Source organism: Drosophila albomicans, chromosome 3 (genome assembly GCF_009650485.2).
Source record: "Drosophila albomicans strain 15112-1751.03 chromosome 3, ASM965048v2, whole genome shotgun sequence".
Lineage (NCBI taxonomy): Eukaryota > Metazoa > Arthropoda > Insecta > Diptera > Drosophilidae > Drosophila > Drosophila albomicans.
Window position 1 is genome coordinate 22,109,936 of NC_047629.2, and position 238,675 is coordinate 22,348,610.

General features: G+C 41.5%; 29 protein-coding genes and 1 long non-coding RNA gene across 56 annotated transcripts; 16 read left to right on the forward strand and 14 right to left on the reverse strand.

Moving 5' to 3' along the window:
* Positions 1-3,884: 3,884 nt before the first annotated feature.
* Positions 3,885-16,759, forward strand: LOC117570185 (uncharacterized). Of its 3 annotated transcripts, none has more exons than XM_034251667.2 (12): positions 3,885-4,112; positions 4,881-5,556; positions 6,942-7,077; positions 7,193-8,292; positions 8,824-8,886; positions 12,326-13,567; positions 13,629-13,961; positions 14,019-14,336; positions 14,646-14,793; positions 14,865-15,064; positions 15,420-15,603; positions 16,069-16,759. In XM_034251667.2, the coding sequence occupies exons 2-12, from the start codon at positions 5,442-5,444 to the stop codon at positions 16,364-16,366; spliced, it is 4,137 nt and encodes a 1,378-aa protein (XP_034107558.1). In that variant the 5' UTR covers positions 3,885-4,112; positions 4,881-5,441; the 3' UTR covers positions 16,367-16,759. The 3 variants fall into 3 exon arrangements, with proteins under 3 accessions (XP_034107558.1, XP_034107557.1, XP_051860585.1); XM_034251666.2 differs by having other exon boundaries at positions 3,885-4,015; XM_052004625.1 differs by having other exon boundaries at positions 3,885-4,008.
* Positions 16,760-17,338: 579 nt separating this feature from the next.
* Positions 17,339-18,945, reverse strand: LOC117570186 (serine protease grass-like). Its single transcript, XM_034251669.2, has 6 exons — positions 18,881-18,945; positions 18,653-18,819; positions 18,397-18,601; positions 18,288-18,330; positions 18,043-18,224; positions 17,339-17,981 (listed from the first exon to the last, which is right to left on the reverse strand). Exons 2-6 carry the CDS (start codon positions 18,773-18,775, stop codon positions 17,572-17,574), a joined length of 963 nt encoding a protein of 320 aa, XP_034107560.2. The 5' UTR covers positions 18,776-18,819; positions 18,881-18,945; the 3' UTR covers positions 17,339-17,571.
* A 1,876-nt stretch (positions 18,946-20,821) lies between these two features.
* Positions 20,822-26,077, reverse strand: LOC117568088 (ubiquitin carboxyl-terminal hydrolase 38). Its single transcript, XM_034248466.2, has 5 exons — positions 25,677-26,077; positions 24,438-25,616; positions 24,063-24,379; positions 22,649-23,441; positions 20,822-22,587 (listed from the first exon to the last, which is right to left on the reverse strand). The coding sequence occupies exons 2-5, from the start codon at positions 25,302-25,304 to the stop codon at positions 22,033-22,035; spliced, it is 2,532 nt and encodes an 843-aa protein (XP_034104357.1). The 5' UTR covers positions 25,305-25,616; positions 25,677-26,077; the 3' UTR covers positions 20,822-22,032.
* A 165-nt stretch (positions 26,078-26,242) lies between these two features.
* On the forward strand, positions 26,243-27,252 carry LOC117568089 (transmembrane protein 18). The gene is made up of 4 exons (XM_034248467.2): positions 26,243-26,503; positions 26,558-26,675; positions 26,737-26,885; positions 26,965-27,252. Exons 1-4 carry the CDS (start codon positions 26,444-26,446, stop codon positions 27,106-27,108), a joined length of 471 nt encoding a protein of 156 aa, XP_034104358.1. The 5' UTR covers positions 26,243-26,443; the 3' UTR covers positions 27,109-27,252.
* A 142-nt stretch (positions 27,253-27,394) lies between these two features.
* Positions 27,395-48,819, forward strand: LOC117571894 (dystrobrevin beta). Of its 6 annotated transcripts, none has more exons than XR_004572483.2 (10): positions 27,395-28,016; positions 42,972-43,318; positions 43,420-43,505; positions 43,571-44,367; positions 44,434-45,073; positions 45,863-45,973; positions 46,440-46,490; positions 46,800-47,247; positions 47,688-47,731; positions 48,068-48,100. XR_004572483.2 is itself a non-coding variant. In XM_052005378.1 (10 exons), exons 2-10 carry the CDS (start codon positions 42,981-42,983, stop codon positions 48,131-48,133), a joined length of 2,451 nt encoding a protein of 816 aa, XP_051861338.1. In that variant the 5' UTR covers positions 27,395-28,016; positions 42,972-42,980; the 3' UTR covers positions 48,134-48,819. The 6 variants fall into 6 exon arrangements, 5 of the variants coding, with proteins under 5 accessions (XP_051861338.1, XP_034110252.1, XP_034110251.1 ...); XM_052005378.1 differs by having other exon boundaries at positions 46,800-47,117; positions 48,068-48,819; XM_034254361.2 differs by lacking the exons at positions 47,688-47,731; positions 48,068-48,100 and having other exon boundaries at positions 27,397-28,016; positions 46,641-46,873.
* Positions 48,820-49,952: 1,133 nt separating this feature from the next.
* On the forward strand, positions 49,953-63,813 carry LOC117571897 (lachesin). Its single transcript, XM_034254365.2, has 2 exons — positions 49,953-50,963; positions 62,982-63,813. The coding sequence occupies exons 1-2, from the start codon at positions 50,414-50,416 to the stop codon at positions 63,527-63,529; spliced, it is 1,098 nt and encodes a 365-aa protein (XP_034110256.1). The 5' UTR covers positions 49,953-50,413; the 3' UTR covers positions 63,530-63,813.
* LOC117571896 (augmin complex subunit dgt5) lies at positions 63,765-66,849 on the reverse strand. The gene is made up of 5 exons (XM_034254364.2): positions 66,679-66,849; positions 66,344-66,621; positions 65,062-66,283; positions 64,811-64,998; positions 63,765-64,746 (listed from the first exon to the last, which is right to left on the reverse strand). The coding sequence occupies exons 1-5, from the start codon at positions 66,771-66,773 to the stop codon at positions 64,484-64,486; spliced, it is 2,046 nt and encodes a 681-aa protein (XP_034110255.1). The 5' UTR covers positions 66,774-66,849; the 3' UTR covers positions 63,765-64,483.
* Positions 66,850-66,929: 80 nt separating this feature from the next.
* Positions 66,930-67,975, reverse strand: LOC117571898 (uncharacterized). 2 transcript variants are annotated; one of them, XM_034254368.2, is made up of 3 exons: positions 67,607-67,975; positions 67,427-67,549; positions 66,930-67,330 (listed from the first exon to the last, which is right to left on the reverse strand). In XM_034254368.2, exons 1-3 carry the CDS (start codon positions 67,703-67,705, stop codon positions 67,019-67,021), a joined length of 534 nt encoding a protein of 177 aa, XP_034110259.1. In that variant the 5' UTR covers positions 67,706-67,975; the 3' UTR covers positions 66,930-67,018. The 2 variants fall into 2 exon arrangements, with proteins under 2 accessions (XP_034110259.1, XP_034110258.1); XM_034254367.2 differs by having other exon boundaries at positions 66,930-67,363; positions 67,607-67,972.
* A 322-nt stretch (positions 67,976-68,297) lies between these two features.
* On the forward strand, positions 68,298-70,383 carry LOC117567824 (CWF19-like protein 1 homolog). 3 transcript variants are annotated; one of them, XM_034248065.2, is made up of 8 exons: positions 68,300-68,401; positions 68,471-68,637; positions 68,704-69,026; positions 69,086-69,403; positions 69,456-69,564; positions 69,626-69,954; positions 70,018-70,175; positions 70,239-70,383. In XM_034248065.2, exons 1-8 carry the CDS (start codon positions 68,382-68,384, stop codon positions 70,381-70,383), a joined length of 1,569 nt encoding a protein of 522 aa, XP_034103956.1. In that variant the 5' UTR covers positions 68,300-68,381. The 3 variants fall into 3 exon arrangements, with proteins under 3 accessions (XP_034103957.1, XP_034103956.1, XP_051859450.1); XM_052003490.1 differs by having other exon boundaries at positions 68,394-68,413; XM_034248066.2 differs by lacking the exons at positions 70,018-70,175; positions 70,239-70,383 and having other exon boundaries at positions 68,298-68,401; positions 69,626-69,685; positions 69,757-69,900.
* Positions 70,384-70,404: 21 nt separating this feature from the next.
* LOC117567826 (farnesyl pyrophosphate synthase) lies at positions 70,405-72,543 on the reverse strand. Its single transcript, XM_034248069.2, has 6 exons — positions 72,152-72,543; positions 71,812-71,906; positions 71,500-71,711; positions 71,071-71,432; positions 70,779-71,005; positions 70,405-70,714 (listed from the first exon to the last, which is right to left on the reverse strand). Exons 1-6 carry the CDS (start codon positions 72,316-72,318, stop codon positions 70,533-70,535), a joined length of 1,245 nt encoding a protein of 414 aa, XP_034103960.1. The 5' UTR covers positions 72,319-72,543; the 3' UTR covers positions 70,405-70,532.
* LOC117567825 (transcription factor mef2A) lies at positions 72,523-75,015 on the forward strand. 2 transcript variants are annotated; one of them, XR_007954704.1, is made up of 4 exons: positions 72,523-72,619; positions 72,748-73,115; positions 73,181-74,691; positions 74,743-75,015. XR_007954704.1 is itself a non-coding variant. In XM_052003492.1 (3 exons), the coding sequence occupies exons 2-3, from the start codon at positions 72,965-72,967 to the stop codon at positions 74,575-74,577; spliced, it is 1,548 nt and encodes a 515-aa protein (XP_051859452.1). In that variant the 5' UTR covers positions 72,523-72,619; positions 72,748-72,964; the 3' UTR covers positions 74,578-75,015. The 2 variants fall into 2 exon arrangements, 1 of the variants encoding a protein (XP_051859452.1); XM_052003492.1 differs by having other exon boundaries at positions 73,181-75,015.
* On the reverse strand, positions 74,963-81,951 carry LOC117566571 (mucin-2). Its single transcript, XM_052003487.1, has 6 exons — positions 81,555-81,951; positions 81,012-81,125; positions 80,582-80,952; positions 77,589-80,518; positions 75,291-75,416; positions 74,963-75,231 (listed from the first exon to the last, which is right to left on the reverse strand). Exons 1-6 carry the CDS (start codon positions 81,816-81,818, stop codon positions 75,086-75,088), a joined length of 3,951 nt encoding a protein of 1,316 aa, XP_051859447.1. The 5' UTR covers positions 81,819-81,951; the 3' UTR covers positions 74,963-75,085.
* A 1,459-nt stretch (positions 81,952-83,410) lies between these two features.
* Positions 83,411-93,726, reverse strand: LOC117566570 (uncharacterized). The gene is made up of 21 exons (XM_034246112.2): positions 93,518-93,726; positions 91,950-92,119; positions 91,538-91,885; positions 91,374-91,468; positions 90,759-90,945; positions 90,541-90,673; positions 90,317-90,459; positions 89,803-89,989; positions 89,502-89,614; positions 89,112-89,402; positions 88,891-89,046; positions 88,092-88,754; positions 86,831-87,299; positions 86,547-86,755; positions 86,265-86,443; positions 86,044-86,183; positions 85,316-85,967; positions 85,084-85,253; positions 84,768-85,016; positions 84,569-84,694; positions 83,411-83,883 (listed from the first exon to the last, which is right to left on the reverse strand). Exons 2-21 carry the CDS (start codon positions 92,017-92,019, stop codon positions 83,829-83,831), a joined length of 4,635 nt encoding a protein of 1,544 aa, XP_034102003.1. The 5' UTR covers positions 92,020-92,119; positions 93,518-93,726; the 3' UTR covers positions 83,411-83,828.
* Positions 84,088-84,444, forward strand: LOC117571337 (uncharacterized). The gene is made up of 2 exons (XM_034253430.2): positions 84,088-84,205; positions 84,265-84,444. The coding sequence occupies exons 1-2, from the start codon at positions 84,136-84,138 to the stop codon at positions 84,399-84,401; spliced, it is 207 nt and encodes a 68-aa protein (XP_034109321.1). The 5' UTR covers positions 84,088-84,135; the 3' UTR covers positions 84,402-84,444.
* Positions 93,727-101,451: 7,725 nt separating the features above from the next.
* Positions 101,452-113,945, forward strand: LOC117569104 (uncharacterized). Of its 2 annotated transcripts, XM_052003485.1 has the most exons (10): positions 101,453-102,159; positions 105,673-106,197; positions 106,536-106,634; positions 106,746-106,952; positions 108,490-108,600; positions 108,675-108,911; positions 108,969-109,049; positions 109,111-109,595; positions 109,653-109,919; positions 109,983-113,945. In XM_052003485.1, the coding sequence occupies exons 2-10, from the start codon at positions 105,765-105,767 to the stop codon at positions 113,376-113,378; spliced, it is 5,316 nt and encodes a 1,771-aa protein (XP_051859445.1). In that variant the 5' UTR covers positions 101,453-102,159; positions 105,673-105,764; the 3' UTR covers positions 113,379-113,945. The 2 variants fall into 2 exon arrangements, with proteins under 2 accessions (XP_051859446.1, XP_051859445.1); XM_052003486.1 differs by lacking the exon at positions 108,490-108,600 and having other exon boundaries at positions 101,452-102,159.
* Positions 113,946-114,870: 925 nt separating this feature from the next.
* On the forward strand, positions 114,871-115,838 carry LOC117566569 (uncharacterized). The gene is made up of 2 exons (XM_034246111.2): positions 114,871-115,542; positions 115,602-115,838. The coding sequence occupies exons 1-2, from the start codon at positions 114,871-114,873 to the stop codon at positions 115,737-115,739; spliced, it is 810 nt and encodes a 269-aa protein (XP_034102002.1). The 3' UTR covers positions 115,740-115,838.
* Positions 115,839-116,541: 703 nt separating this feature from the next.
* On the forward strand, positions 116,542-117,561 carry LOC117567900 (uncharacterized). Its single transcript, XM_034248173.2, has 2 exons — positions 116,542-117,283; positions 117,348-117,561. Exons 1-2 carry the CDS (start codon positions 116,612-116,614, stop codon positions 117,456-117,458), a joined length of 783 nt encoding a protein of 260 aa, XP_034104064.1. The 5' UTR covers positions 116,542-116,611; the 3' UTR covers positions 117,459-117,561.
* A 207-nt stretch (positions 117,562-117,768) lies between these two features.
* Positions 117,769-127,623, forward strand: LOC117569390 (transient receptor potential cation channel protein painless). Its single transcript, XM_034250519.2, has 4 exons — positions 117,769-117,811; positions 122,394-122,640; positions 122,702-124,675; positions 124,732-127,623. The coding sequence occupies exons 2-4, from the start codon at positions 122,422-122,424 to the stop codon at positions 125,281-125,283; spliced, it is 2,745 nt and encodes a 914-aa protein (XP_034106410.1). The 5' UTR covers positions 117,769-117,811; positions 122,394-122,421; the 3' UTR covers positions 125,284-127,623.
* A 747-nt stretch (positions 127,624-128,370) lies between these two features.
* Positions 128,371-167,136, reverse strand: LOC117569849 (sodium channel protein 60E). Of its 4 annotated transcripts, XM_052003481.1 has the most exons (29): positions 165,666-167,136; positions 163,272-164,007; positions 149,773-149,981; positions 145,925-146,133; positions 145,452-145,862; positions 145,059-145,278; positions 144,865-144,999; positions 144,005-144,797; positions 143,733-143,947; positions 143,498-143,668; positions 143,243-143,436; positions 143,079-143,181; positions 142,893-143,021; positions 142,037-142,051; positions 141,436-141,663; positions 139,104-141,376; positions 138,717-139,044; positions 138,552-138,652; positions 137,768-137,942; positions 137,367-137,663; positions 136,747-136,901; positions 135,678-135,811; positions 134,955-135,624; positions 134,492-134,851; positions 134,285-134,393; positions 134,046-134,227; positions 132,443-132,561; positions 131,635-131,856; positions 128,371-131,554 (listed from the first exon to the last, which is right to left on the reverse strand). In XM_052003481.1, the coding sequence occupies exons 2-29, from the start codon at positions 163,312-163,314 to the stop codon at positions 130,974-130,976; spliced, it is 8,781 nt and encodes a 2,926-aa protein (XP_051859441.1). In that variant the 5' UTR covers positions 163,315-164,007; positions 165,666-167,136; the 3' UTR covers positions 128,371-130,973. The 4 variants fall into 4 exon arrangements, 3 of the variants coding, with proteins under 3 accessions (XP_051859441.1, XP_051859442.1, XP_051859444.1); XR_007954703.1 differs by lacking the exon at positions 132,443-132,561 and having other exon boundaries at positions 131,413-131,554; XM_052003482.1 differs by lacking the exons at positions 131,635-131,856; positions 132,443-132,561 and having other exon boundaries at positions 131,240-131,554.
* Positions 146,691-151,928, forward strand: LOC117571261 (mitochondrial thiamine pyrophosphate carrier). 2 transcript variants are annotated; one of them, XR_007954705.1, is made up of 4 exons: positions 146,691-146,843; positions 146,967-147,059; positions 147,160-147,581; positions 150,851-150,865. XR_007954705.1 is itself a non-coding variant. In XM_034253322.2 (4 exons), the coding sequence occupies exon 4, from the start codon at positions 150,809-150,811 to the stop codon at positions 151,832-151,834; it is 1,026 nt and encodes a 341-aa protein (XP_034109213.1). In that variant the 5' UTR covers positions 146,706-146,843; positions 146,967-147,059; positions 147,160-147,581; the 3' UTR covers positions 151,835-151,928. The 2 variants fall into 2 exon arrangements, 1 of the variants encoding a protein (XP_034109213.1); XM_034253322.2 differs by having other exon boundaries at positions 146,706-146,843; positions 150,809-151,928.
* Positions 152,367-152,933, forward strand: LOC127565377 (uncharacterized). The gene is made up of 3 exons (XR_007954706.1): positions 152,367-152,478; positions 152,544-152,600; positions 152,667-152,933. It is a non-coding gene; the product is annotated as an uncharacterized LOC127565377 (long non-coding RNA).
* LOC117569852 (keratin, type I cytoskeletal 9) lies at positions 153,072-154,795 on the reverse strand. Its single transcript, XM_034251187.2, has 2 exons — positions 154,656-154,795; positions 153,072-154,576 (listed from the first exon to the last, which is right to left on the reverse strand). Exons 1-2 carry the CDS (start codon positions 154,671-154,673, stop codon positions 153,374-153,376), a joined length of 1,221 nt encoding a protein of 406 aa, XP_034107078.1. The 5' UTR covers positions 154,674-154,795; the 3' UTR covers positions 153,072-153,373.
* A 1,551-nt stretch (positions 167,137-168,687) lies between the features above and the next one.
* On the forward strand, positions 168,688-171,174 carry LOC117569850 (angiotensin-converting enzyme). The gene is made up of 6 exons (XM_034251182.2): positions 168,688-169,610; positions 169,670-169,961; positions 170,018-170,584; positions 170,643-170,783; positions 170,840-171,012; positions 171,073-171,174. The coding sequence occupies exons 1-6, from the start codon at positions 168,896-168,898 to the stop codon at positions 171,090-171,092; spliced, it is 1,908 nt and encodes a 635-aa protein (XP_034107073.1). The 5' UTR covers positions 168,688-168,895; the 3' UTR covers positions 171,093-171,174.
* A 252-nt stretch (positions 171,175-171,426) lies between these two features.
* LOC117569851 (sodium/potassium-transporting ATPase subunit beta-1-interacting protein) lies at positions 171,427-180,320 on the reverse strand. Of its 6 annotated transcripts, XM_034251186.2 has the most exons (8): positions 180,218-180,319; positions 178,787-179,345; positions 178,463-178,600; positions 178,270-178,350; positions 177,993-178,184; positions 177,806-177,866; positions 176,900-176,954; positions 172,843-172,996 (listed from the first exon to the last, which is right to left on the reverse strand). In XM_034251186.2, exons 2-8 carry the CDS (start codon positions 178,844-178,846, stop codon positions 172,984-172,986), a joined length of 600 nt encoding a protein of 199 aa, XP_034107077.1. In that variant the 5' UTR covers positions 178,847-179,345; positions 180,218-180,319; the 3' UTR covers positions 172,843-172,983. The 6 variants fall into 6 exon arrangements, with proteins under 6 accessions (XP_034107074.1, XP_051859449.1, XP_034107075.1 ...); XM_034251183.2 differs by lacking the exon at positions 176,900-176,954 and having other exon boundaries at positions 171,427-172,996; XM_052003488.1 differs by lacking the exon at positions 172,843-172,996 and having other exon boundaries at positions 173,092-176,954; positions 180,218-180,320.
* A 526-nt stretch (positions 180,321-180,846) lies between these two features.
* Positions 180,847-185,248, forward strand: LOC117568309 (inhibitor of Bruton tyrosine kinase). The gene is made up of 8 exons (XM_034248859.2): positions 180,847-181,472; positions 181,539-182,112; positions 182,168-182,295; positions 182,362-182,505; positions 182,628-183,220; positions 183,274-183,397; positions 183,457-184,138; positions 184,202-185,248. Exons 1-8 carry the CDS (start codon positions 181,042-181,044, stop codon positions 185,105-185,107), a joined length of 3,582 nt encoding a protein of 1,193 aa, XP_034104750.1. The 5' UTR covers positions 180,847-181,041; the 3' UTR covers positions 185,108-185,248.
* Positions 185,249-185,321: 73 nt separating this feature from the next.
* On the reverse strand, positions 185,322-194,136 carry LOC117568308 (NADPH oxidase 5). Of its 2 annotated transcripts, XM_034248856.2 has the most exons (14): positions 193,246-194,134; positions 191,484-191,578; positions 190,708-190,822; positions 190,545-190,642; positions 189,495-189,615; positions 189,291-189,441; positions 189,023-189,233; positions 188,732-188,958; positions 187,406-188,672; positions 186,640-186,970; positions 186,379-186,549; positions 185,985-186,301; positions 185,829-185,925; positions 185,322-185,768 (listed from the first exon to the last, which is right to left on the reverse strand). In XM_034248856.2, the coding sequence occupies exons 1-14, from the start codon at positions 193,864-193,866 to the stop codon at positions 185,571-185,573; spliced, it is 4,020 nt and encodes a 1,339-aa protein (XP_034104747.1). In that variant the 5' UTR covers positions 193,867-194,134; the 3' UTR covers positions 185,322-185,570. The 2 variants fall into 2 exon arrangements, with proteins under 2 accessions (XP_034104747.1, XP_034104749.1); XM_034248858.2 differs by lacking the exon at positions 186,379-186,549 and having other exon boundaries at positions 193,246-194,136.
* Positions 194,137-197,224: 3,088 nt separating this feature from the next.
* LOC117569681 (uncharacterized) lies at positions 197,225-198,691 on the reverse strand. 2 transcript variants are annotated; one of them, XM_034250930.2, is made up of 3 exons: positions 198,629-198,691; positions 198,449-198,538; positions 197,225-198,379 (listed from the first exon to the last, which is right to left on the reverse strand). In XM_034250930.2, exons 1-3 carry the CDS (start codon positions 198,686-198,688, stop codon positions 198,248-198,250), a joined length of 282 nt encoding a protein of 93 aa, XP_034106821.2. In that variant the 5' UTR covers positions 198,689-198,691; the 3' UTR covers positions 197,225-198,247. The 2 variants fall into 2 exon arrangements, with proteins under 2 accessions (XP_034106821.2, XP_051859454.1); XM_052003494.1 differs by having other exon boundaries at positions 197,225-198,538.
* Positions 198,692-199,498: 807 nt separating this feature from the next.
* Positions 199,499-200,040, reverse strand: LOC127565380 (uncharacterized). The gene is made up of 2 exons (XM_052003531.1): positions 199,843-200,040; positions 199,499-199,777 (listed from the first exon to the last, which is right to left on the reverse strand). The coding sequence occupies exons 1-2, from the start codon at positions 200,026-200,028 to the stop codon at positions 199,499-199,501; spliced, it is 465 nt and encodes a 154-aa protein (XP_051859491.1). The 5' UTR covers positions 200,029-200,040.
* An 11,728-nt stretch (positions 200,041-211,768) lies between these two features.
* Positions 211,769-214,720, reverse strand: LOC117572787 (autophagy-related protein 9A). Its single transcript, XM_034255885.2, has 2 exons — positions 212,894-214,720; positions 211,769-212,826 (listed from the first exon to the last, which is right to left on the reverse strand). Exons 1-2 carry the CDS (start codon positions 214,581-214,583, stop codon positions 211,829-211,831), a joined length of 2,688 nt encoding a protein of 895 aa, XP_034111776.2. The 5' UTR covers positions 214,584-214,720; the 3' UTR covers positions 211,769-211,828.
* Positions 214,721-215,420: 700 nt separating this feature from the next.
* On the forward strand, positions 215,421-237,742 carry LOC117572788 (heterogeneous nuclear ribonucleoprotein K homolog). 4 transcript variants are annotated; one of them, XM_034255888.2, is made up of 9 exons: positions 215,421-215,598; positions 225,399-225,502; positions 225,622-225,678; positions 227,420-227,463; positions 228,602-228,674; positions 228,741-228,836; positions 235,622-236,581; positions 236,654-236,847; positions 237,382-237,742. In XM_034255888.2, the coding sequence occupies exons 2-8, from the start codon at positions 225,404-225,406 to the stop codon at positions 236,843-236,845; spliced, it is 1,521 nt and encodes a 506-aa protein (XP_034111779.1). In that variant the 5' UTR covers positions 215,421-215,598; positions 225,399-225,403; the 3' UTR covers positions 236,846-236,847; positions 237,382-237,742. The 4 variants fall into 4 exon arrangements, with proteins under 4 accessions (XP_034111779.1, XP_034111777.1, XP_034111781.1 ...); XM_034255886.2 differs by having other exon boundaries at positions 236,654-236,823; XM_034255890.2 differs by lacking the exons at positions 215,421-215,598; positions 225,399-225,502; positions 227,420-227,463 and having other exon boundaries at positions 225,626-225,678; positions 236,654-236,823.
* The last annotated feature ends 933 nt before the right edge of the window (positions 237,743-238,675 follow it).

A 238,675-nucleotide genomic window follows, 5' to 3' on the forward strand; every position in this document is an offset into this window, starting at 1 on the left:
TCTTCCTGCCGCACCCTAGTTGCAATCAAGCAGCCTGCAGTTGCAAGTGCATGTTTCTTTGCCTCAAATTGCCCGTTTGATGTTGTTCAATTACATAATGGTCTTATGTTTTATGTGATAAATGTATCAACGGAGCCAACTGGAACCGTTGGTCGCATGCGTGGCCCCACAGAGCGAAGCACTGGCAAAACTATAGCCAGTGTCCATTCCCCGCCACGTCCGCCAGACAATAATAAGTTTGCCTGCGGGTTGTGGCTACCGCTGCTGTTGTTGCAGATGATTACTTTCATTTTCTGCGAGCGCGCGCGCGAATCCCAAATTGCGAATGCAAATACTTCCTGCTAGGTGAGTTTTGATTTCAAACGAAAATGTGGAACACACAATTGACAGTGGGGCATGCCACACTCCACGCTCCGCATACTCAATGTCTATGCGCTAAGAGTTAATCTCATGTTGTTGTTCATAATACACACATATTGTCCCGCGGTTTCTATAGCCATGGTTAGTTTGACACCAAATTGATCAAGTGCCCCGTCTCAATTTGGTTTCATAAAGATAAAGCGCTACGTATGACATGCAACCCATTGACTTGATCGTGATTGAACATAAATTGAATAACGAACACCAAACGTTTATGATAAGAAGCCGCATTGACTTTACTTCGCCGAACCAGAGCTGAAATAACCAGTTTCAAGCACAGATTTTCCAATCAGCCCATACACATCAAGTGTGGCCAATTCTGTGTGTCCATTAAGAATCCGTTCCAGTAATTAACTATTGTTAATTCAATAAATTCGATAATCGAGCTATCGCACAAATAAATCAATCAAGCTCTAATTTTACGGGCAACGCTAAGGCATTAGAATGTGGAAACTGTTTAAAGTTTTGGCTTAAAGTATTTGATATTTAAGTGGAAAGAATTGAGCTCTTTAATAAGATATTTTCATCAGTTGCTTGAAATAGAATAGAATAAAGTTCATTCAATGAACTTAGAAGGTTTTATTTCGTCTTATTCAAATCTATATTTTATACATTTCATGTTCGAAATATATAAAATCTTATTAAATGTTTTCTTATTTTTAATTAAATTTAAATTCCTTCCAAATATGAACTATTTTATTAATCGTGTTCTTACACTTCCATTTTATTTTCGTTATAATTTTCATGCAATCAAATACAAACTTCTTTAGTTCTTTCATTTACGTATTCCTATCTTCTACTGCCCTTCTACATAATTTCTAGCTATCGGATCTTTGCAATGACTTCCATCTGACTTTGAAGAAACCGCGCTCACAAATAGCTAAATGCTTATGCAATTAATATACAGACTTTGTGCCATGGGGCGGCGTTTCCTGCTCGCCCACAACTGTCAATCACCTTTGATCAATTTATGCGTTTACTCAATCGATGGGATTCGCTTTCAATTCAGTTGTTAGCTTCTTCTGTTTGTGGTCTCTCTTTTTATTTTAGTTTTTAGTTTTATTACATGTTCCTTGGGCTCGATACGAGCGATATCTGCGTCCAATATCTGTTTTAGACACGCGTTGCGTATTGTAATTTTTCACGATGGGAACGTGATGCCAAAGGCGGTCCAAGTCCAAGCATTATACCCATTACGAGAGCTGTGTGGAGGGTATATCAATAAATTAGTTGATAGAAGAAGTTTTCCATTTTTGTTGTTTATTTGCTGCAACTTTGTATACTGTTTGTAATAGAAGAGTTTTATAAATCAGTGACCTATGGCTGTCTATCATTTCTAACTACGTGGTATCCCTTCTTCGACTACTCCCGCAGTGCTTCAATTGCTGACACTGCTTTTCCGCACTTGTCAGTCGCAGCGCGTGCGCTATGCGATGTTCGCACGTTGAATTTTTGAACGATTTCTGATGCGATTTTTGATAGCTGCGCTTCGAGGGACAACCAAACAGCTCGACGACACTTTGGCCACACTGACACGCAAATGGGAGCCAATGTGGAGCAGAGCGCCCCTCAAACAAACAAAAAATAAACAAAACACACAACCAAAACAATAACAGTAACAATCTAAGCTCAACGACGCATTGTGCAATCTTCGAATGCCAATTTCAAATAATATTGAATTTTTTTTTTTTTTTGTTTTGTTTTGCCAATTTTGCTGTTGTTGTCATTCGTTAATCTTAGGTATGGGATTCACCTTCAAACGCTGCACCCAAGCTTGCTTGAGGATTCTAGCTAATTCCTGTTTCGTATGCAAATTAGCTTAGAATGAACTCAGTCTTAGATCATTTTCAGCGAATCTCGAGTCTGGGCAACTGGAGTCGAGTCACTCCTCCTGCTGCTGGACACGCTCGCTTAGCGCTGCCAGCAGCGAGCGTTGACGTCGACTGTGACGTCGATGCCTGCGTTGACGTTGACGGTGGCGTTGGCGTTGGTGCTGAAGTCGTTGCCGAGGCGCTGATGAAGAACAGCCCCGGCCTGAATTAGACGACGTCAGCAAGCATGACAAGGTCGGCACTTAAAGGTGTCGCCAATTATAAGGCCCCCCCAAAATACAAGTACATCTTCACACACACACGCGCACGCACTTTACATCATTTTTCTTTATATTATTTTTATTTTTCGTTGTTGCAGTGAAAACTTGCACCAATTAACGCTTCAGAGACTTCCATAGACGCTTGGCTTTGCTTCTAATTTAAGCCGAAGTTCAGTTGCATTGGCTAACTAAGAAATGAAACGAGCAATGGCCAAGCAGCTCATTCAATTTAAATTTGAGCTCTAACAAAGCGTAAACTAAGTAGAATCCGTCTAGCCCTGTGTTCTAAACAAACTCAGTTTGCTTCCACTTCAAGTGCTCCACTAATTCTACAACTGTCGACTAGCAACTGCTTCCAGTCCAGAAACACTTGTTTCTAATTGCACACACACCATTCTGACTGATACCTTATATAGTTGGGTTACTTAGCTACTGCAAAGAAGCGGAATACATTTGTGAACTGAGAAGCACAGAAGTAATCTAAATAGCGAAACTACAATATTTATTTTAAAAAGCCATTTCCAAGAATCAGATACAAATAAGATTTCTAAAATTGTATTAAAAACATTATAGAATTTCATAAAAGAAAATAATGAAACTAAATAAATAAATTCTGACGAACAATTAATAAATAAGTGTTTAAGTAGTTGAAAATAAAATTCAATATAAGTAGTATATAAAAATAAATAATTCTTATATTCGTAACTAAAAACAAATTTGTAGTAAATCAAGACAGCAACCGAAAATTAATAAAATAGTGTTTAAAAATATAAAGATGAAAGTTCACTAAAAAAGTTCTTAACCACACTTCAACAAAAATCTACGGTTAGAGTGTGTGAAAGTTGGCATGCAGCAGAAAGCATAAATATTTCTTGTTACATTTTCATTTTGTAACGATTTTCGTGAGTCATTGCCGCGACTATTAGAGGAAATGCGCGGCAAGCAAAGAGACAGAGAAAAGTCAGCGACGATGCGATCAAGGCAAGCGCCAGGCCTCTCTGCTGAAGGGCGGGGCAATAGCGCAAGGTGGAGGGGGATGGCGGGGTAATGCTAATGATGATAATGATGATCTCTAGCGCCAAACTCCAGTGCCTCGGGCGAAGTTTGCTGCCGTCGCGTCGCTGCCACAGCTAAGTTCAAATCTAAATGCCGTAAACGCCAGAGACAGCAACAGCAACAACAACAACAACACACAGCTAATACAGCAACAACAACAACAGAGACTAAGCATCAACAAAAGAGTGCTATGCTTTTTTGTTGTGTTACCTCTGCCTACGATGCTGCTGACTGCGCTGCCAGCAGCGCTGCTTTCTGCTCATCCGATGAGTTTCGAATACAACTAAATCAGAATTTTTATTCAGTTTCAATTGTTTAGCGAGTGCGGATCGGCGTTTGAGTTCGAGTCAGCAGCCAAACGAAACGAAACTCAAACGAGAAACGAAAGCGGCTTGCAAAAAATAAATACAAATACAAAAAAAAACTAAAAATAAAAAGAAGTACAAAGTAAAAAAAAGAAATAATTAAAATAAATAGCAACAACAGAAATGATTTAAATCAAAGCAAGTCAACTAAAATTTGTGCTGCATTTAGAAATTTGCATGTGTGTGCAGGTTTCATATGTGTGTGTGCGTGTGATTTTGGGTGTGAGAGCTTTCTTGTCATTAACCGGAATTCGCAAAGTGTCAAAGCGCAACGGAAGCTTGGCAATCAAATTAACCGTTAGCTCTCGCTTGTTCTTTATTATTTTTTGTTTTTGCTACATTTCTCAGCTTAATTCGGTCGGTCGTCATGGAGCGGAAAGGCGACGGAAAAGCTTAAGTGAAATTTTCACTTTACGAGTATTTTTAGATTTATTTCAGAATCTTATTCTAAAGAGCAGCTTTTAGCATTTTTTGCTTAGCCAATAAATCATGCACACTTTTGATAGCTTTGCTTAAACTTTGCTTATTTTATTTTCTTGACTGTCATAATAAATTAATTGCCATTTTGAATGCTGCCTTCTCTCTCTGTCTCTCCCTCTTTCTCGCCGCTGCTCGCAATAATTAAAAATGTTTGTAGCTGGTTTTTGTTATTGTTTTATATTTGGTTTTTCGGTTTTACATTTGGCCAACTGCGACGGGCGGCAATGATGGCAATTGTAGTATTTACGCATTGCTGAGCACTTTGTCATTCAAAAATGTTAATTACCAAAGTGGCCAAAAACTTTGCTCAAAAGGTCATAGGCTCGAACTCCAGTCAGAACTTGTGAGGAGATGCCCAAAAGAACTCCGGGTTATTGACACGCTCTCTCACACACAATTTCACACACACTCACATTGTAATATTACTGATCTTAACTCCGAACTGAACACATTAATACGAAATGTAGCAGCAAAGTGAAGCCCATGAATAACGAGCGATCCCACAACTCATCTTTAACGATCTTTGCATATTTTGGCAACATAATTAACGGTGAAAAGAATGTGAAAAGTAGCGAAACGTAACGCGAAAGCCACAAACTGAAGCACAGACTCAAAAAGAAATAGAAACAGCAAGAAATGAAGCCCATTGGCACGCGAATGTAGCAAAAAAAAAAAAAATACAATACGAAATAAAAAAATAAAAAAGAAAGAAAGAAAGGAGGAAGAGAAAGAAAGAGCCGATATACAAACAACTGAGGAAGCAGCAACAGAAATCGAAACAGAAGGTTTCTACGTCTCTGACGCTCTGCAGTGCTATTCAGTTCCCAAACTCCCGTCGCCTCACACAGTCCACTTGAAGTCCCACTCCGACTTCAATTCTAACTCAAACTCAAACTTGATCGCGAACTCAAACTCAAACTCTCTCAATAAAATGCTAAAGGAAGTGCAATTGTGACGATAAAGAAGTTGCAAAAATAAAAAGGGAAACTTCAAGTGAAATATCTAAAAATAGTAAATAGAAAAAAGAAATGCTTAAAACAAACTTCAGGCAGCGCAGTCTGCTGCTGCTCTGGCTGTTGCAGTTGCTCTGGAATCTCACGGCAGCACTCACAGTGGATAATCAACTCGTCTCGGCACGAAATGGTAAGAAAATCGAAGTGTCTGACTATGATGATGATGATGATGATGATGACGGCATAGTCGAATCTATTACAGCATGCCACTAATTATATATTTAAAGAATTGTTCAACTATTTTTGCACTCTAATAATAGTCTGAGTAATTAATGAACACTATTATGGGAGGAAGCCAGATTTAAGACTTTAGATTACGAATATGGCAAAACAGTATAGTTTTGGGAACTTTAAAGTTTTTTCTTAAAGTGCTTAACAATGGTGGACAGAGCTATAAAAATGTCAAGAATTTGATAAATTCACTAATTCTTAGAGATTAAATTTAATGGAATAGATATCAAGCTAAAATAAAAGTTGAACTAAAGTCTTACAAATCTAGTTAGGATAATGAGAGGAAAACAAAGTATTTTAGATCATACTTTTATTGAAATTATAATTCTAAAAAGGCATCATGGTAAATTTAACTCTTGGCTTGAGCATAAATTTTATTCAAATAATAATATTTCCAACATTTTATTTATTTTTGTAGTATAGTAGTATATATAGTAGCTTAACATAAGCTACTACATTGGAAATAATAGCATCTCGGACGTTCGGATAATTGTTACTTTAAATATTTTGAGATTTGTGTCCAAAGCAATGTTGAAAACATTTAACATTAAATTACTTTGATAAATTCAAAATATATTACATTAAAAAAAAAACATTAGTAATTATATTAGTAATTATTATATTTATTGAGCTAAAGCCAAAAATAGATATTGACCTTCTAATTAAAGATTAACCTCATTTCCACACAATATATCTGAGAAAACAATAAAGTTACCAAAAACGATTGCAGAGCCACATGCACTTGGGGATTAGCTGAAATTTTGGTTAAGGCCAGTACAATTTATATAGAAATGAGACCCAAATCATCAGGCATCATAAGCGCAAGAGTAACCTCAGCAGAACTTTTGTCTCTCGTTGACCTTATTGAATAATTCATGGAAGCGTGTGGAGTTCTATGGCTAACTATGTCCCACCTATGGGCCATACATGGGTTAATGGCAGTCAACTGCGTCCACGCGGCACGCAAGCCAACTAAGAATTCAGCTACACAAATGGAAATTTAAATAAAGAACAAAAGAGCACAAAATATGTAGTTAACAATTGAAAGAGCCAATAAAACTAACCTACCATACAGTGAAGCACCACTAAAAAAAAAATAAATACAGAAAACAGGAGAAGTGGCCTTGAAAGTGCAAGTGAGGCACAAAACGATGACGCCATCGTCAATTCGAGTTGGAGTTGGCATCAGAGTTGCAGTTGCCCAAGAGTGTAGTGAACTTTTCGGCCAATTGCAGTTAACGATTTGTAATTTGTTTGCTTTTGCATTTGGCGTTTTATTTGCAGACTGTTTCGAACGCGTTGCATTGGAGGCGATGCTGCCATTTGAGAAGACCTTCCGCACCGATGACACCAACTCGCTGAAGACGTGCAAGGAGAAGTGCCTGCAGGCGGGAGAGAAGTGTCAGGCCATCTCATTCGGGTGAGCAACAGCAACAGTAACAGTAACAAAAGCAAAGCAATTGCAATTGGCAATTGCTATTGCGATTACCCAACGAAAATACAAAATACAAAATCTTTCATGCCCATTTTTGCAGTGTGCATCGACGCGGAAACGGCACATGTCAGTTGTCATCGGAACAGTATGGCAACGGCGGAGCCAATGGAGGCGGCGGCGGCGGCGGAGGAGGCGACGGTGAACAGTACAGTACTCGTCCAAGTGGCATCATTTTCGATCCCGACTTTGATTTGTATGCGCGCAAAACGAATTGCTTTGATTTGAGCGACAATTCGATTGGCCAACTTGATGGTGCCCCAAGTCCGATCAGCACTGGCGTAACGCCAGTGAATCTGCCCAATCGACCGCTGGATGTGGGCAACACGCCCGTGCTCGTCGTGAATCCCACACCGCATACAGGTCCCCCCGACTCGCCTCGTCCCCCACCGCCACTGCCACAGCTGCCGCCGCCGTCGGGTCCCACACTGCCGCCACCTGGCGTCGGAGATCGCTTGTACTTCTCGCAGGAGATTTATCCGCTCTACAAGTATCCCACGCTCTACGAACACAACTATCCGGCGCCCAACGAGAATGCCTACATACCCGGCGGCTATGCGGCCAATGTGCCCGAGGTGGACGATCATTATAGACCCGCCTACGGGCCACTGGATGAGGAAGGCGTGCATCCCACGCCCCATGGACCGCCGCGTCCAGTGTTTGGTCTGGGTTACGGCAATGGCTATAGCTATGGTACACCTGAGCGCTATTCTCCCACAACGCTGCGTCCCACTTCTGCAGAGCGCCCAGGCTACCCACCACGTCCGGATTACAACGACGATCGTCCCGACTATCCGCGTCCATCGCCAGCGCGTCCCTACGACAGCTCCACTCCGCCAGAAAGTTCCTACGGTCCACGTCCGACACCCAACTACGATGGACATCGCGAGCCACGTCCCGACTACACAAATCGACCTGATCCGCCAGCTCATGCTCCCCACGATGGTGGCTATGGACCTGGTCCAGGTCCTGGACCAGGCTCCTCGGCACGTCCACCATCATACGACCGACCACCGCCACCAAGGGATGACTATGTGCGACGCAATGGCAGCGTTATGCGTCCCGATGGCTATGGAGGCTACGACGATGATAAAACCATAGCCACCTACTTTAATCCCGAGGATTACATGCAGGGTAACAAAAGTAAGTAAGGACACTGCTGATTAACGAAGTAAAGAGAATAATTAGAATCAGGGTTTAGTTATAGACTTAGTCTAAAGCAATTGCAGTATGAAGCTGTTGAAATCAGAGAAGAATGAGAAAATTAGTTGGAAATTCAATACAATATTTTAATAACAAATTTTATTATTATTTTATTTATTTTTATTTTCAAGAAGAAAATTAATATTTCTGCAGAAAAGAAGCTAAAGACTATTTTACTACATTTTTATAGAGCCAATATTAATCATTTATACTGAAATGAAGATTTTAGAGAACGCAATAGAGATAAGATATGAATGAGATTGTGTTGGAGATGTGATTGATATTAAAAGCAATAAAAAATAAAAGGATATCGTATTCTGAGTTTACTACACTACTTTTGTTACAAATATTTATAATAAGAAAGATGAGTGAAACCTTATAGGTAACACTATAAGCTATTCATAGAAAGTAAAAGCAATCGTCAAAATAGAATACTCTTAACCCCACTTCTTGCTCATTTCCAATCGACAGATCGTCCCATGCCCATGCCTGGAGATAGAGATCGTGATCGATATCCCATGGATGAAATGAATGGTGAGTATAAAGTTAATTTTAATAAACATTAATATTGCTGATAAATCATAACCACGTCCCAACTAATTTTGGATTCGCGATCAGAGCTAACAGAGCAGACTGTGTGAAGGGTTTTACTACCATGAAATACTATATAATATTGGGTTAGATCGTAACAAACTAACTGAAAGTGGTAGTATTAACATTGCGCACAATTAAAACTCATTACGTGCGGTACAAAGATGAGAGGCTGTGGCCGAAGGGAGTGGAAGAGGGAGCGGGTGTGACATTGTAGGCGGGAGGGTCAGTTGACCCAGATTTTTGTTTTGGCTTTTATTTGCGTAACAAAACTAAAAACCCATTAGACTGACATAAAGCGCAGTCTCGCTAGTCGAGTGGGTGGTTGCATGTGCCCAAAAAAAAAACATTTACATACTAAACAACAACAACATCAACAAAATTGAATAATGCCTAACTAGAGCTCATGGTGTGGACAACAAAACAAATGAACAAATGTCGGGCAAAGTTTAAGCGAAAAATGGCAAAAATGTCAGGCAAAGTGGGTTATCGATGCGATCGAGTTCAACACAAAAATAATTATATATAATTTTTGTTCGCCTTGTTTTTAATAATTATTATAATGTTTTTTGGTATACAACTTCTTTGATATGATGTCAGCGTTGAGTTGAAGAATTTACGGTACAGGCTTGTCAAGTGCAGAAAGATTGATGACAATTCTAAAATTACGCTGCCAACTCATCAAAGAGTCATTTATAATTTGGTGATCTGAACTCCACTTCCTTTGGGAGTTCTCGACTGTGACGAAGTATGAACTTTTTGGGCAGCCGGTGACATAAGCCAAGTTCGGTTCAAGTGTAGCTAGTTACGATCTGACAACAACTGTCGAGAGCGTAATTAAATTGCCACTCGTCTGCGTGCGAGTTAGTTAGTTGACTTTATTAGGCGTGGGACAGATCTTTGCCTCGAAGATAAGCATAATACGAGGCAGCTTACAAACGGAAGTGTTTCTTACTTCTCTTTCCTATTTCGCTCTGTAGTTTTTTGGGTGTTTTTTCTTCTTCTAAAATTGTGCAAGAGCAACTGCACTTGAACAAGCGACCCTGCCTCCCTCTTTTGCCCCTAGCAATAGGCCTGCATTGTATGCAAATTAAGCAAAACAGCAGCAGCAATGCACAAAAAAAGCTTACCGCCAATGCAGTTGGCCATTGAAATGACAGCAGTGACATTGATTAAGAAACGGAAATGCGCTCAACTTGTCTGACTTTTTGTGCCTCGATCATGTCTCACAAACAGTCGGCCTAAGGGCGAAGAAGAGACGTTAGATCAATGCGATTGCCAAGACTTGGGCAACGAGCTTCATATTAAATATGAATTATGCATGTTAGCAGCGCGCTATGGCAGCGGTATGAAAAAGCTTGCAAACAAAGAAAAAGCTTGAAAGTTCTTGATTAGAATTCACAATATTTGCTCAGAACTTACTGAAGCGCTGCTAAATTATAGCTGGACATTTGGCATATTTATAGAAATATTCTCAGTTAATTTTCAAGTGCTAAGAAAACGAAAGACTCAGGCAACGAACTGCATCGTTAAGACATTAAAAGTGTTTAACAGTTCTCTACATAATTTATAGTGGACATTTATAAAACTGCTTGTTATTTGTAGTCAATTTAAAATTATTTGGCAAAATGTTTTTAGCTATTATTCAGTGCTAAGAAAACAAAAGACTTAAGCAACGAACTGCAACGTAATTAAAGAAACTTTAAAGTTTCCATCATTTAATTAAAAAACAAACATGTTAACGGTATTAAATGCCAGACAGACATAGTTCAAATTTGATATATATTTTTTAAAAAAATATACTAAGTATGATACTTAATAAGCTGTTGCAAATATATTTTCTTAATTTTATGTTTTCTACATTAAGAACATGCTTGCTTGACGAAATTCTTTGCTTTCAACTCTTTGGCGATTTCTGAGAATGTCGCTTTGAAGTGCAGACTATCTAACTTGCGGTGATCTTACGGCATCCTTGAGTGACGTCAGGTTACGCTTTGTTACCTCGTGTGGTACATGTGAGTCTTCTCATAATTCCGCCGCAAGTGTTTCTTGCCCCCGTATTTTCATCTGAATCAAAGATAAGCAATCTGCTGACCAAAAATACTCATTAAAAACACGACTCAAGGCTCCACGCAAAACGCCCCCCCGCTGGGCAGAGCCCTAAAACAATGCGCCAAGCGTAGAGCGAGAACAAATTCAGATAGCGAGAAAAAAAGCTCGCACAAAGCTTTTCTCATTTTTGTTTCGCTTTTCGAGTTTTTCACGGTGTCGGCGCGAAAAACGCGCGCGATTTTTCTATTAGCGTATAAAACCGCAAGCTTGACCACAGCAGCTGCTCATTCGCCATTAGAATCGCCATCGCTGCGCGTCGTACAAATCCGCCGGAAATAAATGCGTATCCTGTGCTAACGAGTGTGAAAGTGTGTGTGAGCGAGTGTGTGTGTAATGGCTGCTGTGTTCAGCTAGTCATTTGGCATTAAAATTTTCTAATTGTGACACAAAACAAAACACACACAGAAATTCCAATTGAAATTGAAACGCAACGCGCTTACGTAACCGCTGAGCATCATAGCGACTAAAAACAAATTTAAATAAAAAAAAATAGCACACAAGTTTATAAGCAAGTAAATCATATTTTTTGGATTTTTTGTTGGGGGTGCTGTTAGTGCTTCGTTGAGCGCGTTCCAATGCGGTTGCAAGTGATGTACGGTCTGCTGCTATTGTGGCTGCCTCTTTTCTGTGGCAGCCATGCCAAATTTGTGAGTCCTACGCGGCACAGTGTCAGTGGTAGCAGTAGCAGCGGCGGTGGCAGTGGCAGCAGCGACATCAGCAGTACCATTATTATTGTGGAGGATGCCAAAGGTAAGGGGCAGGGAATGGGTCTGAGAAGAGTTCATAACTCGGTCAATGCACTGGCCAAAAAACCCAAAAGACGTGCGTATTAAAGTAATTTGCATAATTTGGCGAAGCCAAAGCGAAGAAGAACCTCTCGGTTGGTAGCAATTTTAGCGAAGATTATCTGAAGCGAAGGCTGACTTTTGGGGGCAGGGTGTGTGTGGGAGGCGTCGCTAAAAACATGACTCGAACATAATTTACAGCAGCAGCGGATGTGACGATGGAGTACACAACACAACACAAGAAAATACGTGAACGTGAAGCAACATGTAGTCTCCCCCCCCCCCCTCCACCGTACTCTCCCTCCACCGATCTTTAGTTCTGGCGCTTCAAACGCTTCACTGACTTTCAGCTACAACTCAGAGCTGAAGTTAGACTTAGAGTTAGAGCAGCGCTTTTTGGTTTGCTCAACTCAACGACTACGAGTCAACCTCTCCATTCCAATAGATTTCTGCATCTTTGCCATTGCATCTTCATCTTATTGCAGCCTGCTTCCGGCGAGTGTTGGCGGGCAAGCGCATTGCGCCCCATTGGGTGCGTCGCTCCATCTCGTGCGAACGCGTCGAGGACTGCATGCGAGAGTGCGGCCATGAGAAGCGCTTCATGTGCGAGGGCTTTAACTATCGCCTGGATCCCTCCGGCCATGGTCAAGGCGATTGTGAGCTCATTGAAATTCCACTCTCCCAAATGGATTTGTACTCGAGTGCCAATCGACGAGACACGAATTTGTTGCGCCATCCCGACTACGATTATTACGAGCGTGATCGCAATGCGCCGAGCAGCTGTCGTCGCAACATCTGTCAGGACTGCTCCAAGGGTCCCATCTCCAGCAATCCCATCTACTTCAAGCCCAGCAGCGGTCCAGGACCTGGACCCAGCAGCAGTGGCCCCTATTTGGATCGCGATCGTGATCATTATCGTCCTGGTCCTCCTCCATCGCCACACAGCACAGCTGTCGATCATTATCGCGGTCCATCGGGTCCACCGGGTTCCTATGAGCATCGTCCTTACGGCTCCTCGGAGTATCATGGCTCCCATTCATCCTCCTCGTCATATGAATTCTCTTCACATGGCTCCAGTTCTGGTTATTTTGGCCATACGCCGCCCAGCAGCTTTGGTGATCACTCGGCCTCGCGTCCCGATTACATAGATCGCCACGACTTCCCACGTCCCTACAGACCTAGCGATCGCTGGGAGACCTTACCCAGCAGCTCGGGCTACGACAGCTCCGTCTATCGTCCACCTCGACCAGAGACCGACCGCATTGACAAGTACAGACCTTCATACAGACCAGGTGGCGATTATTCGCCATATCGCCCGCCAGGTCCACCACCAGGACCTCCGGGACCACCCGGACCGCCTGTCACGGGGCCAGCACACAACTACCTCGATCGCGATGGTCCGCTGCCGAGGCCAGGCAGTGGCGCCTACAAAAAGCCCAGCAAGTTTGTGCCTTACCTCATTGGAGCCGAGGAGAACTGGGGCAGCTATGGTGGCAGCTATGGCGGCGGCGGCAGCAAACACAGCTCTCAATGGAGTCTGAGTGAATCGCAGCGCCGCAAGGATCAGCATGACTTTAACTACTTTGAACTGGGTCCCCCTGGCCACCGCGAACCACCGCGTGAATCGAATGCTGTGCTGCGCTATCCCGGCTCCAGCTACGATCACGACTATCCGAGACATCACAACGACTATAGACGTCAGTGGACACGTCGACCCGGGCCAGATGGTAAGCTTATCAAGTTTTACTGCTAAAATAAACACTACAATTGAAACACCTATCCGCTTAGAATGTTCGGCAAAGACGAGCGAGGGCTTCCGACTGCACAAGACCGCTGTGAAGCATGCTTTCAATGTGCCCACGCTGACGGAATGCGAACGCTTGTGCTCGGATCAGCGACCCAGTTTCATTTGCCACACCTACAGCTATCGCTACAATCAAGCGGGTCGCGACAATTGCATGCTGTGCGATCGGCCCGTCAACATGCTCGACTATTACGTGGACATTGAGCCCGATCGCGATTACGATATCTATTCCATGGCCGATGACATGGATGTCTGTCGACAGCCGCCACGACGTAGCGATGGTCCCAGTACCGCGCTCTCCGATCCACGCAATGCACGTAAGTCAAGGATTAGTCACAAAGGAGAATTCTTATTCAATTATAATATTTTGGTAGAATGCTTCTTCCGCGCCATCGATGCCACGCGCTTCTTTAAGTCGATTGTGCGGGATTCGCTCACAGTGCGCACAGTGGGCGAGTGTGAGATGGAGTGCATCCGTTCCACAAAATTCACCTGCCGCGCCTTTGCCTTCCGCTATGGACAGCAGCGACATGCAGGCGTCATCGACAACTGCCAGCTGAGCGATTGGCCAGTGAGGGACATGGACAAGGAACGTCATCTTATATTGGACGCCGCCTTTGACATCTTTGAGCGTGCCAGCTATGGACATGGATGCGAGATTCAACCTATAATGGATGAAAAGCACAAGAAGCGTAAGTAGAAAAAGATTTTTGGTTTGTGTTGAATTCAACCTTATTATTATATATATATTCAGTTTTTAATTACATATTTTTAATTTCAAATAAAATAAAATATTATAAAATCTCAAAATTTTAAAATTCACTTAAATTATATTATTCTCATTAGTTTTATTCATGACTCACACAATTTTATTTAAGTTAGAGATATATTTTATTCTTTTTTACAAGCCATAATTCATACCATTGTTCATCCATAAAAAATAATTATATTTATTTTATTTAATTATATATTACTTTTCTTTCTAATCCCCTTTTTCTCAGTCTGTTATCTTGGTTATGGCTCTCCTGCCAGGCTGCTGCCACCTGCGATCAAGAAGGCCATCTCAGTGCCCTCGGAAATGGCTTGCAAGAAGGAATGCATACGCTTCAGAGAGACAACGCAGTTCAAATGCTACGCCTTTAGCTATGGGTAGATACATATAAAGGAAAAAGTCTATAACTATTATGCTTACTCCCATACTTTACATTCTCTATCCTCAGTCCAAATGGAGCCTGTGAGATGTCAGACCTAGATCAGACAGAGCTGAAGCTTGATGTGCACTATGAGCACACGAAAGATAGAAAAGATTACTGGCTGTTTGCGTGGAATCCCTTCGATTGGACATGTCGCGATAAAGTGAATACGATCGGAGGTTCGCGGGTGAATAATGATCGTCGCATGGACATATTCCGCGAACCGGGTAAACTGACAATCTTAACCTGTTGCACGTCCATTATTGTGTAAATAACCCATGTGGGCAACAGCTGACAGTGCTCCAGTCCCCCAGCCCCCTGTCCAAGCTACTCATACTATATGTACATGTAACTTAACCTAGATAGTAATGTTGTATTATGTGTAATCGTAATTAGCTTGTAAAGGCGGAAAATGTAAATAATTGTACAGTAACCTCATTGGCGAATCCAATCCAATTCCCTCCCTTTTTTAAATACTAACCCAACTGTTGCGCATGTCTAACCAGCAACTGTTCTACAAAAAAATAGAAAAGAAATGAACAAACTTTACTAACGTTTCATTCGCCTCACAACGCATCGAAGGAGACACAGCCTGGCGCCATTATACGGTCTCTGGAAAGCCATGTCGTCGCAGCAGTCCTTGCGAGAAGAACCTGATCACGGGTTTCTACTCCTGCGAAACGGATGGCGCCGAGGTCGGCTCCTGGGATTACTGCTGCAAGACCGATCATCCCTGTGGCTACAGTCGTGGCTTCGACTATCCCTGGTAAGTAGCTCATTGACTTATAGCTCTTCGGAGTGTACTTACAATTTATGCTTAGAGTTGAGCAACCAAATTGTATTGCAATAGAATAACATGGATTTTACACTTTTGGTCCTCATTCAAGAGGTAATTTTGATAACCAATCATTAAATTGTTCTTGCCGATCAGTAATCAGTACCTGCTGAATACCGGAAAAAATTATTAAAAAAAAACAGTTAAATCTAAATTTACGATAATCGTTTTTATTGATTACTTATAGAAAATTTTCCACAAAGTTATGTAAATTCCTTCCACGGCTATTGGTAGAAAATTCAAAAATATTTGTGAGATCCTACATAACTAATGCCCATATATTTCTTCAGAAAATTTGAAAGAAGCTATGCTCAGATTTTGAAAAGAACTATATTGAGTTTGCAAATAAAAATTCAATAAATATTCATACAATTAATAATATTTCTCATCTTCCAGGTGCTTTGTGGGCGACGAGGCGGATCAGTGGCGCAAATGCAGCGATCGCTATTATCCTGGCAACAGCACCAAGCTCTCAAACCTGAGCTCGAAGCAGAAGCAAAAGCACAAGCCACTGCAGCCGGCGACAGCAGCAAGCAGTGAATACACCCAACATCCGCCACGACCTGGAGGTCTACAGAGTCTCAGTGATTTTGCCGCCGCTCGCCTCTGGCCCGTCACGTATCTGTATAGCGAGGGGCCGCCAAATGCAACCGAGTTTAGTAATTTCGTTGATTGCAACAAGGAGACGTGCTAGCGACACGCAAAGTCGGCGACATCATCACAGCTTAATTAAGTAGATCCCATTATCAGATTTGCCCCCTCAAATAGTTGTAGAAACCTGCCTCTCCACCCCCGTCTTTACACTAGATTTAACCGTATTTACTCATAACAATGGCGAATAAGTTACTTCTCACAATGTGTCGTTGTGATTTTCAATGAGATTGGATACCATTTTCCGTCATAATCAAAAATGAAAAATACCCAATTAACTTATTAATTTTAATATGCAAGCTTTTCGATCGCTAATCACAGATTCGTGTGTTTGCGCGTTAAAATATTGCATTGTGTACTTTCGTATTTAAGTTCAATCACATCTAGCATATACGATTAACAATAAATACTAGCTAACTGCAGAGCGGTTATAACTTGATCGTATTCTTAAATTGTAGTTTTTAATCTTTCCAAACTTGAAATCATTTAATGGCATATATCCAAAAATTTGTTGCATACTTTTTAGTGTAAGATCAACACAAAAAGGAAATATTAAGCATACGCACTGAAGAATTGAACGGGAGAGCCTATAACTTCGCTTTAATTAAGTTGTCTTCTAGTTTCGGAATATAAATATAATTTTGAATAGGATTACTCTATCGACCTTACTCTATTTATCCTTTGCCCGCCCGTCTGTCCGTATGAACACCTAGATATCAGCGACTATAAGATATAGAGCTCAAATTTTCTTTTTTGGACAGGACTTGTTATTTTTGCACGCAGATAAGGTTGGTTTCATAATTTTCAATTTTCATAAAAAAAAAACTAGATTTTTGGTACACACAATAATAACTACAATAATTATGATTCCTGAAAATATGGTTTGATATATTTTAATATTTTTTCTGTATATTTATTTGGTGTACAGCTTTCTTAATTCTTATCTGGATAAGTTTCCGACCAAATTCCATCATTTATTATTTATCATTTTATCATATTCGCAATATGTGTTGAAAAGCTTTATTAACAATATACATTTTTGATACAGATAACTACATAAAAAATAAAGAAGAAATAAGTTTTGATATTTACGTTAGACATCTGCGGATTCTTTGGCGAGACTAAACCAAAGAAATAATTTCCAGTGAAGTGAAAGCACGCAGTGAATATAAACATACATAGGAAGGCATAGGCATACATAGGCAGATGCTTATTCAAATGATGTACTGATCAATTTTACTGCTTCGTTCATTTGGTGGCAATCTTGTAGGCTATCCAGCGTATATAACTGCCTACGTTTGTGTAAACACCAGGACTTCCATTTCCGCATTCACGTTTTCCAATACTAACCACGCCATACTGAACAATCCGTTGATAATCATTCAAATACTTTATATACGACAATGGACCTCCAGAGTCACCTTTGCAGGAATCATATCCAACGCCACCTGCGCAGATTTGTGTGGAAACGATTTCTCGACTAGGATAAGAGTTTTGGCATTGTAAGCGATCTATACGATTTAAACGGGCTTGCTTCGGAAAATCTGAAAACGGCCCATTTTCGTTTTTACCCCAGCCAGTCACATGGAATTTTGCCATATTATTGACTTCTTGTTGAAGATCATAGTTGGTGGGCAAACAAATAGGCGTAATGTTTTCTACGAATAGTAAAGAAATTAAATGTAAAGTTTCAAGTACAGTTTTTTTCATTTTAAATACCTTTGACTTCCACGTCTCTCGAGAGTTTTACTAGAGCAATATCATTATGACGAGTAACACGCGAGTATTTTTCATGCACGAAAATACGTTCAATGTCAATATCCTCAACTGGTGGCGCACAAAAATCTCCCCTGCAATCTCTTTCCTGACTTATGTAATGTTCTCCCAAACGGACTGATAGTCTATGATAAAAACATTTCTTAAATTACACACATTAAATAAGATTTTAGGTGCAGATGGCTTACAGTTCTTGATCTAAGAAGCAATGAGCAGCTGTTAACACGTAACCTGAAAAGAAAAAAGCAATCGAGAAAAACATGATCATAAAAGTAAATGTTCAATGTATTCTCTTACGTTTGTTTATCAAAGTACCAGCACACTTGAAAGCATAACTTCCATTTTTGGTTTTAAAATAAAGAAGAGCCAACCACGGTCTCGACATTAATTGAATTTCTTGACCCCCCATTATCTTATCAATTGCAAATCTCCCGCAATCCTCTATTGACAGATTATGAATTGCCTGGTCAATCTTTTCATTTTCTTCACAGCACACAAATACCTAAAAAGTAAAGTATTGTATATGAATTTGAAGAAATAAATAATAAATTACCGTTTTATTTATTTTTTCAAGGTTTGAATTCTGGATGTAGAAGATATTATCAGCTGAGAGTTGAGTTCCTTTCTTTTTTCTTACAAATATATTAGATATGAATGAACATTTCCTTAGGAGCATACGATATCCAGGTTTAGAATCGCGTCTTATGCACTCTTCATCCGCTAAATGTTAATATTATAAATTGATAGCAAACACACCAAATTTCTATATCTTATACTGTACCATTTCCTTCAGAGATAAGCGCAAAAGCGAATGTTAAGCCGAAAGCCAAAAATAGCACGTTAATTTTGTACATTGCGATTGAAACACAAAAGTGGAACTGAGTGCCAATTTCAAATTGCTTAACTACGACTATTCAACCATATATGTACATACATAAGAAAGCAAATATTATTGCTTTTGTATTGTTATATAAAAATAAAAAAATTCCACAAACTACAAAAAACATATGGCCCAGTATATGTTTTTTATTATCATGAAAATATTCTGCTTATGAAGCATAGCAGAGCGATTATTTTCACTGGACATTTGGCATTTTTATTTCGTATTCTTGTACATTATTATACCCGAACTGATATGTAAAACAAGTATTATAACTTTGTGCTTGCAGGAAATGTATGTAACAGGCAATAGGAGAAATCTAAGACCGTATATAGTATATATATTCTCGATCAGCATCTAAACACTTGCATAGATCTCAGAGACTATAGATAGAGACATCACTTGTTAGTTTTGCCAGCATACCAAGTATGTTTTAAATGTTTGCCACGCCCTTCATACCCCCTCAAATCGAAAAAAATCGCATAACAAGTGTAATTTTGAACCTATAGCTAGAGTTTTTGGTACATACAATAATATCTACAGTATTTATGAAAATTTATTTAAACAAGTAAGAAAACTACAGTCGAGTGTGCTCGACTGTGAGATACCCGCTACCCATTTTGAATAAAAGCAAAATATTCCAGTATTATTTTCAAAATATACCGTAAATACTACAAAAATACTAAAAATGTAGCAAATGGTATATTTGTTATATCGATATAGTATCACATTCAAAATATACCATAGACGGAACTATATACCAGATTGTCGGCCAAAGCAACTAAAACCGTTTTTGCCCATACAAAAGTATTTCTTTAATAACTTCGACAATTTTTATCTGCTCGCAACCAAATTTTCAGGAATTACAACTACTATAGTTATTATTGTATATACCAAAATTAGACTCTAGCTTCAAAATTACGTTTTTTGTTGATTTGCGCGGGGCGGAAGTGGGCGTGACAAAAATTTGAAACATACTTGATCTGCATGCAAACATAACAAATGCTGTCGAATAAAATTATAGCACTATCTCTTAAAGTCTCTGAGATCTAGGTGTTCATACGGACAGACAGACAGACGGACAGACGGACAGATGGACATGGCTAGATCGTCTCGGCTGTTGATGCTGTTTAAGAATATATATGTATACTTTATAGGGTCGGAGATGCCTCCTTCTACCTGTTACATACATTTCCTGCCAGCACAAAGTTATAAAACCCTTCTATGCTATGGGTAGCGGATATAAAAATACTTTTAAATGCCTACTACAATTGGGTCTTTGTTGCTTTGGCTGACAACGTGATATATTTTGTACTTTATGGAATATTTTGAATGTTGTACTATATCCATATACCAAATATATTCTTCAGTATATTAATTTTAAATATTTGTAGATTTTGTTTTAATTGAAATGGGTAACAAGTATCTGACAGTCGACAGTAACTATCTTACTTGTTCGTAACTAACGTTTATTAATAAACTAAATCTAAAGAACACATGCCAGTTTTATAACTCCTTAATCTGACAAGATAAAGGCGTTTTTACATTAAATTATATGGAAAGGGATTGTAAGAACAGATCTGCTAGACTCCACAATTCCTCTTTTTTATATATTTTTTATTATTATTTTTATATATGTATCTAATTCTGGATAGTTACTCAAAAGATTCGAATTACACATTTGTTTAAATCAAATGTAAACATATGAGCAATACAAAAAAATTCCCACTCTATGTACTACACAACGCGAGTTCCAAAAACAAAAAGAGCGCTCGACTGGTAGTTACTCTGAAATTAACGAAATCTATATTAAAAAATAGTCCAAACAGTAATTGATAGATGTGTTTTTCAGTTTTATTGATACCCTTATTGATATAAAAGATAAATATTCATAAGTTACAGCATATACAAATACAATTGAAATTATTCCAATTTAATTGCAATAATATTCAAAATCTTAACGCAATAAATATATAGAATGCTTCGCATCCAACGATGACGATTCATTTTTGTTTTTGTTTCTTTTTTTACCAGGCTTTCCATTAAAAATTCGTAATACATAAACGATAAATTTTCGAAATTCACAAAATCGCAAATCATTTACATGCGCATTTCTTGCAACGCTGATATCTTCTTTTTTTGTTGTTGGCCGATAATAAATTGTTTCCTAAAATTTTGTTAAACAAATCTTAAATTGGCGCTGTGCGTTAAGAACTAAAGTTATACAGATATCATAGGTTGACGCGTGGTACAGAAATTTGGAGGCCAGAGTTCTGGAAGTTGGCTGGTTTTTTGTATGTGTGTTTGATTTATTCCTGATTTTGGTTTTCAATTATCTATGTTATTGGAGTAGTACTACGGAGTATCTATCGATATAACATTCGTTCTGAGGGGCTAATTTCTATGTTGTTTTGCTTTTGTATATGCGTTGTAGTGTGATTAAGTTAAGGCTATAACTAAATTTGTGTTAACAAAAAACAATGCGTAAAATTATAACAAATTTTTTGTAAAATGGAAATACAATTGTAGTTTCTGTGCTGGAGTTTGGTTTAAGGAACATGACAACAATAGTGTGTGTGTAAGTGATTGTGTAGTTGTACATATGTGTGCAAGTGCGTTACTGGAAAGCGCGTCTTCCTTTTATGGACTTTTCTCTGTGATTTCACAAACACGCACTTGACATACATTCTGTATCTGACTGTGAGAGTGTTTATGTGTGTGTGTGTCAGTGTGTTAGATGATGCCTCTGCGATTGCATAAATATGTGCATGCTCTATATAGTTTGTATATATAATGTTACTTATGATAACATTCGTATTATTATTACGCGTGTGTATATAAAATAGATACATAAATATATATATACACATATACACACACAGATATATCTGGTTATCTCCCTCTTTCAGTATATATATATATATGGATATATAACTGGTGTGTACGTATATCGCTGCATATGTGTATGTTGGGAGCCACCATTTTAACTGCTTCGATCCGTCTCTCTCGCTTCCAGTTGCACACAGTCTCGACAAGCATTCCACTTACAGTAATCAGTAGACAAATCGATTGATGTTCATGCCCAGATCGTTGCCACCGCAGCCTCCAGTTGGTGGCGGCGATTGATCATCCTCATCGTCACCCTCATAGCCATTGCGAGTCATGGTGCCATTGTCGCTCACATTGTTGCGCTTCACATTGCGCTTAAAGTGCAGCAACTTTAATTCCTCGGTGTATTCGCGATTATCCTGCTTCACATAGTCACGCAACGTGCGCGGCAGCTCGTCCAGCTTTAGGGGCGGCACCATGGGCACCGGTACCATGGGTACCAATGGACCATTGTCCGATACTTCGCTCGATCTGCCGCACATCTGATAGAACAGAATATACGGTGTGTTGGGTGAGGTGAGGTTGTGCATTTCCTGTGGCTGCGAATTGGTCACCAAGCTATCGTTGAATTTGAACCAGTTCTTTGACTGATCGGCGGCAAAGGTGAAATAGTGACCCGAGTCCATGCTGTAGCCAGCGTGCACGACGCCAGCGTACAGATCATAGTGCACTGAGCAGGTCTCTTGCAGCGAGTCATTGCCGCACACTTTGACCACAACCTGAGGAAATGAAAAGAGATCATTAAAGATCTGAATATACGGAAAAGTTGTGGTAACTTACGCTCTCGTCGTGGAACACCTTGTGCATGAGCTTGGTGCGAAAATGATACTTCTGATCATACTTGAATTGCTTGAGCGTGAGGATTAGATTACGAGGCGGTTGCGTGAAGCCAATGCGACGCTCTGCATCGCACAGTTTCTTGCAGCTGGGACAAAAGTATTGATTGTCGCCATCCAACTTCTCGGCGGAGCAATAGTAATCAATTAGATCCTGCACCGAATAATTGTTGGCACCACAATCGTCCTTGTCATCGGGAAACGATAACTGCAGCTCTCGGAAGCTGTCCTCATTGCGACTCTCCCATGCGCAGCTCAAGCATTTGTAGGTTGTTGACAGTTTGCCGGCGAACGTCTTATCGATGGTTGACGGTGGCTTCTTCGACTGCACATTGGTGGGCGTGGCACTGTGACAGTTAATAGCAGGCGCCACGGGTCGACTGCACAGCTCAAAGTCCTTGCTATTGTAGGGAATCACACCAGCAGCGACAATATCATCCGACGACGGCGTCTCCGTTGCCGATGACTCCTTCAAAGCTTTAACCTGTGCCGACTCCGTGTTGATGTGTGCACTGTGCGCATTAATCTCATGCTCGTGCAGCAAATCCAGCAAATATCCTAGGAACTCGGAGCTGTCGTGCTGCAGTCCGGGCGTAAAGCCCGGTGGACGTGTGGCCTTCAATACCAGAGATGGAGTTAACTCGAAACGCATCGAGTGATGCATCAGCGCCAGCTGCTGTTGCATCTTCAGCAGTAGCAACGAGTTGCTCTCGATGAGCAGGATTTGGCGTACAAAACTGAAAAGAAAAAAAGAGGAATTTTAATAAGAGTTGAAATAAAAATGGTAATATAATAATTACAGAAAAGTTGTGATAGATAAGTTTAAATAGTGGAATAATTAAGGTAATATATGGAAGTTAGTTATGCAAACATTGCAGTTGCACTTATCGACACAAATTGTTAATTTAACAAAGCTACGTAATATCGTTTGTTTGTATATTTTCAAATACAGTTTTAAGAGAATAATATGAACAGTCTTCTCGACCTGACTTAATTAATTATTGAGCAGACTTTTTTATAGCGCAAGCAAGCTTGTTTAATAAATAAATCTCACTATCGAACAACAAAATATACTAACAAGAGAGCAATAATAAACTTCAGATGTTGTTGCTTTAAGTTAAGAATTTCCGAATAGATGAAGAATGAAACTCCACGTAAAGAGTTCTCTTGTACTTCAAATGTATTTTCAACAGAAGGTACACATCGTTCTGTTCAATTGCGGACATGAGAAACGTCCAATTTTGTTTTATCTAGACGATAAACGAATTCAATGATTAACTGCAGGTCGGAAAACCTGCTCTTTCAGAAAATGTCTATTCAAGTTTACTTTCTAAAATATATTTAAAAGGGCTACTTACTCGCTGGTCATGGCCAGCGCCTGCAGCACGCTGTTCATGTAGCACGTATTGCCCAAGTTGACGAGCCCGACGCGGGCATTCCTCGGCAGCACTTGCTCCAGCATGTCGCGGGCGAGCACAAAAGAATTCTGCGATGGTTCATACATGCGCAGCACTTCCTTGAGTGGAGCATAAAGCTCATCGTTATCGGCAAAGCGCAGCATTAGAGCGTTGAATAGATCCACCAGCTCTTGGATATAAGTATCTGTCGATGTTTTGGCCACAATGTTGACCTGCTTCTTCAGCGCATTGATCACTTTGGGTATCATTGGCAATATCTGCAAAATAAATGAGAATGTAAATTAATTTGCACTTGATACTGGCTTCACAACTTACCTTGTGGAATATCTCGGGTGCGTGATTAATGGTCGAGAGCATATGAAAGACAATGGGCGCCACTTGGGGCCTCAATGCTGGCATCAGCATGCGAATGAACAGCATCTCAATGTTGTCCATGGCAATCTGATCGAGCAGCAGATACTTTTCCTGGTCGCGCAATCCCTGCAACAGCGCCAAAATCCAAAGCTTGAGATTCTGACAAAAGCTGCACTCGCCGAGCCATTTGCACAGCGTATTCACCGTTTTGCGAATCTGCTCACACTGCGGATTACGACCGAGCAGTAATTGCACAGCCTCAAGGATGAGATCCTTATGGAATAGCTCAAAGACAATGGCCACAGCGCAGCTGGGTGTCGCTTTGGCATCCGAGATGATCGGATAGACGATGTGCAGATAGCACATCAGCAATTCCTTGCTGTTGTGCATGGCCAAAATTTTGCCCACTTTGGTAATCTCCTCCTTAAACAGTTTCAAGTCCTCCGGTGTATTGCTGATGGGGATGTGGGCGAGTTGTTGTATCACAGCCACATAGCATTGCAACAGGCCCCGTTGATCCTTGTGTCGAGTGTGCTGCAGTGACTCCAGCAGCTTCTTGATCTTTATGACCACCTCGGAGCCCTGATGTTCCACTCCTTCACGGGCATGGGGCAACGACAATTCGCCACTGGCACTGTGGCCACCGCCGCCGCCACCTTCATCGCAGATGTTGTTTGCTGTCTTGCCACTGGTGCTTGCCACACCGTTGGCTGTGCTTCCAGACGATGTTGTTGTTGCTGTTGTTGTTGTGCTGCCCGTTGTTTGACCAGCTGCTGCTCCTGTTGCTGCAACATCATTAGATTCAGTGAGGTTCTGCTTGACAGCCATGTTGTAGTTGTTGCTCCTTGTGTTGAGTTCAATTAAGTCCGCTTGCAGCTGCTGCTGTTGTTGCGCGTGGCGCAGGCGACGTTGCCGTCGTGTGTAGTGTCTCCGGGGGCGACTTGGCTTGCGTGTGCTGCGGGCACTGCGGCTGTTGCGAGGTCGCCGACACTCGAAGCGTTGATGCCGCGTGTCCTCGTGCCTCCTTCTAATGCGAGTCGTTGTTGCTTACTTACTGCGTGTGGCACATTCGAAATCCTCGCAGCAATCTTGCAATCTTTTCTCCTCTCATTAGCGTACTCCTAACTCTTTTCTGCGCGTCTGCAAGAAACAATTTAAATATTTACATATTTGTACGACGCTCGCTTTGTTTTTCATCACCTCTTCAGTTTCCGAACTTGTCACTGCGACCTTCTTTTTTAATATATAGTTTTATTTCTCTCTCTCGCACGTTTTGTTTTTGAGTTTTACCTTTGCGTTGTTTACAGCACTTTTGATTGCTGGAGATGATGTGTACTATAATTTTGACTGCTCTTAACAAATTCTTTGTGAATATTTTCAGCTTTTTTGTGAATGTTATTTTTTTTGTGTCTACTGAGTCAGTGAAAGCAAAGTTGAGAGACGTTTAGTCTGCATGAGCAGGGCTGCAACTTGGAATATTATTGCATCACAAGACACCAGCGATAACCGATATGAGCATTTTGTTGGCTGTTAATTTAACAGCGCTAACTGGATTCTTAGCAAACAGCTGATTATTATAATTTGAAAAAATGTTGTGATGACAAAAGCTGAACTCGTTCTTAATTGCAAATTTATTTGAGATGTGCTTCATAATTTAACATGAAATAATAATAATAATAATAATAACATTAATAATAATAATAGTAACTAATGAAGAATATATTCGATTAATGCTGCAATGAATCAGAATCAATTCAATCGATTATATATCGTAAAATTAGTGCTATCTCTAAGAATACGCGTCCGTCAAAAACAAACAACAAACAGAAATATACTCTCGAGCAAGCAATATATCCGAATGAATACAATTTTTTCATTGTAAATGTAAAACAATACCACAATTGTCAAATACTGTTTGTCTATACGCTAATTTCGCTAATTTTCTACAAAAGTAAAGAGATCGTAAAATGCATCCAGGGCAAATCGAAGTCAACGAAATCACCGGCTATTGGACATTTCTGTTGAGCGTAAGTACGGCTATTGGAGTTAAATGGAGCTTTATGTCAATTTTAAATTTTCAGATCGACTGGAAAGATCCCTGGCTTATAGCATTGATATTGCTACATGTGTTGACAACAAGCACAGCTTTGTTAACCCGCAACAACACAAACTTTCAAGTATTCCTCTTTCTTGTGCTATGTAAGTAGTTTGTTAATAATTCCAAAAGTTATTTACATATATAATCATGCCTTTATTTCAGTGTCCATAGTATATTTTTCGGAGAGCATCAACGAGTATGCGGCTGCGAATTGGAAAACATTCTCGAAGCAGCAATACTTTGATGACAACGGTTTGTTTATCTCCACCGTCTTTTCCATACCAATATTACTGAACTGCATGCTGTTGATTGTGAGTACTGACCAACCATATTGGGATACGTGTCTCTTCTTGCTGCCACATAATTCATACATTTACTTATTGAACACAGGGCACTTGGTTGTACAACTCAACACAGATGATGGCCACGTTGAAGACGGCTCAGCTCAAGGAGCGGGCGCGAAGGGAGCGCAACGCTAATAATAGTACAGCTGGCACGCCCACATGCCCGGATAAGCCTTTAAAATCAGACTAATCGGAATACGTTACGTGTTGTTCACTCAATTAATTATTGAAGCCATTATCGGATGTCAGGTGTACTTGCAATGCTTTTATTTGTTTATATGTGTTGCGCCCTTATTTGTAATGATAATAAAGCAGTCAGCGTAGTGAGTAAAAAGTTGTTAGATTAATTGATTTGTTTGATTGGATTTGAAAGACCAAGTAACCGACTATTTAGTATATTATATGTTTTATTTGGCAGTTGGTAATATACTAAAAGTATAAAATGTATTCTAAATTTGCTGGATCATTTTTGTGCTTTCGCCGAACTGGTCACACTGACTAGTCGGTGGTTGAAAGTAGTCAAGTGCAGCAGCAGCGGGCGACGTTTTTTACCGCTGCGTAAACAAAATTTTTTGTTGATAAGAAAGATATTCTTTACATCGAATTAAGCAAGTTGAACGCGCATTGTGTATTAAAGACGTTAGTAAACTGTAGGTATTAATTAACTTACATTTGTGAACCCAGCTTACGACGTTGCTCCGTGCGTGAGTGTAAGTGCGTGTGCTTATGTGTGTGTGTGTCTCGGTCTCGGGCTGCGAAACCAAGTCGAGAAGATAGCCCGAAAAAACAGCAACAGAAGTTGTATCTGTCTGTCAACGTATTTTACACGATTAAAAGCAAACGCAATTGCAAAGGGCGCACACATAAAATAAAAACCGCTTAAGCCGTGAAATATAGATTGAAATTTATCAAACAAAACGGCAGGTGAAAAATATACAAAAAAAAAACACTCAACCATAAGTACGCAAGGAAAGAAGAAGCAGTAGCAATAACCCCAACTTTTAAGCAAAGGGCAAACAGCGAGCCACAAAAAATCTGTCGCAGGGCCAAAAAAAAGTGACGCATCACAAGCCGATTACAACAAATATATACGCAAAGGTAAACAACAATTTATATTGCAAAACTCTACTTGGATTTGAATGATTTTATGTATTTTGTGTTGGATTGATTAGTTCATTCATAAAAAGTCGCAACTCGCGATTTGCGACTTAGCAGCTGGCAGATGCCTTGGCCCCCTCGTCGCCACTTTCCTTTGGAGAACAGTTTTTTCAAAAATGGTGTTAAAAAAATAGAAATTTGTCGTAACCTAAAGAGTGGTTTCAGAATTCAACATTTCCAAACTTCTCAATCTTAATTTGATCAGTAAATTCCGTTGCTTCCCTTCCATGTCCTTATTCTCCAGCCTGAAAGCTGCAACTAAGCTTTAGCACTTTGGCGAATGGAAAAACAATAACAAGCCAATTTATGAACTTAGCCCGTTGAAGTCATTGAAATGCCAAAAGCAAAGCAAACCAAACCAAAGCAAAAAAAATAAATAAATAAATACGTTTGTATGTGTGTATATAAAAAACAATCAAAATAACTCGGTGACATCATTTTGACTAATCGCCAATTTTAGCATTTGAAAAACGGCGGCTGCTGCTGCTGCTGCTGCTCATTGCTGAGACCAAGCGCTGGGATGATGATGAGGCAATACCAACAGAACATAGGTGATAGGTTGGGGGTGGGAACGATGGGAAGTGTGTGGAGGGAAATCGGGAATCATTCTGGGCAATACGCCCGCTAATAGACAGACACGACCAAGCAGCAGGTGCCCAGAATCAGAGCCAGAGTTAAGCCGAGACGAGACGAGCCGAACAAAAGCCGAGCTTCCAACGAAGCGAACCGAGTGCTTGTTTTTGTTGTTGCACCTAGGTCGATCATGAAACTCGTGCGCTCATTTACGTGTGTCTGTGCGACCAGTTGATAATGGGAAATTTCACTTTCAATGCCGCTGTTCAGAAATGATTTGCATTTTCTAATACGCTGCGGCGCAAAGGCGTTTGACACCTTTGTTGCTCAATTTGTAGCACTCGTAACATTTAAATGTGATACACACTTTGTGGATGATGTGTGCGTAGGGTGTTAGGTATTGGAAGTTATCACAATGTGGACCATATGTTTACGCCCTGTTGTGGGCCATATGGCGAACATTTCTTGTGATTTCCCTCATGGATGTTAAGCTGCATCACCTGGCAAATAATGCGGCGCATTTATTTATTAAAATTATATTTATTTCTCATCGCTCACTTGACTGCGGATCACATTTGTGCAGCGTTTTAAATCTGGCTTTAATCTGTAGGCAAAGTGCGCTAAAAATAAACATACATCGCAACAGGGGAGGTGAGCGCGAGGGGGAGGGTGAGAGTGAGCTTTACGCTCCACTAGCTGGCAATCTCGTTAAGCCGGCTGTAATGGAATCGGGAACGGTCTTCAGTACATACGCCATACATGATTGAGTCTCGGCAATGGGCCATGCACACCTTTCTCCCTCTCTCTCTCTCCCCTCACTCTTCCCATGCAATTTATCAAAAGCAGATTTAGAGAAAGAGACGGAGGCGATGGAGGCGCACGTTGAATGCGATTACGGCATAAACGATTAATTTTATTGCATTTTGCCTTGTTGTGTATAAACTAATTAAAGCAATTTCCAATTGTGGCTCGTTAAAGCTTGGACGACAGAGACACCTATCGCCAGAGAAACGCAGGCGACGTCACCACACTCTTCTTGGCCACAGTCGCCGCCAAGTTAAGAGCCCAACAAGCCATCAACACAAAAGCGACTTCAAAGCAATTGTTGAATTGCCCTCGCGCCTCCAAAAGGGTTAATTGTGTGACCCGTCACCCTCTTTTTGCTAGCTCCCACAATTGCTCGTTCTGTCTCTCTCTCTCTCTCTCTCTCTCTCGCTTGCTCTTTCACTCGCCCTCTCTTTCTGTGTGTTGGTGGCGCTGTGGCGGCTTCTTTTGGACGCTTTTCATGAGATTTTCAATTTTTCACCGCACAAATATATTCTTTGTCTTTCGTCTCACTGACTTTTTGTGTGTAACAATTCATTTGTGCAAGAATGTTTATGTGGCTTTTGTTGTTATTGCTGCTGCTGTTATTGTTGTTGTTGTTGTTGGCGTCGTTGGTGGGTGCGCTCCCAATTACCAAGTGGTTCGTCCGTCCATCTCTGTTTCTCTGTGCGTGCTCCACTCTGGTCTTGTTCTTGTTTTTCTATGTCACGCCTCATTTAGCTTTCCACAACGTTTCCTGCCCTCAACAACAACGTGTCGCATGAAATATGTGGAGCATGTTCTTTACTTTTACTTGCCTCTTTGCCAGATTTCAAAATGCACAATTTTCCAGCTGGCACAGAATTAGTTGAAGGTACCAAAGTATGGTTACGTTTCCGTCCGCACTCCGTTCGTCTTCCGTCCTCCTCTTCAATTATTTTTCTCAGTTCTTCAGTAGCTCTGTATCTGTAAACTAGATCAAAAGACTTTATTGCGGTCACCGGCATTCTAGATTTCGTTCTATTTTGTATCAACTTCAATTAGTCTCAAAATGCTGACAGCTCGTTGGGTGCAAACAGACAACATAAATGTTGCAGCAGATGCAGTCACGGATAGCGAGTGGAAACATAGTTAAAAAATGTGCATTACCAAAAAAATGTTGAAGTATTTATGAAACACATAGCTCACATAAAAGCGTCCGAGAGCTAAGCAATTTAGCATATTTCAAAAAGCACATTATTCAGTCCAAAAGTTATTCAAAGGTCTAAGTAGAAATTGTAGCTGAATTATATTTAAACTTAAAACCATCTTTGAAATCTATGAATACAATCTCAAATCATATTCTTTAAAGCAACTTATTTACTCAATAGCTGCGAAAGCTCTTGAAACAATAACCTAGATAGCTCTTACACTCAACTGTAGAATCATATGAAAACAATTCATTTAGCAATGTTTAACATCTGGTTTATGGAACATGAAAGTAACCCATTTAATGAGCTGATTACAATAAATACAAATGTTTGCACAGATGTTATTACAAATTTGCATCTTCCATAAATCGATTGTCTTATAAACAATGCATAAAGATCGCAAAATGTGTAAACATTGAAACTATATCAAGTAATTAATGGTTTTCCGGTTTCGAGTTGTACGGAAATCAGTTTTCTCGATGATTGCTTGCAGTCAGCCAAACAGACAGAGAGACAGGTGTACTCTATAGTTATGCAGCCTTCTCATTTAATTGGTATTGATTGCTTTGGCATTCTCGACAAATACTCTTGACATGGTCAATAATGTCACAAACAGATATATAACTACTTATTGTTCGTTGTCACAGTTTGCATTCTAAATCTCATTATGAATTTATGTAAATGACATAAAAAAACGAAAGAAACTGTGCGGCTGGGCGACTTTTTAATACATTTTTATGCTCGACTGTCAAATATCTTGGTTTATTTTCAAAAAATATTAAAGCATTACAAATGTTTCTGGAAAAAACTTTAATATTAATATGTTTTTACTTAAAATAAAATAGAGACAGAGAAAGTTTTTAAATTAATAATATCTTTTAATCATATTAAAGTTGAGCTTATCAGAAAAATTCCTAAAGAAAAAATTGATTAAATAATTATGATTTGGTAATTATTAAAATAAATTGCTTTATGCTCCCTCTATGATCGAAGAATCTTTATAAATTCAACAGTATTCTGTAAGGAAAATAACACAAGACTATCTAAAATTCTAAATGAGTACCTAATTACTATTATTTTAAGTCTTATAGAAATTATCAGACTTACATACATACCAATATCATTATAAATTTAATTTAATTTAGTGTATATTTATTATTCAAATGTTCGAAAATTTCATAATTGAACGCTGAAAAGTTATTGAAATAAGAAATATAGAATAATTCTAGATTGGACATTCTTAATCATATATAACAACATATATATGTAGATGTGACAAAGAACACACCGTATAAGGTCATATATAAGAATATCACTTTCAACCTTTTAGTATAACCTAATTTATCTCTTTCATTTTATTTCATTTATTTCTTTCATTGTCAATGCGACATGTCGATTGACAAAGTGATGGGACTCTCTGCAAGGTTGTTTGCCCTTTCACTGAGCATTGGTAATAAAATGTGCTGGAACTTTGCTTTGGCAATCGTCTATATTTTCAACTTTGCTTGACATTTTTCCCGCATTGATTGCCTCAGGCTGTCTCTTATTCTCTCTCTCTCTCTCTCTCTGTCTCTCTCTTTATCTCTCTTTGTCTGCTGCATGTCGCAACCTCTTCGACTGCGTTTACAGCTCCCTGTGACCCGCCTTCTGGGCTGTCAGTTTACCTCGTTATAGCGCATTTGATTGACACGCCTTTGATTGCCAAAGTCGTAGCTGGAATCGTATGTTGAAAATTTGCTTCAACTCTTGTATCTAATGTCGGTGAGCATTATGCAATTTCTGCTCAGAGTCTAAGTATCTTATCGTTGGCTGCACAGATCGTTATCAACTTGTTTCCACTGATAATCGCTTTTATGGCTTGGCACTCGGTTTCGCTCGGTCGCAAGCAAATGCGAGAATCTTGCGTAGAGAGAAAATGGGTAGCTCTTTGCCTTTGCCTTTGCGGAATGATAATGAATCGTTAAATGAGAAAAGCTGCCCACGCTGCGGGCAAAAATGTAAAAATATTTGTCTTCCATGTCGTAAGCCACTTGGGACCCGAAAAACCGCCAACAGCCAGCATCGACCACTTGGCAGTCGTCATCGTTCTTGCCACATTGTGTATGTGTGCGTGGGCAGATGATGCTGCTGCATTGAGGGAATGGGAATGCAGTTTCCAACTTCAAATAAATACATCGAGTATATAAATGTAGAGAGAGAGTGAGAAGTAGTTTGTGTATTTATAGTGCTCAGCGTCTGCCGCAAGTTATTTGCTCCACAAAATTCAAAACAAAAAGTTTGAATGGCATAGCTGAGTGCGCACGACTTTGAAATACCCGCTAAACAATATTAAAGTATTATATACGCTCGAATTGTGGCTTGCCACTTAGTTATAACACCCTTTTACTCACTCGATACCGAGTCTTAAAACACATATTTATGTAGTTCCCTTTTTTGCTCCCCCGCCAAGAGCCAATAGCAATTTTTCAGTTGGCTTTTAGAGTATTGATGTAAAATGCTTTTGCATGTTTGCCATCCGTTTTTGTTTTGCAACTTGTTTAAACAATTAGCTGTTCGGTTCACAAATCTCTGAACTTTGTTTCTATATACATTTATGCGATATATGGCACCAGATCTATAAACATCCGAGCTCCGAGCTATGACATAGTTAATGCCCAATACACTTTCCATTAAAAATACTTTTTAAATATTTCGAGAAATAATTTCTTAGTTGTCACGAAATAATCTTGGGTATTTTTATGAGGCGTTTAATTTGAAAATAAATCATTATGAAAGTATAAGCAAATGCTTTTGAGCCGTCATAAGATTAATATTATATCATATTTTGTTGTCTACTTTCTATGTGTGTTGACTCATCAGATTGTTGCTGCCTTATCGAGAGATGCTTGACGTTATCATAACCTTACATAGTTTCAGGTTTTAAAGATGCGAACAGAGCGAGAACATGAGAGAAGAGATGTCATTAAAAACTTTGAGTTTTGTGTTGTTTTCCCTAAATCGCACGTTCTGCTCATCATCATTGTATATTAATAACAAAAATAGGCGTGACTGGGTCCAAATCTAACATTAATAATATTGTTTTGCAAAATGTTCGAAAGCCAAATAATTATTCAACTGGGCTAATTTTAAATGCTGATCAATAGAAAAGCCCCCCAGAGACTTTTCGATGCTTACAGCTTTATTTGTTAATTTATTAGTTTTGTTGTGCGATAATTTGAGAAGTTGTCACGCCTTTTGGGCCTGTTTATACTATATGTTTAATAAGTGCAATGCCAAGTACGGATATTATCTGCTCTGGACTACGTCATTTGTTTGGCATTTTCGAGTGCATTCATTTACCGAGTTGAGTACTGTACTGTGTGTATTTGCATAGCAGTGTGCATATATTTTTGTAACCTGAACTCACCTTAAAGCAGTCTGTATGGAATGCTAGATGTAAATTTCAATGTGGGCGTACCACGAGCCATTTTACAACAGCAGGTGTTGGGCTTGAACTCATATCTCATTGACGGTGACACTTTAACGAGAATCAATCAATCGTCAAAATAGAATAACTGAAATTTGAGAAAAACGCAAAGCAATAGCGGTATTTTCATCGCATTATAAACAGATTCATTTTGATAAAGATTCCATAACAAATAACACAAATAATTCAATAAGTGTTTAAGATTGCTAGAATTCCCTAGACAATTTTGCAAAATTGTGACTTTTCTGCGGGAGGAAAAAAAGTTGTATTCCCTTAGGTAATAAACATATCAATTTCTATTTAGATTTTTCCAAACTCTGAGAAAAATTTATAATAATTAATTTAGTAAGAGGTTTGGAACACAACAAATAATTTAACGAACTCCAGAAGACGTTAAGATATTTTCCTTGGCTACCAAATATGATTTCATCCTATTTATTTATTGTCTAATTTTACTGAGTATTTATAATTATTAATTTTACTTACGATGTTTGTTTTTTTCCAATTGTATGTTGAAGAAATAAATTTCAATTTTCTATTAAATATTCCATGAAATTTAAATAGTAAAATCTTAAGTCAATTTCCTTAAAACTTTTCTTAAATTGAATAGAAGTTGTAGGAAAGTTTTAAAAGTATTTTAAGTTAACAAATTTGTATATCAATTCAAATTGTCTTTATTATTTATGTTTAGAAATTCAAAGAGATTTTCAGAGTTTTATGTAAATTTCGCTCATGATTTTCAGCTTTTTCCAGTTGCATTTCTGCGAGTGTAGCGTTGTTTCAAATGGTATGCAGCTGATTTATGTATGCGCTGTACTGCGGCTGAATTCCTGACACTGTCAAGTGGCGTTTCGCCTAGAAATACTTTTATGTTGCGCCTTTAAAGCGGTCGCTGCACTTCAGCAAGCGACACTCTGTGTTAATCCTTGGGCTGTCGCCTAACGGTAACGCTGCTTTGTGGCCGTCTCTCGTCGCTCGTCCTGCCTGACGGAATGTGCATTTTCCATTATCCGCACTGTAGAGTTTACTTGAGTAGCACGAACTAAACCCCAGTCCAGAACCCAAACTCAAACCTCGACTCAAAGCCAAGTCAACTGTCCGTCTGACGATGCTCCCATTTCTGTGCATAATTACACTGCTCCCAGTCCCGTTCTCTGTTTCTCGCTGCCTTTCTTATTTTCTTTCCCTGACTCTCTCCTTCCATTTATCCCTTTGGTAAGCAAGCACTTGCTATGTGTTGACGGAGGACGATGACGTGCTTTGGCATCTCTAACTGGCACAGAACTTCCTGGCCTTCTTCTGCTTCTCCTTCTCCTCCTCCTGCTCCTTCTCACTTTAGTCCATTCTTTGGCTTGTGTTTAGTTTTTCTTTTGTCAGTGTGTGTGTGTTAGCAAGTTTGGCTGTTGTTGCTCATGAACTAATTTTATAGTGGTTTTCCATAATTAAGTATTCGAGGTGTTCCCAACTCTCACACTACCAATCAATTAGGACACGTTTAAACATGACTAATGGAGCTGAATTTCAATTCCAGAGCCCAAGTCATTCTCTCTTTCTTTCTCTCTCTCTCTCTGCCTCACTTTTCAATTAGCTCGTTGGATGTATTAGAGTGTGTGTGTGTATGTGTGTGTGTGTGCATGTGGCAATTGCAGTTGCACATTTCTGATTGCTGATGAAAAGCGATTTTCTCTGCAGCTTTTCCGACTTTCTTTGCGTTTCCACAATTTACCGTCGGGCCGACATGAGAGAAAAACAAAAGGTTATTGCACGGCCTGGCAATTTTCGATTATCATTCTTGCTTGACATGCAATGCTGATGATTGTTGTGTTTGTTGTTGTTGTTGTTATTGTGCTTGGTAGCTGCTGCTGTTGCTAATACCTCTACTCATGCGTTGCTCTGTGGGGTATGATTAGCTCGCATTTAATTTAATTTAAATATTATTTACTAAATTCACTTATGGGCGCACTTTTCATTTATTCAAGGCAGCAACTTATTTTTTTTAGTGAGTAACACGTTTGTGACTGACTTACAGATACTCTGTAGTCGTCACTGAATTACAATTTACATTTTAATTTATTTATTATTGTGAGTTGCTAAGAGTTATGAGTTTAATGATTAAAAGAGCAGATGATATGCTTTTTAAAGGGGCATGATAATAGCATATTAAGTCTGCGAACAATGCATTCAAATTGAAGATAATAAAATCCAATATTCAAATAAAGACTTTTATTTCTTCATTTGTGACTTATTCAATTTTTAAATGGTATTCAAATATGTTCAACTTTTTCAGTTGAAACTTTAGTTCCACATGAACTTTGTATTATAGATTGATTACTTACGATAAACGTTAAATGTATTAAAAAGTAATCAAAATTTAAAACTGAAGTAAATTTTTAAAATGGTTGAAAAAAAGTGTTGAGTCGAATTAGGAATTAATAATTAAACTTTCTTTAAGAGAATATGTGTTAAACATAAGAATTCAACGATTAGCTTTTGTGTTTAGCATATCAGCTTAGGTACTAACTAGTTTCTATAAACATAACTAAATAATGTCTTTACTATATATCTGCATGTACTGTGTTTCTATTGTATCCCAATTGCCTATAGAGAAACAGAATAGTGTATGCTTCTCTTCAGCTTGAATAAGGGAATAACCTCTACGTGAATCAAAGTGCTGCATGCGATGGCTCTTTAAGCAAATTAGCTTTAAAAATATATACATATATATGAATGTATATATATTTCTTAAACTTGGTATACTCCCAGTTGAGCAGCAGTCTTTGTCTGGCGATGTTTTCGCCCCCTTAGTTTTTTTCTTACGTTTGCTGTGGTCGCATTTTTCATTTCCCAATGGGGAAAGGTGAATTAACACGGAATAAACGGAACGTTTTCTCTCCACAACCGACGACTACCAGGTAGGAATTCCGAATTATGTGCCAGTTATCATCATCGTTGTGTTCGTCTGTTCACCATCGTCGTCGTCGTCTATTTGTTGTGCCTTTGATTTGCCGTGCACGCTAGCTCCAGGGCAAGGGAAAGGGAAAGGGTGGCGAAAGTTGGGCTTAGAGGAAGTTGGTTATGGACGGAATTGGTTAGGATTCACACAGGAATCGTGCCTTGGCGCTGCAAAAGCGGCTGCAACTTTTTTTTTTGCGTTGAGGCCAAAAACTTTGGAAATCTTTTGATGCAGGTGCCCAACAAGTCAGAGTTCCAACCACAGTTGTTGTTGTTGCTGTTGGTGTTTTTGGTGTTGCTCCAATCCTTGCGCTTTTCCCAGGTTGCTTGTTTGTTGTTGCTGCGCTTAAGGACGCTTTCAGCCAGCCATTTTTCATTTTTTTACCCCATGCGGTTGCAACTTTTTTTTCGTAAATTGTGCGAAGAACTGAGCTTAAAGTAGCCAAAGTGCCGTTCACCTGGGAATGCCGAAGAGGCAACATTTAACAATTCCCACAGCGAATCAATTTGAATTCCTTACGCACACACTCTCGCACATAACACACATGACTTTCATTTAATCAACGACCTATTTGCGCATTGCCTTGGCTCATTATCATCTTGGGCAAAGTTTCTTGCATATCCGCTCGTCACCTTTGACCTTATTTCTTTAGGGGGGGAGGATGACTCGTAATGAGGTTAAACATGCACTTGGCATTTTATGATGAGCAAAGTTCCGCATTTTGTTTGATCAAAGTTGTCAGAGTGAGAGAGCGAAAAGTGTCGGAGGCGACACTCGCTGAAACTTCTCGTATTGGAAAAGTTTTCCCTCTGCTACCTGAATATACATGTTGGTAGTAATCATGTAAATAGTGCCACTAAATCCATTTACATATTTACTTTGCTATTTATATTTATTACTCGCATTATTCACACATTTGATGCCGTGTTAACAATGGCGATATAAATACCACGAACTCAATTTGAATGCAATTTTACAATCCTCGTCAGCTGCCGCTGCTGTTGGAGATAAGCGCACACTTATCCTTATTTCAATCCCTAGCCGAATGGCAAACGGAATTTAATTTTATATGGAGCTGCGCTTTCGAGCTTTTCTCTGTTTGTTTTTTTTTTTCTTTGCTTTTGTTGTTGCGGTTTTCACCAAATCTCGGGACTGACACAAATGCTAAAGTGAGCGAAGAGCAAACAAGCGGTCAGCCTTGTGGGAAGGCCAAAACCAAACCAAACCCAACCAAAATGCCAGCCAACTACTATCAGACCGAACAGCGAGAACAGCAAGCACAGTGGTTGAAAGAAACTGACGGCAAAGTTAAATAGCCAAACTTCTTAGATTACTCTCTGGTGGAGCATTTCTTTTTACCAATTGCGTTTTGTGAGCCATTCGCAAACGTTTTTACTGCCTGTTTACGCGCATTTATAATACATAATTGCACGACTTTCAACGGGAAATAAGCTGCTTATTATTAAAACGTATAAATATATGCAGCTGCTTTAATTAAAGCACAATTCCCAATGGGGTTGTTATACCCGGCATTTCATTTCTAAAAAGGTGTGCTTGATTAGCCCTAAAGGTTGAGTTGAATAAGTAAAGATAACATTCCTACATAAGATGATTTCATTGAATTGAATTCAAACATATAATAAAGCATATTAGTGTCTTCTTTAACATTTAATTAAAATTCATTAACAGGTAAATTGAAATGCTTCTGTCGAGAACTTAAAACTGCAACTGTCATTATATGTATTCATTTCCGTATCGCTTTTAAATGTTTTTTGCAACACTTAACATTTGTGCTATCGTCAGCAATATAAATTATGATTTGCCTGCAAGCTTTTGTTTTTATGCAGTGCATAAATCAATATGTGCCACTGTCTGAGGTGGCTACTTGAAACGCACAGCAGCACACTCATACACTCATAGACACACACACTTACACATTCGCTGCACACACGAGACACGAGAGCAGCAGGATGTTGTCGCTCTGGGCGACTCTTGAAGCCGCCTCCCAAAATCGCCCTCCAATTGCTGCCTGCTGCCTGCTGCCGGCACTGCGCAATGCGTCTTGCACAGGAGCAGCAGCTGCCATCGTGGTCATAGTCGCTAACGTTGCCCAGCTTCATCCTCATCCTCATGCTCATATCCTCATCGTTGTCGACGTTGCCAAACTCGAAATAATTCAGCCAGGTTTCGTTGCATACTTTTGTGCGCAAATGTTTACACAGCTCGTAGCTCTCGTCCTTCATTCATTTTTCGGGCTCCAAGATGCAGCCAGCACACGCTGCAGTTGCATTGGTGTGTGATGATTGCACATGTGTGTGTGTGTGTGTGTGTACAATACATCTGTATGTGTATTGTGATATGTTGTTTAGCTGGCCTGGCCCACATCTGTCCTCGCCATATGTCTGTGCATATTTATACGAATCTGCTGTATGTGTCCTTACAAATGTATGTATGTATGTCGAACTGTCCATGCTCCATTTCAGTTCAGGGTCCATCATCAGTAGTTGCTTATGAGTCATCTCGGCGAGGCGTCATCCTGCTCGTCGTCAACTCAGTTGAACGATGTCATTTGGGGTTTCGCTGTTTTCGAAATTGAATTCCACTTTGGACATGCACTGAACGTTGATTGGCTGTTATCCTGTCCTGTGTTTGAGTTCTGTGGCAGGACGCTGTCCTGTCCTGTTCGAGTCCTGTCCTCTGATAACTTCTCTGCTGGGCGCGGCCGTCGTTGTCAACTCGTTTTCTCTGTGTGTGTGCGCTTCGCTCTGCGTCAGCAAATATGAGAAGTAAAGCAGCATTTAAATGAAGAATCCTGTTTAAATGTCCTCATCCCCGTCTCGCTTGCTGTTTCTTTATGTCCTCTGGCTGTACGTTATTTCCGTTGCCTTCTGTCAACTATGCTTTTACTGTGCCGCGCTGTCTGCCCTGTGCCTCGTGTCCCGTGCCCCGGGCTCCCCCTAAAATGCGTCATCACGTGCCGTCCTCATCTACAGCAAATTTGACACTGATGCCAAGGCAGACACTGGGCCCAGGCTCTTCAAAAAGGAAGAAGAAAACACGCTCCATACTCATGAAAATTCTAAAGAATCCATTGTTGTGTTGTGTAAGCAGCAGTGTAATTGAGCTTGCTTACTTCATATTACACATTGAAACTTGGGGAAATAACTCTGAAAAGTTGTATATATGCAAAAAAAAATATCAGCTTAAGAGGGTAGTTCTTGAATGGAAGTATACTATATATAAATATACTTTCATTGTGAGAATAATACAAGCAGAATTCTATGAATCGGATCGAAAGTGAGTCACAAGCGCTAGATAAAATGCGAAGTATTCGACGTATATAGCGCCTAAACCGGTTCAAAATTGATTCATAAATAAATCACGCAATATTTCTGAGTCATGTTTCGAACGAATTTCAAATATTTACATATATTAATTTATGTACATCACAATGTTTTATTAATAGAATGCAAACTAAGAACACAAAAGATTACAGTGATAATATTTTGTATTCATTGTAATTATTGCTGCGAACTTTTGTGTTCAATTATGTATAACACAAAAGTTTATTATTAGAAATGTATTCCCGGTGGGACGAAAAGAAGAGACAACAAAGATAATATTTAAATTAGCAGTGACAGCGCTTTACATCTAAAGCTCCTCCCACACAAGCTTCTCTGTCTCTTTCCTTGCTTAATTGTTGTAAGACACATTGGTCAAAGTTAACTTTATAATATATGTTTATACATACTTCAGTGATATTATGAACTGTAATATAAATAGTAGTATTTACATATTATTGAGTATTTTGACTCGCAGAAGTTATACATTGCGTATACGTAATAAACTTATTCAACTGCAAGACTAGTTACAAACCAAGCTGAAAAGTTCTCCCAAACTGTTGCTCGTTTTGTATATTTTTGCACCACTGTGCAAGCGGTTAAAACATCGGCCTGACGCTCTGCAAAGATGAGTTATGTTCACACACTCATTCAGCAGGATAATATCCTGTGTCTGTCCGTCCGCAACCCGTCCTGATGTGTGAATCACAAATAATGCAAAAAGACAACATAATAAATGGCCGACACTTTTGGTGACACTGCCAATGGGCCTCGGGACGCCTTTGGGGACACAATTCCACCGTTGCCAACTGCTGCTGCAACTGGAGAGCAAACAGAGATTTGGAATTGGAAACGAGCCGAGTCGACAAAAGCTGCCAGAGCAGCGGCGCCCTAACGGATCCGCTTCGATTAATTGGTTCTTCAAAGCGGATTACAAATGATTTAAATGATTTTAAAACTTTGGCGGGTTAATAAAATGGCAAACGGAAGGCACGAGCAATGTGGATGGCCAAAGGCAGCAGCAGATTGCTCTTTTGGCTCTGCCACAGGGAGATTGCCTCGGTCTCGGCCTCGGTCGGGATCAGGCGTGTGTGCGGTTGTGTCGCCAGCCAGTCGACAGACGACAGACGATGCTCTGTCTCGTGACAATGGAATATGTAATAAAAAAATGCGGCATTGTGTTGAGCACGGGGAAGTCGACAGTCGACAGTCGACACACAAGCGGAAGTGCGCGTAGGAGTCGAAGGAGGTTGGTGGCGTATTCCCTCTAGAAGTGCTGACAATCCGTTGGAGGAAACTGTTGGATTGGTTTGCCAGTCTCTTTCTCTCTATCTCTCTCTCTGGGTCTCTCTTTGGGATGCTCCTTTTGCCAATCGCTGTCGCCTTGTTGCGGCTGATGTTTATGGCACAAAGCTGATGATGTTGTCGGCGATGTCCTCGTTGTGTGCCGTCGCCTGATGACCCAGTTAGCTCTGGGATTGCGGCTGCTCGTGGCAAAGCCCGACGGAGTGTGAGAGTGGGAGAGAAGAGCAACATAAGCGTTATTATTTATGCGTTAATTAAATATTCCGTATACACATGTTTATAAGCACCCACAACATGTTTACAGCAAGAGCGCGCAAGCCATTGGAAAGAGGTGGCAGAGAGAGAATGAGATAGAGAGCGCGAGCAGAAAGAGACAGCGTTCGCATTAAGCTATAAAGGAGGCCATCTTTAAGCCCCATAAAATACACGAGACACACCCGTAAATTGAAGACAACCGGCGAAAGTTCATAAAATATTTCAATTTATGATAGTTCTCAAGCATGAGATTATGATATTTACGCCAACTTTTATGCACATATTAAGACTAACGAAAACGTTGAGCCAAATTACATATCTAATCATGTGCTGGACTTTACTACGAAAGAGTATCTCAGCGTCGCAATAACTAATCTATAATTACTTCTTAGATGAACAACATTTGGGCTAAGCAAAGTCAAGCATTTCTTGACATAAGCTGATAAGCTGCACCTGAGTTAAATATAAAGGTTGCTCATTCTATTTCTGAAAGTCCTTAGAAATGTAGTTGCTCATAATAGAGATTTTGACCGACTTAATGTACGTTAACTCCAAGCATGTCACCTTTAACAAATAACAAAGTTGCAGTCGAGTGTGCTCGACTATAAATACCATATTGTCAACCTAAGCAATTAGACCAAACATCCATAGCTCTTGAATAACTTCAAAGTTTTTCATTTGATCCCAACCAAATTTGCTATGAACTCTTCCACAATTGCTGAAAGAAGATATACACAGTTTAAGGTATCTCATCTATCCCAACTTTATAATAAACTCAATTCAAATGCGGTCATCACACAAGATATATTTAGAATAATTGTTGCGAAATTCAATGCGCAAATAAAGGGTCTCATAGAGTAGAGTAAATGAAGCAAACGAGGTCGTTATCACACAGTCTGTTGCATCTTTGAGATGTGCAATCCAACTGATTAACAGTTGTTTGTGAATTGGAGGCGTGTAAATGGTTGCTTATTTGTCTCTCTCTCGCTTTTGTTTGGCTTATTGCAGAGTTGAAACATGATGGAGCTGGAGCCACGCGTGGCCATACTGCAGGATTTGCGGCTACAGACATTCGATTCGATACGTTTCGCATCCTATCGCACTGCCTCCAAGTTGCGCTACATACAGAAGTCCACGAATTTGCATTTGGTGGACATTTGGAATGTCATTGAAGCATTTCGCGAGAATGGCCTGAACACGCTTGAGCCACAGAGCGAGGTGAGCGTCGCGCGGCTGGAGACACTCGTCTCCTCGTTGTATCACAATCTGAACAAGCGACTGCCAACGGCACAGCAAGTGCCCGTGGACTCCAAGGCGGGTCTATTGCTCAACTGGCTGCTGGCCGCATACACAACGTGAGTGCTAAGCTATACTACTTAAGACACTACAATTTTGATATTAAATGATCTTTTGCAGCACTCTTAATAGCATTACTAATCATTTCTATCAATTGCAGTGACAACTCGGGCAAAATTCGTGTGTTTTCCATTAAAGTGGCCCTGGCTACCATGTGCTCTGGCAAGCTGGTGGATAAGCTCAGATGTAAGAGTAGTGATTACTTAAAAGAGACAACTATAAACTAAATTCAAACCCCTTTCTTTTGACAGATATCTTTTCACAGATTTCCGATGGCGCTGGCCAATTGGTGGCCTGGAAGTTGAGCGAGTTTCTGCGCGAAGTGCTGGCATTGCCCGCTGCTGTTTATGAATCACCCACATTCCATTACAAGGAGGGACTTGAGGAGGAGATCTTTCCGGCGGAGAATAAGGTCACAGTGAACGATTTCATGGCAACACTTATGTCTGAACCGGGACCATCGTGTCTCGTTTGGCTGCCGTTGCTGCATCGGTTGGCCACCGTTGAGACTATTGTGCATCCGACGATCTGTTCTGTTTGCCATAAGGAAAACTTCACTGGATTTCGTTATCGTTGTCAGCGGTGTCACGCCTACCAGTTGTGCCAGGAGTGCTTTTGGCATGGCAAGACATCGCTGAACCACCAAAACGATCACGAGGTCAAGGAGTACTCGAGCTACAAGTCGCCCAGCAAACAGATTGGTCACTCCTTGCGCAAGAGCTTCCGATGCGTGCCCGAGAAGACGACGCAAGTGTTGCCACGATTCCCCGACCAGCCCGAAAAGACCCTCAATCTATCGCACATTGTGCCACCATCGCCATTGCCATCGCACAACGGTTTCTCCGATCCGGCGTTGGGGCATTTGCATGGACCCGGTCCGGGACCGGGGCATGGCGGCATCTTTGATCGTTCCAGCACGCTGGATTCGCGGGCCACTGGACGCAGCCTGGACACAACAATGTCACGTGTGGCCGCCGCCTCGGCCAACGATGAGGAGCATCGTCTAATTGCCCGCTATGCAGCGCGCTTGGCGCAGGAGAATCGCGCAGTGAGTATTTGAGTATAACTAGAAATGATTCATTAATCTCATGTTATTCTTTCCTGTTTATTACAGCCTTCGAACATGCCTAATGCGGAGAGCATCACGCCCATTGGCACAGACAATTCGCGTGCGCAACGCGAACTCATCGCCCAGCTGGAGTCCAAGAACAAGGAGATTATGCGTGAGATTGCGCGCCTGCGTCGCCAGCAGGAGACTGAGCAAATGGCGCCCGAGAATCCGGCGCTCATCAACGAGCTACGCGCACTGCGCCAGCGCAAGGGCGAACTCGAGGGTCACCTGGGTGCGCTGCAGGACTCGCGGCGACAGCTCATGGAGCAGCTGGAGGGCCTAATGCGTATGCTCAAGAATCAACAGACTGCCTCGCCACGCTCGACGCCCAATTCTAGTCCTCGCTCGGGCAAATCTCCACCTATGCCCGGCGGCGGTGGCTCAGCAGCGGCAAATGCAGCTGCAGCTGGCGCCGGTGTGTTGGGCACATCGCCGATGAGTGCGCTGCATGCCCAGCAGCTGCAGCAAATGCAACAGCATCCGATGCTGCGCTCGACACAGCAACAACTGCTGCAGGCTCAGCAGTCGCAACAAGCCGCGGCGGGCATGCCCGGCCATGCTCCATTCAGCCAGAGTCAACTGGAGCAGCTCAATCAGATTAGCAGCGATATGCGCAGCGCCTTTGCCGCCAATGGCAGTGCAAGTAAGTATCCGAAAGCAGGATGAGATTAACCAACATCTTAACTGGGAGGCGAGGGCAATGCGATCATGTTGAGTTTTGTTTAGGTTTGATTGTTAGGCTTATCCAAATCAACTTGTCTAATATGTAACGTATATTCTCCACTCTATTTGATAAATAACAACAAATACAAAATACGTATCAACCAATAATACACTTGAACACCACCGCTCTCCACTGAACGCCACCGCAACTCTCACACACGCCACTAAGCCACTGATCCACCACTTCACACACTTCACTTGGGAGGTGCACGCGTGTCACGAGCGAGAGTATAACTCAGAAAGAGCAACGCAATTTGAAATTCAATTTAAATTTAAATTGACAAATTAAATAAACTTAAAAGCAAAATTGGTTGATTCAAAATTAACAGTGTTTAGAAAATGTAAACTTTCGATTGACTGCCCAAAAGAAAAATCGCAATAGAATCAAATTTGATTTCTTATATTCACTGTTTACTAACAAATAGATCTTTACTTTTAAGTATTGTAAACTGTCCAAGATCAGACAGTCTGTAAATCGCTTAAGCAATCTTATTGAATGGTTCAATTTCATTCGAAATTATCTCCTAAAACTAAGGATAATCATTGCTTATATTGTTAATATTAGTGTTGAGCGAAAGTTTTGATTGATTGGCTGTATTCAAAATTTGTTTGATTCGGGACACGACTGCACTTCTCTGTGAAGTTCACACACAGCCTCAGTTCACCGTAAAACAAATCTCTCGCTTTATATGTATATGGCTTCACACAGCCCCACCGCCACTTATGGGCAGTGCTAATCCAAATGCCGATGCGGAGCTGAATGAAGCAGCCGACAACATAACATCGGCGATATCGACGATGGTCAGCGATTTGAATGCAGGTAAATCGCCGGGATTATCGCACATCAACAAACTGCCACAATCAATCAGTCAATCAATCGAATCAAAATATTACTTACCCGCTCGCTCTCTATAATTTTTTTTTTTTTCATTCTGAATCTCTGCTGAATCCTCTGCTCTGCTGTTGCTCCTCCTGAACCAGATGCTTTTTATATAAAAAATATTAAATATATAATATTTATATACAAATATTGGAATATTGCACTTGCTGACTGCACACTGAGGCTTCTAGAGCTGTTAGTTATGTTATGGCACCCAAAGTAGTTGAAAACACCGCTTCTAGAGCTGCTAGAACGCACCAGCAATTGAAATCCGCCGATCACCACTTGATCATACCCTTAAATGGAATGTTCTCTATATGCTTAACATGTCTCTCTCTCTCTATCTATGTGTTCTGTGTGTGCTTTCTTTTTGCGTGTGTGTCTTGGCCTTGTGTGTGTTTTACAGGACAAGGAACAACAAACTCCTTGGCACAGGCGCGTTTCATACTGCCGTTGGGTAAGTCATCGCCGACTCCGATTCCAACAACGATCTCTCGACCTCTACTGCGAATCCAAACCAGATTTGTCCCCCCTCCCAAGTGGCGCTCTCGTTGTCTTTTATTTGACTTGTTTTTCGTTTTTTTGACTTTGTTTTTTGTGATTTTAGATTATTTCCCAAATAGACGGCATAAGAAAAAATGCTGCAAATGTTGAGTTGATGTTCAGTTTGTGTCGTTGTCGTTGCTTATAATTTTCATCCTTTGTTTGTATGCACCACCTAATCATCCAACGCAACCACCAAAACCACCCCATGCTCTCTCGTAAGAGTATCGCCACATTGAGGGCGGCGAGTCCCCAACATCGTCTGCTGGCTCTGCCTCTGACTGCAATTGCCAGGTGTACGAGCAAAGCTTTTGCGCTGGCGAGGATTACGAGTGCCAGGGCGCCGTTGCTGCTCCTGCTGATCCCTTTAATGATGTCAATGTTTGTAATGATGATGAGCTCTTGTCGCCCATACAATTCGACTACAATTTTGGCCAGAGCGATGAGCAGTCTCAGGTGAATCGTATACTCGGCTATCGTCATCATCCCGAGCTCTTCATTGACGACGATCAGGCCGGATTTCCGGCACTGCACGAGATCGGTGAGACAATCGATGAACTGCAGTTGATAATGCACGCTTACATTATGAAATATAGTCTCAATATCTGAATATATGCGTCATACATAAAATGTAATCCAGTTTGTAGGTTTTACACACACACATCGTTCAGGTAAAATATATCAAGTTTACCAATTTATTACAATATTATTGCCTCTAGATCGAATCATCTCTCAACCAAGTAGTCTCGTTGCGATCTCATCTCCTTGGATCTCTCCTGAAAATTTGATATGTTTGAGAACTGATGATTAGTTAATTCAACTACATCTATTCAATCGGCGAATATCGACTCCATTATCTCAATTTTTCGGTCTCTCTCTCTCTCTATTCTCTGTCCACTCTCCAAGCATTCTCAGAGATACATTACCATTCAAATAAATCTATCTAGATAATAAGGTATCTTGTATCTACTATAAATGTAACTGTATCTGCGAGTATTTAGACTGTTTATCACGTTGGTTGCTCGTTTTAAAAGTCAAAAAGGATTAGCATTTGATTAACGATTCGAGTGTGTTTAAGTACTGATGTTTGTGCACCTTGATACAATTTCAGATTTCGACGAATCTCAATCATATAATCCCGAATGGAATGAAAAGGTAACGGATTTCCCCATGAAATCCTAATTGATGTTGATTGATATAATTATCTATTGCTATCGTTGTTGTTGTTCTTGTTGTTCTTTTTTTGTATTTTCCTTTTGATTTTCTTTTTTACACATGCACTCAAACAAATATCTATATAGCTTGTGTAGTTATTTTTGGAAGAGTTGAACTTCAACGTATCTTAATATAATAATCAAATAAATACTTTTTGGTTTTCACTCTTGAATATTGCATGCCACAGTATAGAGTTTTGGGTATTCCCACTATATTAGACATATCTATTCATTCTCTATTCAATTGTATTAATTTGAATGTGATTCTATTTTACAGGCAAATGCGAATAGCCAGTGGCAGGAGCAGTTTGCACAATGGAGTCTTAATTCACAAAAGAACTAAACAATCTGGTGTGGACCTACGATTATTGGGGTTTATCGGGCGGGTGCAGCCCGCTTAGCTTTTTATTATACTTAAATCTTATGTTGATCTAGAGCAATTTATTTATTGACTACTTTAGTCCTATCTACACACACACACTATCTCTTAAACATTTTAATTTATTTCACTTTGCGGTGTATATGTTAGCGGGCATTATAAACAGAAAAAAGTTGATGAAGATGAAGAAAAGAAACCTACTTATAATCATTATATACGTACACTTAATTATATTGTATGACAGACACAGGAAATCTGTACGATGGAAAGACTTGAATTTGAAGTCGCAAATCTCCGAGAATCTCTCGTATCCATTTTTTAAGTTAAGCTCCATGAATCGTAATTTGCTATTCGATTTTTTAAACGCGCTTTATTGCACGAGGAAGTTGTGCAACTATTTATTACATATTTAACAAACAAAATGAAAATCAAACACATAATACAAAATACTATATATAGACAACATTTATGTACTTAAAACTAGCAACTTGTTGAAATACCTAAAAATCAAATTCTAAATGCTGATTCCTGTCATTTTCCCTCCCAGAACAGCAGCAGAACAATAAATAATAAACAACACTTTGATATACGATATAAATCTAGATTCAACTGATAATTACTAAAACAAAAAAAAAAAAACAAAATAATAAAACAATACGAGTATGCAATCTTTAGCCAGGAACTATGCGGAGTTAATATAACATAACTAGAAAAACTTTCCAAAGTTTACACAATATTTTTGGGAATCGTGAATTTTATGTTAGACGCTGAGTTTAATTTTTAGTATTTGTATTTACATCAAGTTTTTAGACGTTATACGACATCCAGGAAACCAATGTTAAAACTCAACTTGAACAGTGTCATGTCGATACTATTTATATTATTATTATCGATTTAAAATATGCATTCATTCAAAATGTTATACAATATAATCGCAATGCATAAAGCACAGAAAGATGAAAAAAGAAATCAACAAAACGGAAACAGACATTTATAGAAATTAAACATAATTAACCACTGAATAATGGAGAATATTACAAAAAAGAAAAGTAAATAAAAATACATTTTAAACAACTCTAAGAAAATGTTTCCGTTTATTCAAAACGTAACGTATGTTACGTGCATTGCCAGAGCAGCGCAAACCGGTTTTATTGCATTGGTACATATGTTACTAACAAAGCAGTAACATTATGTTAGCTGAAGTTTTGGTACATTTTTTCCCAAATGTGGTACATTTTTTGTCGGTACATCGAAACGCTTTGTACAGAACCTTTTCTGTTTCAAAGGAATTACAATTTTTAATTGAATTTTAATTTGACATTTTGTTGTTCGATACACTTTAAATAAATGCGTGTGTTTCTTTTTCAAAGGAAATAAAGATTTCAATGATTTAAATTTTAGCAATATTTATGAGTGTGTGGACGGCGCGACATTTTTGCTTTTTCATACTATTTGAATAAGTTTTGATGCCATCCAGATAATTTTTACTCACTATAGAAAAGATAAGCCCCGATTAATAAAATTGCCATTAAAATAATATTTTGTCTATGGGCTGTGTATGTCGAAGAATTTAAAATATTCACACTTTTCTGGATACCCCAAGAAAACATTTTATGGTAAGCCGTTATAAAGTAAAGAACTGCGTTTACATGATTATGTTAGCTCAGTTTTGCGCCGAGTGCGGTTTGCTGTTAACGCAAATTAATCAGTGTTGGAAATCGCATTATATCGATTAATATTGTTATCGTTAAGCAAATGTTTGGTTCCGCGCCGACTTTTCAAGTCATTCTTGTTGCAACGTTCAAGCCGTGTAGACGTCTTCGGTTTCGTTCATCGCGTGTGCTCAACGTATTTTCATTTGATAAACTTGGCTTACACTTCCATAGACAGCGACAGTGAGAGAGCGCGCGCGCACACACTGTAGGTGAGAAAACCAGCTTAGAGCGAGCCGACAAGTGTGTCTTCCAAACAGCATCCGCAGCTGTCGTGTGTAACAAAAAGAGTCAAAGCTACCTGTTTATGGTGTGTTGTTTGGCGGATGAGTATAACGTAGAGCGCAACGTCAAATAGCTCAGCTGCAGCTACATCGTACATAGTTAAAAGTTTAATACGCTCAAGCTGAGACGCTGCCGTATCCACAGTCGTCGTGTCTCTCTCTTTGCAATAGCAGCCAAGTAGATTGTAGGGTGTGGTGCAAAAATAATTTCAAATAATAAGCGAACAAATAAATACACAAATACAAATATGAGTCGATTCCACCTCAAAATGTTTGATAACCTCTTACCCGCGCTTTTGCTATTTATAACACTCGTCGCGCAACAAGCACAGGCGCAGAGGACACCCACGATTTCGTACATCACACAGGAGCAGATCAAGGACATTGGTGGTACCGTCGAATTCGATTGCTCCGTCCAGTATGCCAAAGAATACAATGTAATGTTTGTCAAGACTGATACGGACCCCGTCTTTTTGACCATTGGCTCCACGCTTGTGATTAAAGACTCGCGTTTTTCGTTGCGCTACGATCCGAACTCGTCGACTTACAAACTGCAGATTAAGGATATTCAGGAGACGGATGCTGGCACCTACAGTTGTCAGGTGGTCATCTCGACGGTGCACAAGGTGTCCGCCAATGTGAAATTATCAGTGCGTCGTCCCCCCGTCATCGCCGATAACTCGACACAATCGATAGTCGCCAGCGAAGGCACCGAGGTGCAAATGGAATGCTATGCCAGCGGTTACCCAACTCCAACCGTCACATGGCGTCGTGAAAACAATGCTATTCTGCCAACTGGTGAGTCTTCATTACTCTTTCTACAAATTTCATAACTACCTACATTATATTTGTACATTTGCGCTCCCCTATCTGACCCCCATATAAGTTACAACGGCGGGCGTTTGACCCAGCACTAAATACACATGACAAGTCCATCTTTTGGGCGCGTTCAATGGGGCCAATGGCTCAGTCTTTCTCATTCTCTCTCTCTGCCGCTCTGTATGTGTGTTTGTGTAAGTGGCCGTGACTCACTGAGGCGTCACCGTTGGCGTTTGTTTATCCGCTAGTTGGTCGTTTACTTTGCGTGTTTTGCATATTTTTACTATTCCCACCTGTTCTTAACAGCCCTTTTGTTCATTTACTTCGAGTTTTTTCACAATGAAAGCATTGTTGAAAACACAAATTCTTGCAAGCTTTGGCGCATTAAGCTTGGATCAGTTTGCTAATACTCTCTTTCCTCTCACCCACACCTTGACGCAGACAGCTCAGTCACACACACACATTCACACGCACTCGCGAGAGAGTTCAAGATCTTGCTCTCACACTCTCTTTTGTTCTCTCTTTGTCCGCTCTGTTTCTTGTGCTCATTTTGAGCGATGCACTTTGTCGGGTTTTACTTTCTTTAGAAAAATACCCATCGACCTGTTGTTTTTATTGCTTTTGTTTAGTTTGCGCGTAGATAGACAATAATAAAATAAAACAATTTGTAGCTAACAGGTACAAAAGGTTCGAAGGTCAGTTCTAATCCTATACAGGTGTGTTGCAGCGTCTTTTCCCAATCTTTTACCTGTTCTCAAGTAGCGTCCGTCTGCGAAGTCATAAACACGGCTTAGCAGCGTTGCTGCAGCAGCCATAATTGATTTTAAAGTATCATTGCTAGTTTAACAAGCTTGCAACAGCGCACAATATTAATTAGTGTGAACTAATCCCCTAAATGTGAAAAGCGAATACTTGGAATAGTAATATTCAATTGCAATTCCATTTATTTGCTACGGTGAAAATGTATTAAAAATAGTTTTAAGAACAATAACTTAGCGTTTGAATAAGGTGGAACAAAGTTAAGAAGAGATTAGAGTTGATGTCATAGAGCTTGCATTATATTAAATACAATAAAAATAGCTTAGAGCGGACAGCGATTAGATTGATAAGACTAAAGGTCACAATTAGCTTATTTTTTTGCAAAATAGTCTGTTTGGCTTGATACACTGGTTTTTCCCATTCATAACAAAGTAACTGATTCAAAATTTTAAAAATATGCACTATCTAGACTTGAGACAGTTGGTGTAGAGTTATATATTATATTCAAATTCCTAATATTGACGCAGTTAAGAACCTTATATTCTATGGAATTTCTCAATAACAATATTCAAAATGGCAGCTAAACGTAAATAAACTTCTCTGAGCTATGATTCACTCTCGCGTCTCCTAGGTTTCAACTCTTAATTTACTTGATTACCGCGCACATTAAAAGATAAGTGGCTGTAAAGGTAAAATAAAGACACGAAATAGGATTTCTTAATTGTGACTAATGCAGCGATTCATAGGACATAGCTGATGGCATCTAAAACATAATAAAGGCTTGCCTGGTACACGCCCCGATTCTTTGGCTGACTGTCAACCATTTCAGTTGGCTGATCAACTTGCGCAATCTTTAATTGCTTTGGCCTTGATTTCCCTTAAATGCGCCCAACTTGGGAGTCTATCAATGAGGTTTATGTTTTTCTTTGTGTGGGATTGCTCGCTTTACAGGGCACTCTTAGCACTTGAAACTGAAAGCTACTTAAGGCCCTAGGTTTTATATATAGGTTTTACATAGAAGTTGAGATTGATGTGGGAGCGGGAGTTTTTGGACACGCTTGAGGGATTTGCTTGAATGCCAGAACTGGCTTAACTTCTGGCTTGCTTGCTTGCAACACACACGCGCACACAATAAATCAAAGGCAAATCGCCAGAGCCTTTGCCATGTCCATGTGCCAATGTTTGCTTACCTTACGCTTAGGAGGAGGTGGTGGAAGATGAGGAGTAGAAGCTGGAGCAGCCCTTGCGCGGAGTTTCACACTTTTTTACGCTCTAATTTAAAGCGCTTGGGCAAACAAAAAACAGCGCCAAGGCTTTGAAATGCGCCAACGAGGCGTTGCAAGGCGACTCGAGTGGGTGGAGGATCAGGAGTTGGGAAGCAGGAGCAGAAGCAGCAGCGGCAGCTGTAGTTGGAGTGGGAGTCATGCACTAGAGATGCTTTTATGCAGAGAATTCGCATTCGAGGCATTCGACAACTTCAGCACGCGCAATTGCTTCCGCAACTTGAAAACGTTCCACGTAACGTTTGATGGTCTCTCTCACTCTCTCTCTCTCTCTCTCTCTCTCTGGACCAGAGGGGATCGGGTTCGTGCAAGGAGGACAAGGGCACGAAGAGTTGGGTTCGCAGCAGCAGCAGCAAATGCAAACAAACCGTGTAAAGGGGCAAGGGGCGTTACTGTGTATCAGACACGGTTACGGCTTGGGTGGGTACAGTGCAACAAAAAAACAGAGTAAACAACGCTCAAGCAACAACAGCAACAAGAAGCGGGAACAGCAGGAACAACAGGAGCACAAAGCCACCGTGTGGCCATGTCGAATGTGTTGAGCCCCTTTTCGTTATAGCGGAACATAATTTTTATTTTGATAGCCCGACAAATACAATACAAAATACAATATACAAAATACAAAATATATATAAATTACAAGCCAAAAAGGTGAAATCCTCTCCCCTCCCCACCGCGTACCCTTCGCACCCCTGCCCTATGCGCTGTTGTAAAATGCAAGCAAACAAGCTGCGAGTGAAATAAAAGCCTGTTGGCCAAGGCTCTTCTAAGCAACCCCTACCCTATAGAGGACCTAGAGGATTGGGCTACGCCTTTGCCGCTGGCAGGGAAGGAGGAGAAGCCCCGAGAACAGAGGCCGAAGGAACCCCTAATCAGACGCTTCCGTTGAACCTTGTTGTTGTGTTTTTTAGCAAACTACAAACAAAGGGTGGGCCATTAGTTCTTTACGAGCACACGATCTTTGACTTTGCATAGAGAAAAGAAGAGAGAGAGAGAGAGATAGTAGTAAAGAGAGAGAGAGACAACAAGTTCGTAGTGCAATTTGTGCGTTGCCATGCAAATCAATTAGTTACTCGTGACTCGATTCGAGTTTCATAAAGTCAAAGCGTAAACAGAAAGTATTCGATATGGGCGACACTTGCACCTGGCGATAGCTTCAGCTCGTCTTAGCTTCAAGCATGCTTAGCCAAGCACAAATGCATTGACCAATGATTTATTCATGTTTTTTGTATATGGTATGAGGCAATAACAATGCGTTTGCCATAATAAAACTCACCTTGGCCCAACTCGAAGCGTCACGTGAGGTATTTTGTTTTTTGTTTTTTTCTTTTTGGGTTTATTTTCATTATTTTGAGAACTCTGTCGAAGGGAAAAGTGAGTAAGAGAGGAGAAACAACGGCTGTGTTTGCTAAAAAACAAATAAACCAATTTGCAATATGCCGCGCAAGGCGTTTGCAATTGAATTCGGTTGAGTTGAACCCGAAATATTTCAAACGATGCCAGCTGTCGTCATCATGCGAGGGCAGCTCAGAGATTAAACGAGATATTGATACTATACGCTTCAGAAAACGTTATCTTTTGTTTACAATTAATAGGCACTCGACTCATCCACCCTGTTTGGCATTAGTTGGGCAATTTCGCAATATGCCTTTGTTGTTATGATCTCTCAGTGTCAGACAGGAAGCGTCTGCATGGATAAATAAATTTGAGCGCGACTCAAAGATATCCGGCTGCTTAGATCCTAATCGAGCGATAAGATCAGCGGCAATTCGCTTGAATAAACATTTGTTGGCATCGCCAATTGACACTAATTGGACTATTATATGCAGCCAAGCAGTCGAGTAGGGCATTGATGGGTCTAAAGATCAGATCACTGAGTTTACATATCATGATCACATCTCTCTAGCCACATTCTCTTCTCTGCTCTCCCTTTTGCTACAGAGTCAAGCACAGCCCCTGCTTCGAGTTCAAAGCTTCCCCCTTTGGAAATAAAACGGAGCTACTTAAGCGTAAAAACGTTTATGCAAATTACAAAAACAAACTCAATGAGTGTGATGAGTACAACGAGTTTTCGAGTACTCCAATTTTGTAATGAAATATCAAATGCAATTTGGCGTTGGAGTTCTTGAAAGTTGGCTTAACTAGCTCAAGGGTGCAAAAAGCATAATATGCAAATCGCGCAGCACAATTTTATGATGAAATTTACGCTAAAACATTTCGATGCGCAATTGATGCGACACTCGAAATCGCAGCGGGGCGTGGCACAAATTAGTTATTGCCACCGCCCATTCCTCCAAGTCCCACTCACTCGACTGGAATTGAATTTGGTTGTTTGGACCACTCCAGAGCAATCCAAATATTTGCGAGTAATTATGTTTTGCACACACAGAACACACATGGAATATAAAGCAGCGAGGATGAATTTATGTTTTATTATTGCATATGCAAGCAGAATTCCCCGACCCGCTTCCTGCTCCTGTTCCCTTTATCCTGCAGTCAAAGAGGAAATGAATATGGGCAAAACAAAGTTGTGTGAGTGCTTGTAAGTGTCTTTCTCTCTTGTGTTTTATGCATTATGGCGCTTGTTCTAGTTGCAGACTCAAAAGAAACAACAATAAAACAACAGCCGCAACAACAAAAACTACAACAACGATGACGTACTGAAAAACTTGTTTATAAATGTTGGTTGCTGGGGCAACGACCACATGACAAAGCGGCCAACACAACTGCCTGCCGAGTGCGACTTGGGCTTGGACTGGAACTTGGACTCTGACTGACCACGATTCGTTCCCTTCTCTCTCTCTCCCTCTCTAACCCCTTTGACTTTAGCACTCTGTGTCTCTGGCTGCAATCGACTGAAAGTTACTTCTACTCGCACTAACTTGTTAGTTAATTGCACGGCTTTTATTATGGCCCATCCCCATTTCCATTTCCATCTCCAACTCGCAACTCCATTTGTGCCCTCCTCAGGCTATACTATTTGGGTTGTGCGCCACAATATTTCCATAACCAGCACTTAAAGTAAGTCTCAACCTTTGCTTAAGTACAAGCTCGCCTTATTCTAGAGTCGAGTAGACTTCAACGGCTAAAATTGTCGATTGGTATGAAAGATAGCTGTCGCGTTGCAAGAACAAAATAAACGGCGGAAAAGGTGGAAGAGAAATCATGTTTTATTGATGCATCAATAATCATAAAATTATGGTATTAAATGGAAAATATTTCAAAGTTAATAAGTATTTTAGATTTGTATATTTATATAAAAATGAAATCTTTCAATAGAGAGTTTCATAAGGTTAGTAAAAAGTGTTCACAGTTTAGAAAAGGTTAAAACAATTATTTATTTATTAAAGAAATATAATTTATTTCCGGCTTAGAAGAGTGTTTTCAACTGACTCAATAAATGTTAAATATATACAACTAAACGAATCTACTAAAAAGTTTCTAAAATATAGAAAGTGTTTATTCTAGATTCAACACAACAAATGTTGATAGACATTATTAAACTGATTGACGGGAGTTATATTGCAATTTTACGAAAAACGTTGAAAATTCACCAGCATTTTACCCCAAATAAAAATGATTTATTGATATTACGTTTTTGTTTATTTATATTTACGTATAGTAAGCAAACTAATCTCAATTTCTTTTCATCAGAAAAGTGTGATAAATAACCAAAATATCACAAAATGACCACAAATTAGTTTCTTCTGTCCTTTTTTTGGATTGTCGCCATTTTGCAGTTGCTGTTAGGATTTATTTCGTAATTGAAAACGCTCTTTGCAACCATTTTCCCTTCAGTCGAGTTAAATCTCTGGCTTACATACTCGTATATGGTATTTATATAGGATTCTCACTCTGCATTGTGCAACTCGCTTATCACACTAAATTCACGTATTTCCAGCAATTCCATTATTTATTTAGCACTTTCCACGTCGTGTCGGCTTTTTAAGCCTTATCCAGGTTGAAATACGGGCTGCGGTGCCATTCGGTGTTTGTTTTCCAGATATTCGTAATGTTTGTTTAGGCACAACGGACTTGTCAGATTTATTGTGCGACTATTCTCAGTTTTCCCTTTCTTTTTTGGTTGGTTGGGTGTTGTATAATTGCCATTTTACTAGTGGGTTCTTGAGATTTTTGCTATACATTTGTGGATGATGTCGATGACGATGATGGTGGTGCAGTCTGGGAATGGAATTCAATTACGACGACATTTTCCGAAAAATGTAAACTCCACAAAAACTCAATTGACTGGGCCTTTTATGCTTGCCTCTTTTGGGGGCGGTTCTCAGTTTTCAGTTGTGAGTTCTGTGCTCTGAGCTCTGGAGTGTAGTTGAGCTCAATCCAATAAATGGCATGCCAGGCCACATACTTACGGGTAGCTATAATGTGCTCTACTCGAAGAAATCACTTTTCAAAAGTCAACAACAAAGTCTGTCGCTTCGTCGAGCAATAGGGGGGAAAGTATGCAAGCTAAGGGGAGAGAGAAAGAGAGTGGAGGTGGAGCGTCTATGTCTTGCATGCCTCCGGAGGGTGTCTCGTTGTGGGTTGCGGTTGACGCTGTCACTGTCGCTCTGCTTGGAGCTGCTGTTGAAGGTTGATGCGTTAGCCACCAAAGTGGGTGCATTCACATGTCTCAAGAGCTTGTTATATGCTCGATATGTGTGTGCCGAGCAGCAGCAACAACAACAACAACTGCTGCGCTGCTGCTCTCATAATGTTGATGTTGCTTGATGAGTTTCGGGTGACAAAACAGGAAGAAGCGACAAATTTGCACAGCCTTGCAATTTTTACAAGAACAACAGCAAACGAATGATGAAGTGATGATGAAAATGAAGTGGAAGAGCAGCAATGGAGCAGACGATGGAGCAAAGGCGAAAAGAAACCAAAGACAGCGTGCAGAGTTGCCAGGTGTTCTTGCTGACATCTCTGAAGATATCAATGTCAAACGAGAGAAATAACCTCAAGTGACTCGTCTTATAAAACAGCTGCAAAGCTGAAACTTTGCTGTTGAAAAGCTTATGACTTGAATATGAAAAATTCCACAGAACAGACATTTCCTTTTATTAATTGAGGCATTTGCAGACGTAAGTAACCCAGCTATAAACACTGTAATAAAGAGTACACTTTACTTGATGAGCAACATACATAAAAGTCAATGTTAACGTTCTAGCTTAATTTAAAAGCTGTAATGAAGCTATCTTTATAAATTACCAATAAATTAAAAAGTTATTTTTTGTGCTTGCTCAAACTAATTGCAATCATAGCGGAAAAACGCTAGTTTTTTCTGCTAAAAAAGAATTGAAATTGAAAACCAAACAAATCATGATCTGGAAACATTGAAAAATGATTCTGGAAAAAATGTGAAAATTGCATTTGAGGCGGCAAACAAAATGTGCGCACTTTTTAATTGGATTTTCGCAAGCTGCTGCTCAGTCATAGAAAGAGAGAGAAACAAATAGTAAAAGAGACAGGCAGACTGAAGGGAGAGAATGCCCTAAAGCTTGAGTGAAACTCGGGGAAACAACATGGAAATGGAATTGAGAATGGGCTGGGTTTGTGCCTGGGACTGGGTCTCGGTCTGGGACTGGTTCAGGTTTTGGTTTTGGTTTTGGATTTGGTTCTGGCTACTGGGTCTGCAAGTGTGCAGCGGGCGCAAATAATATGAAATGTCATTAAAAGCGCACCCGTTTGCCAGCCTATGACGATGATGATGATGATGAAGTTGTTGTTGTTGGCAATAACGATGATGACGACGCTTTGATTATGATGAGTCACACGTGGTTGTTGCCGTTGCCGTTGCTGTCGCTGTCGTGCTGCATTAACATTCATAATTTCCACATGACAACGCTTAAAGTCAGTTCATAAGTTCATAGAACCGTTGCAAACCAAAACAAACCCGAACCGTTGACATTTGAAGAGTCGCCGCTCGTTGCATGCCACGGCCGCGTTGCTTGCAACTTCTGCACAGTAACTTCGTTTGGCAAACGCCAAAAACGAAAAAGAAAACAACTCAAAGCAGACACCGGCAAGTAAAAGAAAAGAAATTCGCAGGAAATTGAAAGGGAAAAAACAAATATGGCCTCAGGCGACAAGGAAGCGATAGCAATGCCAATTCCCAGTGGGGAAAGGGAATGCAGACGCACTGCGCTTATTTATTTAGCTTTCCTTTCCATTTTCGTTTTTTTGGCACACGTCCTTCCCCCACCTTCAGCTGCGATGTTTCCGATGAGGGCTGTCCGTTCGTCCGTCAGTCCGTCCGTTTCGAAAATCGCCCCGGCATAGAGCTGTGATTGGTGCAGATGGATTTTTGATATTTTTGCATGCCATTTAATTTCCATGCGGCGCGTTAAACGGTGGTTGTTTTACGGCCGTAACTGACGAGCCGGCTGCCAAAATGGCGGCATCAACAACTCACACGTTAGTTTCCCAAAAAAAAACAAAAAAAAACATATTAGGAGTTCGAGGTACAGCAGCAACCCTTCAGTTTCCCAGCAACTTGTCACAAATTTTCCAAGCCAGCGCGCACACCGAAATTAAACACAAATAAACGTTGCCGATAAACAAAAAAATGTATAAAAAATGAAATGTTTAAGTGCCAGAGGTGAAGAGTGGGAAGAGCAGGAGGGGGGAGAGGTGAGTCTCTAAGCATAGAGCCAGGTTTGCTGGCTCGTAAAATATGGCTCAAAAACTCAACAGCTTTTGGACATTTTTGACGGGTCGCTGAAAGTCATTCAAGCGTCTGAAGAAGCAGCAGCAGCAGCGATGTTGCAGCTGAGCTGAACCCAGTGAACCTGCCACACATTCCCCTACCACCTGCTCCCCCTCTCTCTCTCTCTCTCCCTCTACACTTTGAATGCATTTCCTCTGAGTCGGCATTTTGAGCAAGCAGCCAGGGATGCACAAAGAGGCCTTGTTACATTTCGCATCCTTTGCCTAAACTACCTGGAAAATGAAGCTACCTGAATGTGCTGAGGAGGAGGCAACGCAACGTCGACGCAGCTTCGTCAAAAGGTTTCTTTGCCCATTTCTGCTTTTACTTGTGCTGCATCATCTTCTCACCTTGCCCTTGCACCTTGCACAATTTTCCTTTCTACCGCTCTGTCTTTAACTGACAATTTATCTCTGTTTCTCTCCAACTCCAACTCTATTCCCGATCTCGTTCTCGTTCTGGCTGTGTTTGCCCAAAGGGACTGCATTGTTGTTGTTGCTCTTGTGTTGCTAGACTGGTTGCTGGCTTCCTTGGCCTGACTTAAACAAATGCCACGGCACTGTTGGATTTTTCATTACCAACACCAGGTCCGCTCCTCCTCTTCCTCCTGCCACTCTTTGCGTGTGTTTTTCTTTCATTAGTTAGCATTGGTTGGCAACGCAGCAAGCAGATTTTCCGCACGTCATCCTGCCGTAGCAAAGTGTTTTTAATTCTCTCATTAGTAACTGAAATTACAGCGCAGCATTTAGACACCGAGATGCAGCACCGTCAGCGTCAGAGACTGAGACAGAGACAGAGATGGAGTCAGTGTGCTGCATTTCCGGCATCATCTCTCTCTCGCTCTCTTCTCATTCGGTGTCTCTTTCTGATGCGGGCACTCAGCATTTTCTCATTAATTTGATGGTGTCAGTTCTTGTTCTCAATTTGTCATTTTAAAAGCGTGTTATTATCCCAGTCAAATAAGAGTTTCTGAGCCGTTGAAATACCTATCAAATTAAAGACTTCACTTGCTTGATATATGAGAACTGCAGTCATTAAGGGATCCTCGATTTTAACAACCCTTCGATGAGAACTACAACTGCAACATTTGCTAATGAGTTTCAAGTCAAAACAAAACAACATTCATCCATCAACTATTAAGTACATTTTCCCTACAACTTGCCTCTTCGAATTTCATTTGCGTACTAAATATTCAGTTAGAGCGTCACACACACAAAATTCTTGAGACATAATTCATGCATTGACTTTAATTATAAACATGCCAAAGAAATGAGTGTGTGGAGGCGGCAGAGGCAGAGTCGGAGTCGGAGGCAATAAAAATCGAGAAAATGCCAAGTGAAGACTGTCTCTGCATGTTTAATAAGCAATTAAATGTTTCTCTCTTTTATCTTTTGTTTTTGTCTGTTTCGCCAGTCTTCTGCGCCACGCCCCAATTAACACAACTAACGGCTACAATTTAGCCCGATCTGACCTCTATATGTGTGCGTATATCTAACCATCTGAACAACGTAGCTAACACTCAGTTTTGGCTGTACTATTTCTTACTCTGTTGTAATATATTCCTTTGTATTTACGTGTAGCTCGTTCTGCCTTTGCCGCTGACTTTGATCTTCTACACAGCGAGAAATAAAATAATTGATTTTTAAATTAACTGAAAAAATCAACTGAATATTTGTTCAGTTTAGATTATTAAATTATTCTTTAATCTGAATATATCAAGTCTATTTGCGAATATGACGTAAAAAATATTTTGTCAAATTTCAAAATTATCAAAGCCTTAAAATTTCTAAATGAAATCAATTAAAATAAATGATTTTTGTACAATATATACATATGTTTAGTTTTTTGATATTTTTTTAAATTACCAAAATGAATGAATGCTGACTGATAGAAATTATTTCAGAACTTTAACATACTCGGAATCTGTGTTTGAATTTTAAATTTTGAAAACTGTGTTGGCTTTTTCGTGATTTTTGTCTCTCTGCATATTCCACTTATTTACCTGTCACGCTGCTGCACTTAACCCGCTTCTGGTGACACGATCCACAGCAACGGGCCAAAGAGATTCACATTTCTGGGCAATTAAGCAAAGCCTGCATTAGATGTACCACGAGTGAGAGTACTCTAATGGCATGTGTTTGCTCTGTGCTCTGTGTGGCTCATATTCCAAAATGAATTTGTTGCGCTGCCCGCATGCTTGCATGCATCATCATCATCATCTAAAGTATTTCAATTGAAGCCCAAAAATGTTGAGCAAAGCAATTTCATTGGATGCTATGTCTCTCTTGCTCTTAACCCATTCGGTTGGTTGCTCTGACTCGTCTGTCAATTCAAAATTTAATCAAATGCGTTACTTCGATTCCCAGGCGCAATTAATTTGAAATGTTTCAAATGAATGAACATGTGTGTGCCTGTCCTCTTCCTCCCTCTCCACCCACTTTACCCGCATATTGCATATGCACATTTTGCATAAAGTCTTTACACAAACATGAAGCATATATTTCTGGTCAACGCACTGAGCTCTCTCTCGTCGTAGTTTCTGTCAATTGTTTAAGCCTGAATTGTTTTGGCAAATGTTTGAAGAGTCCCAGTCAGCAGCAGCAGCAGCGTCGGTGCGATAAGGCCATGAGGAATCCAAGGCAAACGAGTTGGCAGATACATGCTACATATAAATTAAAGGGAAAGACGACAGCGAGGATGGTTGGGGTACACAGGTAACGGGGGTGCACTGCACTCGTTTGCAGTCATTGCAACTTACTGCGGCAACTTCCGGTTATGAACTCGAGTCAACTGAGCACCTTTTGCACTCGTTTCCCATTTGTTCCCACTTCGCATTCCCATTCACGTTTACGCTTCAGTTGCTTGATGCAATACCCAAACACCCCGCGCCCACACCCCCGTTGCAGCTGTTCCCCTGTGGACGGTGGAGAGGAGCAGGCTTTCAAAATTAGTTGCAAAAACGTTGCTGGCTGCTTCACTAAATGGTTTGCTTGTTAGAGGTCATTAACGTGGCCATTGTTACAGCCACTCCACGAGACAATTAAAAGGTCACCCAGTCGTCGGTCGACAGCGGATGCGCCCAGCGCCGCCTCATTAAAACTGTGATTTCACTGCGCAAACACAAAAGGCGCAACGCTTGACTCTATTGATACCCAACCGAAAAAAGAACATAAAAACCGACACTGACACACTTGAACACCGTTTGCACATTATTAATGGACATTTTTCCTCATTTTCCGATTACAGATAGCGCCACCTATGTGGGCAACATACTGCGCATCAAGTCACTGAAGAAGGAGGATCGCGGCACCTACTATTGTGTGGCCGACAACGGTGTCAGCAAGGGCGATCGTCGTAACATCAACGTTGAGGTGGAATTTGCCCCTGTTATCACCGTGCCACGTCCTCGCCTCGGCCAAGCGTTGCAGTACGACATGGATCTGGAGTGCCACATTGAGGCGTATCCCCCGCCAGCGATTGTGTGGACCAAGGATGACATTCAGCTGGCCAACAATCAGCATTACACCATCTCGCATTTCGCCACCGCCGATGAATACACCGATTCGACGTTGCGTGTGATCACCATCGAGAAGCGTCAGTATGGCGACTATGTGTGCAAGGCCACCAATCGGTTTGGCGATGCCGAGGCGCGTGTCAATCTCTTCGAGACAATTGTGCCCGTCTGCCCGCCGGCCTGTGGTCAGGCGTACTATGGCGGTGCCGAGCACATTGCTGCCTCGGCCTCCTCGTTTGCCCTGCTTGGCATTTTGCTTGCCCTGCTCTTTGCCAGATAAGCCAATTAATGTAGCCAACCCACCAGCAACACAACCAGACTACGATGCTCCACGCTCCTCCATATCTAATCCAAAAGCATACCCATCAATCAGCTCTTGATTATATACAAAACATATACATATTTATAGCGTATATAGAATCACATTACAAGTAATAGACATCACTCAAAACTGTAGACGAAACGTGTCGCAATCTAACATATAATTGGAAACTTTTTTCTTTATTTGGCAGCTCTTATATTAAGTTCTTGTTCTACTTATTGTTTTCCATATGTCAATGCTACAAAACGTCCAACCTTATATGTTAAGTTAAGTATGATAAGTTCAACGAATGGAAACGTCTCCTCTTATAAACTAATCTGATAGCACATAAATCGAACCAAATCTTTAAATCGAATCTCCCCCAAACTCACATTCCAATTGGTGTCCCGTCCGTAATATATGTTCTTTTTTTATAATCTGTATATTTTTAAATATTTTGATAAGACAATGACTATATTCTCGAGTACATTATGTAATACAATACAAAACAAAATCAAGCCAAGTTCAACACAAGTAACGCTGTCTAAGATCATTCCGCTTTACATGATAATTAACTGAGAATATTTTATTTTTATTAAATAAATAATAAAGTATTTTCTTGCTGCAATGTAATTAAGTTGAAATAAATCTGTCAATTAATTACTGCATTTACAATTCGAGACAAAGATACACATATACGAACGAACGATGAATCCAACAACAAAATCGTTAGCTCTTAAGCAATATTCGAATTATTTACTTTTGAATAACAATTAAAAACCCATTTTTTTGTGGGTGTACATAATATAATTAAATGATTCGACTTTGTAATAAAAAAAAGAAAATACATGTGAAAATCCAATAATTTATTCTTTTTATTTAAACAATTTTATAGTTGCAGTTTTACTGCCAATGGGATTACTTACTTAACAACTATTTTTTTTTAGAACCGCCTGAAGTGGCAATGCGATAATACAAATTAAATTCTGATTCATAGTCCGCAAAACAGGCGCCATTGAATGTCCTCTTCGGCGGCACATATTTGTGCAAAGCATTGTCCATAGCGAAGTGATAAATACGATTGACTTTTTGCAATTGAAGTTGCCCTTTCACACCCAACGCCTTAATGTTGTCGAGTAACTGGACAATTTCATCGTGCTGTCTGCGTGCCTTCAGCTTCATATTGTGCGGATCAACTGTGGAGAATAGACGACGGAAATGACACGGAAGGGCCAACGACAGTCTCGAGTATGAGCTTACCAATTAATGGCTTCAAATTCAATTTCAAGTCAGACGAGAGTGCGGCAATTGCCGACGCCCACAAAATGCGTTTGTTAACTTCCTGCAGGGCGCCATAGGGTGTTAGCAGATGGCCCGGTGCCAGTTGCACGGTGGAGGCCAGCTCCTGGGATTCCACGATAAGCGGATTGGCCGAAATCAAAAATGAACTAAGGGCAGGCACAAATATTTTAAATACGAGCTATATACAATCATCTAGTTGGCAAACTCACCATGCGCTTGGAATGCAGCTCAACTTTTCCAGTGGTATTTCAGCAAATGTGTTCAACTCGATGAGATGACAAGGTAACGACGAACCCGAGCCGAAGGCCATGACAGCAGTTGAGTTGAATGCACCAGGCATCAGAGTTGTATTGTCTAAACTCCGGCGAAGTGTAGAATTCGCTACACTAGTATTCGCATCGATATCCAGTTTAGTGCTGGACAAGACATTGTCATTTGTTAGACAGAAGCTGCTCTCCATGCTCATTAGTGACATGTTACCCTTTAGCTTTGAGCTGAGGAACTGCGAATTGGAATTGTGAGTCATGGCATTCAGCATGTTTTTCATTATGTTCTTGTTGTAAAGGATCTTCTCTTTGATCTGCGACATCTGCTCCATATCGTGATGAATACGATTAATGGCTATATTACTTTCACGATACATTTCCCTAATTGAGCCGAGCAGCATTTCATGGTTTTCCAATTGCTTGGCGCCCGACACGAGATCCATGCGCAGTTTCTCAATCTGCTCGGTGAGGAATTCGTTCTGGGACTGATAGAAATTGCGCATATTGAATTGGAGTATAAAATCGGATATGATGTCTTCGCTGCCTTCGTCGTCCTCGTCACTGATGATCCCATTGAAGTTGTTTACCTTCTTCTGCAGTTCAACCACAAATATGCCATAGACCTGAGCAAAGCACTCCTCTAGCTGCGCCACTTCGTTCCGAGCGTTTACATACTTTGCCGCCATACCAAATAAATCTCCTTTGGTCTTCAGCAATTTAACATCAAAGTTGTCCAACTTTGGCTTGGACAAATCTTGATTAGCAATACTTTTTTTATTCATATTCATCACGTGCTCTAGCTGCTTATCCATCATCTTCATGATGACATTGAAGATCAGTACATTTGGTGTGTCACCAAATATCTCACGCATTTGTGACCACAACTGCGTCTTGGCTTCCACAAGTTGGTGTGCGTTATTGCCATGGAAATTGCAAATGTTGTAAAAATTGCCAAGTTCTTTAAGCGCCTTTTCCACGTCTTTGGACGCCAGTCTTTCGCTAGCATTTTTGGTGCTAAGCTTGACCGGCATTGTGGCTATGATTTGCTGCTTGATTTGTTGTTCTTGCTCAAACTTTTTATTCAAATCCTCTAGTTTCAATTCAAGTATATCGTGACGTGATTGGAGCACATCATTCTTGTGACTTACGTTGGTTATTTGAATATCTACGATAATGCATAGAATTGTATTTGAATATATGTAATTCTGTTAATTATTTAACTTACTCTTATTTTTGATGATGGCAGCAACATTATCACATTCCTTCTTCTCCTCCGTCATCTTCTCTTTAGCCTTCTCCTTCTTCTTAAGGAGATCTTGCATTCTAAGATGTGTTTGCATCTCCCGCGGCAGAAAGCTGCGCTCACAGACTGGAACCACTTTTCCCTTGAGTTGAACCATTTTTGCAATAAGCAAATTCTCTCTCACTGTTCGTACATCCTCCTGTGCACGGATCCTTGCCTGGAGCTGCATAAATAGTTGCTTATTGGGCGATTTAAAGACGCTGCACAAGAAAAATTGGGAATGAATGCAAAATCCGAGTGTTGTTGATGAAACTTACTACTTAAGGGCATCATCGCTTGGCATGGCACTTGGCGGACATCCTAGACTTGTGGCCCAGGTGCGAAATGCTTTTATTTGTTCTTCAAATGACATATTTTATGTAAAAAACTTAAAATATTTTAAATGTAGCAATGGAGGGCAAATGCCGCAATTTACAAATACACTCACAATAACCAAATATTGGTGTGACCAGAAGCAACATTTCTGAAATATACCAAAATACTAAAGCCTCGATAATATTGATTTCGATAATTTTCCATATTTTAGTTTATTATGTACACACCGAAAACGGTTATTGAAATTTAAAATCGTATCTAAGCTAACAAACAAAATTCAACTTATGCACCCAAGCCACATTGAGTGACAAAAGTCTTAGCTAGTGCACAATCCGTACTCTGGGTCCAACGATCAGTAGGACAATTCTTGAAGTACTCCATATATGCGCATCCTAAGACAATGGCAGCGAATGGACTGCACTTGGGTTGCTGCGGACTCATTTGCTGAATTGCTGTCAATCTACGCTGCGATTGCGGCTCGCATTTGGCATATGCAGCAGTCAAGGCCTCTACAAAGGCGGAATCATTGGAAAATTTCATTGTTAAGTCATTTCGTATGTGTGCCAAGTTTAATTGTTTCGGTGCCTGTTGGTACTTTGAAGTAGTTAAGATGCATTCCGCCAAACACTGCATAAGAGAGATTTTCGGTAATTTCAACTCATATATATATAGACTAAATTATCTATTTACTGTTGCTGCATCCATAGAGGGTGGTCCATTGTTTTGCTGTCCATTATTAGCTCCCATAATTTGAATTGCACAGTTCTCTGCAATTTGGTCTCGACCTCCATCTCGGCAACATGTAGCAGGGTCCTACATTTTGAGAATAATGCGTTACAGGAGCTCCAATTACACTTTTTATTCACTTACCACTAGTTTAGGAGGTCTTTGGCAATCAATAGTCTGGCCAAACACAAATGAATTAAGTGTCAACAGTATAAAAGTTCCAATAATATGAATAGCCGACATCGCTAAATATTGTATGCTTTCGTTGATGGTTGAAGTAAACTGATAATAGAGTTAAAATGAACTCTCGTTTTTATATGCCTCATTCGAGATCAGAGTCAATAGAACATGTATAATCTAAAGACAACTAAGGTACTTAGTGGCGTCAACCACGCAGAACAAATAACTTAGCCCAGGTTCATTGTTGCAATCCGATAGCATTTGGGCCAATGTCATAACTAATACCATATTTGTCGTTCGTTGACGTTAGAAAAAGGTTAAAGCTTCGCTGTCCACTTGGTTACGTAAGTATTTTCATTTCTAAATGGAATTTGTCACTCGCTCAATTAAACAGTAATTTGTGTTCTGACTAAGAGGAAATACAATTACGCTGGGCAATACCCCTGTCATTTTTTCAAGGTGCAAAAACGAAAATAATGCTCGGATAATGCACTCTTTAAGCCAACACACGTTTATGATTATTATAATTCGATAATAAAATTTAAAAAGGGTCAAGCGTTAACGGACAATTATTACTTGATACTCGATCTAACAGCCAACTCTTACTCGATACTTGGACTAAATTAAAAACAAAAACCATAACGGCTCAAATACTGCATCTGCTTTGGCCACACTGATTTATTCGTTCGAACAGCTGACGGTTACTCGTTACTAGAAGAATTGTTTTAAACGTTTTGTGATGGACGCAAGCACAAAAATGTGAGAAATGATGTAAACAAATAGTTAAATCTAATATTTAAATTATAAATTAATTTTATTTAAATGCAGATTAGTTGTGGGCGATGTACGCGGTCGTTTCAAGCAGCTGTTTAGCAGAGTAGAGCAGGTTAACAAAAAAGCCGGTCCCTTTGAGATTTTGTGTTGTGTCGGTGACTTTTTTGGCGCGGATAAACAAAACGAGGAGCTGATAGCATACAAAAATGGATTCAAACACAGTAACTACTATTTTATGCTTATATTAATAAAATGAATCTGTAGTACACATATTTTTGTTTATATAGTTACTGTACCCACTTATATACTTGGTGCCAATAAGGAGGAGGACAACAATTACTTTGAGGACTTGACGGACGGAGAGATCTGCACAAATTTAACGTACCTGGGCAAGCGTGGGGTCTATACGTTGAGTAGCGGTGTCAAAATAGCATACATAAGCGGAGTGGAAGCTGCGACAAGTGCCGCTAGCGAGCATGAGTTCTCTAAAGCCGATGTGCAAGCTGTACGCAATTCCTGTCTCGTCTCGAAAAGCTGTGCAACGGATTACAGAGGTGTTGATGTGTTGTTGACCTCACAATGGCCTTACGGCTTGCAGGAGAAACAGAATGTAAGCTTGTCATTTGGTTATACTATAGTACATATCTTAAACTTGATGTATTTTCGAAGGCGAATGCTTCCAAGCTGATTTCATTCTTGTCGCGCGAGATAAAGCCACGCTATCACTTCTGTGGTATTAATGGCACCTTCTACGAGTGTGCGCCTTTTCGTGTGCCCAAGGATGAGACTACGCAGTTTGAATTGTGTACGCGTTTCATCTCCCTGGCGGATGTAGGTAATGCAGAGAAGGCCAAATACATTTATGCGCTCAGTCTAAAGCCCGTGGATAAGTCACGTTTATTGGATCTGGTGCAGAAGACAACAGACGAAATACCTTGTCCATATATTGATTTGGATATGTCAGGGGTCGTCAAGAAAAATGAAACGGTAAGCTGGGAAACCTTTCGTAGTAATTGTTAATAAACTGAGTTTTTTACAGTCGGAAAGTCAACAATACTTCTTTGACATGGACTCGAGTGGAAATCGCAAGAGACGCGGCGAGGCTGGACAACGTGACAAGCGTCCACGAATAATGCAAATTGATCAGGGTTAGTCCTGCGCTTATACTTGCAAACATTTGTTAGTCTAATAGTTGTTTATCTTTGGCAGATAATTGTTGGTTCTGTTTGTCGTCGATCAAGGTGGAAAAACATCTCATCATAACAGTAGGTGAGCGATTTTATATTGCTCTGGCCAAGGGACCAATTAATAGCCATCACGTTCTAATACTTTCCACGAAGCATATTCCTTGTTCGGCGCAACTCAGCCCTGAAGATTGGGAAGAGCTGGAAAAGTTTAAGGGCGCTTTGAAGCAGCTATTTAAGAGTCTGGGGCAAGTTGTCTGCTTCACGGAACGACATTACAAGACATCCCATTTGATTATAGACGTGTTGGCTTTTGAAGAAGGTTACGCCTGGAAAATCAAACACAGCTTTGAAGTGAGTAATTTATTTATTTTCGTTAATAATCGAATACTAATGCTAATTATTTATCATTTCTAGGATAAAGCCGAAGAGTTCAATTTGGAATTTGAAACGTTGCCAGCTTTGGATTCACCTAAAATGCTGCCAGAAATGGGTCCCTATTTTGTCGCTGAACTTCCCGATGATAGCACATTAATAACGCGACAGATGAAACATTTTCCATTGCACTTTGCGAGGTAAATTGAGTATTACAATAGATTGTGGATAATTTGTACATAATTTATAATTGTGTATTTCAGGGACGTTTTCTGCTCCGAGAACTTGCTGAACTGCGATGAGAAAGTGAATTGGAAAGAATGTCTGTTAGAGAAGGAGGAGGAAACAGCTTATGTGGAAGGATTTCGAAAGAACTTTGCACCTTTTGATTTTACAGATGACGATTGATTAAAAGAGAACTTGCGCAAATGCTTCAGTAAAAAATGTCCTTTATACTTCATTTATAGACCAATAAACATGCACACAATCCGGTTAAGTACTAAACTACTATAATAATATTAATAATGTTTCGTAAGTCACAATTTTATGCGCTAAGTTTACGCATCCCGTTGATATATTTTGTTGAGAATTTGCAGGAAAGTTATATGTGGCACACCACGAGATGTTTGTTGTATGTGTGTTTTGATCATGTTGTAGCTTTCCTCCTCGAAGGTTGCATAAGTAGAGGGCAAGCTAAGCTCCTTGTACAGCTCCTTAACTCGGTCTACCTTAGCAGGATCTGCAAAAACCAATTTAGAGATAACTAATGGGCTTAACAACTATAGAATTTAATCTCAGCATACCGCTTTTGCCATAGCAGTCAATCATAATTTGTTTCTGCTCAGCGTTGGCCCGCTGCATGGCCACAACAGCGAGCCAGGAACACTTGTTGTCCTGTATGTCGGTGCCCACTTTGCCGGTGATCTCCGGGTTGCCAAAACAATCAAGGAAATCATCTTGCACTTGGAAAAAGTGGCCCATTTCCAGAACTATGCTTTTCGTTTGTCTAAATGCTTCGGGATCGGTGTAGCTATAAATCAGAATTGCTTTGTTATAGACTCACATTAGGAACGTGATATATTTTGAAATGCTTACCCGGCTAAATGCATAGCAATGGCAAAGGGTAGATAGAATGTATAGTATGCTGTTTTGTTGTCAACAATCGCTTTATAGTTCTCCATGGTAAAGTCCGCGACACTTTTGTACGAGTTGAGTAAGTCGAGAGATTGTCCACAGGTGGTAATAAATGATATCTCATGGAATAGTTCCAACAGGGGTACATAGCATTCCAAATGACTAAAGTGTTGCTTTAGCAACAGGTAGATAGCATTCTCTATCATGAGGGCATCATTAATGGCTGTCAGGCCAACATTCTCCACCTTATGCCAGCATGTCTGACCCCTGCGAGTCGTGCTGTTGTCCATCACATCGTCGGACATAATAAAGAAACTTTGCAGCTATAATAGAAAAGAGAACTGTGAGATCATACATAAAAATGTGTTAATAAGTGTTACTGTATTTTACCATTTCAACACACCAACCCAGATACTGGGCCAGCTTGATATTCTCGGGGGTCAAGTCCTGGGGTTGCACGAGATTCTTGTAGGTGAGTACTGTCAATATGCCACGATTCTTCTTGCCCCGCGGCACATTGTATTGCAAGGCCTTGGCAAACCATTTAGCAGCATCATTGCAATTGTACGCCTTTGTCGCATTCGTAAGGTCGCGCACTACGTCTATTGTTAAATGGCAACCACAAATACATTCAACGGGAGTTTATTATTATCATGCTAATTATAAAGCAACAACAAAAATATAAAACAATTTGGACCTCACCAGGAAATACGGCCATAAAATCGCGGCTTTCATCTTTTGACACCGTGACTCTTGCTGCGATGGGAACAGAATGATTTTGAAGCGTCGATAATGCTCTGCAATGAAACAAATGATGCAAAACAATAGCATGTATTCTATTTTTAGCAAACTCTTCGCTTAGAAGTTGTTGGTGTTGTTTTTATTGTTGTTGTTGCTACTGCTGTAACAGCTGTTCTGGCCTACGTGACCGCACACTTTCTCTCTTAACGCCCCGCCCTCTCTTCTCACACAATAGCGAATCGAGTTGATAGCATACTAATGTAAACAAAGCATCGAAAGAATTTTTTAGAACTGGATTTACCTGGTTGTCTTTTTCAATTTCTGCTCGTTAACAATTTCTGTTGGCAATCCTCCAATGGTATCGACAGACTTTACTTCATCACTAGTTGAGATCATTCGGCGGATTGCAATGTTCGAAGCATTGAAAAGCCGCTGTTGCGGTAAAAACTTTTGCGCTAACTTGAACATTTTGTTTGTAAGCCAAGTAACAGTTATAACTGTTTATTTGAAAAGTTTTCAAATATTACAGCACGTTTTTAACAATTTTGTTATGAGTATCTGACAGTTTCCTTCGTTTTTAATCAATTTTATCTAACGTAATTGCTTACGTTTTCTATTCACTTAAATTGGTAAATTACTGTTTACATTGATTTCTTTTGAAAAATGTTAAACAAATTGCGCACTTGACACTAATGTTTTCTAGTCGAAAGTCGAGGAATATTTGCTGTAGTGTGACTGCAAATTGAATTCCTAAATATACTTTTTAACGGTAAGTCGAAAATACCGAACCAGTTTACGGTCTCACTCTTGTACTAAAAAATGAAATTTGGCCCAAATTAGCATTATTTCTTAATATTTAATATATAATATTTTAAAATTTTAAAACAAATTCCATAGAGAACCTTAAAGAACTTCTAGAACGCGTTTTCCAGGGCTACACAATGTAACGAGTTAATGCCAATTGCAATAGTGAAGAGCTCAATATGACTTGCCACCACTAGCAAGTATGTAAGTTTCACCCATCCCTAATTCGCCGAAACGACTTTTGAGCAAGAAACTTTTTATTTGTTATTTTTTTGTTGGGATTCGCGTGGAAAACGTTGAAAAGCCCATCATGATGGATGAGCAACTCATTGATGAGGTGGCTCAACACGGCGTGATATTCAATCGTCAAAAGTATTATTTAAATGGCAGTGCCAGCGGTGGAAAGTATGAAACCAAGGACGAGGCTTGGCAACTTATTGCTCTCAAGCTGCGCACCGATGGTGAGCTTCAACTACATGTACACCATCTGGTTAAGTTCTAACAATTTACATTTTTTCAAACACAGTTGAAACGTGTAAAAAGCGTTGGAAGTACTTGCGTGAACGCTATGTGTCCCAACGGAAACAGGGCGATCCACCTGTCTACGAACATTTGTCCCGTCCATATTTAGAGAAAATGAAATTTCTGGATCAGCACATCCAGCCACGTAAATCGTATCGCAATGTGCCCAACTTTCTGACCTCGCCGCAATCAGCAAACAGTTCCAACTACAGCGAATATAATGTGGACTCCAAGTCGAATAGCTCACTCAAGAATATGTCACATTTTGGCGGCGCCACGCAAAATCATCATTATCATCAGCAGCAGCATCAGCAATCGTCGGATCAACAGCAGCACACAATGAATGCGCTCAGCTCGGCAGCTGCCTCAGCACTGGAGAACGTAAATGGACAGGTGAAGATTGAGGCGGAGATTTTCAGAGATTTCGCTGCCGCAGTGGCGTCGCAGCAACTGCAACACATCTCCCAATCTCAAATGCAGCAGCAACAGGCGGCTGCAGTGGCAGCTGTCATGGCAGACTCTTCACAGGGCTACCAGGAGCCGTATCGAGAGAACAACGTCGGCATAAATGCTGCTCAGAACAGCGCTGGCAGCACAGGCGGCTTAACTTCGACGTCTTCCTCCATGAAATCGCCACTGTCATCACCACTGCCTGGCATTAGTTTAACTGGAGTGCAGGAAGAACAGGCGACGCCATCGGGCTCAGCTGCGGGCCAACAGCCACCAGTACATTCCTCATCCAGTGTAGCTGGCATTGCCAACAATATGCATGTGCAGGCGACGCATGGATATAATCACAAGAGTGGCGACGATTTGCATTCCTCCACGTCGAGTGGTGGTAACTATCACACAAAGAAGCCGCGAGTGCAACTCAACTCGAATGGAGGAAGCCATGGCCAACATTCCGCGAACGGCGGCAACATGGTCAATGCCAATGGTAGCAGCAATCACTTTGGACACGATAGCGACGACGATTCGGATGACAACAGCGCTGACCTAATGACACCACAGACAATGCTGCAACACGATAATCACTACAGCAATTCGGTCAACATGCAACGCAATGCTGCCAATGGAAATATGAGTGGCAACAACGGCAGCAATAATAACAGCAACAATAATCAACAACAGCAACCACAGCAGCATCAGCAACATCAGAATATGTTTCCAGCAAATTCGGATTTCCTGTTTCAGCTCTATCAACAGCTGCCTCAACAGGCAGGGACTTCGCATGCCTCGAGCTTTGGCAAATTCCAAACGCCACCGAATCCTCCAAGTGTGCATCGTTCGTCGGAGCATTTGCTGGGCGAACTGGTCACCACAGAGCTGCTGAAGATGAGCAAGGACCGTCGAAAAAACGTGCAGAAGCGAATATTGGAAATACTTTTCTTTGATGATTAAACAATTCCGATTGTTTGGCCAGTATTAGGAATAGAGGAGACAAGTTACTTGTATATATACACCTAAAAACACACATATTTATTTGCATTGAATGAATAATATTGAAATTAGTTGGTAAGTTGAATGTTTTGGTATTTGATTTGTCGGCTTTTATATGTAAAGTAGAGTTAATTCAGTTTTGGTCCGAGATCCCACCATGGCATTTGAAAAGTTGTCGATTCAACGCTTTCCATCTGTGCTAGTCATGAACAATTTATGTTGACCAACAACTCTCAGTGAAGATCTAAGTTCTACTATTTAAATGGGTTCATTGTGGCATACCTAGTATTGCCAGCCTAGTGTTAGGATAACAGAAATAAATACAGAAATACGCATGTAAATTATTTTTAATGTTTATTAAATTGTACACAAATATATTTGATTACAATTCGAACTAAATTAATGGTTGTTAGTTTTAATGCATAGTTAATGTTGTATAGCCATGGTAAGAACTGCTTCAAAAGTGTCCCTATGTCATCGTCTCGAAGCCGATGGTGTTAGTTAAGTTAACTGGCTTCCAGGCAAGGTCTACGCTATGATGACGCGGATGCTTGGGCTCATCGCAATTGCTCGTACAACTCGAGTTTGAATGCGTCTTATAATTATCAGCTGGGTCTACGATGAAATCGACATTATAATTTAATTTTAAGACATAATTTATGTTTGTAGCTTACCATATTGATGATCGTGGTCCTCGTCGCAGGCTCGTGGACAGAAGATAACCTTGACATCGATGGGCTCATACACCTTGAGTATCAGCTCCGGCACCTTCTCTGTGCCATAGTCAACGGTCGTGTCCGCTAATAATGAATTGGAATGATTGGAATGAGTCACTGGGTTGCTGGATTGCACATTAATGGGAGCTAGATGTACGGTTTGGTTCTGTGATTGGAGCAGCCAAGGTTTGTGGTTGACCGTAAGGATCTCTTGGTGTGTGGCTGCTGTGGGAGTTGTGGTTGCTGTAATCGGTGTTGTAGCAGTGTTTTTTGTCGCCTCTGATGTAATGGTTGTGGTTGTTGTTGTTGCTCTAGTGGTTGTTGGAGGTCTGCTGGTTGTTGTGGTGATGCTCTGCCGGCTTACCAGCGGCAAAACAGTTGATGTCAACTTAATGGGCTTTACCTTATGTAATTTTTCTTGAAGTGTATTCGTATTGATTGTGCCTTTGTGTGTGTTGTGTTTTGTCAAGCTACTTGCTGCGTTGCTTGATTTATGCTTGTTTGATCTTTCGCTAACCTCATTGAAGCTTTGCCTAAGAAATTCTGCTTTGGGCAGCTCCTGAGCCACTGCAAGATTGACTGCTTGAGAGGGGAATCTATCAGCTACTTGTGGTGGTGTTATGGCCTCGCTCGTTAACCCTTCGCTACTGGGCACAAAGCCGCTTACGTTGCGGGTCACTTTATGCGTTGGCTTCTGTGGACTAATGACCATGGCTGGATGTATGGAGTGTCGCTTGGCTGTTGCCCCATTGCCAGCATTGACTGCTGGCCTAAAAGTATCCTGATTAATGGCAGTGTCACCTGCTGTGGCCTCCACTTCGCTGGAATAATCGTAGTCTTCGTCGTCATATTCCACATTGTGTTTATTGATGGCATTCGAATCGGGTGTCGTTGTGCCTATCGTGGTCTTGGGTGTGGTCCGAATGGGTGCCAAAGTGGTGGAGGCAATTAACTGTGTCACCTTATTGACTATGTGCCTCCTGGCTAGCTTCTGGCGCAGCATATTGATAAGCATGCTCTTTTGGGCACTCAAATCTTGGGTTTTATTCGGCTCTTCGTCCTCCTCTGCGGGTTCATCGTTGGCATAGTCGGAATCCACATAGTTGTCACTGTTATCAACTTCAGCAGTCACATTTCTCTTAAAAACTGCAGCTGATAAGATTGTGGCATTGACTATAGCTGGAACTGGAACACTAGAACTTGTTTCCAGCAAGTCCCTGATACCCATTGTGGTATCTGATACAATGGGTGCAGTTCCTGTGGTGGTTTCCACTGCTTTTAATTCAATTATTGGTATGGTCGACGGCATCGCTGTAGTGGTTGTTACTGGCAAGCTGGTTGGCAGAGCTGTAGTTGAATTTCCCATGGAAATGGTGGTGTTGATTAGCTCATTTCCTGCCACCATGTTGTCCTGCTCGTCTAGTTCATACTCGTTACTATCATAGTACTCTGATTCTTCTGATTGCGCAACTAGAATGGGCGGCACAGTCGAAGTTAAGGTGTGATTCACTGGCAACTTCTTTATTGCTTCGGAAGTATCAACTTGTTTAACTTGATTCATTGTCTCAGATTCTTTAACTTCCTTAACTTGATTCATTGCTAACTGTTTTGTTGGTTCACCATCTTCAAACTTCTTGACTGGATTCGTTGCCAATTGCTTGATTGACATCCGTAAGGACTGCGCTATAAAGGGCTTAGAGGTGGCCAGATTGTGTCGCGCCAGTTGAGCAATGGTCACCCTAGGACTGGACACTCTGCTAGCTGGCGTTGTCGATATAACCCTGAAGAGTTTCTTTAGGATGTGAGCAGCTGCTAGTGAGGACATTGTCGAGGGCTTTTTCAGCGGCTTTTGCGTTGTGGCTTTCACAGTGGTGCTTTGGTTTTCCTCGAGCTTCATATTTTGTAGAGATTCCTCTTCGGGCGCTGGCTCGTCATTGACGTAATCTAAACTGACCTCGCTGGAAATTAAATTGTGTGCCACAAGTGGGGACTGCGCCTCACTTTCCCTGAGCAAACGGTTTCTACTCGTTTTCGATATGGCAAATTGTGTTTCTGGTTCTGTGTTTTGATTGTTGTTGTTGTTGCTGTTGAGCTGTTGTTGCTGTTGTAACTGTGCTTGTTGTTGTGGTTGTTGCTGTGGTGTGCATGCGAATTGTGTTTTTGTATCTGCAAATTGGGTGGTTGAGTGTAATCGAGTTTGACATGTGTTCATTGCCATTGCAAGTGTGCGCTCAAATTCGGTTTAATGGGACATACCTGAGTTGTGACACGGTGGCAGCTCTGTGGTTGTTACCAACGTCGTATTTTGGCCAGCAGTTGTCGTTGTTATCGCTGACGGAGTTGTCTTCGAGGTGGCCAATTGAGTTGTCGACTGTCTCGTGGTGCGAATTGTGCTCTCAGCTGTTGTCAGCTTGGTTGTCGTCTTTGATGTTGCAGCAGTTGTTGGACTAGAGCTGGGTGTTGTTCTTGTCCTTGTTGGCTTGGGAGTTGTTACTGTCGTCGTTGTTGATGGTTTGGGAGTTGTTACTGTTGTTGTTGTGGGCTTAGAAGTTGTCGAGGTTGTCGTGGTTGTCGTTGGTGTTGTTGTTGGAGCTTTAGTCGAAGGTGTTGTTGGTTTTGGTGTTGTTGTTGTCGTTGTACTTTCTGTTGTCGTTGGAGATTTGGTCGTAGTTGATGTTGTTGGCTTAGGCGTTGTTGTTGTCAGTTCGGTTGTTGGAGTCTTAGTCGTTGTTATTGTTGGTTTTGGTGTTGTAGTTGCTTTTGTGGTTGTTGCTGCTTTCGTTGTAGTTGTTGCTGGCTTAGGCGTTGTTGTTGGCGGTTCTGTTGTTGGAGCTTTAGTCGTAGTTGTTGTCGTTTTCGGAGTAGTTATTGTTGTAGTCGTAGTTATTGATGTTGTCGTGGGTTTTTGAGTGGTTGTTGTCTTTGTTGTTGTTGTGGTAGGCTTTGGTGTAGTTGTTGTTGTCGTAGTGGTAGTTGTTGTAGGTGCTTTCGTTGTAGAAGTCGTTGTTGGTTTCACAGTTGTTGTTGATGCTGTTGTTGCTATTTTTGTGGTTGTTGTGGTTGGTGCTTTCGTTGCAACTGTTGTTGTTGGTTTCGGAGTTGTTGTAGTTGTGGTTTCTTTTGTTGTCGAAGTTGTTGTTGGTTTCGGAGTTGTTGTTGGTTTAGAAGTTGTTGTTGGGTTAGGAGTTGTTGGTTTAGAAGTGGTTGTGGTTGTTTTTGTTGTCGAGGTTGTCGTCGGTCTGGTTGTTGTTTGGTTAGGAGTTGTTGTTGTTGTTGGTTTAGGAGTGGTTGTTGTTTTCGAAGTTGTTGTTGGTTTAGGAGTGGTTGTAGTTACTTTTGTTGTTGAAGTTGTTGTTGGTTTCGGAGTTGTTGAAGTTGTTGTTGGTTTCGGAGTTGTTTTTGATGTTGAAGTTGTTGTTGGTTGCGGAGTTGTTGGTTTAGAAGTTGTTGGTTTAGGAGTGGTTGTGGTTGCTTTTGTTGTCGAAGCTGTTGTTGGTTTCGGAGTCGTCTTTGTTGTCGAAGTTGTTGGTTTTGGAGTGGTTGTTGTCGAAGTTGTTGTTGGTTTAGGAGTGATTGTGGTTGCTTTAGTTGTTGAAGTTGTTGTTGGTTTTGGAGTTGTTGAAGTTGTTGTTGGTTTAGGAGTGGTTGTGGTTGCTTTTGTTGTCGTCGGTTTTGGAGTCGACTTTGTTGTCGAAGTTGTTGTTGGTTTTGGAGATGTCTTTGTTGTCAAAGTTGTTTTTGGTTTCGGAGTTGTTTTTGTTGTCGAAGTTGTTGGTTTAGGAGTGGTTGTGGTTGCTTTTGTTGTCGAAGTTGTTGTTGGTTTCGGAGTTGTCGTTGTTGTTGAAGTTGTTGTTGGTTTGGGAGTTGTTTTTGTTGTCGAAGTTGTTGTTGGTTTAGGAGTGGTTGTGGTTGCTTTTGTTGTTGAAGTTGTTGTTGGTTTCTGAGTTTTTGATGTTGAAGTTGTTGTTAGTTTCGGAGTTGTTTTTGGTGTCGAAGCTGTGGTTCGCTTTGGAGTGGTTGTTTTTGTTGTCGAAGTTGTTTTTGGTTTAGGAGTGGTTGTGGTCGCTTTTGTTGTTGATGTTGTTGGTTTAGGAGTTGTAGTCGTTGTGGTTGTTGTTGGAAGCTTGGTTGTGGTTGTTGTGGTGGGTGGGTGACAAGGTGGGTTTGTCGTCTTAACTGTTGAAGGTGACGGTGTCAAGGTCGTTAGTTTCGTGGTCAGCTGTCTTGTGGTACGAATTGTGCTATCAACCGATGTCGTTTGCGAAGTTCCTCCGGTGGTTGGCTTTAAAGTTGTTGTTGTGGTAGTCTTGGATGTTGTGGTTGGTTTGGATGTTGTTGTAGTTGTTGGTTTCGGAGTTGTCGTTGTGGTAGTAGTCGGAGCTTTAGTTGTAGTTGTCGTTGTGGTTTTCGGAGTTGTTGTCTTTTCTGTAGTTGTAGTTTTTGTAATTGATGTTGTTGTTGGCTTAGGGGTGGTGGATTTCTGAGTGGAGCTTGGTGTCGTTGGCTTGCGAGTTGTTGTGGTTGGTATTGTGGGCTCCTCAGTTTGTGATGTTGTAATGGGAGGAAGGATGACAATTTTTCTATGCAAAACTTGTTTCTCGATAAGCGCAGGCTTTGGTGCCGGAACAAGGGTGGGAGCCTTAGAAGCGGGCTTTGTTGGTTGAGTGGCATGTGTCGAGGAGGATTGAGTGGGGTATGTGTATTTCTTGTATTCGTATTTCGTAGTATCCTCTTGTGGCTTGGCTGTTGTTGGTATAATAACAATATTAACCACTGCCTCTTGCTCGGGGTTTTCCTTGACAAGACTGTGGGTCTCGGGTTTGTCGTAGCTATAGCCATAGCCATAGGGATACGAAGGATACTTCTTGGTGGGAGCTGCTGTAGTGGTTGTTGTCGTGGTTTCTGTTGTCTTCGTTGGCAGTATCACAATCTTGACTTGTGCATTCTCCAATTCAGAAGTTGGACTCTCTTTAGCTTCTGGCTCCGCTTCCAGTTTCTCCTCACGCACCGGATCGTATTCCTCCTCAAAAGTTGGCTCGGGGTTGCCATGATGTGGCGGATAAGGATAGAAAGGTGCCAAGGGAGCGTAGGCAAGCTCTGCTATGGGCACGTAGCTTTGGAAGTTGTTGTTGCGCCTAGGCTGACAAATCTTGCGTTCCGGATCGAAGCAGTTGTTACCAGGACACCTAAGAAAGGATAATAAAAAAGATTAATATGCGGAATAAGCAGATTGGAGATTTACAACTCACTTGAAGCGTGTCTGCAAGTAGTTGCCACTTGGTTGCAGCTTGCAGGTGTAGTACAAGGAACTGTCGGTGGGCGACACAAATGTGCCTTCCTCTGAGCACTCGGGGAACTTGAGTTCACAATTCTCCGGAATGTAGCTGCCATTGTTCGAGATTTCCGTGGAAGGACAGACATCACCAGGAATACATTTGCTGCTAATGGGCGAGAATATTGTGCCAGATGGGCAACCGTACCATTCCAGTCTCAGATTCGCATCGCACTTGTAGTAGACCTTGCAGTCGTAGGCGTAAGGAAAGCGTCCCTCCTTGACACAATAAACAGGATAATCGGGACGCACACGCTGTACGCACTTGCCGCTACTCGAGTTGAAACGCTGTGGGGAATCAACTGATAAGTAAGGATTGACTTGGTTAAATACTGGCAGGCAATTACCTCTAAATTCGGACATTTGCTGAAGATCACGCAGTTGGGGCGACAGACATAATAATACTGCTGCTGATCCGGATGCGGCTTGATGCCGAGATAGTTACGAGAGCAGCGATTGTTCTAAAGGGAATAATAAAAGTCAATATGAATTAATAAGTTTCTTCTTATTTTTAGATTATTATCAATATCAGAACTGAATAATATAAAATATGATTGAAGTACTCAAATTTGTACTGACTCAGAAATTAATAAAAAGAATTCATAATAATACAGAAATATATTGAATGACGACGAGCAATTCTTCCATTAGTAAAATGTTCAGAAGTTAATAAAATTAATTTGTTTAAAATAAACTTCACATATTACATATTTCTGATCCTAATAAACATGTGCCTCGTATTCTTGAAAAAATTACTTACTTTTGAAATATCAATTTAAAGGGAATAATAAGTTCCATTCAATTAACAATAGCAATGTTTTTTTTCTAAATAAAGAATTATTCCTAACTTTGAACAAAGCTGCAAATATAATTTGAGTCAATTAACTTACGTAGTCGACGGCGACTGGATTGCCACCTCCAGGCAGTGGTTTATGTAACCCATAGGCGTTGTCAAAGTAGCTGCCAGGTGGACTGTAGATCAGTGGACGCGACTGGTAACCATAGGAATAAGGAGAGGGAGGTGGATAGGAGTAGGGCTGGGGATAGTAGGCATTGGGCAGCAGGGGATGAGGGTTGTATGCGTTCGGCACGTGCAACGAGCGACCATAGGCCACAGCCACAACAATGGCCAGTAGCCAGATGCAGTGCATCATAGTAATCACTTGTCACTTAATATATCACGAATAAATCTTTATTTTCACTTTTCACTTGCACTTTTCCCGCAGCGCGTTTTCCACTAACTTCTCTTTTTTATCGCGAGTCCTTCGAGTCCTTTAATGTGCTTGGCTACGCGGTTCACTAGTTAGTGTGACTTGAAGCGATGGCGACGCGTTTAAATTGTCTCTGGTGCATCCAAGAATGTTGCATAATTTAAATGCCAATTGCACCGATGCGTGCTTTAAGTAGAAGAAACAATTGTCAGCTGCAGTCGCTGTCGCGGTCGCAGTCGACTTCTCAGTCGACGCCGCAGAGAGCCCAATAAAATAAGTAAGTGCAAAGAATACAAACAAAAATATAAACCGAAAAACAAAAATGTCTCAATTTTGTCTATGCCAATTCATGAGCGGTCTCCACGTGCGCTGCAAACCGGAAGAAGCAGCGCTGCACCAGCTTAAAACAGTTGCCCCAAAAATTCATGGCTAAAGCAAGCGAATTTATGGTCCAGAGCAAGACGGCAATAGCTATGCTGTAGATGACAGGTAGAAGAAAGCAAAGCCAAGCTTCCGTTGCGGCACTTTTTGTTGTCTTCGATGCATCGCATAGCATCGCATGAGTAATGGTTGTTTTTCAGTTCTGGACGTGATCGATGACAATGTGGATGGCGATGCCGGAACAAGAATTGCGCAATGATTAAACCAAATGCTTCCATGCGGCCAGATAAAAACCAAACTTGGCCGATATCGTCACTCGTTTTAGATGCCTTCGTTGGCATCTGCAGTTGAAGCTGGGACAGCATTCTACAAAGTTGTATTAAAGCTCTCAATATGGAGTATTAACTTCATTTAGAACTTCATTTATGATGGCTGTAAACTGCTGTAAATCATCATTGGCGATCATTCAGTGAATCGAGTTGTGATGTTTATTTGAGTTTTACTTTTGGTTTTTTGGTATTTACACGTAGGCGAGAATTACGCATCGAAATATCTTTGAGCTGTTTATTTTGGGCCCATTGCTAGTGCGTCTTTTAACACGTTCACAACTTTTTTGGGGCGGTCGATGCGGCACGAACTTTCGGCCCAGACACCAGACAAACTGTTTTTACATTCGCCACTTACATGCAATTATAAACAAGCTACATTATATCATACAATGTGTAATCAAAGGGTTTTTACATAAGACCTAAATCAAGGCCAACAATTAAAGCGTGACCGACTTATGCAAATATCCCCAATTTAAATGGGACTTGTGAGCAGAAAATATTGAATCGGGCTTAAAGAATTTATGGAACCCTTCAAAAAATTTTAGACCGGAAGCGAGAAATAGATTAGTTGAAAACGTGTATTCTACTGCGCTTAATGAAAGTAACGTAATATTGAGTTAGTTATGTTCGTATTTACTATTTCGAACTGTTGCTATGGGAGTCTATTAATAAGTGAATATTAATGATTTTCTAAAGTAAGGTGTCGGATTCAAAAACCTCAATTGCTATATATTAACTCTATCATGTCTTCATTTTTTTTTTAAGTTTTTTCTGAAACTAAGAAAGCCATTTCTTCTAAGTTAATTATAAAAAGTTCAGGCTCTGTATGGATAAGTTTAAGCTTTATTGCATTTTATATCTTAGTTGTATACAAATAATTGTGTGCATATACTATATGTTTAGTGTGTGGGTTTATTATGTTTTTTTGTTTCTGTTTAAATGCTTTGCTATGTTATTTTTTGGTTGCTTGTTTTAAATTAATAGATTTTTCTGTTTTAAGGCTTATGTCTAGGTGGATATCGATAGATATTTGTTGAGACCCATTGCGAAATTATCCAGAGGGGCCAAAGATACGCAGAGATACAGATACAAATGCAGATATGTATACGAGTATATCAATATCAATATAAGCTTTGTATCTGCGAAAGTGTATGCAGCTTGTTAGGTGGCTTTCGGAACAGCTTTATGTAGATTATTTACAAACTAATCACAAGAAGACGAGCAAAATTCTCTTGTGCATACTTTAGACCTCTTGATTATCTTCCGACTCGGCGACCATGGTCAGACTTCGCAGCGATCTGTGTGGGTGGAGAAAAAAAGAACAATGAGATGAGTTTGGTTAATCAGCAATGTGAAACAATTTCATTTAATCGGAGAATGAGTGGAAACATTGAAATAGACATGCAGTTTTCGTGTTAGAAGAACGAACGAACGAATTATTCAATTAGCTGATAAGGCTTATCATCATCAACACAAAAATCCCGCTCAGCTGAGCTGAAATCAGAGTTTTTTTATTCCCTGAAGCTGTCAGACGTGATTTGAGAGTCGAGATGAATTACTTGAGTTTACTTATTGTTTTCGTAGTGCGCTTGTTAATCGTATTAGGCCAAGTAAAGTCGTGTAAGTAGAAGATTAGAATAAACAAATTATTAGTTGTCTAACTATTTTGTTCGATTTAGTTGGTGGCAATGAGTGGCCAACATTCACGGGTGTCTGCGAGCTACAAGGTGATTGGTGCACCACCCAGTGCCAAATAGCAGGCGGAAGTGGTGGCAGGTGCAACAAGGTTAGGCTCTGCGTCTGCAGTCCACTCTAAGCATGTTATGTCAAAATGACAACAATAAAATATTGAAAAAAAATATTTACAGTTGCGCACTGTGGCAATGGCAGGGGGATTCCTAGATAACATGAATATAAGTATGTCAAATGGGGTACAAAGTGAGTGTAATGGAGTGTTAAACACATGGGAGGAGATTACTTTACCTGGAGCGCTCAAACAGCGATGGATCGGTGTAGATAGGCTCACTGGGATCCTCGAACTGATGATTAGTATTACCGCCAGAGCGAATGGGATTTATAACCGGCAGCTGACACATGCGCGCCAGGTTGCTGCAAGTGGGGAGAGAGAGAGAGAAGAAGATTAGTAAACCAGTTCGAATGGACTACTAGTAGTTAAGCTTACCCCGTGGCAAAAGTCTTATGTAATGAGCCACCAAACATGGACATGTTAGTGCGAAATGCGTTCGAGCCGCGATTAGATGTGCTTTGATTATGTCCACTGCCTCCACCTGCTCCACCTGTTGTATTCGGCATGTGTCCAATTTCGGTGAAACGCTCGTGAGTGCGTATCGAGGAGTGTGAGTGTCCCAGCGAATGAATGGGCGAATTACGGTCCACCAAACGGTTCTTCGACATAGATTTCCAGTAACGTCTACCGAAAAAAGAGTTTACTGATGAATCATGCCACTCCTAGCAAACTGTCGACCCCGCCCACTCACCTGTAGCCCAGACCAGCCACCAGCGTTATGCTAAACAGCAATATCATCAGCAGTATAATGGCTGTAATCAAGCCATGATACTCCGCGGGCGTCATGCAGACTGTTTCTACTGGAGCCACCAGTTTGCGTGGATACGATTCCTTTTCAATTTCCTCGCGCGTCTCAAAGACCTGCGGGAATCGTTAAGTTGTATATTATAGTGCTTAACATTGTTTAGTCGATTCTCACGCACCTCAATCATTTCCCGTACTTGCTCCGGTTCTTCGGTCTCCTTGGATTTTTCGGCATCATGTGTGGCATTGAATTGACCTGCTCCTGGTGTTGCGCTCACTGTGGTACTATTGACCACAATCACCTCCTCCTCTACCGGTTGGTTTGTGTCCAGTTGATTCACGCCCTCAAGTGCTTGCGGTTCTGGTAACTCTGTTATATTCAAAGATCGACGTTTGCGTCCAAACGAGGGTTCTTGGCGTCCAGCGGGACCAGGACAATACGCTGGCTGGCAGCCTTCTCTGCAAGAGCGTACTGTAGCCTCAAAAACTAAGAAATTGGATTCAGGTATCTTGAAGGCATTAAAGCGTGCCTCAAGTGTGTCGCCATCGCGCAATTTGTCCAGCTCCGGGAAGACATAAGGATCGACAGGGCAACCGAAACGATCTATTAACTGTATGCTGCGACCAGAGTAGGGATCCCTAGCCACCACATTTGTGGCGAATATATCTGTGACATGATTATAGCCATCCTGCGCCTCAAGTCGGAAGGTCAACGGATCACCCACAGCAATGGTTGTGGTGGGTCTGCCCTGGTAGAGAATACTCAGTCGCACCTTAGAGCTGAGCGTATTCTCGGCCGGCAAATACTCGATGGGAATGGGACTGCCCGAGCTGAAATTCGATAAGCGAAACATGTTTTGTATTAAGATCTACGTGTCATCAGTCTCATGTGTCATTTGAAACCAACCCCGCGCCGATGTAGCCAGAGCTGACAACTGCCTCGCCGGGTCCACGAAAGATGCATGTGAGATTGTATCGCTTATCGCGACTTGTTTGTACATTGTCCGAAAATTGCACGACCACAATATTAGTCAGCGTATCGCCGTACTGTCAAAGAGAAAGAGCGATAAGAGATACGAGATAACGATCGATGATTAATGTAGCCATAGTCATAGCGTCGCCTCTTACGCGTTGTGTGCCACAGTCGGGGTAGCCCTGGGGTCCGCTGATGCGCAGCACATTCACTGTGCCGCCATTGCCGCGGAAGAAACAGCGATCATAGAAACCATACGTGTAGATCCGTCCCAGAAAACCCTCAGGTGTTCGTATAGTAAACTCCATGCCTTCCTCATTGCATGTCTGGGTAACTGTACACAAATAGCACAAATAACAATATAACAAATAGCAGAGCAATTAGTCAATTGTCAATTGGCATGCGAGCCATGGGCTATTAGCCAAAAGATTAGTTACCATCCATGCATTCGCCATCGCTGCGTCCAATGCTGCGCTCGTAGAAATCATAGTTGGAGGCGTCGAAAGAGCCTGGATCGTGTATGTCCAATTCCCGCGAGTCTCTGTCGCTCAGCTCACAGTTGGGCGACTCTCGATCCCGTTCGCGTTCCCGTTCACGATCTCGATCGCGGTCTCGGTCGCGATCATCGTAGCTGGAGGCAGTGTCTCTGTAAATTGAATACACAATTGCATTCTTAGCTTGCACTTGTAGCTAGTATTTATCGCGCATCTTTGTCTCGAACCTGTAGTTAAAGCTGCGGCACACAAAGTCCCTGGTCTCGATGCACTCTCGTTCGCATTGTATCAGGCTTGGCACGATCAGTGCCCGTCTTACAAAGTGACGTCGCATTTTGTGCCTGGCCGCAATCTGCTTGAAGTTGTCACTCTCCTCGCAACGGGTGATGGGCGGTCGCGGTGGACCAGCGCTTCCACCAATTCCCACATGGGAGCCGCCACCATACGGTGTGGGCGGATGCGATAGACCCAGTCCGAGGCCAGGTAGCGGCAGGGGACGATCATCGAGACTGCCGCCGCCTCCAACGCCACCGTAGGGGCGATTGAAAGGCGTGTCGTAACGCCCATAGGGGCCACCTGGCAGGGGTCGTCGTCCAGGCGGTCCATCGTACTCCCTATCGTAGGGGCCAGGCGCAAATCTATCGCCATAGCGTTCCTCGTAGTCGTAGTCATAGTATGGTGGTGGGCGATCTAAACCTAAGACAAATTTATTAAGATTAAAATATGTAAATCAAATATTTATGGAGTAATCGCATTGATCGCAGAGTGGGCACTAAAAGTATGCAGCTGTGTTCTGCAATAGGAGAACAAATTTAAGCTCATTTTTAAATCGATGTGGTTACACTGGTACGCTTTGCAATGAAAGCTCCAGCTGCAGTGAATGACATTTTTAGAATGTATAATATATGGATTAGAACAGTTATAGCTGTCAAAGCAATTCAATTTCGAAGCTTTGCGCTTGTTAGTCACGCAAACAAGAGCTTTACTTTGGTAGATAAGTTTTCTATGTAATAGAGTTTTTCTATGTAAGACGAACTTCCTCTTTATACAAATACTCAATGGGTGATGTTTTCATATGTACGAGTATAACTTCTATAGACAGATAATTAGAACTAAGTCTACCTAAATGCATTATAATAACAATACTATACAATACAGCGGAGGAAGGCAAGTGTAAAAAGAAATGAAAAACACTTTTCTTTATTATTGACCTGTGATATTAAAAGAAAACGACAACATCCACTGGGCAATCAAATGGTTCACTTTATGACAAAAAAATTTAATATTTAAAAAAAAAAATCTGTAGAATTACTATGATATGCAAAATAAATGTTCAAGTCCAAACGCCCATGCGATCAGTCGCGAGGTAATACCATTGATCTTCATGGTAACAAGGTACTATTGGTTGCGCATTGTTTACTGTTAGCGGTGATCACAATTGTGGCTAGTCGGATTAGACTGGTAGTTGTATTAGTGTCAGCTACTTACCGGGGCGTCTGCCAAGATCGCTGCCACCTAGGCGATTACCATACTTGAAGATGTCGATCGGATACCGCTCGTTACCTACCGGGAAGCGGTTCGGAGTGGAAGCGTACTTGCTGGCGCTGCCAGTGGGTGCCAAGGGAGCGGGTGGATAACGTTTGGCCGACTCGGGTTCTGGGCGTCGGGCATTGTGCACGATATCATCATAACGTCCAGGTGGGGCACGTGAATCTGGCGCATAGGGATATCGAGAGGGATCCATAGAAGAGGGACGATAACGTCTATCCGGGAATATGCTGTCAGGAGCATCGCGACCAGTGTAGCCACCAACAGGATCTCGACTAGGTGGATATCTTGCTGGATAGCGACTGTCATACCGATTGTCGCCATATCTGCCGCCACCTCCACCTCCACCTCCATAGCCATAAGGTCTATAAGGTGCATCATCATCAATGGGAAAAGGTCGCGTGTGGGGCAGATCACTGGGCAAAGAGTTATCGTTGATGGCTGGATAAGGCAAAGGTCGATAAGGCAAACGATCACGATCCCTATCTCGATCCTGATCCCTATCCGGATAGCGACGGTCTCCATAACGATCTGGTGGATAGCGTTCTGGATAACGATCACGATCTCGATCCCTGTCGCCATTGACACCCATGGGATACCGATCTAATAAGTTGCGTTGCAGCGCGACATGTTAGTTAATTAATTAGTTAATTAGTTGTCAGTATCGAGCAGTGATTAAGTATAAAGAGTGACATTAAAGGGTTAAATTGATCAGTACCCATTGCCATACATCACTTACCATATTCATCGGGATAACGATCATAGGGTCTGCCGTAATCGTTGCCACCTGGGCCTGGGTACCGAGAACCGGGGCCACCATAACGATCTGGTGGATAGCGATCGCGATCACGGTCACGATCTCTATCGCGATCACCATAACCATAAGGATAACGATCTGTTGACCATGTTCAAAGCGTTAAAATGCTTGTAAACAATTAATGTATGCTTCGTTGATCTTACCATATTCATTGGCTGCCACGTCGGGATAGCGATCGTACGGTCGACCATAGTCAATGCCATCGCCTGGTGGTAGGCGGTTGCTGCCACTGCCTCCATTTACTCCTCCTGGTCCACCATGTTGTCCAAGGCTGGAGCCAGGTCCGCCCACGCCAGAACTCGATGACCCCGGACCATAGCGATCGTCGTGCTTGTTAGGCTGTCTCCAGTTGCTGCCTGACTGATCACCGGGTCGCTTGGGATCGCTGCCACTGTGGCTGCCATCGCCATCGGCGCCGCCGCCCACAACGTTCACTGTAGAAGAGAAATTACGAACGACTCCATTAGCTGCAGAAACAGCAATAACAACAACAGCAGCAGCAACTGTAATGGTTGTTTGGCCTAGCCACTTACACATTAGATTCTCATAGTAATCATAATCAGCATCGTATATAATGCGCATGCCATCCTTTTGATTGTACCGACTGAGGCGACAAGTACGAAAACGATCGCTGTACACCGCAGACCTGCAATTTGTTGCACGATTGCCACATAAAACAGAGAGACAGAGAAACAGAGAAAGAGATCAGATCAGTTGTGGATCATAAAGTGGTCCGTGGGTTGTTCGATTTTCAAGTTGAAGTAAAGAACACAAAAAACGAGTACTGCAAGCTGAGAACGGCAATGGAGCAAGCACTGTGGACCAAGAACGCACCTGCATTGGAAGCTCGTCTGGCGAAGGCATTCGTCGAGGCACTCGCTCAACGATCGTCCCGTGATCTCAGAGTGAAACTCGCCGCCGAGACGCGAGTTGCGGTAACGCTGGAATGCTGTATCTGGCCGACGGCCGCTTGAGAAGAGGTGCGAGGTAACTGAGTTATCTGGATAATCGTTGGCGCGTTCTGCAACGGGAATCAATGTGAGAATGGCAAAATGGGCAGAAGCAACCGTTGTGCACTGTAATCTCGCTGTCGTTATGTCCGACAAAGTCCCCAGTCGAAGACGAAGTGGTAGTCGCAGTCAAAGAGTCTTTTTGACTCTGTGTCCTCAGTCTGGCTCAATGTTTGAGTGGTCAGCGTTTAATGGTGCACTTAACGCTGTGTCTGCCTCCGTTCTGGTCTTCTTTGGTCTACATTGGGTCTCGTCTTGTCTTGTCTTGTAGTGTCTTCTCTGTCCTGGGGTGCTGTTGCTGCAATTGAGGTAGGCGCTAACTTGCGGTAGCCACTTACGATTATCGAGGCACACAAGATCATAAAAATGATGTGTGGGGCTGGAACTGATGCTAATGTCATCCTTCTGCGAAATGGAATCCTCCTCAGACAGTATGCACTGTTTGCTTTGATCATCAAACTCCACCGAACGGCAAAAGTATCTGCAATGCAAATGGAAACGAACCAAGCCATTTTGTGATTACAACTAATGAAGCAGAATCTAAGAGTGGGACAGTGATTACTTCTCGGCACGCAGACACATGGTCTGGCACTCCTCCAGTGTCATGTTATTAAAGATGTCCACTTCAAAGGGACCGCCCAGGCGTTTATTTTCCTCCTTCACAAAGACCGCTAGACCATCGCAACGTCTCTCAGCTGCAGAAAGAAGATGAAGATGATTGAACGTAGAGTTGTTTAAATGAGTTTTCATTCCGTTATAAATGATATGAGTCAGACTTGCCATTCAAGCACGTATTCTCCAGATAGTCTGAATTGGGATCATCCTCCATGAGCTCCGGATGTGTGCGTCGTGTGAATCTGCTAAGCGTACAGGAGCGCATCGTGGAATCAAAGTTGGCGGAGCGACACACAAATGAGAACTCATTCAGGCACTTGTCCTCACAGTCCGAGCGATTGGCGGCTGTTATCTGTGTGTGGAAGGTAAACCAACATCCCAATTACACAAAGGCCACAGATAAGAAAACGACTTTCAAGTGTGCTTGACTGGCAGATACCCGCTATATTAACAAATAATATATTTTCCGACTAACAAATATCTTTTAGGCCACCTTCCATTTCGTGTTGGGTGTGTTTTACTGGGGAAAAAGTGGGCGTAATTAAATTGCAGCACAAGCTTATTACACTTAGGGAGGAGCATTGTCACTCAATTTGTTGTTGCCATAGTTTCAGAGAAGTAATTGTTCATACAAACGAACACAGAGACCGACAAACACTCAAATGGTAATGGAAGTCGAGTATGCTTCTGGTTTTAATTCGGATTACTACTAAGCTGAAACAACCATATACCGTTTGCGTATTGGGTACAAAAAACCAATCAGAGTTGAATATCACTCACCTCCTTGATGTCGCTGATGGGCAACTTAAGTTTCTTGCGTGGATGCCGTTCAAACACATAACGTCGACTGGGACACTCACGCTCCGGGCGGCTAGCTGTAGTTTACAGAGAGATTTTAAAGTTTCCATTTCTGGAGCTGTCAACACCCACAACACACAACTCACATGTCAGGCAGATCTCGTTGAAGTGCACGCTGTTGGGCACCAACATCAAGCTGCCAATACCCTCGGGACCCGCCTGTTCCGATGTCAGATAGCAGAGTGATTCCTCGTACTCTGAGGTGCCACCAAACGAAGTGATTCGACTGCCAGGCTGAAAGTCAAAGCTGGTGCAAGTGCGCACCAGATTATTGGTGCCAGTGCGATCACGCAAACATAAATCCTGACACTTCTCCAACACCCGGAATGGAGGTGCTGTATCTCGCACCACATCGTCATCGTAGCCCTGTAATTGCTGGTTAGGCAGACGCTCATAGAGTACGCGTCCTAAGCCATTCTTGCAGGTGGTTTGAGCTGCGACATGAACCAATTGTCAAGGTACTGTTTAAAGCACATTTAATATATAATATAAACTTACCAGAGCTCTGGGTAAAGCTGAGGCTGGCTAACGTGGCCAACAGAACTACGCGTAGTAGCTGGGCCAACATGTTCTCCCTTTCTGATTTCGCTTTTTTCCAATGGAACAACTTTAACGCGGCATTATTAGCACCGCATTGAAAGTTTTCAATCGCGTGTTTTGGATTGCGGCTATGGAAATATGATCACAGACATGAGTTCACGTATCTATTCGAAATAATCAAATGAGTTCATAAGCTAGCCAAATTACTAGATGACAATATCGACCTCAATAGTGATAAAATGCCTAGCACCCCCTTTCCCCGAAATGAAATGGAAAAGTCACATGAATTGTTAAATATTTGTGAGTATGAGTAGGATAGTTCGAGTACCCATAGTCATACTCAAACTCAAACTCAAACTCGCATCATAATGTGCACAATGCGTAACGCGAATTTGGATCATTAAACTAAAAGCCAACAAAGCTGCGAGCTACGTGTAGCTTTGCTCATATCGATCCACAACTCCGGATGTTGCTTCCGGCTTATTGTCCAACGAAAGCTATTTATGTTTAGAATAATCACAATAGTACGAATTGAGTTTGCCTAGAAAAATACACACACCAAAAAAAGAAAAACTCACTAAGCTCTCTCGCATTGACCTCAAAGGGTTCGGCTGTACCATGGAAACTCGAATTTTTAATTAGTTTGCTTTAACGACTTTCGCAAATTGTGAAATTAAAATTATAATATAAGTTGGCAAATTTTCTGTGTGTAAAATATTCATGTTCGAGATTTTTACAAGGAGAGAAGAAGCATTGTAAGATTAGAAGACGAAATTGCATTTGATCCATTGTTGTGGAAATAGAAAAAGTAGTGTCACTTTTGGCTCAATAACTTACAAACTAATGAATAGAATATCATGAAATTTTAGCAGCTGTCTTCTGAAGGATTGTATTAACTGAAAAAAAGGTGACTGCAATAAAACTAGCACAATCTATGTGTAAGGCCCGGGACTTTTCAGCCCACTTGTTATTATTGAATTAATTGAATTAAATTAAATTATGGTTGAATTAAAGGCGCTATTTGCATTATTAACAATCTTTATTATTCTCATAAAATTCTATCCTTTATTTTCTTTTATGTTTATTTTTAACTTTTTAAAAACAATTTCGAGTCCTAAAATCTGCGAGTATTACAAAAAAATTGTCCTGTCTACAAATTATAACTTTTTCTTGAATTATTGTTTCAATTTATTGTCTAAGCAAATTATATGATTCATATAAGAGTACAAATATATTGAATATTATTATTATTATTTAGATATTTTATGTTATGTTATATATTTCATTTGATTTTATTGCACACTTAGCACTTTGCATAGTTTTGTTATGTGATTTTGATTTAATTTTATGCTTTTTATATGCTGTTAATCTTTATACAATTTTTTTAAATCCCAAACATTTATTTTTTTATTGGTAAACTCAATTTTTTTTTTGCACTTTTAATAAAATGTGTTAGTCAATTATCCTTAAGGACAACACTTTTCAATTAAAATAACTTTTTTGCTTAACACAATTATTTATTTCACCTTTTTTTTAACACCGTTGGTTATGCAAGGATGTTGAAATGTATTTAATTGATGTAATTAATTGAGGATATAAATGAACGATTTACTTGTAACCGATAGCACTAAACACTCAATTATTTGTAAATGAAATAATAATGTCGCCGGCTGGATAATTCCGGGACCGAAACCTGACCGATCGTTAGAATATTTTGCGACAAACTGAATGCGTTGATGTCCAACAGACTTCAAAAGTGTGGTGTTTGGGCTGCAATTGGATGGCTGAATTGTTGGTCGGTGATCGCGGTGGTCGGCGATCGGTGGTCGGTGGTCGGTACATTACCCCATTAAGAGTACCATTAACATTAGCGGGGGCAGCAGTGCCAATCCATGGCAACAGCCAACAAACTCCAGCAGCAACAATGGATTGAAAGAGGAATTAATTAGATGTGGAGACAACAACAACAATATGTAGAACAATAATAACAACAACGAAAAAAAGAGAGAACATAAAGTTCTAAATACGTGAATTTCAATTCAAATGTTAATCAGTTCAGCGAGTAAAGCACAAAACTCCAGCAGACCAAAGTTGACAAAAGCCCACCACACACACATACACACACGCAGACACATTCACGGGTGTGGTGAGGTATTGGGGGTTGCAAGCGTGTGTGTGCGGCGCAGGGGCAAGGTGCGATTGCGAGTGCGTGTGCTTGGGTCGGATCGGGAAGGGACGGGAATGGGTTGGGACGGAACGGTTCTGCCTCGATTCGGCCCCCGTTCTGGCCCAATGTGCATGGAACATTGAACGCTAACTATAATGACACCTGTGGGCGTAGCATTCATCGTGGCAGCATTCACTCGAATTCGGATTCGAATTCATGGACACTCACACTCACAATCCGAGTACTCTTTTTTCCCCAGTGCTTGTGAAGGGCATCCACTCAACAACTAAACGATTGCCGCTCCCGCGCCGCATTGTCTGCTGCAGATGATGGCAAACCAAAAACTAAATCTGAATCTGAATGTAAATGTGAATGTGAATGTGAATGTGAATGCGCTTCACGTCTGAATAAGTTCGAGGCTGGCTCCATCAAGCAGCCAACCCATCAACCATCAGCAACATCAACGGTCATCGGCTATTGCAAAATATTTTAAATACTACTTCTGCTCTTTGGGTTGCACCTGTCACCATTGGGTGTATGGTGTGTGTGTGGTGTGTGGGCGCGGCTGCACTTTAATGAGCTGAAGGCGTGCCTCGTTGCCATGCAGATTAAGTGGGTGCAACAGTTGCCTCCAACTTCATTTAATAACAATTGTTAAACTGCCTGTTACTGGATCAGCTTTAATAGGTGCTGATCTTGAGACACAGCTTAGCAGGAACTAACAGAAATCTGGCAAACCAACTCCTCATTTCCATCCTAATCCCAACTTTCGATTCCGTTCGAGATTGGTGAAATCGTTAATAGCCTAATAAACTTTATTTGGCCAAAATGCGAAAGCAATAGACTTGGAATTATATGCTGTAGGCTAATCCAGTTGGTCCATGAGTCACACTTATCGAATAAATAGATCTAGTTAGTATATTTTCCATTCGACTAACCCCAATTAACGAGACAACATCGATGACATTGTGGCGCCCATAAATTGCACAAGCGACCAACACGAGAAGGAATCTGAGACACAACTAACACATGGCAACAAGTTGGAGGCACTTGTAAGCAACATTCTCAACAAAGTCGAAATTTGCTGTTGGCTTTTACAACATTGCGATAGTTAGTTTTGACCAAGATCGAGTTACTTTGTGTAGCTGGTGCGAAGCAAAACGAGCGGCAATTTATAGAGGGGAGCAACAGTCGGAAAAGCGTGGATATGATTGAAGATCCCCCTGGGCCATGGAGATTAACTGTGGTGCTGCCAGAACTAGAACTCGATCTGGAATTGAAATGTGGAAACCGTAAGCAGCGTAAGCAGAACCAGTGCACCAGCCTCAGCATCAACCTCGGCCAATTGATTGGCCATGCAGGATTCCAATTACAATATTTACGATTCTATTGCAACGTTTAGGCGCTTAGCCAAGCGAGCATCAATTAGCCAGAGCTATGGTTAGCATTAGATTGGAATTGTCATGCCTTGCAGCTGGCACATGTGAGCGGCGATTTGCAATCAACGATTGATTACTCACTAACTAGACCCAGTAGTCCAGTAGCTACCATTAATTGCATGAATGTAAGTTAAGTGTCAGCCCAAAGCAAGCAATAAAGTGAGAGATATCTGTAGGTACCCTTAGTTCAACGGTCTTCGCAATAATTTGGAAAGATCTCATGATGCAATTGTTATCAAATATGCTGCAGAATTGGCAATCCATACGATTTATAACGGAAGAAGATTTCATTTCTTAATTAAGTCTTGTAAAAGGTTATTCACGACATAGTAGCTTGGAAAGAACTCGTAATGAAATTGCTAGAGAACTTGCTGTACAATCCATACGATTTATGTATGTTAGGGCAAACTGAAAATTGACTATATCTTTATAAAGAAAAGGATTATTATGAAATTCATAATTCATAATATGAATGTCTCTAGGCAACCTTAATTCTATGGTTAATTGGACATCCATTGCTAGGATGTTTAGTTTAGATATATAATATTATGTTTTGGAAATCTAAAAAAAAAAGTACTCTTGATATCTTCCCGAAGCTTTGCAATTAAATTATTAAGAAACATTCTTTATTAATGGTTTCTAGGATACACAATTGTAAAAAAACAACAAGTATACGATAAGTAAATCCCAAATGCCTTGGAACACGAGCAATACCGGGGGTTAAAATAGCAAAGTACGCTCCTCAATACGTTTTTATGAGCGTGCAATGAACCCAATTTGCGAATGTTGGATGGTTGAATTTTAGCGTGACTATGAAACCATTAGATCATCAGCATCATTAACTGACAATAAAATGGAAATATCAACAAAAATTCATGTTAAATTTTATTTATTCACAATTTTTGAAGCGTATAGCAAAACATCATCAAGTACGAGTCTATGTGAATAGCGAGTCAACATGTCGCATAAAAGAGTTCAATCAACCTGCCCCCGAGGGATGGAAGAGGTGGAGACAAAACCGAGAGAGAGATTCGCAAGTCGTAAACTTGTTAACTTCCGCTGCAATTTCTCGCTCATATTGATCGCATAAATAACGAATTTGTTTATTTATGTGTCAAATGAGTTACGTCTTAATCTTATGCGTATGGGAAAGGGAAGAGACGAAAGAGAAGGCAGGCCACACAGACTTGTACCATAAATCCTGTAAAACTAATAACAAAATGTATAAAACAAGCTTGGGAATTATTCAAATTTCTTTTTTCGAGCGTGGCAGCCAAGTTTGTTGTTGGCTTGATTTTAATACAGGTTCTTGAACAAGTTGTAAGCATCTAACGGCGTTTAGATAGCCACAACTCGGTGTCGATGGCGATGTCGATGGCAACGTTGATGTGGTTAAGCTGCTCTGAAACGCTAGACGGGCAAAGTAGGGAGTGGTGGCAATTGGGATGCTGCCATCGACAAGGTGTTGCCATTTCAGTTTCATGGTACTCAATAAATGCAGATTACAACGAGTTCACGTAACACGCGCCAACGGCTGTTGACTCCACCACAATGGACAGGAGCTGCAGGCGGGGGGCTAATAAAGTGTTTTATTTAACATTGACCAAGCCTAACAATATAATAGTCCTCATAATGGCAAAGGCATTAAAGCAAATTGATATCAATTTAACAACAATATATGCACAAGTGCAGAGCACATTGTTGCCATTGATTGTCTCTAGCGGCCTGTGGCATGCGGCAGCAACAACTGCCACAGCAACAACTGCCACAGCAACAACTGCGGCAACGATTGCAGCCACTTGCAACCTGGCAACTTGCGTCGCATTGAACTCTTCAGCTGCAAGCGAGATTTAAACACACACACAACGTTGGAGTATAGAAATACCATCAGACATATAGGTGGATATACTGGCCATGCATCTGTTTCGATGGCCAATAACAGTATAGACCAGTTCCGAGTTGGCAAAGCGCCGTTTGATGCTCTAATTTATACAGCATACTGATGAGTTGACCGCTCGATCAACTCAGCTCAGCTCAGCTTTGCTGCGAATTGTTCTCCAAAGGCGGGTTCTCTTCTCTCATTCCAAGTCAAAGACTGAATAGAAAAGCGGCAGCAACTTCCACTTGACCAGCACACTCACTTGCACACAAATGGAAATATTTGTGAAGCGGTTAGCGTTTAATTGAAATGCATTTGGCTTGTTTGCTGTCAATCAAAACCGCATTGCAAGTTTGCAAGCCGCCTAGCAGCAACTGTGTTGCACTGTGGCAGGCCCACCAAATGCATTCGTATCCTATACACTCTGTGTGACCATGACAGTGGGATGCCCACACGATGATCGATGTTTTGGGAATGGTTGCACCGTCTGGGACACACGACCTTCTGGCTGACTTCTCTTTAGCTGGCAGACTGTGAACCGTTATGGTCATGCGTTGCACAGCGAATGTGTGAGTTTTATTAGCCATCTTTATGCCCCCAAAGTCTGTGGGGTGCACAGTCTCGCACAGCCAGACGCTACCACATTCGGTGGCTACCGCACATTTGCTACATTTGCCAATCCTGCCACATCGCTTGATTAGATTATTAAGCCAGAAAAGCGTGCTAAATCGACTTTTATGCGCTTACATAAGTGTTTCTTATTTACTACAATTTTTAATTTAATACCCATTTTATTTCGCACCTCTTTGCTTAATATCTTTGTATGAAATTAGCATAGCTTGGCCACGGTCATTTCGATTACGCTTGCGTTTAATCGTTCAACTCGTATTCTAATTAAAAATATATAAATTATTTTTTATTTTTATTTATTATTCTGCTGAATAGCATACTCTTTCCTTTTTTAACGACATTTTTGGAATTCTTTATTGACAACCTTGTAATCTTTACTTCTCTTCTTATAATAATTGACATTCTTAATTTATATTGTTTTTAGGTCAAAGATTATTTTGTAATTTTACTGTTTCTTAGCGAATATCTGACATAATTTTGGCTGTGATAGAAATTAAAAAAATCATTAGTATTCAAATCATTCAGCTTGACCTCTAAAATTTAGAGTCTCAATTGATTCAGCGTCTTCATTAAAAATAATTACTTGGCTTTGTATAAAATGTAAAAACTGCAACCCAATTTCTATAAAGATTTCATAAGATTAAGACTTAAGCACTATTAAAAATTATTTGTTTTCTAACTTTATGTTTGTTTGTTATCGATATTTATTTACAACAATCCAAATATCAAAAAAATAATTGAATTTAATTTGATTTCCCGATTTTTTGACACCAATAATTGACTTTAAAAATTGAGCACCGATTTCCTTAAAGGTAAAATACCAAAATTTTAAGTACTTTTTAAAAAATAATTATTAAACTTAAAAGATATGCATTATTTGCGATTTCTCGAAATATCAATTTGTTAAACAAATACCAATTTGCAACAATCTAAATATGTATAGTAAATATGAAAATAAGTAATTGAATTCAATTCGATTTCTTGACCCCAATACTTGACTTATGATATAGTAGTATAATTTGATTCAATCAGTTTGCTTAATGCTTAACCTGTTAATGCGCCGACTGCCCCGAAACTGCTTTATGTGCAAGCCGTAATTGTGCCGAGCTTGGCTATTACCGTTATGAGTTCTCGTCTGGACCCCGTACGGAAAACTGAGAAGTGTGGGGTAGAGTGTTATGTTGTGGCGTGGTAAGGCTTCATTGCCTCATTGGCTCATGTGTGCGCCTTTTCATGTTTATTGCTTTGGCGGCGGCGGTGGCGGCGCATGAGGCAATTGATAATAATTTTCAAGAACGCGACCGCAGAAGAACATACAGCATAAAAAAAAGATACTGAGCCAATGCAAACATTATTCAAGCGTTATTTATGAATACAATTGCAGTTGCAACTTACAAGTTGCAAGTCGCAAAGTTGCAAGTTTGTTTAGGCACAGCGCGCAGGCAATGCGAAGAGTAATCCGCAATAACAGCAAGAGCAACAACGGCAACAAGTGAATCAATAACAAGGCTGCCAGCAGCCCCAGCAAGGAGCACGGCATCCCATCCCATCCCCAGACATGAACTGGTTTGCTCCATCCGATTGCCGACGACCGACAGCGCCTGAGACAGCGACAACGACGACATCCACGGATCAGACAGGCAACCCGCCGACTGCGGTTCTCTTGCGGCTGGCCGCGAGACGTGTGTCCAAAAGTTTGCATAAGTTGCAAGTTGTTAGTTGCATGTGCCTCGTTCAACTGGACCACAGCTACTTCGCCTGCCGCTGCAGTTGCTGTTTTTTTTTTTTGTTTTTTGCATTTACAGTTAAAGATTTATGGATCATGTTGGCAGCCGATACGGCGATAATTGTGTGTAGGTAACGCAACAAGATGCAAGATGCACAGCGCAACACTGTGCGCAGATATCCAATCGAGCCCCTCGCGCACTCTCAAATTTATGCCGAATCTTGTCGTATCTTGGCCACATCGAACGGGAGGCAACTGCATTTCGATTTAGATCCAAATCGCCGCCCGTTACAAATACGTAAACAACAAAGAGATGTAAATGCAGTTCCAGACCATCTCACTAGGTCATAAAAATCGAAGACGTTGACGGCCTTTAGAACTGTATATGGTCCACAAACAGCCGGATCGCTGATCGGTGATCGCTTCGGATTATAAAGAAAAAAAGAAGAAAAAAAAACTTTCTAAAATAGAAAAAAAAGAATAAATAAAAAATAAAAGCAACTGTAAATGCAGCTGTTAATAGTTAATGTTTATACTCGTGTGTCGCCAACTAAAGCATAATTATTGTAGCCCAGTCTGAGCCCGGAATGGGAATGGCAACTGAGACACGAGACTTGAAGTCTTCATACTAACATACTCTATTCGTACTCGTATTTTGTTGCAGCTAAAGGAGATAGCAATTGCTGCGGTTTGTTGTTGTAAACATTTCGATGCGTGGCAACTTGGAACGGACAACTTGAAGTTGCCATCTAGTTGCTGCTACTTAACTGTTTTTTAATTGAAACCAGTTTGTTGTAATTGTTTTTGGCTTGTTCGAAAGAGTTGCCGCCTTATATGCTATAACTTGTCGTTATGTCAAACAGATTGGCCGTGTAATTTGAGCAACGGGTCTCATTCAAACCGAGTACTGCCTGCCTATCAAACTGACTGCTGCCCACGTTCAAAGCGTCGCTTCACTCATCTTATCGAGTGCCACAAAAGTTTTCACTTGTTCTAGTTGCATTTGCCACATCAAATGCCGCATCGCATCGCAATGCATCTCGGGTGTGACTAAAGCGAGGAAATTGTTATAAATTAAAGTTGAACCAATGACAAATGATACTCGTACTCGCACTCACAAACGTTGCCCGCTTATCAAATTGGAGCAAGCGAAAAATGCGGCAAAAAATCTTTGTTGTCCGGGCCGAAAACAATGGGGTAGACAGCGATGCATTTATTATGCTGCCGCCTCCAGCGATTTGGCACGTGCACGAGGATTCAGGTTGTCCCATTAGTTGAACGTTGTCTTCCTTCTGCGAGAGAGCGCCGTTACTTGGACACTGCACGCGATGCAGTTTCAGTTGGAGTTTGAGATGGTAATGGCGATGTCACGTCACATTGAACGGTGCATTGTCATTATTATTGGTCTTCTGTTCGTTGTGTTTGTTGTTGTTGATGGGGACACGCAGACGCTGCGTATGCTTGATTTAAGCGACATCGATGTTAATTAATGTGCTTAAAGAGCTCTCACATTCACACATCACAACATTTCTTATACGATTTGTCAAAACAACAGCAGCAGCAACAGCAGCAGGCAAAACTTATACTTTCGAATTATAAGAGCGTAAAGAAATGCGAGTAGAAGAAAATGAAAAACTCGTTTGAGAGCGACAAACCACACCACACAAAAGTTTTCGCCGACGACTTCCTCCAGCTCAGCTCGGCAGCGCCTCACTTGAAGTCGGGAGCCGCAGTCGCTTCGATGACGGCGACCTTGATAGACGTGCCAGCGGCTCCATCTGAGACATAGCTGAGACAGCGATTGAAAACTGTGTGTTTTGGCCAAAAGAAAGAAAAGCGTCGGCGCTTGGCTCAAGAGAAAAACAAAATAACAGAAAAAAAAAAACAGAAACCGAATGTTGTTGTTGCTAGTCTAGTTCGCTTTCTTTGCAACGCAAATAATAATAAACATAATTTCTAATTAATGTTGTCGTGTTTTCGTCTTCACAAATGTGGCAACAGTTATAAAAAATGTGCAAAATGTGTAAATTGTGAGTGCGGGCGTCTGAATGTTTCGAGTGCAGTTAATACAAAAAAAAAGAAAAACAAATCAACACAAATCACAAACAACATCACAACAACGAGTGTGCAAATTCGTGTCTTAAGCTAAACCCAAAAGAAGACACACACAAAATAATACAAGAGTAAAGTGCTAGCTAGCACTTTATTATACCGTTAACAAGTTGCCAACAACAAGAACAACCATTGCAACCATTGGCAACAATTTTGTGCAAACTGTTGAAGGTGTTAATTTATTCATTGGCCGGAACAAACAAAAAACACAGATTGTGAGTACCACACACACACACACATTTGCCAGGTCAGATTTGCATTTCCTTTCCCTCAAAAATGGCATAAAGAAAAAGGTTTTGTCTTGTCTCGTTTTTTGCGCATTCCCATTTCCATTCTGTGGGCTGCCCTTGCTTGAGCATTTGAATGAAATTAAGCTTATCAGACCATTGAGTTTAGGTCACTGGGCAGGCACTTTGAAAAGAGATCAAGTCGATCTACTAAGGTGAAAGTAATTACCAAAAAAAAAAAAAAAATACAGTCAAGCTATCATAGTGCACACACCCCATATACATACGTATAGTACACACATATATAGTATGTGCCTACCCAGAGATCTAAGACCAATGCCACGGCCAATGGCCAATCTGCTGGCCACTCGACTGGAGCTGGTGCTCTGCCCGACTCTCTGACTATGAGAGAGCCGCGTTCAGTGCACTGTCGTAATTTAGTTTTAACAACTATTTTGAAAACACCGTTGGCCCTTGTCTTAGCCGGGGACTACCATCATATACCATATACTCGTATGCGCTATGCTTTTGAGCTCTGGCCAAAAAGCATAAACATAAGCATAAGTACACATTAAAGCACATTAAGGCGTCAGCGGCGAGCGCAAATGATGCGCTCCTCTGGCCACAACAATGGACGTTGAATAAATTTCAAATTTGTTATTATACATGTATGCTCCGAGGGAGACGTATAAAACGAAATAGCAGATATATTAGATAGCAGCGAGTTGGCTCCACTGCAGCCGCATCAGCAGCAACAGCAGCAGCTCGTTCTGTGCTCGTTCTAAGTGTTAAAAGTACGCCGAGTGTGACGTCGACTGCACTCGGAAGTGTAGCGACTGCAGACAATAGACAATAACAAAAACAACAACAACATTAGCGAGAGATTGGTGCATCTGCGTGCACTAGCATGCCGCAGGTTACAATGCGTTGCGTTTCGTTTCGTTTCGTTGTGGCAATACATAAATTTATGCGCAGACTTAGAACAATGTGCAATGCGCAGAGAGCTAACGCCATATCGTGTTGCCTAATAATTAATGAACGTGCATGGCTGGTGGCATGCAGCAACTTGCACACATACATTCATACATTAGATGCAGCATGTGTGTATGTACCTCTTCTATCTGTCGGTGGGGCGCACAAAGTTCAATTACCTGTTAATTGAGTTTAGTCGAATGCAAAAAGTCAAGACCTGGTCTGGCCAACAGTTGTTTTCCCAGCAAACGTTGCGAGCACAATCATCAAAATCCCATCACCTTCATCTGCAACCTAAGCGCTTTTTTTCCTTCTCTATCCATCTATATTTGTAACACTCTGCTGTTGCAGCTAAATAAAAAAATATATAAAAAAAAAAAGAAAAAATAAACAAAATCAGTTGGAAATCAGGTCATTAATGCCATTAAATTGTTTCAAAATGCAAGAGATTGGCCCAGAGTCGAAGCTAAGCACAGACTGAGCTGTGAGCTTCGAGCTGAGCTGAGAGTCACAAATCAAATCAATAATAATATGTCGATGATGATAATAAAACAACATATTGTTTGGGCTTTAGTGCCAGCTAACTGTACAAACGGCTTCAGCATTTTAGCAGTTCGATGACTGATGCTGTTGACTGCTCAATCAAAATCAAAAGACTTAGGCAACGAACTTCTTCTTCTTTGTTTGGAAAGAAATTTTACTTTCAAATTAGGCCGCAAACTGTTGCTTTTATCGCTTTCTTCTCATTCTCGGACATAATGATTGTTTCCACTTTGCTGTTGTTGTTGTTGTTGGTGCTGTTGTCTTTTGCTGTTCGTTCTTCTTTTGAATGGAAGCAGCAGCAACAGCAACAGCAACTATAAAACCTAAGTATAACTAACAGTTAGAAGTCCCCAATAATTTTTTTTGTCTGTGAAATATTTATGTAAATTAACCAAAACGCTGTCAAGCAGCTAAAGTGCAACTGATTAGCGGTATAAACACACTCGGAACTGAGCAACCTGACTCTATACTTATCTCTCGCACAGTCTTCTATTTGTGTGTATGTAGATTAAGCAAGCATAACTGCAGCAGCAGCAGCGCGCATTTTGGTAACGGTACTAAACGCGGCCACAACTGTGGCACACACTCGCATACGCAGCATGTTCCCAGGCGACGACGCACTTGCTCCGCCAACAGCCCACTGACAACTCCCATTGCCAGCAGCAGCAGCAACAGTAATAGCAATAGCAACTGCTTGCCACTGTTGGTGGCTGCATAAGTAATTCCACTCGATTCTACACTTCACCCCGGGCAGAGACGAGCAGACTATATGTCTTCGTTTATAAGTATACATTTGCTGGCAGAACGAGTTTTAATTGCAACATTTGTTTAAATGTTGTCCGTTAGCCAAACGACGACAACTGCAACCACAGCGAGCAGCCAGATTGCCAACGCGATCGGCATATCTATGTCGAATATTAAACACCCTGCTGCTGGTCACTTATTTTATTGCAATTTTATTGTATTGATTGTAATATGTGCATTTCTGCTCAGAACAAACGATTATTGCCGTTAAAGATTTGGGTTTCCGATTGTCATGTAACTGGTTTGCTTTGCAGCAATGAATTGGCATTCTTATGGAAATTGGCATTCTAATTTCACAATGCGGTGGGATATGTTGGCGGTGAAGACACAAATTTTAAGCTTAAAAAAAGTTTATTTTTAGACTGACAAAAGTGGAATAATATTTAATTGATGGTTACAATATTAGGTTGACAAAAGCGTAATTAATTTTTAGGTCTAATTTAAGAAAACAATAAAATGGGTTTGAATTATTTGAACAGTTAATTGAAGATTTTAAGCAAGTTTTGTAAATATAAACCTATGAACATTTCATGTAAATAATTTACTGTAAGTTTTATTGTAATTAATTTTATTTTAAGTTTATGGGAAATTAAGATTGTTATTTACTATAATTTAAAATTAACAATAGTTGAAATGATTACTAAATGTTATTAAATATAATAAGGTAATGTTGAAGAAAATATTTTCGGTTTTTAGTCTTTGAATTAAATTCAAGTGCTGAATGAATGCATTTCTGGTTTCCATTTCAGCTAAAGAATAAACAAGCCTCTTTAAGTGTCACACATTTGATTAGAATACCAAGTTACCCTCTTGCTCGAAGGGTATGCTAGTTGCAACAACAAAGTTAACAAGTTGGCGTAGATGCTGCTCCATTTACAAAAATGGACACCAACAATTTTTGCCTCATTAAGCGTTAGCTTAAAGAATGTCAACGCCAAAGCTGAGTCTCACTAAGTGTTGTTGTGCACTGCGTGTGTGTGTGCGAATAGGAGTGTGTGGACAGGCAAAGTCAGTGGGGAAATCTTTTCAAAATTCGCATTTGTTTTTCTTGTTGTTTCTGTTTCTGTAGTTTGTTTTCGCGTTGTTGCGTTTTGGTTTTGTTTTTAATTAGTCGCCTCGTTTTCTCTTGGTATTTATGGTTTTAAATGTTTCTATTTTTGTTCATACTCGTTTTTGACACAGAGACTCATCAGCAGTGGAGCAGTGGAACAGCAGCACCCCGACCTGGTCGCTGCACTTGCTCCTCATGCATTAGCAATGTTGCTCTTGCTAAGATGCGGCGCACCAAAGTTGGCTCTTTCCCATCCCGCCCTCTCCCCCGCCGTTTGCTACTGTTGCTGTTGCTCCTGCAGTTGCTGTTCAAGTGCGGCAGAGCCACGCCCACAGCACCCGCTGCTGCAGCTGTAGCAGCGACAATTGGTGGCGTTGAGGTCATCGGCGCCACCTCCTTGGCAGCCACAAGAGCAGCTCTCTACGCGGCCGACGACAGCAATCACAATGACGACGACAACAACAACAACAGCGACGGCAACAACAGCAGAAAGCGAAGAACGGAGCGGAAAAACGACAGCAACAGGAGAGACAATAAGAGAAATCAACTAGAGGATTTAATGCCAGCAAATTTACTGTTAGAGGATCTGCAACAGACTAACGGACAGCTAATCAATCTGACAAGGCATTACGATGGCGATATCTTCTATACGAGTGGTAAGTACGCTTCTCAAATGCCAGTGTCTAATCCACAGTCAAAGCCAAAGCCAAAGCTCAATCCATGGCCATAGCCAAAGCTGAAGCTAATGCCATGTCCCTGCCCTCCTTGCAGCTGTGTGGCATGTTTAAGCCGTTGACAGCAGCATTAATTTCCAGTATGGTTGGCTTATTAGGCGCAGCTCATCATCATGCGCCAAGCCAGTTTTTTTTGTTGTGTTCCCCTCTTGGCGCGTTCTGTTGTGACGGCTTAAATCAATCTGCCTCAGTTCTCCGACTGCCTCTGACTCCCCTTCTCAGTCTTCCCGCTGATGACTTACTGTTTTCTCTTTCGGCAGGTCTTCGTCTCGGCCTCAGCGGCAGTTGCAATGCGGACACCTGCATCGGCCTTTCCAGCGGCACGGCGGCCGTGGTTCGTCTGGGCAGCGATGGCAACGGTAAGTGCGCTCGATCGCTCGATTAATATGGAAATTTGTTTGGCACTCGCCAACTTGCCATTAACGTGTTTATAATCTGTTTTTTTTTGTGGGTCTTGTGTTTGTTTGCAGACGCTGATGGACTAGGTCAGGCCTCAGCCTCGTTGGCTGGCGGTCGCTTGGAGCTGTTGACGCGACGCATGAAGCTGCAAAAGGCTAATGCCAATGCCCAGGCTCAGGGCCAGACGGAGGATGCCGATGAGGGCTGCAGTTGCCGTTGTTTGCCATACTTGCGAGCCTATCGCGAGGATTTGGGCATCTGTGTGGATGACATACATGGTAAGTGAATAACGTAGCGCGGAAGTGTTTTCATTATGGCCTTTTTTTCGTTTGTCGTTTGTGGTTTTGGAGTCAAGCCGGAATAATTAGTCAACAAATTCGCTGCAATTCGTTTGCTCGTTCGCTGCTCCATTTCGTGGCATGCGCTCTGGGAACTTTTCCCACATGTGAGAGCCGTCGCAACACTCAGCTTTTGTGGCAACATCTATTGTCTCCCTGTTTGTTGCCCGTTGCACAGTTGCCAGTTGCCAGTTTGGCTCCACAATGGTTGCTCAACTATTTCTTCCATCGCGAAAAAGAAATGCTGTAATAATAACAAAATTGTGCAGGGCTCAATTCGTCCGCTCTCATCCCGCGCCCATCATTGAAATTGCAGAATGAAAACGAAACGTGACGCAAACACTGCGACAAAAGCCATCTCAACAAATAAAAAGGCCGACCAATTTGGCAATATCCGAAACTTATATGCTCTGCCGCACACAAATTTCATAATTCAAATATTGCAAAATTAGAATTGTAAAGAAAATTTCAGAACTACTGTTACCCAAAACATCTTGTACTCAACTAATTTGCAGCTGTAACTATAATATATACATTTTCATTTCCCTTAAAAAAAAAACAAATAGAAAATCCAAGTTTGCCTTAGTGTTACGGCATCTCCTCTTAGTCGTAATTTTCTCATGTAGTAGTCTTATATAAATACAATAAAATCTCATTATAGATAAATTAGAAAATAAAGCCTCTCTCTTAAAACATAAAAGAATAATAAGGAGAAGCCTTTTATTGTCTTAGAACACCTTTCCTCGAAAATATATTTTATATTCTTACATATAAACAATCAGCAAAAACCTACATCATAAAAAAAATCTTTTTTTAATAGTTGCTAAATCTCAGAATCTCGAATTTCTTTTCGAAAGAGAGTCTAAAAAATGTCGAAATGCCAGCCAAGCTTGCCTTAAAGTTATGACACCTTTTTTAGTAGTACTTAGTTTTTTTTATTATTTGTAAACATATAAAAATAACAAACGGTAGCTGAACCTTTGGAATTATGACAACAATTTGCCATTATTGAACAAATCATTGCGAGTTGCCAGCACTTTTTTATTTATGAAAGGAAAATATTTTAAAGCCAACTTTCGCTAGCAGCTAGCAATTTTACAACAGCAAAAGGCAAAACAATAACAATTGGACTGAAAGTAAGAGGGTTTTCGGAAAAAACAAAACAAAAACTTAGTGCGAGTATTTGGAATTGTTTTGTTTTCTTGCGCTACAAATTGATAAGCGTCGCAATCTGAGCGCGATTCGAAGCGAGGTGCGAGACGAGAGACGAGGCGAGTCGAGTCTCGATTTCGATGTTATCACAGTTGGCGTCTATAAACATTACTGGGCCATTGGGTATATTTTATTTTTCTCTTGTAGTTGTTGTTGATATTTCTTTGTTGTTGTTATTTGTGACTTGACCATCATAATGCGAGACTTTCTCATTGAGGGCAACGTATACGCGTTGTTGTCGTTGTTTTTGTTGCTTGCTTTGCAGAATGCTCTCTCTCACCATTTGTCAGCGGCTCATCATCGGAGAAAATTCCATTTGTGTTTTTGCCACTGCGCGGCCAAATCATTTACCCCAGCAGAGAAATCAGTTTTCCCAGTAAGTCACCAACCATCTATCCATCCATCTTCACTCTATTAGTTGCCTATAATCCGCATGAATAATCTTTGCAGACATCCATACGCCAGTATGTGCGGTTACGGGTGCTCAGTACTTGGGCTCGAATGGCTGGTCGGATCTGCGTAATCCCATCGACACCGATTATCCATTTCGTATGTTCCGCGACGAGGGACGCAGCTTTCTGCAATGGCTGGGCGAGGCGGAGCTGCGCCAGAAGATGCAGGGTCGCCTCATAGTCGTGCATTTGGTTTGCCGCGACATGACCGTGGCTCTCAATGTCACACACAAGGGTGAGTTGTGGCTAATGCCTTATATGCAAATCAATCAATAACTTGTTGTCTCCACAGACACTTTGATCGCGCCCAAGAATGTGCACTCGCCTTGTGTCGCCTTCCGAGTCAATGGCAGTCCCGTCAAGTACTCTCACAGTAAGGCATCTTTTTACTCCTTATGTTGCCAGGTTGCTCATTTAATTTCCTCCTCTCGTAGATGTACCAGAGGTCTTCTTTCAGCCCGCCAATTCGACTACTCTCGCCTCCACTTCCGATGGCATGACGATGCGCGAGTATGTCGTTATTGGCATCTGCAGCCTACTGCTGGGCCTCATCTATGTGGCCTCCGTTTTTCTCTATCTATTCATGAAAAAGCGCAAGCGAAGTGGGCGCCACAACTCTCGTCACTCGCTGGATAACATTGGCAATGAGATCAACTATCCGAAGAATGATCAGGTCACCTTTGGTGCTCCGTTCAGTCGCGTGGGCAGCATCTACTCGGCCAATAGTATGGGTCTGGGCGGTGGCAATGATGCAGGCACTCGGGCCAGCATGTCCAGTCTCAAGGAAGACATGGGCATTGTGAAGAATAATCCGCTGCTACAGCATTTTCCACAGCTCGGAGAACGAGAGCATAATTCGGGCTTTGCCAGCGACATTTCCAATTCAAATTCCGAGTGCGAAATGGAGGAAAAGATCAAGGTAAGTCAACTTAGGTTTTAGCTTTGGCTTGGCTGCAAATGTGGTTTAATTCTACAGCAGACATCCGTTTCGGTTCTGGTGCATCCACAGTTGAACATGGGCAACAACAAGTCTCCGAAGCCTGGCAATAGCGTTGCCGAAAATCCTGCTCATGAGACCGATGAATTTCTGCAGGAGAACGAGTGTTTGCCCACAGAGAATGTGGCTGTCATTGAGGATCTGATGAGTGAAGAGAAGCTGGAGAATCTGCGAGCCATGGTCAATGGTAATGTGCGTAAGAAGCTTTACTTCAATCCGGCTTACTTTGAGCCACATCTGCTGGCGGTAAGTCAACAGTCAAGCAATTAACCTTTCGCTTCCTATTCAATGAGGTATTCCCCTTTGCAGGAACCACCGCAAGCTGCCATTGAATTTCTGCAAAAGATACGAGAGGTAATTGCCATTGCCAAGTATAAGATGGCCTCCAAGCGCTACCAGCCATCGCTCAACATCATACCGGAAGAATTACCCCTGGAATCGAACGCTGCTTCCTCCTCGACCATGTACAATGTGCCGCTGCAACAGAATCTACAGGCCAAGAGTATGGGTGACAAGCGCAACAGCATCGAGCAGTGGCTGCAGAGTGTGCCTAACACGGAAGTAACTCCCACGCCAAAGGCAGCGTCACCTAAGAAAAATGGTCCCAGTGGTTCGCCAAGCAAAAACTCCTTGATGCGCAAGGAGATTTCCGCACCCAAGGAACGTCCTCCGCCGCCACCAATGCAAAAGTTACAAGCGGAACCACAGGCAAAGCAAGACCAGGAGCCCAGCACGAGCAAACGTATCCAAGAGGAGCCACCAAGGGCAGCCAAGTCGAGTCCAGAGCCTGTTAAACCCAAAACTCCACCTAGCAATTCATTTGATAGCTACTCTGCTTACACCGCAGCCGTCTCGGCCAATGTCTATGGCTTTGCGGAGACTGGAGGCGAACTCTATAACAATCCAAAGTTTATGTTGGCCGATACGCCAACTGGTTCACTGCGCAGCAATTCCAGTCTTACCAAGTCACTGCGCAAGCGCAGCGAAGTCCTAGATCAGTTTGCAGCGGCCAATTCGACGCCTACGTCGCTCAACTCCTTCGATCGACAGCACTACAATATGTTGCGAAACATGAAGCCCACAGAGATAATCTATGATTCCTTGAAGCGAGAGTATGCAGCGCATATTCCTACGCCGGACTACGACAGCACCATTGAGAAAAAGATCAAGGAGATTTACAGCAGCACACAGAGCAGCATTCCCTCCGTGCCAACGCCCGACTACAGTTCGCTGAGTCGCAAATCCTTGAAGCAATTCCAACCGGATTCACCCATCTACAGACGCAAGTCGCCACAGTATTTAATCGTGGACTATGAGACGGACAGTCTGGAGCGTCTAGAGCCGAGTAAACGCAAAAGTTCGCATTCATCCAGCTCACCCTCGTCTGATGTCAGCTCACAGCTGAGCCCCAGTTTGAGCACAGCGTTACCTCTAGAAGAGGAGATGGAGATCAGTCACACGGTCTACGATCGACTCAATGGGTTTCGCAAGGAGGGCGAGATGAAGAAGCGTCTTGCGGGCAAGCATCACCAACATCAGCATCACAATCATTCGCAGCGACACAAAGAAACCGCCGCAAGAATCAAGTATGATACGCCCTTTCGCGGCAGCATGACGATCGAGGTGGAACATGAGCCGCCGTCGGATTTGGAGCGCACGGACAGCGATCAGTTTGAACCAGATACGCTGGATCGTAAGCCGAAGAAGCAGAGTTTCTGTGACATTAATGCCTGGGACAATCATGGTCGCCAGTCGAGCAACGATCAATATTCCGACCCCGACTACAATCAGATCAATTCCCTGCCCGATCTAAGTCGTCAGTTGACTCCAAACGAAAACAGCAATGCCAACAGCAAGCCACGCACAGCCTCCTTCATACTTCGATCCTCGAACTCGTTTAGGAACCTACGAGAAATCTACGAGTCGCCGCTGGCCGTGCAGGACAACTACAAGGAGAGTCATGCGACGCAGAGACAACCAACCGAGGAGGAAGGTCGCATCCTAACGCTAGAAGCGAAGCATTCGCGGAGACAACGCGGTATGGCCACCTCGCCCACACACTCCGTGGTGGATGTGACTCGAGCAAGTGTAAACAAGACAACCATCACCATATCTTCGCCAAAGCCAGCAGAAAAGTTATCGACGTCAAAAGCAGACTCCAATTCAACTGCCTATGCACGTGGACATCGACAGCCGCCGTCGCCGCCACGCCCCAAATCCAATCAACACTACTGCGCGCCGCTTATGCAGAGCAAGCGTCCGCTGCCACCGCCACCGCCTTCGCCCAATGATCGCCTGGAAGAAGACAGCTACAGCATGCACAGCGAGATAACCGAGGTGACTGGCGTATCTGACACCATGGCGAACTCGGAGTTTGACAATTCCTGCAACAACACTATGTCCAGTGTGATCTCTGCCATGACAGAGCAGAGCAAAGGCAAAGCATTCCCCGTGGAGCAGAAGAACCAACTGGACGCTTATGGGGACGATGCTATGTATGGCAAGAAGATGAATAGTCTGCGCAATGACTACAGTCTCAACAAGTATCTCAATCGCCGTAAGTCGCAAAAACGCGACAGGGACAACAATGAGAATGAGCATGAGCCGGAGCAGCTCAAGGTTTCAGATGAGCTGGAGTCGAGTAACAATAATAATCACAGCACAAATAACAATAATACAAAGAACCTTAAGGACCTGGATCTCAATCAGTTTGACGCTCTGTCCATTAGCTCTCGCTCGAATCGAAGCAGCAGCCATCTCTCGGAACGCACCAAGGAGATGTACCGCAATGCCGGCGTTCCCGTGGGCATTGCCTATCCCCAGCGAGCTGCGAACAGCGGAGGTAGTAACTCCAACAGCACCTCCAATACTAATGGCAGTCCGAATGCCAATGCCAGTGTGAATTTGAATGTCAGCAATGTGCAGACCGTTTATCGCTGTGAAATTGAGCCAGCGCAGCTGACAGCCGGCATGCAGATTGCCATTGGATTAAAGGACCGCGCTAAGAAGGCCAAGGATCTAAAGAATGCCTGGCGCAAGTTCGTGACGATGGCTGCCAACAAGTTCAGTCCCAGCCAAAGTCCTGCGCCAACCTATGGCACCAAGACCTCATCGGGTTTCTTGGAGGCACTGGAACGTGACGATGGCATCGCTTCCATCATCGAAGATGCGGCACCGCCAAGCACTGCGGTCCAACCGGGCAGTCAAAACTACTATGAGCAGCGCTTTGGGCAGCTGGACAGTGGCTATATGAGCACCGACTCCACAGAGCTGTACAAACGCAACGTCTACGATCGCTATAACTTCAAGATGATGTCTGGACGAGGACAGATCATACGAGTGGATACCATCGAAGATAACGAAGAGGAGAGTGCCAATGCCAATCGCTTAGAGATGGATGCCTCTCGTTTTGAGGATCTGGAGCACATGGTTTCACCCGGTAGTCGCACTTCAGCGAATGCTGGTGAGGATCTAAGTGACGCCGAGTCGGATAAGACGCTCACACGCTCCCAAACCAATGAACTGCATGTTCGGGGAAGCACCACCACAATGTCCTCGTATTCCTCTGAAGACGAGCAGCGGCGAGGTCACAGCACCTGTTGTGGATCATCGGATGAGGAAACCAATGCCGAAGACATGTGGGAATCGGGCGCAGAGAGCATTGAAACCCACTCGGTGCTCTACAAGATGATACGCAAAACTTAGTATTAAGGGACGTGCAATATAAATAGATTATTTATATATATAATATATCTGAATACCATGAACGACTTCCATTTAGCATAAGAGACTTGATCAAACAAGTGCAATAACTTGACGATTCTTGCCAAACCATGAGGTGCAATTCTATAGATTCTAAGTAAAATTAAATCTAAACATAAGAGTAGCTAAGATTACGGATATATACGTACTATATTGATGAATATATTTATTTTCAAGTAACAGTACGAATTCCTTGGGAAGTGCATTTGATACCGCAATAGCTACCCCAAGGGGTGACACATCAGCGTTCTTCCCTTTATCCTCGAATCCTCTTCAATTAATAATAATACATACCATAAAGCCTTTTTCTAGATTATAGCTACTGTATAGCTTACATCGTATCTCTTAGTTATCAGATGCGAATTGTGATAAATAATAGAAGTCTTGGGCCGGAAATGTGCAATCAATATGTTAGTCTCATTATACACTCTAAGTATATATGTAAGTTAGTCTAAGCGATTACCCATTAGTTAATATCACCTTGAATTTTTAATAAAGAATGTACATACATATTTTTATTTAAAACAAATTACCGCAAGTATTTTCTATCAAATATAATATGAAAGTATCATATATGGCGAAACGCCATCGTATGATTTCCGAATTATTCATATAAATATTTTAGATATATGATAAATATGAATTCATATAAATATTATGTACGTGTTTACTGCAGACCGCAGTATTAGTACAGTTACTGTACTAAGTTTAAGCCAACGTACCTGATTTTGCAGTTTAAATAAAAAACTCAGCTCAAATTCTATATTGATTTAATATAAACTATCACAGATCTTTATAACATAGAAAATCAAATATTAAAACTGATTTGTATAAAATATGTGAGTCTAAGCTTAAGCGGACCAAAAGCGAAATTATGCTGTGTCCTCAAATCACCATAAAAATTTTAACAATTGAGTAGAGCGGCAATTGGTTTTTTGGGGAACATTCGACGCAATGTTTATCTTATGACATTAACAGCCACCTTTGAGGAACTGCTACATCGTCTATAACATATGTACATATATTATACGTTATAATAATACTTGAAATAGTAATTTCCATTCTTCTTCTATTCTTATTTGTAATGGTAATCCAATGTCAACTAAAATAAAAAGAAAATTCTCTAATCATATCACATTTGTCAGAAAATTTTGAAGAATGACCAAATAGTTAAAGTACCCACTGTACGAATACAATAATTTTCACTCTTCTGTTCCCTCTCGCAAACTTAGAAAATAAAAATATCGAGATGACTCGATATGATAGATATGTAGCAGGCTAATGACAATGAGTATGAGTATCTGTGTGGTCGTGAGTATAGCACTACAATTTTGTATAAATATGTGAGAATCATGTTGCTTCTACAGAAGTAATCTGAAGTTCAATCGACAGCGAGAGATCAGACGTGAGCGAGTACATTTTGTTTTTTGCAGGAATGTCGAGGATTCTATTGATTGTATGCCTTGCACTCTGCTGCACTACAACTTTCGTGACCGGGCGCAGTCAGATTTGGTGGCACACATCGGCTAAAGTACATCACCAAGTCTCATACTCATCGGAGTTGATAGAAGACTTGAAGGACTTTCTGGATCTTATACCAACTGCAGATATTGACGTACTTGTCGCAGAACATTCTATATTTGACTCTGGTTTTCGCCATGCAGCCGAATTTCTGCGTAGTTCAGAATTCAAGGAGCTGGCACAAAGTGCGGAACAGTTGCCCGAAGTCATTGAGGTTATAAATTTTCTGCATCTTCACGATAAGAGTATCAGGAAACTGCTTCATTTCCATAATCGCCACAACCCGCAGCTTATCATCGAAGGCGCTGCAGTGAAAGAGTATGCCTACTTTGTATCAAATGGTTTGTCGCAAAAAAGTCTAGAAGAGGGTGTGGTCGTTGTATTCCTGCCAGAGTCCCAGAACACTATTGAGACGCCTGCTGGCTTGGGCAGCTTTGCGAGCTTTACCCAGGATCTTTTAACGCATTTGCCACGGGATCGTTTTGTAGCTCTAATCACTGAGAAACTCAATACTGGAACAGTGTTCCCCAAATTTTATGCGGCACTGCGAAGTGACGAGTTTAAGCAACTTGTGGAGAAAACTATGGTAAATATGTTTAACTTTTAACGGTTACCAAATGCATTTATTATTTATTATTATAACAGAAATCGCCGAATGTTGAGAACATTCTTCAAACGTTGGCCAGCCATGATATTGATGCCAACGCACTGAAAGAAATTGCCTTTGAAGTTATATCTTGGGGCCCAGAAGTCAAATTTATTAAAAACAAATTACTACAGTAGAATCCGGTTATAACGACTCCGCTTATAGTGTCCGTCCGGTTATTGCGACGAAAACTCGATGGCGTGGTTGGACCCCATACAAACTTATATGAAAGGGCCTCCGAAATTTTTCACAATTCAACCGGTTATTACGACAAAAAAAAAAAATACAGCGAAATAATGCCAACAAATTTAAGTATCAAACGACGCTGTTAGAAATGTAAGCAGTTATCAGTGATCGGCACTCTTGTTACGGTTATTACATTCTCACTATTCTCTGTTAGTTTTAACTGTCGCCTTAGTTTATGCTAAGGAACATGTAGGTATACGATTTATTATGAAAAAACCATGCTATTGAATTAAATTTATACATTTTTTTGTTTTGATTAAAAATGATTTTGTTTTATCTTAAAACCCAATTACGAACATGGTAACCATAAACAAAACTAAACAAAAATTTGTTTTGCTCCTTCCGGTTAGTGCGTCTTTCGGGTATAACGACGTAAAATCTTCGATCCCTTGAAAGTCCCTATGACCGGATTCCACTGTATATAAGTTCAGATCACTGTATTCAATAACAAACAAAAATTTTGAGGAATGACCAAATAGTTGAAGTACCCACTGTACGAATACAGTTCTTTTCTCTCTTCTGCTCTCTCTCTTGCAAACTAAAATAATAAACATATTCAGATGACTCGCCGGCGTCTCAAATTGTGCTGATAAGCAACAGGCTAACGACAATGAGTTTGAGTGTATATATGTGTGCGTGAGTATGGCATTGCAACTGTATTTAAATGTGTGAGAATCATGTTGCTTCTACAGAAATAATCTGAAGTTCAGCCGGCAGTGAGCGAGCAGACGTGAGCGAGTACGCTTGATTGTTTTTTGCGAAAATGTCGAAGATTCTATTGATTGTGTGCCTTGCACTTTGCTGCACTACAACTTTTGTGACCGGCCGCAGGCAGATTTGGTGGTACAAATCGGCTAAAGTCCATCACCAAGTCTCATACTCACCGGAGTTGGTACAAGACTTGACGGAATTTCTGGATCTTATACCGGCTGCGGTTATTGATGAAGTTGTCGCAGAACATTTAATTGTTGACTCTGGTTTTCGAAAGGCAATCAAATTTCTGCGCAGTTCGGAATTCAAGCAGCTGGTACAACATGCGGAACAATTGCCCGAAGTCATTGAGGTTATAAATTTTCTGCATCTCAATGATACGAGTATCAGGAAACGGCTTCATTTTCATAATCGCCGCAACCGGCAGCTTATCATCGAAGGCGCTGCAGTGAAAGAGTTTGCCTACTTTGTATCAAATGGTTTATCGCAAAAAAGTCTACAAGAGGGTGTGGTCGTTGTATTCCTACCAGAGTCCCAGAACACCATTGAGACGCCTGCTAGCTTGGGCAGCTTCGTTAGCTTTATCCAGGAACTTTTGACGCATTTGCCACGGGATCGTTTTGTAGCTCTAATCAATGAGAAACGCAAAACTGGAACCGTGTTCCCCAAATTTTATGCTGCACTGCGTAGTGACGAGTTTAAGCAACTTGTCGAGAAAACAATGGTAAATATATTTTAGTTTTTATTATTACTCAATGAAAACTATTAACGACTTTATACCATCACAGAAATCGACGAATGTGCAGAATATTCTTAAAACGTTGGCCAGCCATGAAATTGATGCTAACGCACTGAAAGGAATTGCCTTTGAAGTTATCTCATGGGGCCCAGAAGTTTAATTTATCAAAGAGAAATTACTTTATAAATTCAGTTGACTGCATTTAATAAACTGAGCTGGATGCATGTTTATCTGTTAAATAATAAATAAATTTAATATGATCGTCTTTCAACAGCTGCAAATCAGCTGTATCTTCTATTAATATTGTGTTGCAGCACTTTAGGCGTGGTATTGAAATTGGTGGCCAACAATTTACTGTTGCATACTTTTACGCGCATTATATTTGTCGTAATTCAGAGAAATTTGAAACTTGTTGCTGGAACCACAACAGCTAACGAGAGATACGCGGTGCCGCTTTCTGATCAGTTGGTCTTCGGATTTATCAGACTGCAGTCGTCTCCGCGGAAATATTAAGTGAGTGTTAATCAAATCCAAGCAATCGCCATTTTGTTGCTTGCAAGTTCAAGAATTGGTGTTTGAAAAACTGTGTGGCTAAATTATTATTTTGAAAATAATTAATACATGATGAATCATTAAGGCATGAATTATGCAAATTAAGTGATGCTACGCAATTTATCTTATTCAATATTCAACATCGATGAGTGTTGTCGCGGAGAGATTTTTGAATTAATGGCGGTTAAGTGAATCACGCTTGTAATGCAGAAAAAACGGAATGAGTAAAACCGCAGTTGCAAAGATCAGCATTTACGACCCACACAACAAAAGTAGCAGGAAAAAAATGTTATAAACACGTTTTAGCACCTTAACGTCAAGGTTAAAAAACTGCAGAAATCGGCAAAAAACAATGCATACAAAAAAGACTCCTTTGTTTTAATGACGTTTGAAAGTAATTAAAAAATACAATTTGACAAATGATTAGAGAATATAAGACATATAAAAACTTAGCTGGAGCCAGTGACATCATCTGAAAAAGTTTTCCAAAAATTCACTTTAACTTGTTGGATTGTTGTGGGCAGACACGAACAGTTGTTTGCTGCCTTAAATGGCAACTGCCTCAGGCTTTTGCTTAAATTAATACTTGAGTATATAAATATGTATATGCTTTCAAGAAATTAACTCACTTGCCCATGCACTGGGCCTGCAGTCATAATTTAGCTCCGTTTATCGTTTCCCTCGCAACAAACTTTATCATTTACATGGACTTTTGGTTCGTCATGTTTCCGTTAGATTCCCAGTTGAGTGAGCTATTACTCTAAGAACACAGATATGCTGCCGTATTTGAATATGCTTATCGCTCTATTAGTTAGTTGCCCATTAGTCATTACAATTATTTGATATTAATAGAGTATTTATGCGCATTTCAAACTCGCCTCTCTTCTTTCATTTTCTTATTCCTTCTCTGTTTGTTGTCTGTTTATTTGTTTTTGCCTTTTGCTTTGGCTCCGCCCAATAAATTTTACTTTACGTTTTTTTTATGAATCAAACACACAAAGGCGTAGCTACATTTGACAATTGCTGAAAGGGGTCAGCATTTAGATTTGTGAATTGAATTTGTAAATTACGTATACGTCATCAAGCCCTACACTGATTGGCTGTGGCTGTTAGCGAAGCAATTTGTATGCTATATTAGTTTCTAGCACCCCAGACGATTAATTGTATTTCAACTGAGCAAAATTCCTATTATATCAGCATTCTCTAGAAACCAGCGAGCGTCAGTCAAAACTGTGTTGTGCATTTCCAGCAGAGAGTGTGTATATAATTTAATTATTCTAAATTATCGAAAGTGCGGGGCACTCACTCGTTTTTGTTCCCCTTCCCCGCTGGGTGTGCTCTTTGCCCTTCTGTTCGCTCTATATATTCGCTTTTGTTATTGTGTTCGCCGGGATTATTGTTGCTCCACATGTAGGCCAGCCAATTGTTTATGAAGTGCACATTATATACAACCTACTATATAAGCTCGTTGAAATCCACTTTAGTTAAACAAACATATGTGTGAGTGTGTGTGCGTGTGCGTGAGTGTTCGTGCATCTGTATTATATTTCCTCGTATAAACATTTTGTGTTTTTTGTCTGCAGTACAAATGAAATTTTTTGCCTACGCCACTCAAAACTCAGTTCAGCATGAAGTCATGCTTGCCGGCTCAGACCCATCTCCATCTCCAGCCCCATCTCCAGCTACAACCACATCTCCATTCACATCCATCTTAATTATGACGTTTTTATGATGACAATTTCGGCGTTGATAAAAAAAAATAACAGACAGATTCAAGCAAGCTGTTTTACTCAGGCAATGTGTTTCTTAACAAAACTACAACCTAATTGCAGACTTAATCAAATTAAGACACCAGAAAAAAACGATTTTTAAACTTAAAAACTATGCTACCTAAAAATAAATATGATGTTTAGCAATTAATAAGAATCTCAAAGACTGTATATAGGATTTGAATAGCTTTTTTCAGCAAAGTAAACGGAAAAATGCGAAAAGTGCATAAAAATGGCTATAAATTAAATAAACAAAGAGCGCAGTTGCCAATAAACTTGTTATACACAAACGAATTAGATCGCCTTCGCTTCGCAATCGCTTCTGTATCTTGTATCTTTCAATCGACCCGACACAGACGGGGCAGACGTGTAGCACGATGCCCCGAAATTTCTGTCACGCCTCTAAGACAGCTCGTCACGTATTCGAAGCCAAGCACAAAAACGCAGAAAGTAAAAACTGACAACAACAATAACAACATACAAAAAATTGCTGACAAACATTAAGTTTTATGCGAGCCGAGCAATAAACTCGAGTTGAACGGAGAGCTGAACAAACTTGCGCAAAACTTCCTCCGAATGTTGTAGTAATTATTGTTTTTTTTTTTTAACTTTTTTGTTACTCTTTTTCCTGCTTTGGTTGCAGAAATCTGCAAGGAAAAACTCGGAGAACGAGTTTGGCAACATATTCCACATGCAGTTTCATTATTCAATTCCCAATTCCATTCACTTGCATAGCGGATATTGCAGTTTATTGCAAAGATTTTTTAACGACAGTTGAAGTGAGTGATGAACTTGCTTAGATTGTTGTACTTATTGCAACACATCCTCTAATCTACAATTAACTCTAGCACGCCTGCTTAATATGTACTCACATGTATCTCCATCAGATACATTTGTATCTACAAAGGTATTACTGCGCACTGTTTCTAAAGTATCGATGTGCTCTCATCTCCATAATTTCTACAAGTACTCTAAACTTAGTTTAACCGTTCTTAATTACGTCACTCGTTAGTTTATGTCTAGTAATTTAATCTTTTATCATATCTACAAGAATGCGCCTCTGGCACAAGAAAGTATCTTAACCTTTTGTGGATGTATGAAGATTACGCCATTCTGCGGTTTGCTTCGGCTTGTACTTGTTTATTTACCGGCGAGTGTCAAACAATGAAATTGTTTGTCAACCGACAGAAGTACTTAATTGGCTTGGTAAATACGAGCTAAGGTAAATACATATGGAGGTAAATATATCTAGTGAGAAATGAAGGGGGAAGTGAAGCCCCAACCTTTAACCAATTAACGAAGGTGATTGTGCAAATTATGCTTATCTCTTGCCTCTATTGACGCTTCTCAGCATCTCCGATTATTGCGGGGGGTCGGTTCGGATCGGGGCACCGTTTACAATAAATTTTTTATAAGAATTATCAACTGACAGCGGCTACTTATTAGTTGCTTTTTGTGTTGTCGTACATTCAACTGATTGGCAAAAGATACATGATGTGTTTAACGTTGTCGTGTCTTTTGTTTCCCAGCTGTGGACATACACGTTTTCAGCATTTTAAGCATAAGATTCGATTTTTAAAACACAGCAGCTGAGGAATATTCAAATTAGCTCAATTCTCATGTGTGATTAGCCGATTTCTCACACATTTCAAGCATCAAAATAGACATGGCTTTGGCATCGACTTTAACTTTGACTTCGTCTTCGACTTCGCCATCGCGATCGACTCTGGAAGCAAACAGAGCTGAGCAGAGAATCCACACAAAAGAAGCCGCCAATGAATCTTTCAATTTGAACACTCGATGAAGCCCCTGCGGCCACAACGGAGTTCGAGTCTGATCTAAGCGCTAAAATTCAAACCGTAAAGCGTAACAAATTGATTGCTAATTGATATTGATATGTCGATTATTTTATGATTATTCTTTATGATCGTTAAATCTAATATCAGACTCAAAACTGGCAGCGTCATCAGCTCTCAGCCCAGCAGAGAGTTTACTCACAACTGCCGCAGCGATCACAAGGTTAAGTGATCACCACTTGAACGCACCACTCCCACACACTCACACACAATAACAGAAGCCCCGCTACTTGACTGTGTCTGTGGTTCAATTGTTACCATTTAATAACATACTTATGGAATGTACCACAAAAACCACTTAAAAACGCTTTCTTTAATTACCACAGCGCAGATTTGAAAAAATTTGTTATATGCGGAGACGCATTAGATTTTCGTTGGGGGGAAACCTGTAAGTCAGCTTTCAGCACAAAACCGAGTGGTCAACGCATCAACTTTTGGCCCAAAAGACCAGCGACAGCTAAATGAAGGGAAGCTCGTTGAAATCAGCGTACCATGAAGCATTTGTCAATTGTCTGTGTGGGTTAGTTTAGCTCAAACTTCGCTTTGTTTTCCAAAAACAGTTCTTCAAGGTTTTGCCCAGATCTGTCAAAAATCAAGCAAAATATGCCGGACACCTTCAATGAGCTGCTTCTTATTACGTCTCAGTGGCGAAAACAATGCGGGCTTACTGCACAGAGAGAATTTCAGTCAAAAAAAATACTTTAAGATTCAAAATGCCTTAATTATTTTTAAAGAAGGAAACAAAATTTAAATTTAAGTTATTGAATTTAAAAATAAAATAAAGTTTGTTATTGCAATAAGATCTTTAACTGCCATATTGTTCCCTTTCGATAGCAAATTGTTTTTTAATCTAAGAATTTTCGGCATAAACATAGGTTTATAAATTAAATTTTCTATATCTTTTCTTGTCCATTACAGTTCATTAACCTAGCGATAAACCATTAAGATGGAGCTGAACAGATGCGGCTTTATTGATCCGCAAGCGCAGCTTGGTCTGGCGCTGGCCAAGCGCGATATACGTGAGTTCTATGCGGCACTCGAGATGGGAGCACAGCCAAATCTCCCGGATGAGCACAACACAAGCATCTACGAGAAGGCTTTGTCCACTGCGGGATGTGCGGAGTTCATCGAAGCTTGTCTTGAACATGGCTGCAATGTGAATTACGTGAGTACTTTCAACTCCTAGCAGTATTTTGCAATCGTAACGAAATTCCTTTTATGTGTAGATCAATCAAAAACACAACAAGGCAGCAATCAGCTATGCGGCCGACTCCCGAGACTCTCGCAATCTATCCGTGCTCTTGAGTCGACCTGGAGTGCAGGTGGATCGCAAATACGGACAGTTGACGCCTCTAAATTCGCTGGCTAAAAATCTCAAAACCGACAATGTGGATGAGGTGCGTGCCTGTATGCAGAGCCTGCTGCAGTATGGCGCCTCGCCCAATCTGGTGGATCAGAGTGAGATGACGCCGCTGCATCATGTACTGCGCAACAATAAGATTAATACTGCCAAACAGGAGCTGGTGCAGCTCTTTCTGGGGCAACCCAACCTAGACATCGATAGCTATCGCAATGGCCAGGTGCGTCAGATGCTGCAGCAACAATATCCAGAGCTTCCGCTGCCGCCACAACGCGATGCCAATGCGGACGGAGAGATCGATGGCGAGCGTCTGTTGCGCCAGCTGCGGGATGGCGATGAGTCGCAGTTCGAGCAGCTGCTGGCGGAGCATCAGTTGAACATCAGCGACAAGGACAATCTGCGCAACTTAACACAAGAGCTGTATCAGCCGTTGCTGGTAGAGTCCATCAAGCGGGGCAAACAACGCTCCTTGGAAGCGATTCTCAACACGGGCATCAACATCAACAAAAAGGCAACCGGTGAAGCTACAGCGCCCATTGAGCTGTCCATCATCTGGGGCAATTGGCGGGCATTGGAGAAGCTGCTGCATCATCCAGAACTAAAAGTGGCACCAGGCACTTCGCTGCTGAATACTGTGATCAGCCGGCTAGAGGAGCAGCCCCTGGACGATTTCTGTGATCATCAGCGCTGCTTCGAACTGTTGCTGGCTAGCGAGCATGTGAACATCAACGAGGCAGATCCAAGCGGTCAAGTGCCCCTCCACTATGCCGCCAAGTATCGCAACTGGAAGGCTGTGCAGACACTGCTACATAATGGCGCTTACATTGGACCGAAGAGTAAGTTCAATGAGTTGCCCATTCACGATATGCCGGCCGAACTGCTGGAGCAGCACTTTGACTCCTGCATCACAACGAATAAACAGAAGGCAGGTTCGCAGGCCTTTGAGATTATCGTTAACTTTGCGAATCTGATGCGTCAGGAGAAACCAGGTCAGATACCGCCAGGCACGGCAAGTGCACGCCATCTGCAGGACGAGATGACACCCATCGCCCATATTGCCGAGTCCAAGGAGCTGCGCCATTTGCTGCAGCATCCCTTAATCTCCAGCTTTCTGTTCCTCAAGTGGCATCGCCTCTCCGTCATCTTCTATCTGAACTTTCTGCTCTACACGCTCTTCACAATCTCCATCATCACGCACACGTTGCTCCAGTTTCACCAGAGCGAGCATCAGGCACTCACTGCACTCTTTGGATTATTCTCCTGGATTGGCATAATCTATTTAATCATCCGCGAGGTAGTACAGTTCACTATGGCGCCACTGCAGTACTGGTGCTCAGTGACGAATTACATGGAGGTAGCACTCATTGCTCTCGCCATTGCTACCTGCATCGAGTCCAACTACGACAAGGAGACACAGCGAGTGCTAGCAGTGTTGACTATTCTTCTGGTGTCCCTAGAGTTCTGTCTGCTTGTTGGTTCCCTGCCAGTGCTGGCGATCTCGACACATATGCTCATGTTGCGCGCTGTGTCCAGCACTTTCCTTAAGAGCTTTGGCCTCTACTCGATCTTTGTGATCACCTTCAGTTTGTGCTTCTACATACTCTTTGGTAAACCACAAGAACAGGAACAAAAGCCAGGTGAGGAGGAGGGAGACTTCAACAGCTTTTCGAACCCCATCGAGGCATTGATCAAGACCATTGTGATGTTGACGGGCGAGTTCGATGCTGGTGATATTAAGTTTGACACCCTCTCGACCTACCTAATCTTCGTGCTCTTCGTCTTGTTCATGACAATTGTACTCTTCAATCTGCTGAATGGTTTGGCCGTTTCCGATACCCAGGTGAGATAAACAGTCAACGTTTTTCCTGCACAGCATTCTGAAGTTATTTTTTGCAGGCCATCAAAGCTCAAGCAGAGCTCAATGGTGCCATCTGTCGCACCAATACCTTGCTGCGTTATGAGCAGGTGCTGACTGAGCGCAATGGATGCACCGGGTTCATCGTGAACAGCGAACCCTTCCGTACAATTTGCCAGCGATTGCTGAACATCTATCCCAACTATATGACTGTGCGCCAGATCTCCATATTGCCGAATGATGGCAACCAGGTGCTCATTCCCAAGATGAATGTCTATGAAATGAAGGAACTCAGCAACGGTAATGGCAAGACCATGGCCAGTTTCCAGTCATTGGCCACAAATGCTGTGCCGGAGCAGCAGAAGAAACTGCTCGATCCGCCCTTAAGGCTGCTGCCCTGCTGCTGTTCCAAGATCAGCAACAAGTGCTCCAAGATGGATAGCAGAACCGTTAAGCTGGCCCTAGCTGTAATCGATCAAAAATCGACTGCAGAGCAGAAGCGTCAACGGGAGCAATTGACAGAGCGACGATTTCAGCTGATGGAACAGAAACTAGAGCAATTACTGCAGTTACTACACCAGGAAAGGAATTAGCCGGAGAACCTATAAAACTGATTAAAGACGATTAAAATGAGGAATCGAAATTATATATTTTAGTACTGAATGAGAGTCGAAATATTGTAAGAGAATTTCATGTTCCATTTAGAATCCCATTTAAAGTCGCATTTGTATTGCATTTTTTGTTATATAGTTTATTTTGTTCATGTAATATTGTATTGCTTAGAACCTACATTCACCCTTGAGAATGAACAAGTTTGATCGCCTGAAACTAACATTTCCACATTATTTATACACGCATAACTAGATTTAACTCGACTGTGTTAAATTAAATCAATTTCACGGTCTAACAAATTGGCCAACGGCTAAAAGAGCCAATTAATTCAAATGATTGATGTTCAAAATATTCAACGATTGATGCGGCATATTATAAATTTTGTATTTAATTGTAGTGTTAATATTAAATAAGTTAGTCAAAGAGTTAGCAGCTTGACTAATATGAAATGACATAAGCATTTTGAAGTGAGTATGAGCTTGAATTATATATAGATTAAGAATTTGTCTAAGCATTTACAACTATTAAGTACACTTTTGAATATGCTTTGTATCATTAAAATTGCATATCTAACAAACAATAATTGAATGTCTTCTATATACTACTTAATCCTTGAACCTCACGCCTACACGTTGTTTAAAAGTTCATAAAGAAAATATTATAAATAATACCTAATTTGTTGTATATCGAATGAATTTCATATTTTGCTTGTAGTATTATGATTGTTATATACAAATATAATTTGCTTCTACACTAATGGTAGTTGTTATAATATTTCGTCCACTACTGTATTGAACAACATTATGGCTACTACTGTACACATTAATAAATACGAATCTGTTGCATAGCTTTGGGTGTTAAATTAAAAGCTCTTTTATAAATAATTTGCTATTCTATGCTTTTACACGAAATTATATTCATAGAAATTTAAGCTAAAGCACATCTAAAAATAACAAGAGAATTGCCATGTTGTAGTCAGAAATTGTTTTATTAACATACGAATATATAAATATAATTAAATTTAACAAAACCCTTATGAGTTATAAACTGAATAACTGAAATAATCACTATTATAATAGTAGTTATGATCTTTTCAATATATATATTTATATATACTTATATACAATTCGAACTAAAAAAAACAATTTGTTGTCTGCGTTTTGCTCTGTTTTCGGTAATTAATTATGTCATTATTTTTGTTTCAACAAATTCTCGGGTTCGTGAATTATATAATTATATACTATACATCATATATCTTCCATCTATAATTTTCACACTCACACAGAGTGCGCTGGCATGTATATGTATGTGTGTATGTGCGCGCACAGTGGCCACAGTTATCCGAAAAATGTTGAATTTGAATATCAATGTTCAGTTTAAAATTGGTTTGCGTTTTTTTGACATCCGTTAATAAATTTTGACTTTCGATAAGTATACGTATAAGTATAAGTAGTATAAGTATAATGGTTATATAATATTTAGACAGTAAATATTGTATAAACGAATATCTTTACTGTACCATTGTTACCCGAGTAAATATTTAATTGCAAATGTTAGATTTATGTTTTATTTTCTTTTCATTATCATAATGTTTTTTATCGCTTTCTTTTGTTTTGATTTGATATGATTCGGTTCATTATGTCACTATATATACTCATTATCGTTAATGTTTTCCTTTTTGCTTTGTTTTATAACTGATTGGATCAAATCAAATCAATTTCATGGTCTAACAACGGCTAACTAAGCCAATTAAATAAAATGAGCGATTTAATCAAACTGTTTTATTAATGAAGTTAAAAGCTTAACAAATATTAAATAACATAGGAATATGGAAATAGATATGGAAAATGTTCTACAAGCTGAGTATTGATTTGAGTTTGATCCGTTTGCAAGTTGAGCGCAGCTATGAATAATATAATTATTATAATTGATAATTTGTTTAAGCTATGCAGTTATTAAGTAAATATAATATTTGATTATGCTTAGGACGACTAAAAACGCATGTCTAATATCAAAAACTTGTCACTTTTGCAGCATTTTTTGTTTTGTTCATCATACATACATATTTCATATTGTTGTAACGGCAAATCAAAATAATTGACATTGTTTTCAGAGCATGTTAAACAATTTGTATGCTTTGCCTATATATGTTTTTATTATTAAATATTAAATACTATTATTATATTTGTTTTCCTTTTTGTTTTTCTTTTTTTTATTTTTGTTTGATATATGAAACGTTAACTTTTTTTTTGAACCTCAACGCGTTAATTTACAACAAATAAAATCGTGTGTATTCTTCTGTAAGGCATGCCTAATCAAACCAGCTGTACTGTACTATAACTGTACTTACGATACCAGTATGTACATATCAATTTATTCATTACTTTTGTATATATAAATATTCATTTTTGTTATTTGTTAATGGTTTTGTGTAATTATCGTATTGGTATTTTGACCCGATTCGGTCTGCTGCACTGCGGTGCTATGAGCTATATGTTAAATGCACAGGACTGTTTCTGTTTCTTTTGTCTGTTTTGTTGCTGTTGTTGTTCTTGGTGTTGCTGTGGTTGTTGTTGCAGTTTGGTACATTGTTTAGTTATTTAATTTTAAATTGGACTACTAAAATTGCTGGGGTTTTGTTTTGGGAGGGTAAAAGCATTTCCATATGACCTGCTTTGTGGGATTCTTCTTCTGGTTGGTTGGGTGTTACTTTTTGCTTGTGAAATTTGTTTGTTTGGTTTGTCCAAGCTCTGGCCCCTGGCACAGGTTTTGTTTATAATCAATATATGCCTCATTCGTTTTATTGTCGTTATACTCTATGACTAAATAATATGTTGTGTTTGCATCTCGCGACTTATCTAGAGATGTCTCTTTAAATAATGCCTCGATCATCCTAATCAAAAAAGAATATTTTGGTAAGCGATTATTATAGAAGACATTGGAAATTAAAGCTTGTTTAGGTTTCTTTGTTTTGCTGTCGCTTGAATTTGTTTCTATTGATAGATGTTATTATAAACTTGGTTTATGTTATGTACAGATTGTATTGATTTATAGAGTTCTATTGTAAATTCTACGCAATTAGTACGTAATATAAGATTATGTATATACTTTAATGTATGTATAATAATCCTTGCAAATGTCTTTGTTTTGTTTTTCTTTTTTTCTTATTGTTTTTTACGCCTATGTACCAATTATAAATATCACTTAATTGACGAGTGTTTGGTTTCTGTCTGTTTTATTTTTGGTTTTGGTTTTTATTTATGTTGTTATTCTCTTAGTTATTTGATACATGTTATTTATTATCCGTTTAGCAATTTGTTAACAATTCTAATTAAAAGTTATGATCTTAAGTTTTCTTGTGTAAAAATTGCAGTTAAAATCACAAGTGTGTACGTTTTATTTTGTATTTGTTTTTGTTTTTTTTTTTTTTGTATTGGAGATAACGATTTAATTGGTACCATAATTTCAATTTTATATCAATCGCTGTCTGATTGTCTGTTGTTAAGTTAGAAAGAGTTTTCGAGTAGAAGTGTAAAAGTGTGCGCTGCACTGATTGCTGCAGAGTGTCGTATGTTATCAGTTTTTTTGACTTGTCCAGTATCCTGTGTTCGATGTGGAAACTTAATATGATTGCATATACATACATCCCATACATATGTAGTATAACCTAAACACACACAATCAATTCTCACAGAATATACAATATGTATAATAATAATAGAAAACAACATTTCAAATCAGTTTCTTTGAAACTCGGCCAAGGCCTAAAGTATATGTAGATAAAAATATAGTTGGTATAAGTATGTGTATATGTACATATGTAAAGATATAGTAGTACATATGTATATAATTTGTTAATTATGTATATAAATGTATGCACGAGTATGTACGAGTATGTTCGTGGAAGCTTTGTATAGAAGATCGATCATTAATGCAATTTTGATTTCACGTTTTAGTTAGACTAAATAAAAACACTTGGTAGTATGTATGCCTATGGTAAGAGTATTCGATATAGTGTTAAGATCATAAGTAAATGTATAATTTAATATGTATGTATGCTAAGTATAATAATAATAATAACAATAAAAGTTCTCACTGGTACACAATGCACATTGCTTAGGTAGGACTGTGGTTTTTCATTCAACTGGCTAATAAAGATCTGGTACATACATACGTACATAGTTGTCGTTGATGATGTAGCTGCATTAAGTACGATAACATCTTCAGTGTGTTTTTGTAGTACAAATAATTACGAGTCTATAACCCGATTGGGTCTTCTTAGCTATTAAACGATTTATTGTGCGAATTGCACTTGATTCGAGTTAAATTGCTTTTTGGAATGTTAAATCACTTGACTTCTTGTTTTGGCTTTAGTTTGAGTTTGAGATTGAGTTTACATTGAGATTGTGTTGAATAGCATGAGAATGGGGACCAAGGGGACGAAGGACAGTATTGAAATCTACTATTTGGTAATACTTCGATTTTTTGTACTTGAACAATCGGTACGGATAATATAATCTAGACTGTAGTCGTAGTTGTAATGGTAATTTGAATATCTCAACAGAAAACCTCTCGTAAATATTTTATACAATCGTTGCTAACTAATTTATACATAACATATTTGTTATATAGTATGTTTTGTTTTCATTTAATGCTATGAATAAATATATGTATATTATTAGCTTTTCATTACATTAAAATACTTCCTTTGGCATATGTACAAAATATATATATATATAGAGATAAGTATATATATTGCGCTAAAGAAAAAGAAACTCTATCATTACGAATACACGAGCCTAAGACTACGCCACGAATTTGTTAGTTACAATATGCATTTATGTATAATTCTATGTAATTCTGTATCGTATTGCATTTTATTGTATAATTAAAAACAACCTTCAAAATATCTTCGAAATCGGCCTATATATATATGTATATACGAGTAATTGTATATACATATACTTGACTGACTGATTGATTGACGACTAAACAAAAATACCAACCGATTAGTTAGACCCTATTTATACTATCTCATATTTTAAATTTTATATTTATAGTTATATTAATGTTAATGTTAATATTAATGTTAATGTTAGTGTATTAATTTGCTGTTGCTTTTTGTTTTGATTTGATTTGAGTATTACAACGTGTACGCACTGTACGGTTTAATGCACGTTTTGTTAACACAGAGTTTATATTGATTTTTTTGTTGTAAACTAAACTAGGCTAAGGTTAAGCTAAATTAAACTAAGCTAAACTAAACTAGACTTGGCTGGACGCACAGCGCACTGTTACCAAGCCAGCATTGAATGGATATATATAAACACTGGATAGTTCCATTGAAGTATCGTATAAAGCGACTAGTAAGTAGGTCTGTTTCATATGTATATACTTGTATAATTAATCGACTATAATAACAAAGGGGCAAGTGCGTTGCCCCGGCTATAAGTGCGCTTCCAAATGCTAATGGAAACTTCTCTCAGACTGGAGATTGTCAACTTGGGCGCTGCCCGCCGACTCCTGTTGACTGGCTAGCTGATGAGGTGCTGCTGCTGCTGCTGGTGCTGCTGCAACTGTTGCTGCTGGTAATGGTGCTCGTATTGCTGTTGCTCTTGCTATTGGATTGCTGATCCTGATGACTCTCTGACTCTCCCGCATTGATTGAAGGTCATCTTTGCTGGTCCTCAATGCGTGCACTGACTTCGGCAACGGGTGCATGTGTTTGTTGCTCTCCCTCCTCAATGGTAACAGCCATGTCAGTTGTATGCACAACATTGGACTCGGGATTGTAATCGTAGAACACTTGCGATGTATCGCCCTGCACATTGACATCGATCGGCGTATCGACATCAATTACAGGGGTTGTCGGTGCATTGGCAAAACCGCTGTCCATGCTAAAGTCACCTCGTGGCGGCTCCTTTGGACTGTCAACCATGATCTGCACCGTGGGCATTAGACAGCTATCCATGGCGCTTTCTGCGGAACCGGTACTGATGCGTATCTGCGGTGGCTTCGGCTTCTCATGCCCATTGCCATTGCCATTGCTGTTCGATGTGCTGTGACTGACGTGCGATGACTGGCTACACTCGTCGTCCTCCTCCTTGTACTCCTCGCTCTCGCGATGCACAAGCACATGCACTAACGTTGCATTGTCGGGTCGCAGACTGAGCGAATGTCCATGCGCCAGCGGATGCGTTTGCTGTTCCGGCGATGGCTTCGTTACAATCACCTCCGGTGCTGGTCCATCCGCTGTAAACGGTGCAAAAAAGAGGAGACTTTAGTGATGGGTGCTCCACGTGTGAAGTGGTTTGAATACGATTTACACATACAGACAAAAGCGTTCTTGTTAACTCTTAAAGCGCTTTGTGCTGACAAACCTCTTTCTAGGGGCGGTTTCTTGCGAATAAAACTAGAGGCGCGCTTACGCGTTGGAGTTACTGCCGCCTGCTGTTGGTCAACGTTGATTGTGGCGCCAGCAGAGGCTGAGGCAGAGGCTGAGGCGGATGTGGAGGATGTTGAGGTTGAGGTGGTGTTGTTGGTGTTTATTGCAGCTGTTTGTAGGTGAAATGCACGCATTAGTGTCATAGGATCGTGATTAACACACATATAGTACAAATAGGTTGTGTGACAGAGGTCAAAGTTCATAGGTAATTAGGAGTAAGTTAGTTGCGATTAATTGAGTATACGTAAAACAGATACGAGAGAGGAGAGAGCGAATGTCATGAATAACGAGTTAACGAGAATTAACAAATTGTGAGTGTCTGTACAACGAATGGTTCGTGATGTATTTGGCAAAAGCAACGATTTGATTGAGATTGAGATGTCGAGTTGTTGAAAGAAAGAACGAGAGATACTATTAAGACAGAGAGTGAGCGAGAGTGCGAAAGAGATAGTGCAAGAGAGAGACTTAGAAGCCGCATGATTATGATTATTATATTTATATATAGATTATATGCATATGTAATTGATGAGTATTTCGATTAATCAATGGTGCAGTCTATATGGTGGTACGGTGGATCAGTGACTCTGTGGACTATGTACAAATAGTATTTACACAAACAATATCGAGAGAGTGGTTGGTAATTTAATTTAATTTATGTGGATTTGGCTGTGGATTAGGCACTTGTCAATAATTACTTTTTCTATGTACTGAAGGTGAGGTTAAACTGTCATCGACAGCATCCTGATGACGCAAAAAGAAATTATAAAAGCTTCGGCGACGACTTGCTCTAGGCGCTTCCACAAATATGCTACCGCTAATGATATAGATTATAGAAATAATAATAGTAAATCACAAAACACAATAAATTTTCATTGATGTTTCAAGTCGTTAAGTAATAGTAGTAGTAGTAGTGGTAGGAGTAGAGATTTTTGTAGATTGTAGATTGTTTAAGTTAAGATAAGTACGACAGATAGACAAATACTTGGATCAATTAATTATTTCTTTTTTTCTGTACGGTACATAAGATACATATATTAGGCTCTGCAATTTTTTGACGAAAATTCGAATTCAAAATTGTCTCACATATAGGACTGTACAAAAAAGCTGTAAGAATGTAATAAGCTGTACATTTGATTATACATAGAATATACATACATATATACGTAGATATGTGTATATAAAATATGTTTTAAGTGTAAGTTTTTGTTGGGGCTTTTCCCCAAAAATTTTGGTTTGCTTTGCGATATTTCAAGCAAATGACTTCAAAGATCGCCGTTTCCAATCAGATCGAATTTCTGTTGTATGTATTGTAGTATAGAATTGAAGTAATACATATGTATAAGGAATGCTGCTACATTAAGAGGAATGCAAACTATAAGAAGGTAAAATGAGAATCATGATAGATTGTTAAGGGCAAGCAGCGGCTAGTTAGCAACTTAGAAGATAATCAACTAAAATTACGCATTCAATGTCTTGCTTCAGATAGTTACTTTTGGATAGGCCTCTACTTACAAATTTTACTCAAATGTTTGATTGTTTGTTTATTATTTTACTATAATTGATTTAAGAACTGCAGATAGGTTTTAGTTGTAGTTGTAGTTGTAGTTGTTGTAATAGAGCATATTGCAGCAAATGAGAGTTAAGTATTTATTGGCATAGACTGTTTGAATATTGATTTTGATAAAAAATTGAGATTTTGTTGTTTGTTGTTTTGGTTTAGCTTTGCTTTTGAATGAGGGGCGATTGGGATGTTGAAACTAGTAGTTTAAAAGACGATTTTAAATATATTTAAATATATATACTATTATATATTGTATGAGTGAGCTGGTGGCGGCGAGAAGAGAACTAAAAAAACAAAGTTGTAAGAATTGCTATTTGTAGTTGTAAGATAATTGTTTGTTTTTTTTTTTTTGATTGTTGCTGTTAGCTAGCTGGTATGAGCATTGCCTTTACCTAAGTAATTCAAGCCACTAGGCTGGGAGCCACTTCTTAATACGGCTGTGACCATATCTGCGAGCAAGGACTCATAGTTTAGGGAGATACAAGAGGATATGCTAAAAATAGGGCTCAATTTTTAAATATATATTGTGAAACACAAAATACGTTAAATTTAAGATTCATCAATGTTGCTGTTTGCTGTTGCTGTTTTGCTGTTTGCTGTTCATGATTGTGAAAGCCTTTCGTCTAAAAATTGCATTTCGAATCACGTATATGATTTCTGAGTGTCTATGTGTGTGTGTTTTTTGGGTGTGTCTCGTGTGTAGCATGTGAGTGTGAATAAGGTTAAGGATTAACTACCGTTTGCCCAGCTCATCGCTTTGCTGCTTAATATCCTTGACCACATCATCAGCGCCAGAGACCAGCATTAATGGCAGATTAAGCCAAGGTCCAGCGAGTTCGCTTAGATCTGACGCATCCGAGGCACGCGATGATTTGCGGGATGAGGCGCGACTGGAGCAGGCAGTGCCACGACGGCTTACCTAGAATATAAAAGATAATTATACTTGTACCAAGTAACAACTCAATTGTTTACGCACCTGCAGATGGAAAAAGTTAAGCGCAGAGAGCTTCGATTGCCAGCCACCGGGACTGGAGGTCTGTGTGGCGCTATCACCTGAATTGGACCGTTCCTTTTCGCGTTTACGCCTACGAAACAATAATAAGGAAATCATTATCATTATAGGCATTGTGTTATGTGCTTAAAATATTCTATGGGTTTGTTTCTAGTGGGCTGCATTTAGTACCGCAAATAGTCCTTCCAAGCGGTTTGAATGGTCTTAGCCGCCTTTTCCTGGCGCTTCCAGATCCGCGTCGACGAAACAATTTCCAATTCTTTGCGCGTTGGAAACTGTTTCTTGAACTTGACATCCATTTGTTCCTGCAACTGTTTGAAGTTATCGGTCTCCTCGACATGACCTAGCACGTGCTTAACTAGCGCGTGCAAAATATCGAGACAGTGTATTTTATTACCCTTAGAGATGGGCAGATTAAATGACACTAAAGCGACATTATTGGGCTTCGAGATGCCCAATGGTGGATCGAGTGAGGCAATAAAATCGGACAGTTGCGAGAAGTGTATAAATTGGGTGGCATGTGGATCATATCTGAAACGAAATCAATCGAATGTAGTGTAAATATCATATTTCTTATTCCATATATTGAGTTCATTAAACGGCTCCCTTTGCGCCTTAGCTAACAAAAACCTACTTGGACCAACGTATGTAAAACATTTCCAAGTCATCTTCAACAATGCCAATCTCTTCCTCCTGATGCGCCTGATTGAAGTTTTCCAGGATGATGGCAATGTACATGTTAATCACAATCATATAACTGATTATAATGAAGCTCGTAAAATAGGTGATAGCCAGTAGTGGATGACCGCAGTCGCCGTTCGTTTGTCGATTGAAGAACGGATCACAGTCCGGCGGCTGTATCATTAGTGACTCCAATACATCATTCCAGCCCGCCGATGTCATTAGGCGAAACAACAGCTGCATGCTGCGACCAAAGGTCTGAAAGTTAACCATATCGTCGAGTGCGCCCTGCAGCTTGACATGGCCAAACAACGACATGCCCAGTATCGCATAGATGAACGTGATCAGTCCGAGCAAAGCGCCAATATTGAACAACGCTGGCAGCGAGACAACGAGGGCAAACAACAATTTCCGTATGCCCTTGGCAGCCTTAATGAGACGCAGGATGCGACCAATGCGAAAGACTCGCACCACACGCAAGAGCGTTGGACTTATGGGCAAGTCGATCATAATGTCCTCCATGAGTATGCCAAAGATGGAGGCCAACACCAGCAAAAAGTCAAACACATTCCACGGTACAGTGAAGTAATGATAACGCAGTCCCACAATCTTTACGATGGCCTCTGTGGAAAATCAAAGTTATAGTATAAACCATAAAAAACTTCGACGTACTTACCAAGACCAAAGACTGTTGTGAAAAAGGCATTGCTTACTTCCAGGATAAAGAATACGGCATGAGGCTGATCGTAGTGCTCGATGCCCATCGTAAGCATATTGAGAAAAATCAGTACAAAGATCGCAATTTCGAATCTGATGACGATTTTGCATACATGACAGACAGAGTTGAAGTTAATGGTACATATAGGAAATAAAAGTCACAGATAGCCATTATGTAATTGTGATAAAGAATACAAAAGAAATATGCAAGCTTCGATTTAGCCGAAGTGAGGATGCTCCCCAAATGAAAAACTTATTTATGATTTATATACAAAATCTTTGGGGAGCATTTTAGTAGTAAAGTATAGGATTAAATCTAAAGCTATTTATATACATGCTTAATTTACATTTAAATAGTAAGAAAGTAGTTGTAAGTCCCCCGTTTTGTTGGTAGAACCCATAAAAGATAGCTACGCTGTCTAGTTTCTATTATAGTTAGTACTGAGAGCATGCCCACACTTCACTCAAATGCAATTCAAAGTGCTCCGAATATTTCGTATTTTAATAAGATATAATGAAATAAAAAATATATATAGTATGTATATAGAGATTATTTATAATACTTAGTACAAATTGTGCTCTAGAACATATAAGAACGTCTTAGTAGATAGTTAGAATTAGAGTTCTAGTGGTTGCATTTCTGATGGCGTTTGTGCGACTTCTTTGTTTGCTTTTTAGGGTAATAAAGAAGCGGCAAACGCCCTTCGATTCATTATCAAATGCGGAGAATGTGAAGTGTTCAAATGAATTTTATCACCAAATCGAAAAAAAATCTATATTATTCGATAGTTCTCTGTTAATCATAGTAGATAGATATTTGTTGTGTGTGGATCTTAAGAGATTTAGTTATATAGAGAGAGGATGTTAGTGCCTAGGCCAGAGTTTATACCATAATACGAGTTATTGTTATTGTTATTATGTTATTTGTAAGTAAGACTAACAGTAAGTAATTAATTAAAACTATATAGATAATTATATATTTAATTAAGAGTTAATTTGCTGGGTTCAGAAACGTTTCGTTTGTTTACCTTCTCGAATTGGATAAATCATAAAACATAGCTAAAAAATGATTTATAGGTCGCTTAATAACTTTCTGTGGTTTCTTTCGTCCCAATTTTTTCATAGCGGTGTAATAATGTTTTTGAGATTCGGTGAGAAACATTTCCAACACTCCTCCTTCATACTATAAAAGTGATGAGAATAGAATGAACATTTATTTCATATGTACAATAACAAATACAAATACGAGTTAAGAGAGGTACAAATACAAATACATGGACATACATATACATGTATATATATATAGGAAACACACATACATTTAGCATGTACATGAAGAGACAACACACTCTACATACATACATATATACTAATATATAGTATATACATATAACACACTCAACTAACTGATTCGAAAATACAGCAACACATTTGTTGGGGGATGGGGAAACATTTTGGGACACTGTCTCGAATAATGCACAACTGTACAGAGGTGAGTTTTGTGGGTGTATTTAGTTGTAGTGTACGTTTGTGTATGTTGGAGTCTGGGGAGCTATATACAAATAGATATGGGAAGTATGTCGAGTATATGTAGTATACAGTATGCAGGACAATATGCAGGGAATGTGGCATAGACCACATCGCTTACCTTCTTTTTGAGCATATTGAAATTATCAATGATAACTCCAATGAATAGATTGAGTGTAAAGAACGATCCGCACACAATAAATATAACAAAATAAATATACGCATATAAATTGGCTTCTCTCTGTGGCTGCAGATCCACTCCCCGAGCATCCACGGCATCAGCCATCACCTCCATCCAGCCTTCAAAGGTGGCGACCTGAAGCAGCGCCAAGTATCCCATGCCCACATGATCAAAGGTAATCTTTGAGTTGATCCACGTGTAATTCTGCTCTATGCAATCCCATTTATCGTTCACTTCCTGCAAAGTCAAATATATTATCAATATCAATATGAGTTCTAACCTGTCGAAGCGACTTGAGATTGGGGAACAAATTGATGGGGGATTCGGATTGGGATACTCACAGTAATTGGCAGCAACTCGCCCAACTCATTGACGCATTTGAAAAATTTACCACCAAAGAATTGCACACCCATTATGGAGAAAATCAACCAAAAAACTAAACAAACCAAAAGTACATTGAAAATTGATGGTATTGCATACATGAGAGCATTTACTACAATCCGCATTCCTTGCCACCTGGAATAGAAATGTTTTATGAAATTCTAATAGTTACGGGATGGGCACGATCGATACGAGACATACGAGTACTACAAAATATGGTTCGGTTTAATTTCGATTTTAATATCTACAAACGAGTATCGGGCCGTTTAATTTTTGGGTTAGCTTATTTCAGATTCGTTGGTTAATCTCGGTTTAAAACATACACTACATTTAAGTTTGATATATAGTATAGTATATACAGTATAATCACTTATTTACAAAGATTATATGATATGAGTATATATTGTTTTAATCAACTATTCTGTAGCTATGTACATATAGTATATAGTTAGTGGAGGAGACATGGCGATGCAATGTGGTCTACGTATTTCTATTCGAAATTCATAAAGAAGACGAGATTGTATTAAACACTGCACAGCTCTGGCAAACGTGATTGCCAATCTTGTTTTCATTTGGAAGAAGAAATTAGATATAAGAAAGTAGAAGAAACCTACATACGTAGAGAGCTTACTTCGTTAATTGGGGATTTTACAGAGTTGAGTTTAGCAATTGATTAATTAATAGATCTCATTTGAATGCAGTGCACCCTACGTACAAGCCCGGCTCCAAAGGTGCCATACTTACCTAGAGATGGCTCTCAGCGGACGTAAAGCTCGCAGTGTGCGCAACGAACGCAGCACTTTAAGGTTCTCATTCTCCTCGATAAGCAACGAGAAAACAGATACCTACAAAATGAATACAACATAAATTCATAAAATCGATGAAGAAAAGAAAGCATTGCCAACTTACAAACACTATGATAAAGTCAAGTATCGTCCAGAAGCTGGTAAAATACTTGGAGAAGCCTAGCGCAAGCCATTTGAGCACCATTTCGACAACAAAGATGAGGCAGAAGGAGAAGTTGGTCCAGTAGAGCACGCGTTTAAGGGTCTTATTGCTATCCAGATAGATGTCTTCGAAGCAGAGCGTAATACTTGACGCAAAGATCAGCACTAGCACAAACCACTCAAAGGCTGGAGTATCGACAACCGTCAAGACTGCCGTCCTTACTCGTGTCCAGTGCTTCGCACTCGGTGTGTCCATGCAGGACATAAACCACGGACAGCGAAAGTAGAAGCTGCAAACAGATCAGAGGTGAGATACTTAATATTAAAAGATAGCGATGATTTAACTTACTGATCGTAGCACTTTTGGGGGAAGCAATCGTCTGGCACTTTTGGCGGCTTTGCCTGGCCAAAGCTCGGAAAAGTCATGGGATCATTGTAAGCGCCCTGCGAGTTACGTCTCCCACCGACAGTGAGATCGTCTACGTAGGAAACCAAACAATGCCATGGTTTTTCGGTCAGTCGTGAGAACGCCGACGACGCTTTTGTGGTGGTCGTGGTGGTCTGCTCAGTCGTTTCAGTCTTCTCACCAGCCCGTCGTCGTTGTTCTTGATGGCCATTGGACATTGACCGATTGCTGGCCAGTGCCAGACCGAGGCCCAATCCCGAGCTACTATCCGCTGCGCCCGAACTGTGCGATTCGGTGCGCGCCGATTGAAAGGATGCGGCTTTGTCTAGTGTCGATTGTGGATGCTCGGCGCGACGTTTACTACTGGTCGCGCCTACAGCCGTTGGGTGCATTGCTGTTGTTGGTATTGTGGTTGTGGTTGCTATGCTTGTGGCTTGTATGCTTGTGGCATGATAGTGCTGCTGATGCTCCGTGAGGGCAGCCAGCGGCGGTGTTGCCTTTAGCGATGAAATTTGCGCCAGTGTTGGTGGCTCAATGCTCGATTTGAGGGACGTTGGCGGCGTCGCCGGCACGCCCATCGCATGCCCCATGCCGCCATCGCGACACATTTGCTTCTGGATGAGCAGATTCTCATACGAATTGGTGCTCTTTAGCGACAGACTATCCATGCGCAGTTTGTCACTGTTGAGAAACTTTCGCGGCATCTTCTCCGACTCGATGCGCAGCGTCGATATGGGCTTATCCTCCTCGGGCAGCTCCTCCACTCGCTCGATCAGCGACAGACGCTTAAAGCGATCGAATTGGACGCTGAATGGATCGTTTTTGCGACGTGCAAATGGCGATTGGCCACTGGTCACATTGTTGCTGTTGCTGCTGCTGCCACTGGTGGCGGCTACAGCGAGCGCCTCCATGGCGGCGAATGGTGCATGGATTTGATCACAGATTTTGCGTATTTCATTCGATATGCTAAAGTCCTCGTCGATCTTGCGCTGCTTCTCAAGGCTGCGTCGCTTCAACTTTACGGACTGCCGCTGGGCGGCAGCGCTAACGGATTGCGAGCGTCGCGGCACGCTGGACAGATCGTAACTATCGTAGGGATTCAATGGATGCACCACTTCATCGGCCGCGGTGCGTTCCGAGGCGCCTGTTATGATTGCTATGTGATCCATTATCGCTTTCGTTGCCTCATCGGCAGCTGGCGATGGTTCCGAAAGCGTTGAGATCTTGCGCTCTAGCGAACTGGTCGAGCGTTTAATCTCCTCTAGTTCCTTCTCAAAGCTCTGTATGATATTGTCAAATTCCGAGTGCTCCATCAACGGTTCGCTCTCCGGCTGTCCATTGGCGTGACTGGAGTGGCTGCCACTATGCCGCGAATCCAGTGTTTGCATTATCGAATTGGAAATGTAGCTGAGATTCGATTTGATGCTGTTCGTGGTTAATTTCTTTTTGCCCAACAGCTCCTCATCGTCCTGCAGAAACTGAAACAATTCCTTTTGATCACAATTGAGCAGCTCCTCGCGCAGATTCGCCTGCGACAGCAGCTCATCTTGCTCCAGCGATATGGAGTTCAGAGAGTGTCCACTCGAGTGCCGTCGCATGGCGCTCTCCTCGGACCTTAGGCTGCGCGAGGGCAACAGCGAGCGTTGTGACTGTCCGCTGGATTGCGACAACCGATCGAGGGACTTGCGATAACTGGGCGAACGCGTTAACAGTGACTTTTGGTACTTAAGATACGCCTCGTCCGCATCCTGCAGCGAGTCACCGCGTGCAAAGGATCCGCTCCGTTGATCGGGCGCATAGGCATACGGATCTGTGTCCGTTGAGTTATATTGGCCGAGCAGACGCAGCTCAATGGACTCCGTATAGGTGGCCTCATCCCTAGAATCATTCTGCTGGGTGCCCACGCCCGAGGAAATCTGATGCTGCAGCCGGCTACGCTCTGCCAGCGCCACTGGCGTCAAATTCTGATCGCAGCCACTGGTGCTGCCATTACCTTGAGCGCTGACATGGCCATTGATCGAGGCGGACAACATGGCTGACTCGTAAGTGGGCGGGAGACTGTCCAGAGCCGGCTGCTCTTGCATTTGCTGTTGGCCATCAGCGGTGGGCTGAGCAGGCTCATCGTATTCCAGGCCATCGACTATCGTGTGCAGCCCGTCGCTGAGCGGAATTTGAAAGCCAAAATCCGAGCCAGAAACTGGACGGTTCATAGATTCCTAGAAAAAGAAATCTCAATTAGTATTGTCTCTCTCAAGGATTAATTGTAGTCACTTACTTGATAACTTAATCTATGGAACTTGGTTTCCGCCAGCAGACCGGGCTTGTCGATTTCCCTGGCTGCCACTTGGCTGGTGGCATGCGCCTGCTGTGCCTCGAGCACAATCTGCTGAAACTTCTCGGCAAATTTGCGCTCCTTGCGATCCTTGCGCTCCTGCCGCTTCTTGCGAATAAGATCGCGGACACGTTCAATGCTACGTGCCAGCTTCGACTCTTCGCCCACCTCCTACACATTGAGAGAGAGCATCGAAATTCATTAAACAATTGCATTGGCAAGCATTGCAAGAAACTCAAGAGTTCACTACGATTTATATATAGTATATCTTTTTTCTTTGCTTTTGGAAAATACAATTGACATTTAGATTGGTTCCAATACACAGAATAATTACGAGCTAAGAACAAACAAACAAGGCGAACACAAAACATTGCAAATTGAGCAAATATTTAACAATAATAATTTACAACAATTGGTATGCATCATCTAGGGATTTTTATATACACACAGTTTAAATTTCATTTGGTTTTTCATTATAGTTCTTTTTGATAACGGAAAAAATTTAAGCAAACAATTGGTTTAAGTAGTTTTAAGTTTAAATTACCTTTTTCTTGAAAATCTGTTTAACGTTTTTTGGTGTATTTAAAATATTTTGTTTTTGGGTTTTTTTTTGGATATTTGTGTATTTTGTGTGAGTGTGTCAAGAGTAGTTAAAGTTTAAACGCATTGTGCAAAGTTAATAACAGAAGTTTTAGTTATTTTGAGGTTGAGATCGATTTGATAGTGCAAATGGAAAGATTATGACATATATGATTATATTAAGACTTAGACACTGAGACTTAGAGACAGGTTATCAAATGCATAAGACATACACTAAATAATTAAATAATTAATTTCAAAAAATGTATAAATATTATTTTCGACATGAGCCGAAATAAATAGATAAAACATTAATATTATAAATAGTCAAACACAATGGTCAAAATGTGTATGCGAAATTTAGTTGGTTAATTTAAATAAGGTGTGATTTTGTGTATGTTACACTTTTTGTTCTTAAAAAAGTGCTTTACATGATTCACAGTGTTTTGTGTATAATTCAATTAGTTTCAATTCTCATTCTGCATTTGATTGTGAGTTGATTGTTTAATGGATTCTTGTTAGTTATTATAATTAATTACTTGGATAGAGGACAGACACACATTCACACACAACAAGTGCAAACACCATATAGAATATAGTTATATATAGAATACAGAATTTGTAAATTGTAACTAAATTTCGTTTAGCTTTTTGGGAGTTTATGACAAGCTCGCACTTGTCCTTAATTGGTTCTTGTGGAGATTTTAGTTTTTCCTTTGTTTAATTTGAACATTGATTGGCACACACATACACATACACATACAAATATACAGATACTGATAAACATGTGTATTTCCAAGCGGAAAACGCATCGGACTTACCTCTTTCTTTGACTTGAGCTCCTCGGAATTGAAACTGTTGAGCAACAAGGCCAAGAACAAGTTGAGAACCATAAAGTTTCCCATGACCAAAGTGGGCAGAAATATGGCAAAACACGTTGAAGCTCCTTGCTGTAAATACAATCCAATTAAAGCAAGTTTTTTTGGCAAGTTTCACAAAGACTTTACCTCTTCTTCGGCACGCATGCAATCCCACAGAGGCTCGATCCATTCACCGCACAAAATGCGAAAGATCATCATGAACGAATGAAAGAAGTCATTAAAGTTCCATCTGCAAGTAAACCAAATAAAGTTTAATAAAGGTCGGCGTATGTCAAACATTCTAAACTTACCTTGGCACTGGATCTGGATCAAATTTCTCGGGTGTGTAGTCTTTGGAGAACAATTGCATGCCAATCACAGCGAATATGTAAATGACTATGACGAGGATCAACGTGAGGTTGCCGAGCGCACCAATTGTCGATATTATGATGCTCAACAGCACCTTCATCGTCGTCCAAGACTGTGCCAGCTTCAACACCCGCAACTGCAAAACGAAAACGCAAATAAGTACCTCTCCTTAAATTAAGTATGCCAAGTAATCTTACCAAACGCAGACCACGCAAAACGCTCAAGCCGTCCACCAGTTCGAAGATGATATCGAGAAGACTGGCTGTGACAATAAGCAGATCGAAAATATTCCAGCCGCAGAGAAAGAACTCCTTAGACAATGCCATCAGTTTCACAATGCATTCGAATGTGAAAATGGACGTGAAAACCTTTGGATGCATGAAGAGATTAGTATGGAGTCTATTAGAATTTGGAAAGGTGTCTTGAACTCACCTTGTTTCCCACATCGAGGGCATTGCGAAAGCTTTCGCTCATGCCATGATGCTCCATGGCCAGAAACGCTGTGTTCAGCACAATACACAGCGTAATGGCGAGCTCAAACAATGGATCTCGCACCACTTTGTAGAGGCAATTTTGGAACTGCAGCCAGCTCTCGTAGTCGGTGCAACAGTGCACACAACGATCGCAATTGCGATCGGGGAGATCATCTAAAATAAATATTAATTAATATGACTAGATTCGATTAGCATACAACTAATACTTACCTATGACCACCACCTCTGAGGAGAATTCCTGATGCAGCGCATAAACATTGTGATTCTTGATGCGCGCTATATTTCCATTGCATTTGATGAGACGCACTTCGCGCGGCGACAGTGCCAATTCCACGGTAGACACATGGCCCAGCTCAGTGGCCGTGTCCTGCTCCTCATGATCGTCCACCACACCGGAATCATCCTGCGAGGATTCGCGATTAACACCGCCACTGGAATTGGAGCTCGTCTGGCGACTGCTCGTTATCAACTGTCCCTTGTAGTCGGAGGGATATAGCATATTGGGATTCTTGACATTGCCCTCCCTGAAGCTGATGCGTGTCTTTTGCTGCGATGTGGCCGCCACCTGTTCGCTCTTGACCAGCTGCTGTTGTTGTTGTTGCTGCTGCAACTGTAGTTGCTGTTGTTGCTGCTGTTGTTGCTGCTGCTGATGCTGTTGTTGTTGTTGCTCCATTTGTTGGTATTGCTTTTGCGCCTGCAGCGTTAACGCTGATGGTCGATCGCTGGTGCTGTGACGTGGACTTGGTCCTGGACTGGGCGTCGCCGAATGAGATTTATTGCGTTCCTGATCATTGCCATTGCTGCCATTGTTGCTGGCAGTGTCCTTGCCACCTTTGGTCTTTTTTCGTCGTGTCTTCTTTTTGCTGTAGGAGGCGAGGAGCACACCCTTCCGTGAATCGATCTTCTTTTTGTTGTTCTTATTTAACTTCTTAACGCTCAGCACAGATGGATCAAAGCTGAACGTCGAATCATCTCGATGATCCAACAGATCTTTCTTACGCTCCTAAAGTGTAAAAAATAAAAAATTTTAAATGATTTTCCAGTGGATTCTTTAAACACTTGCAACTTGCCTCATTTGTGATTTCCGCCTCCTCCTCGTAACTCAACGCGACTACAGCTAACATCAAATTAATTAAGTAGAATGAGCCAAAAAACACAACCACAGTAAAAAATGAGACACTCATTGGACCACATGTTGCTAGCACCTGCAAAAGATTAAAAGAGATTAGAAAGAGATCCACAAATACTTGTCTTGTATTCTTGCCATATTGTAGACGTTCTCCCAGTAGTCGAGTGTAATCAATTGGAATGTCGTCAGCATGGACCACATGAAGTTGTCAAAGTTCGTGTAGCCGTGATTGGGATTCTCGCCCACACAGATGCACATGAAGCCAAGGGGGCAGTGTCGAGCACCAGTCAGATTGCCACACAGCATGGGCATTTCTTCCTCATCGTACAGCCAGTTGTCCGTATCGTTGACCCATCTAGAAACAGCAGATAAAAAATATTAGTTACTTGCTCCACATTTTACGAGAATATAAAGCAAGGAACCGACTATAACGTCTACACATCAATAGTAGTCACCAACAAAACATACCCTCCTAAGCTTTCAAGTATATATACCTAAATTACAATTTCTACTCTTTAAATCACTCACATTTGCCAGTCCAGGTGCGAGATGTTTGTCCAATCCGCGGGCACAGTGCGCACACATTTGTTCCGCAACTCGCCCATGTAGACTTGCAGGGCGAAGAGGGCAAAGACCATTAGGCAGAAGATGGTCAGAGTCATGACCTCGGCCAATTGGCGAAACGAATGTAGCAATGCATTGATGATCGTCTTGAGCCCAGGCATAATGGATACTGTTTTTAGGGCTCGTAAAACACGAAACGTACGCAACCCGGCCAGATTGCCAACCTCCATGCCAATGGTCGCATAACCACTAGTGATGACCACAAAGTCCAGCCAATTCCATGGATTACGCAAATAGGTATACTTGTTGAGCAAAAAGCCTTTGGCAATGATTTTGATTACCATTTCAATTGAGTAAATGGCTAGGAAGATATATCTGAAAGCGATTATGCGGGTTTTGTTAAATCAAGTGTTGATTAGCAAAAAGGAGACACTCACTCAGCTTCCTCCACAGTCTCAGTCATGGCTAGGAAAATACAGTTGAATAGAATGGTCGCCATAACGCAATAGTCGAAGAATTGATTCGTTGCAATGTAGACACACACACGACGCCATGGACTCCATGGATGGAAGAGGAAAAGGCTTTTGGTGCCGGTAAAGCGATGTATGTAGTTCTTGCGGAATCTTTTGGAGACCACGCAAAATGTCTGCAAATAAAAAAAAAAAAAACATTTCACGTCGTTAAAAATTGTTTGACCGCTAAGTTCGTTAAATTGGTTATCTGATTGGGATGAATTTTCCGTTAACATTATTAGCTTGGCGGTTTGAAAACATTTAACATGGCACTGCAAAGTAATAACAGCCACAAAATATAATGGAAATTTAGTCATGTAGCCATGGTGTTATAAAGATATACAAAAGATCAATAAAAAAATGCACTCTCACATTTTAATTACCTATTTTAAAGAAATTTGATTTAATTTGGAATTATATTCTGTTAGCGGCCTCTGTTAACGTCCACCATTTGAAATTAATAGTAATAACACAACTTTATCGAAAACATGAGCGCATTCATTTCAACCAAAAGTAATTTTAACTTAATTGTCTTTTAAAATAAATACAATAAATAAATAAAATAAAATAATTAAATTATTCGACTGTTAGTACTGCGAAACGAGTTGATTTGAAAATTATCGATACCAGCAGTGAATTAATAGCGCTGTGGCTTGCTAACAGTTTTGCTCCTCACGAACTAAATTGCTCACAGTACTCGATGCCATGCAACTGTCACATGACTTATCGATACTTTCCAATTGTCAAAACCTGGCCACGCGAAGTAGCCAGCTAAACTTCCGTTTTCCAATCGTTCTTTCGTTCTCAGACCGTCTTCGAGACCAGAAGAAAAATGAGAGCTAAGGTAAAAAAATAAAAAAAAACTCTCAAGTGCTTTAAAAAATAAAATACAAGTGATAAAATTTTAGAAAAGAAATTCAATCTGCTGCTGTTTACTAATAAAATTGTGTATTATGTGCATTTACAGTGGCGTAAGAAGCGTATGCGTAGGTTGAAGCGTAAGCGCAGGAAGATGCGTGCAAGGTCCAAGTAAGCGCACTGACTTCGCCCATTGAGAGTGGTAAGTACCAACGAAACTGCCCAGCGGAGCGCTAGCAATATTTTGTGTGCGCCGTGTTTTTCAACATGGCTAATGAATGGTTTTTTCCGCTCTCTTTCAGGAACTTCTGACGTACAAAAAACTGAACATACCGACTGGGCAATAACACGCCCGAAGTAATTCGCATTTCTCAAAAAAAAGAAAAACAAAAAATGTGCTTTTAGAAAATCAGTTTGAAAATTCAAGTTGAAACTAAATAAATTACTGGTTATACAAAAGTTCCACAAAAAAAATTACAAATTTGTTGTGTGTAAATTTGCTAAGAGGAAAAATTATAGCGAGACGGAAACGAATCGAGCGTGCTTTTTCAACATAACCACATTTTCTATGTGTAGGCTGCGCGTGCAAATTTCTGTGGCCCGCTCAAAATATTTATAGGTGGTGCAGCGTTGGAGCGCCGGCTAAATTTTTGCATTTGTCATATTGCGATATTTGCAGACTACGGAACCACGTGAATCTTTGATAAGTGAAAAGCGAGGACCAGTGAGTACTAACTACCGGCATGGTGACATCTACACATACTCCAAATCGACATGGCTTGCTGAGTAGTGCTGTAGATAAGCTTATTTAATTAGTAGCGCGGCAGCAGCAGTACAATCATCAGAAGCTGTGGCCGCATTTTGGGAATTGGGATAAATCGATTGTTGGGGCCAATGGGGCTCCACAGATTTGACCCAAGCGAGCAGTTCATTAGCGCACTGTGATTTCTTCAATTAAATATGCCAATGAGACACAAGGCAGCCACCAAGTACGCACCCTTGTTAAGGTTGACAAAGGATTTTGTATAGTGGAGAGCAGCAGCCAGCTCATCGTCGTCTGCTCGAAGGTCGTTTGTCACACATAAATGCCGTTCAGCCGAGTAAGCAGAAATTTTAATGTAACAAGCAGAAATTACGATTGGGCGGCAGTTAGGCCATTTCCCCCTCTTCCACCCCTCTCTCACTTTCTCCGCAAGTGTGTGTGTTGTGTGCTTGCTTTGTAAATTTGCATGTGCTTCTGTCGACCGTTTGGCTAAGTGTTTTTGTTGGTTCTGTGGAAGGGTGAGAAAGGGATGGCAACAATGGGTGCGCTATAGCTATGAAGTGTGTGTGTGAGTGAGTGTTGAACACGAGAGCTTAAGAATAAGCGTGTGTATTTTAAGTGTGCGCAAAATGAAAAGTTGTGTCGACTGTTGTAACTAAGATTGGAAATTCGGGTTTTTCGGATTGCTCTGTGGACATTTGGGGCAAACATGCGGTTGAATTATCGCCAGTCTGCTTTTGGTGCTGCTATCGTTGTTGCCCCAGCAGATGTTTGCTCTCCGCTTGCTGCGATGGCTTAAAGTGGCCCATTAAATGCTATTAAGCACTTTGATTTTCCGTTCCTGGAGTTTCGTTGCGTTTCTCGGCACGCATACACACACACCATACTTTCGCACGCACCCACACACATGCATGCATACAAACGAGAATATTATGTTAGCGTTGCCATGCCATGCAAGCAAGCGTGCGTGCAAATGTCTGGCAACATTTCGCTACACTTATATTACGCCAGCCCTGGCGGTGTTCCTTAGCCATCATACATTGTATATAGAATGCATATTTACGCTATTTGACCGTCCCACCGTCAACCTTTGACCGTTAGCTAAAAAATATTTGGCCACGACACGTATATGTGAATGTCTGTGTATTATAGTGGGCAATGGAACGCAGCCAAGTCTTGAGTAAACTTGCATGTTCGTCTGTAATTTGTCCATTGCGGGCTCGCTGGCTGCTGCATAACCTAGGGGGCAGGGCTACAGCAGCAGCAGCGTGGACACAATACACAGGCTCCCACAAAACTACGACCATGCCAGGGCAGGGCAGTTTGTTTAAGCCACCGTCACGTAAATACTGTTGTCACATTGCTTGGCCTTTTTAAAGGCAAACTGTGCATGACCCATTTCCTTTCCGCAGTGTGTACAAGCATGCATGCATACACTTGTATATGTGTGTATGCATGTACTTATATTTGTATTTATATTAGTGTCGCTCTTACCGTAGCTGTTGCTAAATTTACTCTCGCTTTTCGAATGAGATGTGGCTGTCTATGTGTGTTAGTGTGTGTATGCGCGCGCTAGACATTATGCTGATATCCGTGCCGCTTTTGGCTGTGGCTTTCAAGTGGCCCACGAGGGCTGTTCTAGGCGTTTGCATTTCCATTAACCTCAGTTTGGCATCAAAAGTGCATTCATTTTCATTAAGTCGTTGCATTTGCACTTTTGTACAATTCAAAATGCAGCAACAACTACTACGAACAATTGCAAAACAACGCGGCAGCCGCAGAGCAGCGACAGCGCGTTCCATTTCCGCCTGTGCCACTTGCTGTACACACTTTCAATGGGTTATAATAGTGTTGGAAAGGGTGATGGGAGAAGAGAGAGACTGAAACGGCTGTGTGTGAGAGTGCTTGCTGTAGTAGAAAACTGGCACACAAAACACCCTGTGTGACTTATTAATTAAAGGGAATGGAAATGGAAATGGCAATGGGCCAAATGCAGCATTTTTATTTAGTTGTTTTGTTTTGTTTTGCTGTTGTGTTTTATTTGTTTTTGTCGTTTTGTTTCTTTTGATTTTTCGGTGTACAATTGAGCTGGCACGCTAATATGCATATGAATTAGGGGAACAGTAGGAGGGAAAGGGTAATAAGTGCTTACCTCTTCGTATATGAAGGTGTCAATCTCCTCGAGCGGTTTGCCGTACATGTGCTCCGGAAAGGGCTCAAATTTGCGGGGCAGAACATCGCCATCCTCCACAGAGGCCTTCGTCCGCGGATGGAAGCCATACTCCCGCACCAGCTGAATGTGGCGATTCTCGTGCTTGACCTGCGACTTTTGCGTGTAGGCAACGACTTGCTGTTTGGCAACTGTAATACGATAATACGGAAGATGGATGTGAATTAGCTGGGAATTTTAGATTAACTTGGTTCAGTGCTAGGCTACTCCTGGGGTCATATATTTTAGCGTTAAGCCATGGATATTATAAAGCAATCAAGTCAATTTATAGACACGGTTCAGCTGTTACTCCAAAAAGCTGCTGCTGGTGGCAGTTCAACTGTTCCTGAGAAGAGTTGAATGCATACAACAACATTGCCTGTTTCATTTTCAACTGTTTCTACTTGTATTTTTTCTTTTTGCGTTTTTGTAGTGTTGAAAAAATTAAACATAGGTTACTGCTTATTAAACTTCTCTAGGGAGTATATTTAACAATGATATATTAAAGCAATTAAATCGATCGAAAAATGAAGTTTGACTCTTCCCATTTTTTCGAACATTTATTAAACAATTATATCGCTCTGCCATCTTCAACTTAAGTTGCTCACATTAAGCCTGTTGCCTTAAGCTTAATAAATAGTCATAAATTGAAGAAAATGTAGTGAAATTAGGAAAGTAAATTGCTTAATTTCATATAATTGGTAGCAATTGAATTCGAAATTATGAATTATAATTATTGCATAAGTTGTTCCCATTATCCATTTGAACTGCCCAAATGTACCCGCTGTTCTCATTTTTACCTTGATCTGCTTACATTGATGGTTATAAATAACCATAAATCAAATTATCTGCAATATGGAATATAATCGTTAGTAATAGGTAAATATATATTCAATATCAACCCTAGAAATACATTTACTACACCAACGGTTCCCACAATGCCTTTGAACTGTTCCCACTTATACAATTCCCACTCTAGATGAAAACCCCCAATGCCAATGCTCACTCGTCAACTGTTCAGGTACTTCAAGCGGTCGGAGGTGGAGTCTCAGGAGCCGTGACCCGTTTCGTCAGTCAGCCTTTCGATGTGCTGAAGATACGCTTTCAATTGCAGGTGGAGCCGCTGTCCAAGTCAAATGAATCCGCAAAATATGGGGGCATGTTGCAGGCTTTCGCCACTATTTACCGCGAGGAGGGAATGCGTGGCATCTGGAAGGGTCACGTAGCTGGCCAGGTGATGAGCATCAGCTATGCCTTCGTTCAGTTCTGGTCCTATGAGCAACTGCGTCATGCTGCTGCCCAAACCAAATTCTTTCACGACCACAATCACCTCAGCTACTTTGTATGTGGCGGCACTGCGGGCTGCCTGGGCACCTTGGTTGCCCAGCCCTTTGATGTGGTGCGCACTCGAGTGGTGGCCGCTGATCCGGACAGTAGCACTAGCAAATTGCGTGCAGTCTCCGGGGCGTATCGTGTGTTTCGCTATGAGGGACTTCGCGGCATAACGAGCGGCTTGGCTTTGACACTGCTGCAGATTTATCCGCTGGTCGGTGCCAATTTTGTATTTTACAAACTCTTCAATCGGATGCTCGTGACGTTCGGTGAATACATTTTCGATAAACCAAATCCGGAGCATCAAATACCCGGCCCCTTGCTATTCTTGAGTGGCTTCACAGCGGGTGTTCTCTCCAAAATGCTTGTCTATCCCGCAGACGTGATCAAGAAGCGGTCGATGCTGCATCACTTCGAGGACGATCGCAAGTCCTTTGGCGAGAATCCAAAATGTCGCAGTGTGCGGGAATGCATCGCCAACACCCTGAAGTACGAGGGTCCCGCTGGCTTTTACAAGGGCATGCTGCCGACTCTCTACAAGTCTGGTGTGATGGCTGCCTGCTACTTTACCATTTACGACACCTTCAATCACTATGTGACCCATCCCTATCAGCGCTACGAAAAATCCCTGGAAGAGGAGAAGCAAAGGCAAGCGAAGAAAGGCAAATGGTAGCTAGTTTTATCGAATGCATTTTACTCCCTTTTTAACTATGTGTTCTAAATTGGAAAGGTGTGCTACTCGCCTAGTCATACCTATATGTGCACTACTATTATCATATTATGCTATTATATTAAAATATGTTTTGACCTCATAATATTATTATTGTCATTGCTTTCTTAACCGCATATCAAAACTGTGTAGTACGTTGTGATACTATACATTGTCCATTATTCTTCCTGATATGAACTCTGTTATTTTACTAAATTGGCTATTAATTGTTTGTGTATAGATGCGTTTGGTAATTGTGAACATAATTGATAAAAAAAAAATTGACAAAATCGTGGAAAGACCTTGTTATATCAGACAACACACATAAGACTAATTTCAAAATAAATAAGTAAGTAATTCCCATAACTAATTCTTTTGTATTCAGTAAACAAAATTGCCCTTGTCATAATTTTACCGCAATCTGTCTGTCTGGCTTATTTCTTTTTTCTTTCAAATCTCTTCAAAATTGGTGATTTTATATTTTTTTAAATAATAATATATAAAGTAGTAGTATTATAGTTATTTGTAGTCTGAAAATTATACTTTGTTTTGTATTTTTGTATTTAATTTCTCCGTCAATATTATTGCATAATGGATTATATCTAACGGTTTGAACATTTTCGACAGGTAGCTTTTGTGAAATTTTATGCATCATCGTCTCTCATTGTTATAGATTTGTAAATCAGCGGTTCGAATAAAGCAAGATGAATGTGCAGAAATCGCAAAGTTTGTAAGTTTTCTATAATAACATTAGTATAATACAAATTGTATGTCGGGAATTTAATCATTTTATAAGTTGTAGCAAATTTCACAATGATCACTGCATTGTTAATGTGTGTTTACTGTATTCGTGCTCAACCACAGGGGGCTCTTATGTTGAAGGGTTGCATTATCTAATATCTAATGTTGCTGCTATCGATTATGCGATGAAAGCACAGTGTTTATTGGCTGCAACGAATGGGACAAAACTTATCTAACGAACAACTTGAATCATCTATCAGAGATGAGAGCACTTTGTCGCCCTCGATGGTCATTGCAGCAACATAACAAGATGATGAGATGACGCGATAAGCTGCGTTGGCCATCTTCACTCCGCTGACCACTTTCACCCCATCGTGATGTCGGATGTTGTGGATGTTGTTGGCTGACATAACTTAACACTTCCACCTTTTTTGGCCATGAATAGAGACGACTTTTTGGCTTGATTTTAACTTATTACACTACATAGTTTATTTTGTACATCGACATAACATCGGTTTGGGGATTCCCCATTTTCTTGTCTTTCTTTTTTGGGCGGTTATATAAATACGATGCAGATGCTGGATGCTGGATGTGGATATGGGAAATGTGGGTTGTTTGTGTGTGTTGGGTGCTGGGTGCTGGGTGGAGGACGAACTAACGTTGAATGTGAACGAAATCTTATAACTTATGTATGTATCCAATGGGCCATGAACATGAACATAGACTAGACGACCAATGGCCAAGGGAGAGTTCGCTCAACGCTTACTTCCAGCTGGAGCCACCGCTCGACCAGCCGCCAGCTGGTGCCGAGTAGCTGTAGCCACCGCCTCCGCTGCCACCGCCATGGCCGGATCCACCACCGCCGCCGCCTCCGCCAGAGATGGCAGCCACAGCAACAGTGTCATCGTGTCCACCGCTGCTGTAGCCTCCGCTGCTGTAGCTTGAGCTGGAGCTGTAGCTAGAACCGGAGCTATAACTGGAGCCCGAGCCGGAGCCGGAGCCAGTCCAGCCGCTAGCAGGCGCCGCATAGCTGCTGGCGGGAGCACCATAGCTAGCAGAAGGAGCACCGTAGCTGGAGGAAGGAGCACCGTAGCTGGAGGATGGAGCACCATAGCTGGCAGAAGGAGCACCATAGCTGCTGGATGGCGCTGAGTACCCACTGTAGTCACCCGATCCATGTGAGGAGGAGGACGAGGAGGAAGCGGAAGCAGCTGCCACAGCAGCCAGATGAGCATCATCATGACCACCGCCAGAGCTGTAGCCACCGCCGCCGCCGCCGCTGTATCCGCCATAACCGCCGCCGCCGCCGCTGCTGTGCGATGAAGCATCAGCAATAGCTGCAATGTGAGCCACACCATGATCGTGTCCACCACCGCCGCCTCCGCTGCTGTAGCCTCCATAGCCGCCGCTGCCGCTGCCATGTCCAGATGCATCCGCGCTGGCTGCAATGGCTGCAATGTGAGCCACACCATGATCGTGTCCACCGCCACCGCCGCCGCCGCCTCCATAGTGTCCACCATGTCCGCCATCACCATGCGAAGAGCCAGCTGCAGCAGCAATGGCCGCCAGCTTGGCATCATCGCCTCCATGTCCATGACCGCCACCGCCGCTGTAGCCTCCATAGCCACCGCCGCTGCCGCCAAAGTGTCCGCCACCCGAGGAGCCATGATGATTCTCGGTGATCACAGCAAAGGTGCTGACATGTCCGCCTCCGCCGCCGCCGCTGCTGTAGCCGCCGCTGCCGCCATAGCCGCCACCATGTCCGCCACCGCCGCCGCCTCCGCCATGAACTTCATAGGCGGAAAAGTCGCCACCGCCGCCGCTGCTGCCGCCATGATCGTGACCATGATCATGACCACCACCGCCGCCTCCGCTCTCGGGCAGATGGATGCGAATGTGGACGTGCTCACGGCCAAAGGTGGGCTTGCCCCAGGTTGCCGGACTGGCGAGCAAAAGTGCGCTCAACTGCAGGGAAAGGGAAACAGATCGAAGGGATAGAGAGAAAGTTGGGGAATGGGAGATTTTTGCTGGGGGTCAGACTCACGATCAAATAGGCCGCCATCACGCTCGGATACTCGCTGTGGACTGTGCGAAAGGATTTGCCAAATGGGTCGTCTGCCTCGTCTGCTGGGACAACGACAAACTGTAAATGATTCGGCAGACGGCGTTGCGCCGCGTTTTATACAGCGAATCAAGTCGGTGGGCCAACGCTTCGGCTACGTTATGTAATATTGTATGCGACGTTGCGCCAAGTGCAAGAGATAATCTGCAGCAAAAAGAGTGATGGGAGAAGAGCGGCGAACAACGAGAGAGTGCGAGAGAGAGAGAAGCGAAGATGGAGAGGCGCTTAGAGAAGACTGCAGACGGAGAAATATGTTATAGAGAGAAAAGTTAAGTCTTTGCAACTCTCTTGGATTCGGCAAGTGCGCCCAACTGGCCAAGCTCAGCTTCAAGCTCATAGCTTCGAGCACCAGGCAATCCAAGTTCCCCATTTTTTTGTTGCTCGCTGAAGGCCACATTTTTTCGGTTTTGGTTTCAGTTTCGTTTTATTTTTTTTTGCTTTTCGATTTCATTTCGCCTCTGATTCGGCTTCGGCTTCGGTTCGGGCTGCTGCCCTCGCGGCGCGGTCAGAGAGTGTTGACCTCTGACGGCGCCAGAGAGCGCCCTTTGTGCCAAAACCGGGCCAAAAACTTGTTACCAACGGCGACTCAAGATCGAAATCTCTTCACAGCAGCAACAGCAGCTCTTCCGCTCTGCTCCACTTTCATCGTCTGCCGCTGGGCAAATTATTGTTGTTTATGCTGCTGTTGCTGTTATAATACCCGATTAAGCAGTGGAGTGAAGGGTAGTATTGATCAATGGCAAGTGAATACATATAAGTTGAATTTATTATTGAACTGATTGAAGCATCTTCGACATCGATATTACAGCAATATTCTTAGAGATTGTGTCACCAAATCGAAAAATAATATTCAGGGTAAAGCGTAGAAAAGTAAAAAATGGCCAACTTTAGTTCTATAGCTCTATATGTCTGATTTTTCACATAATAATAACTTTCTGAAGAATAGATTCTGAGAATTCAATAACTTAAAAGTTTCCTATAATTTAGCAGACATAATTTAGTCATATTATTTTTTATTATTATCAATAGCAGACTTATGTATCTGAAAGGAAATTAACAATAACCACATTCGTTGTTATGACTGACTATCTGGTATATTTTGCTCTCTATAGTATATTTCGAATGTAGTACTATATCAATATACCAATTATATGTTCAGTATTTTTGTGGTATATTAATTTGGTATATTTTAAATGGGTTGCGGTCAAGCAAACGCGACTGTAGCTTTCATGCTTATTTTTATAACAATTCCAATAACATTTCTCTGTTCTATATTAAAATATACAAATATTTTCAAATGTAAAAAAAATATTATTATACTATATTCTATTGCAAGCGGGTATTTCGCCGTCGTGCAGTCTTCCTTTACTTGTTGTTGCTGCTGGTCTGTCTTTGCGTCTTTGCCCCGCCTCGTGCCTCAATTTGTTTGGTGGCAACTTTTTTGGTTTAAATTTCAAATTTTTCAATCGAAAATCAAATTAATATGCAAGTTGACCAGTTCGCCCTCGGCCGCACCTCGTTGTACCCCCCGCTCTCTCACCCTCTTTCCTCTCCCTATGGCTGCTAGCCCTGTTTGCCATCTGTCGCCTTGTCTCACTTGCTCCAGTGACGGGTGGCAGCTTGTTTATGTTGGATTTTTATGACATTGTTGTTGGCCCAATACTGGTTAGACCGTTAACCGTTATTTTGATTGTGTTTACGTTTATGCTTATGGTAATATGGCTGCTGATATGAACTTCCTATTGGCAATTCCTTTTGCCACTTGCGCTTTGTTGTTGTTATTGCTGCCCGTGAGCCTTATACAACAATAAACATCGTCGACAGCAGCGTCGACAACTTGCATAACCACCCGCTGGATGCCAACGTGCTTCGTGCCCCACCTCACAGACGATGCCTCGATGTTGCCTCGTTTCGATTTATTGGCCAAAACCCTTTTCCGATTGCGCCTTGTGATTTCTGTGCTGGGTATTGTTATTGTTGTTAACCCATTAACGACATTACACAAAAGCGCCTCTATGCAATTAATCTATCAACATGCCGCATTCGTAATGCCTTTTCATGTTGCAAGTGCAAATTGATTGGATTTGCGGGCAAATTTAATTGCACTTTTACCTCAAATCTGCTTAACAGCCACACTCTATCTGTAGCTTTGTATCTGTGTATCTTTGTATCTTTGTATCTCGACAGCGCATTCACATGTTTGTCACTCAAATTATCAGCCCATTAAAATGGAATTTATTTGTTTAAAGATCGCTAATAGCTATAGTATGCGGAAGGAATAAGCAGAGTTATATCCGCACCCCCAAACTGAATGTTAACTATCTATAAAACTTTGTCTAAAACAAAATTGTTACAAGTTTCAAACTACGGCAAAATTTGCACAGTTTTGTGGGTCATAAATTATGTAAAGTAATTAAGATATGTCTTAATTTTCTGTGCGATTTAATTGCTTCATAAACGTAACAAAATATGCATTATTAATATGCCACAATTTGTTCGACTATTTTCTTGCTTTTTATTTTGATTGCGAGTAGCTAACTCAATCATTAAACTTTAAAAGAGAAAAGTCTCAATTTTCTCCCTTCATTTTATAGAGAATAAAATTGATGAAATGTTTATGCAATTTTCAAGAAAATGGCTAGAAAATGTATTTTATATTTCTTTAACACAATTGTAATTTTCAGAAGTGCACATTTTAAACTTTCGAATCTAAAGTTTTGTGAATAAACTGCGGAAAGTGGTAAGTGGCAAGTGGCAAGAATGTGTTGCAACTTATTCTTCTAAGTTTGGGGCTGGACAGCTCTACAGATTTCTACTTTTTTATGAGTTTTTAAAATGCGCATTGCCCAGCAGCAGCAGCAGTGGCAGCCGCATTTCAAGCAGGTTGAATAACAATGAAAATGAGAGAAAATTAAATAAGAAACTCAAACAAAAGTTTGTTTGGTAATTGCAATTTTTGTTTGGCTGTTGTATGGTTGTTTGTATTTGTAATTTTTGGCAGCGGGGCATCGCTTGGGTTTGTTGATTAGGGTTAAGACTTGCCACAACCAACTGGCTGCAGCAGCAAGTGGCATCATCAAAAAATATCATGTCATGCTCTGGTTGCAACATTGCTGTGGTTCAGTTTCGTTGCTGCTGATTTGCCACTCATTTTGCGGGATTCTTACATCAGCGACTGACAGAGAGAGGGAGGGAGAAAGGAAGCGAGAGAGAGAGAGAGAGAGGAGGTCATGGCCAGCGCCCGCATCTGTCTTCGGTCACTGTTCGCCTGTCACCCAACTGCAGCGACAGCTGTGAATGTATCTGTAAATGTAAATGTATCTGTATCTGTATCTGTAGTTGCGAATGTATCTCAAAACTGTCGTCACTTGTAATACTTGTTGTACATATCTCTGCAACTGGGCTGCTGTCCATTATTTGTGCTTGCTTTTGCTTTCGCTGTTGATTAACCATTTGGCATTGGCCATGCGGGTTTCATTAGCCAAGTGGGCGGCAGCTGAACAATTTCCATTAACTGTTCTGTCTTCTCTTTTAGCCACATTTGTAGCCCAGCCTCATGCAGTATGTAAATTGTGGCTAGATGTAACAATGCAAATTAGTTGATTACAATTTCTCTTGTTTCGGAATGTTGTGCAAGTCAAAGCAAGTCATAAGCGGGCGCGATCAGATTCCCATCTATTGCCAAATTAATTAATATACATTTTGCTTTTGATACAAAACGTAAACAAAGCGCCGATGAAATGCCTCCGACACCGACTTAAACAATTCCAAATACAAAACACAAAGCGTAAGCATCCGAAAATCTGCTGCTTACATAAACACTACTTCAGCAGCAGTTAACAACAATCTACAAGCAACACTAACAACCAACAACTTGAGCAAACAACAACAACAACAACACACAAGACAACAAACAACAACGAGGGCAGCAAATGCTACAAATGAAACAAGCGGGTTGAATCGCTTTCCTCATCGCACCGCAGTGCAGATGCTCTAACACAGTATTAATCTGAGTCGAAGACAAAAGTGTAGCTAATGAAATTCGGTGGAAAACTGATAACAATGGCAGCTTAATGAATAGATTGAGGCAATAAATCAAAGCGTGAAATGCAATTCAATACATTATAGTTCAGCTTTCATTGTGTTATTTATTAGCACGAATTTGTGTTAAACATATTGTTTTTTGTCCACTTCAATTAACATTTTGAATGCATAGAAAACAAAACGAAAACATTTTTGTGCAAAACTGTCAAAACACAGACGTAAAAGTATATTAACAGAAATCATATTGTATATAAATCATACTTTTTTGTAGTTTATCAGCTATTTTCATGCTGAATGAAAGTGTATTAATTCAACAACAAATTTCAGTTTAACCGAATTCATTTATAAATCACATTTCTTTTTATTAAAAATTTCCTACTCAATGAAAATGTTTAACTTATTTCGACTATAATTTCAACAAATTATTTGAATTTCACCACAATTCAATTTTAAATTAACTTTATTGATTTATGCTCAATGAAAATTTGTTCGAAATTAAACATGAGAGATTCATTTTCACAAATTATTTAGCACAAATTATGTATGTTTCATTCATTTAATTAATTATACAATTCAATTATCTACAGTAAGAGTATTTTGATGTATATTGGGGTCATTTAACTTTAATTTCAACAACGTGTAAGTTTTTATCACAAATAAAGCATTGTGTTTTTGTTTTTAAAAATGCTGAATTTATATATTCTATTTATCTATATTACTTATAGCTTTCATATCGAAAAGAGAAAGAGATTTATTATTATTCCACTTTTAACAACGTTTTAATCTTAGCGAAAAAAACATTACAAATCTTAAATAAGTCTTCAAAACTCTCGCTACAATATGGAACTTAACGATCTCTTATTGTTATAATCACAGTAGTAAAAGGCAAGACAAGTTAAATTATAAGCACTTTAATAATGCACTATGGAAACTTCATAAGAGAGAAGCATCCAACATGTGAAACATTGACCATTAAAACAAAAAATGGGCAAAGTTTTTGCAGTTGCGTTACCATCAAAGTTCATGAGGCAGAGGACCCGGAATCAGTTGGGGGATAGCGACGATGATTAGGTAAAAACATACGAAATGCATTTCATATACTATTTATATACAATATAACTATATTTCGTGCCTTTACAAGTCATTAACTATCAGTGAAAATCAAGTTCGTGTGTAACTTTTGATGAAGATTAACGGGCAATGGCAACAGCTATGACTATGGTTACAGCTATGACTATGACTATGTCTATGGCAACAAAGCAGCAGCATCATCAGGTTAATGCGGCCAAGAGAGAGTGGGATGGCCTGAGAGTGAGTGTGTAAGAGAAGGAAAGAGAGAAAGAGTGAGAGAGAGAGGGCAGATGAGCAAAGAGGGCTGGCTGGCAATGATGGGCAACCGGTTGGCGGTCGCACATTAACATTAAATGCAACGCGACGCACATCTTCCCCATATTGCATAATCCTCCCGATGGCAGCCAAAAACTAAAAAAAAAGGCAAAGCAGCAAAAAAAAACAATACATGGGGAAACCTGCTTGCAACATCTTCGGCAGATGGGAGACACAATCTTGATGCGGAAGCAAAATGATTCTCAAAACGTCCCTGACAACAAGTAAGTAAGCAACTATAATCGAGTATGCTCGACTGTGAGTTACCTGTAAAAAATTTGCATAGATAACTTTTGATGAACTTGTCTGAACTCAATTGATTCTTTAATATCTCACAAGTACATCATTTCATTTTGGACAAACTTTCATAAATCATTCAGGGTGTGTTTACGATTAAATTTATACATTTTAGCGAATGTTGTTGATGCCAAATAATGATTATTCTATCATTTTAAACATAGGCCCCATAAAGCAATACTATTTTAGTAATAATTATTATTTTATGAGCTCTTTCTTTTAGCTCAAAGATAATAATTATTGATCAAGTCGTTAAGATATAAAAATTATTTTTTTTACGTAATAAAAATAATTATTATTTTGTAATTTTTTATAAGTCTCATAATAACAATACAGTTCAAAATATTGTTCCAATTATTTGAAGAAAGTTCGCCTCTAAAATAATATATATCCTCTTGGCTATAACTTTTAGTCTTTACGATATACTTTATGGTGGCGCAGTTGCTTTTTGCTGTGTGCCACATATGGTAAGCTATAACACCCCTCTGCCCTTTAAATGCCGGGTATGACAACAGCGCATTACACAAAGACACATATACACAGTTATGGCAAAAAATGTTGGCTTTTCCAAGAAAACAAAATAAATAAAAAGAAAAGAAAAGGCCAACCATCAAAACGAAAACCAGTTGCGAGTTGCAGTTGCACGTTGTACGTTGTACGTTGAATGTTGTAGGTTGCAGTTGTTGCAGTTGCAGCTGCGCAGACCTTTGCACAAGTTCAATGGTGACTGGGAACTGGGAACTGTCTGCATAATTGCCAGACAGAGTGGAGCTGCACTTTCTTTTGGCCCCAAACGCCGTCGCTTCCTGGGAAATTCAATTGCAAGGGACAAGCAAAGTAAGCGAGATAGACAAGGAAAGACAGAGCTACACAGAGATGAAGAGAAAGAGAGAGAGAGAAAGAAGGGAGCTGCACATAAAATACAAAAATAAAAGTAGAATGCAGTCCAAGGTAAAGCGAAACAGAAACAGAAGCTGCAAAACTGCAACAAACTGCAGTTAAAACGAATAAAAAATAGTTTGCTCTACATATTTAATTAGTTTCCGTTTCCGTTTCCATATTTGTAATCCGACTGTCGTCCGTCCCCCTCCCCCTGTCACGACCCTTCTCCTCTCTTCGCCCATCCTCGCCATTGGCCTTTGTGCATTGTTACGACCCACAGCTGCAGCTGAGAGCGTTAAGGCCAACAATTGGTCCATATGGTAATTGTCCTCTGTTTGCCCCACTGAAACCCCGCCCTCCCCAGGACCCTCCATTCTCTATCACTATTTCCCCCCCCCCCCATTCGTAATGTGCGTTTAGGTCGAATGGTTGCGTAACTTATGGCCAGTCATTAACAGAGACAGAGGCTCCCAGAGCGATTGCGTTTTTAGTTAATCATTTATTTAAATTGCCCTCGAGCATCTTCCAGTCAGCTGCACACTTAAGCAGAAGCAGAAGCAACACCAACATCACCCACCCACACATCAGTATCTGTATCCGTATCTCTATCTGAATCTCTATCTGTATCTGATTCTTTTCAACTGCCTTTCAATGTTCGTGTGTGTGTGTGTGTGCTTGTGACTTGCGAGTCAAGAGTCAAATTTTATTGAGATGCACACACAATGAGCAATGCTATTTAATTATGCTGATGAGCCAAACAGCTTGAGCCCAATTCCAATCCCAATCCCAGTCCCAATCTTGAAACACACACGCACAAGCAAGCGTATAGTAAATACTCGGCCATATCATGGAGATTCCCTTGCCCAAAATGCTCGTCCTGTTGGCTGCTTCTTTTCCTGCTTCTGCTTCTGCTTCTGCTTTTGCCTGTTTGCTGTTTGCGTGCGCCTTGTGTTTGCCTTTGGGCCAGGTGTCGGGTGTCGGTGTCAGAGGCATTGGCATTGCCTGAGCAGGCGACGGTGGCGGTGGTGATGGCTGTGGCAGTGGAGGTGGCGGTGGCGTACTCGCAGTCGCTGATTTCATATGCATGCCCAGGCCATGCGCAGATTTGATGGCACCTCCCGCCCTTCAGTGTTGTTACACTGACAGAAAACTAACAACCTCAACTCAAGCCGAAAAAATCGCTTTAAGAATTTGCTTTGAGCATTTCTAATGTTCCAATGATTACTGTGCATCAAAGAATTTAATTATTCTGCGAGACTTGACAACTGAAACTGTTTTATAGGCTATCATAAAAGTAATAAAAACCCCAATTGGAGTTGTCATAGATTATCAGAAATTTATTTCAAAAAATAAATAAAATCATTGTGTTGTCATTGTGTTTGTCTTATTTATTAATGAAGTATAGAAATTCGTACATAAAACACATAAGGAAAACAATTTATTTATAATATAAATTGACCAAATAAATAAAAACGGAAACTAAAATAAATATAAAATTATATATAACATAATTCTCGAAGTTATTAGCATATGAATTAAACAAAGTATAAAGTTATATACTAACTTGAAATGTAGTCTATATATCTATTAAGCTTATTCATGACAAGTTTTACATGTTGAGAACCGTGCTGTCAACATCAGCTCACGTATTTTTCATAGCACAGTTTTTGTCAACCACAGCGAGTCGATTCGATTTGGTAACTGATTGATTTCATTTTCTCGCTGTGTATGGCAATCTCTTTCATGCCCGATATATAGTACTTATTTATGGCCGCGATTGGTGGAGGGAGTGGGGTAGTAAGAATTGAAGCTGTAGCAGAGCAGAGGGAGAAACTATGTAGCTGGCAGATTGCATAGCTCATTTAGCGCTCCCGTCTCCAGCTCCACATTCAGCCAGTAATTTTTGCTCACTTTTCATTCTGCACTCACCTTTATCATCATTCTGTGCGGCTACCGTTTGATCATCACTCATTTTGACTGATTGTCCTTGTTTATCTCCTTGTGCCTTTTGCGGTTGAGGTTTGCGGTTTTGCTATTGCTCTCTTATCGCAGCTGCATGTCTTGCTGCCTCTCTCTCTCACTCTTACGCTCTCGTTTTATTCTCTGTTTCACACACACACACACAGTCGATTGCTGTTTTGTTGGGTGCTGCTTAAAGCTTAAAGCGTTGTTGTTGTTGTTGTTCTCTTCACACACACGTACAGTACATTGGGATCGTCGTCGTGTTTAGCGTTAATATTGTCGCCTTTGTTAACATTTCTCAGTGCTCTTTTGCATTTGTTGTTGCTTTTCTTGTAGTTATCGTAGCTTCTGCTGCTGTTGTTGTTGTTATTGCTTTTGTTGTTGTTTGGCTCACCACCACGTTCGACTCATTCATGATGTGGAGCATATCTCTATATTATAGTTGTATGTGTAGAAGTATAGATTAGTTTCGACTGTGTACGTGTGAGATTGCTCGCCTATGTGTGTGTGTGAGTGTAGTGGTAGCTAAAGCTATGCAAATCTGACGAGTTTGACAGTTTCCAATAATGGCATCGCCTCGCTTCAAAATAAAAAAAAAATACAAAAAAAAAGTAGTGGCTTTTGTGAGCTTTTCGTTCAGTTAGCGATGCGATGCGTTCCGTTGATTATTGCTGCCTTACATTTTGTGCTTTGTGGCTTATTACTGAAAGCAGAAAGAAGAAGAAAAGGCAGCTTATTAGTTTTGGCTTCATTTACTATTATGTCTTTGTCGTTCTCTCTTCGCGTGTGCTTGTGTGACTGTGTGTTGCAACTCTCATGTGTCGCCCACTCAATTGACGCAGTCATTAAACGGAAATTGTCAGGCGCTAATGCGCAGCTTAAGACACCTACACGACTACAACTACAAGTACAACAACGTAAACGACTGCGGCTTATGCGTGCACGTAATACGTTCGCATTACGTTTACGTAACGTATGTAAGAGTACGTAATGCGAGTAACGGAAAAGATAAACACGACGACCGGAAAATGTGCACGCTTTAAGACTTAAAGCTTAACAAAGATAAAGTTAATTAACATTATGGCATCACACACACAAACGCATGCACACATACACAAGCGTACACAGACATACACACACATAAGCTGGCAAGTTACAAGAATTGATAAATGGCGTAAAAGTAAAAGGCAAACAGAAGAAGACGAAGAAGGAGGCCACGCTCAGATGCTGCTCACTTCGTTGAGCTTTTGTGTTGCTGTAGTTGCTGTTGTTGTTGCTGCTTCTTCTTCTTGTTGCTGCTGCCGTAGCGTAGGCCTGCTTCCTGTTGTGTTTTACAAACTTCTTGACACCGCTGACGTTGGCGAAATGGAAAACGTTAGATGAAGTGCCATAAAATATTCAATATCAAGTTTTGCCTTTGCCTCTCGCATAGTTGCAGACAGGTGCGGCTGCTGTTGTTGTTACTGCTTCTGCTGCCTCCTGTCGGAAGTCACGCTGTCATTGAAGCGGGGGTCGGTATGGCAAAGGAGGCTGTGAAGCGCTGAGCTAAGCAACAATGCAGTCATAAAGGCGGCCGGCCTTAGAGAGATATTTATGTATGTATTTGTGTGTGCGTGCGTGTGTCTGTTTCTTTACGAGTATGTGCGTGTATGTGTGTTTGGCCGATAAGAAAACGACCAAAGCAGCAAGTGAAATCAGTTAGCAACAAACAAAAAGTAAAAAAGAAAACTCCTGCGGCGTTTGCACCTGCACTGCTTCATTTTTTGTGTTTTGTTTTTGGCTAAGCACACAAATCGTCAAAATATTTTTATTACAACAATAAGAGAGCGCAGAAAAACATGGACGCATTAACAGTGCTGTTCGTTTTGGGCCAAACAACAAATTTTTTGATGAAACTTTTGCTTTGTTCGTTCGCCCGTAGTCCGAGTTTTTTTTTTTTTTTTTGGGCGTGACCTCAGGGAGACAGGGAGATGCTATAGCTGCCCCCCGTCTGTGTGAGCGAGCAAACGGACAGCTTTAAAGTTGCCTCGCAGAACAACATAAAACGCAGCGGAAGCTGCCTTGCGCCTTAAGCTGTACTACACTTTTCTTCTTTTATTTTGGGACTCTTTCTTGCACGAACTGTGCGCTAGTTAAGTGCACATCAAGCGCTAATTTATGGGCCAAACGTTCGCCACAAGCCGCAACCGCAGTGAGGCCGCACACAGAACCTCCCATGCCCCCTGAAAGTGACCCCAAAGCACTACCACATGAATGCCATGCGGCACACACATACACACAACCGCACACATACATACATACATTGGAACCACTTTCAAATACAGGCAAAAGGAAAGCAAATTGAAATGTTCGATGAATTACCTTTAAATATTGCTAATTGCATTTTGTTGCAATTGCAGCTGCTGCTGTTTTCTTTATGTAATCGCACAGTAGAAATACACACACAGGCACACTTACACACTCATATATATGCAGCTGCATGCGTGTGTATGTGTTTGGGTGGTTTTTGGGAGGAGGGATATGGGGCGTATTTACATTTCAATTTGCCCAATGCACCAGTTACTATTTATATTCGCATTCGCATTCGTATTCGTATTCGCTTTTTCTTTTTTTTTCTTTTTTGCGCTTACTGCAATTTCCTTTAGCACTTCACTTTTGCGTTTGCTTTCACTGCGGCGTCTTCAATTGGCCCCAGCTGGGCACACTTTTGTTATTATTATTGCTCTTACTCTTACTCTTCTCGCTGCTGTTCTCGTTGTTGTTGTTGTTGGTGTTGTTGTACGCTGCTTTTGTTTTAGTTTAGCAGTTGTTTTGTGGCTTTTGTGTACTTAGTATAATATGTACGAGCATGTGAATGTGTATGTTTGTGTGTGCGTATGTATTTTACATTAATTACATTTTTATTTTAGTCGCAATCGCGTCGTCTCGCGGCTCTCTATGCAACAATGTTGGCAAAGGAAACGGACGCGGAGGCGCAGCAGGCAACGACAACGGCAAAGGCGAAAAAAAGCACTGGCACGCACATTGTTTGACACACATACACGCACGCACGCACACACATACACGCACACACACACTAACACACACAAATAATGCTCGACTACAACAACAAGAACCAGAAGAGTAAGCACATGGACGACAACGGTGCACGCACACACCTTAAGCTGAGAAGTGTTATTACAATTTACTGTTGATTTCTTTTTTTGCTTTTGCTTCTGCTTCGGCTTCGGCTACTGCTTCTGCTTTTGCTTCAGTGTGTGCGAAGGAAGCGCGAGCGCGGGAACGAGAGAGCACGAGCTCAGGCGTCACAGTTGCTGTTCGTGTATGTGTGTGTTTGAGTGTATTTGTGTGTGTGTGGGGCTTCTGTATTTGTGTAGTGACTGGCTGGCTGGTTGGCTTGTGCGAAAGCGTGCGAAAGAGCGCGAAAATGTAGGTTAGTTTCCGTTTTATCCTGCTTTACAACAACAACAACAAATATATGCACGTTTCACTCTATTTTTGGGCGCAGAAGACTTTTTCGCTGCTGCTGCTGCTGCTTTTGCTTGCACTTGTAAATCTCTGCTTTTCTCAGACTCTTTCGCTGTGTGTGTGAGTGTAGGTGTGTGTATGTGAGCCTCAGTCTCAGTTCGTATTAATGTGTGTGTGTGTGTCAGTGTATTGGTTTTGCTGTCTGTTCGTTTTGTTGTTGCGCTGTCAGTGTGTTTTCTTTTTTTGTTGGTGTCGTTTTTTTTTTGATTATTTTATTTTTTTATTCTTTTGTATTTGTGTGTCGCTCTACGGACGCGTGCATTGCATGGCGACTGCTCGATTCTAAGGTTCGTTGGTGACTGACTCGTAGCAAACGGGTTTTCCTTTCCGTTTGACGTAATCTGCAGAGCAGCCAGAACACACAAACGCACACACACTAACATCCACGCACATGCAGCCCACTACAAATTCCCACTATATTGCGCACATGCCAGGACACGACACAACGCTCTCTCTCTCTCTCTCTCTGTCGCGCTCTCGAGCTCGACTCGCTTTCGCCTTCGTTTTGAGCCGAGCTGCCGAACTCTTGGCCAACTGCCGATGGCCCAATGTGCCATGTGCTGAGTGTCGTGTATCGCCATGTGCGTGTCGCAGCGTTCTGTTTTGGCCAAAATGTCAAAAGGAACGACCGCAGGCCAACACACAACACCAATACACACATTGTCGTGAACTCGTCCCGTCTCGTGATTGCCACATCGTCGTCACATTTGGCACACTTTTCTCCTGCCGGCATAAACAAATGCGCTGTGGGGCATGGCCAATTTCCCATTATTCTCGACAGTGCCACAAAGGCTGCTGCTGCTGCTGCTGCTGCTACTGTTGCCACTGCTGCTGTTGCTGCTGCTGCTGCACCGCAGGCCGCTGTCTAAAAATGTCAAAATTATTAGGCACAAATATGGGCCATCACTAACAAAAGAATTGGAAGCTGCCTCAGTTTCAATTTCTTTCAATCGCAATGCAAAGTTTATCGCACACCGTATACGTAATATCTGAACATGTCGTATGCGTAATATGACTTTGAAGCCTCGAACGAAGCCTTGGCTATGCGGAGATCAGCAATGCCAGCAATCGCCAGACGACTTCTATCATTTATTTATAAACAAACAACAAGCTCAGCTAAGAGTTGAAGATTTGTTTCGCTCTGCGAGATTCTTCAGAGCGCCGTTCATTGCGAAACTGATAAGAACTGTTACTAAATCACTGCTCTCAAATGGGCAGTTAGAGCAGTTGCTTAGAAAAGCTATAAATCAACCAACAACATCACAATTTTTATTTTTCCATCGAAGCAGAAGAAACGCCTGACTTTGACCCACTTGGTGTTGAAATTTCAAAGTTTTCACTTTTTGTTGCATACTTTGAGGATTACTTGAACTTTATTGTATCATATTTTTATTTTGAGAAGTCATTTTCTACATTCTGTGTCATTTTATTTTTAAAATTATAAAATAAATCCAGCTTACTAGCACATAATCTACACAACTATGGAGAGTATTTAATTTATTAAATTGTTATAATATTAAAAAACCATATAAAAATACATATATTCTCTAAAGATTTAATTTTTCTTGCTCTTGCTGTTTGGTAATGCAATTTAATTTTACTTGTATAGACAGAAAAAGAGTTAAAATATTAAAATAAAAAGCTTCGCTTTTGATATACATTCTACAAAAAATGTTCATATCCGAATTTGATATTGATAACATATTGTTTGCTTTGTAATATTTATATCCGCTTTTGTCAACTGTAAGACACTCTTACCTCTTTTTTAACCCTTGACATTTTTACTCAATTTTAGCTGAACTTCTTGAACCACCCACGTTTAACTGAGCAAATGCCTCAATGCCGCAAATCACTCTGGACACATTTAGTGCGCGACAAGAGCTTGAAACGAACGCAACTGGCAATAAGCAGGCACAACACACGAAAAAACAAGCTCCGCAACACAACAACGCATTTGGGACTTGGCGATAAGCCCTTGAGAGTTATCACATCTCCATAGTCCGAGCAGTGTGATTCAACGGATTCCGCCGTGACATAGGACTACACCCCACATTCTTGCCGCCATGTTTTGGCAACCCTTTTGTCTAGTGTTGCTGCTGCTGGCGGTCACAGGCGACTGTGTGCCGCAATCCTCGGTCAGCGCCTCCAATCACTCTGCCGAATATGAAGCGTCAACGCGGCGTATACTCGATGTGGCCACGCAGCGTATGCGTGGCATTTGGGAAATGCGCAAGCGCATCTTTCTGCAGCTCACCTCGAAGGGTAAGTCGACACTCGGTGGCCAGGCGCCCAGCAAGCAGGAGGTGGACATCGAAACCTACAAGCTTGCCTACGAGTTGGCCGCCAATTTGAGTGTGGTATCCGTGGAGCAATTGCATGATCCGAAGCTCCGACGACGCGTGCAACGTTTGGCCAAGTTGCAGTTGCAGGGACTGCGGCCCAATGACTACGAGCAGTCGAAAGATCTGCTACGTGCCATGCAGAACTTCATCAGTGGCCATATGATCTGCAACGCGGAAGATTGCGCCAATCGTAAGCCGACATCTATGTATCCGCAGCTCTACAATCAGAATATGCGACTGAAGCGCTATGAGGACCTAAGGGGCAACTGGTACAGTTGGCGCAATACCATCAACGACAAGGATACGGCCAAGTCGACGTTTATTGACTATGTGCGACTGCTGCGTATTGCGGCCACCTACAATGGTCATGTGACGCCCTCGCGCACTTGGTATCTCAACTTTGACACGGAAAACTTCCAGGCTGAGATGGAGTCAGGTAAGTTCGCTCTTCAAGGTTGTTGCGTATTTATGGCTACCTCCTACCTCCTGATTTAGTTATATGGGAGATAATGCCGCTGTATCGGGAGCTGCACGCCTATTTGAGGCATTGTGCCATCAAGGCATATCCCAAGTTCAGCTTTAAGGACGACGGCGCAATTACAGCGCCCGTATTGGATCAAATACTGTCGCAGGCCTGGTATCACAAGCCAATCTTTCAAACGCCCTTTCCCAAGGATCAGCTGCCCTCGGTGCATCATCGGCTCGAGGAGGTGCTGGTGACTCCTGTCAAGATCAACAAGAAGGCAGCGGAGTTCTTTGAGTCACTGGGACTCAATCACATGTCCGAGTAAGTGCAGCATAATTTCACAGCCATAAATTATATAACTAATAAACCTTTAACAGCGGCTTCTATGAGAAATACTCCCGCCGCATGAACGACGACGAAGCTGGCTCGGACTGTAAGCCGCAAGTCTACTACTTTCCCCCGGAGGTGGCGCTGCGCTACTGCCCCAAGCTGGACTACAAGAAAATGATGCAGATTCACGGCACCATGTCCGAGCTGCAGTACAACATCTACAAGCGTGAGCTGCCGCTGGGACTGGACACCGAACCCTGCCCCGGTTTTGGCAGTGCGTTAGCCGAGACTGTGGTGCTGGCCTCGGGCACACCGCGACATCTGCATCGCTTGAAAATTCTGTTCAACGACAGTCTCACTGAGATGCAGTCACTCAATCGTCTCTTCCGCATGGGAGTGCACACGTTGTTGGCTGTGCCGCAGTACTTCATCAACGACAAGTTTCTGGTGGATGTCATGGATGGTCGCATTGGTGTGCAGGACTACAATTGCGCCTATTGGCGCATGCAGGATAAGTATGCAGGCGTGATGCCGCCCGTTTGGCGCTCTGCCAAGGACTTTGATGTGGACTACAGATTCTATCGCGGCATGCATCCCGATCGCTCCAATACCAGGTGTGTTAAGAGTAGTTAATATAAGAAATTTATATCTAAATTAAATATCTTTCATTAGGAAATTCATGGCGGAGATTTTGGGCTTTCAATTCTATCGTTCGTTCTGCTTGGCCAGCGGGCAATATAAGCCAGGAGATCCCAAGTTTCCGCTGCACAACTGCGACTTCTATGACAGCAAGGAAGTGGGCAATCTCATTCGGTAGAAAAACCAAACAGAGTTGAATCATTCATTTTATCTTAAGCTTTTTCCTCTAGCGAAATGATGGAGCTGGGCGCCACGAGACACTGGCGTGATACCATGGAGATTGCAACGGGTGAACGCAAGTTGAGCGGACGTGGCATCCTCGAGTACTTTGCTCCACTATTCACCTGGCTCAAGGAGCGCAACATGCAGCTGGATGTCGAGCCAGGTTGGGATGCAGATGATCGTAAGTTTGATTTTCTTTTTCTTATGTTTCTAATTTAATCTTCGGCCCTTTTTTTTCTAGTGTGTCGCAAGGATCCGTAAAGCGTGAAAGCAAATTTCTATAAGTTAACTATATCTTACTCACCTATAATAAAAATTTTACCCACTATTATATTATTCAAAATGAATGAGTTATAAGTTTGGAAAGAAAGTAGTTGAAGCTCCAAAATGTCTCGTCTAGAAAATTTTATGCTGCGCACTTCTAGAAGAGAATGTTTCGGATTTTTTAAAAGAATTCTATTAGAACTCTCAGAAATTTTAAGATCTTTATTTGTAAGAGTTGCAGTACCTTTAAAGGTTGCAAGAAATCGTGAAGCGTACATGGGCAAATTCTAAAAAAAGCTTCAGGAACCTTTATGCAGTAATTACTAAAGCATTATTTATTATTCAAATACAAAAGAATCGTTTATTTGTTGTAATATATACAAAGGCACTTTGGTAAAACGACAGAAGATTATGCTTACATTATTTGTTGTTTTTGTTTTGTTTGTTTTTTTTTTTTTTTAGATATACGTTAAACATAGATTAAACATTTATGATTTGTGGTACGATGCGATATTCTGAATGCATTGGCTGGATGATTAACTAGCTTGTAGCCCAGCTTTAAATATAAATATATAGTTATAGTATGCGTATCCAGTTGGTGATGTGATTCAATAGATTGTCGAGATCTTTGATGCGCATGCGGATGGATGATTGATGTCGGTTGAATGGGGTATATAGGCTACACACTGGATAGACTGTTCACATGGTCGTCTCGGAGTCGGGCGGTGTATGATAATTGAGATTATAGGCAGGCGGTCCATTGTTGAGGAAGGCCATGGAGCGTATGCTCTCCCTCGAAGCTGTGCGCTTCGAGAATGACATATGGCCATGTGGCTGGGCGGTCACATAGGCAGGCGCTGGCTCTGGCACAGGAGGAGGGGGCAAATACTGAGATTGCTGCTGCTGATGATGTTGCTGCTGCTGCTGTTGTTGGTGCAGTGGATGCTGCTGGTAGAGCGGTGGTGTGCAGGGCGCCTGAGGCGGACTGGCGCTAGCTCCACTCAGGCCAGCAAACACATTCTCGGTGGTGTTGTAGGCTGTGGACAGCGGACGCGAGCCATGGAAATTTGAATAGCTGGAACGCACGGAAGGCGGTCGATTGTTGTACATCTCATCGTTGGGATGGCCCACATCGTTAAGGTGTGTGGTCGAGTGCTGATAGCTCGGATTGTAGTGGCCACCACCTCCAATGGGTGCTGGAGGTGGCGGTGGCAATGGAGGCGATGCCTGCTGCTCCATGCCGGGCATAAGCATGCCCTGGCCATTCGTATTGTAGTAGATGGGATCGAGGGGAATGTTCTTGCGATAGCTGTTATAGTAGTGACTATTGCTCTTGCCCAGACTGCCCAGCTGGCTGGCTGCAACGTTGTTGCTGTTGTTCACAATGTCATCGTTGAAGCACTGTAGATTCGAGGCGGTCAACGAACGCTTTTCCTGGCGATGGAACGAACCAAGTTGAGGCTGTTGATATTGTTGCTGCTGCTGTAGTTGTTGTTGTTGATCGAGCAGCTTCGTGACTGGATTCTGATGATATTTCCTCCGTGAGCTGCGTGTGCTGCTTCTCACATAGCTGCCACTGCTGCTATCTCCAGCACCGCCTCCACCTCCTCCTCCGCCATGCTTGGATCGCAAGGTGTTGCTGCTGCCGTGATGGGAACGCCGACTGCTGCTGCCGCCTCCGCTCGATTGCCGTCCATGTGAACCTCGCGCCATGACCGAGCGCCGCTTGACACGTCGCGGAGTCATCGGCTTGGGACTCAGCTCGCCGCCATCCTGATCATGGGCATCGCCATCACCGTAGCCCAGCATGACATCGCCGCGATGTCGTATGGTGTCGCTGCTGTTGTACTCGATGGAGTACAGCGACTGGCGATGCTTGGACTGCTTGTTAATGTGCTTCACTGCAGGATACAGAACAGAGCTCAGATTAATAGGAGTGCAGGCGAAAGCGAATCAAGAGAATTATAACGAACTAAAGTGGCAGCAGTTACCTGGGGTTAGACAGAGATTGGTTTTTTATTTGTGATATTTGTTGTTGTGATTTGAAGGCGGTTAAATGGTACAGGATTAGCTACAGAAAAAACAGTTCGACAGCGACCACGAGTGTTGAGGCGATGTCGCAGTCTTTACTTGGAGAGAGGAGGGTTAGAGTACGCTACATGAAGCCAGTTGACCAGAATGATATACATACATACGATAATTGGTAGATAAATATATTATACTTAAGAGGGAGGATAATATTACGGTACGGAAAAGTTAAAGGCGGCCAAAAGATTTGTGTAAATGAACATTTATTGGAAACGCTTTTTGAAATCTTTGCAAGAATTGGCACACGCAAATTAGTTTAGTTCTGTAAATATACTATATATTTATATATATACGGATTCTATATAGTAGATCGATCGATCCTGGCGTAACTAATTAGCAATTGTAGTGTTTGTGTGTTTCTGTGTTATGCTTAAACTCTAGACTTAACAATTCAAATATATATTATATATATTTATGTATGTATATAACTATACTATGTAGTATACCATAACGAATCTCTCTATATAGATTTATCTTTTATCTCGATGCTAGCATCTATAACTGTATGGACTTTCCATTTATTTATTTATTTCTCAACAAAAGGCAACTAGTATTTTATATTCATTACGTAGTTCCACAGAGAAGTTTTCGCTTGCTTCTCGCTTCATTCTTCTCCACTTTCAAAGGCATTCTGGTTGCGTCTTGGCAAAATTGATTTACTTATATACTTTTGAAACGTTTCTTATTTTGTTATCATTTTTTTTTTTTAAATGGTTTTGTGACATTTTGTTTGTGTGTGTTTAGTTTCGCTTTTTATCGTTTTTTGTTTTTGTAGTATCACAGTTTAACATAAAAGTTATGAAGGCATTCTTCGACTTTCCGCTTTGCGTTTCGATTTTGCTTCTCTCCCATTTTCGTTTGTTTTTTTGATTTAGCTTCTCGTTTTGCAGATTTGTAACAATTTTTCTATCACATTTCATACCGTTTAAACAAAAGCCATCATGGAAAGTCTCTAAGATGTGTTTGTATGCGTGTGTTTTGTGTATCTTTGCACAAATTTAGTTAATGGCTCTTTCAAGGCATCCGAATTAAAGCTTAACCTTAAAAACTAATTTCCACTTAAAGTGCAATGCAAGTGAAAATTCATGATATTTTCTTTCTATTCATATTGAAATTTAAAGTGAATATTCATATTATTTCTTTTTCTATTCGTATTTGAATTTGATTTTTTCAATTCCTAATGTTCTCTGCTGCAATATTAAATCGATTTGCAATTGGAACTCGTTGGAATAGAAGACAAAACAAGTTTTGAAGCTTTCGATTTTACTTTAAATTGTAATCAGCTTAGCTTTTGCTATTTCTTTTCTGTCAGCTTCACATTTTAATTGGTTTTTCCCAATATTCAAAATTTCAATTAAAGTTCACTTGATTCATTCCCAAGAGTGCGTTTAATTCGCAAATTGTTTTCAAATGCCAACTCAAAATATTGAAAAACTTTCAAAGCACACTCTTGGGAGTTACAGCAAAGTTTTAATCAAATATTATATTAAATATAACTTGATCAATTTATGTATGGAATTACCACTCAATTCCCAGTGCTTCACTTAGGAATTTGTAGTCTATTCCAATATTCCGCATTCTAACAAGTTTCGACTTGCATTGCCCTTGAAGTGTAGTGTGTACTGGACTGTACAAGGACTCATAATTGTGTTCCTATCTGTGCGATCCTAACCTATTGAAGATATCTCGATGTAATAGTCTAACATTTAATCTCTGTTAGCCACAACAAAAAACGACAACACATACTAAATGTAGTTTACAGAGTTAGTTATGGACAACACATGGGACACAAGCGGCAATTGCCCAGCACCTGGAGAAGATATTGATAGACAGTTTGTGATAGAGTAAGATAGCTAGAGCTAGAGAGAGACGACACAGTCATATAATAAAGCTTGGACATACTTGAGTGTCTAAGAGAGACAGTTAAAGAAGAAGAGAGGTGAGAGTGAGAGAGCGTGGCAGGCAGCGTCTATTTTGCAACACAAATCGCGAGAAGGCTCGAGAGATCGTGGAACGCGGAGAGCAGCCGCCATCATTCTACAAATTATACATATGTCTAAAAAAAAAGTCTATCAAGTTTTGGTCAATTAATCAAGAGGAATGAAGCACTTTGAGCATCCTAAGCCTGGGCGCCCACAATGGAATTGCAGAAGGACCGTGGACGAGCCTTTCGCCCACTGCGTCGATTGACATGTGGTGCCTGCTGCGACTGCTGGGCGAGCTGCGTTTGATGCTGCTCGTCCAGGCGATCGTCGCTCTGGGCGCGGACAATGTAACCGGGCGGCGCATCGCGTATCTGATCGTAGAAATTGGCCTGTGCCGGTTGCGGACGGGGACGACGCTGGCTACGCTTCACCATTGGTGAGCCGGGCACATGTTGTGTGGGCATGGCGTATTTCTCGGCGATTTCGGGCGAGAGATCGGGATAGGGTGCCTGACCGAGTCGAGGCTGAAAGATGTGTGGACGTGGTGCAGGCGGTGGCGGTGGCGAAAGCGCCAACGTTTCCTGTTCTACGCCATGGCAACTGTGAATGGGCACCGTGGGCATCGGGATTTGTGTGGGACGTGGCAGCTGCTTGCCGCCAAGGTAGCTGCGATGCTGTAGCCTGGGCGAGTAGCCCGAAACCAAGGGCAAAGACTTGGGCTGGGATTCAAAGGAATATTGGTTGTTGTTGTGGGGACTAGAGTGGGACTCGTGGAACGAGTTGAAGACAATGTGCGGTGGCCCAGAATTGTTGTTGCTTTCGCTGCCGCCCACAAACAAACTGTTGGGCGTGGGACTCTGGAAGGGCACATAGGTAACACCGTTCTCGCTGGGCGTCAAGTGCTGCAGCGAGAAGTTATCCTCGTCTTCCTCTAGATTGCGGGACAAGCGATCGAGAGCCATCTGTGTGTACTTCACATCTGGCTGAGACTTGGGTGGCTTCGGCTTGTGGTGGATGCGGGCAAAGTGGCCACTGGTGGCGCTGCTAGTGTCGCCGGTGGCGCCACTGTTTGCGGCATGAAAGATGCTATAGTTGCTGTTACTCAGCGAGGCAGCGAGCTGCGGATTGGAGTTCTGCAGCGAGGCATAGGACAAAGAGGGCGTGGTTTGTGCGCTTTGTGGCGACATGGACATGGGACTGACCGAGTTGAGGGGATTTGCCTTGGACTGATAGAGGCGCTTGCGTCTCTGACTATTGTTGTTGCTCTGTGTCTGTATCTGGCTGCTCTCGTTGTTATGGCGACTCTGAGATTTGAGGCGATTGAGGCTAGCGTTGTTGCTCTGCCCGTTGCCATGGCTGTTGGCGCTGCTGTGGCTGCCACTGCCACTGTTGCCACTGACGTTGTGGTTGCTGCCACTGCTGCTGCTGTTGTTATGGGCCAGTTGCTCGCTTTTGCCACTTGTGTGGGTTAAATGTGGGTTGTATGCGTTATGGTTAATTGCTGTGTCTGCTAGAGGCTGATGCTGTGGCTGGTGAACATTATTGAGTGTATTATTGTAGCTGTTGCAATTGCTGTAGTTGTTGTTGTTGGTATTGGTGTTGTTGTGGTTGTTGCTCGATTTGTTGTGTCGTTGATGCTGATGATTGAATTGCAGTGAGTTGTTTTGCTGTTGCTGCTGCTGTAGCTGTAGCTGCTGAAGCTGCTGCTGCTGATGTTGCAGTTGCAGCTGCTTATTTGATTGCATTGTGGCGCTTGCAGATGTTGTCGGTATACTTGTATAGCTCACGTACATTGGATGGACGACGGTGTGCTGTGGACTCTTCGCGTCGCCGTTCATGAAATCGACTGTAAACCAGAAATTGATTAAAATGCTTTAACATTACGGATAGTGTATGGTAATTGTTTTCTATATAATGGCATCATTAACATTATCATTAATCAGCGCTTAAAAACTGTATTATAAGCAATACACAATCATAGTTCGTTGTTTCTGGTTATGTGTGGCGAGTGTTTGCGTTCACTCTGAACAACAATAAAAAAAAAAAAAAACAAAAGACACATATAAACATAAATAATCACATGAAGTACGATTTACGAGCATATAAATATGGTATGATATGATATATGGTATATGGTATGCATAACAGTTTTTTCTTGATCACGAAACATTTGACACGATGGTTAATCATTGATAAAAGCATTCCGGGTTGTTTGATTGGACATAACAAAAACAATCAATATCATTTTATCTTTTTTCACAAAACAAATACTATAAATTAACAATATAAAACTTGACATTCATTTCATTTTCATTTGGATTCGATTCGTTTCACAAACATTCGGCATAATTTTGTCATCTGCACTTTTGAGATAAGGTTTTGGATATTATTACAAAGTTGTGTATAAATATACATATTTACAATGAAGTTCTGGTTAAATGTAGGGTGGATAGACAGAAAGTGAGAGAGAGAGTAGGAAGTTGTTAAGGGGCAGGTGCAAACACCCACAGATAAATACGTAAGAGTATAAACTACTATTGTTAGCATTGAAAGGCTGCAAGCCTTTGGTCAGGATACATTTCCGGTTTGCAGTCTAAATCAAGCAAATAATGCCCATCACCAAATTAGTGATTCACATGAATAATACGAGTCATATACGAGAATATTTGTGCCAAATGTGAGCCGAGTGTAACTTACATCTGTCGTCCTCATCGAGAAATATGCAGCTGATTAGAATCGCACCGAGTATACCCAGCAGCTATATATGGGCAGAGATTGGACAATTGGCGTAACGGGAATGGGGCATATGGGAATGGGAAGTGGGAGTAGAGCATACATTATAATTTATAACAATTTGGAGCACTTTAAATTGATTAATGCTCACCGCCAGCGCGCACTGTACACCAGAGTGGATGACCTCAACGAGTATATAGTCCAGCAGACAGTCCTCGACACGCTCCGGGCGTAGGGGACGAAATGGATCATCGGCGGTAATATTGTAGGTGGGCTTGCAGCCATAACCATTCGCCTCGAACCACGACACGCTGCCCGTGCCCATGTTGAGTAAATCGCTTTCCTAAACGAAACGATAAAGTGTTACAACATTTCGATAAATGTGCACTTTAGTTGCGAGGAAGCATCGGATGACCCCAATTACTTACCCTATCCAGGCTGCCGACATTCAAATAGAAACATATCATAAACGCATTCCAGCCAATCCACACAAACATCCATAGCAAATACTGACCAAAAAATAGAACAAAGAATGAGAAATTGGGGTTATCGTTATCGCCTAATCGTACATCGATAAGCGAGTGTGCAAGAGAGAGGGAGGACGAGCACGTGTGTACTTACGGTTATGATGTATTTGATTCTAAAATGATATGCGCCATAGAATCCAAATATTATAAACAGTATTTGAAAGAAGTTGACCAATATGGGCGCCCACATGTATCCGAGAAAGTCGAATACCTGGCGTTCGATAATCGTTATCTATAGTGTTGATTGTTTGTTTGTTTTTGTTTGGTTCGAAGGGGCAACAAATCCAATTTTTTGACGAACAGATAGCACGCATTGTTATTAGGCATATATCATAAATGAAAAAGAATAAAAAAAACGAAATTAGTGATATAATTTTGTAAACAGGTCAGGGCACAATCAAAAGGCATTATTGCTTACCATTTGCAGGAAGCATATTGACAGCAGAAAGTGTCGCCGTGTACACGAGCACGAGCCCATCACAACATAATTATTCCATTCAGAAATTTGTGCCAAAGATTAGGTGTGCGTCGGTGTGTGTGTGTGAGTGCAGCAACTTCAGTGCAGAAAGCTGCATCTGCTCCACTCTAACACTGTTGCTTGCTCTTTCTGCTTGCCCAGTTATTTGTTCTTCTTTGTTGTTTGTGGGTTTTTGGTTTGATCGCCTTAATCGCTTGCTTTATTTATGCTTTTTATCTGTTGTTGTTCTTTCTATTGGCATTTCCGGGGATGCGTTTTATGTTCTACTTCATGCAGCCTGTCCGAGTGTGTTTGTGTGTTCGTGAATGTGTATGTAGAGTGCAACCTGCTTGGCCACTTGTTCTCTTTCGCACCTTAGAATAAATATGTTAAAAGGGAGACGAAGAAATGTAATGCAGCTGCAACGAGGACTACGGACTGCACTTGGACTACACTTCGGCTTCGTTGACGACGTCGACGTCGGCTGGCGTTGCTCGTAGCAAAACCTGATCTGTGTGAACTAAAAGTAAATAAAAAGAAATTAAAACGAAATGAGCAGCAGCAGCTACCGAGAGAAACTTGGCTCTCGCATAAATACACAAACAAACATACACAGGCACACATTCACTCACTCATACACTCGTCATTCGCAGCATATCTCTACGTAAACTATATGCATACATATACATATGTACAAGTATATGAGCACATGCACGTATGCAGGTGTATATGTGTGTGTGCACAAGTATTACGTGCACACGAACTTAACGCGAACTATTTCATTGCTTTTCTTCTGTTCATGCTTCTTGCTGTTGTTGTATACACAATGTGTGCTGTTTTAAACAATTCTCAAGCTATTAGCGCTCACATACTCGGCCAGTTTCAGTGCCAGTGCCCGGGTCAAGTAATTAATTAATTAATAAAGATGAGCGAGTTGCACACCAACGCTATTTTTGCTATCAGTTCATTTTCAAACAACACAGGTCACACACACACGCACAAAAACTAACATATGTAAACGCGTATTTATATGGAAACAGATGTATGTGGATATTTATAAAGTTGTTGTTCTGCATATTAATTCAATTTGTGCGCTATTAATCAAATTAATGCCTATGACAACACAATACGTTGTAGTGACTGTTTGGATATCAAACGGTGTATGACGCGTTTAACTTCTGGCTTATGACTCAATTTCAATTGATTTCCGCTTGGGACACAGGAGCACCACAAATCACACACACACACACTCATTGATAATCATTGAATCACACATTCAGTCACTTCGTTATGTTTAAAGTTCGTTTATTGAGTTCCTACATTTACATAATATGCGACTGCTGTTTTTAGTTCTTTTTATCAATAATTAACACCCTTTTCTTCCTTTCTTACGTAGTAAGTGCGCGGAGCTCCCCCGTAACGCGGTGCATGCAACAACTAACTAACTAGAGTTGGAGCAACAGCGATGGCACTATCGATCTATCGATTATTTTTTAACGTTTTTGTACATCGATTAATCATGGGAAATATCGATATTTTCCACAGAAAAATATTAATATTAATTATTGGTTTTTAGAAATTATTCTTATCTCAGTCTTCATTTCTTAATAAAAAAAGATATTTTTATAACATTTTTATTTAACATCTGTGTGTAAGTATTACCCATTAACACGCATTTAAATTTGACTTTATAAAGGCGCAATATTTTAAAAGGCTGTTTGGTATTTGGTTGTTTTTTTGGAAAAAATAAAACAACTTTTGAAAAAAATTATTTTAAAGGTTGCTCTAATCAAATTACATTTACAAATAACAGTTTTTGTAAAAAATATGCTGCAAATATGTAAATTATTCTATTACGATAGTTATTCAGATAAAATTCCCAAGTATTTTTAAGTATATTTATGTTGTTGTCGATAGATAATATAATTTCACAATTTTGTTAAATTGTAATTATGTTGCATGTATGCTCGTAATAAGCTGATAACATGGTTTGACTTATAGCTTTATATCTTTGTGCAGATCATTACTATTTATTTTTCAAAGCGTAAAACAGTTCTTGCTGACGACCTCCAAGTATCGATACTCTTAGTCTGCTTCACAACAAGTACAAGAACAACTACAACACCACAACAATAATAGCAACAACAGTCGCAGCCGCAACCGCAATCTCCGTGAAAGTGCAATTCTCCGGCAATTTCAATTTCGACAAGCTCCGTATGTCAGCTATAAAAAATCAGGAATACGACTGCACAGCCAAGTGCAGGCAACGTGAGCATGGCAACAACATTACGGCGGCAATTACAAAACGCTCTATTGACGATCAAAAACTTGCCGCATTTATCGCCAAAACTTGTGCAAATTTTAATAATATACGCGACTATCTTGGCCGCTCTGCCGTGCATATGTGTGCCTCTGTGGCACGCTACACAATACTAGAGTGGCTGCTCAACCACGGTGCGCACATTGACGAACGCGACTACGAGTCCGGAAGCAGTCCATTGCATCGAGCATTGTTCTACGGCTGCATCGATTGCGCTGTGCTGCTGTTACGCTATGGCGCCAGCTTAGAGCTGCTGGACGAAGACACTCGCTGTCCGCTGCAAGCCATTTGCCGCAAGTGGGATGTGGAGCCAACTGTTACGTCCCAGTGAGTAGCTCCCCATCATAAATGCGCAGCCACGTCATGCTTAATCCTTTCTCCCTTGGCTGGCAGAAACGAAATTCTTGTCTGGGGCTCGAATAAAAACTACAATCTGGGCATTGGCAATGAACAGAACACCAATTCACCGCAGGCGGTGGATTTCTTTCGCAAATCAAATTTGTGGATCGAACGCATGGCGCTTGGCGCCTATCACAGTCTCTTCCTCGACAGCAAGGGTCACCTCTATGCCGTAGGTCATGGCAAGGGCGGCAGGCTGGGCATTGGTGTGGAGAACAGCTTGCCTGCGCCCAAGCGTGTCAAAGTGCCACTGAAGCAAGCCAACGAGCAGATCATCTGCCTCAGCGTCTCCAGACAGCATTCGTTGCTGCTCACGAATCGTTCACTAGTCTTTGCCTGCGGTGTCAACGACAATCATCAGCTGGGCGTGCGTGACGCCGGTGAAAGTCTGGCCACGTTCAAGGAAGTCGTCTCGCTACGTGACAAAGGTGCCAGCGATTTGCTACGTGTCATTGCCTGTGATCAGCATTCCATTGCCTACAGCGCCAAGTGCATTTATGTTTGGGGCGCCAATCAGGGGCAGTTTGGCATCAGTTCGCAGACAAAGACGATACAAGCACCAACATTGGCACGTAGAATACTCCAGAATTAAGTACCTGACTAAATATCCAATTAAATTATAGATGAAGCTGCCGGATCGGACGTCCATTAACTTTGTGGAGGCGAACAATGCTGCCACTGTGGTCTACACAACGGAGAAGCTAATCTTCTTGTTCTACGCGGACAAGACAAGAACAATAAAGACGCCCAAGTAAGTGTTGTGAAAAACAAATATCTTATCTATTCCTAACCGAGATACTATCTGTTTTGTTTTTAGCTATGAAGATCTCAAGAGCATTGCGGTGATGGGTGGCAACATTAAGAACTCCACTAAAGGCTCCGCTGCAGCGCTCAAACTCTTAATGTTGACGGAGACGAATGTAGTGTTCCTTTGGTACGAGAATACGCAACAGTTCTACAAGTAAGTCCAACTGCAGTCCACTGTTGTGCAATTAGCTCCGACAAATATTGTTTAAGCTGCCTTTTATTGTTTGTTTTTCTACAAATCATTATTTCAATTGGTATTTTTTATTTGCTTTACAGCTGCAATTTCTCGCCCATTCGCTTGCCGCAGGTGAAGAAGATCCTATATAAGTGCAATCAGGTTCTAATACTCTCCGATGGCTGCGTTTATCGCGGCAAATGCAATCAGCTTGCCTTCCCCGCTGGCAGCCAAGAGAAGCCCAAGCATAACATGGACATCTGGCAGAATAACGATCAGAATCGCACTGAAATCTCTAGAGAACACTATGTGCGAATCGATTTGCAGCGTGTGCCAAACATTGATCGTGCTGTAGACATTGTGTGCGATGAGAGTTTCTCCTCGTTTGCTGTGCTCCAAGAGTCGCACATGAAGTACTTCCGCAAGCCAGCGCTGCCCCGACGTGAGCATCATTTCAAGAAGCTCTATCACGACACCTGCGATTCGGATGCGGTGCATGATGTTGTGCTGCATGTGGATGGCGAACGCTTTGCCGCGCACAAGTTTATCATATTTAGTCGGGCGCCGGGACTGCGTGAACTGATACGTTGCTATCTGGATAAAAATGTCTACTTAAACTTTGACAATTTGACGGGCAAAATGTTTGAACTAGTGCTGAAGCACATCTATAGCAACTACTGGCCAACGGAAGATGGTAAGGGGGTTTAATATGATTGGTTACACTTTATAATAACCTGCTTGCTTTAGATATCGACTGCATACAACAGAGTCTGGGTCCGAACAAGCCACAAAAGCGTAGTCGAGTGTGTGAAATGTTTCTCGCACATTTGGTTAAGTTTCAGCTGCAAGAACTTGCCAAATATGTGCAGAGGTAAGCTTTGTTAGACTATTCAGATGACCTTGAATAATTGGGATTCCTTTTGCTTGCAGTTACATATCAGAACAGCAGTTTCCACTACCCAACAGACAGCGATTCAGTCGAATGCATCGCACGGATTTCCCAGAGCTCTACGATGTGCGCATCGTTTGTGAAGAGGGTGAAGTACTGGAAGCGCACAAATGCGTCTTGGTGGCACGACTGGAGTACTTCGAGATGATGTTTATGCACTCCTGGGCAGAGCGCACGACTGTTAACTTTGAAAGCGTGCCCTTGGAGTATTTGGAGCCCATACTCGATTATCTATACAGTTTGGATACGGAGGCATTTTGCAAGCAAAACTATTCGGAAACGTTTCTTTACAATATGATAACGTTATGCGATCAGTATTTTATTGAATCGCTGCAGAATGTTTGTGAATCGTTAATTCTGGACAAGATTAGCATTCGCAAATGTGGTGAAATGTTGGACTTTGCTGCGATGTACAATTGCAAGCTCTTGCGGCAAGGCTGCCTCGACTTCATCTGCCAAAACCTGGCCCGCGTGCTGACCTATCGCAGCATCGAGCAATGCGATGCGAGCACTCTGCATCTGCTCAATACTCATTACCAAAAGATGTTCAAGACAGTGTTTGACTATCGTCAAATCACACCCTTTTCAGAGGCTATAGAAGATGAGCTATTGCTCAGCTTTGTCGATGGTTGCGAGGTTGATTTGGAGTATCGCATGAGTGCGGTGAGTCTGATGAAATTTGTCTTTAACTGAACGCCAGCTAATAGAGTATTTTCTATTCTGTAGGATGGAAAGCTGAAGGAAGCGGCAAGGCACAAGCAAAAGGAACACAACAAGCAGGATGCACATCACTATGAAAAGCAGGCGATCTCTAGCATGATGCGATCGTTGAGCATCAGCGAATCCGCTGTATCGCCAGCTGATGAAAAGACTGCAGCAGAGGCCAGCTCGCCAAGCGAGGTGAAGAACTGGTCACGTGTCGTGGATAAAAAGGAACAAAAACGCAAGTTGGCAGAGACGGCACTCAAGGTAAACAATGTGCTGAAGAAAGAGGATCAGCCAAGCCCAGAACTAGTTGTTATGTCGCCACGCAGCTTTACGGAACGGACGCCAGTAAAGGAACAAACGCCACCAATGCCCGATAGTCCAACGGAAGCCAGCACACCCATCACTAAGAGCTACAACTTGGATCTCAGCACACTGATGCCACAGTCCCAGAAGTTGTCGCAAAAGCAACGCAAGCGTTTATCCTCCGAGTCGCAAAGTTGGCGCGCCAGCAGTTCAGCAACGCTGGAGCTGAACACAACGCCTGTGGCGGTGCCCAATGCCTGGGGCGTCTCCAGCAACACGTCTGCAACTTACCCAGAGCCAGCATTTAACTCGTCAGCTGCCACGGGCAGCAGCGCAGATCCCACCTCGTTTGCGAATATGATGCGTGGACAGGTGGCGCCTGCAACTGTGCCAGCAGATCAGAGTAATAGCTTCTCGAAGATCCTAGCCGACGAACGTAGGCAACGCGAGAGCTACGAGCGCATGCGCAACAAATCTCTAGTCCAAACTCAAATCGAGGAGACGGCAATTGCCGAGCTGCGTGAGTTCTACAACGTGGACAAAATTGACGACGAAACTATCACCATTGAGCGCAAGTCTCGACCAAGTGACATCAATTTCAGCACCTGGTCAAGGCATTGAACTAAATCATTTATTAACTGATTTAAGTGAGTGTGTGAAGATTTGTTTTTGAATTTTGAATTTTTGTTGACAAGTGCAGAATAAAGACGTGGCGTCTCCGGCCATGGCAGACGCTTAGATGTAGAACTCCGATCCACCTGGAAAAGGGTGCATTAATTTTGGTTGTGTGGGTTTGTTTGTTGGGGAAGGAGAGCGCAGAGGGACAAAACACACATTGAGTAACAACATTTTATTATTATTAATTAATTAATCATGTGTTTTCTACTTTATAGTGATATATAAGATATTTACAAGCTTGGTGGACAATACATAAGACACAGACAAATACGAGACACAGGACAAATAAATACAGCATATATATATATATAAGTGGATATACTATGGTACTACTTAGATTGGGAAAACGAGATACCAAACCCAAAAAAACATGAGATAAACATTGTGAATGCAAAGGATTCTAATCTCAAAAGCACTCCTTACGAAAAGCGAATCCATACTGATCGCATTTGACGCGCAGCGTCTTCGCCAGCTGAGGCGGACCGCAATAAAACACCGTGACCTTGCCCTTCTGCTGTGCCTGCAGCTGCTTGAACACCTTGTCCCAGTTGGGTCGTCCTGCATTCGTGCGTGTCTTGAGTCCAGTGATCAGATCTCGTTTGCCCTAAGGGAGAGAGAAGATATAGTCAACTCATGGTAGTCCGAAGTAGTACTTCTACAATACCTTTTCATGCAGCAGATCCAGCGCCAGCTGCAGACCCACCGCCTTCATGTCCGTGCGCTGCAGCGCGCTTGTAATGTACATGTGCATGTCCAGGAATCTAAAGAGAAAGGTGAACTTGAGAGAACAGTAAAAGTAAAAGGTTTCGTGTATAATTACCGCTCCATGGCGCCACCCAACTCTGCCTGCTCGATCTCCAGCTGCGACAGCAGATTGACAAACCACTCGAACGAGCGCTGATCCCGATTGATCCAGAAAAAGTCCACCTTGCGCAGATTCATCACAGACTTGGGTATCTCGCTCGCCCACTCGAACTGACAGCGTGGACAACTGTGCCGCGCCTTCCAGTAGCGATGCATAATCGACTGCAGTATGGATGCAAAAGGCGTCACGCCAATTCCTGTGCCAATGAGCACCGCATGCTGAGCACCAAATATGTGGCTCGATGGTGCACCATATGGCCCATCAATGAAGATCTGGAAGCACAAAATATTAGCATTATGCATATGTGTATGTGTGGTGTGTGTGTGTCTGTATGTGGTGTGACCCAAACCTCCATGACGCCCGCATCGAGTGTGACCTTGCTACCGCTGTTAGTTGTGGAACTGCCAATACCACCGTTGCCCATGTTTGACCGATTTGTTATGGATGTGGACAACGTGCGCAGAAATGTGGGACGACGCAAGCGTGACTTTCTGCAACCCGCGCCCATGTGAGTGTTATCCTTAGAGATGGTAGGAGGGTATGGGGATTATCATTAGGACTTAATCTTAAATTAAGTTAGTTTTGCTTGCTTAAGGCAGCAGACACTCACCTCCAACGGCCTGTCATCCGTGGTCACGCTTAGTCGTGTCAACTGCAACTTGTTGTCTGACGCACTCTCTGCCCGTGAGAGACGTCCCTGCTCTGCCATTCCGTGCTCACCGTTGGTTTCCCCTGTGGTCGCCAATTGAAGATCACATTGCTCCACGCTGGGCGTCTTGAATGCAATGATTGTGGGCTTGTTGCGCATGTAGCGGAAACTCTGCGCCAGCGACTTGTTCTGCGGACTGAGGTAGGCCAAGCCCACGCTGTTGTGCCGAGCGCGTAGCATGCGCTTGTCATCAAAGGCACGCTCCGATTCGGATCGTCCCAAGGCGCGCAGGCTGCAAAGAAGCCATGAAAGGGGTAAGATAGTAAAAAAGTTAGAAGAGAGTATGCTTGACTACGATTTGTTTATCTTACAATTAAGGTTAATATTGTAATTAACACAAAAGTAAGAAAATTTACTTGAAAGCATTGTGAGAAACCCTTTCATTTCTTGATAAATGTGTAATTTATTTTCTATACCAAATAAAGCAGATTTGAAGATTTAATGTTACTGCACATATGTGTGCTTATTTCAATCCATTATTGCAAGGCTAATAAAAATAAGAAAGTTTACTCTGAGTTTTGACTGTAAAAGACCCTTTGCTTGATAAATGTGCGATTTAGTGTAAGATACCTTCAAATGCAGCTAACATAATAGAATTCAACTAAAATTGTAAGGCATCTTCATATCATATCATTAAAAAACGTTCTTTCTATTCCCCTCTACTTACGCCTTGAGTCGGCTACGCTTCTTGCTCTTCATGCTAATGTCGGGCAAGGAGATGCTCTTCTCCAGCGGCCGTTGCTTCATGCTTAGATCTTCCCGCTCGCCGGCATCCCCAACGAAAGCACCATTCGAAATACCAGTAACCTGGTTAGGTTTTGGCTTTGGCTCAGCCGTCTCCTTGCGAGAGAAGGTGCGCTGCAGTGACTTCTTAATGCTGCGTATACGATTGACACCCGTGGTGTTTGCAGCCTCTGGCGGACTTGCCGCCAGCTTGCGATGTTGCCGCGGTGGACGCTGCGGTGGCGTGGATGCATTTAAAGTGATGCTGGCCATGTTGCGTGCCAGGAAATCCGTTTGTGGCGTTGTCGTTTGCGTTTGCGAAAGCCGCGTCTTGTCGGCCATGGCAGGATTACGTGTCTCATTCAGCAGCATGAAACTGGGCGTGGGAATCGCGTGCATATGCTGATTGACTTCACCTTTATGCAGCTTTTGCTGCTCACGCTCAAAGTAGCGATACAGGCGATTTGTCCACTCGCCCACGGTGCGTATGTGTAACCACATGTAGTCCTCTTGCTCGGGCGCCGAACTGATGGTGAACGGATGCCACTCGTATTTCGCAATCGCTGGAATGTTGACAAACACATAATCGCCTGGACGAAAGTTGAAATTGTACGGTCGCTTGATGACCAAATGAATGACTTTGGAGGGCAGCAACAGACCCGAGCTAATGTACGTCTTGCCATGCTCGCCACGCATCCAGACAAAGCGCAACACACGCTCCACGGAGTACACTAATCCAGGCAGCAGAAACCATTTCCAGAAGTTGGGACCATGGAACAACGTCAATATCCAGAAAGGCACATACAACAGATGCGTCCAGTAGAAAATCTCAAAGCTGCCCTTGCGACGCACAAACGGCTGCGAGCAAACAAACATTACCAGCAAAATGGTCAAGAGTGCCACTCCAGTGGGATTAGCACAGCCAGGGATGAGGCCAAACAATCCAGGACGATCAGTGAGCAACCACTCGGTAATGGTGTAATGACCAGCATTGATCTTAGGATCGTTGATCACAATAATGGAGAAATTGAACAGATGCATTATTGTGTGCACCAAGCTAAACACCGAGATTGTGATGCCCGTCAGCTTGTGCAGATAGACATGATGATCGAGGGGTAGAAACGAGGATAATCCTCGCGAACGTAGATAAGTCAATGAATGCCTTAACATTAAAACTAAAACCCAGGCGCAATTAAAGTTGAGACATTGTCCTACAGAGCAAAATGATTGGTTAATGGTTTGAGTAATCTGGGATGTCTTAACAACTCACCGCAAGCTCTGGCAATGATGACGAAGCCGTTGCTTTCGCGATATTGAATGGCACGCGAGATAAAGAGACACAAATTGACAGCAATGTAGAAGAACAGATAGGAGACAAACACCTGATTGTTCTTCATGTAAGCCAGCGTCAGCTGGTGAGGTATTTTATTCCACAATCCTCCAGTCTTCTTGCTCGCCGGCACCTCCTCTGCAATGGGCACCAGCCAGCGATCAATGCTAAGTAACAGAGAAGGAGACAAAGTTAAAAGTGATCTTTAGTCGCAGAGTTGACACTGCTTACGTAATACTGAGATTCTCGAGTAGACCTCCGTGCTTGTGCAGCTGATTCTTGAGTGCTTCATAGGTGATTTCGCCGCTGTTGTGCGGATCGGCATCCTCAAACATGGCGCTGGTTAGATCCTCAATCTGATCCTCGGAGAACTCCATGCCATTCTCCTTAATGCAATGTCGTATCACATCGTGCAGCTCTTTGTGCTGTATAAGGCCATCGCCTGCAAAATAGTTTCGTTGTTTATGGAACTATTTTTAGTCTATCAAAAAAAACTCACCATCTATGTCGTAGACCTTGAACAGAAAGCGTATCTTATCATCAGCGGATTGTCCTGAGAACTGATGTATGGCATCTATAAACTCCTGCAGTGATATCGAGCCCGAGTTATCTTTGTCAAAGATTTGGAACACGCGGTCTGTGAAAAAGGGCTAAAAAGAGGAATTATTTAACTGAAATGTATAATAGAGAGAAATTGTCCTACATTCTTGGAGGTGACAATTTTCTGAAACTCCTCGCGTCGTATTTCCTGATCATTGCCCACAGTGTTGCGAAAGAGCTGCTCCAGTCGAGCTAAAGAGCTCTTGTCAAAGCCTGTGCGGGGTCTTGAGAATGAAAGTGAATAACATGTATAAATATAATATATGTAAGTTTAGTATGTAAAAAATGGTATGGGTGACGCACTCGAGAGCCTAATCTTCGGAGATTGACAGCTGTATCACATGGCGGATCAAGCGTCAACAAAGCTGTCCATACTAAATCTTTAGTTTTTTGTAAAACCAGACGAAATAAATGTCAACATAGTTCTGATAAAAACTTGAAATTAATCACCAACAAGCCAATAATTTTTTCACTAGAAAACAAACGAAATCTTTCGGAAGATAAAAACTCAATGAGATTCTCGCGCTGAATGTCTTGACAGTTATTAGCAAGCTCTAGTTTTGAGCAATGCGAAATAGATATTGAATTAAGTAGTTTCTATTTAGTGTAGATCGGAACACGTCATAAATGCTTAGCTTTATAATTCGGAAGTTTGTTAATTTTCCTCATTTTTAAGACGGACAGAAGCTTCCCAGTTACCATATCTGACAAGAATTTCGCGAACTCTAGCTCTTAATGTCTCTAAGATATCTTTACTCAAATGGACAGAGTAATATAATAAATTAGATTAATTAACTGCCTTCGACCTCCCAAATTCTAAATTGTAACATTGTTAGGGAGTGGAAGATAGTTAGATATGGGTTAGGCATAATGCAACCCATTTTAGCAGGTATTCAACTTTAAAATGTACTCAGTATATGTTCATATTGTGGTAATTAAAACATTTTTGAACGCAGATTCTTAGTAAATTGAATAAAAATTGAGTCGCCACGAAAACAAGTTTGTCGCTTGAAAAAAGGAATATTTCAAGTATGAGTGAGATCAAGTTTTTTTTATCATGGTAAAACAATTGCTATTCTAATCAAATGTTCCCGATGAAACCTGCTTCATTTACGGTTATATAATCAATGCTTTGGCTGAAAATAGAACTCACCTGGAGTTGGTTAAATGCGATATGAACTCCATAACTTGATTGGTTGATATTAGATTCGTGCCATCATTGTCAATCAAGCGATAGAGTTTGTCCAATATCTGTGAAGAATTTTCAATAGAGTGTTTAAGTCGAGATACTTTCGTAAAGTGGGCGTGACACTTACGCCTCGGGTATGCCAGATATCGCGAAAGTTCTTAAAGCTCACTTGGCTCTTATCGCCGCAGATGACATAGGCCACAGATTCAATTTGCTCAGCAAAGTCCATTTGCCGATCGTCGCTGTCAAAGTCAAGAGAAAAAACAGAGCTCGGTTTTAACATTAGCATTGCCATTACAGGTAATAAGCTGAAGCTGAAGCTGAAGCACAGCATCTAGTGCAACTGCAGCTTGCCGACTTCAACTCCAACTCCCGCGCCCGACACGCTATATTTGTATTTGAATGACTTCATTACGACAGGCAGGCCAGTGACAGTCACTGCCAGGCCCGGACAACAACTAACAGAGGAGAGGAGAGGAGGTGCGGTGGGGAGGCAACGGCATGCGGACTATGTTAGCTGTTGTATATGTTAACATACAACACAGATAGCATCACCATTGGCGATGGCATCGCCGTTGCCCGTTGGCGTGCAAAGTGCAGTGCTGGCATTCGTTGGCTAGCCAGCTGCCTGGCTTGGTAGCAGCTCTCTCAGCTTGGCGCAGCTGGAATGCCTCCGCCTGGAGCACGCAGCAGTTGGACAGCACTAGAGCAACAACGACAACAACAACCACAACGCAAGTGGAGACTGCGTGTGCTTGGGAATGAAATCAGTACGGAGACAGCTTTTTGTGCTGGCATCGGGCTAATTGTTTTGGCACCTCTTTAAAAAAAAAAAAATACGCCAAATAAGCGGCTGGGAACTGGATGCCAGATAACTTCATCTGGCCAATCCCACGTACTTACGTGAGACGACCCTTCAGGTGCTCGATCCAGCGATCTTGTAGTAAATATCCATTACGTTCCAGATCAAAGAGTTGGAAGAGCTTCTGCTGAAATTCCTGTAAATAAATGAACAATTTGTAAGAAAAATAAATTTATATTTATTTGTGTGCAAATCGACGCTGACCAAATGTGCTAATTAATTCAAGTGCTACAGTAAATACTTGCTAAGAAGAACCTTCACATAAAATTCTTAGTATAAGTATTCTTTGAATTAACATATAACCTTTAGAATTTAAATCAAATTAACTGGTTTAAGTTACTAATAAATTGAAAGTGGATACAACGATCATAAATACTTATAATATGTAAAATACAAATATATATAAAAAAATTTTAAAAAATATGCATTCATAAATGTATGTACATATTTAAATAAATATTTTATATTCCAATATACACATAAAAAATATAAGTTGATCCAATTCATTTATAAGCTGAATTAATGAGTAATATAAATATTTAAATATAAAATTATTTCCATTACGTATTTATATTTATTGCACATAAGAAAACTTTTGAATTCTACTGGACAAACTTGTTTTTTAATTATTTATGTTCACCAAACAAAAAGTTAAATAATTCTTAATAAAATGCATATTAAAATTTTAAATTAAATAGAATAATAGAATAAAATGAAAAATTAACTCAAAACTTTGTACCCCTTAATTAGCGATTTATTAAATAATGAAATTCGAATAATTTCATATCAATCAAATTCGATTGCACACTTTCGACATTAACTAATTGTTAATTTATTCAAAAATCACTTGACATTTTGATTGTAAACAATTTAGAGACTCACTTATTGTTGATTATTTCAGCTCAACATGAAATTATTTTTAATTTCTGGCCATTTCACACCTCAACAATGGCAGCAATTAGCGAGTGCTCACTGTTTTGTTATCATTGTTATTTAAACAAACACTTGTTTACATTCGATCACAGTGGGAGGCAGATTTATAGACTTTCCCAGTCGAGAACATAATCAAAGACCTGATTGATTCGTTTGGTTAGAGAAAGATAGACAAAGGCAGATGGTTGACCTTAACCCATGTGGGAAGTTGGTGGAATGGGGAAATTACTCGTATGAAGTATTGTATAGTAAGTACGTATTAGCATTAATTAAATGCTTATTAGTATACATATTTAATGGTATTCAGATGCACGATTTACACAGTCTGCATATGGGACAACAGTGTTGGATGCTATGCATGTATCCATTGGTCACACTCGATCGCAGATCGGAAGATCGGCAGATCAACGACAGATTGGCGCTGCCCGGCAAGATGAAAAATGTGCATATTTAACAGATGAGCATGAGTGCTTTTGGGCCTGGCTCTGACTTTGGCTTGGAACTGACGCTGGGACTGGTTGGACAGCTTTCTTGAGACCCATAAAATTCAACAAAAAGCCAACCGAGAGAGAGAGAGAGGGAGAGAAGAGCGCAACGAAGACGAAAACAGCATAAATCAAAATAAAAAAAAAAAAAAACAAGTTTATATTTTTTTTGGCAGCGGGTAAAGGACCAGAAAATATGTAGCACAAGGTCAAATTACAAAAACAACCACAGAGCAAGAGAGTACGAAAGTTAAAGAGAGACTGAGAGCGATAAGATGGGGAAAATACGTTCCGGGATTTCAAGTTCTCTTCATCATTTGCATAGTTCATTGATATGTCTCGGCGTAATTAACAAAGGTAACACATTGATAACACCTATTCATACCTCATCCAGAAACAGTTTGCGGAACGCTTCTCTTGTGTGTTTTCCCTCGCCGAAGCGAGCACTGCACTCCGATATCAACAGCCAACGCTGTTTCTCCCGTCGCGCCTCCAGCTCCATAGAGCTGCAGTTTTTATCTAAATTAAGCTTGTATCGTTCCATGTACAAATTCGATTGCGGCTCATACGCCAGCATTTCCTGCTTGCCGTAACCACCATTCGCGTCACTAGCATTTCCATTCCCATTGCCTGGCTCAGCGATGAGTATGCTGGGTGAGGTGGCCGATAGCCTGGGGGATTCCATTTTAACAGACACCGCATCCAAGTCGAGCACTGCTGCTGGCGTTAACTGTTCGAACACTTCCTCTTTGCTCTGTGTATAATCATGTGTGCCATGCATACGCTCCAAATACTGCACAGCCTGTTGCAGCACTTGGCTGACGCCACTGGGCTCCTCAGGCTGTCCTGTTGGATTGCTGCTGGGCGTATAACTGCTGCTGCTGGGAAGCTCGTCTGAGAATGAGACTTTTTTGGGGGAACGCGAGGGTGTAACGGGTATTTCCAGTGATTTGTTCGAGGACACTGAGCCTCGATGATTGTCTTGTGTATGCGAATCGTTATCCATTTTTCTTTTTCACTTCTTCTTATTGGCGCGCGTCACACATACTGAATCACTCACACACACATTTTTACAGCTCTTGCACTTTACACTTGCGCAATCGGCTTAAGGATCGATTGAAGGACTTATCGATTACGCTTAAGTGTTTTACCGTTGGCTTTCGCGTTTTGCAAACAGCTGAGAACCGAAACGAACGGCAACGAACGACGGCGAACAGCGAACGGCGGCGAAGAACGATCAACGAAGAACGAGCGGCGAACAGCGAAATGCGGACAGCGAAAAAAAGCAACACCAATCGGACGCAGCAACGAGCAGCAACTGAAAGCGAAAGCCCCGCAACACGAGCCGCAGCCCCCAATGCGAGACGTGCGTCGGCCCTCGGCTCAACTTCGCTTGCAGGTGAGTGTGTGCATGTGTGTGTCTCTGTCTGTTTATGTGTATTAGTGTGTGGGGATCTTGGAACGCGTTTCAGTTCAGTTTCATTTTTTTTGTTTTTGCTTTCGACGTGCCAAAATCGCATTAATTTCGAAGATTTCAATTTGGCTTTAGCTTTAGTTTTAGCGACCAGAATGGAATCGCAGTGTGGCTAAAAGGCTGTCATAAAAATGTCTTGCTACATTTCGAGCAGTGGGCAGATCTCTGCCGCCGTTGCCGCCGTTTGCTTTGCTTCTGATTGAGCTTCATAGATAGATATTCTAATTTAGACAGACGCGCTGTATATTTACATGATAAGGTGCAAATAATTCGATTCAAGTGTCTGCTGCTGTTGCTGCTGGGTACAACAAAACAGCGGTGTTTATGGTATAGTAGAATAGTACTTTGGTGGGTAGTTCGAATATGGAGCGCAGCTCTTTCCAACGTCTTCATTTTTAATTTCAACGCCCGTGTTGTGTAATAATCAAACTTGTTTATGTGACGAACGTGTCTGTTTCCGAATTCTGCTCTGACTGCATTTGTAACACATTTTCACGGAATATGAATGTCTATATCATATTGTTATAGCTACTGTTCTTTGTTATGGTATTTTCGAATAGTTACGAATCGTTTTATTAAGAAAGGGCCCCTTGAACAGGAAATAACTAAACGGACTGCTGCGAGGCGGTTTTCTTATCAAACGTAGCTCACACTTCAAAAGCTCAGCTCAAAGCCAATCAATTCTCTGACAGTTAACATTAAAAATATGTAGCTGTCTTTAAATGCTTCCAAAAAGTCAATCTCAATCAAGGTCAGATATCAAACATGCACCTCTATCTCATACCCTATTCACAGTCACAGCTTTAGACACTTTCAACAATGTCTATCTGCTATTTTTATCGAGTCATTGAACTTGGTCTACTACATACATATACAACATCTATCTCTCCGCCTCTCAGTCTCTTCACTGCAATGCCTTGAATGAACGTTGTTGTTGTGGAAGTCGCAGTCACTGCCTCAATTTAAGTTTTGGTTTCCGTTACCAGCCAAAGGGCAAACACCAAGCGATTTGTGGAGCAATTGGATACCCTCGATTTCTATACTGCAAGGTGTATATTGCTGGTTATTTAACTCTGCGCACATTACGTTAATCGCATGCAATTTTCATAATATGCCAGTTATTAGCTTATTAACATAATATGGCGATAACAAGCATTGGCATTGCATGAACTGCTAATCGATTATTAAGCTATGCTTGTTAGCAGATAACTTGAAATGTCGATAACAGCCCAAATAACCGATTACACATTAACAGCAGCAACTGCATCGTGAGTCAGCTGTTAATTAACAGAGCTTAGCTGCTGCTAATTTAAATATGCTATCAACAGGGTATCCGCCAAGTCGATTGCCTGGGCACGAACAAAACGTTTACTTATTTTTGTTAATAATTGCACGATGCAGAGGCATAAACAATGGCCAATATGAATATGATCTGTTGATTAATGTTCGCTATTGGCCTTTGCTACGGTCATTGGTCGTCGCTGACGTTGCCGTTGCCTGTGCCGTTGCCTATCGATCGGATCAGAGCTACCGCTTACTTTTTGTTGTATCACGTTGTACACACTCTTATGTACATACATATGTATGTATGAATGTTGTGTTACACAAAATGGCGGCGTAGGCTTAGCACACGAATTAAGATTCAAATTGAGATCGCTAAGCTGCCCCAAAAAATCCAGTTGCTGTTTAACGTTTAATAATCCGGCGCTATCGGCTATTGCCATCTCTGTCGGAATGAATTTACGCGACTGTCTGTCGCATTCGCACGCAGTTGCACTAGCTGTCATTTTATGCGCATTTCACGCATTTATGGCCATTGTTGTTAATTGCTGAAATTGGCATTCCCAAACACAGCAGGGCACACAGCTCGGCTCCACAGTCGGCAGCAAGTCACATTGCCTGCCCGACTCCCAGGGGAGCGCAAAGGCTCAAAGCAAGGAGGCAGCAGCAACAGCAGCAGCCGCAGCAGCAGGCGGCGTAGGCAGGCTTTAATTGAGCTCTGGCGCTAGCGCTGCAATTGACACCGCAGCGGCCAATTATAAAGCGAAGCGAGAGGGAGAGGGAGAGAACGAGAGTGATTGCTAGCTGGAGCATGCTACGGGTGGTCCATTGACTTGACACAGATAGTGACTGTTGGCATGCAGATTGATTTGCTTGGCAAACGTTTGCAGCTTTGTAGTCAATTTTCCAAATGGCCAACGTTGCTGGCCAACTGGCCAAGTGGCCGAGTGTCATCAATTTAAATTAAGTTCCAGCGACTTTATCGCCACATGCCTCAACCACAACGCAACGGCAACAGCATCAGCAACAACAAGAGCAAGAGCAAGAGCGACAACGACAAACTCTCTGCCGGGCAATCGTTGCCCCGTCATCATTATCCAAAACATGTCATTAGGCAACGGCGACGACGTCGCCGACGACGACGACGATGACGACGACGATGACGACGACAAAGCTATCCAGAATCCTGTTCTGACACTGCTATCAACTGGCAGTCGCATTCCAACCGACAGCGACGGCAACGGCAACGGCAACTGCAGCAGTGCAGCAGCAGCGCAGTCAACGTCGATGCTGACGTCGCGTGCGGCGCAGCGGAAATTGGCCGAAAGGCGCTTCGACTGCGATGGAGACTCAGACTCTGCGCAGACGCAGACGCGCTAACATCGCCTTCAACGTTGTCGTCGTTGTCGTTAGTTGTTGTTGTTGTTGTAGCTGGTCGCTGGTTGCTGGTTGCTGTTGTCGAAGTCGTCGCCTAATAAAGCAGCCGCGATCGCAACGCTAATTAAAATAATTGAAATTTCTCACGGGAAACGCGCAGCTGGCAAGTGTCGCGTTTGCGCGCAGGGCATCCACAGATAGTTTGAAGAAATAGAGAGAGAGAGAGAGAGAGAGAGAGAGAGAGAGAGCTACACATAGTTGCAGCCATATCCGTTGCAAGTGCGGCTAATTGCAAATTGATCTCAATGCAGCAATGCGGCAGGCTGGCAACTGGCAACTGGCAACATGGACATGTCCAACAATCGAATTGACAGGCCGCCTCTGATGGACATTAACATGGATCATAGCGTCGGCGGCGTTCGACTCCAACTCCAACTCCGACTCCAACTTCGAGTCGAGTCGAGGCATCCTCCAGGCACACACAACTTAAGCAACTTGGCATAAATGCATAAATTTCATTAGCTGCCACAGCGCGTTGCACGTATAAATTTTGAAGTTGAAGACAGTTCTTGGCCAGCCAAGCACAAGCTCTGGTGTTGGCACTTAAATTAAATGTCAGCTTAGTTAGTTGCGTAAATAATTCAAGTGATGCCTTTTTGCCGCATGCCCCTGGATGCAGCGTGCCACAGGAAATGTGGCAGGCAACAAAATGTTGGCTGGCACAGATCTATGCAACAGATAACGGCAGCAAACAACAACACAAACAACACACACAGCACACACAAAACTCCAAAGTTGCCCACGAAAAATTGTTTTGCAAACGTTCGACTGCGTGAATGTATTCACAGTATTCACGGCATGCTCGAAGTGAGTGCTTTGTGAGTGCACAGCCCGTAAAGTTGTCGAAAATGATTTGCAGATCAAGATTTGTGCGCACAATTTATGTGATAACAACAACTGCAGCGGCAACAACAATAACAAGAATTACAAACTAAACTCAACTTGCCCCACAACTTGCCCCAATTAGTGGAAGGCTTCTAAGGCCTCCATGTAGCGCTAATAATGACGCCTTTAAATGTGCAATAACAATTTTTGAGACGCGCAAAAAGTGCATACTACAATGCTCTATCTGTGTGTGTGTGTGCGTGTGTGAGTGTGTGTGAGTGTGAGTGTGTTGCAAGTGCCGCCCATTGGCTGGCAAACCAGCTTCAAACACGGCATCAAGTGGCTGCCTCATGAGATGAACGTGAATGTTTTACTGATCAGCTCGCTCGTCGGGAGCAACGGCGGTGGAAGCGGAGGCGGAGGCGGAGGAGGGCGTGGAGCAATCGTCGCCGAGGCTATACTGTATGAGTATCACAATGAAGGTAATCATGCTGGCCATCATCTGCAACAACATCAAGAATAAGCATAAGAACAACAACAGCAGCAGTAATTGCACATTGCGCATACGCACCGTTGACAGCAACGAACCATTCAACTGATAAAGCCCATAAATCGTATAGGTTTGCAGATTTGTGTACAGATTCGAGCTCATTTGCGACAGCTGTGTGGGAAAGTTACGTTTTTTTAGAGAGTAGAAGTTTAGTGAAGAGAAGCTGCAGCAACTTTAACTTTAGCTTTAACTTTAGCTCACCCGACAACGCAGCGATTCGTCGGCTGCGTAGATAATAAATTTGTTTAGATGGCGCTGCATCTGCTGAAACTGAAAAGGAAGCGCAATAAATTGTGGATGTGTTTTTAATAAGGATTATAGCTAGTACTCTTGGTGGACTATATTAAATGTTAAAAATATTGTTTTGAACAAAAAAGTGAAAAATAAAAATGAATGCTATTTCTTATTGCTCATATTTATATTAAATTCATTTATATGACCACTTATTAAATACATTTAAATATTTAGATGAGCAATTAAGAATAGCATTCATTTTTATTTTTCACTTAGTTACTTCTTAGCTTATTAACATATTTTTAATAAAAGTGAGATTAAGATGTTTTTTTATGTGAAAGTTTTTGTAAAGAAATAATTTTTGAAAGTGTTGCTATTTATAATTTTTGAGCTGTGAATGTTGTGAATTACAAAATTGCTAAAATAATAATTACTTTTGTTAGTTTGTCAGTCAGTTAGCTTTCATTTTGTATTAATGAATATACATGTGAACAATTTTGAGGAAATGAAAATCGGGGAAAACCAATGAAAATTATCAATCAAATTAATTCCCGTTGCTGAACACTTAAGTGATTCCTTCAGCTCTTAATATATTAGCTAATGTTAATATAAAGTTTTTATATATATTATATATGTTAATATAGAGTTTATATATTATACTACAGTACATTATTTCTATATAGCCTTTTTCTTTAGGCATAATTCTTAATACCCCATCTTACCATTTAAATTCTTTGAGTCTTAAAAAGCAAACAGTGTGAATAGCCTAGTTTAACATATGAAAACGCTAAACCAAGATCTCATTGTGTTATCTAGTTTCAATCGTTCAATCCAATGTCATTCATAAAAACATACCGATTGAAACAACAAGGAGAAAGCAATGATGGTCAGTACAATATTGATGCCCTCCGTGATAATTTGATAGCCATAATAAAGCAGCGCTGTGGGCACATCGAGGAATGCAGGTTCGTGATGCAGCAGCACGCGTATCATGTACATCACCAGATGATAGGCTTTTATAATGACCAAAGCACAGGTTTGTAGAAAGATCCAAAGCAGCTGAAAACGTCGATTGCTAATGGACTTTTCGGCCAACTCAATCAGCTCCATTTGCAACTGTGTGTGTGTTTGTGAACCGTTGATTAAGTTACATTAACAGAATGGAAACCTTGATGACTCACCGCCATGATGGCATCCACTTTGCTGAGCACTTTGGGCACATTTGTCTCACGCGGCGGACGCGCTGCAGTTGCAGTTGCAAATGACACTTTGCCTGCCCAGGCCATGGTTGACAACAATTTGATATTACAGGCGTGGCATGCAACGCTTTTATGCAACGACTTTCTGACACAATTACCTAAGTACATATTTCAGTTCTGCTCTTTGGTAGCTTCAAAATGAAAGGGTCGCCTAAGAAAAATGTAAAGTTTAGAAAAATTGAAGAGGAAAAAGTTAGAAAGGAATTCGTTAAATATCGTATATAAAATTAGAAAACCATATTTCAGTCTTTCTTGGTCTTTTAAAAATGTTACTCATTTTCGAACTACAATTTTAAATGAGTTCGCAAAACTCATTTAATCATTATAGACTTTGACTCAATTTAACAAGCAATTTTGTTGAATAGAAAACTTTTAGATCAATTATTTAAATCATATTCAATGTAGTTTACAAAACGTTCAGAAGACTTCCTTGGACAATTTTCCATTACTAAATACGTTCCTTCAAAGTGTGAATGAACTATTCAGATCATTCTGTAAAAATTTAATTAAAATTTGCTGAGTAATTTCCTTGAAACACGAGCTCAATTGCCGAAATGTTTGTTCAAAGACATCAAGTGATTGTGTCTTAATTATGTGTGCTGATCATGGAATTAACATGCTTTAGGTCAAATGGAACTATTGATTAAGGTAAAGTTGTTAAAAAGAAAACAATTGAATTGATTAAACCTGAATTCAATTTACATCGCGTATACTTAATGTTCATTAGAACTCTCTTAATTGAATCTTTTTTAATTACAACAATCTCCTCAAGTGCTTAATTTTTTCTACTAATTAGTTCTTCTTGTAACATTTGATTAGTTTACACTTAAATCTAACCTACTCTTGGAGCAGCCCTCTGCCATTCAGTGGCTGGCAATCATTAATCATTTTGGAGCAGTCGCTGTGGCTGTGGATTAAAAATTGGGTGCACAGCGCGATACTTTAGCCAAATGAAGCCCTTGGGAGAGCAGTCGTTGCAGTAGCTGTTGCAGTAGCCAGTAGCCAGTAGCTAGTTGCAAGTGGCAAGCGGCAAGTACGAATTGCTGTTGGCCACCATGGAAATCATTGTAAATGCATGGACATGTCCAGGGAGTCGTCGGGGCAAGACAGCTGAAACAAACTGTGTGTCAGTTGCAGTCAAGTGGAGTCATAAAGCTGCGGCTCGACTTTGGGTTAGATCGGTGGCAGCCACCACAAGTCACCAGATGCCTGACACTGACACCTCGATCAGTCAGCTGAGTGGCAACTTGGCAAAGCGTGCAGCCTGCTCACGGGATTGGGCAACGAGTAGGCGGATTTATGGGCTGCCCAGCGTCAGTTTAATGAGTTTCTGGCATTAATAAAACACAGTTAAAAGGGAGACAGGCTGTCGGAGGCAGGAGTCGTGCCACAGTTGGCTGACAAACGCAAAGAAAAAAGAGCGAACAAAAATAAAGAAAAAGGAAAAAACTATGCAATTGGATTAGATTAGACGTTGGCCCAGCTGTCGTGACAGGTTGAGAGCTGAGAGCCACGAAACGGGCCGAATGAGAATTTATGGCCAATGAATGCTGTGTGTGAGCCAGAGGCCTGGCTTTAGCTTGGCCTGGCCTGCTCAGCCAAGTGCGTGCATTGGACGCAATATTTTATAATGACTTCATTACAACAAATGCAATAGACTGCAACAACAACAGCAACAACAACAGCTGCTTGGGGCTCTCGAAACTCTCGAAAATTGCAATAAAAAAGCTGACTTTATTTTGATTTTCTTTTGGCCAAATTTGGCTGCTTTGATTCGTCGCATAATTGGCAATTACCGTGGCCAAGCGACGTGGACTCGTGGGCGAACTGCATCGTCGCCAATTCCGCCCTCCCCCCTGTGCTCTATACTGTGCACTATACTGTGCTGTGTGCCTGCTGGGATTTACGAGTCCATATCACATATAATTGCCAAATGATTTTCTTTGCCTTGTCACGCAAACCCTGCGGGTTGTCGTCAGCCCAAGAAGTGCAGTTGGTGGGGAGAGGAGTGGTTAACAGTTGACATTTGAAGCCAATTGCGGGCAGCTTTGGCTGAGAATTGTGTTTAGATTCGATAGCTAAAGGGTTAATGCAGCATTCAGTTTAGTTGGATTGATTCCATGTTTGGTTCACTTGGTTCCAATTGGAAGGCCTCTTCAAGCAGTCTCTGCTGCCTTCGCCCAAAAGGTGGCGCTTATATGCCCCAAATGCGCAACCATTTAAGCGTCAAATTAAATTAAGTTATTATGTTAAATGCTTGTTTAACTGTAAAACTAAACTAAAAAAACTATTTTTTAACTAATTGTAGCTGACTTTAACTCAATTTAACTTTGTCATGCCTAAAGACATTGATTGAGTTCAATGAATCAAACCACACCAAAAGGTGGCGCTTATCTTGCTCCAATTGCGCCGTCAATTTAACAAATTAAATTAAGCAATTAATTAGAGTTTAGAGTGGGCAAAACCAGAGCAAAACTGAAGTGTGTTTGATGTGATTCTACTGTGACACCCTTTTATTGACAAGTTATTTTGATGCCCAATTTAAATAGAGACTGCAAACGACACCCGAAAGGTGGCGCTAATCAAGTGTTTGTTGCGCCGCCAATTAAACGAAAATTAAATGAAGTAATTACTTTTAATTCGAACGCTGCTAAAAGTATTGAGCTAATAAAGGTTTTGGCTGCAGCTGCGGGGGGCTTGAGCTTTCGTTGAACGTTTGGCAGGCATTTATTGATTGCTTTTAATAGCTTTTGCGCAGCCATTCACTTTGCAGGCCTCACTCACAGCCTTAGCCTTAGCCCAAGTGAATGTGCAACACTCACACACTCACACACGCACACACTCACGCACAGGCACATACACATACGCATAAGTGTTGTAGCTGTTTCCTGCACGCAGATTTGCATATTATTTAAATGCATTTGTATGCTGAAATTAGCGTCTAATTGGAGTTTACACGCTGCATTTTTTATGTGCAAATAAATTGTGGCAATGGAGCCTGGGGAGCCATGCTCCACTCCACTGCACACCGCCCCGCCCCCCTTGCGGCCACTCCCTCGCCCTCAGCTGCAGTTTTGTAGTTTGCCATTTGCCGAATTTGTCAGCGTTTGTCAGCGAAACGAGTCTGGGGGCATTTTGTGCGTTTGCGATTACGCGACCAAATCAAAAGCAAAACTCAAAATCAAAAGCAAAATAAAGTAAAAATCAAATGGCAAGTGCGCGCTCAGCCATTCACTACTCACACACACACACACATAAACACACACTGTTGCATTCGCACGCACTGCAGTTTCCATTTAACTGCCTCGCTCGCTCGCTTCGGGGGCCAACTTTGCGTATGCGTGATATTTTTTTTTATAGCGTTTTGCTCTTTTATTTTGTTTTTCTCAATTTTATAATTGCACATTACCAATACACACGCATACACTCCGGCACAGGTGTCAGTTGGCCAAAAGGGGGGCGTGGCCATTGAAGGCGATTGCAGCCTATAAAATGGCGTCCATATAAAAACTGCAGCGAAACTGCAGCGCAAAATTAGCGGCAAGTTGCTGCTTGCTACAAGTGGCAAGTCACCAGTTTTAGAGCAGCATTCAAAATACTTTGTTGCCGCTGTAAATATACTGAATTTATTTAATATCCTCTCTGGGACACCGAACTAATCTTTAGAGTGTGTTGTTTACGAGCTTGACGAACCGAGTGCTGAGTGAATGCAGCTTGTGAATGCAGCGCAGTGAGTGTGCATCGTGTTTTCAGCTTATGGCAACGCGATTGCGCTTCTACATGTCGCTCTGTTAATCCGATCCTCGAGCTCACAACTATGTTTTTTTTTCTGTTTTCTTTTTTTTTGGGGCGCATGTCGTCAGCTCGGATTCTGTTAGATCTCTTGTTGAACATGTGCTTATGCCCGCCTCTGCCCAGCTGCTGAGCTGCTCAGCTTCTCAACTGCCTGCCACTTGCCACTTGTGGCATCGCATTACCTGCACTGACAACCACCAGCTACCAGTGTGTGTCCCAGAGCTCGAAAACCGATACGGCTTTTGCAGCTGCTGCTTTTTAGTTTTAGTTGCTGTCGCTGCTTCTGCTGATGGTGCTGCTGCTGATGTTGCTGCTCTCTAGTTGCTCCAGTTGCAAAGCTCTCCAATTGCTGCCCACTCGCTTCCATTATGCGGCATACCCTTTTGCAGGGGAATATAGCTATTAGGAATAAAATGCTATTACCTTTTTTGTAATCTACTAATTTTATTAAGAACGTTTTATTTTTTTACAAGTCGTGAAAAAGTCTTTGCATTTCGATTTTGTCTTTTTCTGCTTAGTTTCTGATTTGTTTCCAGTCACTAACTTTTTGGCATTTATAAATAAGAAATATCTACAAAATGATTAACATACTCTGTTAAAAATTGATAGGAAAAATAATAGTTGAAAAGTCATAGGAAATTTCTTAAAAAATGATCTACTATTGAATTGTAGTTATCTAAAATAAAAACTCGACTTTAAAATAAATCAGTATGATATGCAGAAAAAAAGTAGTAAAGACTTGATTAAATGCTGAAATTAAGTACTCTTTAAAAGGACCTGTACAAAATGATTATATTCTAAATCTCTTAATTTAAATAACGCTAAACGTAATGATGTACTAGAAAATTCTCTTAAAAAATACGTAGAAATTATTATTATTATTACTTTCTATAACTCTTGAATATATTTGCAGAAAATTCTGTTTTCTCTAAAACAATCTAACATTAATTTTAATTCAAATTGCTATCTTTAAAATTAAATAGACATTTAAACAACATTTATTCGTATTCCAATTCTTGTCTTTAGTATATGATATACATATGTATGTATAATCATCATATATAATTAAATGAAGTGAAAAGTGTATTCCTCACTTATTATATCGGTTTTGTTGATATACCAAAATTATGATGATACTCTAAAAAGTCAGCAACGCGCGACAAAATATTTCCTTAATTTACTGCTAAAATTTCACTACCAATTACATTTTGTTACTGTCTTCACTTTCGTTTTTCAGCAGATTAAATGCAGTCTTATTAAATTCGAGTTACACGCTGCAAGAGCATTCAATCTTCCTCAACTCAAAGACACCAATTTCAACTTTGTTTTTTCAATTAATTTCGCATTAAGCGCCGCCCCTGCGCTTTTGCTATTTTATTTTAGCTTTTTGCTTTTTGCTCATATTTATTTGCATTGCGGCTGTCACTCGCAGCTATGTAACGTCATCTTCAACATGACAAACGCTGCTAATCCCACCACCTACTTGAAGCTCCACTTGGACACTTGGGCCTGGGGATCGTCAAGGAGCAGTACAGAGAGATAGACAAAGAGAGAGGGAGAGGCGAAGGCAGCTGTTGAGCTGCATCAGCTGCATTTGGGCTTGATCTTCCGAGAGCTGCGAAAATTATTAACGCCATTAACGGCAATAGAAATATTTGTGTTTGCCACTTGCCCCCCTTTCGTCTTCCCCCTTCCTGCTTAAGGCCGTTAAACGAGTTGCAGTTACTCGTGCAAAAATTACTAGTCATGCGGCTGCAACAGCAATAGCAACAACAACAGCAAAAGCAACAGCAACTGTGGCCCACAAAATGTGACTAATGGCATTTTTTAAATGCAGACTCTAGGCCCAACTAGCTAAGAGGAGCCAAGAGGGAGCGCAACTCCTTTGCAGTTCTCAACGTTGTTGTTTTTTTTTTATAGGCTACAATTTTTAACGCCTCGCCAGGCACAGAGCATGGAGAAGACGGCAGGCAGGCAGATCCCCTCAGCAATCGTGCAACTCCATCGTCAGCTCGTTGTGCGTGTGCTTTTCTGCAGCGTCATTAATTTTGCCATGAATTGACAAAAACATCATAAACTACTTGTTGAACAGAAAATCCACTTCAGGCGACAGCAGCCGCAGCCGCAGTCTCCATCTCAGTCTCGAGTCTCCAGCCCACGCGCCAAGCCGACGACGCAGTCGGAACGAGACAACGATGCGATTGCCGCCCGGCAGGCTCATGTTAACTCTTCCTCCCTCCCATAGCTGCACCTCTTCCTCCTCTCCTCCTCCTTCTCTGCAGATACATCTTTGGCTGTCTGGAGTCTTGGGCGCGGCGGCTGCAGCGGCCTCATAAATAAACATGTCTAGCATTTTGTCCCGTTGCCAATCGCACGATCGCATTGACCTACAGGGCCCATAAGTTGCCCAAAATTGATTGCCAACTATTCGTATCAGATATTCATATATGTATGTATGTGTGTATATAGTGTGTTATATAACTGATGCGAGGTGACTGCTCACTGAATTCTCGCGACTTTATCGCCATATCAATTACGTAGTTGCATGTACAAAGCAATCATGCTCAGCAGCAATGAAATGTGCACAACATTCGCTCTAGAAATTGCCGGGGATATCGTATTATAATTAATTTGCGATTTGCAAAGATAGTTTGTCTCGATTGCAGCTTGTGAAGTTGGCAGCGAAATCGAGAAGGATGTGGCAGAGATGAGATGAGGCCGCGATCTGATTAGCTTTACACCAGGCAAAATAAAATGAAATATATTTCTTAATCACTTCACAGTCAGCTTATGCAAAGCGTTGTCTTTTGTACTTAAGTGATTTACAAACCAAATAATCAATAATAATCAAGCAATGGAAAACAATCTCCTGAGCTAGATAATCTACAATATAAGAACTTGCCAAACAAATTATCAAATTTTTTATATACCAGATTTTATATATTCAGTCAGGTTAAGAATTGCGTTATCCATAAAAAGTTGATTTCTATTTAATTGATCTAAGTAGAATTTCCAATTGAAGCAATAAAGTAAAATCTATTGAGCTACAATTTCTACCAAATAACTTAAACTTAAAAATATAAATAAACAGCGCTAGTATATTAAATGCAATACTTTCCATAGTTGTCGCAGACTGCTCAATAAATGTATTTTCTATTTTATATGTTATATTAAAGTTAAATAGAAAGTTTTTTTCGACCTAAATCTACAAACTTCTTAGAATACTCAACAAGTAAATAAAATTGATTGCGAATAAAGAAAGATTTCTTAAGCCAAATTTTTTACCAGATACTAGCAATATAAAATATAATATATTAATGTTTGTTATTCTTTATATTCAACAATAAATCATATTAAATATATTCTCAAAAATTATCACAACAGTTTATTTATTTCTCTCCCCGATTAAAAAATAGAGAAATATTTGGGAATTAAAGAAGATGTCCTCTTAATTTTCTATCAATTGATATTCATAGAATTATATTTTCCTTTCTTTAACACGTAATCAAACTTAAAACATTTTTGTAATTCTCGCCAGTGGCAGTAGAGAAAGGTTTTTTCCTTTTCACCAGATAAAACTGTAATAAATAAATTCACAATATTTAGTTTTTTGAAAAACAAGTTCAGCTAAAAATATTTCTGAATATTCTTACAATACTCATTAATAATTGACTGTTAAGTTATTAAGATCTCTTGATTAAACATTTATCTCTATTTATTTATTTTTCAAGAACAAATTAAGCCAAAACTACTTTTACAAAATTCTCACAGCAATTCTTAAGTATTCACCTTCACCCCCTGCTCAACTCGTTGACCCCAAGCGAAGAAATGCATTGACCCACGCGGCGTATGCGCAATGCCCAATTAAAGTAATTGCCGGTGTTTAGCGATTTTGGCCAGCAAACATTTACAAACAGACGACAGCAATTGGATGCGTTAATGAATTGGCCATGGCAGGCGCATCTTCTTTTGCAGTCGCTTCCAGGCAACATTTGCCAGCTACAAAACGAGTAGCAAAGTTGCTGCCAAAGGTAAATCGAAGCCCGAGATTAATAGCGATAAGCTATTGATTAGCCTAGCAAAATAGTAAAAGAGAGCGAGGAGAGAGAGAAGGGAGAAGCAAGAACAGATGGACAGGAGGACAGCAGGTGGACAGGCAGAGCAACAGTAAAATTGTAGACGATCCACTCTAGATGTTATCAGAGCTGGATCACTAACCAAAGGCAGCGACGGCGGCGGCGGCAGCGGGAGGAAAGGATTGAGGCAGGTGTTACATGCATGCGATCTAGAGATAATTCAAGCCAAATGTTGCCGGATGCCAAGCCGCTCTAGACAGGTAGTTGAGATTGGGATTGGGTTCGAGATTGCGATTGGGTTTTGGAGGTTTTTTTTCTGGCTGTAAGCTGCAGGCTGGAGGCGAAATTAAGCGCACGCTGGCAATTTGCATAAAAGCAGTTTAATGTTTAAATGTTTTATTGAATCGACGCTCGATTACATGGCCCAAGCCTCCAAGGAGGACGAGGAGGAGGAGGAGGAGGAGGAGAAGCAGAAGAGCTGCCGTTTCGAATTTGCAATGCAAATGCTGGCTGTAACGATTCCAAAAGAAGATTGCGACAACAACAACAACAACATCAGCTAGAAGCGGAATCTGTATCACGATCTCCAATGCAATTTGACTAAACTATCTGACCGCATATGAGAGGCCTATTTGTAAGTGGACTACGACGGACCAAGGAACTGGTTTTTTAATTATGAAAAAAATAATAAATCGAGAATCGAGTGAGAGATACGAGAGTATAATATGTTAGCGAAGGAGCTGCTGCAAAAGGCAGCGATGGCGATCGTTTGATCAGTAGATCGTTCGGTGGGTCGTTTTGGTCGTTTGCGATCAATCGTCACGTTGCTGATCAGTTGTCAATCAAACGCAACACAGATGCTTCACACCACAGAGATGTGCTTCATCCTCAACTCCAACTCCAACTCGTAACTTCAACTTCCACTGCAAACTGCAAAACTATCATCATTAGTCGCTGCCAGTCGGCATACAGACACGTTTGATGTGCTCCGTGTGCTCTCCAGCTTCTAATTGCAAACTGGCAGCTGCTGATCTGGATATGGCCAGCATCAAAAGCCGCTACCACTTGCCTGGTTGCCTGGCTGCCTCGCTGCCTCTGCTTGGGTTATCTGTGTGCTGAGTGTGTGCCTTGGCGACTGTTCGACTGTCGTCAGCGCTGCTGTGCCAAATGTAAAGTGACGCCTGATCTTGAACTGGTTCCGGAGCTCGGCAAAACGGCTAACGCGGTGGTCCCGGCTGTCAATCTTCGCTCTCTTTCCCACTCTTCTTAAAGTGATTTGCTGCTGCTGCCGTTGCTGCTAAAACGGCTCCCGGCCTTCCAGCCTTCTGTTAGATGCCTTTCCAATTCTTTACAACATTTTGGCGCACAATTTCGGGCCCTGCTGTGCGTATCATATGATCTTGCCACGTCCACCACATGCAGTGTCATTACTCGTTGTCCAATCGTGTTGCCTGTGATACCCTGTAGCGTGTGTCAAAGGCTAACGGGGTATTAACGGGTTAACTGGAAGACAAATTCAAAAAAATTAAACTGCTTACATTTGAGTTAAAGTGAGATGGCAAGACAATGCAAACGTATAAAGGTCAAGGCGAAGCAGTGCGCGTTGAACTGCTTGCAATGTGGGTATGTTCGTAAAAGCAGTGTCTTCTCCTGCAAATGCAAGCAGTACACTTTCCTTACTTAATGCAAGCAGCATAAATCTTAATTCTAAATTCAAATAAAGAGTATCTGCCAGCAGTTCACTCTCATAGTTGTCTTATTTAGCTGTTTGGATTTTTGTTGGATTTGGCAGTCAGACTGTCTGTCCGGCTGCATTCGGTGTTCGGTTGTGTTCAATTGCCGCAGGAAATCATAAATTAAAATCGATTGTTTGACAAGGCTCGTGAAATATTTCCATTTTAGCAACTGACGCGCTTTCAATTGCGCCTGGCATTTATGGCAGGCAGCAGGCCATTCACATTTGCACAGCCACAACTGGATGGGCCTAGGTCGCAACGGAACGTAATGCAACGCAACGCAACGAAATGGAATGGAACGCAAACGCAACGCAACGCATTGGATCGGATAACATGACTGGCTACATGAGCTCTACAATTAGTACAACATGCAACTCCGTTGGCCAGTTGGTTAGTTGGCTAGTTGGCCAGCATGGAGAGGAGACTCTTGTGGCAAGCTAGTTGGTCGCTTGGTCGGCTGCTCGGCAGATGGCCAGCGATAGCGGCGCCCCCAAAACGGGAATCGCTAACAAATGGCCACAAGTTAATGTCCAGCAAATGGAGCCCAAAATTGGCGTGCAGCGTAAAAATGAGACAACGTGTTCTGTTTCTGTTGCTTGTCGCTGCTTGCAGACTTGCAACTCCTGCAACTCCAACTGCAGCACAACAGCTGCTCAATCTCACGCGACACGCTCATAATTCATATGCTCTGGCCGTATTCCCTGGACATTGCATGCTGATGCTCTTGCCGTTGGCAAATGCTGCACTGCAGCTGCCAGCTAATAACTGCAGATGCATATACAACATATGTATATACCTATGATCCACCCGCTCTCCCTCCCTCCACGACTATCCCCACAACTGCATAACTCAGGCCTCTATTTCACTCGCCATCAACACCAAACGCCAAATGGCGCTCGTGTGTGGCCAGTGACACTCGAGGCGCTGCAGCACAGCTGGATGCATCTCTCGCATCCAACCTGTGTGCCAACAATGCCACCAATGGCCATCAAGCAACCAGCGATGGCAACGTGACAACCTGCCACAACACAAATCCAACAACTAACAGCTATATTTCTTGGTCCAGTTAAGCGAATAATTCACCTTAAGTACCTCAATATTTACCGAAACAACGCTTTTTATTTTCCACATGCTTAGTAAAGATAATTTTCTAGTTTTCAAATTCAATTGCCCTCATCTTGTGAAAAGTTTCGTATATCTTATGTAAACACTTAATAGATCTGTCAGCTAAATTAACTCTAAATTAGTATGTTAGCTCTGTAACACAGAGAGAGTCTTTATAATAACATCAACTAAAATTATTTCGTAGAAACTTTGACAAACTTACAAGATTAGGGAGTAATTCGAATCCAGAATTATCGAAATTTCAGAGCCTAATTTCAATACAAATTATTATCCATAAATTTACTTGGCTTTTTTTGTGATTCATTCTAAATCAATTTCAAAAGATCTTAATCATTTAAAAGAAATTTTAAACCGCAAGGCAGTAAACAAATTAATTTAAGTAATATTTTATTATTCTTGTCAATAATTGTTTTCTCTGAATACCTTTTTCATGTTGGCTTCGTAAAGCATTTAATGATATTTCCGAAGTAAAATTCATATGTACACACATATGTATGTATTTCCAAAAATTGCGAAATTTCTTCTCTTACAAAATATCATAAACTTTCCGAGCCCAATTCTATGGAAAACACATGAGTTTTCAAAGGAAATCCTACAAAATTTCCAGCTAATTTTAGTCTGCTCGCAATACGTTGGGATTATCCTAAGATAAGGAACACATGCTGTTCATAAGGTCGTCCCTTAAAGCGACTTTCTTCGCTCACTATCTCATTCGCACTACAACAAATAAATGAGGAATCGATCACTCACGCTGAGAGGATCGTGTCACGAGTGCCATCGCTAGAAATGTTTGGGCAATTTGTGATTTAATCGTTGACGCAGTTTATTTATTGCTTTTTCGTTTAGTAGATGTATTAATTTAATAGTATTGGTGTTAGTATTAGTTATAGTATTAGATTTAAGTATTAGTTTTTAGTTTAGCTAAGAACTAGTCATCGACCGACTCACAAAAACACTTTACAACTTAAGAACTAATAGCAGGGTTCTCTTTCTCGTCTGTTCTGATCTAGTATTCTGCATTAACTTGTTTTTGATTTCTCTATCGCTTCGTTTCGCTTTTTGTTTTGTTTTGTTTTGTTTTGTTTTGTTTCGTCGAGTTTTGTTTTTGCATCTGCATTTGTTTGTTTTTTTTTTTGTCCTTAAACGCTATGATTATTAGATCCAAACGGGCCGCTGCTATGAACGTATGTTGCCCAGAAGTGGAGTGCTCTCGGCAGCCTTTGAGGTAATCACGGTATGACGAGATCCTGAACCCGATCCCGAACCCAAACCCAATCCGGATGGACCCGGCGGACGTGACGGCCTATTGCTTGGTCCCGGCTGCTCGTCCGCTTCGTCGATGCGCGATTGACGCGCCAAGCGCTTCTGCTGGCTCACTTCGTGCAGATAGAGAGCACTAAGGCACATGTCGGCCACGGTGACACCAATGCGATTCTTCGACAGCAGCGGATCCCCGCCATACAGGCTATAGAGCAACGTGTCTGTCGGCCCCTCAATGCGGCCCTCGGCCTTGCTCAATCGCAGTCGCCGCATGCTGTCCATGGCTACGGCTGGTCCCACGCTGCTGGACATGAGGCCAGGGCGCATGCTGGTGCTGCTCATCGGTTCGCCCAGATTCTGCTGCAGCATCTGCAGCATTCCGAAATCGCTGCCGGCCACATAGCCAGCGCCCATGGCATGGGCACCACCGACTCCCACTCCAGCACCAGCGCGACTCGCTGTGATGGACTGCGAGATCTGCAGCTGCTCGGGGCTCAGATCGGCAGCCAGCACGGAGTTGGCAATGGAGCAGTACTCCTCGCCAATGGTGCCAAATGAGATCAGGCTGTGCGTGAGCGGATTCTCACGGGCAGCCGGCTGCGATGCCGTCTTGGCCTTGACCAGCTCATCGATGGCATGCTCGCGTATGCCTTTGATGAATTGCGAAGCCTCCTTGGGCATTTGCCACTCGGGATTGTTGAGTGTGAAACGCACCAGCGACATTTCAGTCTTGCCACCAATCATGCTCTGCTGCTGCTGTTGTTGCTGAGCATAATGATGAGGCGGCAAATGCTGCGCTGGTTCATTGGCCACATCGGGCAAATCGCTGTTGTTGAGTTGCCAGTCCGGATTTCCATGTTTGCGCACATCCATTTGGGCAAATGAACAGACATTGCCCACACCACGCACAGAAACTGCAAGAGGTAAATAAAGTGATTAGCAAGTCGCGTCTTTTCTGAGAATGCAGCTTGGAAAATTTACCTGTAAAACTGCGGAAGAACTTGACAATCTCCATGGCCTTGGGCCGGAAGACAAAGATGAGCACAAACGGCGTCACAAACGGACTGAATATCTCGCTGAGCAGGTAGCCAGCCTTGAATTGAAAGAAGTTGCTAAACTCGTTGCGCACATGCGCGGTGTGCGCCTGTTGCTTCCACTCCGTGGGCAGGTAGTGGACATGCGCTAAAATGGCGGTCATTAGCTGCTCGGGACACCAAATCATATTTTCATCGGGTATAAATGTGCGACAGACGACGCCAATGATCGTGAGCACGGCAATAATTGTGAGTACATGCTCCACCTGAAAGACATACTCATCATAAATGCCCAGCGCCAAGATCAACAGCAAAACACCGCCGCTAATGAAGAGCAGATTGCGCGCAATCACCGCAGCCAGTGGCGAGGAGAAGGAGCTTAAGTAGCGATCCGCATACTCGTAGGCACGATTCAAGCGTGCATCCAACTCATGATCCAGCTCATTGAAGTGCCGCAGATAAAGACGTCCGTAGTTGGACCAGGTTCGCAATCCCAAGGCACTTGGCTCCTTACGCAAAATGTTCGCATACGAGAAGCTGAAGTAGATGAGCTGCCACAGAAAGATCACAGGTGACAGCAACAGATTGACCAAGGCCACCCAGAAGATTAGCTTTGATAGACGCTGGGCGAGCTCGGTTTGATTGCTGCGCACCGCAAATTCATCGCGTAGCTGCCAATTGTTCTGGAACGGTGATCCCGGACCGCGGAAGAGTATAAAATCAATGTTGAGCAGCATGCCACGACTGAGCGAAACAACCTCGCCAATTAGCGGCAGGTGGAAGCGCACGGGCAGAAGCTGCTTGTTCATCAGCGCGACCAGATAGTTCTTGAAGCGTAGCACACGATGATAGATGTCCAGTTCGGTGAGCAGCTCCTTGTCGATGCACATATGTTGTTCGGCCTGGACGCGACGGGTGCGCTGTTGCACCTCATGCCATGTGATATTATCGAGATCGCTGTCCTCGATGCCTAGGGCAGTGTTATAGAAACGTTTGATGTCCGCATATTGTGTAATGTGATAGATCATTTTGAGCACTCGAATGCCCAAATAGATGGCAGCTATGAAGATGATCAGGTAGGTGAAGAATCCAAATTTAGTGATGCACACGCCCGTTGGTATTATCACCTCGTCCAGTGTTGTCTTTGTACGATTTGGCAAGTTGCCAAACAGCTCGTCGTAGTTGATGCAATGCGTCGTAAAAGTGAATAGCCAAACGACGAAGCTAAATTCGAGCACCTGGAACAGTTCGTCCAGCGCAATGACACGAAAGCCATGCTTCTGTTGATACGTATACATGCGGGAGAAAAACGAGTCGAGATCTTCGATGTGATTCCACCGATGCGACTCTTTGCCCGTCTCGGGCACAATATGTATCATGATGTTGCGCGGTGTATCCTCGTGCTCGTGCAAATCCTCCTCTTCCTCCCCATCCACATCGCCAACAGTGTTATCATGGTCATTGGCGTCTAAATGCGCAGCAGCTGTAAATGATTTTGCGTCGTCTGCTTTTGTTATTGTTGCTTGCCTCTGTTGTTGTTGCTGCTGTTGTGGTGGCTCATCGCGAATTTGTGCTTCGCGAAACGGATTCGCGTTCTCCTCGGCCAAGGAGCGATAGTTAATATTTGGGCTTGACATGACGCACCAAGGCCCAAGGTCAACTGTTCACTTATTTTTATATCACTTTCCTCCTATCTAGTATAATTTAAAATGAATAATCTGTTCTCTTCTTTGTTGTTTAATTTGGCTGTTAGAATAACGCGCAGCGTGACCGCAAACTTTCATTTCAACACATGCTAATTTACGTCGTAAATTATACCAAGATATACCACTTTCGTTATTACCAAACAACCGCCACTTTTTGAACAACTGTTTGACTTTGTGTTTTTGCGAGGCTAGGCGACAACCATTGTTACTACGCGAGTGTCCTGTTTGTACTGAGCAAAATAGCAATTTTCAGTAAAGTGCAAGGATCACACACTAATAACGCGGCTTTGATTGAAGGTAAGCCAATATACAGCTGATGGCTAATCACTTCACAGCTGCTCGAAAACACCTGATCCGGAAGATCACAGTTAATGAATGTTGCATACTTTTAAGCGATAAATAAAACTTTAACTTGAAAAAAATATTACCACTGTGGAGCAATTCTGTTCGATAACAGCTGTAAGGAATTGTGATGTTAAACGATAAACTGAATTAGTGTAACCAAAAGAAAAAACCTATACAAACTACCAACCAAATTTGCAATAGTACTATTAAATAAAATCAACTGAATCAAGTACCAAGTTAAGTCGAATGATATCGTCAAGATTTAAATTTCAAGAGCGCTTAAGTTACATTAACAGTGACTAAACAGAACAGCATTCGTTAGCAGCAGGGCTGCAGAGACTGCTTGTGATAACAGCATCGAATTTTCATCCCTCGTTCTGACAAAAACTGCAAAATAAAAAGTACTCAATCGAAATACTCGTACTCACTCCTCTCAGACGTCGTACAGTCATTTTTGATCTCGGTTATTTCGTGTTTGTGTAATAAATTAAATAAAGACTTATATTTAAATAAATAATTTTCCTGCGATCTTGGTGTTTGTGTCATCTGCAATAAGTGTCGATTGTGTTCACGATTCGGCCAACAAAAGAGGAACGCCAAGGTAAGTGGGAAAGCGACGCGACGGGTAGAGAAAAAAAACAACCGTAAAGAATTTGTGACAAAGAAATTGCGAATGTTGAAAACATTGAACACATTCGCTGCATGTTTTCTCTGCAATAACACAATTATCTCAACACATTTACCGTAATTGTGTGCTAGTGTGTGTGTGTGTGTTTGCCTGGGCCGCGGCCATTGTGTGTAAGGTGCGTAATATTTGCCAATAGCCGCAGTTATTGTATGTGTACACAGAGAGACTTGTAAAATGTTATATTGGTTTTTCTTCATTGCATTTGCTTGTTGGACAGCGACGTTGAGCAGAGCAGCCCGCGGCAATCTATGCGAGAGTTTCTTGACAGGCACATTGCCAATTGTGTGTAGCCCTTGCCTGCCCTTTTGCTTGCACTGTCTGCAGTTCCTCCTGAGTTCAGTTGCTGCTTGTTTCGTTTTGGCTTCCTTCCCCTCTTTCCCCATGTTCATTTAACTAACAACCACCGTGCAAAAAAAATTCTTGGCTCAAAAAATTTCTACAGCGTCGTCGTCGGCTTTGGCTTCGTATTTCTGTTCTGTTCTCTTCTCTGCTGTGTTGCCCTCTCGCTTGCTCTCTCTATCATGTCGCTGTTAACTTCGCGCGCCGGTTTCTTCCCGCATTTAAGTGCAAAGGCGTCGCAGTCGACAACGACGTCGATGTCGCTGCCATCTCTCTCACCTCTCCACTTTGTTGTTTTCGTTTTTTCCACGCGCTTTTTTGCTGCTGCTTCTCTGCTGCGGTGACTACGAAGAAAAGCGACTGCTCTCAACTATGGCAGAGCTACCGCGTGTGCCGGCATAACTTCATTATAATGTAATTTATTTGTTGTCTTTGTTGTTGTTTTGCTTTTTTTTTGTTTCGTAGCGGTAGTCAGATAAAAATCAAAACAAAATGTTTTCATTTGTCTGCAACTCAAAACAACTCCCACGCTTGGCTAAGCCACAAAGTTCAACGTTCCCTCAACAAATTTGGATAGAAAAAATACAACAAAATAAAATGGCAACTGCCTAACCTATATTTTATGCATAGTAGTTGCCATCGTGATGCTGCAAATGTTTTTGTTGTAGTAGTGTTGGATGCTCAGCATCAATCGATGTTTTTAAGGGTAAGGCTTAGTCTACTTTGTCTATTGCGCTAACTAAATAGGTAAATAGCAACTCTTGTTGGCTTGTTTACTTAACTATATAGGCCCATAGGAATTTACATGTAAATACAGGTGTTAGCAAATATTTGTAATACCGGTTTTCACTTTTTCGATTTCCGATAGTCTTCAAATTTAAAGGCTTTTGTTGACGCAATGCGTTCGTTATCGATAAATGCGATAAGAAAGCACTTGGGCAATAAACTTGACTTCAATTGTTTTGCAATAGGTTTATCGCTTATAAATTGCAGTTTTGCTATTGGGAAAACAAATAATTGTAATAAAAAAAGATTTAATGCTTAGTTAATTGCATGAAATAGCTCCTAAAATTAGTTATGATACTGAGATTTTTTTGTGAATTCAGTTTCAAGACAAAGATAATGATTTAAAGAGATATAAACTGAAAATTGGCGTAACGTTAAAAAATAAAGTTTCCTCTTTTGCGGTTTCTACGAGTTTCTCTTATGTTATTTTTTACACACGTTGTACAACGGCAAGACTAATGAGTTTTCACACCTTTTTAAATGTCGCTCCTCAAAGCGTAGCCAAGCATATGATGTTTTTGAATAATTTGGCTTGGCGTTTTTTTACAGTGGTTTTTGGCTTAAATAATCGCAAGTTCTTTAGAATTTTTATGATTAACTTTTGCTTTTGTTCCTGCGATTTCCAGTTTAGCGTTCACTTTTATTTGCCATCTTTGGTAGTTGCTGACGCAAGGGGGGAGACCTCCGCTCTTCTTTTGTTGGGGCCTGTTCCAGAACCTCGACATTGTTAATTCGTTTAGCGTGTTGACTTGTTGTTGTTTGCATTGACGGAGTGTGCAAGTATTTGTGTGTGTGTGTGCTCGTCTTGCATATTTTGGCAATGAGGCAATCTATACCAATTGCTTCCAACAATCACTGAGATTCCTCTCATGAGCACATCTCTATTTGAAGCTCACGCTCTGCCTTGCTGTTCTCTCTATTTCTCTCTTGTATCTCGCTTCGTTTTCGCTCTCTAAAGTTGTGTGTGTATCTTTGTTGCGTTCATTGACATTGAGCTGATATTTTGCTGCTGTTGTTGTTGCAAATAAATTGTGATTTTATTGTCGCAATAGATTTACGACTGAAGAAGAATTGCTTTTCATTTGTCGAGCGAAAAAGAGAGCGAGATTCGTTCGTTTGTTGCTCCTCTTTGAAAATATGCCGAGTAAGTGTAGCTGTTTTTGTTGTACTTTTTGGTGACAGGCCCGAAAAAATACATAAAAAAGAAAATAATATAAAACACGTTCAAAATTCGTTGACCAAAAAACCAACAAGAAATGGTTTGGTATTCGAGTAAATGAAATTTCTCTTACGGGGGTGTTGTATATCGGCCTATTTACAAACACACACACACTCTTACACACACCTCAGCCTATATGACACGACTCTTTTTGCTGGTGTTGTAGTTGTTGTTGTTATAGCCTCGGTCTGCTTTGATTATTTATAATATATGAGCATCCATATCATACAATATTTATGGTGTTTTCCAGCACTGCAAATGCAATCAGCTTAACTTAAATTGAATTTTATTTTATTTTCATTTTTTGTTGTTTTGGGCAAAACAAGTGCATCAACAAACACTCCCATGTAAGCCAAGTCGCCTCTTTCTAGCTGCAATTGGGCCATTGTACGAGCATTTTGTTTCCTGATTTCCCCGTAGGCCCGCAATTGCACAATGTGAGTTGAAATGTGTGTGCGATTGTGTGTGTATATGTGTGTGTGTGGCCTGCACTCTCTTTAGAGCATGTGTGGGGAAAAATATGAATTTACATTTTGCATTTGAAAGTCACATTTTGCCCGCATCAATTGGACAAAAATTTTGAATAAATCTCGGATGCGGGTCAACAATGCGTTGTAGTTTCGCTTCGGTTCATCCGCCAGCAAAAAGGATTGATGGTAAACAAGATGTGAGTGAATGTTTTTCTTTGACATCGGTGACGTCACAATTGTTGACCGCAGCAATACAGCATCGTAGCTGCTATAGCAAGCATACATAATAATAATCTCATGTCAAGTTGACATATTTTTGTGTTGTTACTTATCACAAGAGCCGTCACGCCGTCTATCTGCTTCTCTTTCTCCCGTCTCGCACAGGGTATGTGTGTGTGTGTGTGCAAAACATGTTCCGCTCAAGTATTTTGATAGCTTTTGTCTTATTGAATGGCACCAAAACGGCATAAATCGTATGCGAGAGTGTGTTTGTTTGTTTGTCTCATGCTAATCTCGAATGCCTAAAACACGTTTCAGCCATCCATCCACATCCACTTCCATACACAACACAGAGACCCAGAGAGACAGAGACAAGGCCCCCAAACCTTGAGCTGCCTTGCAGCGTTACTCGTTTTCCCATGACACACACGGAGACGTTCTCTCTGCATATCTCTTTGGAGATATCTGTTTATTATACAATCATCTTCACTTGCGATGACTTTTCACAAATTGAAAACGCAAATATGGCAATTACATTGGCAAAATAAAAAACAATTGCATGCCACACCATAAACCTTGAAGATGCGTCTAAGGTAAAGGCAACTTGTGGGATCAGCTTTTGGATTACAACGCGTTATTTTTATTGAATAAGACATTAATTTGTCATAAAGATATTGCTTAATCGAATTATTGAATTATTTATATCTTCAAATTATGCGAAAGAGTTGCCGATTAAATGTTGCTTACAGTTTGAGGATGTGCCGAAGACTGTGGGAACTATCAACTCTTTAATTTCCGCTTCAGAGAGTGGAAAGTGTAGTGTTAATTTCTGCTATAAAGGTAAAGATAAAGTCAGCTTATGAGATTAGCTCTTATAACTAATTTGTCGAGACATTATTAAATTATATTAATAATAATTAAAATCACTTTGAATATGTGAAGGCAAACTAACAGTTAACATTCTCTATTTAATCTTCCACGAAGTTAAAGTTTTCCTCTCGGATCAACTCTCAAAACTAATTTGTCAAAGTTCAATGAATATGCAAAAAATTATGGAATTGATAATTGACAATAGTTTGAGGATGGACTGAAGACTATGAGAAGATTGAACAATAGTCTGTAGTATATGCAAATATTTTCAAATCAATTTTCTATAGAGAGTTTGGCATTAATGCCAACCATGAAATTTATGATGCAACTTGTGAATGAAGAAGGCAAATCTCTGCGAAGTGGTAGTAAACAAAAAGCAAAGCTGGTTTCAAATCTTAAAGTACACCTTTTGGACAGTACTGAGTACGGACTACAATGATTTATGTTGATGAATGAGTTGTGAACATGGTTAATTGCAACACGTTGGCTAACAGCAAACCAAAGACACTTACTCACCATGAACACAAAAAGCGAGGACGGCAACACCAAGTGTTATTTAATGAAGCAGTAATTTCAGCAAACAAAAAAAATTGAGAGATGAGTTTAAGTACACCTATATATTATATTCAGTATTCTGTGCAATTAAAATACGAAATTAGTTAATGAACCAGGAATATAAAAATATGAATCAGGTTTTTCTGAAACAAGTCATGTAGACAGGCAATTAGTCAAGATGCAATTGCTGAATTCGATTTGGATACAAATTTGTAGCTGTTTTATTATGCTCATGTATATAGAGCGCTTTTTGCTTGCTAGATAGTCAGGTGAAGTTGGAGTGAGTGTAGAGGGAGGTGGGGGTAACTGTTTTCCAATCGAAGGCTTTTAATAATTCAAATCGAATGCTTAACGTAGCAGGCAGAGTCAAAGCAGCGAGACAAGAAGACAAGACAGGCAGACAGACAGACATTCACCAAACAGCCGACTGAAAGTGGACAAAGTTTTACTGTACCACAAAGGAACGAGGAGGAGTAAGGGGAGAGGTAGGGGGGTCAGCACACGCCATAAGCACATTAGTTATTAGCTGTGGCCTGGCAGGGATCACATCGGGGATAGCCGGAGGGAAGGAAGGTAGACACGCGATGGTTTGCCAGTGGCAGCGGTAGCCAGAACTACTCGCACATCGCGCTGCCACCTTTTGTGGGTTCGCTGAGCACGCTGACATGTCCATAAAAGCCTTGAAGTGGACAGACAGACACCAGCTAGCGAGTGCGAGCAAGATGGCTAAATAGATTGTGGCTCGCTTTCCATCTATTTTCCAAGCGATGAGAATTGTCAATTGTGTGCATTTCCGCCGTCGCTTTCCTTCACTCTACCCCTCTCTGTCGTCTGTTCTCTTCCTCTTCCTTGCCTTGGCCCAAGTCCCAGTCGCATTGTTGTTGCGTGGACACTGCGACTGTGGACATGGCGTCCATTAGCTGTTTTTCCGCTAAATTATAGAGTGCCTGACGAACGCATATGCCCCGCCACAGCCACACGGCAGCACAGCAGTGGACAGCGTCCAATTAAGGTGGGCAGGGGCAGCAACAACAACATGCAACGCACACACACACAGAAATACTCTTGCACTGTGGACACGACAGGACAACGGACAGTCACGATAAGGCGGAAGGAGGGAGAGGGGGAGCGGGAAGGGCAACGAAAAAGTATGCTCCTTGCTTTTGTGTCCTGCATAAAATAACAACGTGCTCTCGGGGGCAGAGCATATAACCGTTTCCTGCTGTGCTCTGCTGTTCGAGCCTTGTTTCTCTGCTCGCGAAGCGACGCGAGTTCGCCCCCTACTCCTGTTCCCGCTCCCTCTTCTGGTCAGCACACACATTTTTGTGGTCACCTGAATGTGTGTGAGTGTCTCTGCGGGAATATGAAAAAATGTTGCTACCCCCTCGCAAGTTAACTTATTTTCTTTATTGTCTCTTTCTCTCTCTCTCTCTCTTTCTCTTCCATTGTGTGTGTTTGTGTGCAAGAGGTGTAGGCGTGGCGGGGGCTGGAAAGTTGTGGTTGTGGCTGTGGTTAGGCGCGTGTGCGCTGTCAAAAGCTATTTGAACAGGATGTGGTGTAGCAATCAAATGATTTTCACATAATTGCTACCTGTCCATTTATGTCACTTTCAGGCCACTTGCTTAGAGCGCTCTCAATTGCTTTCCCTTCCTGTTCCTGCGCCTCCTCCACCGATGATTTCCTTTCCCTTAACACACACACAGAGACGCACACAGTCCACTTCATGCGTGGGAAGCTGTAAATATTTGATTAACCATCTGCGGTTACTTCAATCAATGCGCAATTAAGATACGCTCAGCTCCAGCTCAAGGCGACCACTACAACTGAATCCAGTTGAATCCTTTGAATCGAGACCCGTTTGTCTCCTCTGCTCTGCGGCTTCGTCAAAGCAATTGCCCTATTATTAAACGACTTTAAGGCTATTGAGGCCAAGCGGCTGTTGAAAGTCTCAGGACTCATTAAAAATGTGGAAAGTGAGCTGCCTGCTGCTGGCAAATGCCCCTCGATTGTGTGTGTGAAAAGTGCATAGAACGAAAGGAGCAAGAGTCATCGAAAGACTCTATCGAGTGGCAAATTGCTCTAATTATATATGAATAAAAGACAATTTTGTTTGTCCTCTCTCCATATGGGGGAACAGTCCAGGGACTCTTCTTTTTTGCAAGCTTATAATGACGCACAGACGACAGTGGTCGGTGTTGCAGCCTTGAGCCACGTCAGCCTCCTTATAATGATATTTACGCCGTCAGCGCAATTTGTTGCATTTCACAAGCGTTTAGCGGATCAATCGCAAATCGCCTGAACTCCTCCCCATTTCTTTCTAAGAAGGGGCGTTACGGTTTGCGGTTCCCCATTTGTTCTATCAATATTTAAACGATTCGATGTCTTAAAAATGCATAATGTGAAAACATCAGCTGAAGTTGCATACATCTAAAATTCATAGGCACTGCAATCGTTTGTCCTGTCCCGTCCCGTCTGTTTCCCTTCAGTCAACCCCTTGAGTGCCTCAGTTATTAGTTTAGAATTGTGGTTTCATTAGGTGGCCCAACGGCAATTACTATATACACACTCGTAAGAGCCAATATGTAATTTGACTATATGTACATAGAGTGTATATATATGTATAAATCCCACATATGTGTAGATCTATCAATCATAGGTATGGCACTGCTACTGTCCTAAACGACGCGTATAACCCACCCGTAATATACTATATATACTATATAATGCTCTCTCATTTAGACTAGTGCGATTCTAGTCTGTCGCGTCCACTTATCTAGCATGTACATATAGTAGTTTCGTATAGCTTCTGTTGTGGCCCGGGGGCACAATTAGTGGGTCGGTTGCCTAGCATCCGATATCCATAACTGAACTATATTTCCCCTGTCTTAATGGGGTTTTCTGGTATTGTCACTTGAAACATTTGTACGATTTCTATTGGTCAGCAATTTCCGTTTCCGTAGCTGTCCATATCCGATCTTTGATTTTCATTGGCTGCCCCTTTCAAAGGATTCGCCTATAAATAGCTCAATTTCTGGAAACTATTTTCATTAGTTTTCCAACCGCACTTGCAACAGGACAGCACCTGCTGCTGCTTCCGCTCAAGCTCCGCATCTGATACCAAAAATCAAGCCTGTCGATATTATGTAACTTGTGAAACAGTATAGAAAAATTCTTTAGTTGTGTGAAGAAATGTGAAAAATATTCGAAATCTTCAAGATTGGCTGTAAATTTCTGAAAGAAATGCAAAGTGTAACCTTAAAATTGTGATATTATTACGGGCTTTAAACTGAAAAGGTAATTTGTGCATCATAATTCGCATTATATAATCGAAAAGAATTCTTAGCAAGAAATTTGTCAAATGATTATCTCACATTTATCTCAAAGCTAGATGAGTCAACCAATGGATTAAGTTTGAACTTAGGAATTTAGCTTTCTATTAGAAAACACACCTTCATCTTCAGTTCTTTTGAGGTTTCAGTAGAACTGTACCTCCAAGTGTTCTAGGGTCTTTGAACCAACATCTTTTATAGCTAGTAACTCAAAAGTGCGAAACTCGCGACAGGGAAAAGCAGCAAATTTTGTTGGTTGTGAACTCAAGTTTATGGTCTGCTGGGTACAGTGTCTGCGAGCAGCTTGCCAACACTTGACTTTGGGCATCAATAATAATTACACAAGATCTGGCTATTAAGACGGGCAGCTCGAGACAGACAGTCGTCAAGGTGTTCTAGCTTAACCCTTTTAACAAGTGCTGCCCACACACACAGCTTCAGTTTAATGAAATGCGAGAATAAATACGTTGTTCACTCATATGGGGGGTAAACATACTTACTGAGCGGTAGAGAGAAGCTCAGTGTTTGCAGCGGCTTTAGACAAAAGCCCATTTAAATCTGTTGGCAGCGTATCGGACATATTTTTGACAACTTAACAGTTCGGACAATTGATGTTTTGACATCTGAGCCGAGAGTTGTTCAAGTGCCTTTGCCTAGAAATGGAAACGAAATACACAAACACACTCACAAGCGTACACACACCTCAAATGTGGGCAGCTGACAAAGCCCCTCAATTGTTTTCATTTTTTATGGTACAATTTTGTGACTCAGATAATATTTTTTAATATAATTGAATATGTAGACTCATTCACACGGCATTGCTGTTGTTGTTGCATTCGTCAATTATGCAATTGGAATACTAAAAGGAACCTTTTTAGTATACAACAAATGTAGTTCTCTTTAAATATGAGAGATGGTTATATATGCATATTATATATACTATGTATAATATGTGGGCTGACTGGCATTTCCGCTTGAGCAGCTTTGCTTGGGCGCATATAGGGCGTTGCAACTAACTATATAGAACGCTGCTTATATTGTTGTAGCTATAGATGGATGAAAGACAAATGCTGCTGATTTAGACGCCTTTTGTCAAACGGTGGCAGCTGCAGCACGACTTGCAACCAACACACATTACATTACGACAGTTACAACAGTCAGTCAGTCATTCGCTCAGTTGAGTCAGTTGAAGAACCAGTCGGCAATTTATTCGACTTCAATGAATTCGATATGTAGCAGCGAATTGAATTGTTGTTTAATTGCGCTTGGCAAAACTCAAATTCCAAACCCACAAAGCGCTGCCATTTGGGATTCATTATAATTTCGTGCTGAATGCCACAGCAAAGAGAGTCCAAGCACTATGTTATGATGATTGTAACGCAAAAATTTACCATATTCAATTAGTTTATTTCCGATTTTCACTTTTGTCGAAAAAGAGAAAACATCTTACCGATATTCTAGCATACTTTTTGGCGTCATACTTTAATGATTCTGGACTCTTTCTCGATCCTAAAAGTATGTTCTATATTTTTACGAGGGATTGAAATGCTTGTGGAATTTAGAACTTAGGCGATATTGTTTCTAAATGAAAAATAATACCAGCTTAGAGTACTGTAATTATTTTCAATGATTTGCAGTGATGTCAGAATACATTTTTTATTTTTGAATGAATTCATAGATCGATGTTTGTGCATGGATAATAAGTTTAAAGCGTATCGCAGTTTCGTTGTCGAGACAAGTTTTTGACTTGTTGAATTTAGCCATCGGTGTCGAACCATCGTCGGTGACGTTCAGTTGTTGTTTAACTGGCACATGTGGCGTATGTGCAATCTGCTGAGCTGAGCTTATCCCAACTGCCAAGTTTTTAAGAGCCAAACTGATTTACGCGTTTGCTGGCTTTTATGGCCGTTCTTCGTATACTTGCAGAGAGAATGAAAATGAAGCGCGAAAGCAATGATGGCGATGGACCACAGGACCAGAAGCGCAACAGACGCAATGAGGAGACAGTACGCATACTGATACCGAGCAGTGTAAGTGTTCAACAAACAACAATCCGGGGGTGATGTGATGGGCGGTTTAATCCAGCTATATCCGCAACTGAGCTTAATATCGTTTCTGCCGTCGTTTTTTGTTACTCTCTCCATTGCAGATTGCCGGCGCTGTCATTGGCAAGGGAGGTCAACACATACAGAAGATGCGAACTCAGGTACTATAAAATGTGCTAAAGCACAGACCCCAGAATTAACTATTTAAACTGGAAACGAAATAAGAAAACACTTAAACAATCACAAAACAAAAGAAAAATACTGCAAATTTGAAGCGTCTAGTATTATTTATATACCACCTTTTTCCACCTCTCTCTCTCTCCCTATCTCTGTTCGCCTTGCACCAAGACAACAAAATGAAAAGACAAAAACTGATCAAAGGAAAGGCAATTTCAAACTCTTCTGTCTGTCTCTCTAGTGTAAACCTCTCTCTAGACTCTCTCACTGGCTATCTCTCTGTTTCCATATTGAAACCAAATACAAAAAGTCTTGAAGTCTTACGTCGCTCTGGACCCGCAATAGCAGACCTCTTCCTCCCGTCTTATGCTCGGATCTTTAATAACGTAGAATTAATACTCTGCCAACCCCAAAAGAAAATATTAAGTGAAATAATCAAAACGCTTTCTCACTAACTCTGACCTCAAATCGCTGTCGCTCTATTTCTCTCTCTCTCTCTGTCTCAATCACTCGGGTGCCCGCACTCAGCTAACAGCCTCCACATCTCACTTTCTCTCTCTCTCTCAGTCTGTCTCTCTATCTGTCGCCTTGACTCAGTCTCAATTTGAAGTAATATTTAGGCGCTTTATTTACCAAAATCAACCAAACAATGAAAATGCCACTTTTTTTGTATAATTCAATAAAAAAAAAACAAGAACAATGAACAATTTACACGCTTTTAACCTTTTTAACTAAATGAACAATTTTCTCTCTTTCTCTCTCTCTCTTCTTCTACTTCTTACGTACGACCCAAAAATGTAACCAAACAAAAAAAAAACACCAAAAAATCAAAACTCATGTATAAAAATAAAAAAAAACCGAAAAAAATAATGACAATCGTCTGACCAACTGATCGATCGATTGATTGACTGCCCGCCCGACCGCCCGCCTGCCCGCTATGCACCATCATTTGGTTTGGTCTGCTCTGGTCTGTCCCACATGCACACTGGCGCCCCCCATGGGTCCTGGGTCTGGGTCTCGCTTCGTCACCTGCCACTGCCACTGCTCTGAATCTGATCTGATCTGAATATGTATTTGCAACTGGCCCGATGAATCACTGATCAAAACGCCTATCAATCGTATGTCGATAACTCACTCGATCCTATAAAATGACGGCCGCCCATCAAAAATCAAAACCAAAACCGAAAAAAACAAATCCAAACCGATGCCAACAATGCACAATTCAATCGACTGCCCCCAAATGTATTATATATATACGTATTTAATATATATATTTGCATTTGTTATAAAAATGTGCAATATACGCATATAAAAATCTGTACAAAATCTGAACATATCCATGACATGGGCCCACACCATCGTCCCTTCCATTGTGTTGTGTGCTTTTGGTTGTTGTTGTTTTATTTTGTGCTCGGGAATTTCCTCCCTCCTTCCCTCTCTTGTCACACAACAACCTGCACAATGACAACAACAACAACGGCATATCTATATATCTTTATGTGTGTGTGTATTTGTACGAAAATGTAATAATAATATTATAAACAAAAACAAAAACCGGCCAACCAATCAACTGAACGATAACCATATCGAAATCGTCCATGCGCCCAACTGAACGCCCGACCGACCGTCTCGCCCGCCCGCCCGTCCGTCCTCCCGGCCAATGAACCAACCAAAATCAACCAACAAAAAATACCAAAACAATAAAAACAACAATGTAATGCGCAGTATAAAGCCACTGTATCTGTGGACGATTCCCAAGGCCCTGAACGGTAAACCACAACAACAATCTATACCAATTTTTTCTTGTATAAGCTTACCAAATATCTCTTACAGTGAAACCAAAAAAACAAAAACATTTAAGAACTTATATCCTTAGTGCAAAACAAAAAAAAAAACAAATCTTGATTATATACTACTTAGGTCTCTTAGCTAGTATCTTATCTTTTTCTCTCTTTATAAATATTATATTGTTTTATAGTTATCTCATATTCTTTTCGAACAAAAAACCAAACCAAAAAAAATCTGCTAAATCTCTCCCCACATTATTACCTGCTGGACGCGTTGTCGCCTCTTTCTCTCGCTCTCTCTCACCATAATCTTTATCTATCTCTGTCTCTCTCTTTTTACTATCTGTTGTATGTCCTGAATGTGTTTTTTAAAAGTGACGTCTCTCAAAAATGTGTCCAATATCCAAATCCCGGGCAGCCAATCCTTCAGCTCTCTCTCTTTTTGTTTGTGTCGCATCTGTAGCTGCTTTTTTGATCCCTCCGTCAGATGTGTGCTCCCTCGATATTGATTTCTACCATATCTTCATATGTATACAAAAATATATACGCTAACTAGCTACTAATCGTTGCACTGCCAAACCAAAAGCAAAATGCACGACATTAACTTCCATTGTATATAAGTACTAAATACTCGTATAATCCAAGCACGGGACACTCCGATACTAACAATATGCGCTGGTCAAACCCATACCGAAAACCAAGAACCAAACCCAAATCGAACCCTAAGCATTATCTCTTCCTTAGAAACCAGTAAGCGTCAATTGTGCGTCCTTGTTGAATGTGGTATGATGGGTAACAAGCACAACAAGAACAACAACAGCACCTCCGAAGTCCATCAGAGGTAGAACCTGCTTAAGAAGTTCTCGTTTAACAATCTCTTCTCTCTTTTCCCCTCTCTCTCTATCTCTGTTCTCTTTGACTCTTTATTACCATATCATAAGTTGATTAATGATTATGTAATGTCTAGGACTAGTTCTTAAGTTGCTCATATAAAATATTTATGTATTGTTTTTTTAATATGTGTGTATTCTTCACACTTTTTCTCTTTCTCTCTATTTCATTCTATCTCCTACTCTATCTCCAACAACAACATCAACTATTTCTCTCTGCACGTCAATAGCACCATACAAATCTCGGCGGACATCGAGTCCACGCTGGAGATCATCACGGAAATGCTGAAATACTTTGAGGATGTAAGTAACATGATCTATATACAACGGTATTTGTATCTTTATTTATCTGATTAAATGTTTTTGCAGCGCGACGAGGAATTCGATGTGCGTTTGTTAATCCATCAGAGTCTGGCCGGCTGTGTCATCGGCAAGGGTGGACAGAAGATCAAGGAGATACGCGACGTGAGTACCTAATCAACTATTGTGTATACTCGGTAGAGTAGGGCATTGTATTTAATGCCAAACGGGCACAAGAAGGCAATTCCAGTCTTGAATTTATTAAAAAGATCAGCTGAGAACTCGAGGATCAATTTGGGAACCATGCAGATAAATTTTCCAATCGAATTGCGATAGTCTAACGTACTTATTTTCTTTTGTAATATCTAAGAATGGTTAGCGGGTAGCTTAGAGTCGAGTTGGGTGCGACCTACTTGTATTTCCGAGGAAACACGGTGGGAACACATGTTACAATGTATCCTTATGTGTCCTGCCATGCATGTCGCCTTGCTGTCATGCACATAATTGCCCTCTACACACTCACGCATAGGCTAATTATAGCAGCTGCCCCGCAGGCGTCACTTTTTGACCAGGTTTGGAGAGTAAGTTGAGCAAGTTTCTCCAACCTGCTTCAATAGTCACGTTAAGTGACTCACAGGAAAAGGCGGAACGGTGCGAGGCGGGACAGTTCAAGGGGCTCCTTTTTAGAATTCGACTTGACTTTGACTTTGTACGAGTTCAATTGATTCGCTACAAGGCGACTAACAACTACAGCTCTAGTTGTGTAGCTAACTTGTCGATGTCGATGGCTGTCAATGGCAGCAATAGCTGCAATAGCAATAGCAACCGCCGCAGCAGCAGCGTAGCGCATAACAGTCTCATGCACAACATACTGCTGGAATGTGTAGCCAGTGCTTGTGTCAGCTCTTTCATAACGCAATTGTCGCCATCACCATCATCATCAGCAGTACTCTTGCTCATACCGATGCTTGTCGTCATTCACAGGCAGCTACAGCTACAGCTTCTGCTTCTGCTCTGGTTATCAGCTCCGTCGTCGTCATCTCTCATTCAATTGCATATTGTTGACGCATCCCTATAGCAACGACATCGTGTCAAGCGCTTTTCAATTGCGCAATTGTTATACATACTCTCACTCACCGAAATCAATCGGTTGTTGCTCAGCATTATTATTATTATTTGCTAGTTGCAAATACATGCATGTTTACCTGCTCTCTTCTTTCATTCGATTTAATTATTTGTCGAGGTCTCGTTAATTAGCAATGAGTAGTTTTGTGCTGCCCAAGTGGCTGCATTTTAATTGGAATCTCTTTCACTCGCATTTTTTGTTGTTGTATTTTATTATTTTGCTTCTGGCTCGACTTTGCTCTGCTCACACACAGCATTTACTTCACTTTCGCCTTGCTTGCTCTCGCTCATTCTCTTTTTGTCGCTTTCATTTGCAAAGGCGCGCTTGAATTTAATATTGCATACTTTTGTGCGCATGCAAAAATAAAAGTATAAAGTCTCCGGACTGGGGTATTCGCTTTGTCGTTGTCGTTGTTACTTTGCCCTGTTCTTGCTGCTGTGTCTTCTTCCACTTCCAGTTCTACTGCTGCTGTTGCTGCATTCTTATGAATATTCATAAATGTACCCTGTAGAGACGGACAAACGGCAACATGCTGGCTTTTATGCTTTTTCGTATGCATGTAAACAAAACTGATTTTAATGCCGCAGAATTGATGAGTTTTCCTCTTGGAAATAAGTATTTTTGCAATGGAATGCAGGAATGTTTACAAAATAAAGAGATAGTAAAATATTGTCGAGAATTTTAGTAGATATATTTATTTATCTAAACAATTGTATAAGCTTAATAAGTATTTGCTTCGTGAGAAAAAAAATTGTTAGTAATAATAATAATAATAATTGCAGTTCGTAGCTCTATGGTTGTCTTTTATTATTCTTTGAAACAGATATTGGCGAATACTATTATTACATTCTCTATTTTAAACATGTTTCATATTCTCTACACTCGCTTTAAAATATGTTCCATATTTGTTCTATGAATCTGCTTTACGTTTCATCCGGCTCGAAACACCCGGAGGGTCTGTTTTTTATTAGTTTCATAGTACACATGTAAATAATGTTTTGTAGTGAGAAAAGCTGCTCATTTGTTTACTATTTGGCCCAGTAGAAGAGAGTAACTGGCAATCGAGCAGCACAACGCTGGCGGGCAGAAGTTGAGCTTGCTCCTCTTCCTGTACTCTCGTTGCTCGCTATGGAGGTCAACAAGTCCAACAACACGGCAGCAACACAAAAAGGAAAAGAGGCAGGGGAAGCAGCTGAAAGCATTGCGTTTACTTATTTAGTTTTTCAGAGAATTTCTTATGATGGCGACTGGCTGGCAATGTGAAAATTGTTTATGGGCTGGCTCTCTCTACGCACATTCATACGTATGTAGGTCCTGGCATCCTTGCAGCTGCCGTCTCCCAGCAGCGTTTGTGATCAGCAGCCGTGTGGAGCAACAGCCGTGTCTTTGTCGCTGTCTCTGCCTTTGCCTCAGCATGTGTTGTCTTTTTGTTGCTTTGTGTGTCCCTCCTTAAAGTAGCAGCGGCAAGTCGACCCCGTTCCCTGTGTTCCCTCTACTCGTTCCCATTCCTTTGTCTTTTTAGCCAGGCAGACAGAGGCGAAGGCGAGCAGCTGTTTTATTCTTTCGTTCAAAAGACATTCTGCCTGTCTTCATCGGCCTGTCTTCATCTGGCTGTCTGTTGTCTGCCGTTCGTCTCCGTTTGCCCGTATCCTTCTATCAGCGGCTTTGCGTTCTTACCTTGTTTCGTCCTGCCTGCTGGTTGTTGCCTCCTCTTTTGGTTTTTGCTTTGCGTGTTTCAGTTTCCCGTTTTGACTTTTTGTTTTTGGCTTTCTACACAGCCGGTTATTTAGTCTGCTGCTGTTTTTTTCTTCCTTTTTTGTATTTGTCCTTGACAGAAGGTTATAACATACAAATTGCCACACAGCACACAGAAAAGATCTTCTGCTTGTCAGATTTCCGTTTTGGGCGCCAAATTTGTCACTTCAGCGCCAACATGTGCTCCCTATCTGTCTTCCTGTGTCTCCTAATTCTATCAATTTACGAACATGCATTTTCCTGTTGTGGGAGACGCAGCTTGTCCCAAGCTGTTGCCCATTAAAATTGTCCTGTGCCAGGCAGCTGAGCTGAGTTGAGTTGAGGTATCTCTTAAGGCATCGCTAATAATGAGCAGCAGCTGCCGCTGTCTCTCTGATCCCAGCCTAGCAGCCGCACTCTGTCTGTCCTGCTGTCTTTCTTTCGGTTATGTCGGTTCTAAATCCAAATGCCTGTCTAACTCCCGAGTAGCGTGCCATTGGCTTTTGTTCCATTCCTCCCTCCATTCTCGTGTCTGTGTCCTCCCTCTATTCACTGAGCTGAGCTGAGCTCGTTGCCTGCGGCTTACAATTGTTGCTTCGCTTGGGACGAGTTGTTGTTGTTATTGCTGCTGCTGCTTTTGCTTAGGCCTGTGGCAGCACTTAATGAATACCTAACAGGTGCTACAATACACAAGACACACACACACACAATCGCAGTGAGTTACGTGCGGCAGCTGAAGCAACGACATCTGTTTCTTGGTATTTTCTTTACAAGCTGCACAAATTGATGCTCTCCTTTTATTTTTTCGGTGTGTTTGTGAATGTGTGTGTGTGTGTGTGAGTGTGGGGAAACTTTGGTTCCGCTTTGATCATTTGATTAATAAGTTTATGGAACTTTTGGCTGCGACGACACACACGACTGATGCTGACAGGTCCTTGCTGCTCCTCCGTAGGAGCATCGCAGCTTGCCAATATCCGGTTCAGTTTACACACATACCTCCTGCTTGGTTTGCTTGCTTGCTATGTGTGGCACATACAGCATCATCTTGTTGTAGTTGTTGTTGTCGCCACATACTTCCGCTTTGTTTAAGTGCTGCCATTCCAACAGCCTGCAATGACAGCGCATTTTAGAAGCTCAACTACTTTCTCCGACTGCAGCTGAAAACTTTTCTAATTGCAGCTTGATTTTTCTGTAATCCCAAAGGCTAAGAACTCAATTAGAGGCAAGCGCTGTGTGGCAGCCGCAAGTGCTGCTAATGGGTACTAAGCATGTTGTCAAATGCTGCCAATATATGCGAGACATGGAGCAAATCAACAATAATCGGAAGAACGGATGTTGAAGTGGAATAAAAATTAATAAGAGGATAGCATCAATGATTACGTTTCATTTGCCTTGACTACATCAACTTCGATGCTTGATCCTGCGCATGTCCCAAACACACACATGCACACATGTACAGAGAGCAACTCGACATAAAAATGCGAGTCTAAAGAAGCTGAATAATACACCGGTTTCGTCCAGCAGCTGCGCCTCTAATACAACACAGCAACTACACTAACAAAAACAACAACAAACAAGAGCAAAAACAACAACAGTTGCTGCTTGCCAAGCTGCCAGTCATTCAGCTTTTGAGTATCCTTTAAACTGGCAGTAGCAACATCCACAGCAAAGCCACGAACAACAACAAGAAAGGCGCGCACATGCTGCCTGCCTTGCCTTGCTGGTCCTCTCCTGTTCTTCTGCTCTCTCTTCATGTGCATGTGTGTTTGAATGCATTTTTTTTCATTCTTCCTTTTGCGCTGTTAATGCGCTCTGCTCATGACACTGTTAAGGCACAGCTCTGCCCTGTTATAGTCAACTCTGCTCGTTTGAAACGCAGCTCTGCTCTTCAACCTCATCTTAATTCATTCTGCTTCTCTGCGCTTGCCGCTCTCCTGTAGCTGTTTGTGCTGTTAAATGGTTCTGCTCTCTGGTAGCGCTGTTAAAACTCTGCTCTGCTCTCTGCTGTCGTCCTCTCTCTGTCACTCTGACTAGGCAGGCTGCGTCTTTGCTTTACATGGCAACTGGCATTCGTTGAACCCAATTAGTTCGACATTGGCGCTGGTCGCGCACGGTTGTGTACGCGCTTCTTACGCTGCTGCTCTAGTTTGCTCTTGTTTGTGTCCAAGCAAATAAACAATTTAAACGCCAAGAGTGGTGTCTCGTTATTATTTAATATATACACGAACCGCTATACTATATAAAATGTGTAAAGGTGTGTCAAATGTTTAAAAATTAATTATATTGTAAACGTATTAGTAAATGTGTGTGCTGGGTGTTCTATTTGGCTGTGTCATGCCATACACACAGACACACATACAAACACATGAGCATTGGCTTTTCGTATTTTTCGGCTGCTTCGCAATTTCTACGAAAAGTATGCTACATTTTTTGTAGCTAGCCTCGCTGCTCGTCTTTGTCGCTGTATGTGTGTCACACTCTTGCGCGCGCTCACACACGTACACTTAGACATAACCGACTCGTCGTCGTCGGTTCTGTTGTTGTTGTGGCTTTCGTTGCTTGTGTTTTAAATTTAATAATAAATTCAATGAGCGTCCACTCGGTGTTTGCCTTTTGAAGTTTTATATTATGACATAAAAGCAGCAGACTGACCCCCATTCCCTCGTAATTCTTATCTCCTTCTCCCACTTTTTCCGCTGTGCGTGTGTACTTAAGTTGTCACTGTGTGTGACTCAACATTTTGCGCCTGCCATTCATAAGCCCACTTCACACAGTTTTTTGATGTGCCACCTCCTTGTGTTCTAAGTGACTGTGTGTGTGTGTATGTGTCGCCATTGTTGTCTGGGGGTCACACGCAACGCAACGAGTTGTCGCCAAGGGAGCAGCCGCTGAAGGAATGGACGAGTAGGGGGGTAAGATGGGGGGAGAGAGCTAAACATGACGCAGCCTTTGGTCATTTGGTAAAGCGTAGAGTAGCACGCAATTTGGGCTCAGAAATGATGCAATCATCAGGCCACAGGCAACGCAACTTAGCAGAGTTTGCGTTGTTGTTGTTGTTGGTGCAGGCGCGTCGTTGCATACACAGCAAAGGGAGATGGAGAAGTAGGAAGGAGCAAAGGAAACGGAAGCAGGCTCCAATGCACGTAGGCACAAATCTGTGACCCCTCCACAAACATTCACACACACTCGCACACACGCAGGAGTTGAAAACATGCATTCCTAAGTGGCTATCGAATTTCACATTTACACTTCCGCTGCAGACGACAGCGTCGAGCACTAAACGATGAGAAGAGCAAGCAGTCGAGATTCGAGTATTGAAAAGTATGGTGGGGGGAAAGCACTTCCGGCGTTCACTGACTACCTTATGTGCATACACACATACAGTGCATGCCCCTAACTAAGCCCGACACAATTGGGAGCCGAGCAGCAGCAGCTGCCAAAATGTGAGGTAAAAAAGAGGAGAAGGAGAAACCAAAATTTGCTGCTGACGGCAGGTAGCAAACGTAGAAGTGCCTGCATCCTGCGACTGACAGCTGCGCGATGCGTTGCTAATGGACAAGAGGGACAGGGGACGTTCACAGATTGAGAATGTGAGCCAGGGGCATGGGAATTTGCAGGGAGGATGCTGACGATGCTGATAGGGTCGTGTCCTAAGCCTTAGCTTGGCAGCAGGGGTCAGTGTCATGGTCAAATTGATTTCAATGCAAAGGATAAGCAGCTGCTTTATGCTAGACACACAGACACTGTGTGTGTTCCCACTCTTAATCTGTAGTCTGAACCTTTGGGTTAGAACTGCATAATCAGCTACGCTTGTCTTTCTGTTAGTAGAAGGGCATTGTAGCTATCTAAATGAATGTTTTGAGGAGCGAAATACAAAAGAGTTACGGAGACCAAATTCGGGATAAACTTCGAGCCAATTTCGTGACTTAATAATTATTTTTCTCAAGGGATATCTCAGTTTTTTAACTTTTCGTGATATCTTACTCCTCTTGTCTTTTACTAATTTGTTACTTATTTTTTTATTACCTCCTTACCTTACTCCTCTTGTCTTTTACTAATTTGTTACTTATTTTTTTATTACCTCCTACAGCGCATTGGCTGCCGATTCCTCAAGGTATTCTCAAATGTGGCACCACAGAGCACGGATCGCGTGGTGCAGACGGTGGGCAAGCAGAACCAGGTCATCGATGCGGTGCGTGAGGTCATCACATTGACCAGGGACACACCCATCAAGGGTCCCATACACAACTATGATCCCATGAACTTTGATCGCGTCTATGCGGATGAGTATGGCGGCTATGGCACTGGCACCGGCAGCACACGTCCCAGCCAGCGAGGCAATAATCGCAATAATGGCGGTGGTGGAGGCGGTGGCGGCGGCGGTGGTGCTGGCAATGGCGGTGGTTTTGGAGGTGGTGGTGGCGGCGGTGGAAATGGAGGCCGGGGCAATGATCGCTTTGGTGGACGTGGAGGCGGTGGCGGCGGTGCTGGCGGTGGAGGCACTGCTGGCATCGGCGGCATGGGCGGTCCCCGTGATAATCCCTTCATCAATCCGTGGGCCAATGGCGGTGGTGGGGATGGCGATGGCTTTGGCGTCGGTAACAATGGCGGCGGCTTTGGTGGCAACAACTTCGGTGGCGGCGGACCTTTTGGCGGTGGCAACTTCAGCAATAATGGCTTCGGCAATGGCCCCAATGACTTTGGTGGCGGCAATCAGCTTGGCGGCGGCGGTGGAACCAGCAATCTGCCCAGCCTGGGCAACTTTGGTCAGAGCCAGGGCAGCAATAGCGGCGGCACTGGATTTGGCGCTGGCAACAACAGTTTGGGCAATGGCCTCGGCGCTGGTTTTGGTGCTGGCAACAACAGCCTGGGCAATGGTCTGGGCACAGTCAACAATGGCGGTGTCGGTGGACTCGGTGCCAATAATGGCGCTGGTGGCTTCAATGCCGGTGGCAATAATGCTGGACCCAACAACAGCACCAATTCGTCAGCCAACATACCGCAGGGTCATGATCCCAACAACAGCACACAGGTCACAATACCCAAGGATGTAAGTAGCACTATAAACTGTTTAATCATCGACTCGAGTTTAATCGTATTTCTTTTATTTCTTTGTTTTTAGCTGGCTGGTGCCATCATTGGCAAGGGTGGCGGCCGGATTCGACGCATTCGCAACGAATCGAGCGCGTATATCACCATTGATGAGCCCCTGCCCGGTTCCAATGATCGCATCATCACCATTTCGGGCACACCCAAGCAAATACAAATGGCACAGTATCTGCTGCAACAGAGGTTGGTGTCGCAAACAGACTAAAAGTATGCACAAAATCTCCTTTCATATGACTTACTAACACAAACCATAATCTCATAATCAATCAACCATCGTCATCAACATCTCACGCCTTTCCTCCTCGCTCGCAAGTGTGCTAATCGAATTCATATGTTAATAATACAATTAATGCTGCATCACTCAAATCGCTTTCATTAAACAATCAAAAAATGAAAAAATGGAATAACTAATCGTTCGGCCTATGGGAAATGCTTTCCGTATGGAAGACTAGTGATTTTGTTGTTTGGTCTTTGGTAATAACAATAAATCCCTTGTCTTCTTATGGCGTGCATTTATGCTCTTCATTCTTGGTGTGCCACTAACAACAACAACAACAACAGCAATAACAACATTGAAATGCTCTTTAAATGTTTAACTAGGTGACAAAAACTCGGTTCTCGGTGCTCCCCCCCTTTTCCCGTTCCAATCCAAGAGACATCCGTCTGAATGTTTTCCCTATTTTAAACTTCCTAATTTCCTAATTGAACAAGTTAATTTAGAAGTTCTCTTTTCAATTGCAGTGTACACGAGAATGGCAGGCGAAACAACATTTAAGTGAGACAAGTCTGCAACCAACACCATCAACAATAACAACAACATACAACTACAAAAACAACAACAACAACCATCGATGTGCTAAAACTGCGCGGTTAAAACAAATTGTACTAAATAAAAAACAAACAGTCGCCCCAAAATATTTAGAAAGTAAAAATAATTCACTTCTATATTTAAGTAACTTTTACCATTAATTGTCCCCCTCAACACTCAATGCTGATGATGAAGTTTAAGAAGTACATATATATATTATGAATGTGTGTCCCCCGCCCCTGAAATTCTATATACTATATGATAAGGAGCATGAACAAATAAAGTATAAATACATGTATAATTCCATCATTTATTTATCCGGTCTGGCACGGGCAGCACAGTGAGATTGCTGCTCTTGCCAGGGGCCTAGCTGGAGGCCACCGGACGGGTCGCAGGTTGCGGATAGCGAACGGCCTCGTGCCCTCACAGTGTGGTGGGGCATAAGAGGTTAGCTGTGAATATACGGAATAAACAGCCCCGGACAGCTAGCGGATAATACGGCTGCTGTTTCCGTTTTATCGTCCAGGCGTTTGTGGGACCGCCTGCAAAAAGCATAGTCCTACACACAAACACACTTCTCTTCTGTCCCCTTATTTCGTATCTCACTCCGGGCTGGACTAACGTGTGATTCGTGCCGTGCCGAGAGTCGGCCAGGCTGAAAGCCCGGATCAACAAATAGTTCAGTCGCTAACGGCGAGCTCAGGCAAGTGGCGACCGCCTGTTCCATTTAGTGCCTTACCCGGGCAACGCGGATCTCTGCCCGGGCGGACCACACACTTCTCCGCAACTCGTGGGAATCACTAGCAAACATGAATTCAAGAAAGCAAAAACAAACCAACAATCAAACACAAAAGCGAATGCATTTTCGCAATAACAACTCCAATGTAGCTAAGCCAGCACAGAATTCATCGAGGCAAATGATCGATAATTTTGAAACTGGACAGCGCATGGGGAGGCCAAAAACAACACCGCACTTTCCGCAAAACCAACAGCGGAATCGCAATCGGGATCAGTTGAGCAGTACTCACGATAGGCTCCAACTAATGGACAATCAAAGAGGTCCAGCTCCTGAAACCTCTCAGGATGACAACATTCCAGATACACATTTTCAGCTAGACCGCAGGCCATACGCTACCAGTACGGCAGATGGTCAAGGATTCTTTAAAAATCAGTATCAAATGGCACCAGAGTACAACCGCAATCCCGAAAGAGAATCGTCCGTCTTCG

Excerpts from the sequence above, each read along its gene's own strand:
- LOC117570185 (XM_034251667.2), top strand. The coding sequence starts at position 5,442 with ATGCTTAAAACAAACTTCAGGCAGCGCAGTCTGCTGCTGCTCTGGCTG. Across the intron at positions 5,557-6,941 it reads ACTCGTCTCGGCACGAAATG|ACTGTTTCGAACGCGTTGCA; the intron begins GTAAGAAAATCG and ends TTTTATTTGCAG. Across the intron at positions 15,604-16,068 it reads CGTGGCTTCGACTATCCCTG|GTGCTTTGTGGGCGACGAGG; the intron begins GTAAGTAGCTCA and ends CTCATCTTCCAG.
- LOC117570186 (XM_034251669.2), bottom strand. The coding sequence starts at position 18,775 with ATGCTCCTAAGGAAATGTTCATTCATATCTAATATATTTGTAAGAAAA. Across the intron at positions 18,331-18,396 it reads TGGTACTTTGATAAACAAAC|GTTACGTGTTAACAGCTGCT; the intron begins GTAAGAGAATAC and ends TTTTCTTTTCAG. Across the intron at positions 17,982-18,042 it reads GAGAGACGTGGAAGTCAAAG|AAAACATTACGCCTATTTGT; the intron begins GTATTTAAAATG and ends TACTATTCGTAG.
- LOC117568088 (XM_034248466.2), bottom strand. The coding sequence starts at position 25,304 with ATGGCTGTCAAGCAGAACCTCACTGAATCTAATGATGTTGCAGCAACA. Across the intron at positions 23,442-24,062 it reads GCGCTGGCCATGACCAGCGA|TTTTGTACGCCAAATCCTGC; the intron begins GTAAGTAGCCCT and ends TTTTCTTTTCAG. Across the intron at positions 22,588-22,648 it reads AGGTGTTCCACGACGAGAGC|GTTGTGGTCAAAGTGTGCGG; the intron begins GTAAGTTACCAC and ends TCATTTCCTCAG.
- LOC117568089 (XM_034248467.2), top strand. The coding sequence starts at position 26,444 with ATGCATCCAGGGCAAATCGAAGTCAACGAAATCACCGGCTATTGGACA. Across the intron at positions 26,676-26,736 it reads ATTCCTCTTTCTTGTGCTAT|TGTCCATAGTATATTTTTCG; the intron begins GTAAGTAGTTTG and ends CCTTTATTTCAG. Across the intron at positions 26,886-26,964 it reads TGAACTGCATGCTGTTGATT|GGCACTTGGTTGTACAACTC; the intron begins GTGAGTACTGAC and ends TATTGAACACAG.
- LOC117571894 (XM_052005378.1), top strand. The coding sequence starts at position 42,981 with ATGATGGAGCTGGAGCCACGCGTGGCCATACTGCAGGATTTGCGGCTA. Across the intron at positions 43,319-43,419 it reads CTGCTGGCCGCATACACAAC|TGACAACTCGGGCAAAATTC; the intron begins GTGAGTGCTAAG and ends TATCAATTGCAG. Across the intron at positions 45,074-45,862 it reads TGCCGCCAATGGCAGTGCAA|CCCCACCGCCACTTATGGGC; the intron begins GTAAGTATCCGA and ends GGCTTCACACAG.
- LOC117571897 (XM_034254365.2), top strand. The coding sequence starts at position 50,414 with ATGAGTCGATTCCACCTCAAAATGTTTGATAACCTCTTACCCGCGCTT. Across the intron at positions 50,964-62,981 it reads CAATGCTATTCTGCCAACTG|ATAGCGCCACCTATGTGGGC; the intron begins GTGAGTCTTCAT and ends TTCCGATTACAG.
- LOC117571896 (XM_034254364.2), bottom strand. The coding sequence starts at position 66,773 with ATGTCATTTGAAGAACAAATAAAAGCATTTCGCACCTGGGCCACAAGT. Across the intron at positions 64,999-65,061 it reads AGCTGCATTCCAAGCGCATG|TTCATTTTTGATTTCGGCCA; the intron begins GTGAGTTTGCCA and ends GCCTGCCCTTAG. Across the intron at positions 64,747-64,810 it reads GAATTTGAAGCCATTAATTG|TTGATCCGCACAATATGAAG; the intron begins GTAAGCTCATAC and ends TATTCTCCACAG.
- LOC117571898 (XM_034254367.2), bottom strand. The coding sequence starts at position 67,705 with ATGTCGGCTATTCATATTATTGGAACTTTTATACTGTTGACACTTAAT. Across the intron at positions 67,550-67,606 it reads AAAGACCTCCTAAACTAGTG|GACCCTGCTACATGTTGCCG; the intron begins GTAAGTGAATAA and ends CTCAAAATGTAG. Across the intron at positions 67,364-67,426 it reads CCTCTATGGATGCAGCAACA|TGTTTGGCGGAATGCATCTT; the intron begins GTAAATAGATAA and ends TCTCTTATGCAG.
- LOC117567824 (XM_034248065.2), top strand. The coding sequence starts at position 68,382 with ATGGACGCAAGCACAAAAAT. Across the intron at positions 68,402-68,470 it reads ATGGACGCAAGCACAAAAAT|ATTAGTTGTGGGCGATGTAC; the intron begins GTGAGAAATGAT and ends ATTTAAATGCAG. Across the intron at positions 69,955-70,017 it reads AAATCAAACACAGCTTTGAA|GATAAAGCCGAAGAGTTCAA; the intron begins GTGAGTAATTTA and ends TATCATTTCTAG.
- LOC117567826 (XM_034248069.2), bottom strand. The coding sequence starts at position 72,318 with ATGTTCAAGTTAGCGCAAAAGTTTTTACCGCAACAGCGGCTTTTCAAT. Across the intron at positions 71,712-71,811 it reads TTTTATGGCCGTATTTCCTG|ACGTAGTGCGCGACCTTACG; the intron begins GTGAGGTCCAAA and ends ATTTAACAATAG. Across the intron at positions 70,715-70,778 it reads TGACTGCTATGGCAAAAGCG|ATCCTGCTAAGGTAGACCGA; the intron begins GTATGCTGAGAT and ends TGGTTTTTGCAG.
- LOC117567825 (XM_052003492.1), top strand. The coding sequence starts at position 72,965 with ATGATGGATGAGCAACTCATTGATGAGGTGGCTCAACACGGCGTGATA. Across the intron at positions 73,116-73,180 it reads TCTCAAGCTGCGCACCGATG|TTGAAACGTGTAAAAAGCGT; the intron begins GTGAGCTTCAAC and ends TTTCAAACACAG.
- LOC117566571 (XM_052003487.1), bottom strand. The coding sequence starts at position 81,818 with ATGATGCACTGCATCTGGCTACTGGCCATTGTTGTGGCTGTGGCCTAT. Across the intron at positions 81,126-81,554 it reads ATCCAGTCGCCGTCGACTAC|AACAATCGCTGCTCTCGTAA; the intron begins GTAAGTTAATTG and ends TATTCCCTTTAG. Across the intron at positions 75,417-77,588 it reads GCCACCGTGTCACAACTCAG|CGGACACGACCGTTGACTAT; the intron begins GTATGTCCCATT and ends ATTCATTATTAG.
- LOC117571337 (XM_034253430.2), top strand. The coding sequence starts at position 84,136 with ATGAATTACTTGAGTTTACTTATTGTTTTCGTAGTGCGCTTGTTAATC. Across the intron at positions 84,206-84,264 it reads ATTAGGCCAAGTAAAGTCGT|TTGGTGGCAATGAGTGGCCA; the intron begins GTAAGTAGAAGA and ends TGTTCGATTTAG.
- LOC117566570 (XM_034246112.2), bottom strand. The coding sequence starts at position 92,019 with ATGTTGGCCCAGCTACTACGCGTAGTTCTGTTGGCCACGTTAGCCAGC. Across the intron at positions 91,886-91,949 it reads CAGCTTTACCCAGAGCTCTG|CTCAAACCACCTGCAAGAAT; the intron begins GTAAGTTTATAT and ends TTCATGTCGCAG. Across the intron at positions 85,254-85,315 it reads AAGTACGGGAAATGATTGAG|GTCTTTGAGACGCGCGAGGA; the intron begins GTGCGTGAGAAT and ends CGATTCCCGCAG.
- LOC117569104 (XM_052003485.1), top strand. The coding sequence starts at position 105,765 with ATGCGGCGCACCAAAGTTGGCTCTTTCCCATCCCGCCCTCTCCCCCGC. Across the intron at positions 106,953-108,489 it reads CTGTGTGGATGACATACATG|AATGCTCTCTCTCACCATTT; the intron begins GTAAGTGAATAA and ends CTTGCTTTGCAG. Across the intron at positions 109,920-109,982 it reads TTGAGCCACATCTGCTGGCG|GAACCACCGCAAGCTGCCAT; the intron begins GTAAGTCAACAG and ends TCCCCTTTGCAG.
- LOC117566569 (XM_034246111.2), top strand. The coding sequence starts at position 114,871 with ATGTCGAGGATTCTATTGATTGTATGCCTTGCACTCTGCTGCACTACA. Across the intron at positions 115,543-115,601 it reads AACTTGTGGAGAAAACTATG|AAATCGCCGAATGTTGAGAA; the intron begins GTAAATATGTTT and ends TTATTATAACAG.
- LOC117567900 (XM_034248173.2), top strand. The coding sequence starts at position 116,612 with ATGTCGAAGATTCTATTGATTGTGTGCCTTGCACTTTGCTGCACTACA. Across the intron at positions 117,284-117,347 it reads AACTTGTCGAGAAAACAATG|AAATCGACGAATGTGCAGAA; the intron begins GTAAATATATTT and ends ATACCATCACAG.
- LOC117569390 (XM_034250519.2), top strand. The coding sequence starts at position 122,422 with ATGGAGCTGAACAGATGCGGCTTTATTGATCCGCAAGCGCAGCTTGGT. Across the intron at positions 122,641-122,701 it reads ATGGCTGCAATGTGAATTAC|ATCAATCAAAAACACAACAA; the intron begins GTGAGTACTTTC and ends TTTTATGTGTAG. Across the intron at positions 124,676-124,731 it reads TGGCCGTTTCCGATACCCAG|GCCATCAAAGCTCAAGCAGA; the intron begins GTGAGATAAACA and ends TATTTTTTGCAG.
- LOC117571261 (XM_034253322.2), top strand. The coding sequence starts at position 150,809 with ATGAAAACCCCCAATGCCAATGCTCACTCGTCAACTGTTCAGGTACTT.
- LOC117569849 (XM_052003481.1), bottom strand. The coding sequence starts at position 163,314 with ATGAGTGATGATCAAACGGTAGCCGCACAGAATGATGATAAAG. Across the intron at positions 145,000-145,058 it reads GGGAGAACGTCTACAATATG|GTGCTAGCAACATGTGGTCC; the intron begins GCAAGAATACAA and ends AATCTTTTGCAG. Across the intron at positions 134,228-134,284 it reads TTAACTTTTTCCATCTGCAG|GTAAGCCGTCGTGGCACTGC; the intron begins GTGCGTAAACAA and ends TTTATATTCTAG.
- LOC117569850 (XM_034251182.2), top strand. The coding sequence starts at position 168,896 with ATGTTTTGGCAACCCTTTTGTCTAGTGTTGCTGCTGCTGGCGGTCACA. Across the intron at positions 169,611-169,669 it reads CCAGGCTGAGATGGAGTCAG|TTATATGGGAGATAATGCCG; the intron begins GTAAGTTCGCTC and ends CTCCTGATTTAG. Across the intron at positions 169,962-170,017 it reads GGACTCAATCACATGTCCGA|CGGCTTCTATGAGAAATACT; the intron begins GTAAGTGCAGCA and ends AACCTTTAACAG.
- LOC117569851 (XM_052003488.1), bottom strand. The coding sequence starts at position 178,846 with ATGGGCTCGTGCTCGTGTACACGGCGACACTTTCTGCTGTCAATATGC. Across the intron at positions 178,601-178,786 it reads CAATATGCTTCCTGCAAATG|ATAACGATTATCGAACGCCA; the intron begins GTAAGCAATAAT and ends TCAACACTATAG. Across the intron at positions 178,185-178,269 it reads ATGTCGGCAGCCTGGATAGG|GAAAGCGATTTACTCAACAT; the intron begins GTAAGTAATTGG and ends CGTTTCGTTTAG.
- LOC117568309 (XM_034248859.2), top strand. The coding sequence starts at position 181,042 with ATGTCAGCTATAAAAAATCAGGAATACGACTGCACAGCCAAGTGCAGG. Across the intron at positions 182,296-182,361 it reads AGAACAATAAAGACGCCCAA|CTATGAAGATCTCAAGAGCA; the intron begins GTAAGTGTTGTG and ends TTTTGTTTTTAG. Across the intron at positions 182,506-182,627 it reads AATACGCAACAGTTCTACAA|CTGCAATTTCTCGCCCATTC; the intron begins GTAAGTCCAACT and ends TTTGCTTTACAG.
- LOC117568308 (XM_034248856.2), bottom strand. The coding sequence starts at position 193,866 with ATGGATAACGATTCGCATACACAAGACAATCATCGAGGCTCAGTGTCC. Across the intron at positions 189,234-189,290 it reads CAAGGTCTACGACATAGATG|GCGATGGCCTTATACAGCAC; the intron begins GTGAGTTTTTTT and ends ACTATTTTGCAG. Across the intron at positions 186,550-186,639 it reads CGGATGACAGGCCGTTGGAG|GATAACACTCACATGGGCGC; the intron begins GTGAGTGTCTGC and ends ACCATCTCTAAG.
- LOC117569681 (XM_052003494.1), bottom strand. The coding sequence starts at position 198,688 with ATGCAGCGCCATCTAAACAAATTTATTATCTACGCAGCCGACGAATCG. Across the intron at positions 198,539-198,628 it reads ACGAATCGCTGCGTTGTCGG|CTGTCGCAAATGAGCTCGAA; the intron begins GTGAGCTAAAGT and ends TTTCCCACACAG.
- LOC127565380 (XM_052003531.1), bottom strand. The coding sequence starts at position 200,028 with ATGTACTTAGGTAATTGTGTCAGAAAGTCGTTGCATAAAAGCGTTGCA. Across the intron at positions 199,778-199,842 it reads AAGTGGATGCCATCATGGCG|TTGCAAATGGAGCTGATTGA; the intron begins GTGAGTCATCAA and ends ACACACACACAG.
- LOC117572787 (XM_034255885.2), bottom strand. The coding sequence starts at position 214,583 with ATGTCAAGCCCAAATATTAACTATCGCTCCTTGGCCGAGGAGAACGCG. Across the intron at positions 212,827-212,893 it reads GTTCTTCCGCAGTTTTACAG|TTTCTGTGCGTGGTGTGGGC; the intron begins GTAAATTTTCCA and ends TACCTCTTGCAG.
- LOC117572788 (XM_034255886.2), top strand. The coding sequence starts at position 225,404 with ATGAAAATGAAGCGCGAAAGCAATGATGGCGATGGACCACAGGACCAG. Across the intron at positions 227,464-228,601 it reads GATTCCCAAGGCCCTGAACG|CACCATACAAATCTCGGCGG; the intron begins GTAAACCACAAC and ends GCACGTCAATAG. Across the intron at positions 228,675-228,740 it reads TGCTGAAATACTTTGAGGAT|CGCGACGAGGAATTCGATGT; the intron begins GTAAGTAACATG and ends ATGTTTTTGCAG.